General features: G+C 42.4%; 3 protein-coding genes across 3 annotated transcripts; 2 read left to right on the forward strand and 1 right to left on the reverse strand.

Moving 5' to 3' along the window:
* The first annotated feature begins 18,939 nt into the window (after positions 1-18,939).
* On the forward strand, positions 18,940-76,488 carry sec24d (SEC24 homolog D, COPII coat complex component). The gene is given in 24 exon segments (XM_083789406.1): positions 18,940-19,014; positions 21,230-21,462; positions 22,867-22,959; positions 22,962-22,971; positions 26,816-26,958; positions 29,053-29,451; positions 30,723-30,844; positions 34,289-34,400; positions 36,344-36,471; positions 42,145-42,283; positions 43,825-43,940; positions 44,299-44,423; positions 50,206-50,397; positions 51,202-51,295; positions 55,079-55,195; positions 57,508-57,678; positions 59,857-59,953; positions 62,704-62,849; positions 65,705-65,843; positions 68,527-68,645; positions 69,409-69,588; positions 70,632-70,823; positions 72,937-73,026; positions 75,854-76,488. Coding segments are annotated over 23 exon segments (3,219 nt in total). The 5' UTR covers positions 18,940-19,014; positions 21,230-21,308; the 3' UTR covers positions 75,995-76,488.
* An 11,270-nt stretch (positions 76,489-87,758) lies between these two features.
* On the reverse strand, positions 87,759-189,200 carry kcnip4a (potassium voltage-gated channel interacting protein 4a). The gene is made up of 8 exons (XM_083789118.1): positions 189,080-189,200; positions 148,302-148,426; positions 98,038-98,107; positions 93,599-93,669; positions 92,828-92,935; positions 91,101-91,205; positions 88,622-88,684; positions 87,759-87,850 (listed from the first exon to the last, which is right to left on the reverse strand). Exons 1-8 carry the CDS (start codon positions 189,189-189,191, stop codon positions 87,803-87,805), a joined length of 702 nt encoding a protein of 233 aa, XP_083645244.1. The 5' UTR covers positions 189,192-189,200; the 3' UTR covers positions 87,759-87,802.
* LOC310875585 (E3 ubiquitin-protein ligase TRIM21-like) lies at positions 121,903-130,782 on the forward strand (the record flags this gene model as incomplete). The annotated part of the gene is made up of 2 exons (XM_083788877.1): positions 121,903-122,790; positions 130,441-130,782. 2 exons carry the CDS (start codon positions 121,903-121,905, stop codon positions 130,780-130,782), a joined length of 1,230 nt encoding a protein of 409 aa, XP_083645003.1.
* Positions 189,201-288,358: the final 99,158 nt, after the last annotated feature.

Raw genomic sequence — 288,358 nt, forward strand, 5'->3', positions numbered from 1 at the left:
TACAATCAATAAATAGTACACATCAGTGGCGTGCACAGATAGACACTAGGGGGTGCTAGAGCACCCCCTGCCCTTTTGGCAATGTGCTCTTATAAAAGAAAAAGAAAAAAAAAATATATTTTTTCCTAATTTGTAGTGCGTGGACCATGGTGACATTGATCAAATCTTGATAAAAAACGCTTCTACTATATTATTTAGGCCCCCACAATCTAAAGCTATGTTTCTATGTCAGTGGTTCTTCGATTAAAAAGAAAATAGCAGACCTACAAGCTCATAGCGCGCCACTCGGTGGCGCGCTATGAGCTTGTAGATCTGCTATTTTTCAATAGCTAAAGCATGCCATAATGCTAACACCAAAATGGGTTCCCGCCCCAAAATGGGTTAAGGCAACCAGCCGGTTCCACGCGCTGCACAAGGTGCCCTTTTTTTCACTTGAGCACCTGCCCCTCTAAATGTCTGCGCACGCCACTGGTACACATTGGTGTTTTGTAGCGAGCAAATTCTAGGGCTAGGCCTACATATCTGTTCTGACTGTTTTCATTAGCAGTTTTAGAGTTAACTTGTGTGGTCAGGGAGGGAGGGAAACCCGTTTATTGAAAAGAATGCAGTTTCATTTTTATTGAAAGTATGAACTGTCAACACTTCGGTTCACAGTATTGACAGATTTAGAACTACAGCAAAAGGAATGACAGAAACTTTATCTGTGAGCCTTGTACTTAATCTCAGAGCTAATGCCTCTGGCTTAGCAGGGCCCCCCCTAACAGCATAGGGTCTGACTCTGCCAGCAACCACAGCTTGATAGCTACTTGGCAAGTAATATTATATCTTGGAAAAGTAGCTATAATGATTGATAGTATCAGGTCTCCACTGACCTAGTTAGGATGTTTTGGTCAGGGAACCATTAAGGTGTACTCACCCCTAAATACTCACCCTATTATGCTATTCTATTATATGTTGTCTGGTATACCTTGTTTCTTTTTAAATATATTTTTTATTCCACGATTTTGTAACCCATTTTTCACCCCTGTGTCAATTATCTAATGTGATCCTGGGTTCTACACACCCTCCACCAACCTAGTCCCCATGTATGGGGGACAAGGGGAGAGCAACGGACTTGAACTCATGCTTCCTTCATGCCTGAGTGTCCAAGTTGCTCCTTTACACCTGACAGGGGGGAGTTTCCCTGGTTGGACGTAGCGCGTGGAAGGAACACGTTATTCCAACCAGTTCCTTTCCCCTCCATCAGGCGCCCCGGCTGGCCAGGGGGAGGCCTGGTATACCTTGTTATTAGCCTGGTTAATCACTCGCCCTTGAAATAACATTGCATTCCTTTCTGCAGGAATGAAATGTGATTTATTTCAAACGGGGGAGTGGTTAACCAGGCTATGTGATTACCACCTCATCTGCAGTATTTCTCAATATTATCATTGTATTCAGTGTTGATTTCATCGACTAAAACTTAAGACGAAAAATGTTCGTCGACTACCTTCTTTCCCTGACGAAAACTAAATGAAAACTAAGCTATGATGACTAAAACTAAGACTAAATATACTGACAATTTAGATAGATCGATAGATAGATGGCTTAATTTATTGTCATTCGGCAGACATAAAATGCATAAGAGAACGAAATGTCGTTTCACTGGCTTTTAGTATGCTAGTTAAAAGAGAGCTAATATACTATTAAAATCTAAAATCCACTTTAAAAAAAAAAAAAAGTAAAAAGCACCATTAGTTCATTGAGAGACAGATATTGCACAACGGGAGTCCTTATAGCAGCATATAGGGGGAAAAGGTTAGGGGATATTGCAGCCAGATTTTCCAGCTAGGGTTCCGTAGCGCGAGCTTGTAGGTCTGCTATTTTTGAAAAATCGAACAACGACTGACATAGAAACATAGCTTTTTTGGAAAACTGCCAGGATGTAGAAGACATTTTTAGAATCTGATCTCAGGTCTGGGTTGGTTCATTTCCATTAACTGCATGATGGTGGTATAGCCCTATTTGTCATCATGAGCAGAGCACCCACAATGACCCTGTTTTGAAGCACTTCCTTGGAACATACCAGCCATATTTTAGCACACCGTCAGCCTCCGTCAACTCAACACTACGGTCCATTAACCCTTGCCCCATTAACCCTTGAGGTCAGTGCGGTGTCATCAGTTCAGCGTTCTAGAACAGGTGTTTGCTGTGTCGTAAGCGGCGCAGGGCCGCTACTAGCAGACAACGCGACTGCGTGGGGGGCCCGAGGCAAGGGAGGGGCCCCGAGGCAAGGGGGGGCCCAGAGACAAGGGGGGCCCAGAGGCAAGGGGGGGCCCAGAGACAAGGGGGGCCCACGGCCGCCCACCCGGGGGGGCCCAGAGACAAGGGGGGCCCACGGCCGCCCACCCGGGGGCACTCGCTGATCAGCCTGCGTCATCAGGGCCCACTGGCATCTAGTTACGCGTCTGGTATAAGCGGTGTCGTGCACCAAGAATAGATGAGTTAATACAACGATTTACTGCACACGCACACGCACACACGCACACACACACACACACACACACACACACACACACACACACACACACACACACACACACACACACACACACACACACACACACACACACACACACTCCAATAGTCACAACGTGTTTCTTCTCTTGCAGACATAAAACGTATACTAACTGGATAATAAGATAATAATAGAAGTTAAGGAGTTGCAAGTATTTTGTAACTATTTAAAAGTAACTAAAACTAATAGTACATTAATTGTCTCTGAGATGGAGCAGAAGTCTAAAGTATTGAATATCGACTTACTCAAGTAAAGTAAAAGTAGGCCTACCTCAGAATTGCACAATTGGCCAAATAATTCTTACTTCAAGTACCTTTTATTTATTCAATTTATTAATTTGGTTTTGTGCCATTCTGGGCGGGAACCCCTTTTGGTGTTTTAACTATGTTATACCATCTATGGCAATGGCTACTTGCAGAATATCTAGACTCTAGATATTCTGCAAGTAACCATTGCCATAGAGTGCTTGTTTAATAATATAGGCCTACAGCATGCTGGCTTGATTAATAAAGATTCTTCAACATTTCTACTGTAAGCCAGGCCGAATGTGTGATTTCATTAGGGGAAGAATTTTAATCACACTACAAAAGATGTCCACACCTTTTCAGTCTAGTATCTATATATGGTTCAAACCAAAACCTTTTCAGTCTATCCATGTATGGTTCAAACCAAAACCTTTTCAGTCTATCCATGTATGGTTCAAACCAAAACCTTTTCAGTCTATCTATGTATGGTTCAAACCAAAACCTTTTCAGTCTATCCATGTATGGTTCAAACCAAAACCTTTTCAGTCTATCCATGTATGGTTCAAACCAAAACCTTTTCAGTCTAGTATCTATATATGGTTCAAACCAAAACCTTTTTCAGTCTATCCATGTATGGTTCAAACCAAAACCTTTTCAGTCTATCCATGTATGGTTCAAACCAAAACCTTTTCAGTCTATCCATGTATGGTTCAAACCAAAACCTTTTCAGTCTATCTATGTATGGTTCAAACCAAAACCTTTTCAGTCTATCCATGTATGGTTCAAACCTAAACCTTTTCAGTCTATCCATGTATGGTTCAAACCAAAACCTTTTCAGTCTATCTATGTATGGTTCAAACCAAAACATTTTCAGTCTATCCATGTATGGTTCAAACCAAAACCTTTTCAGTCTATCTATGTATGGTTCAAACCAAAACCTTTTCAGTCTATCTATGTATGGTTCAAACCAAAACATTTTCAGTCTATCCATGTATGGTTCAAACCAAAACCTTTTCAGTCTATCTATGTATGGTTCAAACCAAAACATTTTCAGTCTATCCATGTATGGTTCAAACCAAAACCTTTTCAGTCTATCCATGTATGGTTCAAACCAAAACCTTTTCAGTCTATCCATGTATGGTTCAAACCAAAACCTTTTTAGTCTATCCATGTATGGTTCAAACCAAAACCTTTTCAGTCTATCTATGTATGGTTAAAACCCAAATAGAATGTCGTCTGACGGTCTATTATCCTATCGTCACACCATCTCCACGGACACGCAGTAACGGAGCCACTCCACCAGATGGCGGTGTTTATCTATTGTGAAAGGACACAGCCTCACACAGGTTGAATGCCATAGACCAGGGGTAGCCCACGAGTCGGTCAGATATACAAGCGCCTCTGGTCAGGCTCTGCTAGTGCAGTGGTTCCCAGAGTGGGGTCCGGGGACCCCCAGGGGTCCTTGAGGGAGTACCAAGGGGTACCCAGCTAAATGATAGTTTGCAGGGGCGAAGGTCTAGTCTCTAATCAAACAAATGTATTAAGTTGACCAATTTTGAACGGAAGACACCAGTGAAGAGAAATGGTATTGCTTGGCTGACATTTCAACTGACATCATGAGAGGAAGCAACATACTGTACATACAGTATCTAGTTTATACTTGGAGTACTGCTGTAGACTTTGTTTCATTATCAGTAGTGGGACATGTGGTTGCTTAACTACAACTTATCGTTGATGAGACAACTTCAGTATATGGTCAGTGGTGGAAAAAGTACTCAATTGTTTTACTTAAGTAAAAGTACCAATACTGCAATTTAGAACTACTTTGTTACAAGTAAAAGCATGCAATTGAAAATGTTTTCCAACGGCCGAAATGTATAGGGATGAAGTGGTTACTGTATGTTTTCTAGTCAAAATTAAGATCGCCAAAGTAACTAGTAACTAAAGTAGCGAAATAATTGTAGTGAAGTTGACTCTGAGATGTAATGGAGTAGAAGTAAAAGTACTGGAAATTAGATATACTCAAGTAAAGTACAAATAACTCATAAGTTTACTTAAGTACATTACCTAAGTAAAAGTACTTAGTTACTTTCCACCACTGAGTATGGTTCAGCTCAGGTATTGTCTCACTCTGTCCTGGCTATATGTGGCATCTTGGTTATTGTCCATTATTCCCGTTAGACTGTTATTACGCTATTCTTTTTAACACTATTTTGACCTGAGATCAGATTCTAAAAATGTCTTCAACATCCTGACAGTTTTCTGAAAAGAAAATGTTTCTGTGTCAGCCGTTCTTCGATTTTTCAATAGCTAAAGCATAACATAATGCTAACACCAAAAGGGGTTCCCCAGAATGGGTTAACACCGTTTTGGACATGGTGACATATATATATATATATATATACATACATATAAATTCCACTTAATTTGTAATTTGTGTTACCAAAAGTATTTCTATTTACATAATACATCAAGAGGGAAAAGTACTTCCCACAGTGAGTGAATAAGCTTTTGACTAATTATGGGCCTTGCTGAAGAAGAAGTCGACTGAAGGAAGAATTTTATAGACAGTTTGGAGACTAGTACGTTAGCAACGAGCTGTGCAATAAAATGGCACTAACAGCAGCGTAGCCATATACAAAAGGAAAATTTTATGGGTGAACTTCTCAGACCTGCTAATGTTCAAGATAAAAGGTTCTGTGGCTATAACGGTACATATCCCTGGGTTTTTAGGAGAGGAGTCCAACGTTCAAACAGGCCGTATAAGGCAGCCTTTGTGCCTGCAGTGTATTTGGACTCACTGTCTCACACCTCTCTGTTGCCACGGGGGGGAACGGTTTGTGTGGAGCACCGTGCGTGTAGCCCCTGCTCATCCTCCAAACAAGGAGGGGAACGGTTTGTGTGGAGCACCGTGTAGCCCCTGCTCATCCTCCAAACAAGGAGGGGAAACCGTCCGGCTTGCACGTCCTGGGACACCAAGTTACACAGATAGTGTGCAGGAGACATTGGTGTTTCCTGCAACTGCAAGTTGTCAGGGTACAGCAGGGATGCCCAAAAGGTAGATCACAAAGGCTGTGCAGGTAGATCACATGACATGACCCTTTTATATTTAATTAATGTAAATATGAAAAGAATTCAGGCCAGATCCAAGTTTTTGGATCTGGCCACTTGAATTAAGGTGACTTGATTGTTTGACATCAAAATTAAGGGCCTATAGTCAGCTCAAACCCACAATGCAATACTTTGTTTTCAAGAGTGTTGCTGTGCACAAAAACGATTGTAGCATTACAAATTAAATACCTATTCAATTTAGCCCCCTCTATTTCTCATTCCAAGAGCATTTGTCTTATTATATTATGTAATGCCAGCTCCGTTATTCCAAAGCCCCCTCTGGTACATATTTAAACTATTTTCAGCAAAGGTATAATATTCTTGGTAGGTAGATCCTGTTGAGCTGCTCATTTTGAAAGTAGCTCTCAAGTTAAAAATGTGTGGGCACCCCTGGGGTACAGTAACATTGAACAAAGCACATTTATCCGAGTACTTACTACTGTAGGCCAGTAGTAAGTAGTAGTAGTAGACTAGTAGTAGTAGTAAGGGCAATTATCAATATGAGTTAACCCATTCTGACCTCAGATCAGATTCTAAAAATGTCTTCTACATCCTGACAGTTTTCTGAAAAAGCTATGTTTCTATGTCAGTCGTTCTTCGATTTTTCAAAAATAGCAGACCTACAAGCTCGTAGCGCGCCACTCGGTGGCGCGCTATGAGCTTGTAGATCTGCTATTTTTTAATAGCTAAAGCATAACATAATGCTAACACCAAAAGGGGTTCCCTCCCAGAATGGGTTTAAAGTTTCTAAATAATGTGTAATCTCCACGAATAATAGTCTTTTGCTAGAGTATTACAACATACAATTAGACAATGTCTATACAATGAGTCAATCTTATGCTCATGTTATGCAAAAAAGCTACCAAAATTCAATATGTCCAAGTGATTTTTATTAGTGTTGTGCACAACACAAAACCACAGGAAACACGCATACTATGCATGAGGCGCTCTCATGTAGCCCCGAGCAGTTCCACAGCTTTAAGCAATTATGTTTTTAAATCTCTTGAAAGCACACATTTTCCAGCTGGTTCACAGGTAGGGAAATCACACCGTGAAAGATATGGATAACTACTGTGTGTCTCTCTTGTGCTTTCAGCCGAGCTCCACTCAAAGGGAAGGAACAGGGACGGATTAACCCCCATGAGGGCCCCTGGGCCGGTTATATTTGCAGGGCCCCCATGGCGCGCGTGCGCGCAACATTTTTGTGTTTTTCCGTGTTTGTATCATGTTTTTGACCTAAATTTAACTAAATCAATGGCCAATGAAGGGCCCCAGGAGCCCTTTTCAGGGCGTCAAACCTAGTGCTGCGCGGTCCAATTTCCCTGAAGGGCCCCTGAGAGCCAAGGGCCCCTGGGCCACGGCCCCACTGGCTCAATGGCTAATTTGTCCCTGGGAAGGAATTACAGCTTTTCAATATTAAAAATGCTGTGAGCACATGTTCTACTTGGACTGATCGAGAATACACTTTTTTGACGGAAATTCAACCGACAAATGAACTGAAAACACTTTCCAGTTGGCTGAAACACTGAATTAGCAGAGCTGTACTGGAACGACGAAGCAGATTGTCTACTCCAGGAACCCTGGTTATAATAAATGAGAGAAAGATGCCATATAGCCATGGCCTGTGTGGTTAGAAGTGGATCTTCTGCCACAAAAGCCTGATAACAAAGCAAAAGAGAATAAATCACATAATGTCAAGAAGACAAAGAAGAAGGGGTTGGCGAAAGGGCCTTTCTGTGTGGAGTTAGCATGTTCTCCCCGTGTCCCCTAGGGTATAGGTACCCTCACATGTTCTCCCCGTGTCCCCTAGGGTAGGTACCCTCACAAAAACATGCCATAATCTTGGTCTCTAAACTGCCTCCCCGTGGCCAGCCGGGGCGCCTGATGGAGGGGAAAGGAACTGGTTGGAATAACGTGTTCCTTCCACGCACTACGTCCAGCCGGAGAAACTCCTCTCAGGTGTAAAGGAGCAACTTGGACTCCTCATGCATAGCAGGAAGCATGAGGTCAGTCCGCTGCCCCCCCCCCCCCAGGTTGGCAGAGGAAGTGTAGCACCCAGGATTACATTAGATAATTGACACTGGGTGAAAAAATGAGAAGACAAAGAAGATAGTATTCGACCGCAAATCCACTGGAGACCATTCATAGGCTATAATATCCATGCCCAAATGTACCCAGATCTGAGCATATACACAGTGACAACAAACTGACATGGAGTTCTCAGGTATAGGAAATTTCTGCACTTCATGGGTCCTAAAGATGGGCTATACATTATTCTGCATCTCAGCCTGGTTTTGGCAACCTCAGTGTACAGCTGAAAGTCCAGATTACCCGAATGACACCGAGTGATGATGGGAGTCGAGCAGCAGGCTGTCAAATCTATCACACACAACTATCACCAGACAGACCCAGAAGGATTAAGTCAGACCACACCTGCAGCTGGTCCTGCTAACTCCCGGACTACCCATTTCTTCCCTCAACACTTCAGACACTATACCGAGGCCCCCCAGTGTTAAGGTTAGCCACTTTAAGAACTCCTCTGTCTGTCACCATCAAAGCCAACCAACCACCAGAGTCTATAAACCCTGTAAAATTGCTTTTATTTTGTATTATTTAATAAAATATGCTGTAGTGGCCTATAGCTTGTACTGTAAGTGTACACTTTGGTGGTAATGTAGTGCACCAGAGCTTAACCCATTTTGACCTGAGATCAGATTCAAAAAATGTCTGTTTGAAAATGACAGTTTTCTGAAAAAGCTATGTTTCTATGTCAGTCGATTTTTCAAAAATAGCAGACCTACAAGCTCATAGCGCGCCACCGAGTGGCGCGCTATGAGCTTGTAGATCTGCTATTTTTCAATAGCTAAAGCATCACATAATGCCAACGCCAAAAGGGGTTCCCGCCCCAAATTAAAACCAAGTTTGGCGATAACATTCATGTGATTATTCAGTATTCACGCCCACACAATGCATGGCATGCATACGTACATGAAGTGGAAAATGTGTAGCTCAGACTAAATGATAAAGTCAATAAGTAACATCAGATGAATGACCATCAATCACCATGTGGATGAGATAATGAGCACCATGAAATGTCTTGTTCTAATTACACTAACCTTGGTCTTATTGCCACCCAGACCAAAGCTTCAAGATTGGGACATAAATGGTGCATTTATATAGCGCCTTTATCCAAGGCGCTTTACATAGATGGTGCATTACATTCACCCATTCACACACACATTCATACACCGATTGCGGCGGACGCCATTGCAAGGTACCAACCAGCACATCGGGAGCAATTTGGGGTTCAGTGTCTTTGCCCAAGGACACTTCAACATGTAGCCAGGAGGAGGAGCCGGGATTCGAACCGCCGACCCACGGATCATTGGACGACCTGCTCTACCTCCTGAGCCACAGTCGCCCCCACATATGCCAAAGAAAGGTCTAAGAATAGGAAATTAGACATTCACCGAAATCTCCTGCGGGTTTGTGCGAAACGGAACCCTAATTAGGTAAATCTAGCTGGTTAAATAGTGCCTGTGCAATTTATTTTCTGAGCCTTTAATAATGAAGCGAGTTCAATGACTTCACAGACTTTGTTCTCAAGCCAGAACTCTCAATAAGAAGCAGAAAAAAAAACAAAAAACATCTTGCCCTTATATGGAGACAACCTTGCGAATGCCTCGTCAGTGCACTGACCAATCAACTGCCTCGTCAGTGCACTGGACCAATCAACTGGAGCAATTTGTTTTCATTTAATTCAACAGGAGCTTCAGAAGACAAAATAAGATCAGAGAGGCCGGGGAAGCACTGCAGGCCTAGCAGGAATTCCTCCTGATCTTTTACATCTATTTGCATCTATTAGGTATAATTTATACAGTTATTTTTCAGCAACTGTTGCACAAGAAAGTATAAATTAGGCTTCAACCGACAGCTCTTTCCATCTCACTCGGAGGAAAAAGTGATGAGGCATGCACAGAGTGATTCCTTCCAGATGAGATGTTGCAGCCTGGGGTCAAGACCTCCGAAACAGAGCTATGTGTATGAGATGTCAGCTGTAGGTACGTACCTCTCTGTTAAGAGAGGTAAATATTTGAGGGCTTTGCTTTAAATTACTTTTTACAAGACGTGTGTGTAGGTTAAATGGGAGGGGGATGTGTTGGTTAGCTTGCGCTCAAAATGCTCAACACCAGGTTTATTATAAGGGATAACTTAAATTTTTACAAATTGGCATACAGTTTATTGATAAAATTAAGAATACATGGTCAATAAGATATTGACCAGTGAATTTCATAAGCGTCGAAAAACCATTGGGCGAGTCATGACAAAACCTGCAAGTACCTAGAAATTCAAATCTAGTTCTATGTGGCGATGCAAACAACACAAACATGGATCATTCATATAGCATCACAAAACTCACAGAATATGTATTATTATCATAACACTCACTGTTGAACACTGAAAGATAATTTAGCCGTCACCCAACAGAGGGGTGCATGGCATCAGTTGTGCCAACTAAACTACGTAACCGTCTATGACGGTTTGTCCACATTTCACCGAAAGTGCTGCATAATACATACAGTAGGCCACCTTTTCTGTTTGTTTACATCACATTCATTGCAGCGAGAGGGAAACGGACAGAGTGAGAGAGAAACAGACAGAGTGAGGTTGAAAGAGACGAGAAGAGAGGGTAGAGCCTAATTAACCTGTGCGATGATGTCAGACATAGCTTGATGTTCAGCAAGCGATCGAGAGACACAGAGAGAGAGAGAGATAATCACACAATAACACAATAACATGATGGGGGCATAGGTCAAGAGGATCAATGGATTCAGGAGAAAGCCTTGTGAAAGAGGTAAGTCTTTAGCCCTCCCTCGATGAAAAAAGGCTTCTAAATCCTAAAACATTTCTGAAAAACCTATGTTTCCATGTCAGTGGTGCTCAACCTTTTTCATGTCAAGAACCCCCACAAGTATCTCTATTGGGCCACGGACCCCCATCTCAAAATATGTAGTTCCAGGGACCCCCCAGAAGCAAATAGTAAAAAAAAAAATTAGTAAAAAATGTTTGCTCTGAAACATATATTCAAAGATTTGCGCCACATTTTCACGATTCTTCAAAAATAGCAGACCTACTGTATAAGCTCGTAGTGCGCCACTCGGTGGCGCGCTATGAGCTTGTAGATCTGCTATTTTTCAATAGCTAAAGTATAACATAATGCTTAAAACACCAAAAGGGGTTCCCGCCCGAAATGGCTCAAAAGAGTCAATGGACTGTGGCGCTCTGAGGTGGGCAGGGAGAGGGTGTTCCACAGTTCGGGGTCGACTGTGCAGAAGGCCCGGTCACCCATGGCACGTAGCCTGACCTAGACAGGGTTGAGGCGGTATGTATGTATGTTTCAGGGAGACTCATTCCTGGGGAGAGGGTGGGTAGAGGGTGGGGGTGACGACTATTTTGAAAGGAGTTCTTAGCACAATGGTTCACAAAATCAAATGTGATTTTGGGACAACTACACATTATTATTGCAATATATAAAATATTATATTTTTTATTTACTTTCAACCTGATTTTGGAATGATTTTTAATGTTTTCCCCACACATCTTAAGAAAATAGCTTGTCAACATACAACAAGTTGTGAGCTAGATCTGCTATTTACACTATGAAAATGTGTATATATGTATGTATGTATAAATATGTGAGACTTTTTGAAAAACGATGTCTTGTGTGTGCACAGAGTGCACAAATATGAAGCTCAAGATAGGTTAAGGTCGTGTCATTGCAGTGATATATTAGCCGTTTCAGTGTCTTGATAGAACTCTTCTGGCTGAACTTTGATGTCAGTGGAAGAATGCAAAAGAAGAAGAAAACATTTACGTGTTCTCTGTGTGGATGACAAGTTGCTGAGAGACGTTGTGCAGCCTGGAAACTTGTGATCATCTGACCATGTTTACAGTCCTTGCTGTGTTAAAGGTTTAAAAGTATGGCAGTCAGCTCCACTTCAACTGGACTTGTGTGAGGATTAATTTAAATTGATATTTAAATTGAATCTGTTATTATCCGTGCACAACAATCCCATGTCATTGTTATATGACATGCTATAGTTGGTTACAGTGTGCTTGCAGACATACCATTATTGTAGAGAATGTGTTTTAGTTAATGACAACTAATCTATACTTTTCAGGACTGATCTTCAGATGAACAGTCTCAGTGAATGCAACAACAACAAACCGGTAACTGTGTCCAAGCAGTGTTCAATGCCATATGGCTTCTGCAGGACCTTACATTAACTAATTAAATTGTATGCAATAAATAAATAATCTACTGCCTATTGTCCAGAAGATAAAGTTAGTGGTCGTTCAGCTGCAAAACAACAGGACCACAAACATGAAACTACACACTGCAACCGGCATGAAACATGTTTAGAACATGAAACTACACTGCAACCTGCAGGCAACATGTTTAGAACATGAAACTACACTGCAACCTGCATGAAACATGTTTAGAACATGAAACTACACTGCAACCTGCATGAAACATGTTTAGAACATGAAACTACACTGCAACCTGCAGGCAACATGTTTAGAACATGAAACTACACTGCAACCTGCATGAAACATGTTTAGAACATGAAACTACACTGCAACCTGCATGAAACATGTTTAGAACATGAAACTACACTGCAACCTGCAGGCAACATGTTTAGAACATGAAACTACACTGCAACCTGCAGGCAACATGTTTAGAACATGAAACTACACACTGCAACCTGCATGAAACATGTTTAGAACATGAAACTACACTGCAACCTGCATGAAACATGTTTAGAACATGAAACTAGTAAACTACACTGCAACCTGCATGAAACATGTTTAGAACATGAAACTAGTAAACTACACTGCAACCTGCATGAAACATGTTTAGAACATGAAACTAGTAAACTACACTGCATCCTGCATGAAACATGTTTAGAACATGAAACTACACTGCAACCTGCATGAAACATGTTTAGAACATGAAACTACACTGCAACCTGCATGAAACATGTTTAGAACATGAAACTAGTAAACTACACTGCAACCTGCATGAAACATGTTTAGAACATGAAACTAGTAAACTACACTGCAACCTGCATGAAACATGTTTAGAACATGAAACTAGTAAACTACACTGCATCCTGCATGAAACATGTTTAGAACATGAAACTAGTAAACTACACTGCAACCTGCATGAAACATGTTTAGAACATGAAACTAGTAAACTACACTGCAACCTGCAGGCAACATGTTTAGAACATGAAACTAGTAAACTACACTGCAACCTGCAGGCAACATGTTTAGAACATGAAACTAGTAAACTACACTGCAACCTGCAGGCAACATGTTTAGCTAGTTGGTTTACAACTAAGTGCAAGCGGGTGACAGACAAATTAGAAAACAAAGTGGCTACTCCGTTTTATTTTTTTATTAGTATTAATTTGATGTCTCTTATTTTACCCCCCTTTTAAGTTGTTTATTAATTATTTCTGTGAACATAACCATGTGATCCCTTTCTCTGTATCTTAGTTATGTACTCAACCTATTGGTTTTATTCCTGTGTGTGTATGTTGTTTGTATGTTTGGCCTCATGGGGAAAGATGGTGGGTGGGTGGGGAGGATTGGGAAGGGAGTTGTGGGAGAAAATGTAAAAAACAAAGAGTTGCATTTTCTTTCCGTGAAACTTGCATATGATGTCATACTCTTTGAATAAAATGTATTTAAAGAAAATAGAAAACAAAAGTGGATCCTATCAAATGCATGTTATAAGGAACCTATGCAAATCTGCTATATATGTAATGAAGATACGATAATGGTTATGGTGGCAACATACAAATATGAATGCAAATACAACAAGGCAAGGCCTGACATTTCTGTATGGCCCGTCTTTTCAGCACAGTATGTGATCACTTGTCATCATAGCGTACTGTACAGGCAACATCTCCTGTCACCCGAGGAATTATTCCTGTGATGCTGTCATGCATGCACACACACACGCACACACACGCACACGCACACACACACACACACACACACACGGATGTGGCTGGTTGGTTGCACAGACATCCTTAGTTTTTCGGCTTAAAATTTCACCGATGGTTATATTGACTAAAGCTAAGAAATTCCTTCTGAAGAAATGCATTCCTAATGTAAATCCTATAACTTTTGTTACAGGCAAATAACCAGATAGAAACAAATTGACTTTATACTTAAGGATGATGATCGATTGCTCTACTTTGTTGTGAAGGTTAGGGTGAGTTTAACTGGTTTTATGTTAACATTTAATTCCCCGTGACCTTCAATGTGTTTGGATTACCGCTCTCTGCAGGGTCTACAGTGTATATCCCATTTTGGGCGGGAACCCCTTTTGGTGTTTTAAACATTATGTTATACTTTAGCTATTGAAAAATAGCAGATCTACAAGCTCGTAGCGCGGCACCGAGTGCCGCGCTACGAGCTTGTAGGTCTGCTATTTTTGCAGAATCGTGAAAATGTGGCGCAAATCTTTGAATATATATAATTTCAGAGTGAACGTTTTTAACTCAAATCTTTGCTTCTGGGGGGGGGGGGGGGGGGGTCCCTGGAACAACATATTTTCAGATGGGGGGGGGGGTCGGTGGCCAATTACATATAATTTTTAGGGTCCTTGACATGAAATATTGAGCACCACTGACATAGAAACATAACTGTATAGGTATTTGAGAAAACTGTCAGGATTTAGAAGGCATTTTTTTAAGGTCAAAATGGGATATATGGACTATACCTCTCACTCATCGACACGGCTATACATGCATGTTTGTAGTAGAGTCATGTGTATGTGTGATAACAGAGTGCACTGCCAAAAGCCACACACACACACACACACACACACACACACACACACACACACACACCAGGTCCAGGCTGATGTGACCATATAAGGGTCCCTAGGAATTCTGCACAAAAACACACACACAGCCGACGCGCAGAAGAATGGAGAATGGGGGACACGCGCTGCTCCAAACTAATGTTCTCCCAGCAGCTTTCATTCACCGTGTCTGCCAAAGGGTATAAAGGCTAACTAAAAGCAGAGGTTCTCTAACTTTGTCATGTCAAGGAATTAAGGGAGGAAATAGAGCATGCACCTCCACTCTAGCCCAGGTGCTAGACAAAAGGCAGTACCAAGAGGAAAAAATAGAGTCTGCAACACTCAACAACAAACAAACAAAAACTCAGCTCCACTGGTTTATTTGACTCAACGTTTCGATCCCTTGGGAATAATGTGACAGGGAATGGGTGTGCACCTATATACAGGAAGGGGTACAACTGATTGGGAATTAAGGACCCCCAAAATTATTTGGCTGCTGCAGACCCCATACTGGAAATATGTTGTGCCCAACATGGGGACAGCAGTACAAGAATCGTGTTGATAAAATGTTTCAAACTATATTCCAACTTTTCTTAATGTTTTTCCCCCAGATGTTTTGAAAATACCAGATCTACAATTATAAGCTCCGAGCTTGTAAGTACTGCATTATAGCCGGTCAACTATTTTCAAATAGCTGATGTATAAAGGGTTAAAAGTGGTGAAAATGATTGTGCTATATTAATCTGTTCCGCTGGGGACCCCCTGGAATCCCCTTAGGGACCCCCAGCTGGAATCCCCCTTAGGAACCCTTGGTCTGATTTCACTTTGAGAACCATGGCGTATAAGGCATTAGCCTATATTCACCAATGAGAGACAGTTTTGTGCAGCAACAACTATGGCAAAACGTTATCAATATTATAGCATGCCCGGGTCCAAGCATAGGCGAGTGACATGTCTATCATAATATATTATACTATACAATCAGCTCTTTAGACTTTAGTGATGCTTTAAGAGAAAATACTTACATTCCAACAACACAAAACTATATAATCTAAAGAAAAGTTATCTGATAAACAATAACCAACAACAACAACAACAACAACTGTACAGAACAAATTACCTGTGTAGCCTATATGTGAAGCACTTTGTAAACTTGTTTTTAAAAAGTGCTATACAAATAAAGTGATTATTATTACCTGTGAAATGAGAAAAGGTTTGTAGATACTGTCCCCATCCCCCTCGTGTATAGCGAAGCCCCACGGGGCGCCACCCTGCACCGTTATACAGATGTAGTCCCCGGTACCCATGGTCTGGTGCGGCTCCGCGGCTCCGTGTGCGCTAGGCTACTACCATCAAGTTGTCAAGTCAAAAAGACCCACCGCCACCGAACAGAACCCCCAGGAAACTAAAGTCCAGCAGTGTGTTGTCATTCCCATCCCCTCTCTCTAAGGCAGACCTGCATCATGGTCCAACCCGCTATGAAACGTCACGGGGAACGGTCCCGCCTGCCTCAGCCTGCCGTGCATTGCATGCAGCATGCGCGGTTGTTTGGACCGACCTGTTGCGCTCCTCACGGCTCACTCCCCCGGCTGTCCCCTCCCCAAAAAAAGGCATATATTATTAGGCAATGTCGGGGCCGGGGGGAAACCTTGTATGTCCAAAACATTTAGCCTTTCAAGAAATTGGGCGACACGCCCAAAGAATGGATCCACAATTTGGAACACAGTTTTCAATTCCATTCCAAGCATGTAGGGTGTATAGGCTATAGGCCTAGATGAAATGTAATACATTGCAATACACGCTCGAGTCAAGCTAACCCTATAATTTTGCTATACCTTTTAATGTTTTATGAAAAACGAAGTTTGAAATATGGAGATATGAGGTTTCGAGTTTCGACATGCCTGCATGCATGAGTCATGACTAAAAGGCAGTTATGATTGCTTATCTCATCTCAATTTATATTTCCTTGATATGTTCATCCATGTCATTTCCTTAAAGAGGGCAGTATATAGGCCTAATTGATTTTAAGCGGTTTAAAAGTCATTCTAATATTGTGTTTTCTCCAAACTTGTAGGCCCCTAATCTCGGCACCACTGGAAAAGATCTTGTGTCAGTGTGACCAATTAAGGTCCTCATTGTCATTTGAAATTAAATAAAGGTTGATAATGATATCAATCTATTAATATCAGAATGTATACATAATGCGTGCATGCAAACAATCAGGGACTTGTTTTGCACTCTTTCCAATAAATGCATGATCATTAGGCCACATTGTTTATTTTATTGGGTTTTCTTTGACGCTATATGGGCTGGCCTGGCACTATATTGCTGTTAAATGAATCATAAATCAAGGCTAATAGGCGAAACCAAATAAGACGGTCAAACTCAATAACATCATTGCATCTGATCTTAGATCTATGTTATAATTAACTTTTTGCTTGACACTTTATTGCCTGACAATATAGAAAACACAGCCTGTGTTAAAGTCATTTAAAATATTATAGTTTTTTCTTAATATTATTAGTCTATTTTGTTTCATTTTGAAATACTACACAAACTACCTAATTTGTCAGGCTAAATTGCTATCACCGTCCTTCAGTATCCAGTGCCGGCTGGTGTGACGCCTATGCTATGCTGGCGTGTGATCGCTCGGAAATCGCCGATCCACAAGCTCACAGCGCGTTGCGGACTCGATGCGCTGAGAGCTTGTGGCTCGGCTATTTTCGGCGGCGCTGCACCGCCCCACGGCGAAGTGTACTACTACTCGTCTCACTCACGCATGCGCACGGGCGGCGCCGTGTGCGCCTAGTGGCTTGGGAGCTTTTATTGGCATTAGAAAACAAACGTTTACGCAATAAGCAATAGTGTCACAATACAATACAAACAGTTGAAAAATAAATTGGGTTAACTATATACAGTTGGAAGTGGGTACAGCATTTTGTAAACAGAGCCATGTCACTTTGCATCGTTATGTTATGTAGAACAGGTATAGCTATTAGCTTTTTTTTGTCACTTTGGGACTTAATGGCAGCATTTTTCTCAGGAGGACTATTTAAATAGTAAGTATACAGAAAACTCAGAAACTCTGTGTAAAAGGTAGCAACTAGCAACTCCTGTTGTGTTTACAGGTATTAGCTTTATTTATTTTTAACTAAAAGCTGCTGTCACTTTGGGACTTAAAGGGCAGCATTTTTCTCATGATGACTATTTAAATAGTAAGTATACAGAAAACTCAGAATTAAGATCTGTGTAAAAGGTAGCAACTATAGCAACTCCTGTTGTGTTTACAGGTTAGCTTTATTTTTTAAACAAATAGCAGCACTTTTTGCAGTCACTTTGGGACAAATAACAGCATTTTTCTCAGGACTATTTAAATAGTATAGAGAAAAACTCAGATTTAAGATCTGTTTAAAGGTATCAAGTTATCAACTATAAACTATAGCAACTCTGTGTTTACAATACATGTGCAAGGTCCAGCGGTCTAGCAGCACTCGGTAATAGATAGTCAATTGACTCGGTATAGTTTGCAGCACAGGCCGGCGGATACACACAAACTGTAGTAACGTGGGCGTGCAGAATCTATAATATCATGTGGACGTGTTAAAAATGTCCGGATACAGTAGGCGGTTCTCTAAGAGCGGATCTGAGCACCGAGCAGTAAATAAAACACCCAGGCTTGTCCTCACGAACCTCTGGAAGAAGAGCTGGACAACAGAGTAATAATAGTAAAGAGAGTGGCGACACTATAGCGTCGACTCCCATTGTAACAACGGAATGCGGAAAGAAGTGCTCATTCTATCTCAATGGGATAGTTCCAATGTTAGTAAGAAGAGAGCGGCGACACTATATAGCGTCGACTCCCATCCCATTGTAACAATGGAATGCGGAAGTGCTCAGTCTTATCTCAAATGGGATAGTTCCAATGTTTGGAACTATGTTATAGCCCATAGGCGGCGAGATCAAAGAGGCGTGTCGCCACTCTACCACTCTGGTATCTGAACTGGTGACGACGCGAGGCTCCAGTCAGTCAGTACTAGTGGAGTCAGTGCGTAATACAACGTAACATAGCGACCCGGTGGTGGAGCCGTGGTGGACGGTGGAGTTTGACGTGGCACTCTTTGAGTCCGCTTCCCTTCTTCCTTCTGTCTGCAACACATCACCATCACCACCCCATACAGACACAACACGGGATTCTATAGACACATTCTGCCTCTTAAAACCAGGTTAGTAGTAAACATTATAATAATGCGATCACGCAAAAAAAACAAAAAACCTGTGCGATGCTGATGTGGAATGGAATGTCTATGTCACCCCAAAGCCGACACGACTTTACAGTATTCAAGATGATAAACGCTGTACTGTACTGCTTGCTGCTGCTGTCGCAAAGCAGCTATAGGAAACTTTGAGGCAATTTCCGTGTTCATATTTTTAAGATGTTTTGTGTATATGGTCTATATCTATACGATTGTAATTATACGTGTCCCCCGGCGCTGCATTGTTTGATTGTTGCACTTGAAAATAATAAGACGCATTATGCACTATGCATTATGATGAATCTATGATGCAATTGTGAGGTGGTTATTCGGACCGTATGGCTAGTGGAGGAAAGGCACGGATGCTCCGATTCTGCTGGTCATAACGGTCTTTGACGTGGCAATTCTTCCGGGGGTTTAGTGGGCAGACAGTGGCAGGCAGCATAGGGGCTAACTTTGTTGATCAATTATTACACTAGTTAGTGATCAATGATGTGATCTTGATTATTATTGCATTCATTCAACTAATGTTTTGCAATGAGTTTTACAGGAGGGGCACTGTATTGTAATGTACTGTATAGAGATAATATAAAGGAGCGGCAGATATGGTGTAACCAGGCATCATTTTGTTGTTGGCCTAACTGTAAGTCTACTTGGAAACAGCTGTGCAACTTATACTTAAGCTCCTGTATTGACTGTTCCTCTGTCTACACAGTGTAGGACAGGACAATTGATTTATTCTAACGAGATGTGGCTTTTTGTTTACAAGCTTAACTACAGCAAAATCCACAGGGCTTTACACCCCGTTAGGCCAAGGCCATACCCTTTAAATTACCATGAGATTAGAGTTATTTTATACTGTGCACAAATATAATTCCAGCCATTAAAAAAAGGCATTAAAATAAAGAAGATCATGCCCAATCCACCATGAAATAGTATACTATCAAAGTATTGAAAGGACACAGGGCCTAAATTAGTCACTCTAGTCTAGGCCTGTGTTATAGAAAACAATCGCTGGAGGAGTGTGCTATCAAAGATAAGCCTGGCTTATCTCTCAGGAGTAGTGTCAAAGGTTCGTGTTACACATGGCTGTTGGTGTTTATCCCATTCTGACCTGAGATCAGATTCATACGAGGTTTCCACTGGACACACACTGGTCTGATGAACCCATTCTGACCTGAGATCAGATTCTAAAAATGTCAGTCGTTCTTCGATTTTTCAAAAAATAGCAGACCTACAAGCTCGTATCGCGCCACTCGGTGGCGCGATATGAGCTTGTAGATCTGCTATTTGTAAATAGCTAAAGCACGACATGATGCGAACATCAAAATGGGTTCCCGTTCAGAGTGGGTTATACATCAGCTGTTAGCGTTGCAGTCACTTGGATTAATCTACAACAATCTAACAATATGGTATAAAGGCCACAATGATGCAAGAAAGACCAAAAACTAAGCAAGACTTAAGACATATAATACTGTAATGTAGCTGAATGAAGTCATCGTACAGGTAAACGTCATCATGATAGGAGATTAACCCATTTTTACCTGAGATCAGATTCCAAAAAATGTCTTCTACATCCTGACAGTTTTCTGAAAAAGCTGTGTTTCTATGTCAGTCGTTCTTCGATTGCTCAAAAATAGCAGATCTACAAGATCATAGTGCGCCAAGCTAAAGCGGGTGCAGTACTTAGTTTAGACAGTTGTTGGTTTAGACTAGTCATTGTTGGTTAGACCAGTCATTAGTCCTACAACTACAAACCTAAAGCAAAGCAAAGTTACCATGTTTACCCAGGGTAACTGGACTAATCTCAAGAACTTGTTTACAGCCAGGCCCTGCTCATAGAACATTTCATGGTAGGGGTTCAATGCCTTGCTCAAGGGCACTTCAACGGTGGTAATTTTAACGTGCCAGTCCGGGGATATGAACTAGCGACCTTCCGATATCAAGACCGCTCCGCAAACCATTCGGCCACCGCTGCCCCTAAACCTCCCACGGGGCAGCACACCTAAACCTAACCTTAACCCATGTCTAACCAACGACAAGTCTAAACTAAGTATGCACCCCGCTAAAGCATAACCTAATGCTAACACCAAAAGAGGTTCTCGCCCAGAATGCTTTAAACACATCAGGATGGAAGGGTATACAAAACAAATCTAACACGGAATATTTTTTTGAAATTTCACAGGCTGTGTCACTCGGAAACCCATTCGTCTTGGTTGGTATGAGAAGACCCTGACAGTCATCCCTGCAAGATCCCCACCAGAATGAGTCAACCGGGCTATGTCGCGACACCCCCTTACTCCCAGGCCCAGCCCGGGATGGGGGGCTACCCCGCCGGCTTTGGGTCGGGTCCCGCTCAGCCGATGTACAGCCACTACGGGGGACCGCCGCAGGCCTTCTCCGTTCCTCCGTCAGCAGGTGAAGTGTCTTACATTACAAGTGTTGCTGCTTTGAATTTCCCCATCGTCAAAACAATGCATAAAGACATTCTTAACCCATTTAGGCCTGACGTAGACATTTTTAAATGTATTTTTTTTTTGAAAACCCAAATCAGTGGTTCTCAATATTTCATGTCAAGGACCCCCAAAAATGAAATTGGCCGCTGACCCCAATCTGAAAATGTGTTGTTTCAGGGACCTCCCCTCCCAGAAGCAAAGATTTTAGTTAAAAACGTTCGCTCTGAAAGAGTATATTATTCAAAGCTTTGCACCACATGTTCATGATTTAAAAAAAAAATAGCAGACCTACAAGCTCATAGCGCGCCACTCGGTGGCGCGCTATGAGCTTGTAGATCTGCTATTTTTCAATAGCCAATAACACCAAAAGGGGTTCTCGCCCAAAATGGGTTAAAAAAGGTTTACCTATAGACACGTTTGGTCTTGTTATACCCGGTCTGGAAGGTGTACGTTACCTCACGTTCATTCTCACAGAGGATCAGTGTGTAGTGTGGATGTAGTCGGGTTACACTAACTTCATTCACAACCTCCTTCAAATAGATCTGAAAACATACCTGAAGTACGTGTCATAGACTGAAAAATGCAGTTGACCTACTGTACTAGTATTCGTGTAAATTCACCTGACGCATCAATAAAGGATTTGCTTTCCCAGGCTTTTCCTCCAGGCATGGATGCTATTTATGTATCTGACATTACCATGTCATTATATTTTAGACATACAGCAGTGTGAATTATACAATCCTCGGGTTTTGAAAGACTGAGCATGGCAGGAATGTATATTAGTCTTTTTTCATGTTATTTTCATGGTCTGTTCGTATATTTTATTACTTTCAGATTGTGCGGTCAGCTGAATAATGTTACAGTATAGTAGGCTCCTAATTACTACTAAGCACTGTTTTGAAAAAATCTCTTTGCTTTCAAATGCTAACGCATCTTGAAAGGAATATAGCTTGTCGTGTTTAATGTCTAGTCTTAAATGTAAACCGCTATTTGAAATGTGAATTGTAACATAGCTGCATTGTTCCAAGGAACTGTGTATACTTTTAAACAGGGGGAAGCCGATGAGGAATTGATGGATGGATAGATGGTGGTCGACATGTCTTATTGGTTTTTAACCACTTAAACCCTATATATACATACTTCATTGACTGCAGATCCGCGACCACACCCCTCTACACCCTCCTTTTTCCCTCTACACCAAGTCTCTATGCTGAGAGTAGCCCATACAAGCTCACATGTGTCCGCAAGTGAGCTTGACTCAAATACACCAAATTAAGGCCAAGTGTGGACAAGGACAGACGCATGCACAGCACCGCACAACACTCAGCGACAGACTGTCCCCTGACTGCTAAATTGCCTCCCTCAGGTGTGATGAAACCTCCTGTGTCCTCTCCTGGCGCGATGCCCCCTCCAGCACCGGCGTCTAGTCATTACAGCCCAAATCCCCAACAGAATGGAGCTCAACACAGAGGTAACATTCACACAGCAGCAGCCGTCCTTTGAAACGCAATATAATCATGTTTGTGAAATGATTAGGGATGCACCAAAAGGGAAATTCTTGGCCGAAACCGAATACCGAATATAGGAAACAGTTTACCGAATATCCGAATATGATTAATATTATATTATTTCTTTCCCTACCATTGCTGTCATGACCGTACCTTAAATCTATACCTGATTTATGGCAAAATAAATGGTTATGGCAAAACGTAACTTAAATAATAATCACTATTATGGGTCCATAAAACATTTATTCATCTCTTTTGAATGCATTAATTGCATATACTATGTTTCTGCATATTCGGTACATCATTAGAAATGATATGATCTAAGTCATGTCATTTCACAAATGTACTAAGCAACTAACTCATACACTGGAACTTTATTTTATTTAATAAAAAAATTAAAAAGCCAAATAATGACAGACCATATCGGCCAGAGCGATATATCGGTCAAGCTCTATAGTAAAAAATAAATGCTTAGTGCCATCATTGTTTTAACGATTATTCCATTGCTTAATTTTTCAATTAATCGAGAAGCATGTTTATGTATAGGTATATAAACTACACTGTTTATATACAGTATATCAACAAATCACCTACATTTAATTGTTTTTTTTCCTAAATCATTAATTATTATTAATGATTATTTGTGTGATTAACTACATAAACCCTGTTTTTATACGATGGTGTGAAAATAGCTGATCCACTTGTATATCTGCTATATTCTCTATGTAAATAAATCATTCAAGGAAAAAATATTTTCCCAAAATCGATTATTTTGTTTAATAAAAAAATATCGATTTAAAAAAAACAAATATATATAATCAATGAACTTGATTAGTTCGACTAGTGGTTGCAGCCCTAGTAGACAGGCAGACGCGTCATGTTGGTAACTGATTGCTAATGACTTTGGAACTTTGGATTCTAAAACGGACAAGGATGGCGTGGGTCAGTGTTGAAGATACAACAAGACCAGCGTTTGAAAATGGCTGCATTGTGGGAGACCAGCGATATATTTTTGACGTTTATTTAACAAAACAAAAAACCACAAGGCCTTCTTTGTTTTGGTCATTTTCCGCTGTAGTGTCCCAAAACTGTAGAACGATCTTCCACCGCATGTTATGGTGGCTCAAAACTTGCCTGTGTTTCAATAAAATTCATGACGACGCCAGGCCCAGGAAATAATCTTTCCTCATAGACAGGGTTGGGAGGGTTACTTTTAAAAAGGAATCCCCTACAGTTACAAGTTACTTGCTAAAAAATGTAGTCAGTAACGTAATCCCGATTACTCCATTTAAAAAGTAACTACAAGTTACTTTCAGTTACTTTTCAATTACTTTTAAGTAAAACTCAATTTAATTAGATAATACAAGTTTTACCATTGATAGACAAGAATGTTGAGCCTATGAAATTAAGATAAGGACAACTGAAATATGGTTAAGGTCATTTCATTGTTAAGAATTTGACCTCTCTGAACAGTTACATTACTGTAGAGTCATTGTGTCAACTTATAACAGATCATAAGAAAAATGCATCTTGACCTACAGAACCATTTTGATTGTTTGATTGACAACAACCAACAACTTTGACAACCAACAACTTTGACAACCAACAACTTCATCCATGTGTGGTCAAAGTGGCAAATAAAAACTATTTTTGACATTCCTGGCTGACACTCATTTAGATAGACATGGCATGAGTTTAAAACATTGACTAGTCAGTAAAGACTAATTTATATAGTCTACAAATAACTCAGCCCTATACAATTATATTTATACCCCGTAGGCTACTCTTTAAATAAAAAGCCTCATTGTATTTGACCTAAAAGAGAAGACTGCGCTACCCATTATTTATCCCTAATCCAATATATCATATGCTCTCCTATCTAGTATCTCTGCAGTGTTGCCTGGTCTGATTATTATAAGCCACATTGGGCTTATTTTTCTGAAGTTGCTTGTAAATAATGGTAGAACGGTTGTGAGCTTGTAGATCGTCTATTTTCAAATAGCCAACATATATAAATATGCACATTGTTTAATGGACGATATATATAGCTTTGAAGTGCTCGTGTGGCCTTTTATAGTCGCTTCTTTTGGGCTTGTTTTCATAGACCTGGTTGCTTATTTCTCTCGCAAATTGGCAACACCGCCAGCAGCAGCCTCCACTGTGAGGATTTTTCCACAGAGTCAGAGAGGTGCGCGCTGCGATCAACTCCAATCCATTCCGTTTGGTGTTATAATAATTTATAACTTGTTTGTAAAATTAATGAGGGGAAGGGGAGAATGTAATCCTCATGTAACCCCCGTTACTGTAATCCAGATTACACATTTTAAAATGTACTCTAAGACGTTACAGTTACGTTTTTTTTTTACTCTGATTACAGTAACGGATTACATGTAATCCGTTACTTCCCAACCCTGCTCATAGACATTTCAAAAAGTATTTATTTAAAGACGGTTACGCCACGGACAAAACCAACTGAGTCGTGACAAATCATGACAACAAACACAATATTTTGGACCAAACTAATAATTACAAAGAAGAAAAACAACAAAAAAGTGTTCCTAACCTTCCGTTTTCTTCTTCTTTCTAAGTATTATGTTTGTTGTCATGATTTGTCACAACTCCAGTTGGCTTTGTACGAGGCTTAAAATGTCTTTAAATAAATACTTTTTGAAAAGTCTATGAGGATAAATGAACAGGGATTTCTTTTCCGGGTCTGTCTCGAGGGGGGCGGGACTGGTATTAGGTATTAGGCCGTGCCAAAGTTTTTGGGGAAAAAAGCGTATACCATCTGCTAATCATTTCGTCCATTGACCACGCACAAGCGTATAGGCTAGCTACATGAGCGCATGTCGCGCAGGGAATAATTATGGTAAACCGTCTGAAAAAAGATGCTAGGCTACAGCACTGCTTTTAATCCAGAATGAGTCAATGTTTCTATACTATGTGTTTCTTTCTGTTGCTTTATCTCTTTTAACTTTCTGCTTATGTTTTTCCCCCCCTTTTTTATTGTTTTACTCTTAGTATTTTTTACTCAGCGTACGTCACATTGGTTCAACATTGTTGTTTTAAATATGCTCTATATATGAAGTGGATTGGATTGGATTTGTGTATTGTTTTTATCAATTATGTCATAGAGCCAAGCAAAGTCTCAGTGAATCTCAGCTCTCTCACCCTCTGCTAAACTACTTGAACTTTAAAGTTGGGTTTGCATCGTGCAGTATAAATCCTACCTAATGACCAATGATTAGAGTCAATTGGTGTCAGCTGAACTCTTGTGTCACTGAAGATGATGCTAATGTGGTTTTCTATAACTATTCTGGCACGGGAGTATTTTTCTTTTTTTTTCTTATAATCTTTATCCCACAATTTTGCAACCCAGTTTTTTCACCCTGTGCCAATTGTCTAACGTAATCCTTGGCGCTACACTTCCTCTGCCAACCTGGGGGGGGGGAATGACCTCATGCCTCCTTCTATGCATGAGGAGTCCAAGCTGCTTCTTTACACCTGACAGGGGGGAGTTTCCCTGGTTGGACGTAGCGCGTGGAAGGAACACGTTATCCCGACCAGTTCCTTTCCCCTCCATCAGGCGCTCTGGCTGGCCAGGGGGAGGCAGTATAGAGACCAGGATTACTGCATGTTTTTGTGAGGGTACCTACCCTAGGGGACACGGGGAGAACATGTGAGGGTACCTACCCTATAGGGGACACGGGGAGAACATGTGAGGGTACCTACCCTAGGGGACACGGGGATAACATGCTAACTCCACACAGACAGAGTATTTTTCTGATTGTTCTTTAACCCCTTCAGGTACCCTGCACCTCCAGCGGGCCCCCCCACCGCCTATGGACAACCTCCTCATTCCCAATACAACAACAACATGGCTTCCCAGGCCCCGCCTCCTGCACAGCAGCTCACCAATCAGATGGGCGCTATGAACTTGGGCAGCTACGGTAAATCTGGCTAACGCTAACCGCCGTTTGTTAGAACTAAACAACATGCAATTATTGGGCTTCACGGCGAGTATAGGGCGCAGTTTCCACAACAATAAACAATAGAAAAACCATTAAAGGACCACTTCACCACTTTTCAACCTATCTTCATATAATAGGTCCTCACTAATAATCATGATAAAATGGCGCAGTTTTTCTCTGTGTCCGTCTTCCAGTGACATCATCGATGGGGAATCCAAGCTAATAGAAACTGCAGTATTTCTAGTCCTGAAAAGTTGCAATGCGAAAATGGAAGCCATCGTTCTCACGATAATGAAAATCTAAACATTTTTGTAAAAAAATCTTGTTTCAAAAAATGTCTGCCTAATGATGATGTCACTGGAAGACGGTTTCTAAACTGCCCACAGCCCTCCTATGAGACACAGACTGAGTAGAAAAAAATCGTGCCATTTTATCATGATTATTAGTGAAGACCTATTATATGAAGATACGTTGAAAAGTGGCGAAGTGGTCCTTTAATGAACTGTACTTTGTATGTACTTTGTGTTCTTTTGTGTAACCCATTTAGGCCTCCAGTTTTCTGAAATAAATATTTTCACGATTAAAAAAAAATAGCAGACCTACAAGCTCGTAGCGCGCCACTTGGTGGCGCACTATGAGCTTGTAGATCTGCTATTTTCCAATAGCTTTATAACATAATGTTTAAAACACCAAAAGGGGTTCCCGCCCCAAAATGGGTTAACAAGTTTAAAAGAGGCATATCTTCTTCAAACATTTTCCTATTTCAATGAACAGTATATCATACGAAAGCTTACATTCTGCAGTTTCATAATTCAAATAATTCAAAAATTGAAAAATTACCATGGCCTACTTGTGTCTCAAACCACTGTATTCGGTCACAAATGTACTTCTCACCTCTGATTATAGGCCTACTAGGCCACCTCCTGTGCAGTAATAATTAATGTGCAGTAATATAATGTACAAACACAAATTAATATTTATTCTATAACTCTTAAATAGTATTCAATATTTACCGTATATCCTTGTACAGCATATGCTGGTCAGTGTCTTTGCATGCAAAGCCCTTCCTTTTTTCTAAATATTATTTTTGTTGTTTCACCCTGTGTCAATTATCTAATGTGATCCTGGGCTCTACACACCCTCCGCCAACCTGGGGAGAGCAACGGACTTGAACTCATGCTTCCTTCATGCCTGAGTGTCCAAGTTGCTCCTTTACACCTGACAGGGGGGAGTTTCCCTGGTTGGACGTAGCGCGTGGAAGGAACACGTTATTCCAACCAGTTCCTTTCCCCTCCATCAGGCGCCCCGGCTGGCCAGGGGGAGGCAGTTTAGAGACCAGGATTACTGCATGTTTTTTGTGAGGGTACCTACCCTAGGGGACACGGGGAGAATGCCAAGCCCTTCCATAAAATGTTTGTATTTTAAGCTAGTGTGTGTAATTGCATTTTGTAATACATTGTCTTTTAAAATGCACCAACCACACAGAGGCAAAAGGATTCTGATTCTGGTAGATGAGTCCCTCACAAGTCACAACTAATGCAGACTGTGATGAGTCACAACTAATAGACTTGTATGCTGTATTATTGGCATTTATCATGATTATTATTAATGATTATTGGTTACACCGGTTTGTCAATAATGCTTCCTGAACAGGGATGGTACAGAGTGTGTTAGAGAGGCAGGGGCTGAAATCCCGTAACAGGGCACTTTTATACAAAAATAGCTGATCTACAAGCTCACAGCGCAACGTGTTGTGAGCTTGTAGATCAGCTATTTTCGGGGCTCAAAACAGCACTCTTTAGCTAGCGGAGATGCGTGGCACGACCTGGATTTCTAAACAAATTTGTTCAACGCAAAACAAAGTGGCATTTGCATTTCTTTCACCATAGTATAAATGCTGCATCCGTTGGTCTGGAGAGGGCAGTTGTTTTACAGACGGGGTAAAAGGGCAGGGGCTGAAGCCCCCTTTGATGTCTATGTGTGCACGTCCCTGAATGATCCCAGAATGACAGTTAAAAACTCACCCGACCACAGAGGATAACCAAGACGTTCCCTCTCTTCTCCCACATGCAGCGCCACGGCCCATGCAAAGCCCTCCTCCTCCGGTGGGCTCTGTGGCCCCTCCACCTCTCCAGATCCCCCCTGGTCCGGCCATGGGCCAGGGGCCACCACCGATGGCTCCTGGCCCTCAGTCACCCCAGATGTCCCCCCAGATGCAGGCTCCACCACAGGGCATGTCCCCGACGGGCATGGTGGGCATGGCAGGCCCCCCGATGGCAGGCATGAGAGGACCCTTCCCCGGACCACCTCCACCAGGCGCCGGGGGCTTCCAGCCGCCTGGCCCCGGACCTGGGGGGTTCCAGCAGCCGCCTGGACCAGGGGGCTTCCAGCAGCCTCCACCAGGCCCTGGGGGGTTCCAGCAGCCTGGCCCAGGCCCTGCCACTCCTCCTGGGTACCCTCAACAGCCAGGAGGTAACTGGGGAAATAATAACATTTCAGTCAGTCAGACAACTCACCGAATAGATTTAACCAATATTTATTATAGAAATGAGAATACAAGTGTGCATATGATATTTCTCTTCAGCGTTCAGCTCTGCAGCATTTAGATATATACAGCATTAGCAGATAGATATACAATAAAACCCCAATGGGGAGCATAAATAGCAGAGCCCACCGGTGGTGCTGGGGTGGTGGTGGTGGGAGCAAACAGAACTAATAACAGAGCCCCTGGTGGTGCTGGGGTGGTGGTGGGAGCAAACAGAACTAATAACAGAAGGAAGGCAGGAAGAAGCATGCAGTCTAGTGAGCTTAAGTAGCCCGCCCAATTGGTCAGCTGACTGCCACATCAGCGAATGACGTGTGGGACTTGCACACACTTATACGCCCACATAGTAAAGCAGCATATTAACCCCTTGAGTATATGTATGCGCCCTTTGAGCACAGCATGAAACCCCTTGAGTATGTCTGACTGAACTAACTCTGCAAGCTACGTATCATTTATAATAAATATAGCTGCAAAAGCAACAAACAAGTGTTTAGATAGTGAGATATCGGTGGAATAATACCAGTAAGGCGACCACCCATCCGCTTGGGTGACAGCAGACTATGGGCGAGCGCTTTGGAATGGGGGGTCAGATCAACAGATCCGCCTGGGTGACAGCAGACTGCTGGGCAGGCGCTGGCGCTTTTACATGGGGGGGGGGGGGGGGTGGGGTCAGATCAACATATGGAATGAATTCTGTCCTTTCGGGCCTATTGAGAACTCTAGTTTTCACCGGCTGCCTGGGCGCGCGGCTGCACTAATAATTTCATCTATAGAGTTTGAATGGACAGGTATCAGTCAAAAGGGAGACATCAAAGAGGAAGGATGGATGGGGAAGGATCAACATATGGAATGTCAGAACAGGTTCTGACAGGTCAGATGTAGAGTTGCTGGCCAATATTGATGACATCAGGGATCTCCATATAATAACTAATAATATTAATAAAAATAATAAAATAAAAATATAACAAATTAGCTGCACAATACTGAAATAATCTGGATTACTGTACTGTTCTCAACCAGCCCTCTCTTACACAACACTTGAACACAACACACATCATTCATCTAATTTCCACTGATAAACAAGTTCAAAATGTTCTATTCTACAGAGTAGGTTTTATTCAACAAAATAATAAACATACGGTGTCATTTTCCCACTGCAGATAAGAATGATCCAATTTGACTTTGCTCCCCTGTCCAGGTCAGTTTGGGGGCCCGATGGCGGGGCCTCAGCCCGGTTTCCCCGGGGCCTTCCCTGGAGCAGGGTCCCAAATGGCGGGCCCTCCTCAGAAGAAACTGGACCCTGACTCCATCCCCAGCACTGTGAGTAGACCATACTCATCATGGGATCACACATACCTTCACTCACTGAACCAGCATACCTATAACCTCGCATGCCCAGCCTATCTTCTCCATCATGAAAACAGAGCTTAAAGGACAACTTTAGTTTTTTTCAACCAAGGTTCATGTTTTAGTTTGTTATTAGAGAAACTAAAAGATGAGTGTTCTTTTTTTTTCATTTGCTGCTTTCTTTCGTTTTAGGGATTTTAGCTGTTTTTGACAGCGGGGCGGGGGCATTCGAGCATGGGGCTAAATATGTATTTTTTTACAACATTGTATAGCGATTTATTTTTAAATTATTTACTATAGTCCTAATAAACCCCTGGAAATTTCATCTGGCCACAAAACATCACGAGATCTACTGAATGTGTCAAACTGACATTGAGCCTATGACACACAGTGTGGCTTCCCCCCAGTAGGCTACCTTCACATTCAGTAGATCCTATGATTTATTTGTGGCCAGATGTAATTTCCTGGGGTTTATTAGGGCTATAGTAAATAATAAAAAAATAAATCTCCATAATATTTTGTAAAAAAATACATATTTAGCACCATGCTCGAATGCCCCCGCCCCCCTGTACAAAACAGCTAAAATCCCTAAAACGAAAGAAAGCAGCAAATGGAAAAAAAAATCACACACGTGTGAACTGAGTGGTGCAATTCCCCCCCCCCCCCCCCCCCCCCCCCTCTCTCTCTCTCTCTCTCTCTCTCTCTCTCACTCTCTCTCATTAGAGTCACTACCCCTCTCACTGTTTCTGGCGCCCCCTACTGCTATTATTAAGTCACATACTCATGCTCACACAGACAGACACACAAACAAACAAACAGACAGACACACAAACAAACAAACAAACAGGTACGAGGACATTGCAAGCTGGTTGTAGGAGTGGTTGCACCACTCAAAAATAACACTCATCTTTTACTTTCTCTAATAACCTAAAACATGAACCTTGGTTGAAAAAAACTAAAGTTGTCCTTTAAACCATTCTGCGGGAACCCCTTTTGGTGTTAGCATTACGTTATGCTTTAGCTATTGAAAAATAGCAGATCTACAAGCTCGTAGCGCGCCACTCGGTGGCGCGCTATGAGCTTGTAGATCTGCTATTTTTTAAGAATCGTGAAAAGTGACATGAAAGTGTTTGAGAACGACCGGCATAGAAAAACCTAGCTTGTTCAAGAAAACAGTCAGGATTTAGAAGACATTTGCAGAATCGTTCCCAGGTCAGAATGGGTTAATAATAACAATGGATTGTATTTTATAGCGCCTTTCTATGCACTACGTTCCTACTCAAAGCGCTTCACAATAGTCCATTCATTCATACATTAGGAGGTGAAGCGGTCAGTCCTCACTTCCCCACATTCACACACCGACGGTGGCGAGCTCACACCGACCGACTCATTGGAGGCAATGTAGGGTTCAGTGTCTTTGCCCAAGGACACTTCCACATGTAGGACAGGAGGAGGAGGAGCCGGGATTCGAACCGCTGACCCCATGGATCATTGGACGACCTGCTCTACATCCTGAGCCACGTGAGGGCCACGTAGTGGCCTGAACCTCTACTGTAGTAGAATACATTTGACATTATAGCGAGTAGCTACCATACAGTATGTCTCAGGCAGAAATGTAAACGGTACAGAGTACAGTCACTTGGTCTACTCTAAGAAAGTCGAGAAAGTCTGTCTTGCGGTCTTGTTTCCATTCAGGTCCTGGGTATAATTCAATTCATAATCATGACGTGAAAAAAAACAAACAACTAGAACTGCACTACTGCCTACTTGCTTGTTGCACACTAGTACTTAGTGGCCTACTCGTGTGCAAGCAGAGCGCGCAAGTACTGTAATTGGTTTTCGATGGTGACGTAAATGACGATATGTTTTAGTGTCGGGAGGATTAAAGGTAATGCTCCTATGTATACATGTATGTAATCTGGCACCACTGCCGTATCAGGCACAAGTAGTCATTACGTCATTTGCTGGGACGGTGCATACGCATCGAATATCGTCCTGGGCGAAACTATAGTACTGTGTGGGGGGGGGGGGGGGGGGGGGGGGGAGCGATAATTCCCCCTCCCTTTTGCCTGCTGCATTGTTGGATAATTGGATCACGTCGTGTCTCTGATGTTAAGTTATACAAAGACTAATCGGTTCAAACTATCCTTTGTCCCGGCTGCTATTCAGCTGCTGAACAGAAGATAGCACTTTATTCTTGCCTCTTTGCACATATTTGCCCACTAATGTACTTTTGTTGACTTTGCTACTATTGAATGTCATGAATTTAGTTTTTTTTATCCAAAATGAGTTAATCGCACAGGCAGACTCTTCACATACTAGAGCATGTCTGAAATAAGTGTCAGAGCTGAAATCGACATGTAAATATGAAATAAATGCTTAAACATGTAGCTAGGTGTAATGTTACAGACCACAGAAGTGAACCTTTCAAGCCTGTTTTCTCAACTCGCTGTTTTCTGCAAGACATTACTCTATAAGCCATATCTCCAAAACTGGTGGGTCAAACTGAATAACCAATATGTCAATTTGAAGCTATGATTCCCTGCTTTCATATGACATGACATGACATGACAAAATTCTAAAACAATCCAATGGCAGTCAAATTTGGCCACAATTGCCCTGTTCTTAGATTTTAGTCTTAGCATTTTGAATGTTTGTTGTGTGTATTTCTTTACTATTTTACTATTATCTTTCCGCCAAGGGAAAGGAAAAGAAAGGTACTATGTTTACCCAGGGTAACTGGACTAAAGGTACTATTATATGTTTACCCAGGGTAACTGGACTAAAGGTACTATGTTTACCCAGGGTAACTGGACTAAAGGTACTATTATATGTTTACCCAGGGTAACTGGACTAAAGGTACTATGTTTACCCAGGGTAACTGGACTAAAGGTACTATTATATGTTTACCCAGGGTAACTGGACTAAAGGTACTATGTTTACCCAGGGTAACTGGACTAAAGGTACTATTATATGTTTACCCAGGGTAACTGGACTAAAGGTACTATGTTTACCCAGGGTAACTGGACTAAAGGTACTATTATATGTTTACCCAGGGTAACTGGACTAAAGGTACTATGTTTACCCAGGGTAACTGGACTAAAGGTACTATGTTTACCCAGGGTAACTGGACTTAAAGGTACTATGTTTACCCAGGGTAACTGGACTAAGCTCAAGAACTTGTTTACAGCCAGGCCCTGCTCATAGAACATTTAATGGTAGGGGTTCAATGCCTTGTCCAAGGGCACTTCAGCGGTGGTAATTTTAACGTGCCGGTCCGGGGATACGAACTAGCGACCTTCCGATATCAAGACCGCTCCGCAAACCGTTCGGCCACCGCTGCCTTGGGACAATAAAGCTAACCTTGATAAAGCTAACCTTGATAAAGCTAACCTTGTGACTAACTCCTGTTTTTAGACGCAAGTCATCGAGGACGACCAGGCGAAGCGAGGCGGACAGCTTTACACCACAAACCTCCGAGGCCAAGTTCCCCCCCTGGTCACCACCGACTACACAGTACAGGACCAAGGTAACTGACCCAACAACATTATATCATGTCCTCTTATTGTGCACAACCGCAAAAAACGCCCCAAAAACTACTTTCTAGCCTTGACAGCCCATTCATCCAAACAGAAAAGTCCTGTCTGATTGCATTAAACAATGTTAAACTCACCAACATTGCAGCTGAACGAAAATCTTGAATGATCCTCTTTCTATCTGCAAAGTTTTTGTTTCATGAAAATCCACCATAGAAACGTTATGAGCTACTTTCTGTCAATAAATTACCTGCATTTGATTATGTGTCAGAGTTTGGAAGTGCTTGTTTTCAATAACACAACATTTTTCTGCCTCCTGCATTATGTGACATTTAGAAACAGGTGGTACGCAGGACGGTTGCGTGATTTCCAACGAGCGCTTCCAAACTCCAACACTCCATGCTGCTCAATGTTCTGCCACTCAGTCTAGATGAGGGGGGGGCATGTCCTGATGGATGTGCATACTCTATTACAGGGGTGGGGCAACTGGCGGCCCGGGGGCCACATGCAGCCCCCCACCTTCACTCAATGTGGCCCTCAGGTTAATGTCAGAACACTGATATAATATTGGTTTCAGCTGTTTACAATTCCACAACATGCAAACATGAGCCGCTTTAATTACTTCAGTCTAAATTAGTAGCTCAATGCGCAACACAAGTATAATTGAAGGCATTTGAAATGACATAAAAAATTTAAATTTTCAGGATTCCAATTCAAAAATAGCATTTCTTTTTTCAAGATTTCAATTCAAATATAGCAAAAAATAGCCGATCTACAGCTTGTAGATCGGCTATTTTCGCTACGACAGTAAATTAGTAATATGGCCCTCTAGGGAGTGAGTGTGGAAAGGAAATGTTTATGTTTACCCAGGGTAACTGGACTAAAGGTACTATGTTTACCCAGGGTAACTGGACTAAAGGTACTATGTTTACCCAGGGTAACTGGACTAAAGAAAGTAAAGGTACTATGTTTACCCAGGGTAACTGGACTAAGCTCAAGAACTTGTTTACAGCCAGGCCCTGCTCATAGAACATTTCATGGTAGGGGTTCAATGCCTTGTCCAAGGGCACTTCAGCGGTGGTAATTTTAACGTGCCGGTCCGGGGATACGAACTAGCGACCTTCCGATATCAAGACCGCTCCGCAAACCGTTCGGTCACCACTGCCACAAATGGAAATATAGTGGCCCTCTCCATTGTCAAAGTTGCCCACCCCTGCTCTATTTATAACCATCCTTTCCCCTGGTCCTCTCCACAGGTAACGCCAGTCCCAGGTTCATACTCTGTCTCTATTATAACCATCCTTTCCCCTGGTCCTCTTCACAGGTAACGCCAGTCCCAGGTCCATACGCTGTCTCTATTATAACCATCCTTTCCCCTGGTCCTCTCCACAGGTAACGCCAGTCCCAGGTTCATACTCTGTCTCTATTATAACCATCCTTTCCCCTGGTCCTCTTCACAGGTAACGCCAGTCCCAGGTTCATACTCTGTCTCTATTATAACCATACTGTCCCCTGGTCCTCTCCACAGGTAACGCCAGTCCCAGGTTCATGCTCGGTCTCTATTATAACCATCCTTTCCCCTGGTCCTCTCCACAGGTAACGCCAGTCCCAGGTTCATACTCGGTCTCTATTATAACCATCCTTTCCCCTGGTCCTCTCCACATGTAACGCCAGTCCCAGGTCCATACTCTGTCTGTATTATAACCATCCTTTCCCCTGGTCCTCTCCACAGGTAACGCCAGTCCCAGGTCCATACTCTGTCTCTATTATAACCATACTGTCCCCTGGTCCTCTCCACAGGTAACGCCAGTCCCAGGTCCATACTCTGTCTCTATTATAACCATCCTTTCCCCTGGTCCTCTTCACAGGTAACGCCAGTCCCAGGTTCATACTCTGTCTGTATTATAACCATACTGTCCCCTGGTCCTCTCCACAGGTAACGCCAGTCCCAGGTTCATGCGCTGCACCACCTACTCCTTCCCCTGCACCGCTGACCTGGCTAAACAGTGCCAGGTGCCCTTGGCCACCATCATAAAACCCTTGGCCAATGTGCCAAAGAACGAGGTAAGGCTGCAGGGTTATTAATTAATATACATTCATTTTTCCATCTAAGCTCTGGCAAGGTCAAAACAAAATTATGAATAAATTAACTCTGCAAAACGCAACAGACGCCTAGTAAAATAAAGGAAACCCAGAGAAAGGAATACTCCATACTCTAATTAATGGGTTCCCAAAGTGGGGTATGGGGACCTTAAGGGAGTTCCAGGGGGTACCTAGCTCAATTAGAGATAGTTAGGAACCAAATGGACCCTAACGAGTATTCTCCTTTCCTTTGTCAAAGGCTTTGTTAGTTTAGTTTAATTATAAAATATATATATCCCACGATTTTTGTAACCCATTTTTTCCCCAGTGTCTTTAATGTAATCCTGGGCGCTACACTTCCTCTGTCGACCTTGGGAGAGCAACGGACTGACCTCATGCTTCCTTCTATGCATGAGGAGTCCAAGCCGTTCCTTTCCCCTCCATCAGGCATCACCGCTAGCCAGGGGGAGGCAGTATAGAGACCAGGATTACTGCATGTTTTTTGTGTACCTATACCTACTACCCTTGGGGACATGGGGGAGAACATGAGAACTCCACACATTTTAGTTTAATTTAGACAGTTCTTTGTCTTACATATAGAGAGGGTATATCATGGATCCTGAACTAAAGAACCTGACCTGATACAGTACATATCAACCCCGGGGGTGGTCTTTGAAATGAAAAAGGGTGAGTAGTATCACTGCTTTACGGAGAAGATTGTGTTGAACATCTCAATGCCAGGTGTAAAGGCGGTCTGTGGGACACGTGCTCAAAAGGACAATTCATAATAATGATAATGAAGCAACACAAGAATTCAGAGTTATGGAGTATATGGATTTTACTCGAGTAGGAGACAAACTTACATGACCTGTCATGTATGGAAACCCCCGTCTGACTCCCAGAGTCACAAAAAGGCGACAGCTTTTATAGCTCACTCCCACAACGACCAAACCCCCGACATACAGTAGCCTCCAGGCTTTGAGCCAGTACAACAAATGGGACAGTGACATCCTAAACCAACCAGCACCACAGGGGTGTGACACAGGCAAATATTTGCCTGATGAAGACCTAGTCAGGTCGAAACGTTGCATTTTTTGTTGCCTTAAAATAAAGTAAGTCTCGAAGCTCTACAAACTGATGTGCAGTATAGGGCATTAAGCAACTAGTCCACTAGTTTACTAGTCCACTAGTAAATCCACTAGTCAACCTTGTTGGTACTAGTTGACTAGATAGATTAACCCATTCTGACCTGAGATCAGATTCATACGAGGTTTCCGCCGGACACACACTGGTCTGATGAACCCATTCTGACCTGAGATCAGATTCTAGAAATGTCAGTCGCTCTTCGATTTTTCAAAAATAGCAGACCTACAAGCTCGTATCGCGCCACTCGGTGGCGCGATATGAGCTTGTAGATCTGCTATTTTTAAATAGCTAAAGCACAACATGATGCTGACACCAAAATGGGTGCCCGGTCAGAATGGGTTAAAAACAAACAAAAAAAATCCCGATTTTGTAGGCCTCAAGATCAGGTAGATTATAGTTATAGTCACCAATGTACACAGTTTTGAAATGTACAAATATGTATTTCCAAAATACATAAGTAAGTAGCCTTGCCGAGCCATGAGGCCCCTAGGGCCAGGAGCCTATCTCCTGTTTCTGTAGCGTGAGGCAGCTTGATGTACAAGTACACCCCCTGGACATGACGCTAGTATGTCGCAGGGACTTACCCCCCAATCCAACCCTTGATGCTGAGTGTCAAGCAGGGAGGCACTGGGTTCCCATTTTTACAGTCTTTGCTATGACCCGGCCGGGGATCGAACACCCGACTTCCCAGTCTCAGGGCGGACACTCTAACCACAAGGTCACTGAGCTGGTTCCAAAATACATAATAGGTAGTTAAACAACTAGTCGACTAGTAAACTATAGGCAACTAGTCAACTAGTAAAAATGACTATAAGTGAATGCGGCCCTAGTGTGCGGATGTTCGTCCTCTTCCTAGCATCACATGCTTGACATGACCGTAGCGTCCAGCTACACTAGAAGTACCGTCAATGACCTCCGGTGTGGATCCTCTGTGGTCCAAGAACATCACGTTAAGATATTCACCCCCTCCCCTCCACTCCGCTCCTCCACTGTCTTATGTCCTCAGCTGCCAATAGGCCTTATTAGGTAATGTTAGCTTTCTGTACAACCACCGCTCCTGGGCTAATTAATCCCTTCTGTACGGGGACCCCTTTTGGTGTCGTAAGCATTGTGTTGTACTTTAGCTATTGAAAGATAGCAGATCTACAAGCTCATAGCGCGGCACTAGCTTGTAGGTCTGCTATTTTTATTTTTATCGTGAAAATGTGACACAAATCATTTAATATATTCCTTCAGAGCGAACGTTTTAAAACTCATATCTTTGCTTCTGAGGGGTCCCTGGAACAACATATTTTCAGATGGGGGGTCGGCGGCCAATTACATATCATTTTTTGGGGTCCTTGACATGAAATATTGAGCACCACTGATATAGAAACATGAGGTATTTCAGAGAAAACTTTTTTTTAAATGTTGATGTCGTCTAAGGCCTAAATGGGTTAACTAATGTCAGATACACAGGGACCTGTTAAGATGAAAGGTGGTTTATACTAAATGTCTCAAACTTAAGTGCATTGCCTTCTCAGGTTTGCTCCGTTCCAGGGGCGGTCCGCCGCAACAAGCACGCCGCGATATCCACCACAAATATGCAGATACCATAATAGTAAAACTCTTGTCTATGCCAAAATATCCCCCCCACACACACACACACACACACACACACACACACACACACACACACACACACACACACACACACACACACACACACACACACACACACACACACACACACACACACACACACACACACACACACACACACACACACACACACACACACACACACACACACACACACACACACACACACCACTCTTTGGGGGGGTTATGTTGTTGTGTTAGGGGACGTTAGTATTGTTTTATTTGACAGATTGAGTTTCTCTCTTTGCACTATAGTTGGAGGAGAACTCGTAAACGTTTGGTAATCTTCATCTTAGAGGTGTCTTTTGAGTGACCCGGGCTATTAATAAACCCGCAAATGAGTTCATGTGAACCAAACAAAGCTTATTTATGCGGTGTGTGAATGTCCGTCTCCATAATAGAAGAATAACATGGTTTGATTTTTGGATGGTGTTGCTCTCCTCTCTGAGACCAGCGTTGTTTTCGTCGATTAAAACTAAGACGAAAAGAAATGTTTTGACTGACAAAAACTGAATAGAAACTAAATGAAAACGAAGCTATGATGACTAAAACTAAGACTAAACATACTGACAATTTCGTCAACAAATAAAAACTAGACTAAAATGTTAGGAAGGGACTAGTGGACAAGAGATCCAGTTTAAGTCATTTTACACTTAGTTGCATGCTGAAAATAGCCGATCTACAAGCTCACAACGCGTCGCAGCGCGTCGCGTTGTGACCTTGTAGATCGGCTATTTTCAGCAAGTGTCAAATCAGCCATTACGACGGCATCAAGGCCCGCCAAAATACATCTTATGACATTTAGTCGACTAAAACTAGACTAACACTAAGACATTAGACATGACTAAAATGTGACTAAAACTAAATGAAAACTATTTAAGAGACTACGACGAAAACTAAAATCAAAATTTGCTGCCAAAAACAACACTGTCTGAGACCTGAGGACGATTCTACAAAATGTCTTCTAAATCCTGATAGTGTTCTGAAAAACCCTCATGTTTCTATGTCAGTCGTTCTCAACCTTTTTCATGTCAAGGACACCCAGAATTATCTGTATTATGTTGGACCCCCCCCCCCTCGCTGTGAAATAATATATATTCAAAGATTCGCGCCACATTCTCACAGACCTACAAGCTCGTAGCGCGGCACTCGGTGGCGCGCTATGAGCTTGTAGATGGTTTGATTTTGGATTGTGTGCTCTCCTCTCCCAAATTAGGACAGAAAGAATATATGCATGCTAGCAACCGTATATCGTTTCCTGACCTCCCTTTACATTTCCTATATCTTAACCTTTGTTCTTTTGTTGTGCTTCTGTGTTTTTGTTTTGTTAAGTCTAAACCTAGCTTGTTTTAAGTCCAACTGTAGCAGGAAAAAATAGAAATGGTCACACATTCCAGCCTTGAGGCAAAAAAAACAGAATTTTGGGGAACTGGCCTGCCAACGTTTTAACCCATGTCGTCTTCAGGGGAAAATAATTAAACCCTTTAGTATTGGTAAAAAAAACTAAAAAGAGATGTTATTGTTACGAAAATCAAGTCCAGCTTAGAAGTTTATAAGTTTAAAAAAAAAATCCATCTCTGCGAGCCTACAAACTCCTCACCTACAGTTAACTTGGGATATTAAACAAAGCAAAGGCCCGGTGTTTACATTCCACCGTGGATGTATGCTCTGTATAAGTGTGTGCCATGCCCATATTTACACGTGTTGTGAGGTTATTGATACAGAAGACAGAACTCTGTGTGTGTGTGTGTGTGTGTGTGTGTGTGTGTGTGTGTGTGTGTGTGTGTGTGTGTGTGTGTGTGTGTGTGTGTGTGTGTGTGTGTGTGTGTGTGTGTGTGTGCGTGCGCGCGTGCGTGTGTACGTACACAGAACAGAGCTTTGCACTTTACAGTATAAGTAAATACTGTAAAGTGCAAAGCCAAAGGATGAATATTATCACAAGGCAACGGTCTCTTTTTACAACTCGTCACTTGCTCGAGTCAGGCTGGCTTTCTTTTTCACATCAGTTCAGGCTGTCAATAATACAGTGTCCAGAACTTAACCCATTTTGGGGCGGGAACCCCTTTTGGTGTTAGCAGTATGTTATGCTTTAGCTATTGAAAAATAACAGATCTACAAGCTCATAGCGCGCCACCGAGCTATGAGCTTGTAGGTCTGCCATTTTTGAAAAATCTGACATAGAAACATAGCTTTTTCAGAAAACTGAAAAGGATGTAGAAGAACATTTTTAGAATCTGATCTCAGGTCAAAATGGGTTAAGATCTAAACAGGTGTATATAGGCCTATATACGTGCTGCTTGTTGAAATGGTAATATAATAAGAGAGTGGCGACACTATATCGTTGACTCCCATTGTATAACAATGGAATGCGGAAGTGCTCATTCTGTCTCAATGGGATAGTTCCAGCCATATAGGAGCAATGTTTGGAACTATAGCTCATAGGAGCCCGCTTTGCGGCGAGATCAAAGCATGTCGCTACTCTCCTGCTCTATACACTCTGGTTCTATGTTCCCCAGGTTCTATGGTCCCCACTTAAAGGTTCTATGTTCCCCATTTACCTCAAAAAAAAGGTTCTATGTTCCCCATTTACCTCTAAAAAAAGGTTATATGTTCCCCATTTACCTCTAAAAAAAGGTTCTATGTTCCCCATGTCCCCCATTTACTTCCGTTCCGAAACGGTTGAGAAATGACAGTTACCGTGCCACACACACACACACACACACACACACACACACACACAACTCCGTAAGGGAGTGGTTGCACCACTCAAAAAAGGTTCTATGTTCCCCGCTCACCTGTGTGCTGTGTTGTGTGTCCCCATAGACTCCTCTCTACAATGTGTCCTGTGTGTGTGTGTTCTCCCCATAGACTCCTCTCTACGTTGTAAACCATGGGGAAACGGGTCCCATACGCTGTAACCGCTGCAAGGCCTACATGTGTCCCTACATGCAGTTCATCGACGGCGGCCGGCGCTACCAGTGCGGCTTCTGTAACTGCGTCAACGAAGGTAGGCGTTTTCAGTCAGCGAACCGTTAAAACTGAGAAATTATTAAATTCTTATTCTAATACCCTCTATAGACATTTTTAAAACACATCTCTTCACTCTTTGCTTTTAGTTGAGTTTTAAAATCTCTGTTATTATTTTTGTACTGATCTGCCACTGTTTTATGCTCTTTGCTTTATTGTCCTATTGTTTTAGCTGCCTGCCTGTTTTCTTTAATATATTTTTATCCCACGATTTTGTAACGCATTTTTCACCCCTGTGTCAATCATCTAATGTGCCTGTTTTAATATTGTTCTTGTTTATGGTTTTTATTAGTGTGGTTGCCTGAAGGCAACCATACTATTGTTTTAGTGACCTTTTATTCTTTTTATAGATAAACTTTATTTTGTCGCGTTATACCTCCCACAGTTTTTGTCGCACGCACTCGAGCCATATGTCAAAACGACGGGCTACATCGGGAATCGTGTGCGTGTATTTTGCTAAGACATTTGTTGAATAGTTTAATTGATATGAATTAATTCGTGCATTAAATTGCCCCATAGACATGAATGGGAAAATGCAAAGACTCACTTTCAAGTATTTTTTCCTCTGAGACCGTAAGGGCTATACTTACAAGACTTGGAGGAGAGATTCATAATAATTACTAAAATTAATTACCTTAGAAGTATATCGGTCGGCCTCATGGTGGCGCTATAACAGCCAACTTTACCTTTTGGGGTATAACTCTTGAACCGTAGGTCGTAAAATAAAAAAATATTTTTTCCCTGGATTCCTTGGGTCATGACACATCTCCCCATACAGGCCACGCCCATTTGCGTCTAGATAGATTTCCCGCCATTTTGAATTTTGTTCAAAACACACTTTTTGCTCCTCCTCCTACAGATTTTGACCAAATCTCACACAAATCAGTACACATGATCTCGGGACCTATCCCATTAAAACAGCACAGACAGAATTTAGATCTTCTGTATCGTTCGGCCGTAATCGTCTTCCAAAGTTAGTGGGAGGGGCCTATTTTACAAAAAACGCCACAATTCACGCACGGAATGTCCGATCCATCCCAAATTTGAATCACAGGTCGAGGGTGGTTTCATCAACGCTGAGACAAAAGCGATTCCATTTTCGACGGGTGCGATGTGGGCAACCACACTTTGCAATTTCCCAGAATTGCCTCTTTCTAGTTATTTTTATTCTGCTCTGTAAAACACTTAGGGCTGCATTTATGTATGAAAGGTGCTATATAAACAAAGTTCATTATTAGTATTATTATTAGTATTATTATAAAACAGCTAAATAGTCCTGTAGTAGAGACAGTCACATGCAGAATACCATGTATTTCATTTGTACAAAAAAAACACAGAAAACGTTTAATACTGCTGCTTTTCAGTACCAACCTCGCCTGGACAAATTCCTCACATTTGCAAACGTACATCACCTGGCAAACAAACATTCTTTCTGATTCCCAAGTCATTCCGAGTATAGATAATTAGCAAAATGTGACCCTTGCCTAAAACTGGCCTTTCTGTTTCTTTGCCTCCCCAAAGTGCCCCCATCCTATCTCCAGCACCTGGACCACATGGGTCGCAGGGTGGACCTGTACGAGAGGCCAGAGCTCTCTCTGGGTTCTTACGAGTTCACCGCGACCATGGACTACTGCAAGGTGAGAGACACTCTGCCTGATTTAAACTCACTCTGACCTGAGATCAGATTCTACAAAATGTCTTCTACATCCCGGCAGTTTTCTGAAAAAGCTATGTTTCTATGTCAGTCCTTCTTCGATTTTTCGAAAATAGCAGACCTACAAGCTCGTAGCGCGCCACTCGGTGGCGCGCTACGAGCTTGTAGATCTGCTATTTTTTCAATAGCTAAAGCATAACATAATGCTAACACCAAAAGGGGTTCCCGCCCCAGAATGGATTCAAGTCTGTAAATGTATTAGAGAGAGTTCTAATAATGAGAATCAACGTCTTAACAACATTACCTGCTACTCCCCCCCCCCCCCCCCCTTCCCCCGACAGAACAAGAAGCCTCCCAATGCTCCGGCGTACGTCTTCATGATCGACGTGTCCTACAGCAACATAAAGAGTGGTCTGGTCCGACTGGTGTGTGAGGAGCTGAAGGAAATACTCGACCACCTGCCCAGGTAGAGAGAGAGAGAGAGAGACACACACACACACACACACACACACACACACACACAGTGGTCTGGTCCGACTGGTGTGTGAGGAGCTGAAGGAAATACTCGACCACCTGCCCAGGTAGGGGGGCACGCACACACACACGCACGCACGCACGCACGCACGCACACACATCATTTATTTATGTCCACATAAGAGATACAATACAAGGACACAAATATGTACACGGTGCTGTATGTACAGAATGCAGTCGGACAATCCCACACAAACACCCTTCAGGGGAACAAGCTGCGTCTTCGCCATATTTGGCGGCGACCGATTGTTTTTGGCAATGCCAAGTTGTTGGGCACGCATGCACGCACACACGCATGTTATGAGCGCTCGGGGGGGGGGGGGGGGGGGGGGGGAGGGGATAAGTGTCTTGCTCCTGAAGGGACACAGTGTGACCTCCTGACCACCAGATGGCCTCTCACTGTGTCCCCGACGCCTGTGGTGTTTTGGGCATGCTGCTCTTTGGCACTCCGTTATGGACCGAAGCAGATCATTAGTACTAACTCGCTGGCATTCCTATTATATTGGTGTTATTATATTGGTGGTGATTCTCGGGTCGGGCTGACGCTGCACGAGTATCGCGCGGTGTCCACTCAAGGCCTATTCATAGTCTGGATTTTCGGTGGTGAGCTGACCACCGCTCCGGTGGTGAGCTGACCACCGCTCCGGTGGTGAGCTGACCACCGCTCCGGTGGTGAGTTGACCACCGCTCCGGTGGTGAGTTGACCACCGCTCCGGTGGTGAGTTGACCACCGCTCCGGTGGTGAGCTGACCACCGGAGCTGAAATAACGTTGAGCGGTGGCGAGTAAAAACAGAGAGAAGGGCTGGAGCGGTGGCGGTGGTTTAATGCTCTTCACCGCGGCTTGACGTGACGTGACGTCATGTTGTAGTTCGGTGGTCAGCTCACCACCGAAAATCCAGACTATGTATCAGCCTTTACCGTCATCACCTTTCCAGGTAGATTACGGCCTCCCCCCCCACCTCACAGAGTGTCAGAATCTCCCTGGAATGTTACGGGATACTGTTAAAAACCTGCAATATACTACGCCTTGCCAAATATGGAAGTCCTGAGGAGTCTACATGCAGCAAAGCAGGGCGAGGGGAGGGGAGGGGGACATTAAGCCAAGTATTCAAGTACCTCATCGGTTGGAAATTCTTGCTTGAAGGTTTGCAGGGGGTGGTGGGTATCAGGCACAGCGCCTAGGGGGTGCAGGAGGCTACCGAAAACGGAAAATATTATGGTGCAGATCGAATCGAAGCCCCATCCCTGAATGACATACAAAAACACCAGCGTTCCGTGCACAGATGGCTCTGTTTTTTAGAGAGCTCTGTATCCACTCACTGAAGAGTAGATCTATTTATTAACCCATTTAGGCCTGAATAAAATGTCTTCTAAATCCTGACAGTTTTCTGAAATAACCTATGTTTCTAGGCCTATATTATCACTCAATATTTCATGTCAAGGACCCCAAAAATGATCTGTAATTGGCCTCCGAGACCCCCCATCTGAAAATATGTTGTTCCAGGGACCCTCCAGAAGCTAAGATTTAAGTTAAAAACGTGAAAAAATATATTCCAAATTTTCACGGGTTTTTCGAAAATAGCAGACCTACATGCTCGTAGCGCGCCACTCGGTGGCGCGCTAAGCGCTTGTAGATCTGCTATTTTTCAATAGCTAAAGCATAGCGTAATGCTAACACCAAAAGGGGTTCCCGCAAAGAATGGGTTAAGGAGAGGATGATATCCTACACCTGGCCGCCACTCCTAAAATAACCTCTTTTTCTTGTGTGTTTTCCAGCTTCCTCCATGCAGGGCCTGGAGCAATATGTCCATATTTGTCTGAAGCCTATTACATCATTCCTCAAACAGTTAGTAGTCGTGGACTCTAGAGAAATCCCCCCGTACTAGAGTTTAACCCATTCTGAACGGGAACACCCCTTTTGGTGTTTTAAACATTATGTTATAATTTAGCTATTGAAAAATAGCAGATCTACAAGCTGATGAGCTTGTAGATCTGCTATTTTAGAAAAATCGCAGAAAATGTGGCACAAATCTTTGAATATATAATCTTTTAACTCAAATATTTGCTTCTGAGGGGTTCCTGGAACAACATATTTTCAGATGGGGGGGTCGGTGGCCAATTACAGATAATTGTTGGGGTCCTTGACATGAAATATTGAGCACCACTGATATAGAAACAAAAGGTATTTCAGGATTTAGAAGACTTTTTTTTTTTTTAATTTTACGCCAGGCCTAAATGGGTTAAAATTGTTTGTTTCCCCTCCATGTTGGGAGTAGTTGGGAGAACTAAATTGAAAACATCTTGGATATTATACCCGGCACTATTTCATGTTTTTGAGAAATACTGCACAACATTGATCACATGCATGTCGAAGTCCCCTTAGTTGTGAGAAAGGCCGAGTCCCAGCCGAGTAAAACCAGGTGTGGGCTGGGCTGGGGCTGCCTCCAACAAAATGGACATATATACATATATTGCAGCACTTTCAGCCTGGCAGGAGACAGAGCAACATAACCTCCTACATTCCACCAATCTACTATTTATAGCAGTTGTTGTGAGTGATTCTTCACTAAAGAGCACTCCTCTCATGAGCCATGTGATTGACCTCTGGCAGATTTATCTTACAGAGACCATCCGATTAAGCCGAGCTCGTTACCGTGTCTGCGTGATTTAGGAAGAGACGTCGACAAACTCCAGCGTTCAGCGTCAGGGAGGAATCTGCGTTACTGTCAGCGTTGAGGGGTTTTAATGTTGGCACCTGGTTCAACATAACTAAAACTGTCATCATGGGCCAGGTCAAGACTTGTGCTGCTAAATGTCATCGCTGTCGGGCAGAAAAAAACCTTGTATCTCCAATATTTCAATGTTATTTTATGTTTTATGACCTAAATTTGCACCCAAAGACACCCTGAACTTTGAACATTCAGTAGATTTTCTGTGGTCTCGTGGGGTTTTCTGAATGAATTCTGAAGGCAAACAGGCAAATCAGTTTGCCTTGTGGCTAGTATACATTTATAGAAAATGTATTTCAAAACAATGAAAAGTATCAACACATTGATTATATATCTGGCAATCAATGTGAAAACCTTTTGTTTGAAATGCATTTTCTTACATGGATAGATCCATGCAGGTCTTGCTTCTGATTAAATCACCGTCCGCAGGCAAATCAGTTTGCCTTTGCCTGTGTCTGGACCACTTTTTTTAGGCAAATTATTATTTAACCCATTCTGGACAGGAACCTCTTTTGGTGTTTTAACTAAGCATTATGTTCTACTTTAGCTATTGAAAAATAGCAGATCTACAAGCTTTTGCTATTTTTGAAAAATTGTGAAAATACAGCACAAACCTTTGAATGTATATTCTTTCAGAAGACTTATTTTTTCTCTTTTCGAAAAAGAACAGACCACCTAAAATCTACAGAATGTTTAAAGTTCAGGGTTCCTTTTGAGTGCAATTGAGGTACCACACTGTCACATACAACAGCAGAAAGAACAGCAGGTCTGTTTGAGCGTGTAGATCGGCTATTTTGCAATAAAAACAAACAATGAAAATGTATGAACCAATTGAAAAGTATTAATTAAGAGCTTAATTAAATTTGGAACACAACTTTCTTTTCTTCCATTTCCTGAAAAGTAACAGTTGTGGAGTCTGTGGACATAAGAGGTTTCCACCCGACCCCTACAAGTTCACTCCCGATTGTCAAACACATTTAGGCCTGACGTCGAAATGTAAAAAAATGTCTTCTTAAATCATGACAGTTTTCTGAAATACCTCATGTTTCTGTATCAGTGGTGCTCAATGTTTCATGTCAAGGACTCCAGAGACTATATGTAATTGGCCTGCCGACAACCCATCTGAAAATATGTTGTTCCAGGGGACCCCCCAGAAGCAAAAGATTTGAGTTCAAAACGTTCACTCTGAAATAATATATATATATTCAAAGATTTGCACCACATTTTCAAGATTTTTCAAAAATAGCAGATCTACAAGCTCGTGGTGACGCACTACGAGCTTGTAGATCTGCTATTTTTCAATAGCTAAAGTATAACATAATGCTTAACCCATTCTGACCGGGCACCCATTTTGGTGTCAGCATCATGTTATGCTTTAGCTATTTAAAAATAGCAGATCTACAAGCTCATATCGCGCCACCGAGTGGCGCGATACGAGCTTGTAGGTCTGCTATTTTTGAAAAATCGAAGAGCGACTGACATTTTTAGAATCTGATCTCAGGTCAGAATGGGTTAAGTACCTTTCGAATATCTCTGAAACGCTCATACAATTTGATGGATGACTGGTCTGGTAGTCAGGGACGTATTATTTTCTGAAATCTACCAGGCGAGATGATCGTACACGTGCTAATTTATTGCCCAAATAGTCACGCAGTCGTAACAAAGTGTTTATTCATTCATTGCATACTGTAAATATGAAAGCTGTTCATTATACCATTTGGTTCATAAATTATGCAGCAATAGAGGTGAAAAAAATGCCGTCTGACATGTGGATAAATTTCACGTTTAACTCTTAACAACTTAAACCCTATACATGTACTGTATATCAGTGTTGTTTTTGGCTGCAAATGTTGTCAGTCTCAGTCTCTTGAATAGTTTTCATTTAGTTTTAGTCACATTTTAGTCACCTGGAATGTTTTAGTGTTAGTCTAGTTTTAGTCGAACAAAATGTATTTTGGCGAGCCTTCATGCCGTCGTAATGACAGTTTTTTTTGCACTTGCTGAAAATAGCCGATTTACAGCATGCAACCAATTGTAAAATGACGTATAAGTGGATCTCTTGTCCACTAGTCCCTTCCTAACATTTGAGTCTACTTTCAATTTGTTGACGAAATTGTCAGTATATTTAGCTTAGTTTTAATTTAGTTTCCATTTAGTTTGTCAGTGGAAAAAGGTAGTCGACGAACATTTTTCATCTTAGTTTTAGTCGACGAAATCAACACTGCTGTATACAGTAGGCCTACACATCATTGACCAGGACTATCTCCCAGTTCACTTGATTTTATTAGACGTCAAGCAAGAAAAACGTTTTATGTTTAAGCATTAAAAAAAACCCACAATACAGTCTTCCGACTTCGCCGAAAATAGGCGGTTATCCTGGTAGCACAAAATGTATATTAACACATTCTGACCTGAGATCAGATTCATACGAGGTTTCCACTGGACACACACTGGTCTGATTAACCCATTCTGACCTGAGATCAGATTCTAGAAATGTCAGTCGCTCTTCGATTTTTCAAAAATAGCAGACCTACAAGCTCGTATCGCGCCACTCGGTGGCGCGATATGAGCTTGTAGATCTGCTATTTTTCAATAGCTAAAGCATAACATGATGCCGACACCAAAATGGGTGCCCGGTCAGAATGGGTTAAAACCCATTTTGGGCGGGAACCCCTTTTGGTGTTAACATTATGTTATGCTTTAGCTGTTGAAAAACAGCAGATCTACAAGCTTCTAGATCTGCTGTTTTTAACGACTGACATTTTCAGCAAACTGTCAGGATGTAGAAGACATGTTTAGAATCGGATCTCAGGTCAAAACGGGTTAAGAGCTACAAGTGTGTACTGGAGGTCTGCAAAAAGCCAAATGAGGAGGTAGAGGTACACGGAATTGTTGTAAATGCAACGATTGCCACATATCAGAAGGTCTTTGTTTGGAGGCCACGATTGGGTAAATTAACAGCGTTTCTCTCTCCCGCCCCACAGAGAGGAGGGGGCAGAGAGCTCGGCGGTCAAGGTGGGCTTCGTCACCTACAACAAGATCCTCCACTTCTACAACGTGAAGAGCACGCTGGCCCAGCCCCAGATGCTGGTGGTGTCCGACACGGCAGACATGTTCGTCCCGCTGCTCGACGGCTTCCTGGTCAACTACCACGACTCCAGGGCCGTCATCTCCAAGTAAGACCTCGTCTATCCATCCGTCCTAGATATCTGACAACCAGTGTTGTTTTTGGCAGCAAAATTTTATTTTAGTTTTAGTCTTGGTCTCTTGAATAGTTTTCACGTAGTGTTTGTCCCATTTTAGTTAGTCTGGTTTTAGTCGACTAAATATCATAAGATTTTAGTCGACTAAAACTACAGTTGATTTAGTCGACTAAAATGTATGTTGGCGGGCGGCCTTGATGCCGTCGTTATGATTGATTTTACACTTGCTGAAAATAGCTGATCTACAAGTTCACAATGCGTTGAGATCTGCTATTTTCAGCATGCAACCAAGTGTAAAATAACTTATACTGGATCTCTTGTCCACTAGTCCCTTCCTTACATTTTAGTCTATTTTTTATTTGTTGACAAAGTCAATATATTTAATCGTAGCTTAGTTTTCATTTAGTGAAAAAAAGCTAGTCTTAGTTTTAGTCGACAAAAAATCTAGATCATTAGTTCCCAACCTTTTTATACTTTAGTACCACCTCAGAAAATATCTTTGGCTCTCCAAGTACCACCATAATAACTGATGTTAAAATACAGGAGCGTATAGACCTGCCCTTTATGTTCCATTCCTAATTAGCCAATAATAAAGCTGCTGCTCTGACAAAACTCAGTCTAACTAACTCACTAATCAGCACGACGGTGTGCTGCGATGCTCATTTCAGCACGGCTGGAGAGCCTATTTCAACCAATCGCTTGGTCAGAAGAACTGTAGTAACATAAAAATAAAGTGTGCTAACCATAATAACATCCCCGTCACGTTTCCCCCCCCAGCCTTCTGGACCAGATCCCTGACATGTTTGCTGAAACCAACGAGAGCGAGACGGTCTTTGCCCCCGTAATCCAGGCGGGCGTGGAGGCGCTAAAGGTGAGAGTCTCTGGCTGGGTGACAGCTGTGGCACACAGGGGGCTAAAGGCCCCTATCCACACACACAGGGGGCTAAAGGCCCCTATCCACACACACAGGGGGCTAAAGGCCCCTATCCACACACACAGGGGGCCAAAGGCCCCTATCCACACACACAGGGGGCTAAAGGCCCCTATCCACACACACAGGGGGCTAAAGGCCCCTATCCACACACACAGGGGGCTAAAGGCCCCTATCCACACACACAGGGGGCTAAAGGCCCCTATCCACACACACAGGGGCCAAAGGCCCTATTCACACGTTTAAGGCCCTATCCACACACACAGGGGGCCAAAGGCCCTATCTACACCTGAGCCTGCTCCAAACAGACATGTTGTAGCTAGATATAGCCCGCTTTGCAGGGCTGGACTGGGACAAAAATTCGGCCCGGCCATTTTCGCGTGAAGTTGGCCCAGACCGGCCCACCACAACCAGTGTGCAGATAGCAGAAACTCTAGCGCCCGCTCCGTCGAGGCACACACAAGCCCTAATACCACCACTTTAACAGAACAACATAAATGATACAAACCAACAGACAACTACACAACCCTTTGTAGAGGGTTTATGTGTCACTCACTGATACAGGTACAGTGACATGATCATGATGGCAGAATGGCAGCACGCCCGGACCTTTCCTGGTGGCCTGCCGCCTATTGTATGTTGTCATAATATGTCATATATATTTTAAGTGCTAGAAGTCAACCTTTTAAATGTGTACCAGTGTCTGTCTATATAAGCAAGCGGTAGGCTCTTTATCAAATGCTGCATTATCCATACTTATGACAGCCCCAAAGGCTATCTACTCTGCAATCCACTACTGTTTGTGTTGTACTGTAGTACAGTAACTGTACCTCGCCTGGACTTTAGACCCCATAACTCTGACCGCTAATGTCCTAATGAACTATAGGATTACTAGACGGTTTAGTCAACCAACAACCAACTGTCCTGGTGTCTGTCTGGTGTAATAGAATGCCTAAATTGTAGGACGTTGGTTAAGAAATGTAGTGATTAATCGAGTATTTATCTTATTAAAAAAAAAAGTAAAATAAATAGTAAATAGAAAGCATCAACAGAGCATGCCTGTGCCACAACATAGTCACAGGGTATGGCTGGATTGCTGTGCCATAATTATATCTTAGGCTAGCTTGCCTTAACCCATTCTGACCTGAGATCAGATTCATACGAGGTTTCCACCGGACACACACTGGTCCTAATGAACCCATTCTGACCTGAGATCAGATTCTAAAAATGTCAGTCGCTCTTCGATTTTTCAAAAATAAGCATAACATGATGCTGACACCAAAATGGGTGCCCGGTCAGAATGGGTTAAACCCATTTTGACCTGAGATCAGATTCTATAAATGTCTTCTACATCCTGACAGTTTTCTGAAAAAGCTATGTTTCTATGACAGTCGATTTTTCAAAAATAGCAGACCTACAAGCTCGTAGCGCGCCACTCGGTGGCGCGCTATGAGCTTGTAGATCTGCTATTTTTCAATAGCTAAAGCATGACATAATGCTAACACCAAAAGGGGTTCCCGCCCCAAAATGGGTAAAATTTGTCTCATTGATTCTAGATTGTGATAATCGCTATTGGCCAAGCAACAGCTCCCATAGCACTCCCCCTCCCAAATAAACCTGTGGATAAGCCATTCCATACAGTCAAATAAATAAATACCTGCCACATCGACTAATAAATACTGTGCAGGGTTCCCACAGTCACGAAATTCCTGGAAATATTTTGAAATTAGAAAAAAAAAACATTTTTTCCAGTCAACAGACTGCTGGTGTCTGCATAATATTTCACGCCTGATGTAATGCCAGATCCTATTGGTGGCAAGACAACAACCCACTCAAAACTCTGGCAGGGAATTTGGAATGGAATATATATATTCTTTGTTTTATTCTTGCTAGACTGCCTAGTGTGTTTTTGGGCATTACATGGGGACACATGGGGAGTAAGAGACTCATTATTGCGCTGAATGATTGTTATATATAGGCCTGGAAATTGCGTTAAATATTCTGGAAAAGTTTTGTAAAGGTTTTGCAATTTTCTTTTTTATCGTGAAAATGTGGCGCACATTTGGAATATATATATTATTTCACAGCGAATGTTTTTTAACTCAAATCTTTGCTTCTGTGGGGTCCCTGGAACTACATATTTTCAGATGGGGGTCGGCGGCCAAATACATATAATTTCTGAGGTCCTTGACATGAAATATTGAGCACCTACTGATATAGAAACATAGTTTAGACAGTTTTTGGTTTAGACTAGTCATTGGTTAGACCAGTCATTAGTCCTACAACTACAACCTATCTCAAACCCTCACCCTAAACCTAACCTCCACGGGGCAGCACACCTAAACCTAACCTTAACCCATGTCTAACCAATGACTATAGTCTAAACCTAACCTCCCATGGGGCAGCACACCTAAACCTAACCTTAACCCATGTCTAACCAATGACTAGTCTAAACCCTAAACTCCCACGGGGCAGCACACCTAAACCTAACCTTAACCCATGTCTAACCAATGACTATAGTCTAAACCTAACCTCCCATGGGGCAGCACACCTAAACCTAACCTTAACCAATGTCTAACCAATGACTAGTCTAAACCTAACCTCCCACGGGGCAGCACACCTAAACCTAACCTTAACCCATGTCTAACCAATGACTAGTCTAAACTAAGTACAGTATGCACCCAAAATGGGTTAAATTAGAACCGAGAAAATAATCGAATGCTCTATGAGCCACAACAAGAGGATGCACACGGTGCACAGCCCAAACAGAAAGGCCTGCTAACAGTCACTAACAGTCCCTCCACGGTGCACAGCCCAAACAGAAAGGCCCGCTAACAGTCAGCCACTCCACGGTGCACAGCCTTACCCCCAAAAAAGGGATTGTATTTTTTCATTCGACACGGCACAGATATATTATTGTCTGTCCCAACTTTGGCAATTATTCCTAAACAGACACTCAACTCTAGCCTGTTGTCAACCTGATGACTCAGCACGTCTTCCCTTTTCTCTCCTGCTGATAATATGATGGGTGTTTATTTAGAAATCCAACTGAAACTTTCCCAGCATTGTGAGGTCAGCGTTTTTCCTTTTGCACAAATTAATAACTGCAGCGTTTTTGCACACAGCTCTGAAATGGGGTTAGTATAGTATATTGTGAGAATAAACTGTACAGGACTCAGAAAAGTGTTTTGTTATATTGACTTGGGTAAATGGGTCATCTGTACATTTCTTTCTACTTTTGTTAACTCTAGCTAGCAGGAATCCAAAGAAAAGTATGCACATCTCTAAAAAAAACTTTCAGGTTCTGAATAAAACGATACGTAGAGAAGAAGAAAGTCAACACACTGTTGTGTAGCTCCCACAGGAAATGTATTTGAAATGTATTTATTTATAAAAAAAGAAATGCCCTGTGGGAGCGACACAACAGTTTGCGGACTATAACTCTAGCTAACAGACCTTCTCGAAGCTTATACCATTTTCTCAAACACTGACAGCAGACAATTATGCCTATTATTTAGTACCCCTTAAAATGTAGACACTAGAGTTCGCATCAAAGATAGAAAGACAAACATTCTCCACACCTCATTACTTTTTCCTCTTCCTTTCCAAGGAACTTACTTATGTTTTGTGTCTCGTCCTATCCGTTCCCCAGGCAGCAGAGTGCAGTGGCATTAAGCTCTTCATTTATTCTGTTGGTTGTGTCTCGTCCTATCCGTTCCCCAGGCAGCGGAGTGCAGCGGTAAGCTCTTCATCTTCCACTCGTCCATTCCGACGGCCGAGGCTCCCGGGAAGCTGAAGAACAGGGACGACAAGAAGCTGGTCAACACTGAGAAAGAGAAGGTGAGTGCATGGCTCTCTGCTTGACAGAATTAACCCCATTTTATACCTGAGCTGAGCTCATAGCGCGGCACTCGGTGCCGCGTTATGAGCTTGTAGATCAGCTATTTTTCAATAGCTAAAGTATAACATAATGCTTAAAACACCAAAAGGGATTACCCCCAAAATGGGTTAACATACCATTGTTGTTTATATCTCCACTAGCAGTGGGACTCTATGTCAAGGGTTCTCAAAGTTGTCATGGCAAGTCCAGTGGAGACACTGACAGAATACTTTGATAATATTTGGAATTTATCAAATATATCACTTCAGTTGAACCACTTACTAGGTGGCTGTAAACAGGAAGTAGGCATATAAACAGGAAGTATGTGTACATGAAGCAGTATTGTGTATTCAAATTGTGACCACATGCTAATATTAATGTTATAGAACCCACCCAGCCTAATTAGAATGATTAAAAAAAAAAAGATCTAAGTCATGACAAATAGGCCAAGGCCGTAGCGTAACGGTCTGGGCACCGGACTGGTGATCCAGTCGCGGTGTGCCGCGGGTTCGACTCCCGGACCCGACACGGCCTTTACCGCATGTCATCCCCCCATCTCTCTCCCGTTTCCTGTCAGCCTACTTTCTATCCCTTAAAAAATCAATAAAAGGCGTAAGCCGCAAAAAAATATCTTAAAAAAAAAAAAAAAAAAAAGATGGAGGTGCACTCTAGGGTAGCATAGCATGGCACACTGCCCACAAGATTCTAGGCCTCTAGGCCTATCTAGGGTATAGCATTAGGAGACTGGTGTACCATGGGTGTACCATGGGTGTATCAGGGCATAATCCCTATCTACACCAGTCTTCTGCTATCACTGAAACTCATGTGAGATGTTTATAGTGCCTACAAAAACAACTGCTCTAAGCAGGAAATGAAGTGCCCAAACAAGGCATTTCCTGTTCATGCACAGACTCTAGGGCCCTCTAGTGGAGATTCTACAGTCTTACAAAAAATATAATTACGATTTTGTGTAGATTGACTTTGAGTGTGACTGCAGAGCTCAAGCCAGGTACAATTATCCTCAAATCAACTGGATTGCCGTGTGTGCGCTCATTTAAAAAAATGTATTGTGCGAGTGAATAGTAGTTTAATATTACAAAAAATTACTCATTGTCTCTTGAGTCGGAAAGCAGTGAAATCACATCTGAAGTTGATATGAGTTAGAGTAGTTGTTTGCATGCGAGCGCACAGATGGCTCACACAGCACCAAAGCTTTAGACGATTCTAAAAAATATCTTCTAAATCCTGACAGTTTTCTGAAAAACCTGCTTCTATGTCAGTGGTGCTCAACCTTTTCCATGTCAAGGACCCCCAGAATCATCTGCATTTGGCCGCGTACCCCCATCTGAAAATATGTTGTTCCAGGGAACCCCACCAGAAGCAAAGATTTGAGTTACAAAAAAGCGTTCGCTCTGAAAGAATATATATTCGAAGATTTGCGCCACATTTTCACTATAAAATAGCAGATCTACAAACTTGTAGCTTGTAGATCTGCTATTTTTCAATAGTTAAATTATAACAATGCTTAAAACACCAAAAGGGGTTCCCGTTCAGAATGGGTTAAGCGTTATACTTTAGCTATTGAAAAATAGCAGAACTACAAGCTTGTAGCGCGGCACCGGGTGCCGTGCTACAAGCTTGTAGGCCTGCTATTTTTGAAAAATCGTAAAAATGTGCCTCAAATCTTTGAATATATATTCATCCAGAGCGAACGTTTTTAACTCAAATCTTTGCTTCTGAGAGGTTCCTGGAACTACACATTTTCAGATGGGGGTCGGTGGCCAATTACATATCATTTCTGGGGTCCTTGACATGAAATATTGAGCACCACTGATACAGAAACATGAGGTATTTCAGAAAACTGTCAGGATTTAGAAGACATTTAAAAATAAATCGACATCAGGCCTAAATGGCTTAACTCTTTTTGGGGAGCGAACCCCTTTTGGTGTTATAGCATTATGTTATGCTTTAGCTTAGCTATTGAAAAATAGCAGATCTACAAGCTCATAGCGCGCCACCGAGTGGCGCGCTACGAGCTTGTAGGTCTGCTATTTTTTGAAAAATCGAGAACGAACGAGGAACGACTGACATAGAAACATAGCTTTTTCAGAAAACTGTCAGGATGTAGAAGAATTTTTTTGAATCTGATCTCAGGTCAGAATGGGATTAAACAAGGCAGAACCAGGGTGGAACAAGGCTGGTTACTAGTCAGTCAGGGACCAATCAGAAGGCTGACAAAGGGTGAATTGTGTGTGTTTCTCCCCAACCCCAGACTCTGTTCCAGCCTCTGAAAGGTGTGTATGAGCAGCTGTCTAAGGACTGCGTGGCCCAGGGCTGCTGCGTGGACCTCTTCATCTTCCCCAGCCAGTACACAGACCTGGCAACCATGGGCGACGTGTGCTCGCACACCGGAGGAGGAGTCTACCAGTACAGTAACTTCCAGGTAAAGATATATGGCTGTGAAATGTATGTACGCAACGCACAACACGCACGGACGCACGCATGCACGGCCACGGACACACGCACGGCACGCACACAGGATGACAGTCTACAAGCACAGTCTAGGATTAACAGCAGTTGCAGCAGTGTTGATTTTGTCGACTAAAACTAAGACGCGAAAATGTTCGTCGACTACCTTTTCCCACTGACGAAAACTAAACGGAAACTAAGCTATGATGACTAAAACTAAGACTAAATATACTGACAATTTAAACAAATAAAAACAAGACTAAAATGTTAGGAAGGGGACTAGTGGACAAGAGAACCAGTATAAGTCATTTTACAATTAGTTGCTTGCTGAAAATATTTTCAGCATGTCATTACGACAGCAACAAGGCCCGCCAAAATACATTTTGTTCGACTAAATTAACTGTAGATTTAGTAGACTAAAATCTTATGATATTTAGTCGACTAAAACTAGACTAACACTAAAACATTCCAGGTGACTAAAATGTGACTAAAACTAAATAAACTATTCAAGAGACTATGACTAAAACCAAATTCTAAATTGACTGCCAAAAACAACACTGAGTTACAGATCACATTACATTGAGTTGCCATGACCAGGGCGCCATTTATGAGCCAATATCAAGTTATTCTATCTATGAATGACGACACACACTGGCACACCAATCAGAATGAAACATTTCAGGGCCCCCTGGTCATTTTGGTCGCGCGCGGCTAATTTCGCTGTAATTTTGGGGTACCCAGCTTCCCCAAAAGAGAAAGGCAGGCAGACAGACAGACTAGTCGCTGAATGCAGGCTGTCAATGCACAGCGACATTGACAGGGGTTTCCACAGCTACCCCACAACACAGCGTCACTGTCTGAGCAGAAGCTCTCAATGTTTTAACCATAATTCTAAATGTGCAATAACTAAACATAAATCTCACTTGAATTGGATTGCAATACTTTACAATGTCGGTGGGCCCCCGTGGGCTGTAGCCCACCCTAGCCCAATGGTAAGTCCGCCTCTGGTTACGGCACAGAGCAGACTGTAATTCACCGATTTCATGATTTATTTCTACCATACCCAGACTCCGTTTATTTTAACGTAGACCGACAGGACACTGTTCATTCTGAGCCCTGATAGCCGTAGCACTGTCCCAAAGGAATGTTCCAACGAGCAGTGGTAAAGAACCAGCCTCAGAGAATATTAAACTCGTACATCATATGACCAGATTTGACTGAGAGCCTGCCATCGCGCAAAACTCCAGCTTTTCACCAGAGGAGAAAAACTTATTTTTGTTCTCTCCCCAAAATGAGTTAATAGCACAGGCAGATACTAGAGCATGTCTGAAATAAGTGTCAGAGCTGAAATCGACATGTAAATATGAAATCAATGCAGCAATAAATTTAGCTAGGTGTAATGTTAGAGACCACAGAAGTGAACCTTTCAAGCCTGTTTTCTCAACTCGCTGTTTTCTGCACATTACTCTCCAAAACTGGTGGTTCAAACTGAACAACCAATATGTCAATTTGAATTATGATTCCCTGCTTTCATATGACATATGAAAAAAATCCAATGGCAGCCCCTCAGTCAGATTTAGTCACATATGAGCAATAGGCCCACAATCAAACCCGTTGATGATAAATGAAAGAATTTGTCACTGCACCGTGAGCCAGACATTCATCAAGTCATCGTTGTGGGAAATAATAAAGTAGTTCTGTTCTGAACAGTTTAGTTCCACAAATCCCTGTTATGTAAGACTAGCTTTGTTGGCATTGAGGTTTATTTGGTTTAACCCATTTTGGGCGGGAACCCCTTTTGGTGTTAGCAGCACTATGTTATGCTTTAGCTATTGAAAAATAGCAGATCTACAAGCTCATAGCGCGCCACCGAGTAGCTTGTAGGTCTGCTATTTTTGAAAAATCGAAGAACGACTGACATAGAAACATAGCTTTTTCAGAAAACTGTCAGGATGTAGGAGACATTTTTTTAATCTGATCTCAGGTCAGAATGGGTTAAATACTCTTATTCAAATTAAATGCATCACATGGTGAAATAAATCCCATTCTGCCTGGCAAAGGGCATCAAAAGTGTTCCCAGAGTTGTTTGAAAAGTGACTACACTGCCCCCTGGTGGATGAAGCAGACATGACATGTACTCTGTGTGCTGCAGGTGGAGTCGGATGGGGAGCACTTCCTCAGAGACCTGAGGAAGGACGTGGAGAAGAACATCGGATTCGACGCCATCATGCGTGTTCGCACCAGCACAGGTACGGCACAGCGCCCCCTAGGGGTCCTTGAGGGGGTTCACGGGGGTCCCCAGCTGAATGATAGTTTATAGGAGCCAAATGGACCCTTATTGAACTGTAACTCTGAGAGTGTACCAACCAAATGGACCCATTAGGGTCCATTTGTACACTCTCTGAGTTAAATTAACATTGACTTTACAATATAAATCGGGTGTCTCAGAGATAAAAATGCCATTAAATGGAGGGTCCGTAGACTAATGCATTTGAAACCGGGCAGTCCTTGAAATTAAAACGGGTTGAGAATCACTGCTAGAGCCGTAAAAATCTCCTCTTATGGGGGTCACTGGCAGTGGCATATCTCTTCAAATGGGGGTCCGCGGGCTAATTGGTGTCAATTTGGGGGTCCTTGATGTGAAAAAGTTTGGGAACCACTGCAGTACAGTGCAGCATACTGTAAGCACAGCTTAGCCGCAATTTGCAACTCTAGATTGTTTTTATAATGGGATGAATCTAGAGTTGCAATACCCTCCATTGACTCCCCACTCATCCAATTTGCGTTTGCGATCTGCTTGTCTTAAACGACGTTAAACTCACCAACATTGCAGCTGTAGGGAAAGCTTGAATTATCCTCTTTCAATCTGCCGAGCCTTTGTGTCATAAAATAAGAAATTATGTGCATGCGATTCTTTTTCTGTGTTGCAGTTTGGAAGCCTTTTTCTTTTTTTTTAGCGGGTGGCGCTGCTGCCTCCTGCATTATGTGCAAATTCGAAACAGGTGGTTACACTTAGATAATCACTTTCACAGAATTTCTTGACAGAAAGTAGCTCATAACATGTCTACGGTTGCTCTTTATGACACAAAAGCTCGGCAGATTGAAAGAGGATAATTCAAGCTTGGCCTAGAGCTGCAATGTTGGTGAGTTTAACGTTGTTTAAGACAAGCAGATCGCAAAAGCTAATTGGATGAGTGGGGAGTCAATGGAGGGCATTGCAACTCTAGATTCATCCCATTATTAAAAAAGTCTAGCGTTGCAAATTGCGGCTACCTGCAACAGTAAGTGGAACTGTATTGTAGAGCAAAAGAAAACACTAAACTATTTATTTTCAGATTAAATTGCAATATCTTTATCTTGTTTAACCCATTCTGACCTGAGATCAGATTCATACAAGGTTTTCCACGGGACACACACTGGTCTGATTAACCCATTCTGACCTGAGATCAGATTCGATTTTTTTTCAAAAATAGCAGACCTACAAGCTCGTATCGCGCCACCGAGTGGCGCGATACGAGCTTGTAGGTCTGCTATTTTTCAATAGCTAAAGCACAACATGATGCCAACACCAAAATGGGTTCCCGGTCAGAATGGGTTAAAAGGTAGATCAAACAAAAATAATTAAATCAATGTCCTTTCAAAATGTAAATGAAAATATTCACTTCAGAATTTCCCCTCCAACAATTAATGTCCCTTTTTAAGGAGTCAAAGTATCCCAAAAGAATCCCCCAAAAGTAATCCAAGTATCCCAAACGTTGTAGTTCCTCTCTTTTCTTCAATACAGTAGTAAAAAAAAAAGAAGTTATAAAACCAAAAGTCAAGGCATTGCTTACCGGAAAAAGAAAAGGTATGTCCTCCTCAGCCAACCTCAGGAGTCAGGAGTCCTCTGCTGGTTCCTCTGCTGGTTCACAAACTCTGATGATTTGTTTGTTTAGAGCACCAAGCCTCAGAAATGTCCCACCAAACTTTTCTGCTTCCCCAATCCAAAGTTCTTCGGTCAAACTGCGTATCGGTTTGAGTTAAGTTCTGATATTTGCTTAGTATTGGCTTGATAAGAGTGTGTTTGACAAACACAAGTGACAACAAGTCAACACCAAACACTCTTCTAACTGAATCAAAATGGAACCCCGGCTCCGCCCCTCACTTCCTGCTCCTTTATAGGAACTATTCCTGGAACTATTGCTCAAATGCTTTTTGCCCCACAGCGCCCCCTGTGACCAAACTATGTCATTTTGTCAACAGAAAATGTATGACCAATGGTTCAACTACACAAAACACAATATATTATATTCTCCGTACACTGCATTTCAGTGTTAAATATTCAACCATAGTTTCAGCCAATATATTCCCTCGTTATCCCCCAGAATGTTTCATTTTCTTTCAATACTCATACAAGGACAGGAAAAACATTATTTCACACATTGTATGTGGCAGTGTCACAAAAGAAATGCGAAAGAAAGCAGTCGTCTTTTATGGAGAATTCCGTCTCCACACACCACCACCACCATCATCATCATCATCATGACTTGCTTTTAATTTGAAAGTGAATTAATCTAGATTTCCGTAATTACACAAACCAATGTACCATCTTTGTTTATGCAGTACCACTTTACAGTTACACTGGTGAACCCCTTTTGGTGTTTTAAAGCATTATGTTATACTTTAGCTATTGAAAAATAGCAGATCTACAAGCTCATAGCGCGGCACTCGGTGCCACGCTATGAGCTTGTAGGTCTGCTATTTTTGAAAAATCGTGAAAATGTGCCTCAAATCTTTGAATATATATTATTACAGAGTGAACATTTTAACTCAAGTCTTTGCTTCTGGGGAGGTCCCTGGAACAACATATTTTCAGATGGGGGGGCATATTACATATAATTTTTGGGGTCCTTGACATGAAATACTGAGCATCACTGATACAGAATCATGAGGTTTTTCAGAAAACTGTTTTTAAATTTCGACGTCAGGCCTAAATGGGTTGCTGTTCTCCCTCCCCCAGGCTTCCGGGCCACGGACTTCTTCGGCGCCATCCACATGAACAACACCACGGACGTGGAGATGGCCGCCGTGGACTGTGACAAGGCTGTGACCGTGGAGTTCAAACACGACGACACCCTCAGCGAGGAGACCGGAGCCATCATACAGGTGAGGAGGATTAACCCTTCAACAGTATTATATACTGGAGACCGGAGCCATCATACAGGTGAGGAGGATTAACCCTTCACCAGTATTATATACTGGAGACCGGAGCCATCATACAGGTGAGGAGGATTAACCCTTCACCAGTATTATATACTGGAGGCCGGAGCCATCATACAGGTGAGGAGGATTAACCCTTCAACAGTATTATATACTGGAGACCGGAGCCATCATACAGGTGAGGAGAATTATTAACCCTTCACCATGCAGTATTATACTGGAGACCGGAGCCATCATACAGGTGAGGAGAATTAACCCTTCACCAGTATTATATACTGGAGACCGGAGCCATCATACAGGTGAGGAGGATTAACCCTTCAACAGTATTATATACTGGAGACCGGAGCCATCATACAGGTGAGGAGGATTAACCCTTCAACAGTATTATATACTGGAGACCGGAGCCATCATACAGGTGAGGAGAATTATTAACCCTTCACCAGTATTATACTGGAGACCGGAGCCATCATACAGGTGAGTGTTGTAAACTCTAAGTACTGGACCTTCGTCTGGTTTGATAGACAGGTAGTGTGTGCAGGCTGGGTGGTGTGTGGTTCTGACAGAACCAGGCTGGGTGGTGTGTGGTTCTGACAGACTGGTAGTGTGTGCAGGCTGGGTGGTGTGTGGTTCTGACAGACATGGGTAGTGTGTACAGGCTGGGTGGTGTGTGGTTCTGACAGACAGGTAGTGTGTGCAGGCTGGGTGGTGTGTGGTTCTGACAGACAGGTAGTGTGTGCAGGCTGGGTGGTGTGTGGTTCTGACAGACTGGTAGTGTGTGCAGGCTGGGTGGTGTGTGGTTCTGACAGACTGGTAGTGTGTGTGCAGGCTGGGTGGTGTGTGGTTCTGACAGACTGGTAGTGTGTGCAGGCTGGGTGGTGTGTGGTTCTGACAGACAGGTAGTGTGTGCAGGCTGGGTGGTGTGTGGTTCTGACAGACAGGTAGTGTGTGTGCAGGCTGGGTGGTGTGTGGTCCTGACAGACAGGTAGTGTGTGCAGGCTGGGTGGTGTGTGGTTCTGACAGACATGGGTAGTGTGTGCAGGCTGGGTGGTGTGTGGTTCTGACAGACGTGGGTAGTGTGTGCAGGCTGGGTGGTGTGTGGTTCTGACAGACATGGGTAGTGTGTGCAGGCTGGGTGGTGTGTGGTTCTGACAGAACCAGGCTGGGTGGTGTGTGGTTCTGACAGACAGGTAGTGTGTGCCGGCTGGGTGGTGGTTGTGTGACAATCCCGTTGAAGTATATACTTTTGGTATACCAAAGCTGCAACCATTCATGATTATTTTAGGGGTATTTCTTTTGTATGCTGTGTTATAGAGAGATTTAGAGTAAACCTACCCTAATAATAGTTTTATCTAATAGTTTAATCTTTTCTTATTTCTTATTCTTATACTAGTCTTATTACGTTTGAAATGTACTAGGTATTTGTATGCTATGTCCTGTACGTCAGTCCTGTTTGTATTGTTTGATGTTTGATGTCTGGGGACTACAGATGGAAATTAGCAAGTCTTGCTAAATCTGGTATATTTACACTGCATTTTTTATGTAATATTCATCAATATCCCATTCTGAACGGGGACCCATTTTGGCGTTAGCATCATGTTATGCTTTAGCTATTGAAAAATAGCAGATCTATACAAGCTCATAGCGCGCCACCGAGTGGCGCGCTACGAGCTTGTAGGTCTGACATTTTTTTAAATCTGATCTCAGGTCAGAATGGGTTAATCAGACCAGTGTGTGTCCAGTGGAAACCTCGTATGAATCTGATCTCAGGTCAGAATGGGATATACACTGTCCCGACCAAATAAACGAAAAAGAAAAAAGTACGGCGACAGCGTTGGCGGGCCCCGGGAGAACAATAATGCGACACGAGACAGTATCGCGCTAAAGGCTCACACAGTTTATTACACACACACACAGGAACATAAATATAGTACTGGATCATAATGACTTGACAACAACACTTGAGACATAATAAGCGCTAACTGCAGCAAGGCTGACCTTGCTGTCTAAGATGTCTCTCGTCTCGTAGCCTAACTATAAAGTATATGCTACAGTTCAGGCAGTACACGATACATATCAAGTACACTGTGTCTTATCTCACGTACAGTACAAGTACACAGCCATGGGCGATCAGATTATGACAGTGAGGAGAACCCTTCACCAGCCATGGGCAAAGTATTATGCTGTATATACTGGACCCCAGGAGGACTGTATATAGTGAACACTTTGTGGAAGCTAATGGGGATCCTAATGAAGAATAAAGAATACAGTACAACACAGTGCAAATGACCAAGTACATTTTCTTTTCGATATCAATCCATTGCCGTCAATGGATTGACAAAAACAAAAACCCAGACATTTTCAAAAATACAGAAAATGGCAAGCTCACGCCTGTACTTGAACTTGTAGATCGGCTATTTTCACTACTGTGGTTAATTCAAGTGGAAGTGGAGTTACAATATTCCTATTAGAAATGTAGTGGAGTGAGAGAAATGTGTGTGAATTTCTTTTTAATAAAATGCAGTAACAGCCACTCAGAGTGAACGTACTTAGCTTAGTCATACTGACCACCACTAACCTCCACACACACAGTCCATGAAATGGACTTGGTGGTTGTGTCATCATGTAATGGACCGTCCATTATTACACAACGAACCACAGCCACATGCTGTGCCTATTACGGACGGACGGCGTGTTCTTTCCACTCTCCAGAAATGACTTTAACCCATTCTGAGACCTGAGACCAGATTCTAACGCACAGAAGAATGGTGGTTCTTTAACGTTTCATGTTTTTCTTCTCCCAGTGTGCCCTGCTCTACACCTCCGTGGGCGGGCAGCGGCGTCTCCGGATCCACAACCTCAGTCTGAACTGCTCCTCCCAGCTGATGGAGCTCTACAAGAGCTGTGAGACGGACTCCCTCATTAACTTCTTTGCCAAGTCAGGTGAGTCACTCACTCGCCTTGCACACACACACACACACACACACACACTCACGGCATTGAACCCCTACCATGAAATGTTCTATGAGAAGGGCCTGGCTGTAAACAAGTTATTGAGCTTATAGTCCAGTTACCCTGGGTAAACATAGTACCTTTCCTTTCCTTGCACGCACGCACACACGCACGCACACACGCACGCACGCACGCACGCACACACACACACACACACACACACACACACACACACACACACACACACACACACACACACACACACACACACATTTAGGGGGGAGAAAAAAAAAGAAAAGTTGTGAAATTGAGCTCAGACACACCTAACCTAAGCTGATATACGGCGCTTATGATTTCGACCTCTGCCGAGCATGCGCCATAAATCACTGAGTAATCTACTGTCATCGAGGCTGATGAGTATTCAAAAAGAGGGACGATTGTTGGAAATGAGAACCATATGTTGCCCCATAATGAAGTAAGTGTACAAGAACCTTTAGGCCTGGTTCTGTAATGAACGTGACAGACCTGCACTTTGCTGACCTCCGGTTGTCCTCCGTTCGTCTCACGGTGCCACCAACCCCTCTCTGAGTGCTGCCAAGTCTCCACAGACCCTCTTTCACTGACCCTTCGCTTTTTATTTTATTGTTTGAGAGGGCGATGTCCAAATCCAATACAACATCTAGCTTTCGATATTACGTCATATAAACAGCAAGGTCCGTGGACTTTGGGAGGGACGCTATCCCCTCCCAACGTCTGGCGTTTAAAATGACGTCATATAGCAGCCAAGTCTATGGACTTTTGTTTGTTTGTTTGTTTGTTGGACGTTTGTTTAGAGCAACTGTCTTGTTGTCCTGGTGCGTTTAGCCTACCGCGCCATCCTGAACTAACCACTGTTTGTTTTGTTTTGTCGTCCTGGTGCGTTCAGCCTACCGCGCCCTCCTGAACTAACCACGGTTTGTTTTGTCTTGTCGTCCTGGTGCGTTCCGCCTACCGCGCCATCCTAAACTAACCACGGTTTGTTTTGTCTTGTTGTCCTGGTGCGTTCAGCCTACCGCGCCGTCCTGAACTAACCACGGTTTGTTTTGTTTTGTTGTCCTGGTGTGTTTAGCCTACCGCGCCCTCCTGAACTAACCACGGTTTGTTTTGTCTTGTCGTCCTGGTGCGTTCCGCCTACCGCGCCATCCTAAACTAACCACGGTTTGTTTTGTCTTGTTGTCCTGGTGCGTTCAGCCTACCGCGCCGTCCTGAACTAACCACGGTTTGTTTTGTTTTGTTGTCCTGGTGCGTTTAGCCTACCGTGCCGTCCTGAACTAACCACGGTTTGTTTTGTTGTCCTGGTGCGTTTAGCCTACCGCGCCATCCTAAACTAACCACGGTTTGTTTTGTCTTGTTGTCCTGGTGCGTTCAGCCTACCGCGCCATCCTAAACTAACCACGGTTTGTTTTGTTTTGTTGTCCTGGTGCGTTTAGTCTACCGTGCCGTCCTGAACTAACCACGGTTTGTTTTGTCTTGTCGTCCTGGTGCGTTCAGCCTACCGCGCCATCCTGAACTAACCACGGTTTGTTTTGTCTTGTCGTCCTGGTGCGTTCAGCCTACCGTGCCGTCCTGAACTAACCACGGTTTGTTTTGTTTTGTTGTCCTGGTGCGTTCAGCCTACCGCGACGTCCTAAACTAACCACGGTTTGTTTTGTCTTGTTGTCCTGGTGCGTTCAGCCTACCGCGCCATCCTGAACTAACCACGGTTTGTCTTGTTGTCCTGGTGCGTTCAGCCTACCGCGCCATCCTGAACTAACCACGGTTTGTTTTGTCTTGTTGTCCTGGTGCGTTCAGCCTACCGTGCCATCCTGAACTAACCACGGTTTGTTTTGTCTTGTTGTCCTGGTGCGTTTAGCCTACCGCGCCATCCTGAACTAACCACGGTTTGTTTTGTCTTGTTGTCCTGGTGCGTTCAGCCTACCGTGCCGTCCTGAACTAACCACGGTTTGTTTTGTCTTGTTGTCCTGGTGCGTTTAGCCTACCGTGCCGTCCTGAACTAAACACGGTTTGTTTTGTTGTCCTGGTGCGTTTAGCCTACCGCGCCATCCTAAACTAACCACGGTTTGTTTTGTTTTGTTGTCCTGGTGCGTTCAGCCTACCGTGCCGTCCTGAACTAACCACGGTTTGTTTTGTTTTGTTGTCCTGGTGCGTTCAGCCTACCGCGACGTCCTGAACTAACCACGGTTTGTTTTGTTTTGTTGTCCTGGTGCGTTCAGCCTACCGTGCCGTCCTGAACTAACCACGGTTTGTTTTGTTTTGTTGTCCTGGTGCGTTCAGCCTACCGCGACGTCCTGAACTAACCACGGTTTGTTTTGTTTTGTTGTCCTGGTGCGTTCAGCCTACCGCGACGTCCTAAACTAACCACGGTTTGTTTTGTTTTGTTGTCCTGGTGCGTTCAGCCTACCGCGCCATCCTGAACTAACCACGGTTTGTCTTGTTGTCCTGGTGCGTTCAGCCTACCGCGCCATCCTGAACTAACCACGGTTTGTTTTGTTTTGTCGTCCTGGTGCGTTCAGCCTACCGCGACGTCCTAAACTAACCACGGTTTGTTTTGTCTTGTTGTCCTGGTGCGTTTAGCCTACCGCGCCATCCTGAACTAACCACGTTTTGTTTTGTTTTGTCGTCCTGGTGCGTTTAGCCTACCGCGCCATCCTGAACCAGCCAATAAAGAACGTGAGGGAGGTCCTGGTCAACCAGACCGCCCACATGCTGGCCTGCTACAGAAAGAACTGTGCCAGCCCCTCTGCTGCCAGCCAGGTACGGTAGCACAACTTCACACATTTTGGGGCGGGAACCCCTTTTTGGTGTTAGCATTATGCTATGCTTTAGCTATTGAAAAATAGCAGATCTACAAGCTCATAGCGCGCCACCGAGTGGCGCGCTACGAGCTTGTAGGTCTGCTATTTGTTTTTATGCTTATTATGCTTTTTTTCCCTTTTTATACAATTAATCTAAAAAGTAGTCTCTCTCTCAGAGGATAACCAACAGCTGCAGCCCTAAATTCATGTTGCACTGGCATTACATCATAACATGAAAAGCGCTATATATGTCCCAGGTATTATTATTATTATTATAACTACAACACAAATGTGGTGTTTACAGTTCAAATACAGCATGTCTGTCGTATGACAAGGTTGTGCGTTATACATTAATTTAAAAGTAAAACGGGCTATCCGTGTGTGTGTGCGTGTGTGTGTGTGTGTGTGTGTGTGTGTGTGTGTGTGTGTGTGTGTGTGTGTGTGTGTGTGTGTGTGTGTGTGTGTGTGTGTGTGTGTGTGTGTGTGTGTGTGTGTGTGTGTCCGTGTGTGTGTGTGGTGGCTCAGGGGTAGAGTGCCTGGAGCAAGACACTGAACCCCTAATTGCTCCCGATGTGCTAGTTGGTGCCTTGCATGGTTTCCGCTGCCATCGGTGTATGAATGGGTGAATGTAATGCACAATCTCTGTAAAGCGCCTTGGATAAAGGCGCTATATAAATGCACCATTTACCATTTACCATTTGTGTGTGTGTGTGTGTGTGCAGTTGATCCTGCCTGATGCCATGAAGGTGTTCCCGGTCTACATGAACAGTCTGATGAAGACCTCTCCACTAGTGGGCAGCACTGAGCTCTGCACCGACGACAGAGCCCTGCAGAGGCTGTCCGTCCTGGGCATGGGAGTAGAAGACACACAGCTGCTGCTCTACCCACGCCTCGTCCCATTGGTGAGAGGATTTTTCATTAAGGATCCCCATTCGCTGGTGCCATAGCAACCAGCTATGTCTTCCTGGGGTCCAAAAGGCTAGAAGTCATCCTCACTGTCAGGCAGTGTTGATTTTGTCGACTAATATTAGACGAGAAATTCGGTTCGTCGACTACCTTTTTTTCACTGAGGAAAACTTAATGGAAACTAAATGAAAACTTAAGCTATGGTGACTAAAACTAAGACTAAATATACTGACAATTTCGTCAACAAATAAAAGCTAGACTAAAATGTCAGGAAGGGACTATAGTGGACAAGAGATCCAGTTTAACTCATTTTACACTTTGGTTGCATGCTGAACATAGCAGATCTACAAGCCCACAACAGATCCAGTTGTGGGCTTGTAGATCGGCTATTTTCAGCAAGTGAAAAAATTGTCGACTAAAATCGCATGACACTTAGTCGACTAAAACTAGACTAACACTAAAACATTCCGGGTGACTGAAATGTGACTAAAACGAAATTTAGTCGTTTTATTCCAAAGACTATGACTAAACTAAAATGAAAATGTGCTGCCAAAAACACTGCTGGTGAGTCCGTAGGATACAACCTTAGAGTATATATGAATAGAGACGGCACCCAGAGGAAACCCTGAGGCGAAATGGACATAGTGGCCGAATGAAGGTATTGCAGCCTGGCCCCAAACACACGAACGCGCTGGTCCGTTGACTATCATTGTGCACGTTCACGACGGCAGCACGCTCGTGCGCGTTTGTGCACGTTCAACGGCAGCGCGTTCATGTGTTTGGGGGCAAATCCATCCCAGAATGCACTCTGTTCCTACCCGGAAGGAGGAGTGAAATCGCCTCATGCGCTTTTGAGCAACTTAATGCAAGTGGATGGGAGGAGAACTCGGATGCCATCTCTATTCATATATACTCTAAGGATACAACGCAGTAGGACTAAATTGGGGAGACAAGAAACACCGGTGTAGATGGGAGGGGAAAAAAGAAAAGATCCACTGACACCGTCCTTAATTCTCCCTCTAAACTCTTCTTTCTGCAGCACACCATGGAGCTGGAGAGCGAGGCGGTGCCCGCCCCTCTGCGCTGCTCGGAGGAGAGGCTGGCGGCCGACGGCGTCTTCCTCCTGGAGAACGGCCAGAACATGTTCCTCTGGCTGGGCCAGGGCGTCTCGCCGGACCTGGTCCAGGACCTCTTCAGCCTGCCCTCGCTCGCCCACATGCAGGAGAACATGGTCAGTGTCTTCACTTAACACCCATTCTGACCTGAGATCAGATTCTAAAGATGTCTTCTACATCCTGACAGTTTGCATTCTGACCTGAGATCAGATTAAAAAAATGTCTTCTACATCCTGACAGTTTTCATTCTGACCTGAGATCAGATTCTAAAAATGTCTTCTATGTCGTAGATTTTTCAAAAAATAGCAGACCTATAAGCTCGTAGCGCGCCACTCGGTGGCGCGCTATGAGCTTGTAGATCTGCTATTTTTCAATAGCTAAAGCATAACATAATGCTAACACCAAAAGGGGTTCCCGCCCAGAATGGGTTAAAGTTTAAGTGCCATAAACGTTAAGACGAGTTGAATCCAATTATGCACTGATTGCCATGGACGAGTTTTTTTTTAATCCATATTTTGAAAATTCCTCTAATCTGGTGTACAGTTGATGACATGCACATTACATGCATAAAATACTTTTCTTTCTTTTTTAATAATGGGCTAATTGGCAATCAAAGCCAAAACTGGTGCTGAAAGAGTTCCCATTTAGACGTGACATTGACATTAAAAAAATGTTTTCTAAATCCTGACAGTTTTCTGAAATACCTCATGTTTCTATATCAGTGGTGCTCAATATTTCATGTCAAGGACCCCTAGAATTATCTGTATTTGGCCACCGACCCCCCCATCTGAAAATATGTTGTTCCAGGAAGGAACCCCCCCAGAAGCAACGATTTGAGTTAAAACGTTCACTATGAAAGAATATATATTATTCAAAGATGGAGGCTGTGTTGTGAATCAATACCGCCCCCATCTGGCGTAGTCAGGTTATCCAGTATAAAATGTAAACCTCTTGAGGCTGTTTACCTCTGAACAGCACTCAGTAAATCTAATCAGATCTAATCAATCTGCAGTTGCAATGTTGATTCTGGGGGATTTTCCTCCTGGACCCCGCTGGGGCTTAACAGGTTAAAAACTGACATATTTCTAAATGTCAAAAACATTCAGGGAGTAGACAAAATGTGGCTCTGTTTTGCGTCCAGTTGTTTGCGAGATTATGTCTGGACAGACAACACAGATCCTATTCTAGACGACGGGCCTTCAAGGAGCCACTTCATTAACCCATTCTGACCTAAGATCAGATTCATACGAGGTTTCCGCCGGACACAAACTGGTCTGATGAACCCATTCTGACCTGAGATCAGATTCTAAAAATGTCAGTCGTTCTTCGATATATTTCAAAAATAGCAGACCTACAAGCTCCTATCGCGCCACTCGGTGGCGCGATATGAGCTTGTAGATCTGCTATTTTTCAATAGCTAAAGCATAACATGATGCCGACACCAAAATGGGTGCCCGGTCAGAATGGGTTAAAAAAACAATTTTAAGACAGAAGACTAATGAGAAATGATACAATCGCCCTCCATCCAGCTGTTGTTAAATGTCTCCATGAACCCGTTCCCACTACCTCTTCTTCCAGCCATCTGCTCTCGTTGTAGTTAATAATGGAACCGTTCGTTACAAACTGCCATGCCACGACAAACAGATGTGGAGAAATGAACTGTGATACTTGTTGTGATTGGTCTGCTCTGCCAGAGAGCAGCATATCATGTCGGCTGGAAACCTCATATACGTCCAACAAAACTCTTTACTTTCTTAAGAATTGAAAACAGCGACAACAACATAGAAACGTGTTGCTTCGCGCCACATTTAAAGCAGATCTGCTACTTCTGGTGCTTTTGTGTGACGCTGCAGTATCTATAAAGTAGGGAGTTGCTCATAGCTTGTAGGTCTGCTATTTTTAATCTTTGAATACGGTATATATTTTTTCAGAGCGAACGTTTTTAACTCAAATCTTTGCTTCTAGAAGGTCCCTGGAACAACATATTTTCAGATGGGGGTCGGCGGCCAATTATTACATATAATCTTGGGGGTCCTTGACATGAAAATGTTTGCGCACCACTGACATAGAAACATGGGGTTTTTCAGAAAACTGTCAGCATTTAGAAGACATTTGTAGAATCATTCCTATATCTAAATGGGTTAAAATAAAAATGATAGAATGATATTATTTTGTAACTATCATTACTGTATTTCTCATGGATTGTGTGTTGTGTTTTGTTTGTTCCAGACTGCTCTCCCAGAGCTGGATAACCCCCAGTCTAGGAAGCTCCGCTCCATTATCAGCAGTCTGCTTCAGAAGAGGCCCAACTCCATGAAGGTAAGAAATCCACCGTTGTTGTTAAAGTCAAAGTCATACGATTTGTCACACATGTTACCGCGGTGACGTTTGGTCTCCGCATTTGACCCAGCCAAGGAGCGGTGGCTCGGGAATCATTTGATTAGTAGATTTGACCCCCCAATCCAACCCTTTGATGCTGAGTGCCAAGCAGGGAGGCATTGGGTCCCATTTTGACAGTCTTTGGTTAGTTTGTTATGACCCGGCCGGGGATCGAACCCCCGACCTCCCAGTCTCAGGGCGGACACTCTAACCACAAGGCCACTGAGCTGGTTTAAACCTCTGGTTAACCTGATGAAGGTCTCTGAAACGTTTCCCCATTAAAAAAATAAAAACAATTTGCATTGGTGGGAGTTTTCTTTCTAGTACTGGAATTAATAAAAGTAAAAGATTAAAATATATATATATTTGTATGAAAATTGTTATAAGAGAGACATGTAGCAGCAACGGGACTGTATACATTTTTATTTATTTTCTGTTAATTGCCCAGCAGCTTTAGCCGATCATGCAAAGTACAAAATGTGCAAAACCAGCCACATTTGCATTGTTCCTATAGTTATTGTCCTCGTTCAGGTGCTCTGACAGCCTCATTAACCCATTCTGACCGGGCACCCATTTTGGTGTTAGCATCATGTTATGCTTTAGCTATTGAAAAATAGCAGATCTACAAGCTCATATCGCGCCACCGAGTGGCGCGATACGAGCTTGTAGGTCTGCTATTTTTGAAAAAATCGAAGAACGACTGACATTTTTTTAATCTGATCTCAGGTCAGAATGGGTTCATCAGACCCAGTGTTTGTCCAGTGGAAACCTGGTATGAATCTGATCTCAGGTCAGAATGGGTTAATGCCATTTCTACCACTTTAACCCATTTGGACCCTACGAGTGACCTTTCTACAATGTCTTCTACATCCTGACAGTTTTCTGAAAAACCCATGTTTCTGTATCAGTGGTGCTCAAACAAGGACCCCCAAAAATATATGTAATTGGCCGCCGACCCCCATCTGGAAAAATGTTGTTCCAGGGACGACCCCCCCCCCCCCCCCCCCCCAGAAGCAAAGATTTGAGTTAAAAACGTTCGCTCTGAAAGAATATATCGTCAAAGACTTGCGACGCATTTTCAAGATTTAAAAAAAATAGCAGACCTACAAGCTCATAGCGCACTATGAGCTTGTAGATCTGCTATTTTTTCAATAGCTAAAGCATAGCATAATGCTAACACCGAAAGGGGGTTCACGCAAAGAATGGGTTAAACTCCCTCAGCATAAATACCATCGCACCGTTGTCTGCTTGTTGTGCTCATGATGTAACCATGGCGACACATTGTCCTCGAAAAACACACAGAGAGAGACTGACCCCGCATTCTGGTTGCATCTCCATTTAGCCCGTTTAGGTGCTTTGACTGTTGTGACTCATAATTATCCCCCATTACGACAAAATGTCGGCACCCGGCCAGCAGCCAGCCGATTCAATTACCTTCGGAAACAAACAGGGCAGGCAGTGCAAGGCAACAGCATTGAAAGCAAAGGACGGGTTGAATTGAGCTCAAGCTGTTTAGGCACTTTTCTTTCCTTGTGAAGAAACGTAGCTCCCAGAAGGACTTTATTTTTACGGTTTAGAAACTAGGGGCTGTATTTTGCGTGTCTTAAGTACCAGGTCTTATTACCTAACTTGAGTAAACTAAAGACCTGGAGGCGTGATCAATGCTCTTTGGCCACTCAGAATAGCCAAATGGCATTGATCACGCCTCCAGGTCTTTAGTTTACTCAAGTTAGGTAATAAGACCTGGTACTTAAGACACGCAAAACACAGCCCTAGGGGTGCACGATTATGAAATTATGACCGAGATCCGATCGCCGATTATTTATATCTGCCCGATAAACGATTCTGACCGATTCCGATATCGTACAGAGAGAGGACCACAATGGAAAGAAGCCTAGGCCCCTTAGGAGCTTATTGGCCCAAAGCCTGTTAATAAAGTATTAAATCAATCAATAAATAGCCTTATATTCTTTTGTCTACATAGTACACAAATCATCATTGAATTGGCTGTTGTTCTAGACTATAGAGGTATTGACACTTTTAATACATATTGAACTCATTGTTTCCACTAGTCCCTTCCTAACATTTTAGTCTATAGTTTTTATCTGTTGACAAAATTGTCACTATATTTAGTCTTAGTTTTAGTCATCACAGCTTTAGTTTTCATTTAGTTTCCATTTAGGTTTCGTCAGTGAAAAAAAGGTAGTCGACGAACATTTTTCGTCGTAGTTTTAGTCTACAAAATCAACACTGCGTATAGAGAGGGTATGCGCATGCTTCACCCATTTTGGTGTTAGCATTATGTTATGCTTCAGCTATTGAAAAATAGCAGACCTACAAGCTCATAGCGCGCCACCGAGTGGCGCGCTACGAGCTTGTAGGTCTGCTATTTTTTTTTTTATCGAAGAACGACTGACATAGAAACATAGCTTTTTCAGAAAACTGTCAGGATGCGGAAGACATTTTTAGAATCTGATCTCAGGTCAGAATGGCTTAAAGTGAATGGCACATCGAGTGGCAAAGCAACATGCAAAGTGAGTTTAACATTGTCTAACGTTGTTTAATGCGATCAGACAGGACTTTTCTGTTTGGATGTGTATGAGGCTGTCGAGGCCAGAAAGTAGCTTTTTGACACTCAGTAGGCCTTCCGGCATAACTTCCGGGTTTGATGATTATGATGATGTCACGCGCATAACCCTCTATCGGGCAATTTTACAATCCAACCGACTGACCGCTTCTTCTTCTTCTTCTCCTCCTCCTGCCACAGCTCCGGATCGTGAGGCAGAAGGACAAGCCGGAGATGCTGTTCCGTCAGCACCTGGTGGAGGACAAGGGTCTTCACGGTGGAGCCTCCTACATGGACTTCCTCTGCTACGTTCACCGGGAGATCCGGCAGCTCCTCACTTAGCTCCTCCCTCTGGTGACCGCGCTCCCCCTCCCCTCCCCCCTCCACCCCGCCACGAGCTGACCGGCGCCGTCGCACACACACACACACACACACACACACACACACACTCTGGGCACACTCTAAGCTTCCATGCGCGGCCAAAAGAAGCTGTCTGCCGGCGTCTCTCTTCCGGGTTTTTTAAGACAGCTGGTGGATGGAAATGAAGCTGTCGCCTGGGTGGAGCAGACAGCTTCTTTTGTCCGCGCATGGAAGCTTAGGTGTGCTTACACTGATGCGCACGCACACACACACACACACACACACACACACACACAAACACACACACACACACACACACACACGGCTTGCAGTGGTCAGTCAGTCTTCCTCACAATTCCTTGTCTTTATATATCAGATAACATAAAACAGCAGGGGCTCCATTTTCGTCACCGCTAAAAACCCTTATCCCTAAGCTTCTTTTCCTTTTTTGAGTGGTGCTCCAAAGAACAGCAATGTCCGTGTGTGGCTATGAGTACCAGTAGGGGCAAAAGTGGCGCTGTTGTGCCAGAAACAGAGAGAGAGAGAGAGAGGCAGGGGGAGAGGGGAGTTGCACCACTCAGTTCACACAGGTGTGATTTTTATTTTTTTACTATTTTGCAAAACATGTTTGAATAGTTAAAATGGCCAGTCTACAAGCTCACAACGTGTCAATGTAGATTGGCTAGTTGAACTATTCAAAAATGTTTTTCAAAATAATTTAAAAAAGCCAAGAAGTTTAGGGATATGGGGTTTAGCGCTAAGAAGTTTAGGGATATGGGGTTTAGCGCTAAGACGTTTAGGGATATGGGGTTTAGCGGTGACGGAAATGGAGCCCCTAAGGTTCTCAAACGTTTTAATTTCACGGACCTCCAGATTGGTTATGGATTATTAGGTTCCTAAGGATCAATCGTTTAGCTTTAGGGACCCCCTGGAACCACGTTAAGGAGGACCCTCACTTTGAGAACCGCAACACCAAGGGAAGGAAGGAGGAACCTGGGATCAGATTCTAAAAAATGTTCTTCTACATCCTGACAGTTTTCAGAAGAAGCTATGTTTCTATGTCAGTCGATTTTTCAAAAATAGCAGACCTACAAGCTCGTAGCGCGCCACTCGGTGGCGCGCTATGAGCTTGTAGATCTGCTATTTTTCAATAGCCTTTCAAGGACCCTCACCAACAAGGGAAGGAGGAACCCTGGGAGCGGGGAGCCTGTTGAGACTCAAAACATCCGAAGCTGCCTTTAATATTTTTTTATCGTTTTTAACTTTTTATTTGACCAGGAAGTACCTTGACATTAAAATAATGTCTCTTTTTTGAGGGAAACCTTTTCAAACAATCCTTTAGCCAAACCCTTATCTTTGTTATCACACAGTTATATGGACTGACTGTGGCTTATCTTTGGAATAACGACGCCTCGTGCACTTTCTTTTCTCGAGTCATTCCTGCCACGCATTCCTCTGAGATCTATTGATCTATGCATTCCTCTGAGATCTATGGATCTATGAATGAAGAGGTGAAAAAAGTCAAGGGTTTATTTGTGACCATGATTCAGACCGGCGGCCATTCTTCTGCTCTCATGTCACGCTAGCAACACGTCACGCTACCAACATGTCACGCCCACTCGGTTAGTGTGACATGACAGCAGAATTATGTAACTTAAAGATGGAGTGCCACATTCTTTGTATTTCTCCAGTTTTGCATGTGTCTATGAGGTGACAGTACTTCATTAGACACCCTGGAGTCGTTTTTATGTGCAGTGGTGTATTAACTTTGTATTTAGGGTTTCTTCCTGGAGGCTGAACCCTTGACAGTCAAACGGGGCCAATGAAATAAACAGTAATATAGTGACATCACACTATCATCCCCTCCCCTAACCCCTCCCCCTTTATCATACAACTACAGCTGTAGTGGGTGCGGCTTCAGTTCAGGTGGATCACCACCTACCAGGCAAACCAGGCATACAACATTTTAACAAATACTGTACAAAAACTATACCTCCTTATATAACAATAAGACCTGATGATCATGTTTTAGGGTGGAAAGAAATCACGGCACTCCATCTTTAACGCAAAATGGCCACTAACTGTGTCAATTGGTCAATGGTGTTCACTCAAACTATTAATATAATATATATGAGAAACTTTAAGTAATTTTGTAAATTCATGTGTTCAAGATATATATTATATATGCTGAAATAAAAGTATTTGAGAGATGTCATAGGACACAGACACAGGGCATTAACAACAACACCATATCCTTGGGCTCTTTTAGTCTTTGTCATTTTTTTGTTTTTTTTTAATACAGTAATTCACATTTTCCTGTTTGTTCTAGCATTTTTGTTCACCCCCAAGACTTTGTCTTGAATTGCCCCTAAATGTACTGGGTTTTATGAATGAGATCCTATAGCTGACATGGGGGTGGGAAACATGTCACCATGTGCCCATTCTGACCTGAGATCAGATTCTAAAAATGTCTTCTACATCCTGACAGTTATGTCAGTTGTTCTTGGATTTAAAAAAAATAGCAGACCTACAAGCTCATAGCACGCCACATGGTGGCGCGCTATGAGCTTGTAGATCTGCTATTTTTCAATAGCTAAAGCATAACATAATGCTAACACCAAAAGGGGTTCCCGCACTAGGGGACACGGGGAGAACATGTGAGGGTACCTACCCTATAGGGGACATGGGGAGAACATGTTAGGGTACCTACCCTAGGGGACACGGGGAGAACATGTGAGGGTACCTATACCCTATAGGGGACATGGGGAGAACATGTGAGGGTACCTACCCTATAGGGGACACGGGGAGAACATGTGAGGGTACCTACCCTATAGGGGACATGGGGAGAACATGTGAGGGTACCTACCCTATAGGGGACACGGGGAGAACATGTGAGGGTACTTACCCTAGGGGAAACAGGGAGAACATGTGAGGGTACCTACCCTAGGGGACACGGGGAGAACATGTGAGGGTACCTACCCTAGGGGACACGGGGAGAACATGTGAGGGTACCTACCCTATAGGGGACATGGGGAGAACATGTGAGGGTACCTACCCTATAGGGGACACGGGGAGAACATGTGAGGGTACCTACCCTATAGGGGACATGGGGAGAACATGTGAGGGTACCTACCCTATAGGGGACATGGGGAGAACATGTGAGGGTACCTACCCTATAGGGGACACGGGGAGAACATGTGAGGGTACCTACCCTATAGGGGACACGGGGAGAACATGCTAACTCCACACATGCAGAAAGGCCCTTTCGCCAACCCCGCCTCGGGTTATGGGAGGAGAGAACGCGCCCACAGCGTCCCCAGCGGGAATCGAACCCAGGACCTTCTTCTATAGCCGTCAGGCGACAGCACTACCGACTGTGCCACCGTGCCCCCCCCGACAATTGGCCACTTTATCTGTAACAGAGATACAACATTTCAATCTTACATTTAATTTTAATACAGTAAAGCTTTATACTGTATGCCTTGCTTTTGATTTCAATGTCTTAAAAAAACCGAGTTATTTGTTTATATGTGTTATTTACCGATGTGCGTGTGTGTGTATATATATATATACATATATATACATACATACTATATGATATTTGCTGTTCTGTTTGTCTTTGTCCATGAAATGGCACACTTCTGTTTTCCGAGTATGCGTATTATTTTAACATCTCCCTTAAGATGGTATAATAATAATATATTGTTTAGATGTTAATTATTAATATTATCCTAGAGTTGTATATGAACCAAATTTCAATTACATTGCGTTTTGTATGCAAACATATCTCAGGTAATTTGAGTATACCTTTAATACTTGGCCATAAGTTAAGTTTGATCCGAGCGATGGAAGATGAACTGGAAGGCCTTAATGTCTTTGTTGTTGATGGAACGGCTGGTATGTTTTGAGTGGCCTGGAATGGATGAGCGTTTTGGGGATTTGGCGCGCCATGTACATTATGATCCAAACCCAAACAGAAATGATATGAATCTGTTTTCTAATTAAATGGTACCGTATATCCGCAAAGCCTTTTGTCTTTTGTTTGTTCATTACCCTTTGCAAAAGAACCACTGCATGTGCAGAGCAATCTTATTTCAATAGTGATTTAAAAATAAATTATATTCCAGATTTTTTTTATATATATGAACTTGAATGTGAAACAATTCAACACAAACAAACATTCTGAATCTTTTTTTATTGTACAGTAACTTATAAAATGCACCTGACAAAATGACACGGACAGAAATGTTACTGTATGCTTTTTAAATGCATGGCTCTGTTTCCACAGGTCCCTGCAAACAAAACCTATACAGCAGTGGTCCCCAAAACCTTTTCATGTCAAGGACCCCCAAATTGACACTCATTAGCCCGCGGACCCCCATTTGAAAACCCCCATAAGAGAAGATCTGTACGGCTCTAGCAGTGATTCTCAACCCGTTTAATTTCAAGGACCCCCCAGTTTGACATGCATTAGTCTACGGACCCCCTTTTAATGGCATTTCTATCTCTGGGACCCCCAATTTATATTGTGAAATCAATGTTAATTTAACTCTAAGTGTATACACTCTCAGAGTTACAGACCCACAATGACCCATAAGGGTCCATTTGGTTCCAAACGATCATTTAGCTGCATGGGGACCCCTTGGAACTCCCTGGGGTACCCCCTGGGGGTCCCCCGACCCCACTTTGGGAACCACTGACCCACAGTACTTTATCTAAAGGTAGCACTATCCAGAATTTACACATTTAGCAACCATGCAACTTGTTGGTCAACCTCCATCTCTTTTGCACGTACAGTATCCACAGATTCTGATTCAATTTCGACAATAAGTCGGTGATGAAAGAGGCCCTTAATTGATCCATAAATGTGTCAATCAGGTAAAACAATCCAGAGAAAATGTAAAATGAACCAATGAATATTGGATAATTGTTTGAATCAACCACTTCTTTCAAGTGTACACTGTACACGCCCCATTTTGACCTGAGATCAGATTCTATAAATGTCTTCTACACGCCGACAGTTTTCTGAAAAGCCTATGTTTCTATGTCAGTCGTTCTTCCATTTTTCAAAAAATAGCAGACCTACAAGCTCGTAGCGCACCACTCGGTGGCACGCTATGAGCTTGTAGATCTGCTATTTTTCAATAGCTAAAGCATAACATAATGCTAACACCAAAAGGGGTTCCCGCCCAGAATGGGGTGTGAGAAAGCTACACTGCTTATTCTGAAGGATTGTACCACAAGGTGGCGCCAAATAACTAGCTAGAGTCAAGTGGCCGTGCGTCGCATGAAATAAACTCAACTATCTGTTAAACTTAAAAATGGAATAATTGCAAGCTAAACCATACAATAAGGATATTAATAGAATGCAACGGGCTGACTGAACATACATTAGTCTAATAACCCCATTCTTATAGTCTATATAACGGCCATTCTTGCTCTCCAATTAATTACATATCAAATTTTACAACATGCACTTCATGCTGCCATGTTCTGTCTTCTTAAGCGTTATTAAGTATTCAAGTGTTCTTCTTAGATGTGGTCAAAAGCAAAGCCGTAATCCAAGTTTATAACTTCAACTAAGTTCAAGTTGTGAGATTGACATTAAAAAAAAGCATTCAAAATGTATTAATGAACTATGAGCACCATTTTCACCGTCATTTTTTTATTTTCATCTCAATGAAAATCAGACCTGTCTGAAGTGAGTGGTGCAACAGCGCCCCCTGTTGGAACCCTAAACATACATACAGACCTGACACAGACAGACGTAGGGAGGGACAGACATTGCTGTGTCTCGGACCACTCCACCTAGACACAACTTATTGAGATGAGTGAAGGCCTAGGCTACTGATAAAAGGTTTATGTTACTATTATCACTGTTGACCTCTGAGAAAGAAAAGACCTTTGGCTGCCATCAAAGGAGGAACCATAATGCTGAGCCTCATTTTAACCCATTTAGACCTGACGTCAAAATAAATAAATAAAGTATTCTGAAAGTATATACAGGTATATTATATATATGAATATTATTATATTATAATATTATTATTATAATATTATTATATATGAATATATTATATATATTCAAAGATTTGTGCCGAATTTTTAACGATTTTTCAAAAAAATAGCAGACCTACAAGTTCTGAGCTTGTAGATCTGCTGTTTTTTCAATAGCTAAAGTATAACATAATGCTTAGTTAAAACACCAAAAGGGGTTCCCGCCCCCAAAATGGGTTTTAAATGACGCGTCTTATTTACTGGTTCAAGTAGTACGGACAGTCGGACACCATGTTTTCAATTTGTTGGAGACAACTTATATTGAAAGACAATAACGTGCTGAGAGCCACCATAACTAACGCAGTAAAAGTCCTCCAAACAAACGGACGCCAATATGTAGTTCTCAAGAACCAATATAGTTCTCAAGGACCAATATGTAGTTCTCAAGGACCAATATGTAGTTCTCAAGGACCAATATGTAGTTCTCAAGGACCAATATGTAGTTCTCAAGGACCAATATGTAGTTCTCAAGGACCAATATGTAGTTCTCAAGGACCAATATCAATATGTAGTTCTCAAGGACCAATATGTAGTTCTCAAAGACCAATATGTAGTTCTCAAGGACGAATATCAATATGTAGTTCTCAAGGACCAATATGTAGTTCTCAAGGACCAATATGTAGTAGTTCTCAAGGACCAATATGTAGTTCTCAAGGACCAATATGTAGTTCTCAAGGACCAATATGTAGTTCTCAAGGACCAATATGTAGTTCTCAAGGACCAATATCAATATGTAGTTCTCAAGGACCAATATGTAGTTCTCAAGGACCCCCAAATGGTGCATTTCTCAGCCGGACCGCCATCTTAAAGATTTCGTGCCAAGTAAAGGACCCCCATAGAAGATCTGTGGTGTTAAAAATGTCCAAAAGAAATGTTCAAACATTTTCAAATTGTTTCAAGACATGCATGACGTTGACGAACCGACCAAAAGTAGAAATGACAAACTGTCCTAGCTAGAAATTTTAAGTCTAGGAAATGTAGAAGAAATGTGTAACTTGATCAAGAAATTTGAAGATTATTCAGAGTTAATAATCGCAGTTAAGTAACTATGCAACAAGTATCCTTTTTTTGTAAGTTGCTTACTAAGTTGCACCTCATACTGTACTTTCAAATGAACGAATGATACAGTAAAACAGTACAGTAAAAGTGTTGTGGGACTTTGGTTAAACTTTGGTTCTCTTTTTTTGTCTGGAAACATACAAATTACTTTCAGAGGGAAAGAAAACAATGAGTCAAATTGTGTCATTAAATGAATGTATGACCATAATGGTTAAATATACATTACGAGTCATGTATACATTTGCAACAACACCACCTTAAGGTAACATAGCTGGTAATATTACTCTTCTCTCATTATTAAAAACTTGCAATATAACTTGATGGATTCATTTTTGGATATAACTTCCCAAACACTGTCTTAAGGTTATCTTTGAAACATAAAAAACATACTAATGACTTGGAAATATGTAGTATTGTTTTGTCTGACTTAATTTTGCCAAAAGAGCCACAGACAAAAAAAAGTTACTTTTTAAAGAGCATGCATAGCCTAAGTATAAATTAGTTTGTCTTTCTTACTGCTGAGCTGGTTCAATTGATAACAATCCAAGGCATTGTGACAAGTGTAAAAGGAACAAACACGGTCTTCAAATGCAGTGAACCAATTTTAATTGGGAAACAGCAACGTTTCGGCCTATGTGGCCTTCAGACTATCTTTATGCACCTTCATCAGACTATCTTTATCCCTAACCCTAACCCTATGCACCTTCATCAGACTATCTTTATGCACCTTCATCATGCTATCTTTATGTACCTTCATCAGACTATCTTTATGCACCTTCATCAGACTATCTTTATCCCTAACCCTAACCCTATGCACCTTCATCAGACTATCTTTATCCCTAACCCTATGCACCTTCATCAGACTATCTTTATCCCTAACCCTAACCCTATGCACCTTCATCAGACTATCTTTATGCACCTTCATCATGCTATCTTTATGTACCTTCATCAGACTATCTTTATGCACCTTCATCAGACTATCTTTATCCCTAACCCTAACCCTATGCAGCCTTCATCAGACTATCTTTATCCCTAACCCTAACCCTATGCAGCCTTCATCAGACTATCTTTATCCCTAACTCTATGCAGCCTTCATCAGACTATCTTTATCCCTAACCCTAACCCTATGCAGCCTTCATCAGACTATCTTTATGCACCTTCATCAGACTATCTTTATCCCTAACCCTAACCCTATGCACCTTCATCAGACTATCTTTATCCCTAACCCTATGTGGCCTTCATCAGACTATCTTTATCCCTAACCCTATGCAGCCTTCATCAGACTATCTTTATCCCTAACCCTATGCAGCCTTCATCAGACTATCTTTATCCCTAACCCTAACCCTATGCGGCCTTCATCAGACTATCTTTATCCCTAACCCTATGTGGCCTTCATCAGACTATCTTTATCCCTAACCCTATGCAGCCTTCATCAGACTATCTTTATGCACCTTCATCAGACTATCTTTATCCCTAACCCTAACCCTATGCAGCCTTCATCAGACTATCTTTATCCCTAACCCTAACCCTATGCAGCCTTCATCAGACTATCTTTATCCCTAACCCTATGCAGCCTTCATCAGGCTATCTTTATCCCTAACCCTATGCGGCCTTCATCAGACTATCTTTATCCCTAACCCTAACCCTATGCGGCCTTCATCAGACTATCTTTATCCCTAACCCTATGCGGCCTTCATCAGACTATCTTTATCCCTAACCCTAAAGGCTCATACATAGTCTGGATTTTCGGTGGTTAGGTGACCACCGAACTACAACATGACGTCACGCACCGCGGTGAAGAGCAAACCACCGCCACCGCCCCAGCCCTTCGCTCTGTTTTTACTCACCACCGCTCAACGTTATTTCAGCTCCGGTGGTCAGCTCACCACCGGAGTGGTGGTCACCTCACCACCGGAAATCCAGACTATGAATAGGCCTTAACCCTATGCAGCCTTCATCAGACTATCTTTATCCCTAACCCTAACCCTATGCGGCCTTCATCAGACTATCTTTATCCCTAACCCTATGTGGCCTTCATCAGACTATCTTTATCCCTAACCCTATGCGGCCTTCATCAGACTATCTTTATCCCTAACCCTAACCCTATGCGGCCTTCATCAGACTATCTTTATCCCTAACCCTATGTGGCCTTCATCAGACTATCTTTATCCCTAACCCTATGTGGCCTTCATCAGACTATCTTTATCCCTAACCCTATGCAGCCTTCATCAGACTATCTTTATCCCTAACCCTATGCAGCCTTTATCAGGCTATCTTTATCCCTAACCCTATGTGGCCTTCATCAGACTATCTTTATCCCTAACCCTATGCAGCCTTCATCAGACTATCTTTATCCCTAACCCTATGCAGCCTTCATCAGACTATCTTTATCCCTAACCCTATGTGGCCTTCATCAGACTATCTTTATCCCTAACCCTAACCCTATGCAGCCTTCATCAGGCTATCTTTATGTACCTTCATCATGCTATCTTTATGTACCTTCATCAGGCTATCTATCATATTTGAAGATGGTGTTTGTTCCTTTTTCATTGTCGGGGACCACCGTACGTAAGAGCAGAACAGACTGAACGACTGAATAACTTAATAGCTTACTTACAATACAGTATGTCCACTGTCCACACATTATGTCAATGGATCCATCCAGTAGTCCACAAGTAAAAGGATAGGGTAAAGTCTAGCCCCTTTCGGGACTAGACTTTTGTTAAAATTAGAAAAGGTAAGCGAGGGTCCCGAAAAGGGCTAGGGTGAGCCAGGGTCCATCTAGAGGTCCATCCAGCATGCCTTTACAGTTCCACAGTATGTGCTAGATCACGTTCACTCACTGGGGCAAAGCAATCACAGCTTTAATCACAGACAGCAGGAGCCAATCAAGGCTAGGCTAGGCAGGCAGACGTCCAAATAATTAAGAGGAAGGAACAGCATTAAACATTATTATTATTATTGCCAACAACCAAAGGGATGAGAATAAAATGTGACGTAACAACTTCACCCCCGTCAACCTTTTTGCCAAAAACAAACAAACAAACAAGAAACATACATAAACAAATAAGCAGAATCAAATTCACCATAGAATGAGGTTTTGTGTAATACTGTACAAACTGACAATACTCTTTTTCTTTTGTACAATGATGACCATATTATAATACCATAATAAATAAAACCCAAACATTAATTGCTCATCGTGTAAACTCCAAAATAGCGCTTGAAAAGATGAATGCAACATATCGATAGACACAGTACACGGTACATATAATCTTTACAGGGGAGGAATATATATACATTTACAGGAATAAAATGAAATACATCAAAAGCAGCATTTATCTTGTGTCAAAGATCTTCTCTTCTGATCTCATACTATGCCCATGATAAATAAATATAGCTACCTGCTGTGTGCTTCTGTTGATAAAGACGCTGTCTAATTGTGACGCGACACTAATCCTTGCGTTAATTGTCTCAATATAGTTGGCAAGTAAACATGAACAAAAGTTGAAAGGTTTCTCATAGAGTTCTTATCTATAGCAGTAAAGTATCCATATAATATATACAGTTTTTAAAAATGGAACAATGTAAATATGTCTTTCTCTTTTTCTAAACGCGTCCTTCAGACACAGGATACTAGACCTCATCGGTTTAACTGAGCTTATAACGAGAACATTCTGGAATAGTGTCAAAGCTGTGGCTAAAAAGTTCACTTGTTTGTTTGTCGAAAGTGACTGAACATAATATGCTAATATTTGTAATAGTTCTCGACTTAAAGTTGTTTTTTATGCAGTTTGTGTACAAATTCACAGTGATTTCACGTACAGTAACTTATTCCAAATAACCCGTCAGTGTTTTTCCAACTTGTGTAGAATCAGGCTGTTTCATCAGCTGGTGCAACACCCAACAAACCCACTGAGAAAACACTGACTTCTGTGTAAAACCATTATTACATTCGGTTGACAATATCAGGGGCTGAAGCCGCCGAGGCAGTCGGTCTGTAGAACAGTTGTTTTCATACAGAAAGACACTCCAGAGACAAAATGGAGAAACTCATTCTTAGTTTGTTTTTCCAGAGAAAGAATTATTATACCAACCAATAAGCTACTGTGAGTTAACCCATTTAGGCCCTGGCGTCGAAATAAATAAAACGTTCGCTCTGAAAGAATATATATTCGAAAGATTTGTGCCGCATTTTTACGATTAAACAAAAAAAAATAGCAGACCTACAAGCTCGTAGCGCGCCACTCGGTGGCGCGCTATGAGCTTGTAGATCTGCTATTTTTCAATAGCTAAAGTATAACATAATGCTTAGTTAAAACAACCAAAAGGGATTCCCGGCCGCCCAGAATAGGTTAACCCTTGTTTTTTCCACAGTTTCTTGCAGTCTTGCGTTTTATCATGTTACTTTATGTCACACCATTTTAACAAAGTGATTACATTTATTCAATCTAATTCCAATCGGTGGCAAGCCAATCCAGATCAGCGTCGATACCATAATAACCGATACCTATTCACATCTGTGGCCAATAAGCTGCCATGGACAAAATATAATATCTATTTTCAAAAAGTCCTTATAAGTCCGCATAGCACACTATACACAGTATGAGTCCATAAATATTGGGCCGAGCTAAAAGGTGATGGTCTTTTCCAGAGCGTCCGCAGTCAGCCCAGTTAAATGACATTCTCAAAGAGGTGCATTGATCTCATGATATTTTCATCCTGCAGTCAAAAACAAATGACATATTTAAAAACGAACTATTATAGAGCGTCACAGTCCCTCCCCCTTTCAGAACAACGAGTGGCCCAGGAAATGAATCCCAATGCATTTTTCCCATATAGGCATTTCTTAAATTATTTATTTAAAGACCTTTTAAGCGTCGTACGAAGCCAACTCTTGTCGTGACAAATCATGACAACACGCACAATATTTTGGACCAAACAAAGAATTACAAAGAAGAAAAACAACAAAAAAAGTGTTGTAACCTGCTGTTTCTTTCTACTTTCTAATTCTTTGTTTGGCCCGAAATATTGTTTGTTTGTTTGTTTGTTGTCATGATTTGTCACGACAAGAGTTGGCTTCGTACAACGCTTAAAAGGTCTTTAACCCATTCTGACCTGAGATCAGATTCATACGAGGTTTCCGCCGGACACACACTGGTCCTGATGAACCCATTCTGACCTGAGATCAGATTCTAAAAATGTCAGTCGTTCTTCGATTAAAAAAAAAATAGCAGACCTACAAGCTCGTATCGCGCCACTCGGTGGCGCGATATGAGCTTGTAGATCTGCTATTTTTCAATAGCTAAAGCATAACATGATGCCAACACCAAAATGGGTGCCCGGTCAGAATGGGTTAAATAAAACAGTTAAGAAATGCCTATGGGAAAAATGCATTGGTATTCATTTCCTGGGCCACTCGTTGTTCTGAAAGGGGGAGGGACTGCGACGCTCTTTATAAACATATTGTGAGAAGTGTGGTGCGGAACTTACATTTTGGCAGCTGTCTATAAACTCGTCTATGGTTACCACTCCGTCCTTATTTTTATCCATTTTCTGTTGATGAGAGAAAAGGCAGATTAGAAGATAGCAAATGTAAACTATGCACAGGTACAGTAGGTACAGTACGTTGAATGCTTTGGTGTCTACAGTCAGGAACACACATGCAGTTCAAATAAAGAGTTGACAGCCAATTTGTAGTCCTTAAAACCGGGAAGTGAGTTTGCAATGGATTCTCTCAGCACATACAGTATATTTATTAGGCCCTTCCTTTTCCCCTCTAATCTACACCAAATTTCTTCAACAGATCGATAGCCAATCTACAAGTTCACAACGCTTGCATTGAAATCAAAGTCATACGATTTGTCACACACGTCACCGCAGTGAAATTTGTTCTCCGCATTTGACCCATCTCTCTTGGAGCGGTGAGCCGCAGCCGTGCCGCGCTCGGGAATCATTTGATTAGTAGATTTGACCCCCCCAATCCAACCCTTTGATGCTGAGTGCCAAGCAGGGAGGCATTGGGTCCCATTTTTACAGTCTTTGGTATGACCCGGGTCAGGGGGGATCGAACCCTGACCTCCCAGTCTCAGGGCGGACACTCTAACCACAAGGCCACTGAGCTGGTGCATTGCAATGCGTTGTTATAAGCTTGCAGATGCAAACTATTTTTAGGGTGTAAATGTTCACCCCGGAATATGAACACACTTCCAAGTTCAAGTGGTTCAATCTGTGCTTAACACGTAGAGCCTACACACTAAACCCAAGCGTTTAAGTTATAAACACTTATTAAACGTGTCACAGTGTTTAGAAACTTTAGATTATAAACAGAAGAACATGATTAATCGCCTGTAACACTTTTTAAACACATAAACGTGTTTAGTTTTTACAATCAAAGTCAGTCATATTATAGGTGTTTAGAATTCGAAACACTAGGTGTTCTCGTGAGGTGTTTGAGTGAACTCGTGTTCTACTGTATTTTATGACCATTAATAAACATTTGGCATTTTATTATTACACACATGGTGTTTAGGTTTTAAACGTGTCACATGTTCCAGGGATTTACAGCCTAGGAGAGTTTCAGAAGCACTCAAAGAGATGAACCTGCCGGACGAGTACACTACGAACGCTGAAAGGCATTTGCATTCCAACGGGTGATCTCGGGGGTCGCGCTCTATACGCGCAGTGGCCAATCAGCTGCCCAATAATAATAATAGTTCTCAGGTCTGGTGTTTGTCCTCTGGTTTTTTATGGATGTATGGATTTTGGCCAGACATAAATTGATTCGGACAGACGGGCCGCCTGTCCTCGCCTTATCCCATTCTGACCTGAGATCAGATTAAAAAAATGTCTTCTATGTCAGTCGCTCTTCGATCTTTCAAAAATAGCAGACCTACAAGCTCGTAGCACGCCACTCGGTGGCGCGCTATGAGCTTGTAGATCTGCTATTTTTCAATAGCTAAAGCACGACATGATGCCAACACCAAAATGGGTTCCCGTTCAGAATGGGTTATTGTAGCTACGCCACCGGACATAAATTATAGCGCTTCATCATATTGTGACTGTGAATTTGTGGACCACATAATATTTCAATATGATTGCATGTGTTTTGTTTGTGGATATTATCTTGTTGAACAAAACATACTGTATTTAACCCGGTCTCCCTATTTCTGGCCATATTATTGTAGCTCGAAATAAAATAAAAAAGTTCTCAACGTTTTTGGCTGGACCCCCGAAAATGCTTTGGCCATGTCTTGAGACATTCTGCCAGCCGCCTGGGTTGCATAGCTGGCTATAGTGACTGGACTTTCAGTCCACACCTCCTGGGTTTGAATCCTGCTTGAGCCACAATGTTTGTGCCAACCGCAAACACCTTTTTTGCCTCAGGGGTATAGGATTATAGCCAGGGTTAGGTGTTTGTTTGTTAGGGTTATCAGAAATGGATTCATCCGATGGTAATTCTGTCAGAAAGGCAGTTACCAAACTGGTAATTCTGTCAGAAAGGCAGTTACCAAACTGGTAATTCTGTCAGAAAGGCAGTTACCATACTGGTAATTCTGTCAGAAAGGCAGTTACCATACTGGTAATTCTGTCAGAAAGGCAGTTACCATACTGGTAATTCTGTCAGAAAAGTCGACTATTCAACTAGTCGACTAGTAAATCCACTAGTCCACCTTGTTGATACTAGTTGATAAGTTGATAAAATTAAATTAAAAAAAATCCCCGATTTTGTAGGCCTCAAGATCAGTACACAGTTTTTAAATGTATTTAACCCCCCCCCCCCCCCCCCCTTTTTTTTTTAATAATAGGTAGTTAAACAACTAGTCGACTAGTAAACTAGGCAACTAGTCAACTAGTAGAAATGACTAGAAGTGAATGCCCTACATACTATATGTACAGTATGTCAGGACTCAGAGGTCCACTGAGGGCTGATTTCACCAGCGCTGCTGCTCAACAAAAAGACAGACTTTACCTGGAAGAATATCTCCACGTGCGCGCGGGGGGCTTCGTCTTTGAGGACGGGGTACGTGCATTTCCCCATCATGTCATAGATGGCCTTCATGATGTCCAGCATTTCCTTAGGAGGAGAAATGTTCTACCGTTATTAACCCATTTATAGGCCTGACGTCGAAATTTAAAATGTCTTTTTTTTTTATGTATTTTTTTTCTCTGAAAAACCTCATATATCGGTGGTTCTCAATATTTCATGTCAAGGACCCCAAATATATATTATGAAATTGGCCGCCGACCCCCATCTGAAAATGTGTTGTTCCAGGGACCACCTCCCCAGAAGCAAAGATTTGAGTTAAAAACGTTCGCTCTGAAAGAGTATATATTCAAAGCTTTGCTCCACATTTTCACGACTTTAAAAAAATAGCAGACCTACAAGCTCGTAGCGCGCCACCGCTTGTAGATCTGCTATTTTTCAATAGCTATAAAGCATAACATAATGCTAACACCAAAAGGGGTTCCCGCCCCAAAATGGGTTTAAACTCCAGACATGAATCCAATAACTCTCGTCAATCTTAGCGCGTGGAGAGTGAGTGACACGTGATCGCCTCAGCAATCATATCCGTCCACTCCACACGGTAGAGTATGATTGATTCCTGAGTACCTCTTTAGTGATATATCCGTCTAAGTACCTTAGATATATCCGTCTAAGTACCTTAGATATATCCGTCTAAGTACCTAGATATATCCGTCTAAGTACCTTAGATATATCCGTCTAAGTACCTTAGATATATCCGTCTAAGTACCTTAGATATATCCGTCTAAGTACCTTAGATATATCCGTCTAAGTACCTAGATATATCCGTCTAAGTACCTAGATATATCCGTCTAAGTACCTTAGATATATCCGTCTAAGTACCTTAGATATATCCGTCTAAGTACCTTAGATATATCCGTCTAAGTACCTTAGATATATCCGTCTAAGTACCTTAGATATATCCGTCTAAGTACCTTAGATATATCCGTCTAAGTACCTTAGATATATCCGTCTAAGTACCTTAGATATATCCGTCTAAGTACCTTAGATATATCCGTCTAAGTACCTTAGATATATCCGTCTAAGTACCTTAGATATATCCGTCTAAGTACCTAGATATATCCGTCTAAGTACCTTAGATATATCCGTCTAAGTACCTAGATATATCCGTCTAAGTACCTTAGATATATCCGTCTAAGTACCTTAGATATATCCGTCTAAGTACCTTCGATATATCCGTCTAAGTACCTTAGATATATCCGTCTAAGTACCTTAGATATATCCGTCTAAGTACCTTAGATATATCCGTCTAAGTACCTAGATATATCCGTCTAAGTACCTAGATATATCCGTCTAAGTACCTTAGATATATCCGTCTAAGTACCTTAGATATATCCGTCTAAGTACCTTAGATATATCCGTCTAAGTACCTTAGATATATCCGTCTAAGTACCTAGATATATCCGTCTAAGTACCTAGATATATCCGTCTAAGTACCTAGATATATCCGTCTAAGTACCTAGATATATCCGTCTAAGTACCTTAGATATATCCGTCTAAGTACATAGATATATCCGTCTAAGTACCTTAGATATATCCGTCTAAGTACCTAGAATAGATATATCCGTCTAAGTACCTAGAATAGATATATCCGTCTAAGTACCTAGAATAGATATATCCGTCTAAGTACCTAGATATATCCGTCTAAGTACCTCTTTAGTGATATATCCGTCCTTGTTGATATCGTAGAGGTTGAAAGCCCAGTTGAGTTTCTCCTGGACGGTGCCTCGAAGCAGGATGGACAGACCCATGACGAAATCCTGCAATCGAAAAATAAGCTTTTATATAATGAACTGCATTTTTATAGCGCTTTTCCAAGTGCTCAAAGCGCTTTACATTACAATGATTCATTCATTCATACATTGGGAGGTGAAGCGGCGAACAGTCGACGCCAGCGTCCTCACTTCCCACATTCACACACGGACGGTGGCGAGCTCACACCGACCGACTCATTGGAGGCAACGTAGGGTTCAGTGTCTTTGCCCAAGGACACTTCCACATGTAGGACAGGAGGAGGAGCCGGGATTCGAACCGCCGACACACAGGGATCATTGGACGACCTGCTCTACCTCCTGAGCCACAACCACCACAATTATGTTTACACGAGCGTCGCTCGTCACAATCTAAGAATTTGGAACGGCACTATGCTGCATATTAGATATTTACACATTATGTCAAAAAATACAGGCTAAAAACTATATGCTGTAATATGTACTGTAATATGCCTCCGCCCCCTCCCCATCTGAAAAGATGTTGTTCCAGGGACCTCCCCAGAAGCAAAGATGTGAGTTAAAATGTTCACTCTGTAATAAGATATATTCAAAGATTTGATTGCGATATGAGCTTGTAGATCTGCAATTTTTCAATAGTAATAGTCATTTAGCGGCTCGGGTGCAGTACTTAGTTCGTTTCTCTACACTTACCTCAAAACTCACAGATCCGTTGTGGTCCGTGTCAAATGCATTGAAGAGGAAATGTGCATATGTCGATGCATCTGGAAAGACAACAACGCACACGTTCACATTATTATAGTGATACAATCCCTAAGATTTGAACAGCTGCATACAAAAAAAACAACAACTGATCAGCAACTGAAACTGTGTTGTGCTAAATGGAAATAAATTTATGTTTCGCTGAGCAAAACAGCCGTGACGTGAAGGCCAAATTTAGGCGTCAAAACCAAATGTTCTCACTAGAAGAGCTGAGAGGAAGACTTTAGCTTCTCTGTTCAACTTTCTCAGAAGTTGTTCTTTGGTGGTGTTTTTGGCATTTTTCAACTTTGATTGTGCCTTGATTGTTTTATATTTTTAGTTTGATATACTTTGTACTTTATTTGTCTTGTAAAGCACTTTGCGCTGGACTCGTGTCATGAAAGGTGCTCTATAAATGTATCTATATTATTATTGTTTATATGTGTTTGTTTATTTTCACATACAAAAATATTTCGGAAATGATACACAAGGTCAATAACAAAATGTGAAGGAGAAAGCCTAAAAACCCTCCAGGGCCTTGCAAGTGGCTTCTCCAGGCATGTTTATACATTCATAGTTGTTTTTGTTTGTTTAAAGAAAAAACAATCATATTGAACATGCAGATCTTAAACATTAGAATACAGTTAAAATACAGGGACAGTGAAAGGACGGAAATGTACTGTATAACAAAGAAAGAAAAGCACAATAGACAGAAGTCAGACAATAAAAGCGCTATAGGAGAACATTGAGTACACCAGGTTAATTCAGCAGACCATATGGGAAGTACTTGGTGCTTAGGAGAAGTGATTTTAGAACCTTCTTGAATTGAGGAAAAGACAATTGCCATACCGTAGATGTAAAGGTAGGGAGTTCCATACTTTAGACCCTCTGAAGCCTATATTAAATTGGGATTGAGACGTACGGGCATTTGGAGGTCTGAGGTGAGTTGAGTTACGTGTTGGATAATCATGAATTATAACAAAAATAGATTATGGAAAAAGGCCCCTGGCTCTTATTATCATGACTGAGTATGTGCTCACTGGGAGGGGTTGAAGGATTGGAATTCAGTTTGCCTCACTGTGCCAGCCCTCTGTACTTTAACAGCGGCAATGGCTGGGGAGCCAGCCGGGCCGTAGGTTGTGTCCTGGTTCTATGAATCGCTATAGCAACCGTCTGGCCCACGGATGCTCTGCGCCTGCGATGCCCTATGAGAAGCAGAACTAATTCTACATGCTGCCAGCCCGGCTCTGTATATGCCCATGGCTGCGTTGAACCCATTTTGTTCAAAAATAGCAGACCTACAAGCTCGTAGCGCGCCACTCGGTGGCGTGCTATGAGCTTGTAGGTCTGCTATTTTTCAATAGCTAAAGCATAACACCAAAAGGGGTTCTTGGAGATGCAGCAGCATGCAGGCATCTCCAAGTTTTACACTTCCAGTCGAGAAGAAGGAGCGTCTCTGAATCTCCTGGATGTGGAGAACTGGAGATGCCTGCTGCAGCATCTCCTTGTCTTATCTTCCACCCAGCTGGTCTTATAGGCAGCCATGGGCATACTGTACCGAGCCCCGGCTGGCAGCATAATATTATAGAATTAGCTCTGCTTCTCAGAGGACATCGCAGACACAGAGCGTCCGTGGGCCAGACGGGTGCGTGTGTGTGTGTGCTTCTGAAGAAAGTCAGTGCTAGTATTATGCCATGAATAAAAGCACTGCAGGTCAATATTCTTCCTGGACTGCAGGGTACTGGAATGAGAGGTCAGCAGCATCGGTAAATTATAATACGTCCCCCCCAAGCTCTCCTTTTCTCCCATATAGTTCTGTTCTGGGCTATACAGTCGATTCTTGGGATCTTGGTGGGCTCAGTGGCCAGAAATATCTGTTGCTTGGCAGTGAGTGGTTTCACATCATGGTCTCTCAATGCCAGGGTGAGTTGAAATCTCACCACCACCGCCTGACCGGCCGTTGAGATGTGCAGCAGCTGGCTGCTGGCTGCCTGAGAACCCTGGGGTTGTTGGCCGTGTGGGCTGGGCTGTGCTGCTGATGCCCTCAGAACAGAAACCTGGGGTTGTTGGCAGTGTGGCCTGGGCTGTGCTGTGCTGCTGATGCCCTGAGTGACTATTTTTCAACGGTTAGTGATACTCACAGCCAGGCACTACACCAGAGGCAGCCCCACTGATTTTAAACCCTGCCATTTTCACAACAATATGGGAAAAACATCATTCATGTACTCGGCAGCAGTTCAGTGGAATGGCTTGCCTTCCAGCCTCAAGGTGATCAGTTCCTTTGAAATTTTGAAATCCACATTAAAAAGATGGTTGGCGGAAAACATGTCCTAATTTTTATTTTAGTATACTGACTTTTATAGTGTAGAATAGATAAATGGCACAAATGAAAAATAATTACAAAAAATAAGGGGAAAAAAAAGAAAATAAATCCAGTTTTATTGGTCAGTTTTTATGAATTTTGTCCTGTTTTTGTTTTATGTTTGTTTTTTGCCTCCTGTTTTTGTCTGTATTGTACTGTTATTGTCTGTATTGTCTGTATTGTCTGTTGCTCCCCTTTCCCCAAGAGGACCACAATGGAAACAAGCCTAACGGCTTTCTTGTGACTTCAGACCAGACCAGACCAGACCAGACCAGAACCCTGGGGTTGTTGGCAGTGTGGCCGGCCTGGGCTGTGCTGCTGATGAGCAGGGCCTGGCTGTAAACAAGTTCTTGAGCTTAGTCCAGTTACCCTGGGTAAACATACCTTTCCTTTCCCTCAGAGCAGCGAGAGGTTGGCGTCTTCAGCGGCATATATTATGCCAAACTAGCTTTATCCCGTTTTGACCCGAGATCAGATTCTAGAAAATGTCTTCTACATCCTGACAGTTTCCTGAAAAAGCTATGTTTCTATGTCAGTCGTTCTTCGATCTTTAAAAAAATAGCAGACCTACAAGCTCGTAGCGCGCTATGAGCTTGATGATTGATTAGATGTTAGGTTTAGGGGTTTGAGTTATGCCTGATCTTATACTTTGTCGTGCATCGAAAATATTAGATCTACAAACAACACATTGCCTTCAAATACTTGTAGAAAATAGCATGAATAGAATCAGTATCCCAAAATGTTGTTGAAGTGTATGCTTGTGGTGTGTGTGTGTGTGTGTGTGTGTATGCTTGTGTGTGTGTGTGTGTGTGTGTGTGTATGCTTGTGTGTGTGTACTCGACATGATGAGCTCACCAGCGGGTTTGACCTCAGAGAAGAAGGTTCCCTACCTTCTTGGCCCTCCACAATGTCTGTGATGAACGTGTCCTGTTACCTTGGGGTTGGTGCCGTTGGCAATGACCACCGACGTACACACACACACACACACACACACACACACACACACACACACACACACACACACACACACACACACACACACACACACACACACACACACACACACACACACACACACACTTAAAAGTACTGTGTCTATTTGCTTGGTGGAGGACAGCAGAAGATGAAATCTTTGTGCGTACATGTGTTCTTTTTTATTTAGTTTTTCATAGAAAAGGCAACTGCAACCAACAGGACCCACCAACAAAGAACATTGGATGGGAACTGTATGTCATGAGGAACTGTATGTTATGGAAAAACTATCATTCATACTTAGACTATACAAGAGGATAAGTTCTATAAAAAGTGGGAAAAGTGGGATCTCTCCTTTCAGCCTAGCGAGTATTTCAATTAATGTATCCCTTAATATGAAAAATGTAGCCTCGTTTTTTTTTCTTTTTTTCCTTTTTTTGTATTTCTTTTGTCTTTTTTGTTGTGCTTTTTTTTTTAATTTTTATCCCACGATTTTGTAACCCATTTTTCACCCCTGTGTCAATCATCTAATGTGATCCTGGGCTCTACACACCCTCCACCAACCTAGTCCCCATATATGGGGGACAAGGGGAGAGCAACGGACTTGAACTCATGCTTCCTTCATGCCTGAGTGTCCAAGTTGCTCCTTTACACCTGACAGGGGGGAGTTTCCCTGGTTGGACGTAGCGCGTGGAAGGAACACGTTATTCCAACCAGTTCCTTTCCCCTGCATCAGGCGCCCCGGCTGGCCAGAGGGAGGCAGTTTAGTGACCAGAATTACTGCATGTATTTTGTGAGGGTACCTACCCTAGGGGACACGGGGAGAACATGCAAACTCCACACAGAAAGGCCCTTTCGTCAACCCCACCTTTGGGTATGGGCACCGATGACGCGGAGGAGGAAACACGCCGCCAGCACCCACAGCTCCCCGAGCGGGAATTGAACCCAGGACCTTCTAGCTGTGAGGCGACAGCACTACCAACTGTGCCACCGTGCCCCTTCATTTCATCAATACAAATTAAGTGAAAAAAGAAAAGACAACTGCAGTGTACATTACCTCCTTGAGGAAAGAACTGTGAGTAGATATCTTTAAAGGTTTCTTCATTGACCACACCGCTGGGACACTCCTGGAAAGAGAAATTCCACAGGTCAGTAATTGGTAAAATGGTGCATTTATATAGCACCTTTATACAAGGCGCTTTACATAGATTGTGCATTACATTAACCCATTCACTCACACATTCATACACCGATTGCGGTGGAAACCATGCAAGGCACCAACCAGCACATCGGAAGCAATTAGGGGTTCAGTGTCTTGCTCAAGGACACTTCGACAGTAACTCTGGGGGAGCCCACAGGGTTCGAACTGGCAACCTTGTGGTTACCATCCAGGCCACTCTACCCCTGAGCCACCGCCGCCCTATCAGTATGTTATACACTACACTTATCATCATCGTTATTAGTATTAAATCACATTTTAGGTTACTATTAATGAATAGCTCATGTTGTTCTCCTGTTAAAACATCAGGCCCAACATTCTATGGATGGACACAGCAGTAGAAAGACCAAGTGAAGCACAGAGAACATTGTGTGCACATCTCAATGCCTCTATTCAGTCCAGGTGTCAGGCATCGAGGCAAACATCAAGGAAGAGAGAAAGAACATCCGCAGCTTAGAAACTTACTTTATCCCATTCTGGGCGGGAACCCCTTTTGGTGTTAGCATTATGTTATGCTTTAGCTATTGAAAAATAGCAGATCTACAAGCTACTTTTGATACTCAACATCTGGAATTGAGGTCGAGGGTAAAATGGATATAAAATTCTATAGTGAAAGGTATTATGCACAATAGAGAAATATAAATAAAACCTATATTGGGTCAATTAGATTGCCAGAGATCTATAACAATACACATCCTACTAGATTCATAAATGTATCTTGTACTCTGTCTGTCTGTCTACTGTATCTATGTATCTATCTATGTATGTCTGTCTGTCTACTGTATCTATGTAACCATCTCAAGAATCAAGGTCTATTTGTCTCTGCTTTGAGATGAGCTCCAAAAACCAGCTGACATAATGAGATCAAATCAGACAGGAGGAGCGAATAGTGAAATAACCTCACTGATAAAAACCTGTCGACTCACTTGGGAGCGTAAATGTTTATTAGGAGTACAGGAGAAGTACAGGAGTACAGGAGAAGCACTCCGACGCTATAATGAAAAAGGCTCCGCGATAATAATAATAACCTTTGGGGGGAATTGATTCTCTTTGTGGATTAAAAGAAAATGGAAATGTTTGAGCCAACCAACATATCTTTAGTTTAGCATGCAGCTTCATGGCCAGGTGTATTTTTATCATCAGAAAGCAGTCTTAGTTTTGAGCTGCTTCAGGTGAGAAAATATACTTGGGGGCCAGTCAATTATTTGAGGGTCGCGAGACATGGGGGCCAAAGCATTTTCCGGGGTCCCCATAGTCAGTCCAAAACGTTGAGAACCCCTGATCCAAGGGGTCATTGATTGAGCCCCTGATCCAAGGGGTCATTGGTTGAGCCCCTGATCCAAGGGGTCATTGGTTGAGCGGAGATATTTAAGGTTTATGCCAGAGTCCTGGACATCCGACCAGTGCAGCACCGTCACCTCGGAAAAACAACGACAGGAATCGATCAATCAACCTTCGGTTACTGCATTGTCCAATCAATCAATCAATCAATCTTCGGTTACGGTCTATTTCTGTCACGGTGTGTCTGGTCGAACCAGGCAGGCAAACAGATGAAGTCCAATGACTATTAACACAAGACTCACAGCACAGTGTAGAACACAGAAAGTGTCTTAACTGGCTGTATCACAGTGTGGTACGGTAACACGACCGCTCAGGACTGCAACAGGTTGCAGAGGACCATTAAAACAGCAGCTAAAATCATCGGCAGCACAGAATGACCCAGTCTCCATAACATCTACACCACGCGTTGTATGAAGAAAGCCCACAACATCATGGAAGACACCAGCCATCCCGCAAATACCCTGTTCAAACCACTCCCTTCCAAAGAACGCTACCAGAGCATCACATCTCGTACCACCCGTCTCAGTAACAGTTTCTACCCTCAGGCAGTCAGGCTGCTGAACAGCTGACCTTGAACTGTATTGCACCGTTTTGTCACTTCACTTTTTTCTGTTTTTTTTTCTTTTTTTCTTGCACTATATAGATGTTGTTTATGTCCTGTGTATGTAAGACTGAGAGTGCTCTGAGCAAAATAATTTTCATTGTATTTCAGGAAACACAGTAATCTGGCAACGGAAGATTGACGACAGTTTAAATACTGTCCAGTTATAGGGTGGTTTAAATACACAAAGACTAACTAGAGACAGGTGCAACATGGACTACAATCAACATATCATTGGCTGAGACTAAACAGGACACAGGTGGAGAAGACTTGCCCATTTAGGCCTGACGTCGAAATAAAAAAAAAGTCTCCTGAAAGAAAATATATTCAAAGATTTGTGCCACATTTTCACGATTTTTCCAAAATAGCAGACCTACAAGCTCATAGCACGCCACTCGGTGGTGCGCTATGAGCTTGTAGATCTGCAAAAATACCTGCCACTTTATTTATTTTTACCCACCCTTCTATGTTTAAATTAATTGCATTACCAAAATGTGAAAAACAAAAAGTAATCTATAAATTGGGTGCTTTTCTGAAAAATGTTCTTCCACTGTAGCCTACTGTACAAATAGGGAAAGCCTTCCGATATGTCTATGTATATCGTGTAATCTGTAATGTATTGTATACTTTCGATTCTATACTTTCATGAATCTGTGCTCCAAACCATGTGATCACGGTCGTGAGTTAAATAAATGATGATGATGATGACAATTTCTCGCTTCAAATATTTACAAAAACCATTCCTGAGACCAATGTTTAGTCTGTAAATGAATGACATTTACAGGTTTGTTTACAACATGGCCGCTCTGTTGGATACGGCAGAAAATCAAGCAGCACAGCCGACGCTCCGAGACCTTTGATTGGTTAGACAGCAGTCCGTCGTTGAGCTTTGAGCCTTTGATTGATTAGACAGCAGTCCGTCGTTGAGCTCAGCCTTTGATTGGTTAGACAGCAGTCCGTCGTTGAGCTCAGCCTTTGATTGGTTAGACAGCAGTCCGTCGTTGAGCTCAGCCTTTGATTGGTTAGACAGCAGTCCGTCGTTGAGCTCAGCCTTTGATTGGTTAGACAGCAGTCCGTCGTTGAGCTCAGCGGTCCATTATCCAGAAATAACACACGGCTGAATTCAGTTGATTGACCAATCGGAATCAGGCATCCAAAAATAAAAGTAATGAATTTGTAAAAAAAAAAAATCTTAATTTGTAGTATGTGGACCATGCGGTGACATTGATCAAATCTCGATATAAACGCTTCTACTATATTATTTAGGCCCCCACAATCTAAAGCTATGTTTCTATGTCAGTGGTTCTTCGATTAAAAAAATATATCAGACCTACAAGCTCGTAGCGCGCCACTCGGTGGCGCGCTATGAGCTTGTAGATCTGCTGTAGATCTGCTGTGTGTAGAACATAATATTGATCATTCTGACGTATAAATAATTACATCTATTTCAGTCAGGAAGCAGAACGCAGAGATGAAAATGGAACAACGCCGGTGACATTTTGAAGAATGAATGATTTTAAAGAATGAAGCCCGGGAATACATGTTTTTACCTCTAATCCCTAAAAGCAGACACAATGTTTAAGTTACTGTGTATATCAAAAGGATGTGGAGTAGTTGGACAGAGGTGCAGTAGAGGTGTAAAACAAAAGGAATAAAACATAAACCATGCCTTTCTGCATTGAATGCAGATTTATTTGACCTACACCGTTCCTTCTTAAAGGGGGACGGGAAGGAACCCCTTTTGGTGTTTTTAAGCATTATGTTATACTTGAGCTATTGAAAAATAGCAGATCTACAAGCTCATTGCGCGTCGACAGGAAAGGATGGCCTGGAATAGGGATATAGCTGATGAGGGGCGGGAAGTGGATTGGGAGGCTATGTGGGATAATGTGTCTGGCTCATAAAACAATCTAAATCATCAGTTTGTCCACAAATATAACCTTTTCCATTCTCTTTAAATATTTTAGTTCACATTCACATCCCAATGAGTTCTGAAATGTAATGAATGTATAGAATTGCTATACTGTGCGGGTGTATATAGGTATGTTAAGTGATAACCACTTTTAACATGGCATTATAGGCAAAAGCTTTCTAAATCTTTAACATTTTCCAAACATCTAGGTCAACTATTTTTAACTATTTTCTTATTTATAGTGCTCAAGTGGCATTCTGGACTAGACCGGTCTGGCTGGAAACATTGTGGCTGCAAGGACTGACCTTCTGACCTTTCAGCTACAGGACTGTGTCAAAGTCATTACCAGGTGATTGAGAGATTATTCATTCTTTACTTACTCTGTATAAACCATAGAGTATATATGAATAGAAAAAAAAAAAAAACCCTGAGGCGAAATGGACATAGTGGCCGAATTTGGTATTGCAGCTCGAGCCAGCGCTGGTCCATTGACTATCATTGTGCACGTTCATGTGATTGGGGCCATGACACGTGAACGAATGTTTCATACGTGAACGCGCACAAACGGCACAATGATAGTCAACGGCAGCGCGTTCATGTGTTTGGGGCAAATCCATCCCAGAATGCACTCTGTTCCTACCAGGAAGGAGGAGTGAAATCGCCTCATGCACTTTTGAGCAACTTAATGCAAGTGGATGGGAGGAGAACTCGGGTGTCTTCTCTATTCATATATACTCTAAGGTATAAACATACTATTTTAACTAGTGATGCACCCAATATTCGTCCGCAGAAAATGTTCGGCAGAAAATGGCTAAAAATGCATTTTCGGCCTATTCGGTTTCGGCACCGAATAGGAAGAAAATATATCACTGAATAGTGTATGCAATTAATGCATTCAAAAGGGCTGAATGAATGTTTTATGGACCCATAATAGTGATTATTATTTAAGTTAAGTTTTGTCATAACCATTTCTTTTGACATAGATCAGGTAGCTTTAATATCGGATATACGGTTTCGGTAGTATTTCCTTTCGGTGCATCCCTAGTTAATAATGTTGACCACTGTATCCCTATGTGTTTCTTATTCAAACATCACACCTGTGTGAAGTGAGGGGCGCTAATATATTAAAGTCTAACTCATGTTGATTAGGTGATGTAACGGTGCAAACTCAAACATTAAACGCCATTAACAATAAAGAGACAAAATGATGTAATGAGTTACATTATGACTTACATTTTCCCTTCATTGTCAATGGCGTTTACAAAACAAACATTGAACTAAAGACAAACATTAAACCGGTTTATAGGAGGGGCTAGCGCCCCTCAAAAATCACACCTGTGTGAAGTGAGCGGCGCTATTATCATCATGACGTAGAATTCTCCATCGTCAGGGAATTGAATGATTGTGTAGGATTGCACATACACCAAAAGCTGGACATAGGAGGGCCCCTCATAAATAGCAGATCTACAAGCTCACAGTGTGTCACTGACACTGTACATCCACTACTGCATTGTTGCTATATTGCTATAGGTGTTTTTTTTAAATACACGTTTTATGAGCTTAATACAGTCTTATGTAACTATAGAGCAGTGAAAACGCTAAAGTTTTAATGATAATAACAAAGGTGTCATTTACTGCCGACATTTTCCTTTTTTCCTTTGTATCCCATACATATTATAGTTGTATTTGTTGATATGTATCGTCATGTTATTTCTGAGGGGCCCTCTGCCCTCCAATGCATGTGCAACCCATTCATTGTAATTAATTTACGTTCCCCAAATGCATACATTCGTAGACGCTCCCTGGGCACAAGAGAGACTTGTGTACCAGTAGTTTACTTTTGGTTTTGCACCGAAGCAAGAAGCTCACATGACACAGCAGAGTGAGGTGAGATGTATTAGATACTGAAAGGAGTGAGGTGAATAACTTCTCTAATATATTTTTTATCCCACAATTTTGTAACCCATTTTTCACCCCTGTGTCAATCATCTAATGTGATCCTGGGCTCTACACACCCTCCACCAACCTAGTCCCCATATACAATTTACAATTTAGGCATTTAGCAGACGCTCTTAATCCAGAGCGACTTACAATAATCAAGAACAAAAGCATGGGAATACATCACAAAAGCATTTATCATAAACCATGCGTAGGCTAAGAAAGTAACAGTGGAATATCTATATTTATGAGACTATACATATAGTGGGGGACAAGGGGAGAGCAACGGACTTGAACTCATGCTTCCTTCATGCCTGAGTGTCCAAGTTGCTCCTTTACACCTGACAGGGGGGAGTTTCCCTGGTTGGACGTACCGCGTGGAAGGAACACGTTATTCCAACCAGTTCCTTTCCCCTCCATCAGGCTGGCCAGGGGGAGGCAGTTTAGTGACCAGGATTACTGCATGTTTTTTGTGAGCGTACCTACCCTAGGGGACACGGGTTATGTCCATGTTATGTGAAATGTTGTTTTGTTGCAGTTTTTGTTTTGTTTTTTGTTTTGCTGTTGTTGTTCGTTTCTTGTTTATCTAGGAATTGTAATAATTTTGTTTTGTCTGGTTGAATTGTTTGTAAAAAAGTGTCTTTATGTATGAAGTGTATTTTGTGAATTGCGGAGCCCCTTGAAAACGAGATGGTTCATCTCAAGGGATTGTTCCTAATAAAAAATCAGACACGGGGAGAACATGCAAACTCCACACAGAAAGGCCCTTTCGCCAACCCCGCCTTCGGGTATGGGCTCTGATGACGCGGAGGAGGAAACACGCCGTGAATAACTTCTGTAACTAGTTTTGCCAGAAAGAGAGAGAGACAGAGAGAGAGAGAGAGAGAGAGACAGAGAGACAGAGAGAAAGAGACAGAGAGAGAGACAGAGAGACAAAGCCATTGGTGGGGTTTTTTTCTCAAAGTGATTTTCATTGATTATCCTGGTGAGTTGACTGACAATGTCAACATTGACATTGTTTTTAATTGCATTTAGTAATATTTGTTATTGCTATGAAATATAACATGAAGTATCTCAAGATAAATTGTTTTTGTGCATAATATGCAGTGGTTGATATTGTAACGATTTTGCTGGATTGAGGCCTACAGTATATGCTAAGTGTGTGTGATTGTGTGCAGGCGAATGTGCTGAAAACAAAGCGTGAAAGGCCAATATTTAATTAAATTGAAATATGAAGGAAAACAATCAATTGACTATTACGTTCCAGGACCAATACTGAACACTAGCATGTCTAAGCAGTCAATCAAGAGTCAAGAGAAACAACAAGTGGCCAGGTCTATGAATACAAGCCAAAAAGCAGCAACTACGTTTTACCACTTTAAATCATCTGATATTTGAAAATAGCAGATCTACCAGCCCACAATGTGATGCGTTGTGAGCTTGTAGATGTGCCTTTTTTTTTTTTTAAAGGGGAGAACATCTTGTATGTTTTGAGATGAGGTTCTGTGGCCAAACACATATTAATCTGGGGGTCCTTGACATGAAAAAACACTAGTTCCATCAACAATCGCCTGTATCTCCTATTCCTATTTATATTATTTGCGGGGTATAGCCACCCCGCAAATACCCTGTTCAAACTACTCCCTTCCAAAAAACGCTACCAGAGCATCAAATCTCGTACCACCCGTCTCAGTAACAGTTTCTACCCCCAGGCAGTCAGGCTGCTGAACAGCTGACCTTGAACTGTGTTGCACTGTTTTGTCACTTCACTTGCACTTCTCTTTTCCTGTTTTTTTGTCTTTTTCTTGCACTATAGATGTTGTTTATGTCCTGTGTATGTAAGACTGAGTGCTCTGAGCAAAATCATTTTCATTGTATTTATACTCTGTATCTATACATATGACAAATAAACCTGAACCTTGTCCCAGATGGCATGTTTGGTCAAAACAAGGTTTGTTCCGCGGCCCAGAGCAGACTCTGTGTTGCTTTCCATTAGACTCGATTGGCTCCGTTTGATAAACAGGACGTGACCACGCATCGTCAAACCGTCCTAATATAAGATCAACACCGGAAGTCTGGAAATGTGGCTTTTCAAAATAAGGGAAAAATGCTGGCGTGAATTATATCACAATATATCACAGACTAACTGTTAATGGGGTATGGCTCGATGGAAGCAGAAAAAAAATGGCCACCACTGCTATGCCCTAACTCAGGGACGTCAAACTCATTTTGGGGCGGGGGCCGCGTTGGACGGAATGTGACTTCATGAGGGCCAGAGCGGTGCAACCATGCAGTCGTGGACTGCAAGCACGCTCACTAGGCATGCCGCGGTTTACCCAATTTCGTCCTGAGGCCGATTCTAAAAACGCCTCTAAATCCTGACCTAAGGTTTCTGAAAAACTTCAAATATTTATATAGCAGAATCAAAATGTTTACATTTTTGAATACTGTACAGAACCCAAATATGGGTTCCCGATCTGAGTGGGTAAAACACCAAAATGGGTTCCCGCCCGACCGTGGAATACCGAGGTATAGGTTATCAATACCGGCACCGTACCGTACTGTAAAATCTCATACCGTGGCATGCCTACTGCTCACACGTTTACGTACACAGCTGTCACTTGGCTTTGTTTTTCTTCCTGTTGTGCATGCTATAGCTACTGTACACTACATCACACAAATTAAAATAAGAATAGCTACTTACTTAATTGACTTTCATTGTTGGTTTTATACCTGTAGCCTAGAAGCCATTTGCTATGATAGATGCTATTTTTTATTTATGGAGCGCCCAATAAAACATTTGAAAATAGAATATGTAAATTTCAAATACTGTCTCAGCAGAAATTTGTAAATGGCTACACAACCCTTGGTTTTATGCAGGCTTGCTTTTTTATTGAAGTGATGAACAATGGAACATTCATAAAATATGAGTGAATAATTTTAAAAATATTTATTTTTAAAATCTTAATTGTTATTACTTATTTAGCCAAAGGGGGGGTGGGGGGGGATTATGAAAACCCTGACATTTCATCTCCGTTTTCACTTGCTGCTTCCTGAATATCAGGGACCAGTTTCTGAGAAGTTATTTTCATAACATCATTAAATAATATGTATAATCTGCAGTGGTGACTGTGAGATATAATATTATGATAATTTCTTTGTCAGCTGTGAACTGAATGGTCCCTCGGTTATAGACCCTTGTACTGGAGAAGTATAGTACTCTTCGACACACAGCAGCAGAGAGAGGGGGGGGGGGGGGGCAGGGACATACGTCGAGTCCATTCATTGGAGCACAGCTGACAGTAATCAGACTAATTGGGGAGGGCAGCTCAGAACTGGGATTGAGCATTTTGGTTTATATTTCTTTAAAAAAATCATAACTTTTGACAGAAATGTGCTTGAGACTTACTTTTTTTTAAACTTTTTGACAGACTCATACATTTATGCTCTACAAGTGGCGGGCCGGATTAAATCATCTCGCGGGGGCCGGTTCCGGCCTGCGGGCCGTATGTTTGACATGGCTGCCCTAAATGATATACTTTGTGTTATTTTTGTATAAATGAAGAGCAGTATAATTGAAAATCATTTCATGTTTTCACTTTTATTCTCAGTGTGCAGAAATGGCATCCTTCTTGAAGCACAAGTTACATGGCATTGGGAGGAAGGCTGAGCTGGGACAGACAGAGGCTGAGGTTCAGAAGATGATCGGGGAGAGGAAACTGAAGATCCAGGAGGTCAGACACACAGTGCAGCTCAGCAAGAAGGATGCAGGCAGAGAGAAAGCAGAAAGTGTGCAGGTCTTCCATGCTCTGGCGAAATGCATCGATAGAAGCCAGGCTGAGGTCAATGGTGTGATCGAAGAGAAGCAGAAAGCAACAGAGAAACAGGCCGAAGGCTTCATCGATGAGCTGCAGCAGGAAATCACTCAGTTGGAGAAGAGAAGCTCTGAGCTGAAGCAGCGCTCCCACCTCCACCTCCTCCAGAACATCACCTCCATCAAGACCCCTGCACCCACCAAGGACTGGACAAAGGTCAACGTCCATCAGCCTTCATATGAGGGGACTGTGAGGACAGCCGTGGCTCAGCTGGAGAAGACACTCATTGAAGAGATGAAGAAGAAGCTGCGTGATGCTGAGCTGAGGAGGATCCAGAGATATGCAGTGGATGTAACCCCGGACCCTGATACAGCACAACCCACCCTCATCCTGTCTGAGGATGGGAAACAAGTGGAGAAGACACTCAGTGAAGAGATGAAGAAGAAGCTGCTTGATGCTGAGGCTGGGAGGATCCAGCGATATGCAGTGGATGTGACTCTGGACCCTGATACAGCACATGGCACCCTCATCCTGTCTGAGGATGGGAAACAAGTGAGTGATGGAGTCGTATGGAATAATCTCCCAGACAACAAAGAGAGATTCTCTCAATGTCTCTTTGTCTTAGGGAAACAAAGCTTCTCCTCAGGAAGGTCCTACTATGAGGTTCAGGTTGGAGGGAAGACTGGCTGGGATTTAGGAGTGGCCAGAGAGTCCAACAGGAAGGGAGACATCACAATAACCCCCAACATAGGTTACTGGTCTATAGGGTTGAGGGATGGAAATAAGTACTGGGCTCATGCTGGCCCTTCTGTCCGCCTCCCTGTAAGAGAGGAGCTCCAGAAAGTGGGAGTGTTTGTGGATTATGAGGAGGGTCTGGTCTCCTTTTATGATGTGGAGAAAAGAGTTCTTCTCTACTCTTTCACCGGCTGCTCCTTCACTGAGAGACTCTTTCCATTCTTCAGTCCATGGTTTAATGAGGGTGGTAAAAACTCTGCTCCTCTGATCATCTCTCCTGTCAATCATTCAGATTAGACTAATCCTCAGCTTTACCAGAAAAAAAAGTATAATGTGCATTAAAGGACAACACATGGTCTCATTAAAAGTTTGGTTTTAGTCAACTGTACAACTTAAAGTCAAGTCATTTAACAGTTTTCTTATTTTTTATGAGGGCCCTCATATGCCCAGCTTTGTGTTTTTGTGTGTACCACACATAGCGATGATTTGATTGGCTGCATGTATGATGATAAGAGCGCCCCTCACTTCACAAGAGTGTGATTTTAGTCACCCAATGTATTATAGATTACATTGAAACAATTCGACTAAAGTACTGATGTTACATTACTGACTGTAATGATATGTAAATATAGTTCTCCATTCAGGAAATTGTATTTAAACACGGATCTTTGAAATGTCTACATTTATAACTCTTGATTGTATGTTTCATTTCATGGCATTTAAATTCAAGTTCAATTCAACACTATTGTTCATTAATGCACTGTACAGAAATAATGTCTGTCAGGAATAAAAACTATATTATATTTTCAGTGTCTTTAATGTAATCATTATATAACACACTATACTAACTATTAGGTATGCCCCGATCACTTTTTTGCTCTCGATCCGATTTAATTTTTTTATTTTGAGCATCTGTCGATAACGATTTTTCCCGATCCGATATTTATATTGTATAGAACACGTTTATGCCAACATATCACAATAGTACAATATCCAAAATCACAGACAATATCATGACGTTTTTTGGCTCCCGATTCGATTCCGATCATTTGAAAATGACGCGATCGGCCCCGATTTCCAATCACCCGATCCAATCGGGACAATTACCCTACTAACTATATTGGAACAATACATTAATTTTGCTTGTGAAGTACAGCCAACTACTGATTATGGTAAATGGAGTTCTCCATTCAAGAAATGCATTTAGCTTAACCCATTCTGACCTGAGATAAGATTCTAAAAATGTCTTCTACATTCGATTTAAAAAAAATAGCAGATCTACAAGCTCGTAGCGCGCCACTCGGTGGCGGTGGCTATTCAATAGCTAAAGCATAGCATAAAGCTAACACCAAAAGGGGTTACCTCCCAAAATGGGTTAAAACACATCATCTGTCAGTTTTTACATTTTCAGTTTTGTCACAGAGCGTATGTAATTAGGCATCGAATGGGATTGGCACCTGTGTTGTTTTTGGCAGCAAATTTCTATTTTAGTTTAGTCATAGTCTTCGGAATGGAACGGCATTTAGTTTTAGTCACCTGGTTAGTGTAGTTTTAATCGACTAAATATCATAAGATTTTAGTCGACTAATTCTACAGTTGTTTTAATCGACTAAAAAGTATTTTGTCGGGCCTTGATGCTGTCAAAATGACAGATTTTACACTTGCTGAAAATAGCCGATCTACAAGCTCACAATTTTCAAGCTCAAGTGTAAAATGACCTGTCTTTTACTTATACTGGATCTCTTATCCACTAGTCTCTTCCTAACATTTTAGTCTAGTTTTTATTTGATGAATAAAAAAAAAGTTTTCTTTCGCAGACATTGTTATCCACATATACAGTAGCATATAGCATCGTTTACAACCACGTACAGTAGTTTGTGGTAAATCTACCTTGGATTATTACAGCACGACATCATAGGAGATAATACAATCCTCCATGCAGAAAATAAATGGGATTATCACCTCACTGTGGAACTCTCCCACTGAGCATTTTTGTAGCCTAATAGACATCTAAATGGCAGAAAAGGGTCTAAAAACTGGGGTAAAAATTGTCTAAAAGTTTTTTAGCAGTCTAGGCTTAGATTAGACTTTGAAACAACGTCGTTTCAACGTCTAATCGACTGCTAAAAAAAACTTTATTTCATTCTTAGACAATTTTTACCCCATTTTCTTAGTCTGTCATTTAGACGTCTATAAAAGCCGACAACTGCTCAGTGGGCTCTTGAGGTGAATCAGTCTGGGGAAGAACTGTCAATATTATCAGCATTCTGACACCTTGGTTACTTAAAACCCATTTTGGGCGGGAACCCCTTTTGGTGTTAGCATCATGTTATGCTTTAGCTATTGGAAAAATAGCAGACCTACAAGCTCGTAGCGCGCCACCGAGTGGCGCGCTACGAGCTTGTAGGCCTGCTATTTTTGAGAAAAATCGAACGACTGACATAGAAACATAGCTTTTTCAGAAAACTGTCAGGATGTAGAAGACATTTATATAATCTGATCTCAGGTCAGAATGGGATGAAGTGGAATAAAATGTGCTGGCTAATATAGCGAATGGGGCTCCTAGCTTTACAGTTGTCCATGTCCAATCTAAATTAGTTATTCATTTAGGCCTGAGATCAGATTCTAAAAATGTCTTTCTGACAGTTTTCTGAAAAAGCTATGTTTCTATGTCAGTCGATTAAAAAAAAATAGCAGATCTACAAGCTCATAGCGCGTCGACAGGAAAGGATGCCTGGAATAGGGATAGAGCTGATGAGGGACGGGAAGTGGATTGGGAGGCTATGTGGGATAATGTGTCTGGCTCATAAAAAAATCTAAATCATCAGTTTGTCCACAAATATAACCTTTTCCATTCTCTTTAAATATATATAGTACCTTTCCTTTCCTTTGTAGGTCAACTATTTTCGCTATTTGTTGTACAACAAAGTATATATAGTGCTTAAGTGACATTCTAGACTAGACCTGTCTTGCTGGAAACATTGTGGTTGCAAGGACTGACCTTCTGACCTTTCAGCTACAGGACTGTGTCACAGTCATTACCAGGTGATTGAGAGATTATTCATTCTTTACTTACTCGGTATAAACATACTATTTTAACTAGTGATGCACCCAATATTCGGCCGCAGAAAATGTCCGGCAGAAAATGGCTAAAAATGCATTTTCTTCCTATTCGGTTTCGGCACCGAATAGGAAGAAGATATATCACCGAATACTGTATGCAATTAATGCATTCAAAAGGGCTGAATAAATGTTTTATGGACCCATAATAGTGATTATTATTTAAGTGAAGTTTTGCCATAACCATTTCTTTTGACATACATCAGGTAGCTTTAATATCGGATATACGGTTTCGGTAGTATTTCCTTTCGGTGCATCCCTATTGTTCGTTTGTTTTGTTTTGTCTGGTTGAATTGTTTGTAAACAGTGTCTTTATGTATGAAGTGTACTTTGTGAATTGCGGACCCCCTTGAAAACGAGATGGTTCATCTCAAGGGATTGTTCCTAATAAAAAAAAATCTGACACGGAGAGAACATGCAAACTCCACACAGAAAGGCCCTTTCGCCAACCCCGCCTTCGGGTATGGGCTCTGATGACGCGGAGGAGGGAACACGCCGTGAATAACTTCTGTAACTAGTTTTGCCAGAAAGAGAGAGAGAGACAGAGAGAGAGAGACAGAGACAGATAGACAGAGAGAAAGAGACAGAGAGAGAGAGACAGAGACAGAGAGACAGAGCCATTGGTGTTTTTTTTTTCTCAAAGTGATTTTCATTGATTATCCTGGTGAGTTGACTGACAATGTCAACAACATTGACATTGTTTTTAATTGCATTTAGTAATATTTGTTTTAATGCTATGAAATATAACATGAAGTATCTCAAGATAAATTGTTTTTGTGCATAATATGCAGTGGTTGATATTGTAATGATTTTGCTGGATTGAGGCCTACAGTATATGCTAAGTGTGCGTGATTGTGTGCAGGCGAATGTGCTGAAAACAAAGCGTGAAAGGCCAATATTTAATTAAATTGAAATATGAAGGAAAACAATCAATTGACTTACGTTCCAGGACCAATACTGAACAATAGCATGTGTAAGCAGTCAATCAAGAGTCAAGAGAAACAAAAAGTGTCCAGGTCTATGAATACAAGCCAAAAAGCAGCAACTACGTTTTACCACTTTAAATCATCGGATATTTGAAAATAGCAGATCTACCAGCCCACAATGTGATGCGTTGTGAGCTTGTAGATGTGCCTTTTTTTTTTTAAAGGGGAGAACATCTTGTATGTTTTGAGATGAGGTTCTGCGGCCAAACACATTAATATGGGGGTCCTTGACATGAAAAAACACTAGTTCCATCAACAATCGCCTGTATCTCCTATTCCTATTTATATTATTTGTGGGGTATAGCCACCCCGCAAATACCCTGTTCAAACTACTCCCTTCCAAAAAACGCTACCAGAGCATCAAATCTCGTACCACCCGTCTCAGTAACAGTTTCTACCCCCAGGCAGTCAGGCTGCTGAACAGCTGACCTTGAACTGTGTTGCACTGTTTTGTCACTTCACTTGCACTTCTCTTTTCCTGTTTTTTTGTCTTTTTCTTGCACTATAGATGTTGTTTATGTCCTGTGTATGTAAGACTGAGTGCTCTGAGCAAAATCATTTTCATTGTATTTATACTCTGTATCTATACATATGACAAATAAACCTGAACCTGAACCTTGTCCCAGATGGCATGTTTGGTCAAAACAAGGTTTGTTCCGCGGCCCAGAGCAGACTCTGTGTTGCTTTCCATTAGACTCGATTGGCTCCGTTTGATAAACAGGACGTGACCACGCATCGTCAAACCGTCCTAATATAAGATCAACACCGGAAGTCTGGAAATGTGGCTTTTCAAAATAAGGGAAAAATGCTGGCGTGAATTATATCACAGACTAACTGTTAATGGGGTATGGCTCGATGGAAGCAGAAAAAAAATGGCCACCACTGCTATGCCCTAACTCAGGGACGTCAAACTCATTTTGGGGCGGGGGCCGCATTGGACGGAATGTGACTTCATGAGGGCCAGAGCGGTGCAACCATGCAGTCGTGGACTGCAAGCATGCTCACTAGGCATGCCGCGGTTTACCCAATTTCGTCCTGAGGCCGATTCTAAAAACGCCTCTAAATCCTGACCTAAGGTTTCTGAAAAACTTCAAATATTTATATAGCAGAATCAAAATGTTTACATTTTTGAATACTGTACAGAACCCAAATATGGGTTCCCGATTTTTTATTGAAGTGATGAACAATGGAACATTCAAAAAATATGAGTGAATAATTTTAAAAATATTTATTTTTAAAATCTTAATTGTTATTACTTATTTTTCAAAAATAGCCAAAGGGGGGGTGGGGGGGGGGATTATGAAAACCCTGACATTTCATCTCTGTTTTCACTTGCTGCTTCCTGAATATCAGGGACCAGTTTCTGATTAGTTATTTTCATAACATCATTAAATAATATGTATAATCTGCAGTGGTGAGATATAATATTATGATAATTTCTTTGTCAGCTGTGAACTGAATGGTCCCTCGGTTATAGACCCTTGTACTGGAGAAGTATAGTACTCTTCGACACGCAGCAGCAGAGAGAGGGGGGGGGGGGGGACAGACATGCGTCGAGTCCATTCATTGGAGCACAGCTGACAGTAATCAGACTAATTGGGGAGGGCAGCTCAGAACTGGGATTGAGCATTTTGGTTTATATTTCTTTAAAAAAAATCATAACTTTTGACAGAAATGTGCTTGAGACTTACTTTTTTTTAAACTTTTTGACAGACTCATACATTTATGCTCTACAAGTGGCGGGCCGGATTAAATCATCTCGCGGGGGCCGGTTCCGGCCTGCGGGCCGTATGTTTGACATGGCTGCCCTAAATGATATACTTTGTGTTATCTTTGTATAAATGAAGAGCAGTATAATTGAAAATCATTTCATGTTTTCACTTTTATTCTCAGTGTGCAGAAATGGCATCCTTCTTGAAGCACAAGTTAGATGGCATTGGGAGGAAGGCTGAGCTGGGACAGACAGAGGCTGAGGTTCAGAAGATGATCGGGGAGAGGAAACTGAAGATCCAGGAGGTCAGACACACAGTGCAGCTCAGCAAGAAGGATGCAGGCAGAGAGAAAGCAGAAAGTGTGCAGGTCTTCCATGCTCTGGCGAAATGCATCGATAGAAGCCAGGCTGAGGTCAATGGTGTGATCGAAGAGAAGCAGAAAGCAACAGAGAAACAGGCCGAAGGCTTCATCGATGAGCTGCAGCAGGAAATCACTCAGTTGGAGAAGAGAAGCTCTGAGCTGAAGCAGCGCTCCCACCTCCACCTCCTCCAGAACATCACCTCCATCAAGACCCCTGCACCCACCAAGGACTGGACAAAGGTCAACGTCCATCAGCCTTCATATGAGGGGACTGTGAGGACAGCCGTGGCTCAGCTGGAGAAGACACTCATTGAAGAGATGAAGAAGAAGCTGCGTGATGCTGAGCTGAGGAGGATCCAGCGATATGCAGTGGATGTAACCCCGGACCCTGATACAGCACAACCCAACCTCATCCTGTCTGAGGATGGGAAACAAGTGGAGAAGACACTCATTGAAGAGATGAAGAAGAAGCTGCTTGATGCTGAGGCTGGGAGGATCCAGAGATATGCAGTGGATGTGACTCTGGACCCTGATACAGCACATCCTCACATCATCCTGTCTGAGGATGGGAAACAAGTGAGTCATGGAGACGTAAAGAAGAATCTCCCAGACAACACAGAGAGATTCTCTCTATGTATCTTTGTCTTAGGGAAACAAAGCTTCTCCTCAGGAAGGTCCTACTATGAGGTTCAGGTTGGAGGGAAGACTAAATGGGATGTAGGAGTGGCCAGAGAGTCCATCAACAGGAAGGGAACAATCACAATAACCCCCAACATAGGTTACTGGTCTATAGGGTTGAGGGATGGAAATAAGTACTGGGCTCATGTTGACCCTCCTGTCCTCCTCCCTGTAAGAGAGGAGCTCCAGAAAGTGGGAGTGTTTGTGGATTATGAGGAGGGTCTGGTCTCCTTTTATGACGTGGAGACCAGAGTTCTTCTCTACTCTTTCACTGGCTGCTCCTTCACTGAGAGACTCTTTCCATTCTTCTGTCCTTGTCGTAATGATGGTGGTAAAAACTCTGCTCCTCTGATCATCTCTCCTGTCAATCATTCAGATTAGACTAATCCTCAGCTTTACCAGAAAAAAAAGTATAATGTGCATTAAAGGACAAGACATGGTCTCATTAAAAGTTTGGTTTTAGTCAACTGTACAACTTAAAGTCAAGTCATTTAACTGTTTTCTTATTTTTTATGAGGGCCCTCATATGCCCAGCTTTGTGTTTTTGTGTGTACCACACATAGCGATGATTTGATTGGCTGCATGTATGATGATAAGAGCGCCCCTCACTTCACAAGAGTGTGATTTTATTCACCCTATGTATTATAGATTACATTGAAACAATTCGACTAAAGTACTGATGTTACATTACTGACTGTAATGATATGTAAATATAGTTCTCCATTCAGGAAATTGTATTTAAACACAGATTGTTGAAATGTCTACATTTATAACTCTTGATTGTATGTTTCATTTCATGGCATTTAAATTTAAGTTCAATTCAACACTATTGTTCATTAATGCACTGTACAGAAATAATGTCTGTCAGGAATAAAAACTATATTATATTTTCAGTGTCTTCAACTTTAATGTAATCATTAAACATACTATACTAACTATTAGGGATGTCCCGATCACACTTTTTTGCTCCCGATCTGATTTCGATTTTGAGCATCTGCCGATAACGATTTTTCCCGATCCGATATTTATATTGTATGCCAACATATCACAATAGTACAATATCGTTGATCAATATCATGACATGGATATAATATTGATACTAGGGATGTCCCGATAACGTTTTTTGGCTCCCGATTCGATTCCGATCATTTGAAAATGACGCAATCGGCCCCGATTTCCAATCACCCGATCCAATCGGGACAATTACACTACTAACAATATTGGAACAACATTAATTTTACTTGTGAAGTACAGCCAACTACTGATTATGGCAAATGGAGTTCTCTAATCAAGAAATGTATTTAGCTTAACCCGTTCTGACCTGAGATCAGATTCTAAAAATGTCTTCTACATTCGATTTAAAAAAAATAGCAGACCTACAAGCTCGTAGCGCGCCACTCGCCACACGCGCGCTATGAGCTTGTAGATATGCTATTTTTCAATAGCTAAAGCATAGCATAATGCTAACACCAAAAGGGGTTCCCGCCCAAAATGGGTTAAAACACATTATCTGTCTGTTTGTACATTTTTAAGTTTTGTCACAGAGTGTATGTAATTAGGCATCGAATGGGATTGGCACCTGTGTTGTTTTTGACAGCAAATTTCTATTTTAGTTTAGTCTTCAGAACTACTACATTTAGTTTTAGTCATATTTTAGTCACCTGGAATGTTTTAGTGTTTAGTCTAGTTTTAGTCTAAATATCATACGATTTTAGTCGACTAATTCTACAGTTGTTTTAATCGACTAAAATGTATTTTGTCAGGCCTTGATGCTGTCAAAATGACAGATTTTACACTTGCTGAAAATAGCCGATCTACAAGCTCACAATTTTCAAGCTCAAGTGTAAAATGATCTGTCTTTTACTTATACTGGATCTCTTATACACTAGTCTCTTCCTAACATTTTAGTCTAGTTTTTATTTGATGAATAAAAATTTAATGAGGAAAAAAATATAGTTTTAAGAAAAACATGTTTCTTTCGCAGACATTGTTATCCACATATACAGTAGCATATAGCATTGTTTACAACCACGTACAGTAGTTTGTGGTAAATCTACCTTGGATTATTACAGCACGACATCATAGGAGATAATACAATCCTCCATGCAGAAAATAAATGGGATTTTCACCTCACTGTGGAACTCTCCCACTGAGCATTTTTGTCTAAATGGCAAAAAAGGGTCTAAAAACTGGGGTAAAAATAGTCTAAAAGTTTTTTAGCAGTCTAGGCTTAGATTAGAAGTTGAAACAACGTTGTTTGAACGTCTAATCGACTGCTCTAAAAAAATAAACTTTATTTCATTCTTAGACAATTTTTACCCCATTTTCTTAGACGGTCATTTAGACGTCTATAAAAGCCGACAACTGCTCAGTGGGCTCTTGAGGTGAATGAGTCTGGGGAAGAACTCTCAATATCATCAGCATTCTGACACCTTGGTTACTTAAAACCCATTTTGGGCGGGAACCCCTTTTGGTGTTAGCATTATGTTATGCTTTAGCTATTGGAAAAATAGCAGACCTACAAGCTCATAGCGCGCCACCGAGTGGCGCGCTACGAGCTTGTAGGTCTGCTATTTTTGAGAAAAATCGAACGACTGACATAGAAACATAGCTTTTTCAGAAAACTGTCAGGATGTAGAAGACATTTATAGAATCTGATCTCAGGCCTAAATGGGATGAAGTGGAATAAAATGTGCTGGCTAATATAGCGAATGGGGCTCAAAGCTTTACAGTTGTCCATGTCCAATCTCAATTAGTTATTCATTTAGGCCTGAGATCAGATTCTAAAAATGTCTTTCTGACAGTTTTCTGAAAAAGCTATGTTTCTATGTCAGTCGATTTAAAAAAAAATAGCAGATCTACAAGCTCATAGCGCGTCGACAGGAAAGGATGCCTGGAATAGGGATAGAGCTGATGAGGGACGGGAAGTGGATTGGGAGGCTATGTGGGATAATGTGTCTGGCTCATAAAAAAATCGAAATCATCAGTTTGTCCACAAATATAACCTTTTCCATTCTCTTTAAATATATATAGTACCTTTCCTTTCCTTTGTAGGTCAACTATTTTCGCTATTTGTTGTACAACAAAGTATATATAGTGCTTAAGTGACATTCTAGACTAGACCTGTCTTGCTGGAAACATTGTGGTTGCAAGGACTGACCTTCTGACCTTTCAGCTACAGGACTGTGTCACAGTCATTACCAGGTGATTGAGAGATTATTCATTCTTTACTTACTCGGTATAAACATACTATTTTAACTAGTGATGCACCCAATATTCGGCCGCAGAAAATGTCCGGCAGAAAATGGCTAAAAATGCATTTTCGGCCTATTCGGTTTCGGCACCGAATAGGAAGAAGATATATCACCGAATACAGTATGCAATTAATGCATTCAAAAGGGCTGAATAAATGTTTTATGGACCCATAATAGTGATTATTATTTAAGTGAAGTTTTGCCATAACCATTTCTTTTGACATACATCAGGTAGCTTTAATATCGGATATACGGTTTCGGTAGTATTTCCTTTCGGTGCATCCCTATTGTTCGTTTGTTTTGTTTTGTCTGGTTGAATTGTTTGTAAAAAGTGTCTATGTATGCAGTGTACTTTGTGAATTGCGGACCTCCTTGAAAACGAGATGGTTCATCTCAAGGGATTGTTCCTAATAAAAAAAAATCAGACACGGAGAGAACATGCAAACTCCACACAGAAAGGCCCTTTCGCCAACCCCGCCTTCGGGTATGGGCTCTGATGACGCGGAGGAGGGAACACGCCATGAATAACTTCTGTAACTAGTTTTGCCAGAAAGAGAGAGAGAGACAGAGAGAGAGAGAGACAGAGACAGATAGACAGAGAGAAAGAGACAGAGAGAGAGAGAGACAGAGACAGAGAGACAGAGCCATTGGTGTTTTTTTTTTCTCAAAGTGATTTTCATTGATTATCCTGGTGAGTTGACTGACAATGTCAACAACATTGACATTGTTTTTAATTGCATTTAGTAATATTTGTTTTAATGCTATGAAATATAACATGAAGTATCTCAAGATAAATTGTTTTTGTGCATAATATGCAGTGGTTGATATTGTAATGATTTTGCTGAATTGAGGCCTACAGTATATGCTAAGTGTGTGTGATTGTGTGCAGGCGAATGTGCTGAAAACAAAGCGTGAAAGGCCAATATTTAATTAAATTGAAATATGAAGGAAAACAATCAATTGACTTACGTTCCAGGACCAATACTGAACACTAGCATGTCTAAGCAGTCAATCAAGAGTCAAGAGAAACAAAAAGTGTCCAGGTCTATGAATACAAGCCAAAAAGCAGCAACTACGTTTTACCACTTTAAATCATCGGATATTTGAAAATAGCAGATCTACCAGCCCACAATGTGATGCGTTGTGAGCTTGTAGATGTGCCTTTTTTTTTTAAAGGGGAGAACATCTTGTATGTTTTGAGATGAGGTTCTGCGGCCAAACACATTAATATGGGGGTCCTTGACATGAAAAAACACTAGTTCCATCAACAATCGCCTGTATCTCCTATTCCTATTTATATTATTTGTGGGGTATAGCCACCCCGCAAATACCCTGTTCAAACTACTCCCTTCCAAAAAACGCTACCAGAGCATCAAATCTCGTACCACCCGTCTCAGTAACAGTTTTTACCCCCAGGCAGTCAGGCTGCTGAACAGCTGACCTTGAACTGTATTGCACTGTTTTGTCACTTCACTTGCACTTCTCTTTTCCTTTTTTTTTGTCTTTTTCTTGCACTATAGATGTTGTTTATGTCCTGTGTATGTAAGACAGAGTGCTCTGAGCAAAATAATTTTCATTGTATTTATACTCTGTATCTATACATATGACAAATAAACCTGAACCTGAACCTTGTCCCAGATGGCATTTTTGGTCAAAACAAGGTTTGTTCCGCGGCCCAGAGCAGACTCTGTGTTGCTTTCCATTAGACTCGATTGGCTCCGTTTGATAAACAGGACGTGACCACGCATCGTCAAACCGTCCTAATATAAGATCAACACCGGAAGTCTGGAAATGTGGCTTTTCAAAATAAGGGAAAAATGCTGGCGTGAATTATATCACAATATATCACAGACTAACTGTTAATGGGGTATGGCTCGATGGAACCAGAAAAAAATGGCCACCACTGCTATAACCCTAACTCAGGGACGTCAAACTCATTTTGGGGCGGGGGCCGCATTGGACGGAATGTGACTTCATGAGGGCCAGAGCGGTGCAACCATGCAGTCGTGGACTGCAAGAACGCTCACTAGGCATGCCGCGGTTTACCCAATTTCGGCCTGAGGCCGATTCTAAAAACGCCTCTAAATCCTGACCTAAGGTTTCTGAAAAACTTCAAATATTTATATAGCAGAATCAAAATGTTTACATTTTTGAATACTGTACAGAACCCAAATATGGGTAAAACACCAAAATGGGTTCCCGCCCAGAATGGGTTCATATAAATACCGTGGAATACCGAGGTATAGGTTATCAATACCGGCACCGTACCGTACTGTAAAATCTCATACCGTGGCATGCCTACTGCTCACACGTTTACGTACACAGCTGTCACTTGGCTTTGTTTTTCTTCCTGTCGTGCATGCTATAGCTACTGTACACTACATCACACACATTAAAATAAGAATAGCTACTTACTTAATTGACTTTCATTGTTGGTTTTATACCTGTAGCCTAGAAGCCATTTGCTATGATAGATGCTATTTTTTATTTATGGAGCGCCCAATAAAACATTTGAAAATAGAATATGTAAATTTCAAATACTGGCTCAGCAGAAATTTGTAAATGGCTACACAACCCTTGGTTTTATGCTGGCTTGCTTTTTTATTGAAGTGATGAACAATGGAACATTAAAAAAATATGAGTGAATGATTTTAAAAATATTTATTTTAAAAATCTTAATTGTTATTACTTATTTTTCAAAAATAGCCAAGGGGGGGGGGGATTATGGAAACCCTGACATTTCATCTCCGTTTTCACTTGCTGCTTCCTGAATATCAATTTCTTTGTCAGCTGTGAACTGAATGGTCCCTCGGTTATAGACCCTTGTACTGGAGAAGTATAGTACTCTTCGACACGCAGCAGCAGAGAGAGGGGGGGGGGGGGGGGGGGCAGGGACATAAGTCGAGTCCATTCATTGGAGCACAGCTGACAGTAATCAGACTAATTGGGGAGGGCAGCTCAGAACTGGAATTGAGCATTTTGGTTTATATTTATTTAAAAAAAATCATAACTTTTGACAGAAATGTGCTTGAGACTTACTTTTTTTTAAACTTTTTGACAGACTCATATATTTATGCTCTACAAGTGGCGGGCCGGATTAAATCATCTCGCGGGGGCCGGTTCCGGCCTGCGGGCCGTATGTTTGACATGGCTGCCCTAAATGATATACTTTGTGTTATTTTTGTATAAATGAAGAGCAGTATAATTGAAAATCATTTCATGTTTTCACTTTTATTCTCAGTGGGCAGAAATGGCATCCTTCTTGAAGCACAAGTTAGATGGCATTGGGAGGAAGGCTGAGCTGGGACAGACAGAGGCTGACGTTCAGAAGATGATCGGGGAGAGGAAACTGAAGATCCAGGAGGTCAGACACACAGTGCAGCTCAGCAAGAAGGATGCAGGCAGAGAGAAAGCAGAAAGTGTGCAGGTCTTCCATGCTCTGGCGAAATGCATCGATAGAAGCCAGGCTGAGGTCAATGGTGTGATCGAAGAGAAGCAGAAAGCAACAGAGAAACAGGCCGAAGGCTTCATCGATGAGCTGCAGCAGGAAATCACTCAGTTGGAGAAGAGAAGCTCTGAGCTGAAGCAGCGCTCCCACCTCCACCTCCTCCAGAACATCACCTCCATCAAGACCCCTGCACCCACCAAGGACTGGACAAAGGTCAACGTCCATCAGCCTTCATATGAGGGGACTGTGAGGACAGCCGTGGCTCAGCTGGAGAAGACACTCATTGAAGAGATGAAGAAGAAGCTGCGTGATGCTGAGCTGAGGAGGATCCAGCGATATGCAGTGGATGTGACTCTGGACCCTGATACAGCACAACCCACCCTCATCCTGTCTGAGGATGGGAAACAAGTGGAGAACACACTCAGTGAAGAGATGAAGAAGAAGCTGCGTGATGCTGAGCTGAGGAGGATCCAGCGATATGCAGTGGATGTGACTCTGGACCCTGATACAGCACATAGCAAGCTCATCCTGTCTGAGGATGGAAAACAAGTGAGTGATGGAGACGTGATGAAGAATCTCCCAGACAACAAAGAGAGATTCTCTAAATATCTCAATGTCTTAGGAAAACAAAGCTTCTCCTCAGGAAGGTTTTGCTATGAGGTTCAGGTTGGAGGGAAGACTAAATGGGATGTAGGAGTGGCCAGAGAGTCAATCGACAGGAAGGGACGAATCACAATAACCCCCAACAATGGTTTTTGGTCTATAGGGTTGAGGGATGGAAATAAGTACTGGGCTCTTAATGACCCTTCTGTCCTCCTCCCTGTAAGAGAGGAGCTCCAGAAAGTGGGAGTGTTTGTGGATTATGAGGAGGGTCTGGTCTCCTTTTATGATGTGGAGACCAGAGTTCTTCTCTACGCTTTCACTGGCTGCTCCTTCACTGAGAGACTCTTTCCATTCTTCAATCCATGGCAAAATGATGGTGGTAAAAACTCTGCTCCTCTGATCATCTCTCCGGGCAATCATTCAGATTAGACTAATCCTCAGCTTTACCAGAAAAAAGTATAATGTGCATTTAACCGTTTGGCTGCCACCTGCTCGACGCAAATCCAACTTCTGACTGCCACGGTCTGTGGGGGCGATTTAGAGGTTGCGCACACAGCACAGAAACGGATGTTGTGGGCGTCCATCTTGTGCTAAATAAATAGCGTCAATGCTAGCGAGCTAAAATGAAGCCATCCTTGCTCTAGAAACCACCGGATTATCAGCAAAGACCTCCGAACATAATTGACTAAACCATGCAGAGCTCCGTAGATTAGGAGTTATTCAGCTCCTAATCTACGGAGCTCTCCATGGTTTAGTCAATAATGGGAGGTGGACGGCAGCACGCATGCGCAATCCGATCTAGGATCGCTAAAGAAGGAAAGGCCGACCCAAAATAATAATGAAAAAATAGTTCTCAGCGATGCAGATTGATATCCATAATAAAGCTAAATCTGACGGAGCATTCCGACACGAGCAGAAGATTATTACAGTCCTTATGGCGGAGCATTCCACCAAAAGTAGGGATTGTGTTAAGACAACACATGGTCTCATTAAAAGTTTGGTTTTAGTCAACTGCACAACTTAAAGTCAAGTCATTTTTTCTTATATTTTTGAGGGCCCTCATATGCCCAGCTTTGTGTGTCTGTGTGTACCACACATAGCGATGATTTGATTGGCTGAGCACGGAATGTGAGGATGTATGATGATGTATGATGATAAGAGCGCCCCTCACTTCACAAGAGTGTGATTTTATTGACCCTATGTATTATAGATTACATTTAAACAATTCGACTAAAGTACTGATGTTACATTACTGACTGTAATGATATGTAAATATAGTTCTACATTCAGGAAATTGTATTTAAACACAGATCGTTGAAATGTCTACATTTATAACTCTTGATTGTATGTTTCATTTCATGGCATTTAAATTCAAGTTCAATTCAACACTATTGTTCATTAATGCACTGTACAGAAATAATGTCTGTCAGGAATAAAAACTATATTATATTTTCAGTGTCTTCAACTTTAATGTAATCATTAAACATACTATACTAACTATTAGGGATGTCCCGATCACGCATTTTTGCTCCCGATCTGATTTCGATTTTGAGCATCTGCCGATAATGATTTTTCCCGATCCGATATTTATATTGTATAGAACACGTTTATGCCGACATATCACAATAGTACAATATCCAAAATCAATATCATGACATGGATATAATATTGATACTAGGGATGTCCCGATAACGTTTTTTGGCTCCCGATTCGATTCCGATCACTTGAAAATGACGCAATCGGCCCCGATTTCCAATCACCCGATCCAATCGGGACAATTACCCTACTAACTATATTGGAACAATACATTAATTTTGCTTGTGAAGTACAGCCAACTACTGATTATGGTAAATGGAGTTCTCCATTCAAGAAATGCATTTAGCTTAACCCATTCTGACCTGAGATAAGATTCTAAAAATGTCTTCTACATTCGATTTTTCAAAAATAGCAGATCTACAAGCTCATAGCGCGCCACTCGGTGGCGGTGGCTATTCAATAGCTAAAGCATAGCATAATGCTAACACCAAAAGGGGTTACCTCCCAAAATGGGTTAAAACACATTATCTGTCAGTTTTTACATTTTCAGTTTTGTCACAGAGCGTATGTAATTAGGCATCGAATGGGATTGGCACCTGTGTTGTTTTTGGCAGCAAATTTCTATTTTAGTTTAGTCATAGTCTTCGGAATGGAACTGCATTTAGTTTTAGTCACCTGGTTAGTGTAGTTTTAATCGACTAAATATCATAAAATGTATTTTGTCGGGCCTTGATGCTGTCAAAATGACAGATTTTACACTTGCTGAAAATAGCCGATCTACAAGCTCACAATTTCCAAGCTCAAGTGTAAAATGACCTGTCTTTTACTTATACTGGATCTCTTGTCCACTAGTTTCTTCCTAACATTTTAGTCTAGTTTTTATTTGATTAATTTAAAAAAAGTTTTAAGAAAAACATGTTTCTTTCGCAGACATTGTTATCCACATATACAGTAGCAAATAGCATCGTTTACAACCACGTACAGTAGTTTGTGGTAAATCTACCTTGGATTATTACAGCACGACATCATAGGAGATAATACAATCCTCCATGCAGAAAATAAATGGGATTATCACCTCACTGTGGAACTCTCCCACTGAGCATTTTTGTAGCCTAATAGACGTCTAAATGGCAAAAAAGGGTCTAAAAACTGGGGTAAAAATAGTCTAAAAGTTTTTTAGCAGTCTAGGCTTAGATTAGACTTTGAAACAACGTCGTTTCAACGTCTAATCGACTGCTAAAAAACACTTTATTTCATTCTTAGACAATTTTTACCCCATTTTCTTAGTCTGTCATTTAGACGTCTATAAAAGCCGACAACTGCTCATTGGGCTCTTGAGGTGAATCAGTCTGGGGAAGAACTGTCAATATTATCAGCATTCTGACACCTTGGTTACTTAAAACCCATTTTGGGCGGGAACCCCTTTTGGTGTTAGCATCATGTTATGCTTTAGCTATTGGAAAAATAGCAGACCTACAAGCTCATAGCGCGCCACCGAGTGGCGCGCTACGAGCTTGTAGGTCTGCTATTTTTGAGAAAAATCGAACGACTGACATAGAAAAATAGCTTTTTCAGAAAACTGTCAGGATGTAGAAGACATTTATAGAATCTGATCTCAGGTCAGAATGGGATGAAGTGGAATAAAATGTGCTGGCTAATATAGCGAATGGGGCTCCTAGCTTTACAGTTGTCCATGTCCAATCTAAATTAGTTATTCATTTAGGCCTGAGATCAGATTCTAAAAATGTCTTTCTGACAGTTTTCTGAAAAAGCTATGTTTCTATGTCAGTCGATTAAAAAAAAATAGCAGATCTACAAGCTCATAGCGCGTCGACAGGAAAGGATGCCTGGAATAGGGATAGAGCTGATGAGGGACGGGAAGTGGATTGGGAGGCTATGTGGGATAATGTGTCTGGCTCATAAAAAAATCTAAATCATCAGTTTGTCCACAAATATAACCTTTTCCATTCTCTTTAAATATATATAGTACCTTTCCTTTCCTTTGTAGGTCAACTATTTTCGCTATTTGTTGTACAACAAAGTATATATAGTGCTTAAGTGACATTCTAGACTAGACCTGTCTTGCTGGAAACATTGTGGTTGCAAGGACTGACCTTCTGACCTTTCAGCTACAGGACTGTGTCACAGTCATTACCAGGTGATTGAGAGATTATTCATTCTTTACTTACTCGGTATGAACATACTATTTTAACTAGTGATGCACCCAATATTCGGCCGCAGAAAATGTCCGGCAGAAAATGGCTAAAAATGCATTTTCGGCCTATTCGGTTTCGGCACCGAATAGGAAGAAGATATATCACCGAATACAGTATGCAATTAATGCATTCAAAAGGGCTGAATAAATGTTTTATGGACCCATAATAGTGATTATTATTTAAGTGAAGTTTTGCCATAACCATTTCTTTTGACATACATCAGGTAGCTTTAATATCGGATATACGGTTTCGGTAGTATTTCCTTTCGGTGCATCCCTATTGTTCGTTTGTTTTGTTTTGTCTGGTTGAATTGTTTGTAAAAAGTGTCTATGTATGCAGTGTACTTTGTGAATTGCGGACCTCCTTGAAAACGAGATGGTTCATCTCAAGGGATTGTTCCTAATAAAAAAAAATCAGACACGGAGAGAACATGCAAACTCCACACAGAAAGGCCCTTTCGCCAACCCCGCCTTCGGGTATGGGCTCTGATGACGCGGAGGAGGGAACACGCCATGAATAACTTCTGTAACTAGTTTTGCCAGAAAGAGAGAGAGAGACAGAGAGAGAGAGAGACAGAGACAGATAGACAGAGAGAAAGAGACAGAGAGAGAGAGACAGAGACAGAGAGACAGAGCCATTGGTGTTTTTTTTTTCTCAAAGTGATTTTCATTGATTATCCTGGTGAGTTGACTGACAATGTCAACAACATTGACATTGTTTTTAATTGAGTAATATTTGTTTTAATGCTATGAAATATAACATGAAGTATCTCAAGATAAATTGTTTTTGTGCATAATATGCAGTGGTTGATATTGTAATGATTTTGCTGGATTGAGGCCTACAGTATATGCTAAGTGTGTGTGATTGTGTGCAGGCGAATGTGCTGAAAACAAAGCGTGAAAGGCCAATATTTAATTAAATTGAAATATGAAGGAAAACAATCAATTGACTTACGTTCCAGGACCAATACTGAACACTAGCATGTCTAAGCAGTCAATCAAGAGTCAAGAGAAACAAAAAGTGTCCAGGTCTATGAATACAAGCCAAAAAGCAGCAACTACGTTTTACCACTTTAAATCATCGGATATTTGAAAATAGCAGATCTACCAGCCCACAATGTGATGCGTTGTGAGCTTGTAGATGTGCCTTTTTTTTTTAAAGGGGAGAACATCTTGTATGTTTTGAGATGAGGTTCTGCGGCCAAACACATTAATATGGGGGTCCTTGACATGAAAAAACACTAGTTCCATCAACAATCGCCTGTATCTCCTATTCCTATTTATATTATTTGTGGGGTATAGCCACAAACTACTACTACTACAAACTACTTCAAACTACTCCCTTCCAAAAAACGCTACCAGAGCATCAAATCTCGTACCACCCGTCTCAGTAACAGTTTTTACCCCCAGGCAGTCAGGCTGCTGAACAGCTGACCTTGAACTGTATTGCACTGTTTTGTCACTTCACTTGCACTTCTCTTTTCCTGTTTTTTTGTCTTTTTCTTGCACTATAGATGTTGTTTATGTCCTGTGTATGTAAGACAGAGTGCTCTGAGCAAAATAATTTTCATTGTATTTATACTCTGTATCTATACATATGACAAATAAACCTGAACCTGAACCTTGTCCCAGATGGCATTTTTGGTCAAAACAAGGTTTGTTCCGCGGCCCAGAGCAGACTCTGTGTTGCTTTCCATTAGACTCGATTGGCTCCGTTTGATAAACAGGACGTGACCACGCATCGTCAAACCGTCCTAATATAAGATTAACACCGGAAGTCTGGAAATGTGGCTTTTCAAAATAAGGGAAAAATGCTGGCGTGAATTATATCACAATATATCACAGACTAACTGTTAATGGGGTATGGCTCGATGGAACCAGAAAAAAATGGCCACCACTGCTATAACCCTAACTCAGGGACGTCAAACTCATTTTGGGGCGGGGGCCGCATTGGACGGAATGTGACTTCATGAGGGCCAGAGTGATGCAACCATGCAGTCGTGGACTGCAAGCGTGCTCACTAGGCATGCTGCGGTTTACCCAATTTCGGCCTGAGGCCGATTCTAAAAACGCCTCTAAATCCTGACCTAAGGTTTCTGAAAAACTTCAAATATTTATATAGCAGAATCAAAATGTTTACATTTTTGAATACTGTACAGAACCCAAATATGGGTAAAACACCAAAATGGGTTCCCGCCCAGAATGGGTTCATATAAATACCGTGGAATACCGAGGTATAGGTTATCAATACCGGCACCGTACCGTACTGTAAAATCTCATACCGTGGCATGCCTACTGCTCACACGTTTACGTACACAGCTGTCACTTGGCTTTGTTTTTCTTCCTGTCGTGCATGCTATAGCTACTGTACACTACATCACACACATTAAAATAAGAATAGCTACTTACTTAATTGACTTTCATTGTTGGTTTTATACCTGTAGCCTAGAAGCCATTTGCTATGATAGATGCTATTTTTTATTTATGGAGCGCCCAATAAAACATTTGAAAATAGAATATGTGGGCACGGTGGCACAGTTGGTAGTGCTGTCGCCTCACAGCTAGAAGGTCCTGGGTTCGATTCCCGCTCGGGACGCTGTGGGCACTGGCGGCGTGTTCCCTCCTCCGCGTCATCAGTGCCCATACCCGAGGCGGGGGTTGGCGAAAGGGCCTTTCTGTGTGGAGTTTGCATGTTCTCCCCGTGTCCCCTAGGGTAGATACCCTCACAAAAACATGCAGTAATCCTGGTCTCTAAAACTACCTCCCCCTGGCCAGCCAGGGCGCCTGATGGAGGGGAAAGGAACTGGTCGGAATAATGTGTCCCTTCCACGCGCTACGTCCGGCCGGGGAAACTCTCCCCTGTCGGGTGAAAAGAAGCAGCTTGGACTCCTCATGCATAGAAGGAGGCATGAGGTCAGTCCGCTGCCCCCCCCCCCCCCCCAGGTTGGCAGAGGAAGTGTAGCGCCCAGGATTATATTAGATAATTGGCACTGGGTGAAAAGAAAACTGGGTTACAAAATCGTGGGGTAAAAATTAAAGTAAAAAAAAAAGAAAATAGAATATGTAAATTTCAAATACTGTCTCAGCAGAAATTTGTAAATGGCTACACAACCCTTGGTTTTATGCAGGCTTGCTTTTTTATTGAAGTGATGAACAATGGAACATTCATAAAATATGAGTGAATAGTTTTTAAAATATTTATTTTTAAAATCTTAATTGTTTTTCAAAAATAGCCAAATGGGGGAAAGAAAATGAAAACCATGACATTTCATCTCTGTCTTGTTTTCACTTGCTGCTTCCTGAATATCAGGGACCAGTTTCTGAGAAGTTATTTTCATAACATCATTAAATAATATGTATAATCTGCAGTGGTGACTGTGAGATATAATATTATGATAATTTCTTTGTCAGCTGTGAACTGAATGGTCCCTCGGTTATAGACCCTTGTACTGGAGAAGTATAGTACTCTTCGACACGTAGCAGCAGAGAGAGGGGGGGGGGACAGGGACATACGTCGAGTCCATTCATTGGAGCACAGCTGACAGTAATCAGACTAATTGGGGAGGGCAGCTCAGAACAGGAATTGAGCATTTTGGTTTATATTTCTTTAAAACAAATCATAACTTTTGACAGAAATGTGCTTGAGACTCATACATTTATGCTCTACAAGTGGCGGGCCGGATTAAATCATCTCGCGGGGGCCGGTTCCGGCCTGCGGGCCGTATGTTTGACATGGCTGCCCTAAATGATATACTTTGTGTTATTTTTGTATAAATGAAGAGCAGTATAATTGAAAATCATTTCATGTTTTGACTTTTATTCTCAGTGTGCAGAAATGGCATCCTTCTTAAATGCTGAGCTGAGGAGGATCCAGCGATATGCAGTGGATGTGATGCAGTGGATGTGTCTTTGTCTTAGGGAAACACAGCTTCTCCTCAGGAAGGTCCTACTATGAGGTTCAGGTTGGAGAGAAGACAGACTGGGATTTAGGAGTGGCCAGAGAGTCCATCGACAGGAAGGGACCAATCAAACTGAGACCCATCAATGGTTACTGGTCTATAGGGTTGAGTAATGGAAATGAGTACTGGGCTAATGCTGGCCCTCCTGTCCTCCTCCCTGTAGGAGAGGAGCTCCAGAAAGTGGGAGTGTTTGTGGATTATGAGGAGGGTCTGGTCTCCTTTTATGACGTGGAGACCAGAGTTCTTCTCTACTCTTTCACCGGCTGCTCCTTCACTGAGAGACTCTTTCCAATCTTCAGTCCATGGCTTAATGAGGGTGGTAATAACTCTGCTCCTCTGATCATCTCTCCTGTCAATCATTCAGATTAGACTAATCCTCAGCTTTACCAGAAAAAAAGTGCATTAAAAAAAATTAAAAAATGTGCATTAAAGGACAACACATGGTCTCATTAAAAGTTTGGTTTTAGTCAACTGCACAACTTAAAGTCAAGTCATTTAACTTTTTTCTTATTTTTTTTGAGGGCCCTCATATGCCCAGCTTTGTGTGTCTGTGTGTACCACACATAGCGATGATTTGATTGGCTGAGCACGGAATGTATGATGATGTATGATGATAAGAGCGCCCCTCACTTCACAAGAGTGTGATTTTATTCACCCTATGTATTATAGATTACATTGAAACAATTCGACTAAAGTACTGATGTTACATTACTGACTGTAATGATATGTAAATATAGTTCTCCATTCAGGAAATTGTATTTAAACACAGATTGTTGAAATGTCTACATTTATAACTCTTGATTGTATGTTTCATTTCATGGCATTTAAATTTAAGTTCAATTCAACACTATTGTTCATTAATGCACTGTACAGAAATAATGTCTGTCAGGAATAAAAACTATATTATATTTTCAGTGTCTTCAACTTTAATGTAATCATTAAACATACTATACTAACTATTAGGGATGTCCCGATCCAGTGGCGTCAACTCCGGGGGGTGCACAGGAGCAGAAGAACCCACTGGCAAAATAATAACACAACACAACGGCTCTTTTAAGAGCTAATAGCAGCCAGCCGCAGCGCAAATATGCGTGGCTGCACCCACTGCCGTTATAGGAACCTTCCGCCACTGTCCCGATCACACTTTTTTGCTCCCGATCTGATTTCGATTTTGAGCATCTGCCGATAACGATTTTTCCCGATCCGATATTTATATTGTATGCCAACATATCACAATAGTACAATATCGTTGATCAATATCATGACATGGATATAATATTGATACTAGGGATGTCCCGATAACGTTTTTTGGCTCCCGATTCGATTCCGATAATTTCAAAATGACGCAATCGGCCCCGATTTCCAATCACCCGATCCAATCGGGACAATTACCCTACTAACTATATTGGAACAACATTAATTTTACTTGTGAAGTACAGCCAACTACTGATTATGGTAAATGGAGTTCTCTAATCAAGAAATGTATTTAGCTTAACCCGTTCTGACCTGAGATCAGATTCTAAAAATGTCTTCTACATTCGATTTTTCAAAAATAGCAGACCTACAAGCTCGTAGCGCGCCACTCTCCACACGCGCGCTATGAGCTTGTAGATATGCTATTTTTCAATAGCTAAAGCATAGCATAATGCTAACACCAAAAGGGGTTCCCGCCCAAAATGGGTTAAAACACATTATCTGTCTGTTTGTACATTTTTAAGTTTTGTCACAGAGCGTATGTAATTAGGCATCGAATGGGATTGGCACCTGTGTTGTTTTTTACAGCAAATTTCTATTTTAGTTTAGTCTTCAGAATGAAACTACATTTAGTTTTAGTCATATTTTAGTCACCTGGAATGTTTTAGTGTTTAGTCTAGTTTTAGTCTAAATATCATACGATTTTAGTCGACTAATTCTACAGTTGTTTTAATCGACTAAAAAGTATTTTGTCAGGCCTTGATGCTGTCAAAATGACAGATTTTACACTTGCTGAAAATAGCCGATTTACAAGCTCACAATTTTTAAGCTCAAGTGTAAAATGACCTGTCTTTTACTTATACTGGATCTCTTATCCACTAGTCTCTTCCTAACATTTTAGTCTAGTTTTTATTTGATGAATAAAAATTGAATGAGGAATAAATGTTTCTTTCGCAGACATTGTTATCCACATATACAGTAGCATATAGCATCGTTTACAACCACGTACAGTAGTTTGTGGTAAATCTACCTTGGATTATTACAGCACAACATCATAGGAGATAATACAATCCTCCATGCAGAAAAGAAATGGGATTTTCACCTCACTGTGGAACTCTCCCACTGAGCATTTTTGTAGCCTAATAGACGTCTAAATGGCAAAAAAAAGGGTCTAAAAACTGGGGTAAAAATAGTCTAAAAATGAAAGTTTTTTAGCAGTCTAGGCTTAGATTAGACGTTGAAACAACGTAGTTTCAACGTCTAATCGACTGCTAAAAAACACTTTATTTCATTCTTAGACAATTTTTACCCCATTTTCTTAGACGGTCATTTAGACGCCTATAAAAGCCGACAACTGCTCAGTGGGCTCTTGAGGTGAATGAGTCTGGGGAAGAACTCTCAATATCATCAGCATTCTGACACCTTGGTTACTTAAAACCCATTTTGGGCGGGAACCCCTTTTGGTGTTAGCATTATGTTATGCTTTAGCGATTGAAAAATAGCAGATCTACAAGCTCATAGCGCGCCACTCGGTGGCGTGCTATGAGCTTGTAAGTCTGCTATTTTGGAAAAATCGAACCACTGACTTTTTCAGCTTTTTCAGAAAACTGTCAGGATGTAGAAGACATTTATAGAATCTGATCTCAGGTCAGAATGGGATGAAGTGGAATAAAATGTGCTGGCTAATATAGCGAATGGGGCTCAAAACTTTACAGTTGTCCATGTCCAATCTAAATTAGTTATTCATTTAGGCCTGAGATCAGATTCTAAAAATGTCTTCCTGACAGTTTTCTCAAAAAGCTATGTTTCTATGTCAGTCAATTTTTCAAAAATAGCAGATCTACAAGCTCATAGCGCGTCGACATGAAAGGATGGCCTGGAATAGGGATATAGCTGATGAGGATGAGTGGATTGGGAGGCTATTTGGGATAATGTGTCTGGCTCATAAAACAATCAAAATCATCAGTTTGTCCACAAATATAACCTTTTCCATTCTCTTTAAATATTTTTATTTCACATTACTATAATGATCATTAGACGCTAGGGCTGACCTCGGAACGGGTCTCAGTCGACTGACCACCTCTTAGTCGACTTTTTTTTTTTGCCCCAAATTTTTTTATATAATACAATATTTACAAAAATATACAAAAATATTGTATGGGGGGACATAAACACATTTGAACATTCTGACTGTTCAAATCTCCAATGTGCATGTGGAGTGTGTCTGCCTGTGTGGCAATGTGCCACTGCCTGTGACTTGAATCGCACAGTGCGCTGGCCTGATAGACTCCAGAATCTCAATCTCACCTGCTGTGCTCAATCTGGCTAATGACAAGCCTCTCAGTTGTTCACAAAAACTTTTTGGAGTCTATCAGGCCAGCGCACTGTGCGATTCAAGTCACAGGCAGTGGCACATTGCCACACAGGCAGACACACTCCACATGCACATTAGAGATTTGAACAGTCAGAATGTTCAAATGTGTTTATGTCCCCCACAGACCTAGTGGAATAATACAATATTTTTGTATATTTTTGTAAATATTGTATTATATACAATTCTTTGGGGCAAAAAAAAATATATATATATTTAGTTTTTGCTTAGTCGACTAACAGCAAATTTATTCATCTATCAGTCGACTATACAAATCCTTAGTCGGGGACAGCCCTATTAGACGCAGAGCAATATAACCTCCCAGACTCCGTCCCAATGAGTTCTGAAATGTAATGAATGTATAGAATTGCTATACTGTGCGGGTGTATACTGTAGGTATGTTAAGTGATAACCACTTTCAACATGGCATCTTTCACATTTTCCAAACATCTACAAGCTTGGGGCAGCATGGACGAACGGTTTGCGGAGCGGTCTTGATATCGGAAGGTCGCTAGTTCGTATCCACGGACCGGCACGTTAAAATTACCACCGCTGAAGTGCCCTTGGACAAGGCATTGAACCATTCTACTATGAAATGTTCTATGAGCAGGGCCTGGCTGTAACCAAGTTCTTGAGCTTAGTCCAGTTACCCTGGGTAAATATAGTACCTTTCCTTTCCTTTGTAGGTCAACTATTTTCGCTATTTGTTGTACAACAAAGTATATATAGTGCTTAAGTGGCATTCTAGACTAGACCTGTCTGGGCCAGACAGGTCTAGTCTAGAATGTTTCCAGCCAGACAGTCTGGCTGGAAACATTGTGGTTGCAAGGACTGACCTTCTGACCTTTCAGCTACAGGACTGTGTCACAGTCATTACCAGGTGATTGAGAGATTATTCATTATTTACTTACTCGGTATAAACATACTATTTTAACTAGTGATGCACCCAATATTCGGCCGCAGAAAATGTTCGGCAGAAAATGGCTAAAAATGCATTTTCGGCCTATTCGGTTTCGGCACCGAATAGGAAGAAAATATATCACCGAATAGTGTATGCAATTAATGCATTCAAAAGGGCTGAATAAATGTTTTATGGACCCATAATAGTGATTATTATTTAAGTGAAGTTTTGCCATAACCATTTCTTTTGACATAGATCAGGTAGCTTTAATATCGGATATACGGTTTCGGTAGTATTTCCTTTCGGTGCATCCCTAGTTAATAATGTTGACCACTGTATCCCTATGTGTTTCTTATTCAAACATCACACCTGTGTGAAGTGAGGGGCGCTAATATATTAAAGTCTAACTCATGTTGATTAGGTGATGTAACGGTGCAAACTCAAACATTAAACGCCATTAACAATAAAGAGACAAAATGACGTAATGAGTTACATTATGACTTACATTTTCCCTCCATTGTCAATGGCGTTTACAAAACAAACATTGAACTAAAGACAAACATTAAACCCGTTTATAGGAGGGGCTAGCAAACCTCAAAAATCACACCTGTGTGAAGTGAGCGGCGCTATTATCATCATGACGTAGAATTCTCCATTGTCAGGGAATTGAATGATTGTGTAGGATTGCACATACACCAAAAGCTGGACATAGGAGGGCCCCTCATAAATAGCAGATCTACAAGCTCACAGTGTGTCACTGACACTGTACATCCACTACTGCATTGTTGCTATATTGCTATAGGTGTTTTTTTAAATACACGTTTTATGAGATTAATACAGTCTTATGTCACTATAGAGCAGTGAAAACGCTAAAGTTTTAATGATAATAACAAAGGTGTCATTTACTGCCGACATTTTCCTTTTTTCCATTGTATCCCATACATATTATAGTTGTATTTGTTGATATGTATCGTCATGTTATTTCTGAGGGGCCCTCTGCCCTCCAATGCATGTGCAACCCATTCATTGTAATTAATTTACGTTCCCCAAATGCATACATTTGTAGACGCTCCCTGAGCACAAGAGAGACTTGTGTACCGGTAGTTTACTTTTGGTTTTGCACCGAAGCAAGAAGCTCACATGACACAGCAGAGTGAGGTGAGATTTATTAGATACTGAAAGGAGTGAGGTGAATAACTTCTCTAATATATTTTTTATCCCACGATTTTGTAACCCATTTTTCACCCCTGTGTCAATCATCTAATGTGATCCTGGGCTCTACACACCCTCCACCAACCTAGTCCCCATATATGGGGGACAAGGGGAGAGCAACGGACTAGAACTCATGCTTCCTTCATGCCTGAGTGTCCAAGTTGCTCCTTTACACCTGACAGGGGGGTGTTTCCCTGGTTGGACGTACCGCGTGGAAGGAACACGCTATTCCAACCAGTTCCTTTCCCCTCCATCAGGCTGGCCAGGGGGAGAAAGTTTAGTGACCAGGATTACTGCATGTTTTTTGTGAGGGTACCTACCCTAGGGGACACAGGTTATGTCCATGTTATGTGAAATGTTGTTTTGTTGCAGTTTTTGTTTTGTTTTTTGTTTTGCTGTTGTTGTTCGTTTCTTGTTTATCTAGGAATTGTAATTGTTTTGTCTGGTTGAATTGTTTGTAAAAAAGTGTCTTTATGTATGCAGTGTACTTTGTGAATTGCGGACCCCCTTGAAAACGAGATAGTTCATCTCAAGGGATTGTTCCTAATAAAAAAATTCAGACACGGGGAGAACATCCAAACTCCACACAGAAAGGCCCTTTCGCCAACCCCGCCTTCGGGTATGGGCTCTGATGACGCGGAGGAGGGAACACGCCGTGAATAACTTCTGTAACTAGTTTTGCCAGAAAGAGAGAGAGAGACAGAGAGAGAGAGAGACAGAGACAGAGAGACAGAGAGAAAGAGATAGAGAGAGAGACAGAGCCATTGGTGTTTTTTTTTTCTCAAAGTGATTTTCATTGATTATCCTGGTGAGTTGACTGACAATGTCAACATTGACATTGTTTTTAATTGCATTTAGTAATATTTGTTTTAATGCTATGAAATATAACATGAAGTATCTCAAGATAAATTGTTTTTGTGCATAATATGCAGTGGTTGATATTTTAATGATTTTGCTGGATTGAGGCCTACAGTATATGCTAAGTGTGTGTGATTGTGTGCAGGCGAATGTGCTGAAAACAAAGCGTGAAAGGCCAATATTTAATTAAATTGAAATATGAAGGAAAACAATCAATTGACTTACGTTCCAGGACCAATACTGAACACTAGCATGTCTAAGCAGTCAATCAAGAGTCAAGAGAAACAAAAAGAGGCCAGGTCTATGAATACAAGCCAAAAAGCAGCAACTACGTTTTACCACTTTAAATCATCGGATATTTGAAAATAGCAGATCTACCAGCCCACAATGTGATGCGTTGTGAGCTTGTAGATGTGCCTTTTTTTTTTTTTAAAGGGGAGAACATCTTGTATGTTTTGAGATGAGGTTCTGTGGCCAAACACATATTAATCTGGGGGTCCTTGACATGAAAAAACACTAGTTCCATCAACAATCGCCTGTATCTCCTATTCCTATTTATATTATTTGTGGGGTATAGCCACCCCGCAAATACCCTGTTCAAACTACTCCCTTCCAAAAAACGCTACCAGAGCATCAAATCTCGTACCACCCGTCTCAGTAACAGTTTCTACCCCCAGGCAGTCAGGCTGCTGAACAGCTGACCTTGAACTGTATTGCACTGTTTTGTCACTTCACTTCTCTTTTCCTGTTTTTTTTGTCTTTTTCTTGCACTATAGATGTTGTTTATGTCCTGTGTATGTAAGACTGAGAGTGCTCTGAGCAAAATAATTTTCATTGTATTTATACTCTGTATCTATACATATGACAAATAAACCTGAACCTGAACCTTGTCCCAGATGGCATTTTTGGTCAAAACAAGGTTTGTTCCGCGGCCCAGAGCAGACTCTGTGTTGCTTTCCATTAGACTCGATTGGCTCCGTTTGATAAACAGGACGTGACCACGCATCGTCAAACCGTCCTAATATATAAGATCAACACCGGAAGTCTGGAAATGTGGCTTTTCAAAATAAGGGAAAAATGCTGGCGTGAATTATATCACAATATATCACAGACTAACTGTTAATGGGGTATGGCTCGATGGAAGCAGAAAAAAAATGGCCACCACTGCTATAACCCTAACTCAGGGACGTCAAACTCATTTTGGGGCGGGGGGCCGCATTGGACGGAATGTGACTTCATGAGGGCCAGAGTGATGCAACCATGCAGTCGTGGACTGCAAGAACGCTCACTAGGCATGCCGCGGTTTACCCAATTTCAGCCTGAGGCCGATTCTAAAAACGCCTCTAAATCCTGACCTAAGGTTTCTGAAAAACTTCAAATATTTATATAGCAGAATCAAAATGTTTACATTTTTGAATACTGTACAGAACCCAAATATGGGTTCCCGATCTGAGTGGGTAAAACACCAAAATGGGTTCCCGCCCAGAATGGGTAAATATAAATACCGTGGAATACAGAGGTATAGGTTATCAATACCGGCACCGTACCGTACTATAAAATCTCATACCGTGGCATGCCTAATGCTCACACGTTTACGTACACAGCTGTCACTTGGCTTTGTTTTTCTTCCTGTTGTGCATGCTATAGCTACTGTACACTACATCACACACATTAAAATAATAATAGCTACTTACATAATTTACTTTCATTGTTATTGTTTATGGAGCGCCCAATAAAACATTTGAAAATAGAATATGTGGTCACAGTGGCACAGTCGGTAGTGCTGTCGCCTCACAGCTAGAAGGTCCTGGGTTCGATTCCCGCTCGGGACGCTGTGGGCACTGGCGGCGTGTTCCCTCCTCCGCGTCATCAGTGCCCATACCCGAGGCGGGGGTTGGCGAAAGGGCCTTTCTGTGTGGAGTTTGCATGTTCTCCCCGTGTCCCCTAGGGTAGATACCCTCACAAAAACATGCAGTAATCCTGGTCTCTAAAACTACCTCGCCCTGGCCAGCCAGGGCGTCTGATGGAGGGGAAAGGAACTGGTCGGAATAATGTGTCCCTTCCACGCGCTACGTCCGGCCGGGGAAACTCTCCCCTGTCGGGTGAAAAGAAGCAGCTTGGACTCCTCATGCATAGAAGGAGGCATGAGGTCAGTCCGCTGCCCCCCCCCCCCCCCCCCCCCAGGTTGGCAGAGGAAGTGTAGCGCCCAGGATTACATTAGATAATTGGCACTGGGTGAAAAGAAAACTGGGTTACAAAATCGTGGGGTAAAAATTTAAGTAAAAAAAAAAGAAAATAGAATATGTAAATTTCAAATACTGTCTCAGCAGAAATTTGTAAATGGCTACACAACCCTTGGTTTTATGCAGGCTTGCTTTTTTATTGAAGTGATGAACAATGGAACATTCATAAAATATGAGTGAATAATTTTTAAAATATTTATTTTTAAAATCTTAATTGTTATTACTTATTTTTCAAAAATAGCCAAATGGGGGAAAGAAATAATGAAAACCATGACATTTCATCTCTGTCTTGTTTTCACTTGCTGCTTCCTGAATATCAGGGACCAGTTTCTGAGAAGTTATTTTCATAACATCATTAAATAATATGTATAATCTGCAGTGGTGAGATATAATATTATGATAATTTCTTTGTCAGCTGTGAACTGAATGGTCCCTCGGTTATAGACCCTTGTACTGGAGAAGTATAGTACTCTTCGACACGCAGCAGCAGAGAGAGGGGGGGACGGGGACAGGGACATACGTCGAGTCCATTCATTGGAGCACAGCTGACAGCAATCAGACTAATTGGGGTAGCTCAGAACTGGAATTGAGCATTTTGGTTTATATTTCTTAAAAAAAATCATAACTTTTGACAGAAATGTGCTTGAGACTTACTTTTTTTTTAACTTTTTGACAGACTCATACATTAATGCTCTACAAGTGGCGGGCCGGATTAAATCATCTCGTGGGGGCCGGTTCCGGCCTGCGGGCCGTATGTTTGACATGGCTGCCCTAAATGATATACTTTGTGTTATTTTTGTATAAATGAAGAGCCGTATAATTGAAAATCATTTCATGTTTTCACTTTTATTCTCAGTGTGCAGAAATGGCATCCTTCTTAAATGCTGAGCTGAGGAGGAAACAGCGATATGCAGTGGATGTGACTCTGGACCCTGATACAGCACAACCCAACCTCATCCTGTCTAAGATTGGAAAACTAGTGAGGCATGGAGACGTAAAGAAGAATCTCCCAGACAACAAAGAGAGATTCTCTCCATGTGTCTTTGTCTTAGGGAAACACAGCTTCTCCTCAGGAAGGTCCTACTATGAGGTTCAGGTTGGAGGGAAGACTGACTGGGATTTAGGAGTGGCCAAAGAGTCCATCGACAGGAAGGGACCAATCAAACTGAGTCCCATCAATGGTTACTGGTCTATAGGGTTGAGTAATGTAAATGAGTACTGGGCTAATGCTGACCTTCCTGTCCTCCTCCCTGTAAGAGAGGAGCTCCAGAAAGTGGGAGTGTTTGTGGACTATGAGGAGGGTCTGGTCTCCTTTTATGACGTGGAGAAAAGAGTTCACCTCTACTCTTTCACTGGCTGCTCCTTCACTGAGAAACTCTTTCCATTCTTCAGTCCATGGGTTAATGATGGTGGTAATAACTCTGCTCCTCTGATCATCTCTCCTCTCAATCATTCAGATTAGACTAATCCTCAGCTTTACCAGAAAAAAAGTATAATGTGCATTTAGGACAACACATGGTCTCATTAAAAGTTTGGTTTTAGTCAACTGTACAACTTAAAGTCAAGTCATTTAACTGTTTTCTTATTTTTTTTGAGGGCCCTCATACGCCCCTCACTTCACAAGAGTGTGATTTTATTCACCCTATGTATTATAGATTACATTGAAACAATTCGACTAAAGTACTGATGTTACATTACTGACTGTAATGATATGTAAATATAGTTCTCCATTCAGGAAATTGTATTTAAACACAGATTGTTGAAATGTCTACATTTATAACTCTTGATTGTATGTTTCATTTCATGGCATTTAAATTTAAGTTCAATTCAACACTATTGTTCATTAATGCACTGTACAGAAATAATGTCTGTCAGGAATAAAAACTATATTATATTTTCAGTGTCTTCAACTTTAATGTAATCATTAAACATACTATACTAACTATTAGGGATGTCCCGATCACGCATTTTTTCTCCCGATACGATTTTGAGCAGCTGCCGATAACGATTTTTCCCGATCCGATATTTATATTGTATAGAACACGTTTATGCCGACATATCACAATAGTACAATATCCAAAATCACAGACAATATCATGACGTTTTTTGGCTCCCGATCCGATTCCAATCATTTGAAAATGACACGATCGGCCCCGATTTCCAATCACCCGATCCAATCGGGACAATTACTCTACTAACTATATTGGAACTAAGGTTGGACGGTTTGGGACATTTTATTAAACCCCGGTTTACTATTCCCAAAATACCCTGTTTTTCGGTTTTACCGTTATTTTTTTTTTAACGTGGGCCAGCTGCCGCATCATGCGGTCTGAGACTGAGATGACAGCTCACAGCTGTTAAACCGCAACCAGAGACTGCAATTACAGTTTAACGCCACTAGATGCTGGCTCCATAGTCCTCCCCCAGGCCAATACACGCTCTAAACATAATCATTTATATTTAATACCACCGCTTAAACAAAGCAAGTTAAGCAACGTTACGTTTCCAGTTTCCACTTCCAGCCAACCATTTAGATGAAATTACCATTTTAGACAGACTGCTATTGCTAAAGTTTAAGATGAAAGCATTGCAATTAGTTTCATTTCAGTCACTAGTCTGTACATGTGTTCAAATAAACGAACAGATTATTCATTATAGGGAGAATCAATAGCATTTTTATTGACCACTCAAAGATGCACTCACACCGAGTGTGACAGAAATTGCAACATTTGCAAGTATAGTAGGCTAGGGCTTAGCCCAACACATTCCACAATAGGCTACAAAGAAAAGAAAATACCCTATGGCTATTTGTGTTCTTTTAACAATCATTGTAAACGTATACACTTAAGTCTAGTCAGTGTACAATAATGCAAACTGTTAAGCAAGTAGCCTATATTCATTCAAGCTCAAGTTTTCAACAATTTCAAGTCAACAAACAAAGTGCTTTTTTTCTTTCATACATTTATATATAAATGACAAATCTGCGACTATCCTGACTTCCTGAGGCTTGGTACTTATACCAAAGGTAAGGCAACATTAAGTTCTGTGCAAACAGTAATTGTAACTAACAAGTAACAAAATATTTATTTTTATATATAAATGACAAATCTGCGAGTAGCCTAACAGCTCTAGGCTGAGGCTCGCTTATACCAAAGCCAGTACGGCAACTTTAAGTTCAGGGCAAACTTTGTAACAAGTAAAGTATTATTAACCAACACATCATAGGAGATAATACAATCCTCCATGCAGAAAATAAATGGGATTTTCACTTCCAGCACCTCACTGTGGAACTCTCCCACTGAGCATTTTTGTAGCCTAATAGACGTCTAAATGGCCTGACTGAGATCAGATTAAAAAAATGTCTTCTACATCCCGACAGTTTTCTGAAAAGGCTATGTTTCTATGTCAGTCGTTCTTCGATTTTTCCAAAAATAGCAGACCTACAAGCTCATAGCGCGCCACCGAGTGGCGCGCTATGAGCTTGTAGATCTGCTATTTTTCAATAGCCAAAGCATAACATAATGCTAACACCAAAAGGGATTCCCGCCCAAGAAATGGGTTATTGGAAAGAGTCAGAGGTGACAAAACTGCATTTGCATTCATTCGATGATCGCAAAATTAATCACAAAATTAATCTATTGTGGGACAGTCTACACACACAGGGGGGGGGGGGGGCATCCTCTGATCACAAAATGTAATGTTCCTGGCTGAGTCTGACATTCTTGTGTTGTTTTCGTCGACTAAAACCAAGACCAAAAATGTTCGTCGGCTACCTTTCTACTGTATGATGACTAAGACTAAGACTAAATATGTTGACAATTTCGTCAGATAAAAAAACTAGACTAAAATGTTAGGAAGGGACTAGTGGACAAGAGATCCAGTATACGTAAAAGACAAGTCACTTTACAATTGGTTGCGCGACGCGTTGTGAGCGTGTAGATCTGCTATTTTCAGCATGTATAACATCAGCCGCTATGACTGCATCAAGGCCCCCCAAAACACATTTTAGTCGACTAAATCACCTGTAGATTTTAGTCAACCAACATCGTATGGCATTTAGTCGACTAGAACTAGACTAAACACCAATACATTCCAGGTGACTAAAATGTGACTAAAACTAAGTGAAAACTATTCAAGAGACTATGACTAAAACTAAAATAGAAATTTGCTGCCAAAAATAACACTGTTGACTATATATATATACACAGCATGAACTGTGAAAACCCAGTGGACTTTGACATCCTCGGACGTGACCACATTGTTGGTCACACATTCACAAAAACTTCTCGGATCGGGTCATGGGAATTGTTTTAATGCCTTTAACTTGAAGGTGACATTCTGCGGTCAGTTCTTGAAGTTCAAAGGTCTTATTCTGTCAACAGGCCGGCAGTATAGGCCTCAATGAAGTTACATGGGATCAGGTCAAAAGGGGCGGAAGGCAAGACGCCAGCGTTGAAGGAAGTCGCGAAAAGCAATCGCTGGTCACAGGTCAGGGGCGGGTGAGCTCTCAGGGCAACTCACAGTTGAGGAAAGGGTCACCGCACCAGCAAGTGGCGCAGCCTTCCAGTTATGAGGAGAGTTTTCCCAGATTGTATACTAGGCGACCCCAGAATGGTAAAAACACACAACAACAGTGGGGTCGCGGGGCTTACAATGTGTACACCAGGGCTGGCCAGTCATCTCCCACCTTTCATTGGGCAGGAGGCACGTTCTGGCCAGGGTGGCAGGGCCCGTAAATCTGCTCCTCCATCTATGGAGGATTACAGTGCGGGAGTCGGAGGGAGGGATAGAGATCTGAGAGCTGACCAGAGACGTCCGGTACTGCAACAGGGGAGAAGGGTCGAAGGTGACAGAGCTGAAGCAATATTTGGGGCAGGTCGTGTGAGAGGCCGGGGCGGATCCAGTGTGAGACCTTACTGCGGATTTTTGATAATCCACAAACAGGCCCACTAAGAAAGGGACGGTTTTAGTGATGAATAACTGTTGAAGTAAATGAGATCATTTTTGTAGTTCACTAAAATGTTGTTTGGTATAGAACCATGATTACTTGTATGTGCGTATAAAAATGCCTTGTTTTTGTTTTGATTTGTTTTACTGTGTTTGAGTCTAGAGAGAAGAAGGAGAGATAGAAAGATAACAGGTTGTGTGTGTGTGGCTGACCTAGTGTTAACTATCCCCCTCTCTGCCCCCTTTCCCTGATGGTCAAAAGTTTAAGGGAGGGGTTGCACCAGTCAGCCCCTCTCAAAGCAGAGAGCATTATGGTTGAGTGTGTGTTTTTATTTTCATTTATTGTGTCGCATATTAGGATGTAGTTCGGTTTAATTGGTGTAGTAATATGATGTACCGGTGGACAAAGTTTTTAGCGTAACATACACACTAACAGTTTTACTCATGTAATGGTTTTTCTCTAGATGGGATATAATTATTATTATTTTGTTTTGTATTTTAATGGCTTAAAAGTGTGATTACAAAAGAAAAGGGTTAGATTTTTTCGCCTCCCTGCCAAAAAAAAAGAAGGTAGAGTAGTGAGTAGTTTTAAAGTAGATAGTCTAGGCCTTTGGTAGGTTTAAGCTTCTAGATGTGTATGATTAACCTGACTTTGCCAGATGGGGGCGGTATTGGGTAACCATGTTCCCCAACACAGCAACCATCTGGGATCTCTCAGGGAGTTCAGCTAACACCGAACCGCTCCGTGGTCTAACCAATCAGCGTGAGCTAAGGGCGGGATATGTGCGAAACCGGATGTGAAGCTATATAGACACGTCAATATGATTGGTTGTGTTTGCACGCCCACACGGTGATAGACAGACGGTCCCATCCAATCATCTACCAAGTATCTTGAAAAAAAAGAACATCCCCGTCATCGAATTTGCTTCCGAGATCCCAGATCCCAATAAGCTGTGAAACAAATTTGTGTAGCAAGCTTCTTGTATCTGGCAGCGTCAGGTTAGTGTATGATAGGAGTACGTTAAAATGTGTGTACTAAGGGTTTCTGACTCATGTTGAAAGGTGGGAGGTGAATAGGAGGGGTCATAATTTTGAGAGAGGGTTTAACATTTTTTGAAGTGTTTGTAATAACAAATTCATGGAGCAGGCATATTGGATTAACGTCAACTTCTGCTTTCCGTTCCATCTATGCTGGTGAGTAATATTTGTATGTTTGTATGTTTGTATGCAGGCTGATTTAATCTCTGCCCCATTGTATGTCCTATTGCTGTCGTCATATTGTGGCTGGTACATTCTGGGCAAATGCTCAGTGGACAGGGAATCAGAAAATTACACCGGGAGTTACTAGGGCTGTCCCCGTCTAAGGATTTGTATAGTCGACTGATAGATGAATAAATTTGCTGTTAGTCGACTAATAGCTCAGTCGACTGAGCACCCAAAAAGAAAAAAAAGAAGAAGTTATTAGCCAGATTGAGCACAGCAGGTGAGATTGGGATTCTGGAGTCTATCAGGCCAGCGCACTGTGCGATTCAAGTCACAGGCAGTGGCACAGAATGTTCAAATGTGTTTATGTCCCCCACAGACCTAGTGGAATAATACAATATTTTTGTATATTTTTGTAAATATTGTATTTTTATGTACAATATTTATTTTTTAACATCGACTAAGAGGTGGTCAATCGACTGAGACCCGTTCCGATCGATTAGTCGACTATTCGACTAATCGAGGTCAGCCCTAGGAGTTAGCAGCAAGTAGTCACCTCAGGCGAGTCGCTGGGAACTCTTGCTGTTTTTCCTGTGAAGAGGGGCTGCTCCGCTCTATATGAGAGCCGTGGTTGTGCCCTCTCAGAACAACTGAACAGTACATTTCCTGGGCCCTATCGGCGAGCCGCGGTAGGGGCCTAGGATCTGACTGCATCAGAGCATATACCTGGATTTCTCACTATAACCGACAAGCGGTGTGATCAACGGAACTTGAACCTATAGCAGGGAGAGATTTGTTGCGGTGGTAGACTCAACTTGTCGACATATTCTTAACCCCCTGCTGCTTATTCTGAACCTATAGACCTCGACCTGACCTTGACCCCTTGTCGGTTATAAATGGACGCCTCATAAAGTCCATTGCAAAGACAGAGGACCTCCTCCACCTGCCTGCAATTGATAACCTGGAGGAACTATGATTATTATTATTCCAAACCAGACACCAAGGTCCAAGTGGGCCAAACTGCTCGTAATTTGGACTGCGCCAGCCTATATTTGTCTGTCAGGTCTTAAATCCCTGCCTTTAATCTGCCACTGGGTTACAGACACAGATGAGCAACACACAGACGATGACCTTTAGTAGCTTGGTACAGACAGTATAAAAGGAGTAACTTTCAGTGTCGTGCCATGCTGTTAATCTGCTGCCTTAAAGGGATGCACCCTCCGACTTATCTGCCTACAGTATAATTGCACAGAAGTGACAAGTAATTTTGACTAACAGGGGCTTTGTGGTACAACCTCAAACAATTAGAATCCACCCATAGCATAACACGAAAGGACTTGTGAAGACCAGGCAGACAAATTAAGCCATTCTGGGCGGGAACCCCTTTTGGCGTTTTAAGCATTCTGTTATACTTTAGCTATTGGAAAATAGCAGATCTACAAGCTCATAGCTACGAGCTTGTAGGTCTACAAGCTCGCTTGTAGGGTACAGTAGAGGGACCCCCACACGGTAACCCCACACGGAGTTGCACCACTTACTTCACACGGGTGTGACATGTTCATATATGGGCCACTCTCAGGAACTGTGCGTGACATGGATTGCTCGTCATCGTCAGTAATCTTCCACTATGTGCTATAGCTATGAGCTAATTATGCAAATTCTAATGCGCCTGAATGGATACAATTTCAATGTTCCTTAAGGAATAGTGAAGTTTGATGATGAGTGATGACTGAGGGTTTTACCGCAATATGAAGGCGATTCAGCAAATTGATACCACTAAAATTGAGAACGCTAGATTACACCATCAGGAACAGGAAAAAGAGGTCGGTTTTCACCTTTCATTGAAAACCTTGAAAACAAAACTTTTGAGTGAGAAGAGCTATAGAAAACTGCAGAGAAACGGCTGGAGTTTCTCCGTCGGATTCAACACAAAAGGAGGGATCGAAGAGCAATAAATAAATCAAACAATTATTCAATCCAAGGGGAATGTTTTTGATGTTGTGTAGAGCAGTGTGGTTCCCAAAGTGGGGTCCGGGGACCCCCAAGGGTACCTGAGGGAGTTAAATGATAGTTAGGAACCAAATGGACCCTTATGGGTCTGTAACTCAGAGAGTGTACAAACGGAACCAAATGGACCCTTATGGGTCTGTAACTCTGAGAGTGTACAAATGGAACCAAATGGACCCTTATGGGTCTGTAACTCAGAGAGCGTACAAATGGAACCAAATGGACCCTTATGGGTCTGTAACTCAGAGAGCGTACAAATGGAACCAAATGGACCCTTATGGGTCTGTAACTCAGAGAGCGTACAAATGGAACTAAATGGACCCTTATGGGTCTGTAACTCAGAGAGCGTACAAATGGAACTAAATGGACCCTTATGGGTCTGTAACTCAGAGAGCGTACAAATGGAACTAAATGGACCCTTATGGGTCTGTAACTCAGAGAGCGTACAAATGGAACTAAATGGACCCTTATGGGTCTGTAACTCAGAGAGCGTACAAATGGAACTAAATGGACCCTTATGGGTCTGTAACTCAGAGAGCGTACAAATGGAACCAAATGGACCCTTATGGGTCTGTAACTCAGAGAGTGTACAAATGGAACCAAATGGACCCTTATGGGTCTGTAACTCTGAGTGTGTACAAATGGAACTAAATGGACCCTTATGGGTCTGTAACTCAGAGAGCGTACAAATGGAACTAAATGGACCCTTATGGGTCTGTAACTCTGAGAGTGTACAAATGGAACCAAATGGACCCTTATGGGTCTGTAACTCTGAGTGTGTACAAACGGAACCAAATGGACCCTTATGGGTCTGTAACTCTGAGAGTGTACAAATGGAACCAAATGGACCCTTATGGGTCTGTAACTCAGAGAGCATGGTGTATTGAATGTGTAAAGCAGGTGAACCAGGGGTACTGATCGGCTCCACACCGGGTCGGGTCGGGTCACTTACGTTCTTGAAGCCTCGGTACAGAATCTGTAGCTCCTTGCGGGTAAACCGGGTCTGGGACTCCAGCTGTTCCAGGCACTCGGGGCGATGGCGGACCGCGGACAGCTCCAGCTCATCCTCCACGCTGTCTGTAAAACCAGGAATATGAGGGTTAAAACCAGTCTGTAAAACCAGTAATATGAGGGTTAAAACCAGTCTGTAAAACCAGCAATATGAGGGTTAAAACCAGTCTGTAAAACCAGCAATATGAGGGTTAAAACCAGTCTGTAAAACCAGCAATATGAGGGTTAAAACCAGTCTGTAAAACCATTAATATGAGGGTTAAAACCAGTCTGTAAAACCAGCAATATGAGGGTTAAAACCAGTCTGTAAAACCAGCAATATGAGGGTTAAAACCAGTCTGTAAAACCAGCAATATGAGGGTTAAAACCAGTCTGTAAAACCAGCAATATGAGGGTTAAAACCAGTCTGTAAAACCAGCAATATGAGGGTTAAAACCAGTCTGTAAAACCATTAATATGAGGGTTAAAACCAGTCTGTAAAACCAGCAATATGAGGGTTAAAACCAGTCTGTAAAACCAGCAATATGAGGGTTAAAACCAGTCTGTAAAACCAGCAATATGAGGGTTAAAACCAGCAATATGAGGGTTAAAACCAGTCTGTAAAACCAGCAATATGAGGGTTAAAACCAGTCTGTAAAACCAGTAATATGAGGGTTAAAACCAGTCTGTAAAACAATCAATATGAGGGTTAAAACCAGTCTGTAAAACCAGCAATATGAGGGTTAACGTCTGTAAAACCAGTAATATGAGCGTTAACGTCGGATGAACAGAGGCTAATAATCATCTGTTTTTACCCATTATTAAAACTCATTCTAGGCCAAAGATGTTTTTGACTTCTTTTAATAAAAAACGGCCATCCAGGCCGTTTTCTTTTTCCTTTTTTTTTAATCTTACAACTCTGTTTCTAAATATTTTTGCACAAATCTATGTTAGCCTGTGCTGAACTATTGCTAATGCCATTTAGCCATAAGTTCTCACACTTTGAAGATTTTTCTAAAATATAAAAAAAATAGCAGATGTGCAAGCTTGCACTGTGAGCATGTATATCTGCTATTTTTGAGACTATAGCCAACACAAAAATCAAAAATGTCACACACACAATGCTTTCCAGGTTTTAATTGATGGGTTAAAACGTTCAAATAAAATAACTGTTATTTGTAGGTGGCAGAGAGCATTTCCTTCTCCAAAGGAATTTCCAAACATAATAGGTAATAATAAAATGCTGTTCCAAATACCGTTAACCTACTGTATATCTAATGCATCGTGCAGACGAGGGGTAGGAAACCTTTAGCACTGGTGCCAACATGGCACTAAGGAGGGTGATCACTGGCACACTGGCATATAGAGAGAGGACTTTAGGTTTAAAATAAACTATTTAAATGTAGTCAAATAAAAGAAGTCCCTCACATTTGGATGTACAGTAAATTACATCCTGCACATACTGTAATTCTACATTCATTACATCTCTGAACTCTGCCTGGGGAGGGAGTCTGGCAGATACTGTACGTGGGTCATTGCTCTGAGGCGAATGATCATAACAATGTGAAAGAAAATATTAAAAAGAATAATTGTAAAAGGTTATGTTCCGTGAGGAAGAAGCCCAACAAACCCACGGTGAGGCCTTTAGGAGGGCCATGCAAGCCTCAAGCGGAGCCGGGCGGCACCACCAAGGGCAAGGTGGAGCCTGCAGAACCGTTGCGGCTTGAGAATCCACCATTCCTGAATAAAGTGCCTGGTGCTGGGAGTCTGGTGCAACGCACAGGGCCTGACCTAGTGAGAGCAGGAGTGGACCTGGTGAGACGTAGGAGGGGCCCGGACAGGTGTCAACCCACAGAGCCTAGTCCAGGGATATTCAATTTTTTAGAATAATAAGAGGGATAATAAAAGTTACAGGTATGGTGTGTGCGATATTAATTGGTTGATTACCATAATGACGGTAATCATTAAAGGACCACTTTTCAACCTATCTTCATATAATAGGTCCTCACTAATAATCATGATAAAATGACACGTTTTTTTCTACTCGGTCTGTGTCACATAGGAGGGCTGTGGGCAGTTCAGAAACCCACCCAACAGTGACATCAATGGAGAATCCAAGCTAATAGAAACTGCAGGCTTTCTAGTCCTGAAAAGTTGCAATGCGAAAATGGAAGCCATCATTCTCACAATAATAAACCCTGTTAGGGTCCATTTGGTTCCATTTGTACACAGTTACAGTTACAGACCCATAAGGGTCCATTTGGTTCCAAACCATCATTTCCCTGGGGACCCCCTGGAACTGCCTCCAGGACCCTGGGGGTCCACCGGACCCCACTTTGGGAATCACTGCTCTATGTAATCTGATCTTTATAGTCTGATAAACTATTCTCACGTAAATAAATCTTGTTTAAAAAACAATCTGCCTAACGATGATGTCACTGGTGGTCGTGGACGGGTTTCTGAGTGAGTGTGTGTGTGTGTGTGTGTGTGTGTTTGTGTGTGTGTGTGTGTGTGTGTCCGTCCAGTCGTTAATGTCAAAGCAATGCTGTTTATGCACTGTCAAATAGGTCTAGGCCTACATCTATTCTAAGGTGGCATATACCTGTATAGACATATTATCCTGCTCATTACTGTGCGGAAATATACATAAATCTTCGTGTTTGAGCACAAAAAGCATTTTGAGAACCCACAGTGTGCGCGCTTCGCGCGCACACTGTGCGCCCCCCCACACACAATAATTCTACAGTTGTGGCCCCCGGCCTAATCTAATTGAATACCCCTGGCCTAGTCCTTCCATGTGCCAGAATGGTACCTCCCAGTCCCGGCAGAGTAGTTCAGGAGGAATGGATTGTGTGGCTCTGGTTTTTCCCTAATGGGACTTATCGAGGGTAGCTACTGGGACGTAAGTCGGGACTTGATCACTCCTGGCTGGGTCGCCTGAGTGAGGGGTATGATGTTGCGAGACCCGAAACCCAGATGACCTTGGGATACGTCCCAGGTGCATCCATTTATGTATGTATTTTGTTATAGTTATGTGGTGTCATTCAAATTAATGTTGACATATTGGCACACAGACTATCCAAGAAAATAAAAAAAACATGGCACTTGATTTAAAAAAGGTTATTTATTGCAGAGACCCCTGCTGTAGACTAACCGGCGCCATTTTAACTTAGTGCTTTGCCACAGATTCTCTCCTTCAAAAAAAGCGAAAACCCATTCAAAAGTGATGCCATTAAAACACAATCGGTGCCGGAAGTTCTTCAAAATATACGATCCAAAAAGCGTTCATATTTTGCGGGAGACACGGATGAGGAGCAGAAATGAAGCGCCAGCATATCGATCCGTTCAGAACCACGGAGAGCGCCCTGGATTAGGAGAGACGAGTCATTCTTTCCGCCGCACTAACAGCTAAGTCAATGGTAAGCTAATTTTTGTGCAGAGCATATAGCATACGGTAGCCGAAAGGCGAAAAAAAATATTCGTATCTCGGCCGGTATCATTGAGGATGCGCTAGGACGTCCTCAGACGTCCCATGTACGCGTCAGTGGGTGGCGCTATGACGTGTGGCAACGTCCTATGTACGGAATCGGTTAAAGAAACAGTGTGCCAGCTCCAGGCCTGGCGAATGCGCTGGGCAGGGTGGACAATTATTGTCCAGGGCGACCAACCACTGGGGGGCGCCAAGTACAGATGGATGGATGGTTTGTCCGTCTGTCCATCTGTCGTGTTTACGTTTACGGTGACAGTTGACGCGGCCTCTCTCTCTCATGCTGTTAAGTTACAATTAACTTACACCCATTTCCTTTTAATAACCTGGGTAAAATGTACAGCATTGGGACTTGGGAGGCAAAGGTAAGGCAGTTATCATTGTGTAGGGGCAGCTGCTGTTGTTGCTGCGTGTCGACTGTCGACTTGGAGTAATAATGCCTGCCGCGTGGATTTAAGCTGTCTAAACTATTTTGGTAAAGTTAAATATGCCACAGACACTTTCCTGAACTGTGCAGCAGCTGATACACAGATAGTTAGATACAGCATTGTCATATTTAAAAGCGCTGTATCGCTTCTCTCAGCTCAAGATAAATGAACAGCTGACATCAGGTGGGAGAGGAGGAGATATTCCTCTCCCACCGACGTCAGGTGTTCATTTATCTCCGGCCGTACAGACTCCATTCGACGCTTTTTTCACCTCCTTTATGAGACATTACATTACACCAAGCCGTCTGTTCCTACTGTAATATAGAATGTGTAAACAAAGGCACAACAAGTTTTTGTGTGTTCACATCTTTCAGCCACTCTGACACACACAGCTGTGTGCTGCAGTTGAGAGGAAAGAAGGTATGCATGCTGTTGATATTTTTATGACGGGGGAAGAAAGGCCGAACATTTTCGATTTGGGCACACGGTGTCCTTAACAGTGGGGTGTTTCAGACTGTGAGGCAGACCCCCCCTACTGCACCTGAAGTGCAAGAACATCTAAATGTCTCGTTATCAGGAACAGACACAATGTAGCCCCTATTCAATTAGGATTAAGGATTACACTATATATTTGCATATCATACGTAGCCAGAATTCTACATCCTGACAGTTTTCTGAAAAAGCTACAGTATGCTTCTATGTCAGTCGTTCTTGGATTTTTCAAAAATAGCAGATCTACAAGCTCGTAGCGCGCTTCTGCTATTTTTCAATAGCTAAAGCATAACATAATGCTGAAACCAAAAGGGGTTCCTGCCCAAAATGGGTTAACACACCAAGTTATACTACAGATTATTACACAGACACATATATTCTCTGTAAAGGATTTTCACATTTCATACTGTAGACTGAATAACCTTTAGTGTGGCATTTCATACTGTAGACTGAATAACCTTTAGTGTGGCATTTCAAGACTTTCCAAGTCTCTCTCCAACACCACCCATGCACTTCCCAGGTCCTTACAAACGCCCTCCCTGATTTCATCTCAAATATGAAATTATAGCCCCCAAGACCGGGTTCGAAAGCAAAAACATCTGGTCAGTTCACCTCCTGAGATGACCAAGAAACAAGAGGACTTGACGAGTGAGTACCTTGTCATTATGCGTCCGAAGGCTAAAGCAGTATGTATTTCAATGTATTTCTATATTGCAGTATTGATACTTTAGTATTGATACAAGTACAAAATGTGATACTTTTTCCACCACTACATATTGCTAGAAGCTATTAAGCTATTAAGACTCAGTGCAGCTCTGCTCATCATGGGTCGACGCCACCTGGTGGTTAATTAGCCACTCCACATATTAAAATAAACCTGTGGGTGTGGCTGAGAATCTGGGGGTGTGTCTGTGGGTGTGTCTAACAGAGGTACCTACAGGAACTGATAAATGTCATTTTGAGATTGAGGAACAAAGGAGTGGGACACCACTATGTAATCATGTGGCTTACGTCTAGTACAGTATATTGGCTTCAGTATATCAGCTTTATCTAATTGTCGGCGGTTGTTGTTATCTATATGCTGCGGCATTGTCTGAAGGACGGTTTACCTACTGTATACACAAGATGTAACGATGAATAAATAATAATAGATTACAACCTTGAACCTCAAGACCACAGAGGACATTATGATTTATGACAACAGAGAGAGCAGACAAGCAACATCATCTTCAGGGTAATTAATATATACTTCGCCGAACACCCATGACACACAACAAGAGTTTGTTTTTGTTGTACATTCAGAGAGAGAGAGAGAGAGAGAGAGAGCGCCTGGGATTAAAGCCACTTGCATTGAATACTGGCGGAGGGCTTTTTGGCAGCGGAACATGGAAAGAGGCTCCGTAGTCGAGCTCTCAGCCCTACGTGTTCCTCTCCGTTCTGTGGGGAGACATAGCCTAGAGAACACAGCGTTGAGTCTTAGTTACATTAGGAGACATAGCCTAGAGAACACAGCGTTGAGTCTTAGTTACATTAGGAGACATAGCCTAGAGAACACAGCGTTGAGTCTTAGTTACGTTAGGAGACATAGCCTAGAGAACACAGCGTTGAGTCTTAGTTACATTAGGAGACATAGCCTAGAGAACACAGCGTTGAGTCTTAGTTACGCAGCACACTGACCCTAAGATAATAAGTGCAGTGCATGCAGGGAGAACTTAGGGTGCGTTCGGAAATGCGCCCTGAACGCGCTGTTGTGCTCTCTTGTCGTTCGTTTATTCAGTGCACTCGGTGCGTTGTCGTTCAGAAATCCAGTGCGCTGCGCACCGGGTGTGCCGAGTGCCCGCACCGAGCGACCCTACCCTGAAGCTGGGGTCGTCCACTGAGAGACCCTACCCTGAAGCTGGGGTCGTCCACTGAGAGACCCTACCCTGAAGCTGGGGTCGTCCACTGAGCGACCCTAACCTGAAGCTGGGGTCGTCCACTGAGCGACCCTACCCTGAAGCTGGGGTCGTCTTCTGAGCGACCCTACCCTGAAGCTGAGTTTGTCCACTGAGCGACCCTACCCTGAAGCTGGGGTCGTCCACTGAGCGACCATACCCTGAAGCTGGGGTCGTCCACTGAGCGACCATACCCTGAAGCTGGGGTCGTCCACTGAGCGACCCTACCCTGAAGCTGGGGTCGTCCACTGAGCGACCATACCCTGAAGCTGGGGTCGTCCACTGAGCGACCCTACCCTGAAGCTGGGGTCGTCCACTGAGCGACCATACCGTGAAGCTGGGGTCGTCCACTGAGCGACCATACCCTGAAGCTGGGGTCGTCCACTGAGCGACCCTACCCTGAAGCTGTGTTTGTCCACTGAGCGACCCTACCCTGAAGCTGGGTTTGTCCACTGAGCGACCCTACCCTGAAGCTGGGGTCATCCACTGAGCGACCCTACCCTGAAGCTGGGGTCGTCCACTGAGCGACCCTACCCTGAAGCTGGGTTTGTCCACTGAGCGACCCTACCCTGAAGCTGGGTTTGTCCACTGAGCGACCCTACCCTGAAGCTGGGGTCGTCCGGTGTGAATCGGTGTGAATGCGTCACAGCTGTGGTCGTTCGTAAATAAGGCACACTGAACGCACTCTGTGACGTCACCGCCCACCACACTCAACAAACTGACCACATTCCCAGTGCGCATTTCCGAACGCCCATAGTGAAAGTGGTGAGGGGTCGGGGGTCAAGGTCATGTGAGTTTGGGGTCCTCGTTTGCAGCGGCTGATTCTTCAGGACAACAACACATGCAATAAACCAATATATAATATACCATCGTAGTATAGCAGCGACTATATGAAAATGGTAATCCACATATCGTTGCTGTCGGGAGCAAACCTCATCATAACTCAATTTTTTTGGTTTTCGATTATTTATTTCTTCCATAAATCAGTGCTATTGAACACCCTTTACGTGTGTGTGTTGTTTCGAAAATATTGAACCAATGGAAAGTTGGTAAAAAAAAAACACATTGGACAAAACCTCTCAACTCCATTGGACCCTCAAACTGTCTGCTAAAACAGCTAACTCCACCACCTCTCTCCTTCTCATGCTAGTAATTGACAATATCTAAAGTCACAACACCAACTTTGATGCTGCCTGTATTGCATTGCATCTTTTAAAAATATATAAGGTTTTATTCATTTCCTTAAAAAATAAAAAAATAAATGAGTTATGAGGTTTATTCCTCCAGACAGCAGAGATAATTATGCAAGTCGGGCCATTTGCATACACTTCTGTTGAGTATTTGGCATCTAGGAGAAGTAATCTCTGTTAGCTTAATGTACATCCTACTAACTAAAGCTACAGTATCATGATACTAACCCCTATAGTGTAAGATTAAGATCTAGGGTTGCGTTGCTAATCTTACTTTAGATTAGATCTAGGGTTGCGTTGCTAATCTTACTTTAGCCGAGACAGATCGATGGTGTCCACAGTCCACACGCAGCCTACATATGGAATGAATGCATACACACCAGGGATGCGTTTTCTCATTTTCTGTTATTGGCTTGTGTGTCTTAATTTTGCCGACTTATCCAAACGCAGAAGAAAGAAAGGTACTATGTTTACCCAGGGTAACTGGACTAAGCTCCAGAACTTGTTTACAGCCAGGCCCTGCTCATAGAACATTTCATGGTAGGGGTTCAATGCCTTGCTCAAGGGCACTTCAGGGGTGGTCATTTTAACGTGCCGGTCCGGGGATACGAACTATAGCGACCTTCCGATATCAAGACCGCTCCGCAAACCGTTCGGCCACCGCTGCCCCTGTATACAGGCAGTTCTAATGTGTAGAGTTGTCCCCATAGTAGCATTTTTGTCAGACCGAGTACGAATACAAGTACTTAATTTTTCAGTACTCGCCGATACCGAGTAGTACCGATAAGAGTACTTATTCTTTATTTCCGTTGAGTAACCACTGATTTTGCCCCCCCTTTTTCTACAGTTTAATTTCATTGTCATGCTTACACTGTAGATGGGCTGTTTTACTTGAGGGAGGTATCGGGCCCGATACCCGATACCAGTATAGGTATCGGAAGAACTCTACTAATTTGCAGCAACAGACTAGCAGCAGTTCAGAGGTACTGTAGTACAGTACTTAAGGACACCGGTACATTAACAGCACCGCAGGCCCAATTAGTCCACTGGTCCATACATTACTAATGAATGTGCCGCAGCGCAGCGCAGCGTACGTACTGTAGGTCACCAGTGTAAAATTACTGAAGGGAGTTTACCGGTAAATATGAGATGGAGTGGAAGACGTTGTGGTCAGGATGAAATCCGATAGCTTATCATCCATCGACCCCTTTTCTTTTCACACGCAGCTAGCTGTCGAGTCATTTCACGCACAGCCATGTGTATCATTTGACACAAGGCCTGCGCCGTACGGTCTAGCGCTTTTACCACTGTAAGTAATGCATATGGGCCTCTCTAGCTGTACATAGTAAAGTCCAGGGTGCGCCTGATGGAGGGGAAAGGAACTGGTTGGAATAACGTGTTCCTTCCACGCGCTACGACGTCCAACCAGGGAAACTCCCCCCTGTCAGGTGTAAAGGAGCAACTTGGACACTCAGGCATGAAGGAAGCATGAGTTCAAGTCCGTTGCTCTCCCCATGTCCCCCATATATGGGGACTAGGTTGGTGGAGGGTGTGTAGAGCCCAGGATCACATTAGATGATTGACACAGGGGTGAAAAATGGGTTACAAAATCGTGGGATAAAAAATATATATATTAAAAAAGTAAAGTCCAGGGTGTGAATCCTTCAGCCTCACCTGCATGCAGACTTGCTGAGCATTAAAAAGCTATACACACATCAACCGTGTAATAATGCCACTTTAAAGTGTCGACGCCAAGGATAGGATATGCATGTCATTACGTTAAAAAAGTCGTTAATTATTCCCTCTCCTCGTGCTCGAGGATGTTGTGAAACTTGTGTTGTGACTTGTGTTTGACTGTAGGAGAGCATTAAGTCAAACTCTGAAAGCCATTTATCAATCATGGTGGTAAAACTCTTAGCATAATTAATTAATTCCAAGGCTGCCATGACTGTCAAAACATATTATTATTATTATTACGGTTATGGAGGGTCTGGGCTGTAAAGATAGTAAGACCTATACTTCACTAAACCTGCACTAAGGATGTTGCTGCAGCGAAAGACGTCAAAGGCAATGAATGAATTAACCCTGACATATCACGCACCCCCCCCCCCCCCTCTCCCCCGTGCTGGTCTTTGACTATACGATGGGATGACAGTTTATTAAATTGTTTTGATACAGCCGTTGGCTTCTTCTGTATCTGTGCTTTAATTTTGCTGTGGCATTAAAGGGACGGCCAGTACGGTTTGAGATCAAAGTGGGTTTTTATACTGTGCAACTTATTTCATCCGTCGGCACAGTTTCACTTAACCCATTCTGACCTGAGACCAGATTCTAAAAATGTCAAGTCGTTCTTCGATTTTTCAAAAAATAGCAGACCTACAAGCTCGTAGCGCGCCACTCGGTGGCGCGCTATGAGCTTGTAGATCTGCTATTTTTCAATAGCTAAAGCACAACATGATGCTAACACCAAAATGGGTTCCCGTTCAGAATGGGTTAATAGTAGAGCCATAACAGTTTGGGGTAAATACTGGAAAAAACACCACCAGTATCTAGATATATACTGTATAGCCTGCAGGGTATGAAGCCATTGTAACCATTATGTTTGTGTGGAGAGTATATACGAAACAAACAAAGAGCAAATAAACCGTGTTTTTCCAAAAGGAAATGCAATGTGGAGCCAGGAGTGACACGGCTTTTAACCAATTCTGACCGGGCACCCATTTTGGTGTCGGCATCATGTTATGCTTTATCTATTGAAAAATAGCAGATCTACAAGCTCATAGCGCGCCACCGAGTGGCGCGCTACGAGCTTGTAGGTCTGCTATTTTTGAAAAAAATCGAAGAATGACTGACATTTTTAGAATCTGATCTCAGGTCAGAATGGGTTCATCAGACCAGTGTGTGTCCAGTGGAAACCTCGACCTCGTATGAATCTGATCTCAGGTCAGAATGGGTTAATGGAGCAGGAAAAGGGCACACAGCCAGCGGTGTCTGCGGTAACGTTTTGCCCTTTCTTTATAGTTCTCTGTAGCGTCTAAATTGATATGTCAGGATGAAAGTCTAGCACAGGGTGGTAGGCAAGGGACCAGTGCCAACATTGGCACAAAGGAGGGTGATCACTGGCACACTGGCAAGTGTGTGAGAGTATGTTTGGTTTTAAATAAACTATTTAAAAAAATGCAGTCAGATAAACGAAGTCCCTCACATTTTTGTGTAAATTACATCCTGCATTCTACATTCATTAAAACTGAACTCTGTTATTGCCTTGACTCCAATGATCATTATAACAACGTGAAAGAAAAATATTTAAAAAGGAGAAACTTCATATCTGTGGACAAGCAAAATATGTTGGAATTTTTCACGTGGTGTCATTAAAATTAATGAATGTTGATATTGCACACTGACGATCTAGAAAATAAAAACATGGCACTTCATTTAAAAAAGGTCGCAGACCCCTGGTCTAGCAGATAATCCTGCTGTGAGTTCGCAGACAGACAGACAGTGCCACATACTCACCGTGAGCTAAATTAAGCCATTTTGGGCAGGAACCCCTTTTGGTGTTAGCATTTTGCTATGCTTTAGCTATTGAAAATCACACACGTGTGAACTGAGTGGTGCAATTCACCCCCCCCCCCCCCCCCTCTCTCTCTCTCTCTCTCTCTCTCTCATTAGAGACACAGCACCTACCCTCTCTCTGTTTCTGGCGCCCCCTACTGGTATAAATAAGTCACATACTCGTGCTCATAGTTACAGGTACACAGGTACACAGGTACACAGGTACACGGACATTGCAAGCTGGATGTAGGAGTGGTTGCACCACTCAAAAAATAGCAGATCTACAAGCTCATAGCGCACCACCGAGTGGCGCGCTACGAGCTTGTAGGTCTGCTATTTTTGAAAAAAATCAAAGGACCACTGACATAGAAAACATATCTTTTTTTCAGAAAACTGTCAGGATGTGTAGAAGACATTTTTTTTAGAATCTGATCTCAGGTCAGAATGGGTTAATTAGTTTATAGTTGAATAAAGGCATCACTATGACATCATTTCCAACACGTCAAAAACCTCTATTGTTGTCCTGAAGAGAGCGTTGTGCGAGGAGAGTCGAGGACTGATGAAATGGCATGCAAATATAAAGGCATGTCCCACTTTTTTGCCTTCTTTGAGAGAATGAAAACTTGTACTGTCTGTAGCAGAGTTGGCAACAGATGTTTTTCCATGTTTTTTTCAAACCATATTGATTTCCTTTTTTTAAATATATATTTTATCCCACGATTTTGTAACCCATTTTTCACCCCTGTGTCAATCATCTAATGTGATCCTGGGCTCTACACACCCTCCACCAACCTAGTCCCCATATATGGGGGACATGGGGAGAGCAACGGACTTGAACTCATGCTTCCTTCATGCCTGAGTGTCCAATTTGCTCCTTTACACCTGACAGGGGGGAGTTTCCCTGGTTGGACGTAGCGCGTGGAAGGAACACGTTATTCCAACCAGTTCCTTTCCCCTCCATCAGGCGCCCCGGCTGGCCAGGGGGAGGCGGTTTAGTGACCAGGATTACTGCATGTTTTTTGTGAGGGTACCTACCCTAGGGGACACGGGGAGAACATGCAAACTCCACACATAAAGGCCCTTTCCTAGCACATAATTGCAGATGGTATAACTCAATGTGTGGGGCAAGGCTAATTGAAAATTCACAGGCACTTCACTTTGATGTATTTAATAATACACTCGCATGTCAGTAACAAAGAGGCTGCCCGAGGCCGTACAAGGTATTGAGATTGAATGCCCTGCCAGGGTTAGAAGAGTGGAGGGAAAAAATACACTTCAGCAAAAAACAAATTGCCAAGGGGCACGCTCTGTAACCGCAAAAAGGGTGTAAAGCCATTTGCTACCTGGTGCCGTCTTTGTCGAAGTATTGACGAAAAAAAAACACAAAACATACACAGTTGGTGGGATTTCTATAGCGCTTTTCCAAGTGCTCAAAGCGCTTTACATTATAAAGGTTCATTCATTCATACATTGGGAGGTGAAGGTTCATTCATTCATTCATACATTGGGAGGTGAAGCGGCGAACAGTCGACGCCAGCGTCCTCACTTCCCCACATTCAGACACAGACGGTGGCGAGCTCACACCGACCGACTCACAGGAGGCAATTTGGGGTTCAGTGTCTTGCCCAAGGACACTTCCACATGTAGGACAGGAGGAGGAGCCGGGATTCGAACCGCCGACCCCATGGATCATTGGACGACCTGCTCTACCTCCTTAGCCACAGCCGGGAAATGTTCAAGCCCATAATTATGTCCTTCGGGAGGCATGCCCTCCCTAAACCTCTGTCCATCTTCTGTCTGTCTGGGGCAATGTTTTGGGGTTGTGTGCACGGGGTGCAGTACTTTAGTTAGACTATAGTCATTGGTCCGACAAACGACAACCCACCTCAAACCCCAACCTAACCATAACCAACCCACCTCAAACCCTAACCTAACCATAACCAACCCACCTCAAACCCTAACCTAACCATAACCGCGAGCACGGCGATCAGGCGCTAGTCCGAGGTGCGGACGCACGTCGAACTAATGCTCCGTCGGATTATAGTAAAGGCACAGGGCAACGATCTAATAAAAGGATTCATATTACATCATTATGGTACAAGCAGAGTACACAGGCGGAGGCAAATCATGGACAGTGAATATTGAGAAGTAGTGTGGCATGTTGGCATCACTAGGACAAGTTACAATAATAACCTAAAGGTTAGGTGACGCAATAGCTGACCGTAGCACAGGTCACTACTGTATATGCACCTATATCCGCTGTGGTTCGCAAACGGCACACACACACACACACACACACACAGCCACACCCTCTCTCCGCCTGCCTGCCTGACACAGATAATGGATGCTGTGTAATATCATCATCAGACAATTAGGTTGACCAATCATATAGCTACGTTCCCAACGTAGTACAGGGTCGTCTGTTCCTTCCTCAAAGGAATAGCCAACGCTGCTCATTCTCGATCAATATGTTCTATGTGGAAAAAACAAATAATGACCGTGATAAATCTATACTATACTGTACCTGTACATTATGTACAGTATGTACAGTACCTTCTTAATCCGTTCTGGGCGCTAACCTCTTTGTGTTTTAGCTATTGGAAAATAGCAGATCTACAAGCTCATAGTACGAGCTTGTAGCTCTGCTATTTTTGAAACTTATAGTACGAGCTTGTAGCTCTGCTATTTTTGAAACGTTTTGAAAAATCTGGCACAAATCTTTGAATATATTCTTTCAGAGCGAACGTTTTTAACTCAAGTCTTTGCTTCTGAGGGGTTCCTGGAACAGCATATTTTCAGACGGGGCGGTCGGTGGCCGATTACATATCATTTGTTGGGTTCCTTTGACATGAAAACCTTTGAGAACCACTGACACAGAAACATGAGGCATTTCAGAAGACCGTCAGGATTTAAGAAGACGTTTTTCATTTGTAGAATCGACCTCAGGTCTAAATGGGTTCAAAAGGGCTTCGGTTGGCCATGCATGGCTGCTCTCAATCAATGCAACCTTCCTGCACCTGTCCAATTTTGTGCTGAAACATCATGGAACATGGTTTATGATTATGCTAGCAGGGTCTTTGTTCAGGAATGAGGGGGTAGGAAACACACAAAGGTAGCCATGTAGTGTCCTAGGGGGGTTTCACAAAGTTGCTGACTTAAGCCTATAAGTAAAGTGCAAAGTACTCAGCTGTCCTGAAAGATGACCAGCCCCCTGGACACTATTTTTTGATTTATTCCGAGGCATTTCCTGGTTTATTTCAGATGGGTCCGTGCAGACACAGGAAACCAAGCGAATTAGCACAAAAACCCAACCCCCATTGAGGGCTTATATTAGGGGAAATAGCCCATAATGCACTTTTGCACCAAATAACACCTGGACCTCTTTGGTGGCGACGTAACAACTACAAATAAAGGTAAGAAAGCCTTCTAACATGGAATTCTCCTTTAATGTCTGACTGTCTGAGCTGTGACTAAAGTATTCAATAGAAATAAGCGTCCGTCCCCCCCCCCCCCCCCCCCCCCATTCTGTCAGAAAACCCTCAGGGAAGACTTCATCCTTCTGCAGCACTAACTGTCTGAGCCAGCAGGCAGACTTACAGTAGTTGACGTGATTATCCCATTCTGACCGGGCACCCATTTTGGTGTCGGCATCATGTTATGCTTTAGCTATTGAAAAACAGCAGATCTACAAGCTCATATCGCGCCACCGAGTGGCGCGATACGAGCTTGTAGGTCTGCTATTTTTGAAAAATCGAAGACACTTTTAGAATCTGATCTCAGGTCAGAATGGGTTAATAATGAAACTGTCAGGATGTAATAGACATTTTTTGAATCTGATCTCCGGTCAGAATGGGTTATAGATTCAAGGGCAGGACTCAACTATACCGCAGAATGTAACACACGATCAAGAGGCATCGATTCTCTGTCACAAGTTATGGTAAAGATGGAACCCCGTTGATATTCCACATTGATCTACACTAGCTCGGAGCTCTTCCATATTGCATTTATTGAGGTTTATGAGAAGAACGGTAACACTTTATATGAACCCATTTAGGCCTGACTGAAATTTAAAAAATGTCTTCTAAAAAAAACCTATGTTTCTGTATCAGTGGTGCTCAATATTTCATGTCAAGGACCTCCAAAAATTATATGTAATTGGCCGCCGACCCCCCATCTGAAAATATGTTATTGCAGGTACCCCTCAGAAGCAAAGATTTGAGTTTAAAAACATTTGCTCTGAAATAATATATATATATTCAAAGATTTGTGCCACATTTTCACGATTTTTCAAAAATAGCAGACCTACAACCTCGTAGCGCGGCACTCGGTGCCACACTATGAGCTTGTAGATCTGCTATTTTTCAATAGCTAAAGTATAACATAATGCTTAACCCATTCTGAACGGGCACCCATTTTGGTGTTAGCATCATGTCATGCTTTAGCTATTGAAAAATAGCAGATCTACAAGCTCATATCGCGCCACCGAGTGGCGCGATACGAGCTTGTAGGTCTGCTATTTTTTGAAAAATCGAAGAACGACTGACATTTTTAGAATCTGATCTCAGGTCAGAATGGGTTCATCAGGACCAGTGTGTGTCCGGCGGAAACCTCGTATGAATCTGATCTCAGGTCAGAATGGGTTAAAACACCAAAAGGGGTTCACACCCAGAATGGATTGCTTTATCCAAATTTGTTCCAAAATAAATCGTCTCAAACACCACAAACTGAGCTATGTGACAAATATTCTTGCTAAGCATGATGAAATTCACCTCTGTGAAAGAGCCAGGGGGAACATTTTGATAATGTATTCAATTCAAGAGATTATTACATTAAACATTTAAACCCCTCTGTTCTCCTCTGAAGAGATCAGGCCTAAAATCACATAATTAGTGTTTGAGTAATGACTAATTTCAGTTCACTGTAGTTTTTAGCTACTCATTCAAGCATACCTTGATCTGTAGACTGCAGTCTCACAATGAAACATAGCACCGATTATTAACCAAACATAAAATTAGTCCCAACATGCAAAATAATAATTTTATTAGAACAATGAAACCACTGAAGCTTACAAAGTTGTCTTCCATGTAGAAAGACTTACATTTCCACAATTAAACTGACCTCAATTGAATTCCCTAAATGTAGCTTGCCCCAACAAACAGCCTTGCTCTCATTGACACACTAACACACTAAACATTGGATTGGATCTGCTTATCCTGCCTGGATTGATTGATATATATGATTTAGTTATGCTATGCTATGATTTAGCATAGTTTTACTGGGGTTAAGGTTACGTATAAGGTTAGGGTTAGGCATAGTTTTACAGGGGTCAAGGTTAGAATAAGGTTATGGTTTAACCGTTTAAGCATAATTTACTTAGGTTACTTTAGGAATACCAGGCTGCGCAGTTGCACCGGCTGTACGCCCGGGGCGAGTTGGTAAAGGGGCAAGTTGTTTGGTATTCTGTCACAGCATTAACATTTGAATAATAGTTAAAGGATATTATGAGTGTGGGTGGCATGGACAGTCTGCTCAATGTTGTTGTTTGGGGGAGACTCTGTATTAAATGAGATATTTGGCCTTCGTCGAATCTGTTTATCCGTGTCAGTGTCAGAGGCAGACTTTTAGCTGTAAGCAGCTTGCATAATGTCTCAAAATGCAAATATCTACCATAATATTAATATCCAAACATTTACACACACACACACACACACACACACACACACACACACACACACACACACACACACACACACACACTTTAGAAAACACTGATCTTATCGTGGTTCCACACCACTCCTAATATAGCGTGTGCTCAGAGACATAAGAACGACCAACTTCACGGTATTTTATAAGGTTAAATGCAAATGTACACATACGCTCTGTGACCATCCATCTAAGTATACAGGTTAGGTCACAATTCTCCATATGCAGACTGCAGCCATCTCACCATAATACGTTAATGGCAAGGTGCTTACCCAGGTGCAACTTCCATTGGCAGCCCATTCATCCAAACAGAAAGGTCCTGTCTGATTGTATTAAACAACGTCAAACTCACCAACATTGCAGCTGTACGGAAAGCTTGAATAATCCTCTTTCTATGCTCAAAGTGTTTGTTTCATAAAAATCCACTGCAGACATGTTGTTATGAGATACTTTGTGTCCTTAGTTGCAGGTGATTATTTTTCTAAGTGCTGGAGTTTGGAAGTGCTCGTTAGATATCACTCACCTGCCCTGTGCTGTGTAACACCTGTTTTGAATTAGCACATAATGCAGGAGGCAGCAGGACGTTGGCTTTACTGAAAACGAGTGCTTCCAAACTCTGATGGAAACATGGCCGCGGTCTGCAAATGATCAATACCTGAAGGCACTATAGACTATATAATATATATAATAGAACTATATTGATACATAGCCAATAAGTCAAGTGCGAACGACTCGAGTGCTGCAGGTGCTGAGCCTACATGTCAGATTAACCCATTTTGACCTGAGATCAGGTTCTAAAAATGTCGTCTACATCCTGACAGTTTTCTGAAAAAGCTATGTTTCTATGTCAGTCGTTCTTTGATTTATCAAAAATAGCAGACCTACAAGCTCGTAGTGGCACGCTATGAGCTTGCAGATCTGCTATTTTCCAATAGCTAAAGCATAACATAATGCTAACACCAAAAAGGGGTTCCCGCCCAGGTATTGCCATGAGTGTGAGCTGAATACAAGCAGAGATGGTTCTTGTGTAATGAATGACAATTTGATTTTGATTTCCGATTTCTCAGCACAATGAACGTAAGATTCAGTCCACTAAATTATTAGTATTTTAGTACCCGTTTGCACTGTAAATGAACCAGGATTGGAGCGTCGATCTGCCACTGATCTCTGCGAATGCAGAAAACCCACAAACACATCATCGATGAATGCGTTTCTCATCTCCATGTTCCCTGGAGAAGAAGGCTGACGGAATAAAACGTGTAATTGCGGCCATGGCTTTATAAACCTGCGGTTCCTTCCTAGCTGTGATCCGTCAAAGAGCCATTCAATAATCATCGAGTCTGTCTGTGATCTCTATATTTGCTAAACCCTTTAACCCTTTTTGCGCGGGAACCCCTTTTGGTGTTAGGATTATGCTGTGCTTTAGCTATTGAAAAACCGAAGAACGACTGACAGAAACATAGCTTTTATAGAAAACTGTCAGGATGTAGAAGACATTTTTAGAATCTGATCTCAGGTCAGAATGAGTTAATAACACTGTCAGATTAAAAGACAATTACCCCGGAAATGATTAAAGGAGGGATGTTAATTGTCCTTGATCGCTGTTTGAGTTTAAATAAAGAGAAAGATAATGAAAAACAGCTGTTTTTACCACAAGACATGTAAGTGGAATCTAATGAGTTTCGATTGTTTCCGACAGCTCGATAACCTTTCGATTAGGCGGACTTCAAGTCAAAACTCATTACTGAAAGTCACAGCATTGATCCACGTACGGGGATAGACATATGGCGTATAGTATACAAATGTTTGCATTTGATCAATACATAAAATGCAGTTAAGTAAAACCCCTCTGGCAAAAATAAATCTAAACCTAATCAATGCAAACCAGGAGAAGGCTGGTGGACGGTGGTTGTACTAATTAAATTTTTTTGCGATGTAAATCCCATATTTATTATCGGGGTGGTATAACGAGGCTTGGCTGGAAAGGGAGTGTACGTTAATCCTTGTGTGTTTATTAGGCCGACTGATTGAAACAAGGACCATCCCTTACTGTACGTACTTACTATAGTGTATAAAAATGAAATGGTGAAAGAAAAGGGTTTAGTGAAAGAAAAATGAAGACATGTGTGTGAATTTAGTCCAGTATTGGATTGCATCCAATTTGGCATGTTTCTTGTAAGAAAGTGGCAAGTCTGACATTAACCTGACCTGTTCTAACAATGTTTTTGGCAAGCATGCTCTGCTAGCAGTTTCTTCTTTTTTTTTTAAAGTGGTGCAACCACTTCTACATCCAGCAATGTCCGCATGTATCATGTATCATGAGCACGAGTGGTGTGCGCATGCGTGAAATTGGAACGAGAGAAGTATGTGACATGGCTGCCACCTGCTGGACGCAAACGATACAGAGAAGAAATTGGAACGATACAAATTGGGACGATACAGAGAACCAATTGACGGGAGTTGCAACACTTGGTTCACACTGGTGTGATTTTTTAATATATATATAATTTTTATCCCACGATTTTGTAACCCATTTTTCACCCCTGTGTCAATCATCTGATCTAATGTGACCCTGGGCTCTACACACCCTCCACCAACCTAGTCCCCATATATGGGGGACAAGGGGAGAGCAACGGACTTGAACTGAGTGTCCAAGTTGCTCCTTTACACCTGACAGGGGGGAGTTTCCCTGGTTGGACGTAGCGCGTGGAAGGAACACGTTATTCCAACCAGTTCCTTTCCATGGGGGGAGATGACATGCAGTAAAGGCCGTCGGGATCGGGAGTCGAACCCGCGGCCACACTGCCAGACTCCGACTACCGGCCAAGGTGCCTGGACCGCTGAGCCACGGCCCATAGGCCAGCTCGTGCATTTATAAATACTGGAACAGTGTGTGTGTGTGTGTGTGTGTGTGGTTAGCAGTTGTTTAAACGTCTATATATAGACGTTTAACCCATTCTGGCCGGGCACCCATTTTGGTGTTGGCATCATGTCGTGCTTTAGCTATTGAAAAATAGCAGATCTACAAGCTCATATCGCGCCACCGAGTGGCGCGATACGAGCTTGTAGGTCTGCTATTTTTGAAAAATCTAAGACACTTTTAGAATCTGATCTCAGGTCAGAATGGATTCATAATGAAACTGTCAGGATGTAATAGACATTTCTAGAATCTGATCTCAGGTCAGAATGGGTTAAACAAGTGCTAATCAACGTCTAATCTAAGGATAGACGTCTAATAAACTTTCATTTTTAGCCGTTTATCTCATTTTTAGACAGCCCTTTAGACGAATATTAGACGTCTATTAGACCAAAACATGCTCAGTGGGTGGCCATCACTCCAAGTATTTTGGCCTATCTTGGAGAGAATGCCCAAAACGTATGAACTCAATGTATTTATGGAGGTTCTATTGTCTTTATCTGCATGTGGCTGTGTTGTATGGTGCTGTGTTTTTGTGTTTAATGGACTGGAAACAAATCAGGAGTCGGGAAGATAAATTCTAATCAAATAATTTAATCTAAATAACAAGAAAATGAAAAAAACACCCTGTGGGCGACAACAGCTTATCAAGTTGTTGAGAGGTTAATGCAATGCTAAACGTTTTGCAGAAGTTTTTCTACCCGAGGGGATGAGAGGCGCTTATGCTGTGAGTTTGCTTTCCTGCAGTGCGATGCATTGCTCTGGGCCCCCTCTTCTCTTCACCGTGACAAATACAGGGGATGTGTGCAAACATCCCCACTACATCATGCTGCCAACAGAAAAGTCATGTCTCACATTTATTTTCTGAGTTTTTGAACTGTATATAGAGATGCAAATTGATATATCTAGAAACCACCGGTATTATTCCAAACCACTCTCTGCTCTCTCTGTAATGAAAATGTCTGAGTTTGTATCACATAACTCAAGAAGATAAGGCGTTTAATTGTATTCTTATATTTTTTTCCAGGGTTGAAAATTGAAAATAGCGGCTCTGAGATTGGAGTCTAGGTATAGCAGACCAACATAGACACTTTATTGCTGTTACTCAATAAAGTGGGATCCAATTCCATGTGGCTGCAGGCCGTGTATGATCCAAATCAATTCAGGAAAAAAAAGAAATCTTTGACACCCACCAAGACCATAAAACGTTGTTTATGCCTTGGACTGGAGAAAGAAAGGAAAGGAAAGGTACTATGTTTACCCTGCAGGGTAACTGGACTAAGCTCAAGAACTTGTTTACAGCCAGGCCCTGCTCATGGAACATTTCATGGTAGGGTTTCAATGCTTTGTCCAAGGGCACTTCAGCGGTGGTAATTTTAACGTGCCGGTCCGGGGATATGAACTAGCGACCTTCCGATATCAAGACCGCTCCGCAAACCGTTCGGCCACCGCTGCCGCTGGAGGACAATTGCTCTGCGATTGTGGTTACAGTTAGCAAGCCAACCAGAGATGGTCTATGGTGTAACTTAATCAGTCACTCACAGTCACAGGCGCCTCACTGTCCCACATCACAGCCAAAAAGTAACTGAGAATTATAGAATGGATGAGCAGTACAATGTCTTACTTCAGATAATTATCGACTTGAACTGTACAGAGCTCTTGATTATATACTCTGCTAGTCAGCATGCACTGAATCCTACCTCATACTAGCAACAAAACAAAAACAAACCCAACTCAGTTGGTGCCTTGGTGGTCAAATAATGCTTTGGCCAAAAGCGAAATCATGAGTGTTACAATTAAGGATGTCCCGATACACTTTTTCCGCTTCCGATCCGATCCAGATACCTAAATTTCTGTGTTAGCCTATACAGATACCAGTGTCGTGATCTCATGGTTGTGTTTATAGCTATCTATCTATATATCTCGTGTTGTGTTTATAGCAGACTCCTCACTCAAATGTGCACTTTTGGCAACTCCAAAGCAAACTCCACATGCCCCAACATTTTATTTACCTGCCATAGTCTCAACCCCTTCCTTACCCCTGTGTCAGATCGCTGGTTAGACTGGCATATTCACCGATACCGATATGACCCGATATGACCAAAAAAGGGCCGATCCGATACTTTTCCCGATACCGATACAGTATCGGGACATCTCTAGTTACAATTGCAAATAATTGTAAAAATGTAAAAAGGGTCCATGTAGAAATGGACGCTATACTCTCTACCAGTCCATATCATAAATTACCACCCCAGACTTCAGTCTTTATCATCGTGATAACACACATTGTGCAAATTACTACAGCACAAAAAAACGAGGTGAATTTCTTTTTTTTTTACGGACCAAACTAGGGTGTTGTTCTTCTCCCCCTCTGCCCCTTTAACCCATTTCGACCGAGACCGACTCTACAAAATGTATTCTAAACAGTTGTCTAAAAAATCCTATGTTTCTATGTCAGTGGTTCTCAAACATTTTCATGTCAAGGACCCCCAAAAATATATGTATTTGGCCGCCAACCCCCATCTGAAAATATGTTGTTCCAGGGACCTCCCCCCCAGAAGCAAAGATTTGAGTTAAAAACGTTCGCTCTGAAAGATTATATATATATTCTATTTTTCAATAGCTAAAAGTATAACATACATGCTTAGAACACCAAAAGGGGTTCCCGCCCCAGAATGGGTTAAGTCTCAGATGCCTATTCTTCAGTGTGGACGTCAAAATGAAAACGCTGTCCTTGGCTGTTTATCAGCCGAAGATAGCTTATGATTGACCACCGATGGAGAGCTGCTCTGTGCCAACGTTCTTTATGAGGACTGCTTTCATACCGCCCATGATAACAGCAATCTACACTTTTAATTGCAATAGTTTGTCATAGGCCTATATATAGCACAATACATTACAACGGAAAAAGAATAGCCTGTCCCTGAGTAGAGATTAATGACCTCTGTCCTCCAAAGATTATGATTAAAATGAGGGAGGAAACAAAGGATCAGGCCTCGGTCATCATAGTTCATATCGAACTTGCGTGTCATGGAACATACAATTGTCGTCATTATCCACTTGAAACCTATAGCGTTCCTACTGTATGCTTGGGGGTGAACATTCTGCGAATACAGCCGATCTACACGCTCACACTGTGCTGAAAGGCAAGGACATGTGAGCTTGTACATCCGCTATATTCTGCAAAAAACACTTAGAAACATAGCTTTTTCAGGATTTAGAAGACATTTTTAGAATCTGATCTCAGGTCAAAATGGGATATATATATATATATATATATATAGCATTAGTGTAGAGTGGAGCAAACATCAATCCATGGTATAAATCTTATATTTTATTCTATCCACAGCTTGAAAAATAATCTCTAAATGGACAGGCTCTTATAGCAGCCTTGCATACATTTGCAAACATATCAAACAAACACACTGCTAAAAGCCCACGTTTATCCCATTCTGACCTGAGATCAGATTCATACGAGGTTTCCACTGGACACACACTGGTCTGATTAACCCATTCTGACCTGAGATCAGATTTTAAAAATGTCAGTCGTTCTTCGATTTTTCAAAAATAGCAGAGCTACAAGCTCGTAGCGCGCCACTCGGTGGCACGCTATGAGCTTGTAGATCTGCTATTTTTCAATAGCTAAAGCAGAGCTACCAACCTGCACACATTTTGTGTACCAACCACGCAATTCTAGGTGTCTATACGCCTAGAATTGCGTGGTTGGTACACAAAATGTGTGCAGGTTGGTAGCTCTGCTAAAGCATAACATGATGCTAACACCAAAATGGGTTCCCGGTCAGAATGGGTTATTCATAATGTCTGCATATTCCCATCATTATGCATGAGCACCTATATGACCATGTATGGCATAATCGTGTAAACTAAAGTGATATTGCTGGAATTTATGTTATTGTTTCCTTCAGTGAGGTTTAAAGTTAATGAACCCCAGCAGTTCAACCAGGCGTACTTTCATATTCACGCTCACCACCCTGCCCAATAATGTTCACATTATATAATGGAATTACATGTGAAACACGGCTGTGGAACAGCAGTACTGGAGCTTTTAACACAGTTATTTAACACATTTAGACCGGACATCGACATTTAAAAAATATCTTCGAAAATCATGACATTTTTCTGAAAACCTCATGTATAAACATGAGGTTTTCTCAGTGGTGCTCAATATTTCATGTCAGGGACCCCCAGAATTATATGTATTTGTCCGGGGACCCCCCCGGACAAATACATGTTGTTGTTCCAGGGAACCTTGGCCACCCAGAAGCAACTTTTTTCGGAAAGAATATATATTCAAAGATTTGCAGACCTACAAGCACGTACTGTAGCGCTGCACTCGGTGCCGACTTCAGTTCTATGAGCTTGTAGATCTGCTATTTTTCCAATAGCTAAAGCATAACTTGTATAATGCTTAAAACACTAAAAGGGGTTCCCGCCCGAAATGGGTTAATGAAATGCATCTCTGAGAAAATAGTCTCAGTAAGCAAACCTCCATATCGCTCTTGCATTAATAAAGCGTGTCGTTATATTATCTCTCATCGGACATCATGGCAAACTGATTATGGTTTAATCAATATTCAGATTCCTCAAGGTAGCTTTCTTAGTTGTAATTGACGGTTTGGAGGAGGGAGGGAGTCTGGGGCCTTTCAATTGAATTGAACCAGTGTTGTTTTCGTCGACTAAAACTAAGACGAAAAATGCTCGTCGACTTCTTTTTTTCACTGACAAAAACTAAATGGAAACTAAATGAAAACTAAGCTATGATGACTAAAACTAAGACTAATTATACTGACAATTTAGTAGACAAATAAAAACTAGACTAAAATGTTAGGAAGAGACTAGTGGACAAGAGATCAACATTTTACACTTGGTTGCATGCTGAAAATAGCAGATCTACAAGCTCACAATGTGTCGCAGGCGACGCGTTGTGAGCTTGTAGATCAGTTATTTTCAGTGTAAAAACAGTCATTACGACGGCATCAAGGCCCACTAAAATAAATTTTAATCGACTAAATTAACTGTAGATTTAGTAGACTAAAATCTTATGACATTTAGTCGACTAAAACTAGACTAAACACTAGAACATTCCAGGTGACTAAAATGTGACTAAAACTAAGTGAAAACTATTCAAGAGACAACGACTAAAACAGAAATTTGCTGCAAACAAAAACAACACTGATTTTATTGAACTCACTCCATGTGCTTCCTTCCTCTGATTGTGACACCAGAGAGACCCATAAGTTATGAAGCTCCATCGAACCATCCAGTCACTCGTCTGTCTGTGCCTACTGTAAATGGGGAAGCTGATAATGTTGTCTTCTACAACCTTTTGAAAGATTGCGAAGACAGTTTCCATCGACAACGTCATTTCTCATCATGACAAAATGTACGACACAATAAGCCATCACCCAAAGTAATACTTCTATTAATTAACCCATTTTGGACTGAGGTCTTCTAAATCCTAACATTTTTCTGAAAAAAACCCATGTTTCTGTGTCAGTGGTGCTCAACCTTTTTCATGTCAAGGACCCCCAGAATGATCTCTATTGGGCCACGGACCCCCATCTCAAAATATGTAGTTCCAGGGACCCCCCGGAAGCCAATATTTTAGTTTAAAATGTTCGCTCTGAAATATATATTCAAAGATTTGTGACACATTTTCACGACTTTTCATGATCAATCGCCTCAATTCAAAAGACCAACCTGGCTGAAAATGTGTCAATGTGAACAATGAACGGGTAATAAACGTTGATGCTCCGATTTCACACGCAATATATAACTCCATAAAAACGGGCCCACAAAGACACAATGTGATTTATACTAACTACACCAACACCGGGACACAAACGGCCAGCTTAACCCATTCTGACCTGAGATCAGATTAAAAAAATGTCTATTACATCCTGACAGTTTCATTATCAACCCATTCTGACCTGAGATCAGATTAAAAAAAAAGTCAGTCGTTCTTCGATTTTTCAAAAATAGCAGACCTACAAGCTCGTAGCGCGCCACTCGGTGGCGCGCTATGAGCTTGTAGATCTGCTATTTTTCAATAGCTAAAGCATAATATGATGCCAACACCAAAATGGGTGCCCGTTCAGAATGGGTTAAGTAAAGTCAGGCTACTTATTCTAATAAAGCATGCTGGCATATAATCTGCAATACAACATAAACCTTGATAACAAGATGATGACTCTTATTATGTCTCTCTCTACACAGGGTCTATACAATGATGATACAGTATGCATATTCTGTATAACGAATGAAGGCAGGCAGACAGTCTGCTGTTGAATTATTCTCTCTACTTCTCCTTTCTGTTGTAATATGAACCGCTGGGAAAATGGCAGTGGTGGAAAAAAAAAGTACTTGCAATGTCTTACTTAAGTAAAAAGTGTTGGTATCAAAATGTACTTTAACATACAAAAAGTACTCATTCTGCAGAAGGTCCCAGCCATTTCACGTTCAAGTTTTGTATAAAAATTTTAATAAATCTTGTGAAAGTAGATCTGCACACATTGTGAGCCTGTACAGTGGATTGGCAATTTCAAATGACCGAAATAGGCTGAAGTGGCAAGTGGGTACTGTACTGTACTGTAAGTTTTTGTCATAATAATCAAAATCTACAAAGTAACTAAAGCTATTGAATAAAATGTAGTGGAGTAAAAGTACAATATTTGGATCGGAGATGTAGTGGAGTAGAAGTAAAAGAATAGGAAATATCAAGTACAAATACCTCAGAACCACTGGGGGGGTTCTGTCGCTGTACTAGTGACTCTTCCAGACTGTACATACTGTATATCTCCATATATGCATTGCTGTACTGTACTACTGTACGTCCACTGTATGTATGATATGATATGATATAGTACTTTATTGTCAGTTCACACTGAAATTTGTCTTGCGACACAGCAGCCAAGTATGCAGAAACACATATACAAAACACAAATAACAAGACAATTTACATACATAGAGACATGAGCACTATCCACCGCTTAGATTATCCTGTGGCTACTACATCTCCTGATTAAGCCTCAAGGTCGACTGGTGGACAAAGGACCTCTTTAGTCTGACCTTATTGTATGCTGGTACACCATATCTCCTTCCTGAAGGTAGCAACCTATATTCTCCATACAACACATGCTTAGTATTAGAGGTGATATTCCTTGCTAACCTTAGGATGCTGTTATCATATGTGGATGTATAAAGTTTCTGAAGTTGTTGTCCAACAATGTTTGAACAAATGTTCAGTTGTTGCAGCAGTTGTGACTTTAGGGCTGCAGACAAACATCCATACCAGGTGGTACTACAGTACTGAAGAACACTCATAATAACAGAAGTGAAAAACAAAAGAAGAATCCGTCTACTAGCACCGAAGGATCTTAGACGGCGAAGGAAGTAGATTCTTTGCTTTGTTTTCTTACACACTGAATCAATCTGATCTTTCCATGACAAAAGATGGTCTATTACTACTCCTAGGTATTTGTACGAACATACCTGGTTGATCGGTTCACCATGAATAGTAATGGGGGTTCTGTGTATCTCTGGTGGTGTACCAAAAACAATCTCTTCTGTCTTTTTTGTGTTAATGATGAGAGCGTTGTTATCACTCCATTCAACCACCTTATTTACTCTGTGTTGGTGCAGTCCAGGATCACTGGAACTATCTGGGAGAGAAATCAATCATGTATGAAACCTTTTGGCTGAATTAGCCTGGTTAATAAACCAGACCGAATCAGCCGTTGGCAAAAATATTGCCTACCGGCGGATTTCGGTCTGGAGATGCTCAATTTTACGCCCATTTCGCCCATTTCCTAAAATGTTTCCCTGGAAATGAAATCCAAGCTGAGCCTCCCCAGACTAATATCCCGCAGATCCGTGCGATATTAGTCTGGTTTATTAACCAGGCTATGGCTGAATAGCATAATTTGAAATAAAAAATATGCAAGAAAAAATAAATCAAAGGGCAGTGTGTTGAGTTTGTGCATCACAAAGGAATACCGTTATCGGAAATCATGTTTTATTCATTCATAACTATCAATGTTTGATCCGTCAGTCAGGCCCTCTAGTGATCCTGTGATCCTCAAACACACACACACACACACACACACACACACACACACACACACACACACACACACACACACACACACACACTATGTTTTTGTTTTTATCAAATACTTTGTGTAGCTTCTGTGTGGGAAGTGAACGTGATATTGTTTATTTATGTTGTTGGTTGGTGTCTTATAAACACACACACACACACACACACACACACACACCTTGTTAGATCGTTATCTGCTCAACGATACTATCAAATGTTCTCTCCACAAACATACAAGTTTAAATTGACAGCATTTTTTATATCCCTGCCTGTGTGCGTACAGTACAGTATGTGTGTGTGTGTGTGTACATGTGTGCACGTGTACGTGTGTGCGTGCGTGTGCAAATGCATGAATCTTTATTTTCATGTCTTAACGTAAAGACCCGTCCCTTACGGGATCATAACAGACCAACACATTCACTTCCCGCGTGTGCGTGTTATGTGATTGTACCAGAGCTTCTGTATGCATCACATCCTATGACACAGCGATTAGTCTGTGGGGTGTTCAAGTCTACATAGAAATGCATGTGAAATCACGCACACGTACGTGCATGTGCATTAATGTTTAGATATTTAAATGTTGGTGCACATTTGCATTATGAGACATTATGCAAGCTGCTTACAGGATGTCTCAGAGCAGCTAAAAGTCTGCCTCTGACACTGACACGGATAAACAGATTCGACGAAGGCCAAATATCTAATTTATTACAGAGTCTCCCCCCAAACAGCAACATTGAGCAGACCGTTCTGCCAACCACCCTCATAATATCCTTTAATTATTATTCAAATCTTAATGCTGTGACAGCCTGGCTATAGTTGTTCACTGTAGACTGTAGGGTATGGCCTCCAAACAGGCCCCAAAACATCTAAATTATAGTACCAGGCAGGAAGGAAAGGAAAGGTACTATGTTTAGTTGTTTACCCAGGGTAACTGGACTAAGCTCAAGAACTTGTTTACAGCCAGGCCCTGCTCATAGAACATTTCATGGTAGGGGTTCAATGCCTTGTCCAAGGGCACTTCAGCGGTGGTAATTTTAACATGCCGGTCCAGGGATACGAACTAGCGACCTTCCGATATCAAGACCGCTCTGCAAACCGTTCGGCCACCGCTGCCTCACGCGAAGCACCTTAGATCCAACAACTGTGAACATCTAATTAAAGCTTGCAATCCGTACTGTACTGTTTTATGTCTTACAGAACCTGGTAGGACATTTAGGCAGTTGTTGTGGGTTTACCACACACATTTATACTGCTCATGAGGACATCACAGCTTAATTGGCCCCCTTTTGGTGTTTGGTGTTTGCATTATGTTATGCTTTAGCTATTGAAAAATAGCAGATCTACAAGCTGGGTCTGCTATTTTTGAAAAATGACTGACGACTGACATAGAAAGATAGCTTTTTCAGAAAACTGTCAGGATGTAGAAGACATTTTTAGATCTGATCTCAGGTCAAAATGGGTTATAGGCACAGACACCAAAGCTCTGGTCCATAGCTCTAATGCCTTCGCAAGAGCACTATAAGGCTATGGACCAGAGCTACAGTACACCGACACCAGGTATACTGTAGGTAGGTAGGGAGACCACCAACAACCACTTCGGATGTGCTACAGTAGTGTACATTGTACTATACAGTACTATAACTATACCATACAAATTGGATAAAATAGGTTCTGGATTGCAGCTTTAACCCATTTAGACCCATTTAGATCCTGACAGTTTTCTGGAGAAAAAAACATGTTTCTATGTCAGTCATTCTCAACCATATTCACGTCAAGGACCCCCAAATATATGACATTGGCCGCCGACCCCCATCTGAAAATATGTTGTTCCAGGGACCCCCCCCCCCCAGTAGCAAAGATTTGAGTTAAAAACTCGCTCTGAAAGAATATATATTCAACGATTTCAGGCACATTTTCATGATTTTTCAAAAATAGCAGACCTACAAGCTCGTAGCGCGGCTGCACTCGGTGCCGCGCTATGAGCTTGTAGATCTGCTATTTTTCAATAGTAAAAGTATAACATAATGCTAAGAACACCAAAAGGGGTTCCCGTACAGAATGGATTAAGCTATAAAGTCCACAGAAGCCATGAAGCAGCATCCATCCAGCAACATGTTACATAATGCAGAACGTGCTACAGCCAGCAGGAGGCCGTAGAGGAACATGTGTACTAACAACATTTCAAACTCGCCATTCTTCCTCAGGCGTTTATTATATTGAATGCTTAGCGAAAAGTAGATAAAGAAATCTGTTCCAATACATTCAAAATTAAACTACAGAGAGCAGGCCACAACAAACTGATGTCTGACGCAACGATCATGCATAAATGGAAATAAAACTTCAGAAAGATTCATCTCATTCTGACTATGCAGCATAAAGTGATTGACATGGCCTAGTGTACTGTATGTGGATTGTGAAACCGGTTTCAGGATTGATTTTAACATTTTTACGGTTTAATACATTTTGGGGCGGGAACCCCGTTTGGTGTTTTAAGCATTGTTGTACTTTAGCTATTGAAAAATAGCAGATCTACAAGCTCTATGAGCTTATACGTCTGCTATTTTTGAAAAATCGTGAAAATGTGCCTGAGATCTTCGAATATATATTGTTACAGAGAAAGTTTTTAACTCAAATCTTTGCTTCTGGGGGGGGGGGGGTCCCTGGAACAACATATTTTCAGATGGGGGGGGGGGGGGGGGGGGGGGGGGGTGTCGGCGGGCCAATATCATATATATTTGGGGGTCCTTGAAATAAAAATGTCTGAGAACCACTGACATACATAGAAACATAGGGTTTTTCAAAAAACTGTCAGGATTTAGAAGACATTTGTAGAATCGTTCCCAGGTCAAAATGGGATGATACATTAAATTTTGTTGCAGTGAATGTGGGGAGCCTGCTATCCTGAGGCAGAGGCAGGGACCTGCTGGTTGTTATTTGGCTGGATACAGTACATGCACACCTTCTGGGATCAGTGTTGTTTTCGTCGACTAAAACTAAGACGAAAAATGGTCGTCGACTACCTATTTTCACTGACGAAAACAATTGGAAACTAAATGAAAACTAAGCTACGATGATTAAAACTAAGACTAAATATACTGACAATTTCGTTGACAAATAAAAACTAGACTAAAATGTTAGGAAGGGACTAGTGGACAAGAGATCCAGTATAAGTCATTTTACACTTGGTTGCATGCTGAAAATAGCTGCGTTGCGCTGCGACGCGTTGTGAGCTTGTAGATCGGCTATTTTCAGCAAGTGTAAAAACACTCATTACGACGGCATCAAGACATACAAAAATACATTTTAGTCGACTAAATTAACTAGATTTAGTCGACTAAAAACTAGACGAACACTAAGGTCACATTCACACAAGAGAGCTTTGCTGCGATTAAAACGAATCCTGCTGCACATTTTCAGAAAGTGCACTTCGTTTGGCAGGTGTGAAGGCTCATTCGAATCCTAATGCGTATCAAAGAACCGCATTCTACTATTCTACTACCGCATTCGTATCGAGTCTACCGAAGTATTAGGTGAGAATGTGACCTAAGACATTCCAGGTGACAAAAATGTGACTAAAACTAAATGAAGTTTCAGTCCAAAGACTATGACTAAACTAAAATAGAAATTTGCTGCCAAAAACAACACTGTCTGGGATGATGCAAGTTTCGACTACATAATACACAATATACATCGAGAGTTTGCTCACTGCTGTATATTGTTGAGTCATGTCTCCTGCTCTTTCCTGCCTTGACTTGCACTCTATTTGAAAAATGCTGTGTTGTTGAAGTGTGTGTCAAGTTGTTTTTGAGTGGTGCAACGTACCGCTTCAATGTCCCTATGTGACTATATATGTCCCGATGTTTTGAGTACCAGTAGGGGCAAAAGTGGCGCTGTTGTGCTAGAAACAGAGAGAGAGAGAGATAGTGTTGCACTGTTGCCTGCTAATTACATATAGAGAGAGAGAGAGATAGAGAGAGAGATGCTAAATTCCCCCAACACAGTAACTCTGTCATTTGACCATTTCTTGACGCGGGGCGGCTCGCCGGGAAACCGGGCTGGCACCGGAACCGGGCCTGGGCCTGTGGGTCTGGAAGTTCCCGCGGGGACCCACCGGGCCCCCCCCCCCCCCCCCCCCCACACACACACACACACGGAGTTGCACCACTCAGTTCACACGGGTGTGATTTTCTGTTTACCTTTGGATTTATTTTCTTGTCTGTGTTTTTATCTATTTTTGTTTTCTTTGAATGTTCATTCATTATTTGGTGGAAAATGTCACAAAATGCCACAACCAGCCCGCCTAACCTACCTAATGATGCAGTTTGCAGCAGTATACTGACTCTCCTTTGATGATTCAACACAAAGCAGACACGATTCAAAAGGCAGACAATTGGACTCGAGTCATAGTGACTCGACTCGAGTCTGACTCGAGTCGCATATTTGACGACTTGCGACTTGACTCGGACTTTGAATGTAAAGACTTGCGACTCGACTCGGACTTGGAAGGTAAAAGACCAACGAGACTTGAGACTCGACTCTGACTTGCTAGCCAATGACTCCCGACTCGACTCGAGACAAGATGACTCGTGACTTGTTTTGTTTCCGAGCATACGGTATTTGAATACAGCGTCGGTGGGCAGCATGCTGCGCATATGCAAAGCAACTACACTCGCACACTAAGGCAAAACATTTATTTTCACCACACAGCTGCAGTAGATTGAAAAGTTGCTTCCTACCTTAGTTAGAGTTAGTGTTGCTGAAAGACACCCAGATCCAATTGTATATTCCATATTTCCATATGTACTAACTAAGTGTGAACTATAGTGTCAACACAGAGGCATACAGTGACAGTTGTGAGCATGCGCAGATTGCACTACCTCTGCTAAAGCGTAAAGGGTACAAAACGGCCATTAGGGGGAGCCATAGTACAGTGAAATACAGTGGGGAATATCTATTGATTCATTGATTGAATACTTTATTGGCAGAAATGTATCAGTATAGGGTACAGTCAAACACTGACCAAAAAGGGATCACTGAAAAAAGTCCTTGCTGTCTTGTTTCCATTCGGTCCTGGGTAATCAATTCATAATCATTAAGTCACATGACAAATAACAAAATTCAAATTATCATAAAAAAATAAGATATGTATGTCTGCAGGTTGGGGAACAAAGAAGGGCTTATAAGGAGGTGGGGGTAGTCACTAGACATAGGTGGGGGGGCAATCTTTTTTTTATTGATTTTTATTTAATATAAATACAGTGGAATACCGAGGTATAGGTTATCAATACCGGCACCGTACCATACTGTAAAATCTCATACCGTGGCATGCCTAGACTTGACACAACCTTGTGACTCGACTTGTGACTCGGCTTGACTTGCCCACAACAGAAAGACTTGGGACTCGACTTGGACTTGGGACCAAATGACTTGGGACTCGACTTGGACTTGGGACCAAATGACTTGGGACTCGACTTGGGACTCGGACCTGAGGGTTGGATTGACTTGGGACTCGACTTGGACTTGGGACCAAATGACTTGGGACTCGACTTGGGACTCGGACCTGAGGGTTTGGTTTGACTTGGGACTCGACTTGGACTTGGGACCAAATGACTTGGGACTCGACTTAGACTCGGAGCGACTTGAACAATTGTCTGTCAAAAGGTATCGACAAGCATTGCATATCTCATATTTGCACATTGATTGCACACACAAGTGTACCCGCTAAGCCAGGGTTGTAGAGAAGTGAGCTATACTGACTACATGCCGGTCACATCGACCGTGTGGTTTGGGATTGTCTAATAATGTGAAAACTATGAAAAACAACATAAGTATATTCTTTCATTGATCGGTTGCCCGAGAGAACCACATATACACACAGACAGATACGTTGACGATGATTGCACTCGACTGACGCGTACGTGGCTCACAGCTCTGATTTATGGCAAAACAACAAATCTTATCAGCTTTGATGTCTTTATCTCCCTGGAGACAGATCAATACTATGATAGTTAGATAAGCATCAAGCGTATAGACATCGTGGGAGAAGGGTGGCATTACATTTATGACTTTATGCTTCTTACAGATGCACAGAAACTGCAGTATAGTTTTTTTTATTATGATGTGTTCTCAAAGTTCCCGCACATGCTGTACAGTTTCTAAAAGTGCACACCTACCACATAATGATTCATACTAGGGGCCACACCTACCACCTACCACCTAATGATTCATACTAGGGGCCACACCTACCACCTAATGATTCATACTAGGGGCCACAGCAACCAGCCCACCTACCACCTAATGATTCATACTAGGGGCCACACCTACCACCTACCACCTAATGATTCATACTAGGGGCCACAACAACCAGCCCACCTACCACATAATGATTCATACTAGGGGCCACACCTACCACCTAATGATTCATACTAGGGGCCACACCTACCACCTACCACCTAATGATTCATACTAGTACCCACAACCAGCCCACCTACCACATAATGATTCATACTAGGGGCCACAACCAGCCCACCTACCACATAATGATTCATACTAGGGGCCACACCTACCACCTAATGATTCATACTAGGGGCCACACCTACCACCTACCACCTAATGATTCATACTAGTACCCACAACCAGCCCACCTACCACATAATGATTCATACTAGGGGCCACAACCAGCCCACCTACCACATAATGATTCATACTAGGGGCCACAACCAGCCCACCTACCACCTAATGATTCATACTAGGGGCCACAACAACCAGCCCACCTAATGATTCATACTAGGGGCCACAGCAACCAGCCCACCTACCACCTAATGATTCATACTAGGGGCCACAACCAGCACACCTACCACCTAATGATTCATACTAGGGGCCACACCTACCACCTAATGATTCATACTAGGGGCCACAACCAGCACACCTACCACCTAATGATTCATACTAGGGGCCACAACCAGCACACCTACCACCTAATGATTCATACTAGGGGCCACACCTACCACCTAATGATTCATACTAGGGGCCACACCTACCACCTAATGATTCATACTAGGGGCCACACCTACCACCTAATGATTCCTACTAGGGGCCACACCTACCACCTAATGATTCATACTAGGGGCCACACCTACCACCTAATGATTCATACTAGGGGCCACACCTACCACCTAATGATTCATACTAGGGGCCACAACCAGCCCACCTAATGATTCATACTAGGGGCCACAACAACCAGCCCAGGATGAAGCTAAGATGGAAGCACCTCCTTATCCACATGTTCCACCTGCATCCCTCTCATTCTGACCTGAGATCAGATTCATACGAGGTTTCCACTGGACACACACTGGTCTGATGAACCCATTCTGACCTGAGATCAGATTAAAAAAAAATCAGTCTTTCTTCGATTTTTCAAAAATAGCAGACCTACAAGCTCGTAGCGCGCCACTCGGTGGCGCGCTATGAGCTTGTAGATCTGCTATTTTTCAATAGCTAAAGCATAACATGATGCTAACACCAAAATGGGTTCCCGTTCAGAATGGGTTAATGCACATATCACTTTCACATTTACTTTACAGTAGTGCAACTAGGAATACGGCATCAGGAACACTTGATGTATTATGTTAATTAGGAGATATAAAACATGTTTACCAAACAGTGCCGCGACGGATGGCAAACTGCTTACGTTGCTGCTCTACATTATTTAATGAGAGCATTGTGTTAGGGCCGAGCTAAACACTTCATTACTATTACTACTACTATTTACTTACGTTGCTGCTCTACATTATCTAATGAGAGCATTGTGGCCGAGCTAAACACGTTATTACTATTACTACTACTATTTACTTACGTTGCTGCTCTACATTATCTAATGAGAGCATTGTGTTAGGGCCGAGCTAAACACGTTATTACTATTACTACTACTAGGGATGCACCGAAAATTCGGCCACCGAAAATATTCGGCCGAAAATGGCAAAAAATGTATTTTCGGCCTATTCGGTTTCGGCTCAAATAGGCCGAAAATATATCACCGAATAGTCAAAACACCGGGTCGGTATAATCACAACACGCGATTGTCTTGAACGTAACCAGAGCGCTCCGCATCTACCTATCTCTCTCTCCCAACTTCAGTCTCCCCCCCCCCCCCCCCACACACACACACACACACACACACACACACAGCGTCAAGTTGCTCTGTGCTGTGGCTGCGATGCGCTCCGCGAAATCTGCGAGCTCATCAACAGGTCCCAAAACATGGTATTTGTGAGCACCGCCACTGTCTATTCTTTTGTCGTATGACAAAAAATGCTCCCCAATGTCTGAATCTGTGAGTTTGCAGGCAGGCTACGACGAACACTAGCAGTAGCTTGCTCGTTAGCTCCTCAAATCTGTTCCACCTGTGTGTAATCTCAGCAGTGCATTAAAGTGGGCACAGGCAGGGCAAAAGCAGAAGCAGAACGTCCGTGAACGTTTTGCTTAACAGTGATCAGTTGTTCAGTGCTGTTTAACTTTGGCAATATGTGATACTAGAGCCTAGAGAACATGCTAATATGGCTGCTAAATAAGAAAGTTTTCCCCTATCAGCTAGCATGCTATTGTGTGTGTGTGTGTGTGTGTGTGTGTGTGTGTGTGTGTGTGTGTGTGTGTGTGTGTGTGTGTGTGTGTGTGTGTGTGTGTTTGTGCGTGAGTGTGCGTGCCCACACACTGTGTAGGACAGTGGTTCTCATAGTGGGAGTTCCAGCTAAATTATAGATAGTTAGGAAGTAAACCAAGTGGGGGTCTGTAACAGAGTGCAAAAATTGAACCAAATACACTCTCAAAATGTACATTGATTTTTACAATAGAAATAAAAATAAATTGGGGTCCCAGAGATAGAAATGGGAAGAAAGACAGTCAGCTATACACAGTCAACATTACAGATTACAGTAGCATTACAAGTACAAGGAATGGCAATGAAATCAAATTGTATTAAAAAGGGGGTCAAATATTAATTTTGAAGGAGTATTCATTTTTATTGTCTTTATTGTTAGTTACAACATGCCTACAATAACTTGAAGCATTTTTTTAAAGGTAATTGCAAAAAAGGTGCCATAATCCGATTAATCGTTTAAATAATCGCCAGATGAATCGATTATGAAAATCCATAATCATGTCTTTTGCCATAATCAGGTAGCTTTACAACAAAGCTGTATTCGGCTATTCGGTATTCGGTTTTCGGCCAACTGTTTCCTATATTCGGTATTCGGTTTCGGCCAAGAATTTCCCTTTCGGTGCATCCCTAACTACTACTATTTACTTACGTTGCTGCTCTACATTATCTAATGAGAGCATTGTGGGAGGGCCGAGCTAAACACGTTATTACTATTACTACTGTACTACTATTTACTTACGTTGCTGCTCTACATTATTTAATGAGAGCATTGTGGCCGAGCTAAACACTTTATTTAGGCCCCGTTAGACGCGTTCTGTGCCTGAGGGCGAACCTTACTTAGTAGCACATGACATGGGGAACGCTTTCCCCCAGAGCGCCGAGGAGTCGCAATCCGTCATTTACATCTCGTGTGACCAGGTTTTGAGGAAAGTGAGAGGGTAGTGTAGAGGGAAATATACGTGCAGACAAAGCCAAATGTATACATACTGTATATGTACACAACACATACTGTGGGGCGTGCAGTGGTTTCAACTGCGCAGAATTATGCAATGTTTGAAAGTTTTCATCGATCATAACCAAAATGTGACACAGCAACACAGGAGAACACACACACACACAGTCACACACACACGGGGGGGTAGAGTGGCCGGTAGAGTGGCTGGATGGGAGCCGCAAGGTTCCCGGTTCAATCCCGGGCTCCCCCAGAGTAAGTGTCACTGAGCAAGATAACAGGCTATCATCAGTAATTCTTAATGGCCACAGAGAGCTCTTCATATAGAATCTCATTTGCTGCCTTATTTATGACTGGAGGCGTTAATCTTTTCCTTTTCAGTCGCTCTGGATTAAGAGCGTCTGCTAAATGCCTAAATTGTAAATTGTAAATTGTATTAATAAATAAACACACACTTCAGTTTCGGAAAGCCAAAGCCTCGATAGAGAAAACTAAGGGGGACTTTAATGTGAATAAGATAGGATTATATATCCACAGAGCTGCCCTACTCTCTGGAATAAACATTCAGTTAGTTTTTGTAATTCAATGACCATTCCAGTCCAGATAGCACTGACTGCAGTGCAGATAAGATTCAATAAGTCAATTCTACACAACACAATAGTCTCTATAGAGGCAGCGGTGACCGAACGGTTTGCGGAGTGGTCTTGATATCGGAAGGTTGCTAGTTCGTATCCCCGGACCGGCACGTTAAAATGACCACCGCTGAAGTGCCCTTGGACAAGGCATTGAACCTCTACCATGAAATGTTCTATGAGCAGGGCCTGGCTTTAAACAAGTTCTTGAGCTTAGTCCAGTTACACTGGGTAAACATGGTACCTTTAGTCTAGTTACCCTGGGTAAACATATAATAATACCTTTAGTCCAGTTACCCTGGGTAAACATATAATAATACCTTTAGTCCAGTTACCCTGGGTAAACATATAATAGTACCTTTAGTCCAGTTACCCTGGGTAAACATATAATAGTACCTTTAGTCCAGTTACCCTGGGTAAACATATAATAGTACCTTTAGTCCAGTTACCCTGGGTAAACATATAATAGTACCTTTAGTCCAGTTACCCTGGGTAAACATATAATAGTACCTTTAGTCCAGTTACCCTGGGTAAACATATAATAGTACCTTTAGTCCAGTTACCCTGGGTAAACATATAATAGTACCTTTAGTCCAGTTACCCTGGGTAAACATATAATAATACCTTTAGTCCAGTTACCCTGGGTAAACATGGTACCTTTAGTCCAGTTACCCTGGGTAAACATATAATAATACCTTTAGTCCAGTTACCCTGGGTAAACATATAATAGTACCTTTAGTCCAGTTACCCTGGGTAAACATATAATAGTACCTTTAGTCCAGTTACCCTGGGTAAACATATAATAGTACCTTTAGTCCAGTTACCCTGGGTAAACATATAATAGTACCTTTAGTCCAGTTACCCTGGGTAAACATATAATAGTACCTTTAGTCCAGTTACCCTGGGTAAACATATAATAGTACCTTTAGTCCAGTTACCCTGGGTAAACATATAACAGTACCTTTAGTCCAGTTACCCTGGGTAAACATATAATAATACCTTTAGTCCAGTTACCCTGGGTAAACATATAATAGTACCTTTAGTCCAGTTACCCTGGGTAAACATATAATAGTACCTTTAGTCCAGTTACCCTGGGTAAACATATAATAGTACCTTTAGTCCAGTTACCCTGGGTAAACATATAATAATACCTTTAGTCCAGTTACCCTGGGTAAACATATAATAATACCTTTAGTCCAGTTACCCTGGGTAAACATATAATAATACCTTTAGTCCAGTTACCCTGGGTAAACATATAATAATACCTTTAGTCCAGTTACCCTGGGTAAACATATAATAATACCTTTAGTCCAGTTACCCTGGGTAAACATATAATAATACCTTTAGTCCAGTTACCCTGGGTAAACATATAATAATACCTTTAGTCCAGTTACCCTGGGTAAACATATAATAATACCTTTAGTCCAGTTACCCTGGGTAAACATATAATAGTACCTTTAGTCCAGTTACCCTGGGTAAACATATAATAGTACCTTTAGTCCAGTTACCCTGGGTAAGCATATAATAGTACCTTTAGTCCAGTTACCCTGGGTAAACATAGTACCTTTCCTTTCCCCTCTCTTGTAATTGTAACATTACCCGGTCAAGTTTGACATTTGCAATTCAGAAACCTCCTCTCTGTTTCAGAGTGTAGACCACACAAGGGTGACCCAGTTCACATGTACACTGGAAATGCAATTTCAATTACGCCACTTTCCACACAGTGTTGTTTTCGTCGACAAAAACTAAGACGAAAAATGTTCCTCGACTACCTTTTTTCCACTGACGAAAACTAAATGGAAACTAAATGAAAACTATAAGCTATGATGACTAAAACTAAGACAATTTCGTCAAGATATAAAAACTAGACTAAAAGGGACTAGTGGACAAGATATCCAGTACAAGTCATTTTACATTTGGTTTGCGTGCTGAAAATAGCCGATCTACAAGTTGTGAGCTTGTAGATCGGCTATTTTCAGCACGTGTAAAATCAGCCATTACGTTACGACGGCATCAAGGCCCGTAGATTTAGTCGACTAAAATCACGTGACATTTAGTCGACTAAAGCTAGACCGACGCAAACACATTCGAGGTGACCAAAATGTGACTGAAACTAAATGAAAACTATTCAAAAGACTAGGACTAAAACTAAAATCTAAATGTGCACCACAGACATTGCATGTGCCTCTATCAGCTAGGCATGTTGCCAGTCATTAAGACATGTGAATCCCTTGACTCCTTCAAAACCGCTCTCAAAGGGCACCTACGGACGGCCGCAATTCAAAACTGGCCTCTGTAAAATCTGAATCCCCCCCCACCAGCCCCCCCCCCATTTCCCCTCACTGTATATGTATCTTTTCCCTTTTTGCTGATGAATTCCTGTTCTGTTCTTGTGTACATAGAAGTGTCTATTTGTATGTCTCTAAATGTTTTGATGAATTGAACAATGTGGACCCTGTTGTAATCAAGTGTAATGCTTAATTGGGTCGTTCACTCACAGTTAACCGTCTTTGTATTGAGTTTGTGCTTGAAATGTACTGTAATTCTGCAAACTGTTAATAAATATTTCAATCAATCAATCAATCAAACTCCTCTCTTCATGTCAGCCTCTCTCTCTCTCTCTGCTCCTTCATACACCTTCCTAGTCTCTCTCTCTCTCTCTCTCCTGGTCTTACCCTCAGAGAAGTTGAGGACTCCCAGCAGGTGCAGCAGCTTGATGGAAGCGACCACCAGCAACACGATGCCCAGAGTCTGCAAACCCTCCGTCTGCCACAGGGCGCTCAGCATGGTGCCGCCCGTCGACCCGTACCTGTCCACCACCCCACCATCGTAGCCGGAGCCCCCCGAGCCGGCCTCCTCGACGCCCCCGGCCGTGCCACCCTCCTCGCCCCCTGACGCCGCCGCGCTCCAGTTCCCCAGTGTCCACTCCACCGCCGCCCCGCCCAGTGACCACACGCAGGGGCCAGCCGCCCCGCGGCACCCGCCGCCTGCCTCCCGCGCACTCCCTAAATCCAGTCTGGGTTTGGGACGGGGGACGGGTGACGGGGGACGGGGAGGGCTCGGGGAGGATAGGTCAAGAAGCGATGATTATATCCCGCCTCGGGTCTGTGGAGATTCTGAAGTCGTAAAATCGGAGTCACCAAGAATGTAAAGGAAGGAAGACTGGGTGTGGAATGATGCAGGAACCTCTGGGTTCTTCCCGTCGGACCCCCCTCTGTTCCCCAGAATGACACGACAAGAGGAAGAAGAGAGGAGAGGAGAGCTCATGGACATAAACCAGCAAGCACAAACTCTACCCTACTCTACTCTGGCTCTGTCTCCTACTCACTCTGTCAGGCACACAGTCTGCCTCAAAGGGAGGGGAGGAGAGAGGGAGGGGAGGGGAGAGGGAGGGGAGGGGAGAGGGAGAGGGAGGGGAGAGGAGGGGAGGGGAGGGGAGGGGAGAGGGAGAGGAGGGGGAGTGGGAGGGGAGAGGGAGAGGGAGGGGAGAGGAGGGGAGAGGGCGGGGAGAGGAGGGGGAGTGGGAGGGGAGAGGGAGGGGAGAGGGAGAGGGAGGGGAGAGGAGGGGAGAGGGCGGGGAGAGGAGGGGGAGTGGGAGGGGAGGGGACGGAGTTGAAGCGCTATAAAGATGTATAGGTTAGCACTAACAATAGCACACACACCTCCATAACCCCCCAATGGTAACCGCTGCAACAACAAAGATGTAAAAAAGGAAACTAATTCATGATAATAACCAGCCTTAATCCATGTCTCACTTTGCAAAAATAAACTTTTACTAATTCCCCTGAAACAATGAGAAAAGGAATGCATCTCTCATATAAAACATTGAGCCTCAAAATTCAACATACAAAATAGAACACTGAAGAGTGACGATATGTTACATTAAATATGTTTGGTTAGCCTACTGTACATGTAGATTAGACACTAGAGCAAGTATATTGATCACACATGGGCTCACACAGGCACTCCATTTAAACTTTACTTTACTCAATTCCACTATGCAGCACAATATATGTAAAGCGCTTTGGAAAAAAGTGCTATTATGAATGCACCATTTTTACACTGTACAATAATATGTCAATCTCTATCCAAAACATTGAGTTGTCTTTAAATGAAGTGTCTCAAAGAAAGAAAGAAAGAATGACACTTAGGTTTACGTGATCCGTGTTAAGAGTGAACATAGCACCACCTACTGGCCCTATGGGGATAGTTATAGCTAAATCATATACCGGTAAAGTCAACTGAACTCTCAAGATAGATTCTACTGGACACCCAGATTGGAACGAAGGTGGTTGAGAGGCATTTAAAAAACACACAATGTAGAGTAGCTTGATGTGGCATTTGGCGTTCGATTTTATTTCATTTTATTTATGGAAACCAATCAATGATTTAACCCATTTAGGCCTGACGTCAAAAAAAATAATAATTGAGATTTGAGTTAAAAATTCGCTCTGAAAGAACATATATTCAAAGATTTCAGGCACATTTTCACGATTTTTCAAAAATAGCAGACCTACAAGCTCGTAGCGCGCCACTCGGTGGCGCGCTATGAGCTTGTAGATCTGCTATTTTTCAATAGCTAAATTATAACAATGTTTAAAACACCAAAAGGGGTTCCTGGCCAAAATCTTTTAACAATTGGCATAACCAGTGCAAACGAATATGCAATACCCAACACATGATCTGAAACATGACAGTATAGGCGAAACTGGATTGGGACCGAAGCATTAATCAAAATGCTCCAATGATAATAAATGATTCAATACCTATGAGGCTTTGCATTTCATCAAAGGGAGAAAAGGTTTGTGAATTCTGAAGGAAGAAATGTCCCCATGCAAACATTAATTTACATTTAATCCGTCTGTTTTAGTTCCAATCTGGACAACATCAATATTTTCCTCTTTCCACATGCATAATGTATAGTAGCTACTAGCATGTGGTTTTAACCCATTCTGGGCAGGAACCCCTTTTGGTGTTTTAAGCATTATTATGTTATACTTTATCTGTTGAAAAATAGCAGATCTACAAGCTCATTCTGTAGGTCTGCTATTTTTTGAAAAGTCTTTGAAAATGTGGTGCAAATCTTTGAATATATATTCTTTCAGAGCGATCGTTTTTAACTCAAATATTTGCCTCTGGGGGCATTTGTGTTATGCTTTAGCTATTGAAAAATAGTAGATCTACAAGCTCATAGCGCGGCACCGAGTCCCCCGCTATGAGCTTGTAGGTCTGCTATTTTTGAAAAATCGTGAAAATGTGGCCCAAATCTTTGAATATATATATTCTTTCAGAGTGAACGATTTTAACTCAAACATTTGCTTCTGGGATGGGGGGGGGGGGTCCCTGGAACAACATATTTTCAGATGGGGGTCGGCGGCCAATTAAGTATATTTTTTAGGGTACTTGACATGAAAATGTTTGAGAACCACCGACATAGAAACATGGGGTTTTTCAGAAAACTGTCAGGATTTAGACGACATTTTGTAGAATGGTCCAAATGGGTTAAAAAGGACACCAGAACCATCCCAGCTGTTCATCTACATGGCTGTTGGCTCTGTGAGGGATAATTAGCATGGATGATGTGCTCATGCAACAGAGAGCTAAACAGATGGAAAAACAAAACAAAAACACAAAAAGAACCCCACTGTGAATATTATCATGCTGTGTGAATACCCGCGCGCACACACACACACACACACACACACACACACACACACACACACTTATCAACTAGTTTAAAACAAGAGGCTTGTTGTCCACATCCAATCCCTCGGCTGGTGCTGGACAAAGGTTGATATATACAGAAGACACTCAGCTGGGAGGGGAGCTCCAGTGTTTTATTTAGTTTAAAACCGGGAAAGCATCTGTGTCGTCATTTTAGATTTTTAGCTATATAGCAACATAAGTTTTTGGCAGAAACCTCATTATCTCCATATTCTAACTCGTTGTGTTTTTCCGGAAATTAACGGCTACTAATCTACTTGATAAGTCTACAGTCTGCTCCCTTGCTCGCGGTTATGGTTAGGTTAGGGTTTGAGGTGGGTTGGTTATGGTTAGGTTAGGGTTTGAGGTGGGTTGGTTATGGTTAGGTTAGGGTTTGAGGTGGGTTGGTTATGGTTAGGTTAGGGTTTGAGGTATAGGTTGGTTATGGTTAGGTTAGGGTTTGAGGTGGGTTGGTTATGGTTAGGGTATGAGGTGGGTTGGTTATGGTTAGGTTAGGGTTTGAGGTGGGTTGGTTATGGTTAGGTTAGGGTTTGAGGTGGGTTGGTTATGGTTAGGTTAGGGTTTGAGGTGGGTTGGTTATGGTTAGGTTAGGGTTAGAGGTGGGTTGGTTATGGTTAGGTTAGGGTTTGAGGTATAGGTTGGTTATGGTTAGGTTAGGGTTTGAGGTGGGTTAGTTATGGTTAGGTTAGGGTTTGAGGTGGGTTAGTTATGGTTAGGTTAGGGTTTGAGGTGGGTTGGTTATGGTTAGGTTAGGGTTTGAGGTTGGTTATGGTTAGGTTAAACCTTTTAAATAGTTTTCTAATAAAATATGTCTGTACTCCTTTCTGTAAAGCAACTTTGGGTACCCAGAAAAGCGCTATATAAATCGTATATATTATTATTATTATTATGAGTTACTTTCTACCAATAGAAATCAGCCCCCAAGTGCATCTTTGTGTCCTTAGATAGAAGATGACAAATCTACTAAAACACTTCAAATTATAAAAAAAAAAAAAAAAAAGTATAATAAATAAAGTGCACAGGTCTCCACCGGGATTCTTCCTCAGCCTAGTGGGAATATGCATGCACAGTTTCATCGCAATCGGACGCTGCGTTGAGGAGTTGTGGCCATTTGCTACTCCTGAAAACTGTAGGAGCCAATCGTGGCCAATCAGGATGGAATATGAGAAATCAAACAAACCTGTCTTGATCACATGACTATGGAGATGATGTGTACCGATTTGCGTGAAATTTGGATAAAATCTGAAGGAGTAATAATAGAAAATGTGTTTTACATATGTGGGCCTCCTGGTGGCGCTATAAAGAGCAGATGTGAAAAATTCCAGACAAAGATTTTTCCTTGGCCTCTAGGGAGTTGGCATACAAAGTTATCCACAGATCCGTGCAGTTAGAGGTAAAAACACTTTTTGGCCAGTTATAGCGCCACCTTGAGGCTGAGTTGAAATTGTTCATGTGGCATTTTGTCCTCGGCCTAGTGGGAATGTGGGTGCACAATTTCACGGAAATCACGCGATGTGTTCAGCATTTTGTTTGAAACTGAGCACTCCTGTGAACTTTGGAAGCCAATCTTAACCAATCAGGATGGAGTGTGAGAAATCTGAAAGAGCGGTTTCGTTGAATGGCTGTAGAGAGACTGTGTACCAATTTGCGTGATGTTTGGACAAAATCTGTAGGTGTACTGTGCAAAAACTTGTTTTGCACAAAGCGGCCTCCTGGTGGCGCTATAACAGGCCGTTCTGGAAAGTTTGGGGCAGAGGTTCATCGTTGGCATCCAGGGAGTGTGTGTGCAAAATGTGGCATCGACCGGGTTAACGGTGGCCGAGATTAGCTGCTAACGGACGGACGGACGGACGGACGGACGGACGGACGGAGTGCAAAACATACTCTCCCCACATGCCTTCGGCCTGGTGGAGACAATAATTTACAGGGATAAGGCCAACTTTAGAGGTGCCTTGTTGTCCCATTCATCCTGTGTGTGTGTCCGCAGTGCGCTGATCTTATCCACTATGCTTCTGTTTGTTGTGGTTTGTTGTTGTTTGCATGCCAAAACTTTCATAAAGTTGGCCAAGTAATAATAACCCATTTAGACCTGAGCTCGTTTCTACAAATGTCTTCGAAATCATGACAGTTTTCTTGAAAAAAAAAACATGTTTCTACATAATGTCAGTCGTTCTCAAACATTTTCATGTCAAGGACCCCCAAAATAATATGTAATTGACCGCCGACCCCCCATCTGAAAATATGTTGTCTCAGGGACCCCCCCCCCCCCCCCAGAAGCAAAGATGAGTTAAAAACATGAAAGAATGTATATTCAAAGATTTGCACCACATTTTCACAATACAAAAAAAGATAGCAGACCTACAAGTTCATAGCGCTCGGTGCCGCATTATGAGCTTGTAGATCTGCTATTGTTCAACAGCTAAAGCATAACATAATGCTTAAAACACCAAAAAGGGGGTTCCCAAGCAGTGTTGAGACAAGCTCGGAATATTGTATTGATTGATTGATTGAAATATTTATTAACAGTTTGTAGAATTTACAGTACATTTTAAGCACAAACTCAATACAAAGACTGTTAACTGTGAGTGGACGACCCAATTAAGCATTACACTTGTTTACAACAGGGTCCACATTGTTCAATTCATCAAAACATTTAGAGACGTACAAATAGACACTTCTATGTAGCTAAAGAACAGAACAGGAATTCATCATATAGGAAGCAAAAAGGGAAAAGATACATATACAGTGAGGGGAAATGGGGTGGGGGGGGGGGGGGATTCAGATTTTACAGAGGCCAGTTTCGAATTGCAGCCATCCGTAGGTGCCATTTGAGAGCGGTTTTGAAGGAGTCAAGGGATTCACATGTCTTAATGACTGTTGGTAGGGCGTTCCACATTTTGGTGGCATAGGAGCGAAAATAATTTAGTCCCTTGTTTGTGCCGAATCTGGGTTGTACATGGTTTGTTGCACTCCCTCTGGTGTTGTGGGTGTGGACTTCGTTTACATTAAGGAAGTATTTAGACAGGTACATGGGTATCTTGGTGGTGTATCGAATCTTGTGGACCAGACCCATTGCAAGATGCTGTACTCTGTCGTCGACCCTAAGCCATCCCAGCCTGTCAAAGTGGGCAGGGGTGAGGTGGGTTCTGACCCCTTTGCATGTATTATACCGAGAGTACGAGCTGATGCCATCCGGTAGGAGGTATAGAACTCCACGGTGTGTGTATAATAGATTTAAAACACTCTTTTGTTCCCCTGTCAATCAAAATGCTCGATCAGAGATTGCCGAATGCACTTTACTGACCCAGAGATTGCCAAAAGCACTTTTTTGACTAGTTGCAAAAAAGGGAATTTGTGCAATATCTCCGTTTTGTGTATGTGGGTGTTTTTCTTTTTCGTATGTGAACGTGTATGTTATTTGTATGCAGCCGTGACTCTGTCTCCAAGACAAATTTCTCCCAAGGGAGACAAATAAAGACAACCTTGAACCTTGAATGGGATAAATGAGATTAAACTTCGCTTTTAGTCCACAGAAAGTATCCTGCAAGGTCTCAACTGACCTCCTGGGACTTTATTGTTGCACCGACTGCTCACCCAAACGCTCAATGAACGTCTGATGGGTTGCCATGTCTGACACCACAACACACTGGAAACAGTGGCCCTCTGGTCTTACACCCAGATGGATAGGCTGCCTCTATATCCAGTCCCTGGTACTGTACGTAGGCGTTGAGTTATTCAAAACGTGCAAAAAATTACTTAGAGCAATCATCAAACCTACGGAAAACCACACCATAGAACATGTGATAGAATGTTCTATCACACATGCGTGTGCGTGCGCGTGTACGCACACAGTTAGTCGATAGGTATTATGTTAGTGGGCGCAGGTACAACGAGTACTCTGAAAACAAAGTACAATTGAGTAAACAGCTATTACATTCCCAACTTGAATTCCTGACTTGCATTGTTAGGCCTGTGGCGAAATGTCTATTTTACTAATGATTTTTCCTGAGGATTTAAACAATAACACCAGACTTAAAATACTAAAAGTAAGTATAAATGTGACTTTTACAGCCGTGTGTTTCACCTTGAATCTTATCCTTCAGAGTTAAATGGCAAAACTTTCACAAAAAGCTCATTCTTCCCCACTACAGTACATGATGATGTGATTACCATCTCTGAACTGTCCAGACGGCAACAATACAGTCAGTGGCAGCTTATCCCTCCCAGATCACAACGTGCCACTGTGTCTCTACAGCACCATAAAAGACTCCACGCCCCTTCCTTGCCCTCCTTAACCCATTTTTACCCGAGATCAGATTCTAAAAATGTCTTCTACATCCTGACAGTGTTCTGAAAAAGCTATGTTTCTATGTCAGTCGTTCTTCGATAAAAAAAAAAATAGCAGACCTACAAGCTCGTAGAGTGGCGCGCTACGAGCTTGTAGGTCTGCTATTTTTGAAAAAAATCATGAAAATGTGCCTCAAATCTTTGAATATATTTCAGTTTTTTAACTAAAATCTTTGATACTGGGAGGGTCCCTGGAACAACATTTTCAGATGGGGGGTATTTCACATAATTTTTGGAGTCCTTGACATGAATTATTGAGAACCACCGATACAGAAACATGAGGTTTTTCAGGAAAAAATACATTTTTAAAAAGACGTTTTATCAATGCCAATCGCAGCCAGTGTATACGTTTTGTGAAAAAGCTATGTTTCTATGTCAGTCGTTCTTCGATTTTTCAAAAAATAGCAGACCTACAAGCTCGTAGCGCGCCACTCGGTGGCGCGCTATGAGCTTGTAGATCTGCTATTTTTCAATAGCTAAAGCATTACATAATGGCTAACACCAAAAAGGGGTTCTTCTCGCCCAAAATGGGATAATCTCTAGCAGGGGGTTGCCTTCAACCATGAGACAATGTCTGAAATGTCAGCCTGTGGAATCGATGCGGTCCATGTCTCTGTTCCAGAGACAAGTCCCTGTTGCTTATCAGCGTGATGGAGTGGGATAATCCTGAGTGACAAAACCCGGCCGGGGTGCTTTCTTTGTTCATCTGCCTCCGACGACTATTTAGACATTGATTTTTGGGGGAGAGATTACATGTCTCTGCTGTCGGGGAGGAAACCTCATAACTCCAAAATGTTCAATTTTTTCAGGAAATTAAGAAAACCATATATATTTTTTTAAAACAAAGTAATACAGCCTCATCAAAGTTGGTGTTGTAACTTTATATATTGTCAATTACTTCCATGAGATGGAGGAGAGGTGGTGGAGTTAGTTGCTCTAGCTGCTAGCAGACAGTTGGAGAGGTGGTGGAGTTAGTTGCTCTAGCAGACAGTTTGAGAGGGGGAGAGGTGGTGGAGTTAGTTGCTTTATAGCAGACATTTTGAGAGGGGGAGAGGTGGTGGAGTTAGTTGCTTTATAGCAGACAGTTTGAGAGGGGGAGAGGTGGTGGAGTTAGTTGCTTTATAGCAGACATTTTGAGAGGTGGAGAGGTGGTGGAGTTAGTTGCTTTATAGCAGACATTTTGAGGGTTAAGAGGTTTTGTACCAAAGCACTTTTTTACTACTTTCCATTGGTTCAATATTTCCGAAACACACAGACGTGAAGGGAGTTCAATAGCACTGATTTATGCCAAAATAATAAAAAAAATAGAGTTATGAGGGTTCCTCCTGACAGCAACGATAATACTTCTCACTCAACCTGCCACCATCTCCCTCCCTCCCTCCCTCCCTCCTCTGCACAGCAGTCACAAGGGGAGGATCTGACCGGACGCCACCTCGTCTGGGATGTCTGGACAGCCCCTCGCCCTCCTTAACCCATTCTGACCTGAGATCAGATTCTAAAAAATGTCTTCTACATCCTGACAGTTTTCTGAAAAAGCTATGTTTCTGTCAGTCGTTCTTCGATTTAAAAAAAATAGCAGACCTACAAGCTCGTAGCGCGCCACTCGGTGGCGCGCTATGAGCTTGTAGATCTGCTATTTTTCAATAGCTAAAGCATTACATAATGCACAAAGCCAGTAGCAGAGGTCACTGATGTCTGGACAGAACACACAGAGCCAGTAGCAGCCAAATACTATGCTATATTATACAAATAAAGTTTTATTATTATTATTATTATTATTATTATACAGTATATGGATTCATAGTCTGTCAAACCCATCATATCTAGGACAGATTGTTCTCAAAAAGTAAATCCGATTTTAAACTAAGTTAAATATGACAGGTGGGGCAGGCAATTATAACTGTGTATGTGTGTAACCGTAGACCTAACCATACTTTTGAGATTATTATTTTCCAGCTGCTATAAGCACAATAATATGTCAAAAATGTAATTACATTTTTATTTTTTAGGTATTCACACAGCCAGCAATGGGTAGAACGCTCCCAAAATAAATTAGTCTGTGACACATCTAGGGGCCACAATCTGCATTCAAAGATGTTCCTAGAAGCTTTGTCATTGGTCGATTTGCCTGTCTGCTTCCTGATTGGTTAGTCACTGCGAACCGGGTTTTCTTTCGACCAATGACAAAGCTTCTAGGAACATCTTTGAATGCAGATTGCGGCCCCATAGATGTGTCACAGAGATTACATTCTTTTTGGGAGCGTTCTACCCATTTGCTGGGTCTGAATAACAAAAAAATAAAAAATTAAAAGGTCATTCATATTTTTTGACATAATGTCAAAAAATTATATAATATTATTATTGCTTATAGCAGCTTTAAGTCAAGTGTATTCATCAAAAATACTAAAACAGCCCCTGGAGAACTAATTTATGTTAACTCCTGAACAGCTTTTCTTAGTCATCTTTCCTTACGATTATGGGGGTAGAAAATTACAAGATATTGAAATGTGTATACCATCAATCAAAGATGACGCCTATACCTGTAGGCAGATGGGCAAATAATAGGCAGAGATGAGCTCGCGCGGCTGTTTACGGATCAGCCTGGCTATACAGTACGGTTGGGTGATGCAATTAGGTGACACCTTAGCCCATTTTGGGGCAGGGAACCCCTTTTGGTGTTAGCATTATGTTATGCTTTAGCTATTGAAAAATAGCAGACCTACAAGCTCGTAGCGCGCCACCGAGTGGCGCGCTACGAGCTTGTAGGTCTGCTATTTATTTATTTTAATCGAAGAACGACTGACATAGAAACATTTTCAGAAAACTGTCAGGATGTATAGAAGACATTTTTTTTAATCTGATCTCAGGTCAGAATGGGTTAGGGAAGGCACTCGGGCATGCAAAACAGTATTGCGGGTCTGCGTTGTGTACTAGGATGTCACGCTAAAATGAACCCATCATACTTTGCAGACACAGAGTAGAGTGCCGGTGTGAAGTGGAAGGCAATTATGAGTTCTGAACCGAGGTGACCCTTCGGAGAAGCTGCATGTTCAATCAACCCTGGGAGGAGTAGCACTATTGGGCTGATTCAACTCAACTCAACCCAAACTATATTTATATAGCACATATCACAACGACCAGGGGCGGCCTTAGGAATCTGGAGGCCCGTTTCAAGATCAAATATGAGGCCCCCATATACCTATGACATAATTATGTTGTTGATAAAGCCGTATTGATACAAATAGTTTGACTGTTCAATATCACACGCAGCCATTACTCTCGACTTAGCAACAACAACACCACCACCTCTCCTCATCCTGTCGTCCCTTCACAATGAAAGTGTCTCCCCTTTACCTCCCAATGCTGCACATTTTACCCTATAGGTTATTAACATAAAATAGGTGTAACTTAACATTGTGGGAGAGAGCAAGGCAGTGAATGACAGAGATAGAGAGACAGAGAAGGCCAAGAGTGGCGGGGGTTGACTGACTGACACCTGACGTTCAGTTGGAGCTTGGAGGCCACCCTGAGGGTGGAGGTCTGTTTCAATTGAAACTGGTGAAACATAGCTAAGGCCTCCTATGACAACGACCAATGGTCGACCAAAGTGCTGTACAGGTATAAAAATAGAAAAGACAGAACAGTACCGTACATAACAAAAGTGCAACAATATGGAGGAACAGAGAGAGAAACTATAAGAAAAGAAAATAGAGCTATGGACAGTTATAACATTTACATAATCAGGCACTGTTTGTCGAAAGGCCACAGAGGCCCGGTCACCTCTCATCTTGTATTTGGTGAGTCTGCTGTTAGCTTGCGGACGCACTGGGTCTTGCAGGCATGTATTCACAAAACTACAGACTCACTCCTCTCCCCTCCTGCCTACCGATGATGTCATTGGTATAGGCCGATTATTGGTCAGCTGACACGGAGCAAGAAGGGTCCCCACCACCAGGGGCCGGAGCAAATGGAGGGGAATAGTCTCCACAAAATATGTAAGTTTGGCTATTATGACATTTATACAGAGCCCTGGGCGTCCCGGACAGGTATTATAGGGTATAGAATAACAGAAACCAGGGTACGTTAACTTACAACGTTATACATTGTGGTTCAAGGTAAATGGACTTCACTGACGCACATTGAAGGACGTTTGAGAACACCACTGTGAAAGGTTTAACACATTTTGGGACGGGAACCCCTTTTTGGTGTTTTTAAAGCATTATGTTATACTTTAGCTATTGAAAAATAGCAGACCTACAAGCTCATTTGAACTTGTAGGTCTGCTATTTTTGAAAGATCGTGAAAATGTGCCTCAAATCTTTGAATATATATTAGAGTGAACATTTTAATCTCAATTCTTTGCTTCTGGGAGGGTCCCTGGAACAACATATTTTGAGATGGGGGGTCGGAGGCCAAATACATTATGATTCTAGGGGTCCTTGATATGAAATGTTGAGCACCACTGATACAGAAACATGAGGTGTTTCAGAAAAATTCAGGATTTTGAAGACATAAAAAAATCAGGCCTAAATGGGTTAAATCCGTGGATGGAATTATCTGCAAGTGGACGCGGTGTCACAAAGCTGCGGGCAAGGTGCTGCAACAGATAACATTGATGTCCCTTTTCCTTCCTTCCTCCTTAACCCATTCTGACCTGAGATCAGATTCATACAAGGTTTCCACTGGACGTACACACTGGTCTGATTAACCCATTCTGACCTGAGATCAGATTCTAAAAATGTCAGTCGTTCTTCGATTGTTCAAAAATAGCAGACCTACAAGCTCGTATCGCGCCACTCGGTGGCGCGATATGAGCTTGTAGATCTGCTATTTTTCAATAGCTAAAGCATGACATGATGCTAACACCAAAATGTGTTCCCGTTCAGAATGGATTAAAGGCATATTAGCGGCAATGCGACCCTTACTGTATCTGAGCCATCGCAACGAAACGGACACATTTTGTACAGTACAGCCCAGCTGTCAGACGTCGTTAGTCTTATCTGTCTGAAGGGCCAGGTCTTGTACAGTGTGATTTACAGTACTGTTATCCTTCAACTGAAAAGCGCCAGGCAAGTTCAACTCTACATGTTGTGAAGGTCAATTAAAGTCTATAATTTTTGCAGGGAAAGTGAAAGCAGGCAGACAGAGGGGTGGGGGGGAATTAACCCATTTAGACCTGAAAAAACCCCATGTTTCTTTGTGTCAGTCGTTTTCATGTCAAGGACCCCCAAAAAATATATGTAATTGGCCGCCGAACCCCCCCCCCCATCTGAAAATATGTTGTTCCAGGGTCCCCTCCAGAAGCAAAGATTTGAGTTAAAAAGAGTTCGCTCTGAAATAATATACCTTCAAAGATGTAGTGAGTGATCTACAAGCTCATAGCGCGCCACCGAGTGGCGCGCTACGAGCTTGTAGGTCTGCTATTTTTGAAAAATCGAAGAACGACTGACATTTTTTTTTATCTGATCTCAGGTCAGAATGGGTTCATCAGACCAGTGTGTGTCCAGTGAAAACCTCGTATGAATCTGATCTCAGGTCAGAATGGGCTAGAATGGGCTAAATGATGGCAGATGAAGCGATGATGGCTGGAGCCACCGGCCACGGTGTGAGACATTACGGGCAGAGTTCACCACCATGAAACGGAGGAGGAGAGAGGCGTCACAAAGTGTGACTGGGAAATCTGTGTGGGTTGGTTTGTATGTGCGTTCGTCTTAAATGGTAAATGGTGCATTTATATAGCGCCTTTATCCAAGGCGCTTTACATAGATTGTGCATTACATTAACCCATTCATTCACACATTCATACACCGATGGCAGCGGAAACCATGCAAGGCCCCAACCTGCACATCAGGAGCAATTAGGGGTTCAGAGTCTTGCTCAAGGACACTTCGACACTAACTCTGGGGGAGCCCACAGGGTTCGAACTGGCAACCTCACGGTTGCCATCCGGCCACTCTACCGCTGAGCCACCGCCCATCTTATAAACTATAAATGCGTATAGTTAGTCTGAGTTATAGGCTTCCAAATTAACGTAAGCGGAGATGTACAGTGCTCCTATTTATTTACTATCAAAACACATCTGCAAATAATCCACAGACAACTTCAGGGTGGAGACTGTTTTCCATCCATCTCATTATTTACAATCTCCATTGGGTACTGCTCTATTTTTTACTTGACTATAATGCGAGAGAGAGAGAGAGAGAGAGAGAGAGGAGAGAGAGACACAGACACAGACACAGACAGCGAGAGAGAGCGAGAGAGAGGGAGATAAATAAACCAGGTCAGATCATGTTGATTATCTCAATTATATCCTTCAATCAAAAAGAAAATACAAACATTTACTCTTCACTCTCCAGGCTTTGGGGATATATAATTCCTTGGTTCACCATATTCAGGTCATTTGCCAGTGGGCAGGAAAATAAGAAGAAAAGATCAATTACTTTCACTCTCAAACGCAGACACAAACGTGTACAGTAAACTAAATTGGCTCCTTCCTTTACACTCTGAGCTAGCTGGGCTTTCCTGAGGAGGCAGTCTTCAAGTTTTAATAACCGCCCATCATGTGATATTGCTTTCCGTTATAACCAAGTCATAAAAGTTAAATACAACTCAATGAAGTAGCTCCAGAGAGGACAGCAGAGAATTAACAAATTCACATCTTTAACCCATTTTGGCGTTTAAGCATTATGTTATACTTTAGCTATTGGAAAATAGCAGATCTACAAGCTCATAGCGCGGCACCGAGTGCCGCGCTATGAACTTGTAGGTCTGCTATTTTTGTGGCGCAAATCTTTGAATATATATTCTTTCAGAGCGAACGTTTTTAACTCAAATCGTTGCTTCTGGAGGGAGGTCAGTCAGTTTTCTAGAGGACTGGATCTCTGCAGCATAAAGTGGCCTATTAAATGCATATCAAACAGAGGGACCTTGAAATTAAAAAGGTTGAGAATCACTGCCATGCGCCGTAACAATTGGCCCACGTTTATGTATGTGTGGCATGAATTTAAATATAAAGCTCGCAACATTAAACTTCTAGCACTTTAGGTGTTGGCGGGTAACAGACAATTAACCCTTCAGGTTAGGATCATTAATCACCGTGCTAAATGGCAGCTGTGTACCCCGAGGCTGCACAGCAGGCAACACTGTACACATCATAACGTCAGTGATTTATCTGCTCTCTGAGTCGTCAGCCCACATTACCACTCAAGCGAGCGTTGTACATAAGTGCCCATTTTAGTTTAATAGCTCACGGGGGGGACAGTTACATCCATCTGTGGGCTAGATGGATGCGACGAGAAGAATCACTCTCGTTTAAAGCAAGTGGTTCCCAAAGTGGGGTCCCCAGGGGTCCTTGAGGGAGTTCCAGGGGGTCCCCAGATGAATGGTAAGTTTGGAACCAAATTGAACGCTAATGGGACTGTGACTCTGAGTTACAGACCCCTCCGTTTGGTTCCATTTGTATTCCCTGCTTTCATATTCTTCCAAATCATGACAGTTTTCTGGAAAAAAAATATGTCAGTGGTTCTCAAACTATTTCATTCTCAAACATTATTATGTAAATGGTCACCGACCCGCATCTGAAACTATGTTGTTGTTCCTACAACTGACTTTCAATGTGATAAACTGCTCCATAAAGTGCAAGTTAAACATCGGAATGAATGTGTGTAAATCAAAACAAACTATTGCTCACCCTCCATTGTATTTATTTATATACGGTAAATGTACTAAATCATTCTGTTGGACTGAACAGTGGGATTTCATACATTAGAAAGCAACATAAAACTAAAACTGACAAGATGAAACCCTTATAAGCAATATTACTCAAGAGAGCAATATGTTACTTATTACATATTACTTTTTAGACTGAGGTCGATAAAAAAGAAAGGCTTCTAAATCCTATTTTGTTTCTGAAAAACCCATGTTTCTATGTCAGTGGTGCTCAACCTTTTTCATGTCAAGGACCCCCAGAATTATCTCTATTGGGCCACGGACCCCCATCTCAAAATATGTAGTTCCCTGGACCCCCCCAGAAGCCAATATTTTAGTTAAAAATGTTCTCTGAAATATATATTCAAAGATTTGCGCCACATACAAGCTCATAGCGCGGCACTCGGTGCCGCGCTATGAGCTTGTAGATCTGATATTGTTCAATAGCTAAAGTATAACATAATTCTTAAAACACCAAAAGGGGTTCCCGCCCAAATTGGGTTAAAAAAAGTAATAATATTATATTACTTATTACTCAAGACTATATTACCGTACATATGCCATAATATTACATATTACTTTTGCGCCCCCCCCCCCCCTCCCCACCCGCAAAAAACAGGGATGTTCAACAACACAATCTGTTTATATTAAAGGGACACTTCACCCTTTTTGCAAAAAAATATATGTCAATGACGTTTAGAAGCTTTAGAACACTTCCATGGGGGTCTTTATGTGTGTAATATGTGGTTTTAGATATTTTAGATTGTAGCAGTGAGCCCGGTGTCTCTGATGTCATGGACACTGGGCTCACTTCCTTCCTGGACTACATCAAGGACTGTATAAAGAGGACAGGAAGCGAAGACTGTACGGGTGCTACCATGTTGCTCCATGGAAGGAAAGAAACATGCGCAGTTGAGACCAGGAAGTTGGACATGCATATGGCACAAATGGCCCAGCAGATGGCGTGAGGTGACTAAAGACCTTGCTGAATGTAGGGACGCTTGTATCTCACTCTTCTGCCAGCCTATATGCTGAAGCCAGCTTGGCTCAGTGCTCACCATGAACGGACTGACTGAGACAGCCGTGTCATGATCAGTGCAACTATAATATCTATATAATTTTATGTAATACAGTGGTTTTCAACCTGGTCTGGGGACCACCAGCACCCTTGAGGGGGTTTCAGCTAGGTAGTCTCCAGCTTGGTAACCAAATGGACTCTTATAGATCTTTAACTCTTGAGAGCGTAACCCGTCCATTTGGTTTCATTTTAAACTCTCAAGAGTTCAATTATTGTTAAGATCTGCATAATAAGTCTACACAAGAGAATGTAGAATAATTGTTATTTTGATCAACTTTTGCCTGTTGTCTCTCCTTAAGTAGGCTACCATCATCAATACACATGCTGTATTGATGATCGTACATGGAGAGATTGTGGTCAAGATCTTATTAAATGAAAAAGTTTTGGGTCTGAGAGGCTACATCTCATAAAAAGATGGTGGTCCATATGGATAAAATGCCCAATAAATAATGGGACTTGATACAAAAAGGTTTGAAAACCACTGTATTACATAACATTATATAGATATTATAGTTGCACTGATCATGACACGGCTGTCTCAGTCAGTCCGTTCATGGTGAGCACTGAGCCAAGCTGGCTTCAGCATATAGGCTGGCAGAAGAGTGAGATACAAGCGTCCCTACATTCAGCAAGGTCTTTAGTCACCTCACGCCATCTGCTGGGCCATTTGTGCCATATGCATGTCCAACTTCCTGGTCTCAACTGCGCATGTTTCTTTCCTTCCATGGAGCAACATGGTGGCACCCGTACAGTCTTCGCTTCCTGTCCTCTTTATACAGTCCTTGGACTACATGTCTCAGTAAGACAGCCCTCCCCCCTATCCACAAGGAGGAGCAGTGCACCAAAGAATGATGGGAATTGTAGTCCAGGAAGGTAGTGAGACCAGTGTCCATGACATCAGAGACACTGTGCTCACTGCTACAATCTAAAATATCTAAAACCACATATTACACACATAAAGACCCCCATGAAAGTGTTCTAAAGCTTCTAAACGTCATTAACATGCGTCCCTTTAAGAAGAAGAGTCACTAATCAGCCTAAAAGGCTATAAAATAAAACAGCAATCGCTCTCGACCTTTTAAGTAGGTAAGTGACGGGTATAATATTAATGTTTTGGCAGACACTGCTTATACAGTGACCACCAATAAACAAAGCAATGAAACCACTCGGTGTGTTGACATTATAGATTTTGAGCAAACTATGGAGCACGTCATAGAAGTTTGTCCTCTCCAAAGACTGGAAGGAGGATTATCACCCTCCATACAGCAGACCAGGAGGCAACTAAATAAATAAATAAATAGATTTTGGGCAGTGATTTGTTGACAAAGTCGTTAAATCCTGCAGAAAGATTAATTCCCCATCATCTGATGTGGAACAGACTGCATGGTTAATCCAGGCAGTAGCCTCTGGCTCCCTCTGCTGGCAGCTTTATGTAAATTCACAGTCCAAATGTCAAACATTTTCCAATTAGCAATTATAAAACCAATGTCTCCAGTCATTATGGTGCTGGAAATTAAAGGCAGCACTGTTTCTGATTGCATTTGGATTCTGGTGCTCTTAGAACATGTGTTCCCTCATGACAAATGATTACATTGTATACATGTATCCTAATGGAACATTAATAGGTACAGTATGAGATTGTATTATCATTTCAGACTGAAAGGGCAGTGGTTCTTTGAGGGGCTTTTGTGTTATTCTGGGTTAGTTTTTCAAATTCATGTCGATATTGAAGGATACTAATCACTCACTGGTCTGGCTTGTAGACTCTGTTATGACTCAGGATACTTAAGCATTGCGTTATGCTTTAGCTGTTGAAAAAAGCAGATCTGCAAGCTCATAGCGCGGCACTCAGTGCCTCGCTATGAGCTTGTAGATCTGCTATTTTTTTTTAATCGTCCCTGGAACAAAATATTTTCAGATAGCTGTCTTCAGTCAAATACAGATAATTCTGAGGGTCCTTGACATGAAAAAAGGTTGAGCACCACTGACATACAAACATGGGTTTTTCTGAAAACTGTCAGGATTTAGAAAACTTTAAATGTTGACATCAGGCCTAAATGGGTTAACTTGCACTCTATGGAGCAGTTATCACATTGAAAGTCAGTTGTAGCTCAGCAATAAGAAAACTAGATTTATTAGCGTCCTTGATAATTTCAGTATTTATTTATGATATATATTATTTTCGCTATTGTATAGCGGTCAATTTGTATTGGTGGTGGGGAGGGGGGGGGGCAGGGGTCGCGAGACATGGCCAAAGCATTTCCGGGGGTTCCCCAGCCAATTTTTTTTGAGAACCCCTGGCCTATGGGAACATACCACAGATCATTTGCAACTAAGTAACACATGGCGATAAAAACAATGTGGTGAAAAGGAATAAATCTTCCATCTGTGGAGTTGTAACATGAGGAAGACACGGACCAGACTCATCTGTGGACGGACTGGACTGTAACATGAGGAAGACATGGACCGGGTCCGTCTGTGGACGGACTGGACTGACCACGTGATGTGATTCATTGGACTGAGCCACTGTTGTTTTTGGCAGCAAATTTAGATTTTAGTTTTAGTTTATTAGTCTCAATAGTTTTCATTCAAGTTTCAATCACATTTTACTAGTCACCTGGAATGTTTAAGTGTTAGTCTAGTTTTAGTCGACTTAATGAATGTCATAAGATTTTAGTCGACTAAATCTACAGTTGATTTAGTCAACTAAATTTTATTTTGATGCCGTCGTAAAAATAAAATGAAAATAGCCGATCTACAAGCTCACAACGCGTCGCGGCGTGACGCGCTGTGAGCTTGTAGATCTGCTATTTTCAGCATGCAACCAAGTGTAAAATGACTTATACTGGAACTGGATATCTTGTCCACTAGTCCCTTCCTAACATTTTACTCTAGTTTTTATTTGTTGACACCGGCCTGTTCGAATTTGTACGCACACACACACACACACACACACACACACACACACACACACAGTTATTGGTTCCAAATATTGGTTTCCATACATGTTTGGTTAGTTGCCCAGTCCTCCTCACTGCAGCAGGGCAATGCATGGAATAGCACTAAACAGCAGCACATAAGGGACTCGGCAGATGGCTCAACTCTATATGAAGATGTCCTCTGACAGAATGCTACAGACATACTGTATAAACTGAGCATGCAGTCTGTTTAGATGTTATTGTTAAAGAAAGCTCAGAACAGGATGCAAGACGAGATTATTCATTGTTGTAATAAATGGTAAACGGTGCATTTATATAGCAGCCTTTATCCAAGGCGCTTTACATAGATTGTGCATTACATTAACCCATTCATTCACACACACGCATTCACACACCGATGGCAGAGAGGAAACCATGCAAGGTACCAACCAGCACATCAGGAGCAATTAGGAGGTTCAGTGTCTTGCTCAAGGACACTTTGACACTAACTCTGGGGGAGCCCACAGGGTCCAGCCACTCTGCCCCTGAGCCACCGCCGCCGCCCAATATCACAATTCATCTATGAGTTATTGAGTTTCAATGCCAGGTTATGCCACCATGTCATGGAACTCACAGACTTACCAGATGTATATACAGTTAGTACAGCTATTGCATTGTAGTACAGTACAGCTATGTCTGCATGGTATTCAGTGGTTCGACGTGGACACTATATATGCTAGGCCGATACTCAAAAAGAGGCAAAAGGGATTCCTTTTAAATCTTTCTTCTTTTTAACATCAAAGACATTATTTGCAACAATTTGTATTTGATCTAATTTGTGCTTTCAGCCCGCATTTGACAAGACATAAACAAAATGCCACGTAGGCTAGTCAGCACTTACATAAAGATGATTCCAGCTACGATTAGGTTAGCCTACGTATATTCGGCCCTCAGCTGCCTGTGTCATTTGGATTATGACGTTAGCCAACCCACAGACGGAGGCCAGTTTTTACATGCAATCAAATTCAATGTGAATCGATCAATCAATCATTGAACGGAGGCATAAGGGAAGGCAATTTCTCAAGATAGTACAAAGCTCGATGCTGATCTCACTCAATCCAAGAATAAAGGGCCTTGAACATTGCTTTGAAAAGCCAACGTATAACTTACTTATAACTTGATGCATGATGTTTACCGTCAGTAGCTACTGTATGTCGGATGAAACATGAGTCGACACAGCAAGATTAAATGTCAACTCTAAAAGATTTCTCTCCTTGCTATCAGCTGATGGGAAAATCAATGGATGCACAGTCAGAGGCTTTTAACATAATATTCCTAGACAAAAATTGCCCGTTAGTTAAGTGTTACCAAAATCTTAACTGTGGATTATTGCTTTTCTGAAACGGTTACAAATATTAATTATATGGCAACATGAAAATCATAGACGGGTCCCAATTAAAACGGTTCTTAATAATTCACTACAAGAACAAGTTCACTGAACAAAAAATCACTTTTGAAAACATATTTGTACACTAAGATTAGATTAGATTTATCATGTTGCTCACTTTCTCATGTCCATGTATGTACTGTATATGCTTTGGTCCTATTATTGTCTTATACTGTCTATTTTATGCATCTCATTTGATTGTTGTTGGTTATCCCTTGACATTGTAAAGCACTTTAACATTGTTTTCGAAAAGCGCTTCATAAATAAAGTTTATCATTATTATTAAGTTCTACTGTTTACTCCGCCAGTCAAGCCAGACTGTGTGATATCTTAGACGTCGACTTTTCCCAAAGAAACACAGAGAACAAAACTAAATGTTAACCGCTAGCTCAATGCCATTGTATCCAAGATATTAAATAGAAAATTAGATATATATATATATATATATATATATATATTTTTTTTTTTTTTTTTTTTTTTTTTTTGCGGCTTACGCCTTTTTTTTTTTTTTTTAAGGGACAGATAGTAGGCTGACAGGAAACGGGAGAGAGATGGGGGGATGACATGCGGTAAAGGCCGTGTCGGGATCGGGAGTCGAACCCGCGGCACACCGCGACTGGATCACCAGTCCGGTGCCCAGACCGTTACGCTACGGCCTGGGCCAAAAAAATTATAATTAGATATTTCTTTAAGTCAGATTTAGCTACTACGTCCGAACCTTAAAGGTGGAACAGGCTTTAAGATATTACAGAGGCTGAGTCTCGCTGAGAGTTGTGACAGAGAGACAAAATGGCCAATAATGGTGAATAACTCTTGATCTAAATCAATGCTTCCAATTCTAACCAAAGATTGTGTTTTTGACGGCCCACCGCGGTCCCGTCGCTTGTCGCGTTAGACGTAATTAAGCAATATTACACGAGAGGGTGTGGTTTAACGTGATTATTGCCACGACAGTGATGCGGTCAGGAACGAGACGAAGTCGAGTTCCGCAAGCATCACTGAGCATCACGTTAAACCTCAAGTGTAATATTGGAATTCTACCACAGTTACCCTTAAAACTAAGAAAATCACTGAAAAAATATATTATTTTAATGACAGATGTAGTCACTACGACCACAAATGTCCCAAGAAACTAGCTAGCCTAGCCACCGAGTTTGATAGCGCTCTGGGAAAACAGAGCAGCTGAATTATTTGTTTTGATTAGGTGGTGAACAGTGCTGGTTTAACCATCGGCTAGAAGGCTGTTTCAACCAATCAGATTGCTTCCTTGAAACGACCTGTTGTCGTCGATCCCCTCGGGGGCGTTTTGGCTAGCTACTGATGTAATGGTTCCAAATACCCCCGGGCGCTTGGGGTGTTAATAATAATAAAACTTTATTTGCACCTTTCATGACATGAAATGCAGCTGAAATCCTAATGAAAGTAATCAAGGCGGGGTCATGTGTCATCAGCACACAGCAGGCCATAGCAGGCATCGTGTTGATTGGCGAACGTAATTACACACGAAAGCTGGGAGCTGCAACTTGGAAAACAATTGAATGATTATGGCTCTGTGGGGAGCCACAAGAAGTAATGAGCCCAGTGTCCATGACATCATGGAGCCCATGGACACTTTGAAATACTAACATATCTAAAAACACCATCTTACCCACGTATAAAAAACCCCAGGAAAGTGTTTCTTGTCATCACTAAAATAAGATCTGGTTGCAAAAGGGGTGATCTGGAGCCTTCAAAGCAACATGGTTAATAATTGCAAATGAATTTGATTTGGCTCTTGGGAAATTCACAGTATAAATGGATTGTGATGCAGCATCTTTAAACTGACCAAAGCATCGCGATAAGGAGGACATTTTGTCATGAAGGTGGAGGTTTAAATCCTAGATAGTAATGTGTTTTTCCCCCCTTCACAAATTCACAATACACTAACATTACTGACTACTGTGTCCAACAGCAATACACTCCCCAAATGAATGAGCGTTTGCTGCCCCCAAGTGGAGAATATGAGAATGCACAAGGCAAGGGTCTACTCACCTATTCTAGATGAGAGAATTAATAAAGTAGTGAAAATATAGCGCTTGTTTGTGTCTGCCTGGAACGCTGAGCCACGGGCAAGGCCGTTCCAACATCATTATTATTTTGATTGGATATAACCTTTTCCTTTCTGTTTAAATATGTTATTTCACAATGATCATCACTCAGGATGTCATTTACATACAAATGTGAGTTTGATTTATTAACCCATTCTGGGCGGGAACCCCTGTTGATGTTTTAAGCATTATGTTATAATTTAGCTATTGAAGAATAGCAGATATACAAGCTCGTAGGTCTGCTATTTTTGAAAAATCGTGAAAATGTGGCTCAAATCTTTGAATATATATATTCTTTCCGAGCGAACGTTTTTAACTCAAAACATTGCTTCTGGGGAGGTCCCTGGAACAACATATTTCCAGATGGGGGTCGGCAGCCAATTTTATGAAACCACTGACACAGAAAGCTGTCAGCATTTAGAAGACATTTGTAGAATCGTCCTCAGATCTAAATGGGTTAATAATAGTTTATTATGCCAGTGTGCCACTGTTGGCACCGGGTGCCAAAGGTTTCCTACCCCTGAGGCCCCGAGGATGTCAACCTAATCACTGCCATAGCATCTATTTTTGAAATATCGCGAAAATGTGGCGCAAATAAACAACAAATCAAACAACTTCTGGTGGGTCCCTGGAACTATACATATTTTCAGATGGTGGTCCGGCGGCCAAATACATATATTTTTGGGGGTCCTCGACATGAAAATGTTTGAGAACGACTGACAGGATTTAGAAGGCATTTGTAGAATCTTTTCTCAGGTCTAAATGTGTTAATAATGGTCACCGTACGTACACTAGTGAGGAAAGACGTGATTAATTCCTCACAGCAAGGCGTGCCACATCGAGTGCCGCGGTACGGTATTTCGATTTAAATGCTAATTTGATTATTTGAAGTACTATAATAATAATAGTAAAAAATGAATGTAGTGCTGCGCTTCCCCACACCCATAAAACACGGTACACAGGCAATATGATTATAGCCTTATAGCCTTACTAGGCTATAATCTAGTGGAACGAGAGGCGTGTTGAAGTCGAAAATGAAGAGCTTAGTATTCTGGTCAAAACCACGGATAGCTCCTTAGATTACGCGCGCCGAGTCTTTCTTTCTGCTTTCCAACGTCAATGATTTAATCTATCCAATTATGATTGTGCATACTGTATGCACACTGTTGCATTTCAAAGAGAATTTTCACGTGCGGGATTATGAATTCCTACAAGTGCGGCCCTTTAAAGTTGAACTTAATAACACATCAGAACGCCTCCTAACGGACCGGTAGCGCTGCTTGTCCCATACTCCATTCTAATGACTAGATTTGGGCTTGTGCAAAAGAACGTGCAACGAATCGATATGGGCTCGTGCACGTGTGGAAGAGTTCGCTATAATGGGCCAAGCGTATGCAAACAAGCATGCCGGTCTCGCATAGTGATATCCAACAGAGTGCGAGTCCGAGTGTGTGTGAATGTGTGTGTGTGTGTGTGTGTGTGCGTGCGCGCGAGCGCATGTCCGTGTGAGTGCGACTGTGCGTGCGTGTGTGCGTAGTTATGCCTTTAAACTGTCAGTTTATGTTGAAAGTGTTGATCAGTCCCGGAGGCTGGTATGCTCACAAGCCATCATTCATGAACCACTATGGGTAAGCAAAGCAAAGCAAAGGTATTATGTTTACCCAGGGTAACTGGACTAAGCTCAAGAACTTGTTTACAGCCAGGCCCTGCTCATGGAACATTTCATGGTAGAGGTTCAATGCCTTGCTCAAGGGCACTTCAGCGGTGGTAATTTTAACGTGCCGGTCCGGGGATACGAACTATAGCGACCTTCCGATATCAAGACCGCTCCGCAAACCGTTCGGCCACCGCTGCCCCCATGGTAACTGAAGTACTATTATTAACACCCTGAACGCACAGGACGGAGTTCTCCGTCCTATCAATTAGTAACGCTCAGCGCTCAGGACGGAGATTGATCAAAAGGACGGAGATTATTGATATCCAAACCGATCGCATCGCTCCACAGCCTGGGAGCGCCTGTGGGACTTGATCTAAATCATTCTCTTAAATTTTAAGAAAAGATCATGTGTTAGACGGCCCACCGCGGTCCCGTCGCTATAGTCGCGGTAGAATTAATCATACCCCGTTGTCGTCAATAAATAAGTGCCTTATAAAAGACATTGCCGTGAGTGGTGGTTTTCTTCTCTGGTTTAAAAATGTCGCTCCTGACCGTGCACCCGTTAAAATGATTAAAGTGAGTGAGACGAGATGGAGTTGTGCATGCTGCCTTCTATTAGAAATGTTCCAGGGACCCCCCCAGAGTCAAAGACTTTAGTTAAAAACGTTCTGGCTCTGAAAGAATATATATTCAAAGATTTGCACTATATATTTTCACGATTTTTTCAAAAATAGCAGATCTACAAGCTCATAGAGAGGCACTCGGTGCCGCGCTATGAGCTTGCAGATCTGCTATTTTTCAATAGCTATAAAGTATAACATTACGCTTAAAACATCAAAAGGGGTTCCCGTTTAACACACACTTTAGGCCAGAAAGGCTGCGATTACCATCAGGGCTCTCACATTTCACATACATGTCCAAACAAGACGAGAAGAACTAATTCACACATTCAAAAATAAACCATTTAAAACAAGGCTCCAGACTTCCCAAAACAAACTAATCAGGTTACTACTTGGCCTCACTCCCCGAACCCACCTCACCCCTGCCCACTTTGACAGGCTGGGATGGCTTAGGGTCGACGACAGAGATTAGTGCAGCATCTTGCAATGGGTCTGGTCCACAAGATTTGATACACCACCAAGATACCCATGTACCTGTCTAGATACTTCACCAAGATACCCATGTACCTGTCTAGATACTTCACCAAGATACCCATGTACCTGTCTAGATACTTCCTTAATGTCAACGAAGTCCACACCACAACACCAGAGGGAGTTCAACAAACCATGTACAACCGTGATTCGGCACAAACAAGGGACTAAATTAATTTCGCTCATATGCCACCAAAATGTCGGAACACCCTACCAACAGTCATTAAGACATGCAAATCCCTTGACTCCTTCAAAACCGCTCTGAAAAGGGCACCTATACGGACGGCTGCAATTCCAACAAGCGCAAAACATGTCACATCATTCACGAGACGTTTTGACCTTGTAGATCTGCTCTTTCCTGTATTGACATTTAACCCATTTTGACCCGAGATCAGATTCAACAAAATGTCTTCTACATCCTGACAGTTTTCTGAAAAAGCTATGTTTCTATGTCCGTGGTTCTTCGATTTAAAAAAAAATAGCAGACCTACAAGCTCGTAGCGCGCCACTCGGTGGCGCGCTATGAGCTTGTAGATCTGCTATTTTTCAATAGCTATAAAGCATAACATGACGCTAACACCAAAATGGGTCTGTGTTCTGGATGATAGAATGGACGGTTGTATAAATAAATAACTAAATGAAAACGACAGCTGCTCGCCCTGTGGTTTGGGCCCCAGGCTGTTTGTTAGTGTACTGTAAACACCAGAAGGCCAGGCCAGGACATCGACTCCATCCATCCAGGGAGATGTCCCCGGCACAAAGTTCACAATTAGCACAAGGAAATAATGGGGGACATGGTGGTAAATGGTGCATTTATATAGTGCCTTTATCCAAGGCGCTTTACAGTACATAGATTGTGCATTACATTCACCCACACATTCATACACCTTTTACATAGATTGTGCATTACATTCACCCATTCATTCACACACACATTCATACACCGATGGCGGAGGAAACCATGCAAGTGTAACAAGTGTGTCGGTAATACCTTTGTATAATGTGACGTGTGACCACTAACAATATCAAGTATTACATCTGGACTAGTATTCAGTTACAGTAGGTTCGGCTCTGGGAGCATTTAAAAGTAAATGATTATGAGAACAGACAGATATGTAGCATGTAATAAAGAACGGCCGGCTTGTATTATAGAAAAATAGCCCTTACCCGTTGTGAGACGGGCACAGTACCCCCTTGTGGCCGCGGGGAGTACTGCTCCCTGGGTGCGCTTTTTTTTATTCATTATTAATCATACGCCTTCCATATTATTATGGCCAATGCCTGTGTGAAAAGTGGGAGTGATTGGTGCAGGCGGTGAGGAGCTACGGCAGTCACAGTGACACACAGACACACAGACACACACTCAGATAGTATGATGATGACTTATAGTATGATGATGATGATGATAGTAAATAAAAGGGAATGGTACCAAAAACACATACAGACATTGACAACAGTAAACAACAATAATGAGCTCAGATAGTGTGTAACTTGTAGTCAGTGATTAGATCACCATGATCTATCAAATTAAACCCTTTAAATATTTTGGGTGAAGTACCCTTTGATCTAGGCTACAGGTCCTATGGGTTTGAAGATACAGGTTTTAATCTACTTTTATGATCTACTGGTTTTTATCCTCGGGTGCACCCTGGTAAATATCTTTTTAGTTAGTATCCTTTTAACTGTAGATATATTTGTAATTGTAAATATCCTTTTAACTGTATGGCAAGTATTACTATGTACTATGGATCCATGAACTCTTAATCCCAATACAGAATCCTCAATAAAATACACTCAATACAAAACACTCAATACAAAAGTGCTATTCTCACCAATGGCATCCAAATAAAGTGCTCTCAATCACCAGGAATGGTGATGCTGCAGCTACCCCCAGCACACAGTCACACACAGCTAGGAAATGAAAGGTGTGGAAAGTATCCTTTACTTATAGCAGCCTATTTTATCAAAGGCTAAAACGTAACAAAATGTACAAAACTGAAATAAAAGCAACACACAGCCATCTACATTGATGACAGAAAGTAGTTCTGTTTAGAGTACAAACTGTATCCACATATAATTAACCAGGTAGCCAAACATTTGTGCTAACATGAAAGGCATTTGAACTGCATGGTGGCTCTAGTCTAGCCAATTAGCTGCTAACTCTTAGCTAACCCTCATGGCTACAGGCTTAGCCAACCAAGTTTGTTGCAACTCACCAATGTTTAGCAGAACAAACTCTCAGCCCTCAGGGATCTATGAGTTGATGGGCAAGGTGTGTGTGCTGTCTTTTCTAGCTTATTTAACTTATTTATGGTTCTAATTAATTTGTTTGGGCTCTGTGCCTCTCTCTCTGTCATGGGGGACTTCTTCAGTGCAGTGCAGCTTCTGTGTGAGTGTGGGGAGCAGAGAAGGGCGGGGCAAGCAGTTGAGGTGTGTCGTCTGATTGGGTGAAATTCACCTGTCAGTCTCCATGTCTTTGGCTGGCTATTTGTCAGCAGCATGACAGGGGGAAATCAAGTTAAGTAGACTTGCTCCATTTCTTCATTAGTAACCAGTTTCCATGACCTGGGTTACATCAGGCACCAACCAGCACATCAGGAGCAATTAGGGGACCGGGGTTCAGAGTCTTGCTCAAGGACACTTCGACACCAACTCTGGGGGAGCCCACAGGGTTCGAACTGGCAACCTTGCGGTGCCCATCCAGCCACTCAAGTAAACATAGTACAGGGGGCAGAACAATTGCAGTTAAAAGTGACACCAGTGACAAAGGAAGCTAGTAATAATAAAAGTTACTCGTGCTTACAGATTTGATTTGCTTTAAGCCACCTCTTAATTTGAAGGTCAGATAGTTGGAGAGGTCTCTCTTACTTCTGTAGGGAGACTGTTCCAGGGATGGGAGGCTCCTCAGGTGTGGGGTTGCCATGGTGATCAATTGGCAGAGGCTGGAAATTGCACAGGTGAGGGGATTTAGGCTGATTATAGGCCCACTGGCAGAGCCTGAGCAGAGAGTTTTAGCGGTGGTTCTGGAGAACCGTGGGTCCGTCTGACCGACTCGATACCGGGCACTGCACTCCCTGTGAGGGTGTGGAACACGTGTGTCGAATTGGAAGTCGGTGGGGAGAACGGTTCTCGAGTTACGTGCATTACAACCGTACACGCACATACTGTACATGCACGCACACACCCAGAGACGAGGCACATTTACAGTAGGATAACTTTGGGACAGGGTGACATTGGTACTTGGAACTAGAACTGGTACTTGGTATTTAGTTAACTAGACCTGTACGTGCCCGTCGGTCTACTTGAGAACGATGCAACAATACCCGTTGTCAACTTGTCACAGCACCCGTTTTAACTGTCTGTCTGTGTCCCACATGGTGACCATGGGGACATTGATCAATTCTTGATAAAAAAAAAGCTTCTAATATATTATTTAGGCCCCAAAATCTATAAATCTCACACGGAAACCGGACAGTTCCATGTGCTGCACAAGGTGAGCACCTGCCCCTCTAAATGTCTGTGCACGCCACTGTCCTGCCCCTCTAAATGTCTGTGCACGCCACTGTCCTGCCCCTCTAAATGTCTGTGCACGCCACTGTCCTGCCCCTCTAAATGTCTGTGCACGCCACTGTCCTGCCCCTCTAAATGTCTGTGCACGCCACAGTCATGCCCTCTAAATGTCTGTGCACGCCACTGAGCACCTGCCCCTCTAAATGTCTGTGCACGCCACTGTCCTGCCCCTCTAAATGTCTGTGCACGCCACTGAGCACCTGCCCCTCTAAATGTCTGTGCACGCCACTGAGCACCTGCCCCTCTAAATGTCTGTGCACGCCACTGTACTGCCCCTCTAAATGTCTGTGCACGCCACTGTACTGCCCCTCTAAATGTCTGTGCACGACACTGTACTGCCCCTCTAAATGTCTGTGCACGCCACTGTCCTGCCCCTCTAAATGTCTGTGCACGCCACCGCCTGGCGCCATAATGACAGTAAAATGGTAAATGGTGCATTTATATAGCGCCTTTATCCAAGGCGCTTTACAGAGATTGTGCGTTACATTAACCCATTCATTCACACATTCATACACCGATGGCAGCGGAAACCATGCAAGGCACCAACTAGCACATCTGGAGCAATTAGGGGTTCAGTGTCTTGCTCAAGGACACTTCGACAGTAACTCTGGGGGAGCCCGGGTTCGAACTGGCAACCTTACAGTTGCCATCCAGGCACTCTACCCCTGAGCCACCGCCGCCCAGTATTATTGTGACTAATGAGTCAGACATTGTTCACAATAACAATGCAATCACGGCGCCAGATCTCTTATATTCAGGACATTTGGGGACAAAAACAAAACAACAAGGCAGAATTAATGTTGATTTGGGGGTCCTTGGCACGAAAAGGTTTGGGAACCACTGATGTAGCTCATGGTAACTACTGGTGCTGCTCAGCTCTCTGAATTGAGATTGAAAAAGCTAACTCTGAACAGGTATATAGTTCATGAACCGTGTGACCGAGATGCCAACTCACTAGACATTCTTAAATCTAGACTTAAAACCCATCTTTTTTTCCCCCCTGCACTTTGGTCCCCCCTAGTTCACTGAAATCATTCACCTTGCTCTATATTAATTGATCTTCTGAATACATTTTCTTTTTACACCTATTTGTGATCATCTATAGCTGTGTCCTATCGCATGATACTTACTGTATGTCAGCCATGTGTATTGACACTGTATTATGCTTTACTTCTTCGCTATTGTGTTACTTTATATTGCTGGTTTTTTCGCTGTGTTGTTGTGAAGTGCACAGAGACCGCTTGGGGTGATGTTGCACTATAAATAAAAATCACACCCTGTGTGAACTGAGTGGTGCAACTACCCTCTCCCCTCCTCCTCCTCATCTCTCTCTCTCTCTCTCTCATTAGCAGGCAACAGAGCAGGAGCAGCACACAGAAGTTCTCATAATCGGTTCTAGCGAGCAGAATGAATCAATAATAAGCAGACTTGGCAACCTGACTGTAGAAAGTAACAGTACAGTAAAGAACCTGGGGGTTATTATTGATTCTGAATTGAATTTTAATCCACACATTAATCATGTTACCAAGATTGCCTTTTTTCACCTTAGAAATATTGCACGAATCAGAGCCTATTTGTCCTTGGACGATGCTAAAACGCTAATCCACGCCTTTGTTTTTTCTCGGCTTGACTACTGCAATGCACTCTTTTCAGGACTGCCTAAGAAAACAACTGACAGACTACAACTTGTCCAAAATGCAGCAGCTAGAGTTTTAACTAGAACTAAGATGAGAGAACATTACCCCAGTTTTGGCATCACTGCACTGGCTTCCGGTTGTTTTTAGGATTGATTTTAAAATTATTTTACTTGTCTATAAAGCTCTCAATGGTCTCGCACCTTCCTACCTACATGACTGCCTGCCTAAATATGTCCCAAACCGGCCCCTAAGGTCTTCCACTGCTGGCCTGCTCGCTTTGCCTAAAAAAATGGCAACAAAAAAATACGGGGAAGCAGCTTTTTGCTTCTACGGGCCGTCGGCATGGAACAAGCTCCCACTGTACCTTCGCCAGGCAGCCTCTGTAGACATTTTTAAAGCTCAGCTCAAGACCCACCTCTACAACATTGCTTTTAAGTGATCTTTTATTTATTTTTTATTATTCATGTTCTCACTGTATTTTATTACTGCTTGTTTCTTTTAATGTCGTTGCCTTGCTTTATCTGTTCTTATCTTTGTACCACTGCCTTCTCCTGATTTGACACTGCGCTATTGCATTTTAACTGCATGCCTGTTTTAATGCTGTTTTGTTTTGCTTTTGTTTTTATTATCTTTTCTGCCCTGTAAAGCACTTTGAGCTACATTTATGTATGAAAGGTGCTATATAAATAAAGTTTATTATTATTATCTCTGTTTCTGGCGCCCCCTACTGGTACTAATAAGTCATATACTCGTGATCATGGCCACATACAGACATTGCTGGTTGTAGGAGTGGTTGCACCACTCAAAAAATAAAGTGAAACTGACCGACAGCAATACAACTTCAATACACAATATACAGTATGTGCTCTCCTCACGCCGAACAACATTCGTGCTCTGACTTTTGACCTCTGACCTTTAGATCTCCGCACCATTTTTGCAAAACATATTTTGATTGTCCACGGATATAACCTTTGACCTTCCATTTGAATATTTTCTTTCACATGGTTTATTTTAGAACAAAGAAATAATCCTGGCTCTCACACTTCTCTTATGCAACCTAGAGATGTAGCTTTCCACCAGACAGAGGCAGAACGAACATGCTTTCCAGAGCACTATAACTGCCACGCAGAGACCCAAAAGACCTGTTGCTCTCACCTCTTATATTACGTGAACATTTCATTATCCCATTCTGGGCGGGAATCCCTTTTTGGTGTTAGCATTATGTCATGCTTTAGCTATTGAAAAAATAGCAGACCTACAAGCTCATAGCGCGCCACTCGGTGGCGCGCTATGAGCTGTCAGGATGTGTAGAAGACATTTTTTTGAATCTGACCTCAGGTCAGAATGGAAAACTGTCAGGATCTAGAAGACATTTTTTGAATCTGATCTCAGGTCAGAATGAAAAACTGTCAGGATGTAGAAGACATTTTTTAGAATCTGATCTCAGGTCAGAACGGGTTATGCCATGATGATGAAATGCTTTGAAAGCCTGGTTGTTCTGACCGGGGCATTTCAGTGGGCAGGTTTGAGCATGCCGACCGGCACACGCTTCCAATTTGGCAAACCGAAGAAGGAGTAGGAGTGGCCGGTCGCCCTCCTTTGTCTGTTAAACAGAATTTACCGCCATCTGGAATTATTATGGTGCATCTGCCAGAATAATGTTTGTTTTTAATTCTCTAGCAGTGCTTTTGATACATATACATATTATGGTCACACCTCGTGACATCATACCTCCATATTATGTTATACCTGTCTAAATACTTCCTTAATGTAAACTAATTCCACACCCACAACACCAGAGGGAGTGCAACAAACCATGTACAACCCAGATTCGGCACAAACAATAGTACCAACAGTACCTACCAACAGTCATTAAGACATGTGAATCCCTTGACTGCTTCAAAACCGCTCTCAAAGGGCACCTACGGATGGCTGCAATTTGAAACTGTCCCCCATAAAATCTGAATCCCCCCCCCACCCCTTTTCCCCTCACTGTATATTTTTTCTGTTCCCTTTTTGCTTCCTTTATGATGAATTCCTGTTCTGTTTTTTAACTATATAGAAGTGTCTATTTGTACGTCTCTAAATGTTTTGATGAATTGAACATGGTGGACCCTGTTGTAAACAAGAGTAATGCTTAATTGGGTCGTCCACGCACAGTTAACAGTCTTTGTATTGAGTTTGTGCTTGAAATGTACTGTAATTCTGCAAACTGTTAATAAATATTTCAATCAATGTTCCATAGACATACACAACAGGAAAAAAAGTACAAAAATCATGGCACTTCTTCTCCCCTTTTTATACTAACGTTATATTATCATTCGATAACATTAATTATTTATATCCTCATTGCCCAGCAGTGGGTCCGGCCCACAGACTGAGAATCACTGCAGAACAAGAATAGTAATCATGGAACAAAAATATGTTTTGTTCACAGTAATCTTTTGCCAATGCAGAGCCCAATTCCACAATGCATTGCATTTTGGAAACCTGAAGATGAAGGCGTTCAGAGGCAGACTAAAATACAGCCTGCCATTGATTTCTTCCCACAAAAGCCAAAAGATGACTATAATGAACAAAAACGTTGAATTTCACTCACCAAAAAAACGGTAACAAGAAGACTCACCCCGGTGCGTGCACGTTTTTCCTCCCGGAACTTTCCCCAGTGAGGGGGATAACTTTGTAATATGCTATTGGCTGTTTGTATTCTTTTTGGAAAAATATAAAAAGATACTCCTGTGGAAAGGCTAAATTATATTACTTATACCCTATAAACAATTTAGTATTATTTAGTATATGTAAGGTTTTGCCCCCTCAAATGGTACCTCTTCAGATAATCCCCACAAATCCTACAACAACTTCTGTGAACATACTTCACTGTAGTAGCTTTTCATAAATTATATTTGTACTTAGGCTGTTCTGCTGTCATGAAAGTTTATAGTTACAGAAATTCAAAATCCAGCCGTCTGCTGTCCAGCCTCTCCCACCTCCAAAATTCTGGGAGGAAAACAGAAACGGGGTGAGTCTTCTTGTAAGCAAAAAAAACATATGCCCATAATAATCCGTCATTCGTCCACTTTCAATGCATTGGCATGGACTGCATTTCCTAGGGGTGGACTTTCTTATTACGTGGAATACGTAATAAAGGGTTAGGGTTAACAAAAGCTAAACTTGAATGAGTCAGAATTAGGTGCAAAATGGATGGATCTTACACAGTGGACACATGTGGTGTGTGTGGGCAGTGTGTAGGCAGACCCATTTTAAATCATACCCTTTGGTTGAAATTCAAATGACAGAAACATGTTCAGGATTATAAGGTGTGGGACGAAAAGAGAGTTGAGCCAGAAGGCAAAGCTCTCCGTCTACCGAGCAACCTTCGTTCCTATACTCTCACCTATGGTCATGAAGTGTTCCTACTCTCACCTATGGTCATGAAGTGTCCCACACTCATTACCGAAAGAATAAGGTCACGAATACAAGCGGCCAAAATGAGTTTTCTTCGACGGGTGGCTGGCGTCTCCCTTAGATATAGGGTGAGAAGTTCAGTCACACGAGGTAGACTCTGAGTAGAACCGCTGCTCCTTCACCTGGAAAGGAGTCAGCTGAGGTGGTTCAGGGCATCTGGTTAGGATGCCTCTCGGGCGTCTCCCTAGGGAGGTCCTCGACGCACGTCCCACTGGGAGGAGACCCCGGGGCAGACCAAGGACCACGTCCCACTGGAAGGAGACCCCGGGGCAGACCAAGGATCACGTCCCACTGGGAGGAGACCCCGGGGCAGACCAAGGACCACGTCCCACTGGAAGGAGACCCCGGGGCAGACCAAGGACCACGTCCCACTGGGAGGAAACCCCGGGGCAGACCAAGGACCACGTCCCACTGGGAGGAGACCCCCGGGGGCAGACCAAGGCGCAGTTGAAGGAAATACATCGACTCACTGGCCTTGGAACGTCTCGGGATCCCCCCAGGAGGAAGTCACTAATGTTGCTCTAGAGAGGGAAGTCTGGAGCACTCTGGTGGAGCTGTTGCCTCCGCGACCCGACTACGGATAAGCGGTTGAAGATGGATGCAGGGATGGATTAGGTGTGGGAGACATGGAGACACAACACACCCCCTGGACATGAAGCTTGTTATGTGAAGGCTGGAGGGCCATTGAATAATGATTAAAAACCTACACTAGAGATTGCAAAAGGAGATGCTTTTGCTTTTGTAAATCACATGCACAACAATATGGTTATCGTCTGTTTGCTTTGATGGAGGCACAATCATTGTCTGGTTTAAGTACCTTCACGTACTTATCTCTAGAGACAGGATATTGAGGTGTGGGCAACAAGGCTGTACTGTCAGAATGAGGCATTTGTTATTTATGGTACAAGAGGCTGTCGAGGGCCGTGGACAGCTCATGAACTACTGTACATATACAGCGCCAGGCAGCTCTTAACCCATTCTGACCTGAGATCAGATTATAAAAATGTCTAAAAGTTTTCTGAAGAAAGCTATGTTTCTATGTCAGTCGTTCTTCGATTTTTCAAAAATAGCAGACCTACAACCTCGTAGATCTGCTATTTTTCAATAGCTAAATCATAACGTAATGCTAACACCAAAATGGGTTCCCGCCCAGAATGGGTTAATGCGGCCCTCAGGTTAATATCAGAATACTGATACATTTATTGATTTCAGCTGTTTTACAATTCCAAACATCCAAACATGACCCGCTTTAATTACTATATTATGTAGCTTAATGAGTGGTATTAAAATGTTATTGTGTTTTTCTAATGTCCAATCTATTTGTATTTCATTCATAAAGATAACATAACTATAACTTTTCAGGATTCCAATTCAAAAGAAGTAAAAAAATAATTCAGTACTTCAATTCAAATATAGCAAAAACGCGCAAATGGGCTATTTTTGCTACGACAGTCATGTACAATATTATGGTCCTCTGGAGTGAGTGTGGAACTATAGTGGCCCTCTGGAGTGAGTGTGGAACTATAGTGGCCCTCTGGAGTGAGTGTGGAACTATAGTGGCCCTCTGGAGTGAGTGTGGAACTATAGTGGCCCTATCCATCTTCAACGTTGCCCACCCCTGGGCTAGAGGTTAGGATGCACTTGATTGTAATTGTCTCCACCAGGCCGAAGGCATGGGGAGAGTATATTTTGCATTCCGTCCGTACAGCTAATCTCCGGCACCGTTAACCCGGTCGATGCCAAACTTTGCACACCCACTCCCTGGATGTCAACGATGAACCTCTGCCCCAAATCTTCCAGAACGGCCTGTTATAGCGCCACCAGGAGGCCGGCTTTTGAAAAACACAATGTTTGATATTACTCCTCCAGATTCTGTCCAAAAAAAATCCACCATTTTTGGACAGAGTCATGTGTTCAAGCCGTATCTGTCCGATATTTCATATTCCATCCTATTTGGCTAACATTGGCTTTCAAAGTTTGCAGGATTGGGGGTTCAGAGTCTTGCTCAAGGACACTTCGACAGTAACTCTGGGGGAGCCCGGGTTCGAACTGGCAACCTTACGGTTACCATCCAGGCACTCTACCCCTGAGCCACCGCCGCCCCTATATAGCGCCACCAACAGGTGGATTTTTGCAAAACCCATTTTTGGAACAAAATGCCTCAAATCATCCAATTTGCCATCCAAGGCGTATAAGAAGAAATGGCACCCTTTTCACATTAAATGTGAAAAGGGTGCCATGTCCTTGCGCTATAATAGGCAAATTTTGCCTATTATAGCACCACCAGGAGGCCACAACCGGACCTGCCCTGGTGGAGACCTGTGCCCCGTTTATCTAGTTCAATTTGATTCAAGTGGCGACCAATGATTCTGTATTGTAGGCAATTAACAGACAACATAATATGCCATATTTACACAATCTAAGACATTAATGTTATTACTGTGTGTGTGTGTGTGTGTGTGTCCCTATGCACGCACGCAGTATTGCACATAAATATCTTCTGTATGCATGTTTCATGTATGTATTACAGTGTGTGTGTGTGTGTGTGTGTGTGTGTGTGTGTGTGTGTGCGTGCGTGCGTGGCATGGTGTGCTACATTTTCTTCTCTCTAGGTTTGTGTGAAACGTGAACTGTCCAGTCTGTGATCTATCGCCTGACAGAGTTCAGAAAGAGTCCCTCAATCATTTTGCTTTCAAGCTCTCTCTCCCAATATCTACGTACAGTAGGTGAAATATGACTTACTTCACACGTGTAATCTATTCTGTCGCTCTCGTCTACGCTCCACCCCACTACTAAATATATAACCTTTGATAGTTACAGTATCAAGGCTCCACTCTATATGCAATGTCCAATAAATATTTTATTCTTCAATAGTGCATTCGTTCGTTCTGTTCCCTCATGTGACGAAGGAGCCACAACGGCAACTCTGATCCGTCTTATTGCAGAGATGAGAATTGGCAAGGAGACAATATGGCATACTCTGTGTGTGCGAGCGTGTATGTGTGCCTGTGTGCATGTGTGTGTGTGTGTGTGTGTGTGTGCGTGGGTGTGTGCGTTGCCACTGTTTAAAAAAACAACCCACAGAAATAGCTGATTTCAAGTCAATTTCATGCACTGGTGGTCTGGCACATTGAAATAGGATTATACAAATAGAACAAAAACAGCGGGATGTGAATGACAAAGTTTCGGGAGAGAGAAAAAAAAAAAAAAAAAAGAACGTGTTGCACAGACGGCCATGCCACATGGGTGGAATCAGGGTAGTTAATGTACTGTACACTACGAATATTTCCCTTTAGTGTACACTATACAAATATTTCCCCTTAGACACCAAATAAAGAGGAATTTACAAAAAGGTAAAGTATCTATCCGTCACACGGCCGTGACTCACGCCCGTCTATTTGTAAGTAACCACTTCGTTTTCACAGTATACACTAACCCTAAACAATAGTGCACTATACTCTCTGCTCTCTGCTTAACCCATTCTGACCTGAGATCAGATTCATACGAGGTTTCCACTGGACACACACTGGTCTGATGAACCCATTCTGACCTGAGATCAGATTAAAAAAATGTCAGTCGCTCTTCGATTTAAAAAAAATAGCAGACCTACAAGCTCGTATCGCGCCACTCGGTGGCGCGATATGAGCTTGTAGATCTGCTATTTTTCAATAGCTAAAGCATAACATGATGCTGACACCAAAATGGGTGCCCGTTCAGAATGGGTTAATAGTTGCCCCCCAGCCCTGACCCCCCCCCCCCTACCTGTCCTCTTGCTTCTTTGCTTGGGCTGTAGAGAGAAGATGACCATGAGGGCTCCCATGCTGTCCTTTTCTTTTCTTTGGTTTAAATGTCTTTGTTCTGTGATCTGGAAGTCCTGCTCTTAAGAGTCTATGTATGTATGGCTTGGGAGCCGTTGGCACAGAGAGAGAGAGAGAGAGAGAGAGAGAGAGAGAGAGAGAGAGAGAGAGAGAGAGAGAGAGAGAGAGAGAGAGAGAGGCTACGAGTCCTGTAGAATAAAGAGAAACTGTCCAACTCCGGTGGCGAGCGCCTGCCCCCTCCTCTCTCTTTGTATTCAGCGCGTCTTTAGGTTTAAGCTTTCTTAGATAGTGAGCAAACAAACACACACGAGAGAGAGAGAGAGAGAGAGGGAGTCCTGGAGACCACGTTGCCTCGATCTCTCTCTGTCTCCAGTTTTAATGTCTTAGCGTTTAGCCGTTAGCGCTGATAGTGGGTTGATCTACTTCTTTGTACCAGTTGAGCAGCGAACCCCCTACTGTGAGTACTGTAGATTAATTAAGAGAGAGAGAGAGAGAGAGAGAGAGAGAGAGAGAGAGAGAGAGAGAGAGAGAGAGAGAGAGAGAGAGAGAGAGAGAGAGAGAGAGAGAGAGAGAGAGAGAGAGCGAGAGAGAGAGAGAGAGAGAGAGAGAGAGAGAGAGAGAGAGAGAGAGAGAGAGAGAGAGAGAGAGCATAAAGTATAAAGCTAACGTCTCCTATATGGATGTATATTGTATAACTATGTCTGACAGAAAATGCACAATCTTTTTGTGAGACAGAGACAGACAGAGACACAGAGACAGAGACACAGACAGAGAGACAGAGACAGAGACAGAGACAGAGACAGAGAGAGGAGACAGAGAGAGAGAGAGAGAGAGAGAGAGAGAGAGAGAGAGATAGAGAGAGACAGAGAGAGAGACAGAGAGAGAGAGAGAGAGAGAGAGAGAGAGAGAGAGAGAGAGAGAGAGAGAGAGAGACAGAGAGAGAGAGAGAGAGAGAGAGAGAGACACAGAGAGAGAGAGAGAGAGACAGAGAGAGACACAGAGAGACAGAGAGAGAGAGAGAGAGAGCAATACCATGAAAGAATAAAGAAACCTTGTCCCTAATTGAAGGCTCCACATATAGGGACAATTAACCGGAAGTTTACGGAATGCATCAGAGTCTATGGACTTGCAAGAGTACGTGAACCACGTGACCGGGCTGTTTTCTGCCCCCTCAATGTCGCAACTCTCCTATCAGATGGCTCTGGGTGGACCGTACAGGCGTAAACCTACAGTATGATCTTTGCAATAATGGCTGTCATCTCTTTTCTCCGTGTCCAGTTCATGACCACATCCGCCTCAGTCCTGCTTCATTCTTTGGTAAAACAGTAGAACAGGTTGACAGCTTCACATATCTTGGACTCACACTGGACAATAGACTTAGGTTTGATCAACACATTACATCTATCCAGTCACGCTTTCAGCAAAGACTCCATGTAATCCGTAAACTAAGATCATTGTCTGTTGCTCCTCATCTTCTGCTATTATTGCACAAAAGCATTATTCAACCTGTTCTGTTGTACTGTTCTGCATGTTTCTACACCACACCAACAGGAACAAACTTTTCAGAATCACCCGCATTGCTTCCAAAATCATCGGACTTCCTACACCCACACTTTCCGATATGAACAATAAGGCCGTCACACGACTAGCACTCTCGATATCAAATGACACTGACCATCCCTCTGTATCGTTTCTTTAACCTCATGCCATCTGGACAAAGATACAGAACCTTGCCATGGAAAAGGTCCGTTTTAGTAGGAGTTTTGTCCCCTGAGCCATCGCGGCATTAAACAAACTGCCCCGCCGACAGGATGGTTTCTGTACACAGTGGGGACCTCATGTTTTGTTTTTTGTATCGTCTTGGTGTTATGTGCTCTGTGTTGTTTTTGATGTGGGTGTTGAACAGATTGTGAAGACAAATAAATATCCTTCAGGACAATAAAGATTATTATTACCTTATTAGTATTACCTATTCTTTGGATGGCCTTGCACGGATCTTCCCTACGCAACGAACGACCAGAGAGGCATATTTCGAGTTACTTACAAGAAGCCCAGGAAACTGTTGTTGTTGTGCAGAAGCAACAAGGCTGAATGCTCCTTGATATGTTAATTGGTTCCTACCCCCCCCCCCCCCCCCCCCCCCCTCATTCTCTGTAATCTACAATGTACTACAGTACGTACAGTACGTGCCCTTTCATTATCGCCCAGCAGCTGTCCAGTGTTTAATTGCAGTCACTGAGATCACAACACCTGAAGTGAAGTTAACCCATTCTGGGCGGGAACCCCCTTTTGGTGTTTTAGCATTGTTATACTTTAGCTATTGAAAAATAGCAGATCTACAAGCTCATAGCGCGGCACCGAGTGCCGCGCTACGAGCTTGTAGGTCTGCTATTTTTGAAAATCGTGAAAATGTGGCGCAAATCTTTGAATATATATTCTTTCAGAGCGAACGTTTTTTAACTCAAATCTTTGCTTCTGGGCTGGAACTACATATTTTCAGATGTGGGTCGGCAGCGAATTATTGTAAATGGTGCATTTATATAGCGCATTTATCCAAGGCGCTGTACATAGATTACATTCACACATTCATACACCGATTGTGGTGGAAGCCATGCAAGGCACCAACCAGCACATCGGAGCAATTTGGGGTTCAGTGTCTTTGCCCAAGGACACTTCGACATGTAGGACAGGAGGAGGAGCCGGGATTCGAACCGCCGACCCACGGATCATTGGACGACCTGCTCTACCTCCTGAGCCACAGTCGCCCGAATTATGTTTGAGAACGACTGACATATGTAGAAACATGGGGTTTTTCCTGACAGACCAAACGGACAGGATTTAGAAGGCATTTGTAGAATCTTTTCTCAGGTCTTAAATGGATTAACCTCAGTGGTACCACAGCAAGCTGCATACTGTAAATGACTAACATAAAACATGTGAAGCGTGAATGTTGGCCGACAGGTGGGGGTGTTGGTGATGCGTTCATATCAGGAGAGGTAAACCACACACACACACACACACGTCTGTCTGTCTGTCCATAATGACCATTATGTCCATTTTCCAGCCTCACTGTCACTGTGGCCACAGATATAAATAAGGAACAACAACAACATGGACAGTTCTAAGACTCACGATGTGAACTGAACGCATATTTATCGGGTTCATTATGTGCAGTGTCTCCGTCGTGCCTCTATGTGCCCCCAAAAAAGAACAGATCTGCACGCTGTCGACAGCCATGAGGCAGTAGGTTGACTTAAGTTGATATAGTTTGTATATCGTTTTTGGGGGTAGGCGCATACCACGCCAACGTTGGACAGTGCAACATGAACATTTTGCACTAATCTGCGTGCAACATAAAACTGCTATTTATCTACGGAGGAGAGAACACATTTGCCTGGTCTGTTTTTTCTTCTCTCTCTCTCTCTGGTTCCATAAGGACATGTCCAGTTTGTCCACATGTCTTCTCATCGAGTCAAGTTGTAAACATGGAGAAGTGTTTTGACGCGAGGGGGATATCCAGGTGTAGATCAGAGTAGACCACCCGGACATTTTCTAACAGCGAATAATTGCACCGTCGACCCATAGCTAAATTAGAGCGACAGACAAAACAAGTCAAAGACAGTAGAGAGATGGAAGACAGTGTACTGCAGTGACAGTCTACACACACCAGTGTCACCGACAAGTAGCCTGACCCAGAGCGAGACATTTCTCGTCTAGAGGGGCGGGTCGCGCCTCAGAAATGCGCGCACCCTGATTGGATCTCATCGATCTGTCCGTCACCCCCGGCCCCTCCTCTCCCCCCTAGTGCAGCGCTACGTCACATCATTTAGAGCGACGCCCACCCGGAAGGGTTGACTCCCACTTTTAGACTTGTTCAGCCCACGGCTTTTTCCAGGCTTTCATCTTTCGCGCAGACGAAATGAAAGCCTGGCTATCGAGGCTAACCGACAAGCAGACTTAAGAACTACAGACTGGCGTTACTTATACAGCATACACGTCAAACTTGTAGGCTGGAAAATGGCGCCCAAAGTGGGCTGAAGTTAACCCCAAATCTTACCCGACGCTTCGCTATATGCCTGTCCCTAATAGAGCGTCGCAGTCCCTCCCCCTTTCAGAACGACGAGTGGCCCAGGAAATGAATCCCAATGCATTTTGCCCATAGGCTTTTCTTAAAGTATTTATTTAAAGACGGTTACGCCGCGGACAAAGCCAACTCGGATCGTGACAAATCATGACAACGAACACAATGTTTTGGGCCGATCAAATAATTTATAAGAAGAAAAACAAAACAAATAGTGTTGTCTCCTGCCTTTATCTTCTTCTTTCTAATGATTTGATCGGCCCAAAACATTGTGTTCATTGTCATGATTTGTCACGATCCGAGAATACTTTAAGAAAAGCCTATGGGAAAAATGCATTGGGATTCATTCACAGTCTGCTGTGCAAAGGATGGACTCCGAGACAATGTCCATATAGGCTATAGCATGAGCTGAAGACAGGGACGATTCTGCTACAGTATGTATTGTGGTCTGGTACAATGTCTTACACCAGAAGAGAACCAAGGCTCACTGATTCACTAAGAACTACCTTACAGACTTCAGGGACAATGCATGGGCTGTTCGACAAACAACCTCTATTTTTGGAGACGTAGCAGCCGTAGACTAGAGAGAATCCTTTGAGATGAAACAAGAGTCAACGTCACACCACCATCACCACAGAAACTATAGGCTATAGAACCATAGACTATAGAGAATCCTTTGGGGACAAAGATGAAAACAATTGCACGCTGTAAAAACAAAATGTGGCTCTCGGCTGTTTTGTTCCCCCTCACAATCAAAAGAAGCAAAAAAAGGAGAGCATCCCCCTCTGTGCTTTCTGCCTTCCTCTCTCCATGATAGCGGCCCCAATTTGTCATCCACGGTAGACCAGACTCACTATTTTAAAACCACTGTAATCATCTAGCAATTTTCCCCTCGACTCCCATTATCCGGCTCCCTGTCAAAGCCGTTGTCATTGTTCAAGGCCTTTTCCACATATAGCAGCAGGTCAGGTGGAAGAAGGTATAGACTAGAGCTACCAGAAATGATTCACCAAACCCCAGTGTGGGCTTTGTTGTTGATGATTGTGGGTAGTGGTGGTCGGTGGTGTGTGAAGGACATGTGGAATGTGTGTGAGAGAGAGAGAAAGAGAAATGGTGCAGTTGGGGAGTTTGGGGACTGGAGAGTCCACTTGACTCGGCCACAGGCTATCGTGAAGGTCAACACTCCTTGACTCGCCTGCTGTTTTCTGTATTATAATTGGGTTTTCTCCCTCAGGACTGATCAGTGATCAGTATTCAGCAGTGGGGGGGAGCAATCACTCTGGCTCAACAACTGAATTATAACACAGTCCACCAGCTTTAAGAGATAACTAGCACGGATTACAGCTGGATCGCAGAGCAACAAGTCATGCTTCTGTTTCTACTTCGCCTCCTTTTTGAGGGGTTCTAGCCCCTTCTATATACAGCTTTTTTTGGCCCTTAAATCGTGTCACATTTGACAATGAATGGAGAATTTACGTCGGCTTTTTGTGGCAACACAAACATTAAATGCCATTTACAATGAAAGCTCCAGCTTTTCACCGGAGGATAAAAACCTTTTTTTTTGTATGAGTTAATAGCACAGGCAGACACATACTGTACTAGAGCATGTCTGAAATAAATGTTTTCTCAACTCGCTGTTTTCTGCAAGAAAACGTGGTTTGACCTGAAACACTTGTTTGATTGCTCCCGTCCCCCACATCAAACAAAGATGTTTGGTCAAACCACGTGACTTCCATTGGAAAAGCAATGAGGCGGCCATCAAACACAGTGTGTATTTGTGTGTATGAAGCCTGAAGGCTCATATACATAGTCTGGATTTTCGGTGGTGAGGTGACCACCGAACTACAACATGACGTCACTGAGCCGCGGTGAAGAGCAAACCACCACCACGGCTCCAGCCCTTCTCTCTGTTTTTACTCACCACCGCTCAGCGTTATTTCAGCTCCGGTGGTCACCTCACCACCGGAGCGGTGGTCACCTCACCACCGCTCCGGTGGTCAGATCACCACCGGAGCGGTGGTCGCCTCACCACCAGAGCGGTGGTCACCTCACCACCGGAGTGGTGGTCACCTCACCACCGGAGTGGTGGTCGCCTCACCACCGGAGTGGTGGTCGCCTTACCACCGGAGTGGTGGTCACCTCACCACCGGAGTGGTGGTCGCCTCACCACCGGAGCGGTGGCACCGCCGGAGCGGTGGTCACCTCACCACCGGAGTGGTGGTCGCCTCACCACCGGAGCGGTGGTCACCTCACCACCGGAGCGGTGGTCGCCTCACCACCGGAGCGGTGGTCACCTCACCACCGGAGCAGTGGTCGCCTCACCACCGAAAATCCAGACTATGAATGAGCCTTCAACTGTTCTTGTATTGACTTGTGCTTTTCTCAAATCAATCAATCCATGCCGTTGTTTTCTGAAGCCTAGTGTATACCACAGCAGGAGGGAGACTATATCCCCCTATAGTGACACAGGTAATCCCTTGGACTTATTGTCAAGATCTACCTCTAATTAGATTTGATGTTGTTTTGGAAGTGATGAAAGTGGAATTCACCCAAGGATTATTATATACCGTCAGGCGGGTGGGCTGGCTCTTTCAAGTCAACACCCTGAAATTAGATTTTAACCTATTCTGGGCGGGAACCCCTTTTGGTGTTTCAAGCATTGTGTTATGCTTTAGCTATTGAAAAGTAGCAGATCTACAGTACAAGCTCGTAGCGCGGCACTCAACTTGTAAGTCTGCTATTTTTGAAAAATCGTGAAAATGTAATGACATTTTTTGAATATATAACGTTTTTAACTAAAATCTTTGCTTCTGGGGGGGTCCCTGGAACAACATATTTTCAGATGGGGGTCCGTGGCCAACTATATATAATTCTGGGGGTCCTTGACATGAAAAAAAGGTTGAGAGAACCAAAAACATAGGTTTTTCTGAAAACTGTCAGGATTTATAGAAGATACATTTGTAGAATCAATGGTCTCGGTCTAAATGGGTTAAATGGAATTATCCTGTCCATGTCTGTCTGCAAACGAAAGCACAGCTGTAGCCTAAACAATACTCCTCTGGCAACTTTAATTACCATATATCGTCAACAGTAAAAGCTCACAGTGTGTTTTTTCGACTGCCGTGCAAATGTTACGGGTGAAATGGGAGCTGAACTGTAAGCCTAAAAATTGCTTGGGGAGTGAATCTCCATTTTTATATATGGCCATAATGACTTTGGGAGTCGATATCCCGTCAGCATATTGAGGGGGTTGAGACTAATCTTTCTTTCCTTTTCAGTCTCCAACTCAAGGATATTGGCACACGCACACAGATCTCTTTCCGAGGGCTACTTTTGTCATTCCAAAAAAAAACAGATTTAACCCAGTTTGGGCGGGAACCCGTTTTGGTGTTTTTTTTAAGCATTATGTTATACTTTAGCTATTGAAAAATAGCAGATCTACAAGCTCATAGCGCGGCACCGAGTGCCGCTCTTACGAGCTTGTATGTCCGTGGCCAGATACAGATAATTCCGGGCTTCCTTTTGACATGGAAATGTTTGAGAACCACATTTGTAGAAAGACATTTGTAGAATCGAATTAACTTAAGGTCTAAATGGATTAACCAATTTTGCGCGGGAACCCCTTTTGGTGTTAGCATTATGCTCTGCTTTAGCTATTGAAAAATAGCAGATCTACAAGCTCATAGCGCGCCACCGAGTGGCGCGCTATGAGCTTGTAGGTCTGCTATTTTAGAAAAATCGATGAACGACTGACATAGAAACATAGCTTTTTTTCAGAAAACTGTCAGGATGTAGAACGACATTTATAGAATCTGATCTCAGGTCAGAATGGGTTAAGGTGAAAACACTGTCTGCATGGCCTGGCGCCTTTCAGTCAGATGTAAATTGCATCCCACGTACAAATAACCGTAACTCTCTCTCCAACTCCAACTCCAACGCAATGCACCTCCAGCACGGAAAGGAGCGCTGCAGTTACTCATCGTTTTGGCCTCATAAGACAGGAAATAACTCCAAAGTTACAAAATGAAGCCTCGTCCCAACTCAAGGTTAATTAAATAGTGGGCTATATGCAGCCAAAACTTCTGCGTTCAGCTTCATTGGTCTCAATTGCGCATGTTTCTTTCCTTCCAGGAGCAACATGGAGTCCACCGTACGGTCTTCTCTCCTTCCAGGGAGCAACATGGAGTCCACCGTACGGTCTTCTGTCCTTCCAGGAGCAATATGGAGTCCACTGTACGGTCTTCTGTCCTTCAGGGAGCAACATGGAGTCCACTGTACGGTCTTCTGTCCTTCCAGGAGCAACATGGAGTCCACCGTACGGTCTTCTGTCCTTCAGGGAGCAACATGGAGTCCACTGTACGGTCTTCTGTCCTTCCAGGAGCAACATGGAGTCCACCGTACGGTCTTCTGTCCTTCCAGGAGCAACATGGAGTCCACCGTACGGTCTTCTTTCCTTCCAGGAGCAACATGGAGTCCACCGTACGGTCTTCTGTCCTTCCAGGAGCAACATGGAGTCCACCGTACGGTCTTCTGTCCTTCCAGGAAGCAACATGGAGTCCACCGTACGGTCTTCTGTCCTTCCAGGAGCAACATGGAGTCCACCGTACAGTCTTCGCTTCCTAACCTTATTTAATTAACCATGTCCCAACTCAGGAACTGATTCCCACTGAGTTAATGTTGCCCAGATGACAGTAAAGTGACAATTTAAGGACTTTTTAATACTTTTAAAATGATATATAAAATTATAAATTATAAATTATAAAATGATATTGCACCCGATCATTTGAGATTGTTATTATAGCCTTATATTGTTATATATCTGCAGAAATATTTGCAACTGCAAATACTCTTTGAGTGAAATTTGCACAGGCCGCAATACTTAACCATATCTATCCTCTGTGTATTTATTTATGTGAAGGCTGGAGGGCCATTGAATAATGATTAAAAACCTACACTAGAGATTGCAGAAGGAGATGTGCTTTTGTAAATCACATGCACAACAATATGGTTATCGTCTGTTTGCTTTGATGGAGGCACTCTCATTGTCTGGTTTAAGTACCTTCACGTACTTATCTCTAGAGACAGGATATTGAGGTGTGGGCAACAAGGCTGTACTGTCAGAATGAGGCATTTGTTATTTATGGTACAAGAGGCTGTCGAGGGCCGTGGACAGCTCATGAACTACTGTACATATACAGCGCCAGGCAGCTCTTAACCCATTCTGACCTGAGATCAGATTATAAAAATGTCTAAAAGTTTTCTGAAGAAAGCTATGTTTCTATGTCAGTCGTTCTTCGATTTTTCAAAAATAGCAGACCTACAAGCTATGAGCTTGTAGATCTGCTATTTTTCAATAGCTATGTTATAACATAATGCCAACACCAAAAGTGGTTCCCGTTCAGAATGGGTTAACTCCTCGAGAATATGGACAAAACATTCATTTCCCCTTACGGTGCTTCAACAAGGCGAGCTGTTCTGAGGAGTTGTCCTTACACACCACTCCTGATCTGACGGGGGAACCAGTGGAGAGGGCGGACCGGTTCAAGTATCTCGGGGACGTGGGGACGAGGCAACAGCTAGGCTTATATCATCATCATCATCTCAGGCCACAGAGGAAATTAAAAGCGTCAGAGAAGATTCTGAAATCTTTCCATCTCTATGCGATGTGGAAAGAGCTCTTCACAGGACCCCAGGGCTCAAGACTGAAGGCCGATTCACAGTCCGGTTTTTGGTGAAGAGGTGACTACCAAAAACTACGACATGACGTCACGTCGTCGCGGTAGTCACTGCTCACACAACACATTTCACCACCGTCTTAGTGGTCACCTCTTTTATTTTTGTTTTGTTTTTTTGCGGCTTACACCTTTTATTGTTTTTTTTGGAAGGTACAGACAAACATTTTCATGTCAAGGACCCACAAAAATATGATATTGGCTGCCGACCCCCATCTGGAAATATGTTGCTCCAGGGACCACCACAGAAACAAAGATTTGAGTTAAAAACCCTCACTCAAAAATAGCAGACCTACAAGCTCGTAATGAGCTTGTAGATCTGCTATTCTTATAGCTAAAGTATAACATAATGCTTCAAAACACCAAAAGGGGTTCCCGGACCCAGAATGGGTTAAAAGGGCAGTCTAATTATTATGTTGCTACTGGAAATGATTACGGTATTTTCTTTCATTAAATTTAACACATCACAAGAGGGACAGTCATGAATAATCTATTAGGCTTGGGGGGCAAATCATCTCCATGAGGCATGAAACAAATTATTCCATATCAGTCTGCGAGATACACCGAAAATAATAACTTATAATGGAATTATTCAAAAGAAACTGAAACAAACTGAAAGTGTGGTGAGGCTGAATGACGTTAAATTGAATAAAACTTGTGATTCTCATACTCTCACACATTACAGAAAAGTACAACTGGGACAATCTGAAAAACTTAAAATACCGTATTTTCCAGACTATAAAGCGCACCTGAATATAAGCCGCACCAGCTAAATGTAGGGAAAAAAACGAATGTGTACATATACATTATAAAAGCCGCCCACAAGTGGCATAGTCTGTGGTACAAACTCTCAAAAATTCGGCCCGGTCATTTTCGCACGAAATTCGGCCCACCACGACCAGTGAGCAGATAGCAGAAACTCTACCGCCCCGCTCCCGCTAGGCACACACAAACTAACAAGCCCCTAATAATACCACCACTTTAACAGAACAACATAAATGATACAAACCAACAGACAATTACACAACCCTTTGTTGCTCTCACAAGAATGCTGGCAAAATGATTCAAGATAGAAGAGCGTCACTTGTCATTTGTCACTCATTTCGCCTCAATTTCTTTTTTAATCATAAATTGAGCTGCCCTTTACGGTCGCGGCCCACCGGTAATATGAACGGTACGTCCTGTGGCCAGTCCACCCCTGCCCTGATAGCTGCACCCCCAAAACTGACACAGCCCTGGGTAGGCAACCTAGCCTGGCAGAGATCGGCGCACCGAGGATGCACCATTATGATCAATTCATTTGGTTAACTTTATCCCATTCTGAACGGGAACCCATTTTGATGTTAGCATCATGTTATGCTTTAGCTATTGAAAAATAGCAGATCTACAAGCTCATAGCGCGCCACCGAGTGGCGCGCTACGAGCTTGTAGGTCTGCTATTTTTGAAAAATCGATTCACGACTGACATTTTTAGAATCTGATCTCTGAATGGGTTAATCAGACCAGTGTGTGTCCAGTGGAAACCTCGTATGAATCTGATCTCAGGTCAGAATGGGTTAAGCATGGATGGGGGGGGGGGGGGTTCTTAATTCGTCCGTTCCTCTGAGATATAATTCGGCAAAGACCAAGTCGATTATATTGGGATTATGGGTCATGTGACATTTAGCCTGAAGACGAGACCACAGTGAGTCTGTCTCGACTCGCGACTCGCCCTCGTTTGCTCCCAATGTGTGTTTGCTCCACGCCTGTTGTTGAGCAGGAAACTAGGTCACACGCACAGGCAAACTTTACATGTTGTACAGTGGTTTCCAGACAGCGTGCCGAGGGAGGTACGCTGGTTTTGCGTGATACAAGTACTGTACCAGGTGTACCAGCCTTAGGATTAATGTGGCAATGGTCAGGTGAGAAATATTCAAGTTTTTTAACCAGTCACATTGTGTAGGTCAGTGTGAGTCAAGTACATGAGTCTAATCAACAACGGAGACGGAAGGTAACTTAAAACACTTTCAGCGCCCCCTGCTGTTTATTTGAAATGACCGCAGGCAGCCAGCTATATATATATATATATATATATATATATAGGCGCCATTGTATTTCCGCCCACACGGCCCAATACAACGAGAGGAGGAGCAAAAACCTTTTCCAGCAGCGAGCCGACATGTGTTAGGTTTCACAACAAGCGGTGACATGGCTGTACGCGATGCGATCAGACATCACTGTTTACATCTGAACGCCGGGCGGTTTGGACTAAAACAACAACGTTGGAGTATCTTTCCGGAGAAAACAAGCAACAAAGAAACGACAATGAGTGGATCCTTATGGGATGTATAGGCGCTGTCTAGCAGCCTGGGGGCGCTGTCTAGCAGCCTGGGCAGCACGAAAGGAAAGGAAAGGTACTATGTTTACCCTGCAGGGTAACTGGACTAAGCTCAAGAACTTGTTTACAGCCAGGCCCTGCTCATAGAACATTTCATGGTAGGGGTTCAATGCCTTGTCCAAGGGCACTTCAGCGGTGGTCATTTTAACGTGCCGGTCCGGGGATATGAACTAGCGACCTTCCGATATCAAGACCGCTCCGCAAACCGTTCGGCCACCGCTGCCTATAACCCTCACAACCCGCCGTCCGACGGGTTCGGCGACCTCCGTCATCTGGCGTCATTTTGGCGTCCATCGTGTTAATGAGATCAAGAGAGGGAGGATATTCTATTCCTCAGGCGTGCATGCTCAAGAGGACATGTTTTATGTACTGTATGTTTGACTTCAAATTAAATGACACATCTAAACCTTGAAGGATGTTATTAACATGGCTTCTTCTTCACAGAGCCCCCATGGGGGGGGGGGGGGGACTAGACTGACAGACGGGGGAGTTTTAACTAGTCCCACCACTAATTCCAAACAAATTATAATTCAGCAACAGCATGTTGGCCGACAGCTGTTAGTATTAAGGAATAGCTCAATTGTACCGTTTAATCCATTTTGGGTCGGGAACCCCTTTTGGTGTTTTAAGCATTCTGTTCTACTTTAGCTATTGAAAATTAGCAGATCTACAAGCTCATAGCGCGCCACCGAGTGGCGCGCTACGAGCTTGTAGGTCTGCTATTTTTGAAAAGTCGTGAAAATGTGCCGCAAATCATTGAATATATATTTCAGAGCAAACATTTTTAACTAAAATATTGGTTTCTGGGGGGGTCCCTGGAACTACATATTTTGAGATGAGGGTCCGCGGCCAATTACAGATAATTCTGGGGGTCCTTGAGATGAAAAAGGTTGAGCACCACTGACATAGAAACATGGGTATTTCAGAAAGATTTTCGTAACCTGAAAGAACAGTGAGGGCCAATAAACTTCACGCATATCTGCTGCTGTGAAGGAGAACAAACTGAATGGTGGTTTGAAGGTTTCGCTACTTTCACAATTCGACTATTTGACACACAGAGCTCCGAGTTAAGATAAAGTGTCACGTGTATATCTTTTATATCCTTCTCTTTTCATACAGTTTGCCAGTTCTTAACAGAACACATCTGAGGGACATCATTAATTAGTAATACAAGGTTCAGCAAGAAATAAAATTGAGCCATGAAGAAAAACCAAGGTCATCCTTCCGATCCATCGCATCACAGAATCTATAACGCATATTATAGATGCCTTTCTTCACTTATGTATTCATTGAAGACAAAACCAAGATATTCATTATGGTGTACTTTGAACTGATGTGTGGTTTCAGGGACGTGCAGAGGATATTAGAATTGCAGGGCCAGAGACGTGTAAAAGGGCACTTTTTTCAATTTAGTTTGACATTTCTAGACCATATAAATATACCATTTAAATTAACGTTCGGATGCCACTCCACAATGGAATAATAATCATCACAAACAACCCGGCAGAATGAACGGTTATCAAAGTTATTAAGTCATTTAGGCCTGACGTTAAAAAAATGTCTAGTTTCCAGTTTTCTGAAATACCTCATGTTTCTACACCCAACAAATTATATGTAATATGTAATTGGCCACCGACCCCCCCCCCCCCCCCCCACGCCCCACCCCCCATCTGAAAATATGTAGGTCCCCCCCAGAAGCAAAGATTTGAGTTAAAAACGTTCGTTCTGAAAAAAAAAATATTCCAAATTTGCGACACATTTTCACGATTTTTCAAAAATAGCAGACCCACAAGCTCATCGCGCGCCAGATCTGCTATTTTTCAATAGCTTTAAGTATAACATAATGCTTAAAACACCAAAAGGGGTTTCCGGCCCAGAATGGGTTTCAGTATTCTCATGTACTGTACTGTAACGCAGCATGCATAATTTGCAATTGTGTGACCAATTCAAAATTCATTTCAGCAAATTGTGAAATTATACTAGACTGAGAGAGAAAGAGCGAGATAGAGACTCTCAAATTATAGCCTCGGAAACCGGAGACGTTTTAAATGAAGACCGACCACTCGCATGGACACGGGCCATTCAAGGGCTTTCCTTGAAATAATTTCCCAGAAATATTATTCATATTTGTTGAAAATGTCTGGTAAAGTCTTTTTGGGGGGAAAATGGGTATTCAATACAGATATTAAAAGGTATATTCAGTGATTTCACTTAATTTAAAATATCACTTATTTTTTAGTTTTGTTGTGATAATCCTCCCTACTATAGAGTGTGCTGGCCATATAAGGAGTTCCTCCCCGTCCTCAGTTAAGCCCTGGGGGGTCAAAAAAATGTAGGTTTCGTATTTGGCTATAGGTGACCCAGCCTTCATCCAATCAGGATAGAGAGGGGCCTTCCGCCAATCATGATCGAGCGGGGGCGGGCCTTGGTGTGTGTGCTGTTGGCCTGTAGTGCGTGCATGTGCACGTGCATGTGCACATCTTGTTACCGGGGCGGACTGGGCTTTTTTCAAAATCACCCAAATCACTGAATGCTCATTTAAAAAGAAATGTACTTTGACATTTTTTGAGTTAAGTGTTTTTAAAAGCATGCACTTTTGAATACTTTTGAAACTAAAAGTACTGCAGTACTCAAGTACAAATTTGACAGAGCATAACGTTCATTCAGGAGTACAGATACTTTGACATACTGTACTGTGGAATACTTTGTCCACCACTGCCTACTGTACATTCTTCCATTAGGGCGAGGTCGATTCTCGCCCTCAGGCGTCTTACTGGTTCAAATGTTGTTTTTATGTGGACACGCCCGCCAGTTCATTAAGTATGCCTGGTTTGCCTGGTGGGTGATGATGGGTGGTGATCCACCTGAACTGAAGCCGCACCCACAGCTGTTGTTGTATGATAAAGGGGGAGTGGTTAGGGGAGGGGATGATATTGTGATGTCACTATATCACTTTTTTTAACTTTTGTTTGACTGTCAAGGTTTCAGCCTCCATGAAGAAATACAAAGGGAAGACACCATTGCATATAACAACCACACCAAGGGGTCTAAGTACTGTCACCTCATAAACACATGACATAACAACCACACCAAGGGGTCTAATGAAGTACTGTCACCTCATAAACACATGACATAACAACCACACCAAGGGGTTTAATGAAGTACTGTCACCTCATAAACACATGACATAACAACCACACCAAGGGCTCTAATGAAGTACTGTCACCTCATAAACACATGACATAACAACCACACCAAGGGCTCTAATGAAGTACTGTCACCTCATAAACACATGCCATAACAACCACACCTAGGGCTCTAATGAAGTACTGTCACCTCATAAACACATGCCATAACAACCACACCAAGGGCTCTAATGAAGTACTGTCACCTCATAAACACATGCCATAACAACCACACCAAGGGCTCTAATGAAGTACTGTCACCTCATAAACACATGCCATAACAACCACACCTAGGGCTCTAATGAAGTACTGTCACCTCATAAACACATGACATAACAACCACACCTAGGGCTCTAATGAAGTACTGTCACCTCATAAACACATGACATAACAACCACACCAAGGGCTCTGATGAAGTACTGTCACCTCATAAACACATGACATAACAACCACACCAAGGGCTCTAATGAAGTACTGTCACCTCATAAACACATGACATAACAACCACACCAAGGGCTCTAATGAAGTACTGTCACCTCATAAACACATGACATAACAACCACACCAAGGGGTCTAATGAAGTACTGTCACCTCATAAACACATGACATAACAACCACACCAAGGGCTCTAATGAAGTACTGACACCTCATAAACACATGACATAACAAACACACCAAGGGCTCTAATGAAGTACTGTCACCTCAAACACATGACATAACAACCACACCAAGGGCTCTAATGAAGTACTGTCACCTCATAAACACATGAAGAAAAACTGGGGAAGAAAATTACAAAAATCACAGGCAGTCTTTTAACCCATTTTGACCTGAGGAGGATTCTACAAAATGTCTTCTAAATCCAGACAGTTTTCTGAAAAACCTCATGTTTCTATGTCAGTGGCTCTCAAACATTTTCATGTTAAGAACCCCCATCTGAAAATATATTGTTCCAGTTAAAAACGCTTTTTCGCTCTGAAAGAATATATTCAAAGATTTGTGCCACATTTTTCAAAAATAGCAGACCTACAAGCTCATAGGTCATGAGCTTGTAGATCTGCTATTTGTGAGTGGCGCAACCACTCCTACAACCAGCAATGTCCGTGTCTACCTACAGTATGTACCTATGTGGCCATGAGCACGAGTATATGACTTATTAGTACCAGTAGGGGGCGCCAGAAACTGAGAGGGATAGTGCTGCTAATGAGAGAGAGAGAGAGAGAGAGAGAGAGAGAGAGAGAGAGAGAGAGAGAGAGGTGGGTGGGGGGGGGGGGAGTATAACATAATGCTTATACATGGGCAGACTGACTTTCTCCCTGTCACATGTATGAAGCCAGACTGTCAGATATACTGCCCATGTGCCATCCCACGGTAACCACGGTAACACGTGTATGTGTGCGTGCATAAAGAGATGGAGAGAGACCGGAGACTGGTGTGTTGCTGCCAGAAGAAGAGTGGCTGTCCGCTTACTGAGATTAGTCCAGAAAGTTGGCAACATTGTCTGTCACACACACACACACACACACACACACACACACACACACACACACACACACACACACACACACACACACACACACACACACACACACACACACACACACACACACACACACACACACACACACACACACACACACAGTGTGCGTGCCTCTGAAGGAACGCACAATTTGGAACAATCAAACGACCATGTCCATCCTTTACAGTTTACATCTTTTAAACACCCATTTTGGGGCGGGAACCCCTTTTGGTGTTTTAAGCATTATGTTATGCTTTAGCTATTGAAAAATAGCAGATCTACAAGCTCATAGCGCGCCACTCGGTGGCGCGCTATGAGCTTGTACGAGCTTGTACGAGCTTGTAGGTCTGCTATTTTTGAAAAGAATCGAAGAACGACTGACATAGAAACATAGCTTTTTCAGAAAACTGTCAGGATGTAGAAGAACTTTTTTAGAATCTGATCTCAGGTCAGAATGAGGTTTAAGGTCCAACTAAAAGGATGGATCATGGAGCACAATCAAACAATGTGAACTTTTTAACACCCCGATCGCCCAGGACAAAGTTCAACAGGTTCAGGTTAATTTGTTTGTTTGTCCCCGAAGGGCAATTTGGTGTAACAGCAAAGCATAACAGACTGAGACAAGACAACATGAATCACATAAAACACAGTAAAATAATAAAGAACAAGGTACACATAGAACAATAAAAACAGGATGGCAGTTCAAGGTATCAGTGCAGCAACGGGGTTTCATAACAGCGACAAAGTCACCTCCTCCTCCTATCGGCATTTAAAGCCTGGATAGACACAGTCAGGCATGAAGGAGAATTTATACCTTTGGGCACCGTCCTTTCAATTAGTAACACCCATGCAGAGCCCAGGACGAAGTTTTATCAAAAAGACGACGTTTATTGATATCAAAGCCGATCGCATCGCTCGCTCCACAGCCTGGGAGCGCCTGTTAAATCTTAAAACGTGTTTGAATATATTTGTGGCAACCACAAACAACTTTTTATTTTGCGATATGAAGTAAAGTTTTAGACCGTGGCGCAGTCTGTGAGGTTAGGGTTAGTGTTAGGGACGGGTTAGGGTTAGTGTTTGTTTTCTATTTTTTTTTTAAGGCCATTACCAGCCTGCATGCTATTTCTGTAAGAAATACATTTATCAATGTATTTCTATCAGAAATGCGTTAATCCGATGGTAATTCTGTCAGGGAGACATATTTATATATCACTGTATTTCTATCAGAAATGCGTTAATCCGATGGTAATTCTGTCAGGGAGACATATATATCACTGTATTTCTATCAGAAATGCATTAATCAGATGGTATTTCCATCAGAAATGCATTAATCAGATGGTATTTCTATCAGAAATGCATTAATCAGATGGTAATTCTGTCAGAAATACATTTATCACACTGCATTTCTATCAGAAATGCATTAATCAGAAGGTAATTCTGTCAGAAAGTCACCCGTGGATTCCGCCCCTATATTTCTGTCAGAAGCAGCTGAGGGCTGATTTCACCCCGCTGCAAAAGATCAGAATCGTGGGGAAAAATTGGATTATTAAGATATTCCAACATTTTCTCAGTGGGAGTTATGCAAATTAAGAGAGAGAGAGGTGGGAGTGTGCAGCTTAAACCCAGACCCACACAGACAACTGCAATGATTGTAAAGCAGCAAACTGACTCAGGAGTGACACCTGTCTGCCGTTAGATCACATTACACTTCTATTGAATCTGAATCAATGTGGTTGTCACATCTCAGGTCTACATACAGGTGAAAATGGGGGAAATCTAACCTATCTACATATACTGTACATATATAACCCATCTGGTACATAAGGTATAGTTAACCCATTTAGACTTGAGGACGATTCTACAAATGTCTACTAAATCCTGACAGTTTTCTGAAAAAACTCGTGTTTCTAATATAGAAACACGAAACACGAAACACACATAGATTGAGCACCACTGACATATTATGTCAGTGGTGCTCAATCTATTTCATGTCAAGGACCCTCAGAATTAATGTATGTGTAGGGCGACCCCCAACTAAAAATATGTTGTTCCAGGGACCCCCCGAAGCAAAGTGAAAGAATATATATTCAAAGATTTGCACTACATTTTCACGATATTTCAAACATAGCAGACCTGCTATTTTTCAATAGCTAAAGTATAACATAATGCTTAAAACACCAAAAGGTGTTCCCCGCCCCAGAATGGGTTAAACATTAGGTGGTAGCACTTTGTTAGGTCCACAAAGCAGCAGCTATGTACATTCATTTTTTATGTTTTGAGATAAAAAGAGATATTGTCATGAAATCTTTCACAGGGGAAAATGGACACACACCAACAACAATTATAGACAGCTGCAGTGCAGTTCCCTGTTGTTTTGGTAAAACCACACACAATTACCCATCCTAATGGCACTGGCTCTCACATAGCAGCAAGCCCCATAACCCATTTCCACAATTAGCTACAGTGCATTGTATTTTCCCAGCGACTGCCCTTGCCCATGGGCAATTAGGAAGCCCATCTTTTGTTTTGGTGTACCGAATGAGTTTGTTCATTGTTCCGATGTTGACGACATGGTCTGTTGAGCAGAAGCATAGTCTAAAAGAGATATATATAAACGTGAGCAACCATTTTCCCTATAAAGAAATTTTACTTTCACGTTAATGTTTAGAAATAGTATTATTATAGCAAATTACAAGCCAGTATTCAGACAATATTAAACTGGTTTAATAAAACTAATAAAAAATACCCGAGGTGGAGTTGCCGAAAGGGCCTTTCTGTGTGGAGTTTGCATGTTCTCCCCGTGTCCCCTAGGGTAGGTACCCTCACAAAAAACATGCAGTAATCCTGGTCTCTAAACTGCCTCCCCCTGGCCAGCCGGGGCGCCTGATGGAGGGGAAAGGAACTGATTGGAATAACGTGATCCTTCCACGCGCTACGTCCAACCAGGGTAACTCCCCCCTGTCAGGTGTAAAGGAGCAACTTGGACACTCGTGCATGAAGGAAGCATGAGTTCAAGTCCGTTGCTCTCCCCTTGTCCCCCATATATGGGGACTAGGCTGGTGGAGGGTGTGTAGAGCCCAGGATCACATTAGATGATTGACACAGGGGTGAAAAATGGGTTACAAAATCGTGGGATAAAATTATAGAGAAAAACAAACTGTGATGTCTTTTATATGCCTGAACCAATTATATGACACACACGCACACACACACACACACACACACACACACACACACACTACTCGGACATGTAAGAGAGAAGACATTTGATCAATAAAAGCGTTGTAAGAGCATGTCTCTCTACAGGAGTCGACTATCGTTTTAATTAACTGCCAAGACATGGAATTCATACTCTATCGTCTAGAGTCGACAAACCTGAGGTTTTCATCTTTAATAAGAGAGATAAATAAATGATATTTATGACTGAAAGGGTATACCAGTCAAGTCTTCAAGAAAAAGTGATTTTTCAGAGTGATCTCTATGCATCATAAATATGCTCCTACATATTATTGGTGCATTAAATTTTCATTCAGGGTTGGCGGTGGTTCAGGGGTAGAGTGGGCTGGGTGGGAAACCGCAAGGTTGCCAGTTCGAACGCTGTGGGCTCCTCTAGAGTTAGTGTCGAAGTGTCCTTGAGCAAGACTCTGAACCCCTAATTGCTCCTGATGTACTGATTGATTTGCATTTATAGATGTTGAGAATATAGAGCTTTTTAACACTTATAGATAGTTGAAGGCAGATATGAATTAGTGTTGATTTCGTCGACTAAAACCAAGACAAAAAATGTTCGTCGACCACTTTCTTCCACAGACGAAAACTAATTGGAAATGAAATGAAAACTAACCTATGATGACTAAAACTAAGACTAAATATACTGACAATTTCGTAAAAAAAAAAAAAAAAAAAAAAAAATAGACTAAAATGTCAGGAAGGGACTAGTGGACAAGAGATACAGTATAAGTCATTTTACAATCGGTTGCACGCTGCCACGCGTTGTGAGCTTGTAGATCGGCTATTTTCAGCACGTGTAAAAACAGTCATTATGACGACATCAAGGCCCGCCAAAATGCATTTTAGTAGACTAAATCAACTGTAGATTTAGTAGACTTGACTAAAACTAGACCAAACACTAAAACATTCCAGGTGACTAAAATGTGACTAAAACTAAACGAAAACTATTCAAGAGACTATGACTAAAACTAAAATCTAAATTTACTGCCAAAAACAACACTGGAAGGCAGATGTGAATTGATCCCCACCCAGAGGCACATTTGGTTGTCCTGTCTTCTACATCCTGACAGTTTTCCATTCTGACCTGAGATCAGATTCTAAAAATGTCTTCTAAATCCTGACAGTTTTCTGAAAAAGCTATGTTTATATGACAGTCGTTCTTCGATTTTTCAAAAATAGCAGACCTACAAGCTCGTAGCGTGCCACTCGGTGGCGCGCTATGAGCTTGTAGATCTGCTATTTTTTTAAATAATAGCTTGTATATCTGCTATTTCAATAGCTAAAGCATGACATAATGCTAACACCAAAAGGGGTTAACAAAATTACATTATAAAAACAAATGATAAATGTCATTGCTCCAGAATAACACTGCTGTGTGTATTGAAAGTGAGAGCTCTTGTTCGTGGCATATAATATATGCCACGAACAAGAGCTCTCACTTTCAATTATATGATGCCCGAGGTTGGGCAATAGGCCGGTGTAAGTAAAGTAATAGACAAGCAAAACAGCACTGTTGGTACTTGGCCAGGAGAGGGGGCTATTGGTCTGTGCAACAAAAGGAGGGAGAGAGCATAAAGCTGTGTGAGTGTCTGTTCTGTGACACTTTACAACTGATACGTAATGAGTAATCCTGCATGTTGAGATCAACTGGTGGAAAGTGAGTATATTTACATACGTACTGTACTTACTGTAAGTACAATTTTCAGGTATATTTTATTTTATTTTTTACTTTACTTTACTTGAGTATTTCCAATTTCCAGTACTTTTACTTCTAATCCACTGCATCACATCAGACAAAATATTTATACAAATAAAAAAAGACTGGTTACTTTTTGATTATAATTACCACTTATTACAGCCCGATATAGTACATTTCGGGCCATTTGAAAATAGCCCGATCTACAAAGCTCATGTGAGATTGTAAATCTTCTTGGGACCAACATTAGTATTTCTATATAGGCTATTGCAGTGTTGATAAATGCGAGTACTTTTACCACCACTGGATCACGTCTTAACATTCTCTGAGGCCAACACACACACACACACACACACACACACACACACACACACACACACACACACACACACACACACACACACACACACACACACACACACACACACACACACACAGTGCTTTAGAACAAACTAAACATCACATTCATCTGTGATTTTTATAACAGAGATTTAAGGGCTCTTGACAAAAAGACAATCTAAATAATAAGTGCAGACGACGTGCTTATATTATAAGCCGTTATTATAAAGTCACATCAAAGGTATTCAGAGCCCTTTCTCAATCTTAATAGAGGGTGTGCGCGCATGCATAAAGTTAATGGCAGATTGAGTGGCAAAGTTAATTCATCCCATTCTGACCTGAGATCAGATTCAAAAAATGTCTTCTACATCCTGACAGTTTTCTGAAAAAGCTATGTTTCTATGTCAGTCGTTCTTCGATTTTTCAAAAATAGCAGAAGTACAAGCTCGTAGCGCGCCACTCGGTGGCGCGCTACGAGCTTGTAGATCTGCTATTTTTCAATAGCTAAAGCATAACATAATGCTAACACCGGGTTCCCGGTGTCATTTAATGCAATCAAATAGGACTTTTCTGTGTGGATGTTTGGGCTGTCAAGGCCAGAAAGTAGTTTTTTGCCACTCAGTAGACGTTCCCGCATAACTTGCGGGTATGATGATGATGTCACGTGCATACCCTCTTCCCTCTAAATGAATCTGTCCTGTCCGATGTACATGAACATATTCCATGTTTGTGAACAAAAATAATCATTTTTTACTTTGCATTACGACAAGGCAAGTCATCATTTTCTGGTTGGTGGGATGGATGGATGGTGGGGGGTGGTGTCTTTCTTGACTACAAGATGAGGTGATTGCCAATAAGACGGTACTCTGATTGAAATATTGGATTCCTGGCTGTCTAAAGAACTACAGAAGCAGCAGCTTTGGCTTCGAGAGGAAATTAAATGGTTAGAACTCTGAAGAAATTGTGTGTATTACAGTAAGCCTTTTTGACGGTAAGCAAAGATCTGTATCTCCGTCGGTCTGGACCGTTTTACAAACTTATAAACGGTACAGGGGTGCAAGATACATATTCTGCGAGTACTTAAAAGGTAAGAAAATACAAAAAAAGAATCACACCCGTGTGAAATGAGTGGTGTATCTCTCTCTCTCTCTCTCTCTCTCTCTCATTAGAAGGCAACAGTCCTATCTCTCTCTCTGTTTCTGGCAAACAGCGCCCCTACTGGTACGAATAGTCATTCTCGTGCTCGTGGCCACATACATAGGTGAACACGGACATTGCTGTTCCTTGGAGTGGTTGCACCACTCAAAAAAAAAAAAAAAAAAAAGTAAATGTAGGTATTTTGAACATGCAAACTTCCACACAGAAACGCCCTTTTGATGACGCGGAAGGGAAAAGCACGCCATCAGAACCCCCCACAGCATCCCGAGTGGGAATCGAACCCAGGACCTAGGACGCCAGGGCTCCACCGGGCGCGTCAGCGTCGCGTCTCCGTCAGCGTCGGGAATGTTCCCTTTTAATCAATGGAGGGTGGCTCCACTGCCCGCGTTGCGTTGTGCTGCGTTCGGTGACAAAAAAATTGCCCAGGTTCGTTTTTTGACGCACACACGTACCTACAATACATTATCCATAATGTTGCTGATGCGCAGTGGAGCACCTCTAGCGTGACGTTGACGTTGTCATGACGCGAGCAGGACGCGACGGAGACGCAACGCGTCCGGTGGAGCCCTGGAGTTAGGTGTGAGGCGACAGCACTACAGACTATGCCAGGGGTCTGCGACCTTTTTTAAATGAAGTGCCATGTTTTTATTTTCTAGATCGTCAGTGTGCAATATCAACATTCATTAATTTTAATGACACCACGTGAAAAATTCCAACATATTTTGCTTGTCCACAGATATGAAGTTTCTCCTTTTTAAATATTTTCTTTCATGTTGTTATAATGATCATTAGAGTCAAGGCAATAACAGAGTTCAGTTTTAATGAATGTAGAATGCAGGATGTAATTTACACAAAAATGTGAGGGACATTTTTTTAAATAGTTTATTTAAAACCAAAAATACTCTCACACACTTGCCAGTGTGCCAGTAATCACCCTCCTTTGTGCCAATGTTGGCACTGGTGCCTAAGGTTGCCTACCCCTGGACTATGCCACCGTGCCCCCAAATGTAGGTATTTAATGGGTTTGACTTTGATAGCTGTAGCACGAACGGGGGAAGGGTACAGGACTGTGATGTCACAGGGACAAAAGGGCACATTTCCAGATGTTCTGTTCCTAAAACCATGGACGGTGTGGTTCTAACCCTGACAGCAGCACCACCGAGGCACATCCGTCACTGTCCCACCAAGGATTGTTTAAACCATTTATGCCCGACGTCGATATTTAAAAAAATGTCTTCATGTCTTTAAAATGTCTTCATATTTCATGTCAAGGACCCCCAAAAATGATATGTAATTGGCGACCGAGCCCCATCTGAAAATATGTTATTCCAGGAACCCTGCAGAAGCAAAGATTTGAGTTGAAAACAATGGCTCTGAAAGAATATATATTCAAAGATTTGCAACAATTTTTTCACGATATTTTTAAAAATAGCAGACCTACAAGCTCGTATGAGCTTGTAGGTCTGCTATTTTTCAGTAGATAAAGAATAACATAATGCTTAAAACACCAACAGGTGTTCCCATCCAGAATGGGTTAAACTTTCCTTCAAAGGACAGCAGGACACTTGAATGCTGCTATCCCACACTTTATTTGACGCGTTTGTCTGCCCATTACAGTACTGTAGTCGTGTTTGTCTGCTCATTACAGTACTGTAGTCGTGTTTGTCTGCCCATTACAGTACTGTAGTCGTGTTTGTCTGCTCATTACAGTACTGTAGTCGTGTTTGTCTGCTCATTACAGTACTGTAGTCGTGTTTGTCTGCTCATTACAGTACTGTAGTCGTGTTTGTCTGCTCATTACAGTACTGTAGTCGTGTTTGTCTGCTCATTACAGTACTGTAGTCGTGTTTGTCTGCTCATTACAGTACTGTAGTCGTGTTTGTCTGCTCATTACAGTACTGTAGTCGTGTTTGTCTGCTCATTACAGTACTGTAGTCGTGTTCGTCTGCTCATTACAGTGCTGTAGTCGTGTTTGTCTGCTCATTACAGTACTGTAGTCGTGTTCGTCTGCTCATTACAGTACTGTAGTCGTGTTCGTCTGCTCATTACAGTGCTGTAGTCGTGTTTGTCTGCTCATTACAGTACTGTAGTCGTGTTCGTCTGCTCATTACAGTGTTGTAGTCGTGTTTGTCTGCTCATTACAGTGCTGTAGTCGTGTTTGTCTGCTCATTACAGTACTGTAGTCGTGCGGCTGGGCTGGGCTATACCGCATTAAACACACCATGTATTTTGTTACACTATATCGCAGATAAGAGGCATTATGACTCACCACTATATCTTTAGAAAAACACATTTACTATAAGAGTATAAGTGCACAAACGCCCTTCAGCAAACAGCCATTATAAGAAAGGTCAAGAAATTGACTGGATTTAATGTGCTTTAATCCTACTGAGCTGCGGATGGTTTTTAAAACGTACAAATTGTGCCGTGGGGTGATGCACAGCTGTAGATAAGCCCCACAGCTTATCGTGTTGTTGCTGGACTTTGTGTAGATTCACCACTTTTACCTTCACAAGAAAACAAACAAATAAAACTGTCAAAAGTATGTGTGCATATAATATTTGCTTAGATTCATAGAATGTTGCACAAATAACCACCTGAACAGCACCAGGGAGAAGATCGCTTTGTGCATGAATGAACTCAATAAATTAACTCCCTTAAAAAGGAGAATTGATTACTAGAAGGCTTTCTTACCTTTATTTGTAGTTGTTACGTCCCCACCAAAGAGGTCCAGGTGTTATTTTGTTGAAAAGTGCATTATTGGCTATTTCCCCTACCATAAGCCCTCAATGGGGGTTGGGTTTTTGTGCTAATTTGCTTATTTCCATCACAATAAGTAGTAAAGTGTGCCACTTGGGATACTATTGTAATGGGAAAATGACATTTCAATCCATGTAAGATAACTGCTGACAGAGGTACAGTAGTAGAGTAAACCTGTTACCAGCAGTCAAAAGCCTATTTGTGTGAATTCTAGCAGACTGGAAGAACAGCCTATAAGGCCATGTGTTAAAGGAGTGTCTTCTTATGAAGAGAGGATAAAGAAAAATGTTTTTTGAGCGATGGAAATAAGTGAATTACACCCCATAGCCCCATTCAATTCAATGCAATTCATTGAGGGCTTATATTAGGGGAAATGGCCAATAATGCACTTTTGCACAAAATAACACCTGGACCTTTTTGGTGGGGACGTACTGTAGGTAGGTAAGAAAGCCTTCTAGTATGGAATTCTCCTTTAACTCAATGCCATAAGGTTAGCTAGCTAAACGTACGAGGTTGTCCAAACCTTCATGTTCACTTCTCTCTTACATTCTTCTTCAACTCAGCCCCTTCTGTCAGCATTTAGGAATAACTAACAACAACATTACAGCAAATACAAATCGCTCCGACTTCACATAATGATACATGGACTAAATGAGAGAAGGTGTTCATTGGTGAGGAGCGAAGGTTAAGACCAACATCATCACCATCAAGTGTGAGAATCCTGACTTCTAATTAGCTCTACTTCCTTCGCCAACGTCTAACATTGTCTTTGAGTGCCAAAGCAAGTCATTATAGTCCAGGGGTCGGCAACCGGCGGCTCAAGAGCCGCTTGCGGCTCTTGAGCACTCCCCTAGTGGCTCCCTGTAGCATTACAAAAAAATCTATGAAAATGTATAATGTTTATTTTTTCACATTTTTATTTTTCATTTATGGTTTCTGTAGGAGGCCAAACGTGACAGAAACATTCTTAAGTTTCCCAATTTTGTAAAAATGTGTAGAATAAATATTATGATGGATTGTCTGTATGCTTAATCTGCAGTAGGCTATAGCCCTGAAACATGACTGTCAGTCATGACGCAACAGCAGCCTGTTTTACGCAATCGCAGTCCATAAACATTCCGATTTAAAATATAAAGTCCTCGACACATGTGCCACGGGAGTTAGAAATTTGCTGGTACAGCGATTAGCATTGCTGCATCCCGCGTTGTTTAATAAAAAGCATTTTTATCCGAGCGCCCCTTTTCTCAAACGGGGTTGGGAAACAGTTGCACACCGGGTGGGGGCGCGTAGTTGAAAGCCAATGGCAAAATAACAGCTCGGATAAAAAAGCTTTTTAATAAACAACGCGGGATGCAGCAATGCTAATCGCTGTACCAGCAACATTCTAACACCCGTGGCACATGTGGCGAGTACTTTATATTTGGAATCTGAATGTTTATGTACACGTTTACAATGTAAATGTAGCGATTGCGTAAAACAGGCTGCAGTTGCATGACGCACCATGGCTAAATCTGCAGTGACAAACTATCAAACAATAAATAAAACGTGGCAAGCCATTCACAGACGGAAAACATGGAATGCTCTTCCAGACAATTATGTGAACATGAAGAAACTCGCATCTGGAGTATTATCCATCTTTGGATCAACGTACTTTTGTGAGCAGATATTCTCAAACATGAACTACATTAAATCCAAATACCGCACACGCCTCACCGATGAGAGCTTGCAATCGTGTGTGAAGATTAAAGTGACATTTTACGTGCCCAATGTTGAGAAGCTCTCCAGCGATGTCCACACACAGAAATCACATTAAACGGGTAAGAACACAATGCAAAAAACATGGCATAATAATGGAGGGTGCGTTGACTGCGTTCGGAAATGCGCACCGCGGGAGCGCACTCGCCTATTAGTTTGCATTGCACAGTGCACTCAGTGCGCTATTTCCGAACGGGCTTAAACCATAGCGCACTTTTTATTTTGATAGATAGGCTAATATCCACTTGCAGCCCTGTTGTCTTCATTATATAAGCATTTTAAGGCTTAAAAATCTTTTGCGGCTCCAGGTAGATTTTGAATTAATTTTTTTGGTTGAAAATGGCTCATTCAACATCTTGGGTTGCCGACCCCTGTTATAGTCAAACATAATGACAAGAGGCATAATTATGTTCCCCTAAGCAGTACGCACAAAAAAAAGGCTTTTAAAAACATATTTGACAGAAACGCCTTTTGGTGTTTTAAAGCATTATGTTATACTTTAGCTATTTTTTTTTTAAATCATGAAAATGTGGTGCAAATCTTGAATATATATTGTCTCAGAGTGTCTCAAATCTTTGCTTCTGGGAGGGGGGGGGGGGGGGGGGGGGGTGTCCCTGGAACAACATATTTCAGATGGGGGTCGGCGGGGTCCTTGACATGAAAATGTTTGAGAACGACTGACATAGAAACATGGATCTTTTTTTAGATCACTGTCAGCATTTAGAAGGCATTTGTAGAATCATCCTCAGGTCTAAATGGGTTAAAACATATTTGCACTGCTGGCCTGCCTACTGTACATCCTACTGTACATCCTCTTCCACCAGTTACAGTAGATTAGAAGAACCAGTCAGTCGTAACATTCTGATCTTCAGTTCTGTCTACATATAGACATAGTACAGGTTATAATAGTGCTGGCCATTAGGGGGCGCCGGCCAGTCAGACGAGATAGAGTACTACTTTAGTAAAGTAAAAGCACCTCAGAATTGTACTTAAGTAAATGTACTTTACAGTTACTTTATACCAGGGGTGGGCAACTGGCGGCCCGGGGGCCACATGCGGCCCCCACCTTCACTTAATGCGGCCCGCATGTTAATATCAGAATACCGATATAGTATTGATTTCAGCTGTTACAATTCCAAACCCGCTTTAATTACTTCATGACTATTAATATTAAATGACTAGTACTTAATGAGTAGTATAAAAAGGCTAGTACGTAATGATAGTATCAAAATGTTTGTCTTTTTGTTCAGTTCATAAAGTTAACATAACTATAACTAAATACATTTGAAATTCAATAAAATTTTTACTTTTCTGGATTCCAATTCAAAAATAGATTTAGCAGGTTTTCAATTCAAATATAGCAAAAATAGCTGATCTACAAGCTCAAAATGCGTCGCAATGCGAATTGCGACGCGTTTTGAGCTTGCAGATCGGCAATTTTTGCTACGACAGTAATATGCACTGTGGCCCCTCTGGAGTGAGTGTGGAAATATATTGTCCCTCGCCATCGTCAAAGTTACACCACTGCCAGACGGTCAGTCATTAACCTGGCCCCCCCATCGTCTGCCCTAGAGGCCTGGCCTGTGGTCACATTCTTTCATTACAGTCCCAACATGAGGCCGCTGTCCTATCTGACACCAACAGGTCAGTCTGTCCTATCTGACACCAACAGGTCAGTCTGTCCTATCTGACACCAACAGGTCAGTCTGTCCTGTCTGACACCAACAGGTCAGTCTGTCCTGTCTGACACCAACAGGTCAGTCTGTCCTATCTGACACCAACAGGTCAGTCTGTCCTATCTGACACCAACAGGTCAGTCTGTCCTGTCTGACACCAACAGGTCAGTCTGTCCTGTCTGACACCAACAGGTCAGTCTGTCCTATCTGACACCAACAGGTCAGTCTGTCCTGTCTGACACCAACAGGTCAGTCTGTCCTGTCTGACACCAACAGGTCAGTCTGTCCTGTCTGACACCAACAGGTCAGTCTGTCCTATCTGACACCAACAGGTCAGTCTGTCCTATCTGACACCAACAGGTCAGTCTGTCCTATCTGACACCAACAGGTCAGTCTGTCCTATCTGACACCAACAGGTCAGTCTGTCCTATCTGACACCAACAGGTCAGTCTGTCCTATCTGACACCAACAGGTCAGTCTGTCCTATCTGACACCAACAGGTCAGTCTGTCCTGTCTGACACCAACAGGTCAGTCTGTCCTATCTGACACCAACAGGTCAGTCTGTCCTATCTGACACCAACAGGTCAGTCTGTCCTGTCTGACACCAACAGGTCAGTCTGTCCTATCTGACACCAACAGGTCAGTCTGTCCTGTCTGACACCAACAGGTCAGTCTGTCCTGTCTGACACCAACAGGTCAGTCTGTCCTATCTGACACCAACAGGTCAGTCTGTCCTATCTGACACCAACAGGTCAGTCTGTCCTGTCTGACACCAACAGGTCAGTCTGTCCTATCTGACACCAACAGGTCAGTCTGTCCTATCTGACACCAACAGGTCAGTCTGTCCTATCTGACACCAACAGGTCAGCACGATGCAACGAGCCGTACGGGACGTGTATAAACAAACGCCACGTTGGCAAACAGAGAAGAGAAAAGAGCACAGAGCCCACCGCTGTCCTCCATCACACTTAACCCATTTAGACCATTTAGACTTAGAGGACCATTCTACAAAACGTCTTCTAAATCCTGACAGTTTTCTGAAAAAGCCTCATGTTTCTATATCAGTGGTGCTCAAACTATTTCATGTCAAGGATCCCCGAAGATTATTATGTAATAGGTTGCCGACTCCCATCTGAAAATATGTTGTTCCAGGGACCCCCAGAAGCAAAGATTTGAGTTAAAAACGTTCCCACTGAAATAATATTTATTCAAAGATTTGCACCACAACTTTAAAAAAAATTAAAAAAAAAAAAAAAAAAAATGAAAATTGAAAGAAATAGCAGACCTACAAGCTCATAGCGCGCCACTCGGTGGCGCGCTATGAGCTTGTAGATCTGCTATTTTTTTCAATAGATAAAGCATTAACGTCACGCTTAAAACAACCAAAAGGGGTTCTCGCCGCCCAGAATGGGTTAAGAGCAAACCCCAGCAGGCATAAATAATAATAATCGGAATCGCCCCGAGAGATATATCGGCAACAAAATTGTCACGGAGCAATAACGAATGACAAAGCTCCCCACGGGCGACCATGTGGGAGATTAAAATTCTGTTCGTTTTGGTAAGCAGAGTCATCTATCATAACCCCCCCCCCCCCACACACACACACACACACACACACACACACACACACACACACACACACACACACCGCCTCTTCTGTTATGATGGAGTGGAATCATGAGTAATGCAGCGATATACATGTGTTGTGTTGAACAGTGTGCTCAATTATAACTTAATGAAGAGGGTTCGTGCGGGGACTCGACTAAAGTAAAAAATCTAAATAAATTATTAAATTAGGGCCTGGAATTTATTTGTTTAAAACTGGGTAGAGGGGGGGGGGGGGGGGGGGGGGGGGGGGGGAGGGGGGGTTTGCCACTTTAAAGACTATGGGGCTCCATTTTCCTCACCGCTAAACCCCATATCCCTAAACTTCTTTGCCTTTTTTTTTTACTATTTTGCAAAACATTTTTGAATAGTTAAAATGTCCAGTCTACAAGCTCACAACGTGTCAATGTAGATTGGCTAGTTGAACTTTAAAAATAGTAAAAAATCACACCTGTGTGAACTGAGTGGTGCGACTCCCCCTCCGCCCCCTCTCTCTCTCTCATTAGCAGGCAACAGTGCAGCACTCTCTTTCTCTGTAACAGCGCACAACAGCGCCCCTACTGGTACTAATAGTCATATACTGGTGCTCATTAACGTCACACGGACACATAGGTGAACACATAGGTGAACACGGACATTGCCGTTCCTTGGAGTGGTTGCACCACTCAAAAAAGGCCTTGTAGAGAGAGACAGACCCGAACGGCTCACTCTGGGTAGAGGAAGAGAGGTGTCAGAGGTCACACCAATCGGCCCGTTTGGCACTTCACTCTGCAGTAAATGTGTGCGGCTGGTATTGTAAGTGCTAAAAATGTGCACCGGTCATCAATTACATAATGTGGAGTCCCTGCAAATCTGGGCCGAAATTCAGGCCCTGTAAAAAATTAAATAAAAATAGAGATGAGCTAGATCTTAACCCATTTTGACCTGAGATCAGATTTTAAAAATGTCTTCTACATCCCGACAGTTTTCCGAAAAAGATATGTTTCTATGTCAGTCGTTCTTCGAGGGAAGGTTCCGTTTCATGAGTGCTTGGACAACAACTATGGATAAGTATAAGCAGTGAAAAAGCAGGTATAGGAAACTAGATCAGAGACGAGCGGTCCCTTCCCTACCCCCCCACTAGCAATAAACGCTAGTATCTCCATTCAATTTAGAGCTGCTTCGTATCGCACGTCTTCCTCCTCCAGTGCAGTATATATCTAATCTAACGCAGTTATCCGTCATCCCAGAGAGAAGCCATTAGGTTACCGGCACCGCCAAGAGATTTCAAGATCCGGGAAACTTCGTAGTTATCGCATTCTGAACGGGAACCCGTTTTGGTGTTTTAATCATTATGTTATCCATTGAAAAATAGATCAGATGTACAAGCTCATAGCGCGGCACTCGGTGCCGCGCTACGAGCTTGTACATCTGGTATTTTCTTTTTTTTTATCGTGAAAATGTGCCTGAAATCTGTGAATAGATAGTTACAGAGTGAACAACTTCATAGTTATCGCATTCTGAACGGGAACCCGTTTTGGTGTTTTAATCATTATGAAATCTATTGAAACATAGCAGATGTACAAGCTCGTAGCACGGCACCGGTATTTTCTTTTTTTTTTATCGTGAAAATGTGCCTGAAATCTGTGAATAGATATTGTTACAGAGTGAACGTTTTTAACTCAAATCTTTGCTTCTGTCTGGTGGGTTCCCTGGAACTACATATTTTCAGGTTGGGGTCGGCGGCCAATTATATATAATTGTTGGGGTCCTTGACATGAAATATTGAGCACCACTGATACAGAAACATGAGGTATTTCAGAAAAAATACATTTTTTAAATGTCGATGTCAGGCGTAAGTGGCTTATACCCCATTATACAGGTATGAGAGAGAAACGACTGTTATCACTTCTCAACATTGCAGCAAAAAAAAAAAGAAAACCCACAGCAACAACATAACAGGTATAGGAGACGGAGTAGCAGCTTACTAAAAAAACAACTTAAACGTACATTTGCAAGCCGAGGCCCTCAATCATCTGGAAGTCAGCTGAGAAGCATTTTTATCGAGAGCCATTATTTACCCCCAGATGTAGCAGGGAACCGCGTGCTCAAGAATGTGCATGCCAGCAAATTCCACACAAGGGATTTGTTCTTTTTTTTAACCCATTTTGATCTGAGATCAGATTCTAAAAAAAATGTCTCCTACATCCTGACAGTTTTCTGAAAAAGCTGTGTTTCTATGTCAGTCGTTCTTTAAAAAATAGCAGACCTACCAGCTCGTAGCGCGCCACTCGGTGGCGCGCTATGAGCTTGTAGATCTGCTATTTTTCAATAGCTATAAAGCATAACATAATGCTAACACCAAAAAGGGGTTCCCGGCCAGAATACGTTAATCTTTTACGTCACACACCCTGAGTCATTGGTACGGCGCTCAGTGGAAAGCATAAAAAACAAAGTGTGTGAGAAACAGACCCGTCAGCATCGCATGAGCCAGGGGGAGTTACTGCAACCCTTGATAGTGCATAATAAGCACATGGCTGGCTGGAACCCATTCATTTAATTATTAATTAACATCTTTCCGAGAGAGAAGAGAATTAGCGTCCTGGGTGTGTTTCAGAATTGCAGTTGCCAAATTGCTTTGGGGGAAAACATGTACAGAGCGGCGGGCGATAATCAATGGACATGTTAGTTTGCTAATAAGGTGCTTTCACGCCTGTAGTGGGAATATGGGGGACGTTTGTCTGTCTGCATGTTTGTTTGTCGCTTGTCTGAAGACACGTCGCTGCTCCTCTGTGACTGCACCGACAGCTCTGAATCTCCACACAGACATTTAAAGGTGTAGTGAAATAAAAAAATATGTTTTTCACACTTTTAGCATCACTGAAGTCACAGTACGGAGGGCTTAACGAGGCCCTTAAAGCTGAGAATGTGCAACTTACAAGCTTACGACACATAGCTTGTAGACGGGCTACTTTCAGTAAATAACAGTGGGCAAGTATATAATATCAGGCATAATGTATGCCTAACTCTCTCTGTCTCTCTCTCTCTCTCTCTCTCTCTCAAACTCTTGCCTTCTCTCTTTCGTCACAATGCCATTTAAAATCCATTAGCCCAGACCTTTTTACAGCAGTTCATCACCAACACTGCCTGGTGAAACACTACCCGTGTCATGGATAGCAACATTGCTGCTGGTGGTGGTGACTTCAGCGTACTGTTGACCCAACGCTGATCACTCCATTAATAACCTGGAGACTGTAAGGGAGTCCCTTTCTCTGAGAGATGACTAGACAGACTGACAGGCCTGTCATGTAACCAAACACTGGACACATTAGAGGCTCATGCTATGGAATGGACCCCCCCCCCCCCCCTGAGAGGATTCCATCAACTTGTGTCGGCGTTTAGTTTCAAGGGGTTTTGATTTGATTTATTATTTATTAGATCCTCATTAGCTTACTGTGCATCACGGCAGCTACTCTTCCTGGGGTCTCAATCACGTCATCAAAAAACAACATATTTAATATTACTAAAGCAGTGCCCGGTTGGGCACTGGCTTACTTGGAACGATGCAAGACGCGGTCGGGTTTTTCCACCACCGACCGAGAGAACAACAACCGGTCAAGGCACCACACACAGCAGTTTGTCACTGGAACATGAGATTACGGATATTTGGCTCTTCAAAGTAATTGTTACGCACAATAAAACCCTGGCAGTACGCTATTAATTAATGGCGGAGTTAAAAATGTGCACAATCAACCAAACACAAGCACAGTAAAGTAAATCCACCTGAGGAATAATACATGCTGCTGGAGGACAACTGTAAGCTTCTAGTATACTGTACGTAATTAGTAGCAAAGTTGCTCACACACTTTTCTGCCCTCACAACATGGACTCTGGGCAGACTGAGCTACTGTACAAGGATATATACTCCCTAATTGGATGTCATCCTTCTTCCCCCCCCCCCCTTTTTTTCTCATTACAGTAACGTTCCCACTCTATGGTGACAGAAACAATGGCACGAATCGGGGATCGTCAGTCGAGTGGATGTGGCATATCTGTTGTCTTTACACACACCTGAGTGATAGATTGATGTAAATGCTTTCTTAGTGTGTTAGTCTGAAAGCCTAGAGAATCCAAACACAGATTTATGCCAAATGAGATCAGATTCTAACAATGTCTTCTACATCCCTGACAGTTTTCTGAAAAAGCTATGTTTCTATGTCAGTCGTTCTTCGATTTAAAAAAAATTGCAGACCTACAAGCTCGTATGAGCTTGTAGGTCTGCTATTTTCCAATAGCTAAAGCATAACATGATGCTAACACCAAAAGGGGTTCCCGCACAAAATGGGTTAATTGCATCCGTCGTCTTGACAGCCATCAAACAGATCCAGTTTGTCTGCTCTGTGGAGAGCAGGGAATCTGGCCGCGCGCCAATGCATGATGGCACCGTAATGGTGGAGACAGACACGCTGTGTCCATCGACTGATCCAGCATTTAGGATCCGTCGACAGACAGACAGGTGGGTCCACTATGATCCACTAACATGTAGTGGATCGTTAGTGGACGCACCATGTCTGTTAACGGTGCCAACATGGCACTAAGGAGGGTGATCACTGGCACACTGGCAGGAGTGTGAGACAGAGGACTTTTGGTTTAAAATAAACTACCGGTATTTAAAACCCATTTTGGGTTTTTTCAGAAAGCTGTCAGGATTTAGAAGACATTTTTTTAGAATCTGATCTCAGGTCAGAATGGGTTAAACGTAGTCAAATAAATGAAGTCCCTCGCATTTGTATGTACAGTAAATGACATCCTGCACATACAGTAATTCTACATTCATTAAATCTCTGAACTCTGCCTGGGGAGGAAGTCTGGCAGATAGGTGGGTCATTGCTCTGAGTCTAATGATCATTATAACAATGTGAGAAAGAAAATATTAAATAATGTGTAAAGGATATTTTCCAGTGGACAGGTGTGTCCACTACCGTCCACTAAATGCTCTGTCCAGTGGACAGGTGTGTCCCCTACTATCCACTAAATGCTCTGTCCAGTGGACAGGTGTGTCCCCTACTATCCACTAAATGCTCTGTCCAGTGGACAGGTGTGTCCTCTACTATCCACTAAATGCTCTGTCCAGTGGACAGGTGTGTCCACTACCGTCCACTAAATGCTCTGTCCAGTGGACAGGTGTGTCCCCTACTATCCACTAAATGCTCTGTCCAGTGGACAGGTGTGTCCTCTACTATCCACTAAATGCTCTGTCCAGTGGACAGGTGTGTCCTCTACTATCCACTAAATGCTCTGTCCAGTGGACAGGTGTGTCCTCTACTATCCACTAAATGCTCTGTCCAGTGGACAGGTGTGTCCTCTACTATCCACTAAATGCTCTGTCCAGTGGACAGGTGTGTCCTCTACTATCCACTAAATGCTCTGTCCAGTGGACAGGTGTGTCCCCTACTATCCACTAAATGCTCTGTCCAGTGGACAGGTGTGTCCCCTACTATCCACTAAATGCTCTGGCCAGTGGACAGGTGTGTCCCCTACTATCCAATAAATGCTCTGTCCAGTGGACAGGTGTGTCCTCTACTATCCACTAAATGCTCTGTCCAGTGGACAGGTGTGTCCTCTACTATCCACTAAATGCTCTGTCCAGTGGACAGGTGTGTCCCCTACTATCCACTAAATGCTCTGTCCAGTGGACAGGTGTGTCCCCTACTATCCACTAAATGCTCTGTCCAGTGGACAGGTGTGTCCCCTACTATCCACTAAATGCTCTGTCCAGTGGACAGGTGTGTCCCCTACTATCCACTAAATGCTCTGTCCAGTGGACAGGTGCTGTATTCCTACTGCAAATTGGGCGGTTTGCTCTAATCTTAACAGTTAAAAAACCACAGTACACGATTAGGAAAACATCTCGGGCATAAAATAGGCTAAAATTTTGCAATAAGACAAAAGTAAAAATGTAATGCCTCATGTAAAATTGGCAATATTTGATACAGTAGGTACAGTAGATGGTTTGATCTGACCCTGGTTGCTATGTCAAGTCCCCATCGACTCGACTCCACTTGGTTTACAATGAATGAATCCAGTGTGTCAGCACCATTAACGGTGCCGACACAGATAGGCCTTTCTTTATGGGATCTAGTCACGGCCCATTGATTGGTTCACACAGCAGCGCATGGGGAGCAGTATAGACGCCATGGCGCACACACGCAAATTATCATAACAACTCACAGAGGGTTTATACTAGCGACTGTAACAGATCATCATAACGTCAGCCATATGCGGGGAAAAGAGAGAGAGGGCATATTTTCTCCATGCTACTGCGAGCTGAAATCACCCCCCCTCGCAGAGAGAACAACCTGGCTGTAGACGCTGCTGCGGTCTCTCTCCTCCACCTGGCTGTCAGGATGCTGGGCTGGCATCATGTCTGAGTCAACTTCTCCCCCTCTGCTCCTCCACCAGCACCTGGTGTCACATTCTGTGTGTTTGCCATTGATTATCCCATTTTGGGCGGGAACCCCTTTTGTTGGTGTTAGCATTTGTTATGCTTTAGCTATTGAAAAATAGCAGACCTACAAGCTCATAGAGCGCCACCGAGTGGCGCGCTATGAGCTTGTAGGTCTCCTCTCCTCTCTCTCTCTCATTAGCAGGCAACAATGCAGCACTAATACTATCTCTCTCTCTGTTTCTGGCAAACAGCGCCCCTACTGGTACTAATAGTCATATACTGGTGCTCATGGCCACATAGGTGCAGCCACATATAGGTACGCACGGATATTGCACGACTGACATAGAAACATAGCTTTTTCAGAAGACTGTCAGGATGTACACTAGAAGACATTTTTAGAATCTTATCTCGGGTCAAAATGGATTATGCGCATGTCTTGACAACATGCACAAACATCAACAGGGAGAGGTGAGCAGTAGGCTACTACACACTCGTGCACGCACACAATCGCAGAAACACACAAACACACACACATATCCATGTTGTTTTGGATGTCAAGACTTTGTTGGTTTTGCCGTTTCTACATAACATTAGGCACCGAGGGTGGAGAAATGCATTCACACATTTCCCTAAACACATTCTGAGATATTTGACGCACTTTCCCCACAGTAGCTCACAGCACTGTGAGGCACTGTGTGCCTCTGGACAGAACAATGCTAAGATACTTTAGCTATTGAAAAATAGCAGACCTACAAGCTCATAGCGCTACTATTTTAGAAAAATCGTGAAAATGTGGTGCAAATATTTGAATATTATATATATTCGTTTTTAACTCAAATATTTGCTTATGTGGGGATCCCTGGAACAACATATTTTCAGATGGGGGTCGGCGGCTAATTACATATAATCTTGGGGGTCCTTGACATGAAAATGTTTGAGAACGACTGACATAGAAACATAGGGTTTTTCAGAAAACTGTCAGGATTTAGAAGACATTTGTAGAATCTAAATGGAGCGCTAGAAAAAACCAGCCTGTTCCGACACAATGGAGGTGTCCCAGTTCACCATTTTTAGCTTGCAGGTGTTAATTATAACTATTAAAATAATGGGCAAATTGGCAAGTTAAAATATTACATATTTTGATACAAGAACACTGCATTGTATGCTGTCGTGGGAGTCACTGTCTGCATAGCCTGGAACTCACCTATGCTTTTTTATGGCATAGGCAGCTTCCGGCAGGATCCACCGGGAGAAACTAGACACAGCTGCGCGACATGAGACTAATTACTTAGAGCGACAGAGAGAGAGAGGAGTGTGCGCGTGTGTGTCAATTTAACAAAGGTGCAGACGATCAGAAATCAGCAGAGAGTGAGCGATGTTTGCGCTACTCTCTATGCCGAATTGAAGTGGATTTGGACCCAGACTTTCTTTTTCTCCCTGGAAATAAAAACGTCTGGGTTTCCGAGGCTACTGTCTGCACAGCTGGAATTCCATCTGAGACACACACCAACACTAATTCAAGTTAACTTTGACGAAGTGGGGGAATTAGTGGACAAGTAATGTCATGCGTGGCCACACACACACACACACACACACACACACAGTCACACACACACACACACACACACACACACACATTTTTTACCCAAGTGTTTTTTCCCACCTCTGGGAAATATTTTTGTGATTTTGGGACAGGTCTTTCAATTCAATGCACCATTCCATGTCATCTGTCTGTGGGTGGAGGAGGCAGGGCTGGACTGCATGGGACAAAAATTCGGCCCGGTCATTTTCGCGTGAATTTGGCCGAGACCGGCCAGCCCACCACAACCAGCGCGCAGATAGCAGAAACTCTACCGCCCGCTCCGTCGAGGCACACACAAACAAACAAGCCCTAATAATACCACCACTTTAACAGAACAACATAAATGATACAAACCAACAGACAAAAGGAAAGTAAAGGTACTATGTTTACCCAGGGTAACTGGACTAAGCTCAAGAACTTGTTTACAGCCAGGCCCTGCTCATAGAACATTTCATGGTAGGGGTTCAATGCCTTGTCCAAGGGCACTTCAGCGGTGGTAATTTCAACGTGCCGGTCCGGGGATACGAACTATAGCGACCTTTCCGATATCAAGACCGCTCCGCAAACCGTTCGGCCACCGCTGCCCCGTGCCCAGTGAAATTATCATGATGGCACTTATTTTTTTTAATCATGGCGGCCCGCTACGGTCACAGCCCACAGGGAATATGCCCGGTACCTCCTGTGGCCAGTCCAGCACTGGGTGGAGGACACAGTTCCATGTGTCATCCTGTCTGTGGGTTGGAGGACGAACATCAATCCCTAAAGTCTCAGCTAGCAGGCTGGAGCTCAAAGCCCCATCATCCTCCCTCTCTGCTGGGAGGAGGCTGGAGCTCAAAGCCCCATCATCCTCCCTCTCTGCTGGGAGGTTTAGGCACCGAGACAAATCACACAACACAATCACACATCTACTGTATTCACTTCAGAGGTAACAGACTACTGTGGTCCTTGATTAGATTAGAGGAGACACTTGAGGATCGCCATGTATTTATTCATTGGGGTGCATTGGGGGACATGGGCAGAGAGAAGAAATATTTAGCAAGATAAGACAGGGGATATTAGCTAGTTCCTTCACGTTCCTGGACACACCTGTCCACTGGCCAGAGCATAATGGCCTGTTAGTGCTCTGATGAAATAAAAGACAAACTTCCCCCAGTAGTCTGCTCCCCACTGCAGGCTGGAGAAATATATATATGGCCATATGGCCTGTGTGCTAACTAGCTAGCTGAGCCACCAGGCAATCCCAACGTGATAATTCATCATAGCCACAGAAGTCATAAAAATTTGCAATCTAGCTCTGATGAAATAACCCATTTGGGGCGGGAACCCTTTTTGGTGTTTTATAAAGCATTATGTTATACTTTAGCTATTGAAAAATATCAGATCTACAAGCTCGTAGCGCGCCACTCGCGCGCTACGAGCTTGTAGATCTGATATTTTTGAAAAATCGTGAAAATGTTGCCTCAAATCTTTGAATATATATTCTTTCAGAGCGAACGTTTTTAACTAAAATCTTTTTTTCTGGGGGGTCCCTGGAACAACATATTTTCACAAAATTGTCATGATTTAGAAGACATTTTTTAAAGATCTAAATGGGTTAAAAGACGAAATTCCCCTGGAGGAGTCCCCACTCAGTCTCCTTCTCTCTGCAGGCTGGAGGAAATATCCTAAAGCCCATCTGTCACACACAGAGAAACCCCTGCAGTGGCCTGGACCGTATCTGGACCGGTGGGCCCGTCGCCACCCTGCTCCAGATCGATGGAATTCATTCCCCCAACTTCACGGCTCAGCAGCAGAAATTGACCGCAAGTTAATCTGAAACCACATTAGGATTTGATGAGAATTGAACAGAGGAAGGGAATAAAGGAAATAGTTCTGTGGGAAGTTACTGTACAGTAAGCCCCTTCTCCACTTCTTTGACAGTACAGGTACAGGTCAGTACAGTACAGTACAGTACAGGTCCTCACACCCGTGCAGACTGCAGAGTAGGCTAGTGTACGTGTACGTACTGTAAGCCAAGGCTATACTGAACTATGATTTGTATTTTAATTGACTAACCATTGACAACAACCCGAACCCTCAGAACAAGACGTGACCGGAGCTTTTGCGGTGACAGCTCCGGAACAACCTCCCCCCTCATATAGAGGGTTATGCGCGTGACATCATCATCAAACCAGGAAGTTATGCGGGAACGTCTACTGAGTGTCTAAAAACTACTTTCTGGCCTTGACAGCCCCATTCATCCACACAGAAAAGTCCGATATGATTGCATTAAACAACGTTAAACTCACTTTGCCATTCACTTTATGCATGCGCATACACTCTATTAGAGCTGCTCAAACCATTAACATTTTCAAATCCCTTCTTAAAACACACCTTTTGGCCCTGGCTTTTAATGTGAACTGATTTTAACCTTTTTTTAGGCACTCCTGTACAGTATTATCCATCCATGCCCCACGCTGGTTCTATAATCTATATGCTATGTTTTTAATTATATGCTTGATGTATTCCGTTTGAACTTTTATCTCTTGTTGTGAAGCACTTTGGTCAACTTTGGTTGTGATATAATGTGCTATATAAATAAAAGGTTGATTTGATTTGATTTGATTTGATTTTGATTAATTTCGCAAGGAATAATTTCAATTAAATAGAAGTGCCTTGTGGAGAGAACATCAATTACATCTACCGTATTACATAGCTTTTTCTATCTAAATTAGTTCCACAAAAAAGCTCAAATACTGTAGTGTGTATGTCTTGGAAGTATCTAGAAGACTATTAGGCAACCAGTACAGCACATTGTCCCAGTCAGAGAACGTGCACAATTTCATTTTCCCCCCTAAAAGCATGACCCTCTCATCTATTTGAACCAGGCTAACCTGTGTCAGATAATAGTGGGGTTGAATGAAAGTAGGTCACCTGTGTATCCAGGCAAGTCTGTTGGCATTTCTAAAGCACAATTGTGCTTTAGAAATGTCAACAGACTGCCTGGATGCAGGGGTTTATTTAGTGACACAGAAACTGTCATCCGACATCATCAGGTGACAAAACGGTCTGAATGTGAAATATGAATGACTACAGAACGGTACAACAACTTTCCACTGTACACCCCTACATTATGCCAGGTCTGATATGTTAATGAGCTTCTACTGTAACTGTACATGAATAGAGTCATGCTGGGTTCCATGAATAAGACATCGGAGCGAGGAGGCACTGCCAAATAACTCACCAATGAATTAAATCCAAAGTAGTTATGGTCGTCTTCTATTCATTGCAATGGAAAGGAAAATGCAATAGCTTAGGGTGCAATTTTAAAGTTGTTGAGATGATTAAATTAATGTTGTAACCTGAAAGGGGGTCATTTCATTAAAAATGCATCCCATCAAACTTTTTAGATGCCGTTCATCTCACAGTATGGGAGGGGGAGGGGGGGCTGGGGGCGGGGGGGGGGGACGCTCTGGATTTTTACTGCGATCTCTCGCTCTTGAAATACATCATCCTTGATGTTTGTTGTGTAATAATAAACAACGACATGGCGGAACAACATATTTTCAGATGGGGGTCGGAGGCCAAATACACAGGGCCTATAATCCCCCCCTCCCAATTCAATTCAATGGAGCTTTATTGGCATAATAAAACCTACAATTACATTGCCAAAGCACGTCTGAGCATGCTCAGAAAATCTGTGGGGCGGCGGTGGCTCAGGGGGTAGAGAGGCCGGATGGTAACCGCAAGGTTGCCAGTTCGAACCCTGTGGGCTCCCCCAGAGTTAGTGTCAAAGACTCTGAACCCCTAATTGCTCCTGATGTGCTGGTTGGTGCCTTGCATGGTTTCCACTGCCATCGATGACAGTATGAATGTGCGTTTGAATGGGTTAATGTAATGCACAATCTATGTAAAGCGCCTTGGATAAAGGCGCTATATGAATGCACCATTTATATCTGCAACACACGAGAGGAGGCTGAATGAAATCAAACCAACGCTCCACAAAAACAACAGGTTTCTGTTGGGAATTGATTACATGAAACAGTTACCCAGCCTCAATGTTTGTAAACCAATAAATTGGTGGACCGTCCTCCTCCCACATACTGTACTGTCCCAGGTCCCCACGGATGCACATGCATGCTTATACTTAAAGTCTCGTCAAGGCAGAGGCAGAATAGCAGCAGTATCTCAATGCAAGGTAGATAACCACACTGAGGCCACTGCAGTAGCCACACCGAGGCTACTGCAGTGGCCAAACCGAGGCTACTGCAGTGGATATCTGCTGTGTAGGTAGAACCACACCGAGGCCACTGCAGTATCCACACCGAGGCTACTGCAGTGGCCACACCGAGGCTACTGCAGTGGCCACACCGAGGCTACTGCAGTGGCCACACCGAGGCCACTGCAGTGGCCACACCGAGGCTACTGCAGTGGCCACACCGAGGCTACTGCAGTGGCCATCTGCTGTGGACGTAGAAGATTCCATCTGGGTCAATTTATACCGTTATACAATTATTCCGAGTATGTCAATTGTGCACTTATCAAAACGGATATAATAAGATATGGGCAATTTATGATGACGTAACCATGTGATTTGTTTTAATTTATGATTTAGTATTGAGGGAGGTTGGGTGAGTTCACAATTTACATCACATCATAAAAGTCACCTTTTGTTCAAGCCAGCATCACCTTTCATTCCATGACAGATCACTCATTTTGATAGGCCATTATATCAGTGCAGTTGAGTGATGGAGGCACCGGCCATCAATAATCAGATTTATTGGATGCACATTGTGTTGTGCACTGGAAATAAGACCATCTAGATCTTTGTTAAGGGCACAGCAAGGCATGCAACCATGTAATAACTCAGGCTTTATTTAGCATGGGTTATTTATGTCAGTACAAATGGTTATAAACAGTAAGTTGGCAATGAGCACTGCTTTGCACATGAGGCCACTGGCAAGTGTGGACCCAAAGTCTAAAAACACAATGTTCCTTCCTATCAGTCTGTGGCTGAATCAATTTGGAACAAAACTAAGGCTAGGAGGTCGATAAAAGAAAAGGCTTCAAAATCCTAAACATTTTCTGAAAAACCCATGTTTCTATGTCAGCAGTGCTCAACCTTTTTCATGTCAAGAACCCCCAGAATTATCTCTATTGGGCCACGGACCCCCCATCAAAAAATATGTAGTTCCAGGGACCACCCAGAAGCAAATATTTTAGTTAAAAATGTTCGCTTTGAAATATATATATTCAAAGCTTTGCGCCACATTTTCACGACATTTCAAAAATAGCAGACCTACAAGCTCGTAGCGCGCCACTCGGTGGCGCGCTATGAGCTTGTAGATCTGCTATTTTTCAATAGCTAAAGCATAATATGATGCCAACACCAAAAGGGGTTCCACAAAATGGGTTAATCGTCCGACATCACAAAGATTCCATTAATCTGCTTTCGTACATGATGTCCATGATTTCTCAGTCACACAGGTCTTGAGGGACCAAGAAAGAAAATGAGGATATTTAATTTAATTTATTAATAGTTTAGATAGATTAGAACAAAGAGCGCTTTCTAAGGTTGGGCGATATGCCAATTTTTTTCAACCGCCAATCGTCTGACCAATATTCGCCGATTGACGATGTATTCGTGTCATAAAAGTAAAGTGAGAACAGCTCACTGCAGGTCGCAAAAAAGCCAGATCTACAAGCTCTCAAGGCGCCGCGTCCTGCCTGTTTTCGCAGCTCCGTTCGCTAGGCGTTGAGAGCTTGTAGATCAGTGTTTCTGCAGACTGCAGCGCAGCTGCGCAGCCAGGGTAACTTGCTCCCTTCCCTCACCACACCGGTCGTCAGAGGCTCGGAGCGGAGCAGCGGAGCCCACAAGCTGCTGCGGCCGGGCTGATCCACACAGGCTCTCAAGGCATCGCGTCCTGCCTGTTTTTGCAGTGCCGTTCGCTATGCGTTGAGAGCTTGTAGATCTGTCTATTTTTGCAGCGCTGGTGTCGGGGTTAGTTCACGTTGTCAATAAAAATAACTTAGATTACAGGCGGAGATGAAGTTCAATCAGTGGGTTGCACCAGTATTGGCTACACGCTAAGCTAACGCTAAGCTAAGCGCTAAGCTAATGAATGATTGACTTCTTCTCCAGATCAAAATGATAACTTCAGAATCCTTAAGCTCCTCATTTAAGTTTAAGGGCCTTTATGTGTGGAGTTTGCATGTTCTCCCCGTGTCCCCTAGGGTAGGTACCCTCACAAAAAACATGCAGTAATCCTGGTCACTAAACTGCCTCCCCCTGGCCAGCCGGGGAGCCTGATGGAGGGGAAAAGAACTGGTTGGAATAACGTGTTCCTTCCACACGCTACGTCCAACCAGGGAAACTCCCCCCTGTCAGGTGTAAAGGAGCAACTTGGACACTCAGGCATGAAGGAAGCATGAGTTCAAGTCCGTTGCTCTCCCCTTGTCCCCCATATATGGGTACTAGGTTGGTGGAGGGTGTGTAGAGCCCAGGATCACATTAGATGATTGACACAGGGGTGAAAAATGGGTTACAAAAAATATATATATACCGGTATATATATATAAAAAAAAAAAAAAAAAAAAAAAGTTGTGGGTTCAAATCCACCGTAGTGTCGAGTGTCTATAGTCTATATACGGCCAATGTTTCGGGGGAAGGAGATAATTTGTCACCGTATAGGGCTTTTGGGGCAGCACAGGCCAGCAGGGAGCATTGGGGGTAGGACGGAGGCTTCATGGCTTCCCAGTGGAGGCTACGTAATGGAGATTTTAGAATGCCAAATAGATTGCCAAATATATGCATTATTGTGTATTTCTCTGCCTTCCATTCAGTCTCATTGCTCACCAATACTAGTACACCCATTGTAACGGTTTGTTATTCAACCCAGATTCGGCACAAACAAGGGACTAAATTAATTTCGCTCCTATGCCACCAAAATGTGGAACGCCCTACCAACAGTCATTAAGACATGTGAATCCCTTGACTCCTTCAAAACCGCTCTCAAAGGGCACCTACGGACGGCTGCAATTCGAAACTGGCCCCCGTAAAATCTGAATCCCCCTCCTTTTTCCCCTCACTGTATATGTTTATTTTCCCTTTTTGCTTCCTTTATGATGAAATCCTGTTCTGTTCTTTGACTATTTAGAAGTGTCTATTTGTACGTATCTAAATGTCTTGATGAATTGAACAAGGTGGACCCTCTTGTCAACAAGTGTAATGCTTAATCAGGTCGTCCACTCACAGTTAACAGCCTTTGTATTGAGTTTGTGCTTGAAATGTACTGTAATTCTGCAAACTGTTAATACATATTTCAATCAATCAAAAACACAATCGATAGTAAGCATGGAGACGTCAGGTCAGCTGTTAAATCGACAGCTGCAGTTGCGTTAGAACGAGCACATTGGTGTCAGCATGGAGACTGAATGGAAGGCAGAGAAATAGACAATATTGCAGATATTTGGCTTATATTAGGCATTCTAAAATATCCATTACAGCTCCTCACTGGCAGCTGAGTCAGTAGGAGAAAACAGCAGTGACAACACATATATAGCGCCTTTATCCAAGGCGCTTTACATAGATTGTGCATTACATTCAGCCATTCATACACACACACATTCATACACCGATGGCGGCAGAAACCATGCAAGGCACCAACCAGCACATCAGGAGGAAAGGAAGGCAAAGTTACTATATTTACCCAGGGTAACTGGACTAAAGAAAGTAAAGGTACTATGTTTACCCAGGGTAACTGGACTAAGGAAAGGAAAGGTACTATGTTTACCCAGGGTAACTGGACTAAGCTCAAGAGCTTGTTTACAGCCAGGCCCTGCTCATAGAACATTTCATGGTAGGGGTTCAATGCCTTGTCCAAGGGCACTTCAGCGGTGGTAATTTTAACGTGCCGGTCCGGGGATACGAACTAGCGACCTTCCAATATCAAGACCGCTCCGCAAACCGTTCGGCCACCGCTGCCTCTAGGAGCAATTAGGGGTCCAGTGTCTTGCTCAAGGACACTTCGACACTTAACTCTGGGGGAGCCCACAGGGTTCGAACTGGCAACCTTGCGGTTACCGTCCAGCCACTCTACCCCTGAGCCACCGCCCCATCACCCAGGGAGTGTATTCTGCGTTCTACACCCTCTGCAGTGTCCATACTCTGTGGGCACATTGATTTCTGTGTTAAAAGACAAGTAATGGTGCACGGTGAGTTGGTGAGAGCCGTTCTCTCGGATTGCCTGCAGTCTTCTTCCAAAGCAATCTGTCTCCTGGTGAGACCTGCACTGTGGTGGCTATAAGAGGCACGGAGAGAGTCTGATAGGGAATTATACCTTATATACCTTATGGTACGTCCTGTGATGTGTCACATGCTGCCTCCCTCTGTGGCTCTGTGTGTCTCCTAATGAGTGACCATGTATTATATTTTCCTGTGTGTGTGTGCATGTGCGTGTAAGTGTGTGTGTGCGTGTGTGTGTGTGTGTCTGTACACAAACACACACTTGGTATCACATTGCTGACGATCAATAACGAGAGCCCTACCCTCTTTGCATGTGAAGATACGGTAAGTGAGTTTGTGATAAAAAAGCACACGACAGCATTTACAGTAACGTCCCGCTTCACTGGAGTTCTTTAAAAACACTTCTCATCAACACTCTAGTCTTGATGTCAAACAGCCCGAGGCCAATTTAAACACTTCACATCAACACTGTAGATCAGTGGTTCCCAAAGTGGGGTCCGGGGACCCCCAGGGGTACTTGAGGGAGTTCTAGGGGGTCCCCCAGCTAAATGATAATTTGGACCCCTTGTGGGTCTGTAACTCTGAGAGTGTTCCATTGGTACACTCTCAGAGTTAAATTAACATTGGTTTTACAATATAAATTGGGGGTCCCAGAGATAGAAATGCCATTTAATGAGGGTCCGTAGACTAATGCATGTCAAACTGGGGGGTCCTTGAAATAAAACGGGTTGAGAATCACTGCTAGAGCCGTAAAGATCTTCTCTTATGGGGGTCCCTGGCATGTCTTTTCAAATGGGGGTCCGTGGGCAAAAAAAAAAAATCTATTTGGGGGTCCTTGACATGAAAAAGTCTGGGAACCACTGTATTAAATCACCAGTTCTGCAACACGGACTCCTTTTTCTTTACAGCATAGAAAGGAAGCATAAGGATTATTCCGGAGAGGAGGTTATTATAGTCCGTTCCCTTTTGTCAATGCAGCAGCGAGTGGAGACCTCCAAACCCCTCGTATAGCATCTGCTGTGGGTCCTTGAGAAGTGATGGCGCCGGGCTAACTTACAGCACCTCCAGGTCCATGTTTAATGGAGGAGACCCTTAATGGAGGAGACCCTTAACAACATGAAGAATGGGCCCTGCGCTTTAATGGCTTGCTAACTCCAGAGCCTCCAGCGATCACAATGAATACACTATTAAAAAAGAGGGGCCTGATTCTTCCCCGCTAAAATGTGCCACATGATGATATCCTTTGATGCCAATTCCTGTGAGCGCATCACACCGCTGGCAGGTATACTCGTTAACATGTGTGACTGCAAATGACCATCGGCTTCTTCTGGACAGATGGACTTAACGCATTATTTTCTTTGTCATGTGCACTTTTAATTATTTATTTTACTTTAACCACTCGAACCACGGCACCATAAATTGGCCTTGGGCTGTTTGACATCATCTACAGTGTTGATGAGAAGTGTTTTTTTCTGTTTGACATCATCTACAGTGTTGATGAGAAGTGTTTTTTTCTGTTTGACATCATCTACAGTGTTGATGAGAAGTGTTTTTTTCTGTTTGACATCATCTACAGTGTTGATGAGAAGTGTTTTTTTCTGTTTGACATCATCTACAGTGTTGATGAGAAGTGTTTTTTTCTGTTTGACATCATCTACAGTGTTGATGAGAAGTGTTTTTTTCTGTTTGACATCATCTACAGTGTTGATGAGAAGTGTTTTTTCTGTTTGACATCATCTACATCTACAGCAGTGGTCCACAAACCTTTTCATGTCAAGGACCCCCAAATTGACACAGATTAGCCCTGCGGACCCCCATTTGAAAAGTTATGCCAGGGACCCCTCCATAAGAGTACATTTTTAAAGCTCTAGCAGTGATTCTCAACCATCTTAATCTCAAGGACCACCCATTGAATGGCATTTATATATCCGAGACTACAATTTGTATTGTAAAATCAATGTTAATTTAACGGGTCCATTTGTACACTGGCACGGGTTACAAGACCTTTAAGTGCCCATTTGGTTGCAAACTATCATTTAGCTGGGGTCCTCCTGGAACTGCCTCAAGGACGCCTGGGGGTCCCCGGACCCTGCTTTGGGAACCACTGATGTAAGCCACATAGGGGTTTAGTTTTATTTAAAGACCTGCACTCCCACAGGAAACGTATTTCTTCTGTTTGGTTCATTGGTTCAAGGTTACACATGGTAAATGGAGCATTTATATAGCGCCTGTATCCAAGGCACTTTACAGGAGATCGTGCATTACATTCACCCATTCATACACCGATGCCGGCGGAAACCATGCAAGGCACCAACCAGCACATCGGGAGCAATTAGGGGTTCAGTGAGTCTTGCTCAAGGACACTTTGACGCTAACTCTGGGGGAGCCAGAACCCAGGGCGGCGGTGGCTCAGCGGTAGAGTGGCTGGATGGTAACCGCAAGGTTGCCAGTTCGAACCCAGGCTCCCCCTTAGTGTTAGTGTCAAAGTGTCCTTGAGAAAGACTCTGAACCCCTAATTGCTCCTGATGTGCTGGTTGGTACCTTGCATGGTTTCCGCCGCCATCGGTGTATGAATGTGTGTGTGAATGATAATGAACTTTATTTATATAGCACCTTTGAGAGCAAGGTTCCAAAGTGCTGTACAGTACAAGGTTAAAAAACACAAACAACATCTGGCAAAACATAATCAAGGGCAGTTTAAAAACTAGAAACATAAAGAAAAGAAGACAACATAGCAGCAGTTAAAAATGAACAATCTCCTATATTATAAAGGGTAGAAAACATTCTGTGTAAAGGTGAGTTTTCAAAAGTGACTTAAATACAGGCACAGATGGTGCTAATCTTACATGCACCGGTAGAGCATGGGTGAATGTAATGCACAATCTATGTAAAGCACCTTAGATAAAGGCTGCTATATAAATGAACCATTTAGCCCTGTTTGGACCTGGGAACTCTACCCCTGAGCCACCGCCGCATGAAAACACAGATTGGTTTATTTCCACTGTACATACAGTATGGTTTCCTTTTACTGAGAACACAGGACATACAGTACATAAAGTACATGCATCTGAGACGAGAACAGTCATACTATACGCATATCAGCCACCCGATATGCATTATGATACAGTATGCATATGCAATGCATTTACCTGAACCCTCTGTTGAAAGGGAGCTCAACTTTATGTCTTTACTATACTTAACCCATTCTGACCTGAGATCAGATTCTAAAAATGTCTTCTACATCCGGACAGTTTTCTGAAAAAGCTATGTTTCTATGTCAGTCGTTCTTTTTTTCAAAAATAGCAAACCTACAACACCAAAGGGGGTTTCTGTGACACACACACACACACACACACACACACACACACACACACACACACACACACACACACACACACACACACACACACACACACACACACACACACACACACACACACACACACACACACACACACACAGAAGGCCAGTTGCTTCTGGTATTGTATGCATTTACAAAACCATAAATGGCATCTCGTTTCCGTGGATCTGAAAAATCTCCATATTCCATACAATTATAACCTTCTCACCAAAAGGTTGCTCTCCACTCCATCTGAATACTTAATGTAAGCATCATTGTACTGTGGTATCTTACATGAACGCATAAATGCAACAACTGACGCCTCATTTTAACCCATTTTGGTGTTAACATTATGTTATGCTTTAGCTATTGAAGAATAGCAGATCTACAAGCTCATAGCGCGCCACCGATTGGCGCACTACGAGCTTGTAGGTCTGCTATTTTTGAAAAATCGAAGAACGACTGACATAGAAACATAGCTTAATCAGAAAACTGTCAGGATGTAGAAGACATTTTTAGAATCTTAGCTCAGGTCAGAATGGGTTAATAACATGACACGTACATTTGGTGCTATCACAATGTTGGCACACTGGGTGTGAACATGTGTACTTATTGGTTCTGAACTAATGATGGTAATTTGCGTCGCACTTTGTGTAGATTTGCACAGACGTTGACGTGACGTCATCCTTAATATCTGAACAGACTTCACCAACGGACGTCGTTTGTCAAATCAGAGCTGCTGATTTAGCCCATTTTAGACCAGAGAACGATTCTCTGAGAACAATGTCTTCTAAATCCTGACAGTTTTCTGAAAAAAAAACCCCTATGTTTCTATGTCAGTGGTTCTCAAACATTTTCATGTCAAGTACCCTAAAAATTATATATGTAATTGGCCACCGACCCCTATCTGAAAATATGTTGTTCCAGGGACCTCCCCAGAAGCAAAGATTTTACTTAAAACGTTCACTCTGAAAGAATATATATTCAAAAGATTTGCACCACATTTTCAAGACTTTTCAAAAAATAGCAGACCTACAAGCTCATAGCGCGGCACTCGGTGCCGCAATATGAGCTTGTAGATATGCTATTTTTCAATAGCTAAAGCATAAAATAATGCTACATGTATAAACAAACACCAAAAGGGGTTCCTCTCGTCCAGAATGGGTTATAGGCCACGTGAAAAGAACTGACCCATGACAAAGTATCAGAAAACAATCCCTGTTGTTCCGTCCATATGGTTCTGGCGCTGCTGCTGTGAATTCAAACAGAGATAATTACTAACGAACGCATGCAGTGAAAAGGTCTAGCGCTTCTTCTCACCAAAACCAATTAATGGCACGCTATGTTATCATGTCAACGCACACGGCCAGAAACATTTGTATAGCCCCTTTAGGCCCGACTAAACTCTGACAGTTTTCTGAAATACCTCATGTCATGTCAATCATCAGTGGTGCTCAATATGTCCATGTCAAGCACCCCAAAAATGATATGTAATTGAGCCACCGACCCCCCCCATCTGAAAATATGTTGTTCTAGGGACGCCTCAGAAGCAAAGATTTCAGTTAAAAACGTTCGCTCTGATAGAATATACAGGTATAGTCAAAGATTTGTGCCGCACTTTCACGATTAAAAAAATATAGCAGACCTACAAGCTCGTAGCGCGGCACCGAGCTTGTAGATCTGCTATTTGAGCTTGTATATCTGCTATTTTTCCAATAGCTAAAGTATATAACATACCGGTAATACAGTTTAAACACCAAAAGGTGTTCCCGTTAAGAATGGGATAAGAGACCTTATAAAAGGACACAGCTTTGACAGATGGCCTCTCGTAGTGGGAGAGAAATATATAGCCTTTATATAGTTCTCCCGTGGCTCTTTAAGTGTATTTTTCTCACATTATGGTCACCAAGTAACCTTTTCAAATCAAAAAGGTAGGCAATAAATTCCCAGGACAATTAAAATAATACAGACACCCATCGCCCACTATTTGTCCATTCATTGTACGACTACAATAAATCTATTTAATACTATACCACAACTCAAATGATATTAGCCGGTATTATTTCAGAACAAAGAACCTGCAGTAAATCCTTCTCCCGTATTACTTTATCAAAACCTATGAGGCATCACATTACATACAGTACACAATACCTCAAACGTGGGGACAAATCTAGACTGAAACTCCACACCACTACCTTCGGAACGAACAATATATCAAGCTGCTCTCCCACAGAGGGCCTCGTGTTTGATGGCATTGTCTAAATCGGTGCTTTGTGTTGCTTCAAACGGAGACAGCTACTGTAGACCTTTTGGAAAACAAAAGTGCCATGTTTTTATTTTCTATAGTTAACCCATTTTAGACCTGGGAACGATTCTACAAATGCCTTCTAAATCCTGACAGTTTTCTGAAAAACACCTATGTTTCTACAGTATGTCAGTGGTGCTCAAACTATTTCATGTCAAGGACCCCCAGAATTATCTGGATTTGGCCGCCGACCCCCATCTGAAAATATGTAGTTCCAGGGACACCCCCCAGAAGCAAAGATCTGAGTTAAAAACGTTCGCTCTGAAAGAATATAATTATTTTCAAAAAAATCTACAAGCTCGCTATGAGCTTGTAGATCTGCTATTTTTCAATAGCTAAAGTATAACATAATGCTTAAAACACCAAAAGGGGTTCGTGCCCAGAATGGATTAAGTATATAGGCAGTGTGCCATGTCAATTGTCAACGTTCATTTTTAATGACACCACATTAAAAAAATCCAACCATCCATTTTGACGGTCCACGAACATTTTCCCCTTCGTTTTACAAATGTGTCAGTGTTCTAATGATCATTAGAGCAATAACCCACCTACTACCTATCATTAGACTCAGACTAATAACCCACCTACTACCTATTTAATGATCATTAGACTCAGAGCAATAACCCACCTACTCCCAGACTCCCTCCCCAGTCAGAGTTCAGAGTTTTAATGAATGTAGAATTATGTGCAGCAGGTCATTTACATATAAATATGAGGGACTTTGACTACATTTCCTCCTATGTCCAACTTCGAGGGTCTGTGTAAACACAGACATTGAAGACAACAAATGCCCTCAAGAGTGATAGAATCAAAATGTACCAGCAGCACCAAATATCGAAAACTTTAAAGGGACACTTCACCCTTTTTGCAAAGAAATATATGTTAATGACGTTCAGAAGCTTTAGAACACTTTCCTGGAGATCTTTATGTGTGTAATATGTGGTTTTAGATATTTTAGATTGTAGCAGTGAGCCTGTTGTCTCTGATGTCATGGACACTGGGCTCACTTCCTTCCTGGACTACATGTTGTCTCAGTAAGACAGCTCTCCCCCTATCCACAAGGAGGAGCAGTGCACCAAAGAATTATGGGAATTGTATTCCAGGAAGGTAGTGAGACCAGTGTCCATGACATCAGAGACAACAGGCTCACTGCTACAATCTAAAATAACTAAAACCACATATTACACACATAAATACCCCCAGGAAAGTGATCTAAAGCTTCTAAACGTCATTAACATATTTTTTTTTGCAAAAAGGGTGAAGTGTCCCTTTAATACACAAAGACAACATACGTATCTACATGATAGAATCAGGCCACTGAGACACTCAGACACAGGCAAGGAAACTGGATCTTCTTTTTTAAAAGCACTAACGGAGTTTAAACCTGCCCACCACTGTGGAGACTGTCATCTTCCTTTTTAACCAATTTAAACCTGATTTAAAAACATTCACTTTGAAAGAACATATATTCAAAGATTTACGCCACATTTTTACGATTTTTCAAAAATAGCAGACCTACAAGCTCGTAGCGCGCCATTCGGTGGCGCGCTATGAACTTGTAGATCTGCTATTTTTCAATAGCTAAATTATAACATCATGTTTGAAACACCAAAAGGGGTTCCCGCCCAAAAAAGGTTAAAACCACAGAGGGAGACTGTGGAGACTGCTGGACGGTTTCCTGGCTCAGTGGGAATCTTATAAAAGCTGGTTCATAACGCTGCTATTTCCAGTACACTCCATTACTGTAACGAACGTGTTGCTGGACAGACAATGCCGGCGAGTGCTACATAATAAACCCCACAGCTTGTTGTGAAAGAATTCTGCAGCCAGCCAGAGTATTAAACCATTTAGGCCTGACGTCTTCTAAATCATGACAATTTTCTGAAAAACCTCATGCTCAATATTTCATGTCAAGGACCATAAAAAAATTATGCAATTGGCCGCCGAGCCCCATCTGAAAATATGTAGTTCCAGGGTCCAACCCCAGAAGCAAGGATTTTAGTTAAAGACATTTGCTCTGAAAGAATAAAGATTCAAAGATTTCAGACACATTTTCGCGATAAAAAAAAAAAGCTGACCTCGGTGGCGCGCTATGAGCTTGTAGATCTGCTATTTTTCAATAGCTAAAGCATAACATAATGCTAACACCAAAAGGGGTTCACGCTCAAAATGGGTTAAACCAAAAAGTTTGAACAATTCACTCCCAATCTCACAGTAACTCTCCTGCACTGGCTCCCAGGGAAAATAAAATGTAATCTTAAGAGCACTTTTTGTTATTGTTTTTATATCAGTGATGCCTGCACACACACACACACACACACACAAAACGACAGTATATACAGGCACATACAGTACAGTACAGTACTAGTGATGTCCAGCCAAAAGACTACACTGTAGTTACAGTACACAGTGTTGACAGACTCTAAATCATCACTATCCATCTAGGGCTGTGAGGGTTTTTTTTACCATGGAACTTCCATTTCCCCATGGGGAGTCTCTCCATAATAATTGCTAAGTAAGTACATTATTTATTATTTTATCATTATACTACAATGTCCTTTACATGAAACAGAATTTCCGCATCACGCTCGCCTCCACCAACCAGTTGCAGTTTACATTTACGTGACTGTCGAGACTCTGAAGGCATGCCCAAGAGACATCTGTGATGTCGTGACATTACATACAGTATCGACGCAATAGTCAACTGCTCATTCTCAGTTGGGTTCTTTAATTAAAAACACCCATTAACACCAGGAAAGCATCAGTGTCACTTTAGATTTTTACGTTCCAAAATAGCAGCTTAATTGATCTGCTATTTTTGAAAACATTTTTGAAAAATCCTGAACGTGTGATAACTACTGATTAAGAATATAATTATAATTGAGTTTGTAGAATTATCGTCCTCAGGACTTAAGGGGTTAAAGCAGCTTCGTGGCTTCGACCCATGCTCCAAAGCCCTACAGTACAATGGATACTGATGATGATGCCAAGGTCACAGTGACCTTGACCAACTATACTCATCTGTTCATCCCCGACGTCCAATGGGACGCCTTGTGCCTAATGACATGACATGCCCACAGGGCTGAGATAATACGTTCCCACGGCTGGGACAGTCACGAGGTCACACGGTGACCTTGACCTTTAAACACCACCTAGGCCTACTTCAGATACCAATCAGTTCATCCTCGGATCCAAGTCACCCACTTGGATCAGGTCACAGTGTTGGGACACGTGTGTGCGACGTGCGTGCGTACAACCCAGAAACTTAACCCATTCTGACCTGAGATCAGATCTAAAAATGTCTTCTACATCCTGACAGTACAAACCAGTACTTGCGGTGTACTAGTTGCTACTACTAGCTGTGGTTGTGTGTATTGCAGGTACAGTACAAAGCAGAAACTTAAACAGCAAAACAAGCATAATGAGCAAATCATCAAACAAAAAGATAAATGAATAAATAATATAATAAGGTTTGAAATGTATAAAATATGAAGTGTAGCATGAAATCAACCAACATACATCAATCATCTCAGAACAAGTTGTTCCTCCACACTCTTGAAAAGAACAAAAGGACACGTTGCACTGAGTGAAGTGAAATGCAGCCTGAAGCACAGACAGAGGACAACTCCCTGCAGGGGCAAGGGTTAGCGTGCTACGGTTAGCCACATGCTGTGTTGCTAGTGCTCTGCGGCGCCACATGCTGCGTTGTGAACAACACTGGAGTTTATAAAAGAGTTTAGTTGGCGTTTAACTGGAGCCCCCCCGCCAGCTCTAATCTCCTTCAAAGGTTCAGTGTCTTCGTTTCTTTTCCCTTTAGTGGATGACAAACCAAACCAAACCAAACCATGGACCCTCATTATTGTACTATGCCTGAAGTCTCTACGGTATACTGTACCAGGACATCTATAATTCTATGTTATGTAAAATGGACCACAATGGAAACAATGCATGGGGCTTTTTGTGTCATTGTCTTTAGTATAATGCTTGACTGTACTACCTGTACTGTTAACAAATTGCGTTAATAAAGTATTCAATCAATCAATGTAGCAAACCTGGATTCCAGTTTTGTTTTCGTCGACTAAAACTAAGACAAAAAATGTTCGTCGACTACCTTTTTTCACTGACAAAAACTAAATGGAAACTAAATGAAAACTATTGATACTATGACTAGAACTAAGACTGAATGTATTGACAATTTCGTCAACAAATAAAAACTAGACTAAAATGTTAGGAAGGGACTAGTGGACAACAGATCCAGTACAAGTCATTTTACACTTGGTTGCATGCTGAAAATAGCAGATCTACAAGCTTGTACAGCAGATCTACAAGCTTGTAGATCTGCAAGCTTGTAGATCTGCTGCTATTTTCAGCAAGTGTTAAATCAGTCACTATGAGTACGGCATCAAGGCCCGCCAAATCACATTTTAGTCGACTAAATCAACTGTAGATTTAGTGGACTAAAATCTTATGACATTTAGTCGACTAAAACCAGACTAACACTAAAACATTCCAGGTGACTAAAATGTGACTGAAACTAAAATTTGCTGCCAAAAACAACACTGCTGGATTCAAACCTACTGTAGGTCTGCCGCATGACAAACCAAACCGCTCAGCCAAAGGTGAATCCCCCCCCCCCCCCTTCCCCCTGGCCAAGGAAAAAAATTCTACATTCACTCCAGTTCCATGGCAAATGGAACCGATAGAACGACAAACGACAAACAGTACCACTAGATCCATGCTTAGAGGCCACTAGCTCTAACACGGGGAAAACAAATGTTAAGAACAATTGATTGTGGGGCGGCTGTGGCTTATGAGGTATAGTAGAGGTCGTCCAATGATCCATGGGTCGGCGGTTCGAATCCCGGCTCCTCCTCCTCCTGTCCTACATGTCAAAGTGCCCTTGGGCAAAGACACTGAACCCTACGTTGCCTCCAATGAGTCGGTCGGTGTGAGCTCGCCACCGTCGGTGTGTGAATGTGGGGAAGTGAGGACGCTGGCGTCGACTGTTCGCCGCTTCACCTCCCAATTTATGAATGAATGAATGGACCATTGTAATGTAAAGAGCTTTGAGTAAGCACGTACAGTAGGCACGTACAGTAGTGCATAGAAAAGCGCTATGAAAATGCAATTCCACAACTCAATTACAAACAGTAAATGCAGCAACAATAACACATTTTTGGGTCCGCTGAGCTGCAAACATTTCCACTACTTTAAGAGTTACCTCAAGAGTATCTCTTGAAGTGTGACTCTCTGTTTTATGTCTTAACGTTTTTACGTTTGGCAGTGTCAGTATATAAACTCCTCAGAAGATCCCAGGAGGAGAGTTGGAAGAAAAAAACTATTTGAAAAATAAGGCCCTCACGGCATCTGCCACGAAGATCTACAGTTGCAATGTGGGCTATTAACCCATTTTGGACTGAGGTCGATTAAGAAAAAGGCTTCAGAAGCAGGAGTTAAAGTCCGTTGCTCTCCCCTTGTCCCCCATATATGGGGACTAGGTTGGTGGAGGGTGTGTAGAGCCCAGGATCACATTAGATGATTGACACAAGGGTGAAAAATGGGTTACAAAATCGTGGGATAAAAAATATATATTAGAAAAAAAAAAAAAAAAAAAAGCCTTCTGAATCCTTTTTTCTGAAAAACCCATGTTTCTATGTCAGTGGTGCTCAACCTTTTTCCTGTCAAGGACCCTCAGAATTATCTCTATTGGGCCACGGACCCCCATCTCAAAAATATGTAGTTCCAGGGACCTCCCCCCAGAAGCCAATATTGTAGTTAAAAAAGTTCGCTCGGAAATATATATTCAAAGATTTGCACCACATTTTAACGATTTCTTCCAAAAATAGCAGACCTACAAGCTCATAGTGCGCCACTCGGTGGCGCGCTATGAGCTTGTAGATCTGCTATTTTTCAATAGCTAAAGCATAGCATAATGCTAACACCAAAAAGGGGTTCCCGGCCAAAATGGGTTAAGTTCGCCAGTCGCAGTCTGTCAAACTGCTCGGCAACCATGCTGGATTTATCACCACATGTACGGATGTACCCCAGTCTGTATCTCTGCTGCTGGTGGTTATATTCGTACAGTATCCAGTCTGTATCTCTGCTGATGGTGGTTATATTCCCCACGTCTACGCTCGGAATTAGAACCACGCTTTGAAAAGGCACTCCACAGTTTGTCTACAGCCAGCCAACAGAAAACAACGGGTATATATATAATTTGTTAATGCGAGTATCGTATCTGACACTTTCCATCTGTCAAGAGCCTTTTTACCAATGATAGATTATATTCCGAGAACACACACAGCATCACTATACAATATCTAATTCAGAATGCTGGGAGTGAATATGCTTATATACGCTACCATATCTGCAAAAAAGGTGGAAAAAATGGAGATACTGTAATAGGTCATACAGTGGAAGGGTGATTCATTCTCATTACATACAGGTCTAATGTATCAAGCAGACATTTCCTGCTGGTTTCCTTCAGAAGACGCTGCCATGCTTGGGGTGCTGCAGTTTATATACATCACTTCCTCTCCTCCTTGCACTAAAACACAGAGATGCAATCATTTAATTTGTACTATTATGTATTCAGATATTTATTTTCCACTCCATGGCATTTATGCTGCTGCAAAGTTTCAACACTGCAGTAGTAGGCTCTATAGTACTAGTAGTTGTGAATTAGCAAAGTGGACATTTGGACTAGAGACTGACACGGGAGTGGATTTCCACTCCTGTCCTGTCCCACTCCCACAGAAAAAAGTCCTGTCCCGTCCCAATCCTGGACCAGGGTAAAAAAAAAATCCTGTCCTGTCCCACTCCTGTAGAATGACTCCTGATCCCATCCCGCTCCCACTCGAGATGACTCCCACTCCCATCCCGCTCCTGTTTTTTGAGTGGTGCAACCACTCCTACATCCAGCAACGTCCATGTACCTAGGTAGGTAGGTACCTGTATAAGTGAGCACGGGTATGTTACTTATTTATACCAGTAGGGGGCACCAGAGTACAGAGAAGAAATTGGAACGATACAGAGAAGAAATTGGACGATACAAATTGGAATGATACAGAGAACCAATAGACGGGAGTTGCACCACTCGATTCACACTGGTGTGATTTTTTTTTACTACTGGATTATGGGTATGTGTAGTTCTTTTGACTTGCTAACGCAAGTCAAAAGAGCATTGTCTCACTGAAAGATGACTACAAATATGGGTGCTTCTGTTCTTTTGGTTGGCGCCACGACCAGCTGAAAATGATCATTATGATTCTAGATAGATGTCATTCCCGCTCCTGCACGCTCCCGTTGACTTTCATTCCCGTCCCGTCCCGATCACGGGATTAATACAAATGTTAATCCCATCCCACGGGATTCCCGCGGGAATCACGTGACCCGCGGGAATCCCGACAAAATGTCACTCTCTAATTTGGACTGAATGTTTCCTGTATCCTCGTGTTGGGCTTCTGTTTTTGACAAAGTTTGTGTTGTTTCTCATGAGAGCAGACTTTTGAGTGCGGACTGCTGCGGGCCCGGTGTGGGTTAGTGGGTAGTAGAAATGGGGATGCGTATCATGCTTAAACATGTAGCTAGGTGTAATGTTAGAGACCACAGAAGACATGTAAATATGAAATAAATGCTTAAACATGTAGCTAGGTGTAATGTTAGAGACCACAGAAGTGAACCTTTCAAGCATGTTTTCTCAACTCGCTGTTTTCTGCAAGACATTATTACTCTATAAGCCATATTTCCAAAACTGGAGGGTCAAACTGAACAACCAATATGTCAATTTGAAGCTATGATTCCCTGATTTCATATGACATGAAAAAACGAAAATTCTAAAAAATGACAATGGCAGTAAATCAAATTTAGTCACAAATGAGGAAAACCAGACCTCTCACACACACACCAGTGTTGTTTTTGTCGAAAACTAAATGGAAACTAAATGAAAACTAAGCTACGATGACTAAAACTAAGACCAAATATACCGACGATTTCGTCAACAAATAAAAACAAGACTAAAATGTTGGGAAGGGACTAGTGGACAAGAGATCCAGTAAGTCATTTTACAATTAGTTGCATGCTGAAAAAAGACGATCTACTAGTGTCTAGATCTGCTATTTTCAGCAACTGAAAAAAACAGTCGGCATCAAGGCCCGCCAAAATACATTTTGTTCGACTAAATGACCTGTAGATTTAGTCGACTAAAATCTCATGACATTTAGTCGACTAAAACTAGACTAACGCTAAAACATTCCAGGTGACTAAAATGTGTCGAAAACTAAATTAAAACTATTCAACAAGAGACTATGACTAAAACTAAAATCGAAATTTGCTGCCCAAAAACAACACTGACACACA

Source organism: Protomyctophum parallelum (genome assembly GCF_964188405.1).
Source record: "Protomyctophum parallelum genome assembly, chromosome: 18".
In the NCBI taxonomy this organism is placed as follows: domain Eukaryota; kingdom Metazoa; phylum Chordata; class Actinopteri; order Myctophiformes; family Myctophidae; genus Protomyctophum; species Protomyctophum parallelum.

Coding starts and splice junctions, on each gene's coding strand:
- kcnip4a (XM_083789118.1), bottom strand. CDS start 189,191: ATGCTGAGCGCCCTGTGGCAGACGGAGGGTTTGCAGACTCTGGGCATC. Junction 98,108..148,301: donor TGTACCGAGGCTTCAAGAAC/GTAAGTGACCCG, acceptor TTCTCTTTCCAG/GAGTGTCCCAGCGGTGTGGT. Junction 87,851..88,621: donor TTATAGACAGCTGCCAAAAT/GTAAGTTCCGCA, acceptor TTTTGACTGCAG/GATGAAAATATCATGAGATC.